The following is a 288358-nucleotide window of genomic DNA, read 5'->3' on the forward strand; positions in this document are numbered from 1 at the left end:
TCTGGGTGGCAATGCATGTAGAGATGAGGGCTCTGTTCTATCAGGTCCTGGGCCAAAATGTTGTAGGACATGACTCTGAATTCAAATAAACAACCAGCCTCAGAACCCAACTCTGGGATACAGAATGCAGAAAGATCTTCCCAGTCCCTCCACAGAATTTCTACAAACAAACAGAAGAGAGAAGGAAAGAAGTTAGGTCTGGATGTGCCTTTGTGTGCTATTCCTCTCAATGGCAGGGAAAAATAAGGGAGAGATGTTTAGGTATAGGGAAGTCCATGTGGAATCCTAAACTTTCTTCTCATAATGCCATAGCCCCAAGCCAATGCAACGGTCCCTAAACTTATTTTTGATTTTTTTTAAAAATCATACTGAGTGCTCTCAACCACAGTAGCATATTCCACCACAACATTTAGATCAATCCTAAAGGCTAATCAGATGATACTTTAAATATATGTTTGCATTTAACACGCACATTCTTATAATGAAAATTGTATTGCCAGTGGAGAAATTCCTCCAAAATGGAATAGCAACCTTTGAGAAATAATTTTCATCAGAACCACAAAATGGAAAGAAAAGCTGAAGTACACACGTACTTTCTGACATACAAATAAATTATTCAGAAATTAGCATTTGTCTATGTGCTTCTATGTTTGAATTCCTTTGATTTGTATTTAGAAAACCAAACATGTCCAAATAGGCCATAAGAATTTCAACTGAAATAAAGATTCTTGCTAAAGAACATAACAATGACTTTGCTTGTGAAATTGCCAAGATTGCCTCGAATTGGCTGAAATCATGTTGCTTTCTCACTCACGCAGGCATAACTTTCAGTGCCTTCCAGTTGGCAATTAAGGAGTCCCAACTGGGATACTCAAGCACATGCCAAGCAAGCAGGCAGGCAAGCCCTTGAGAATCCCCAGGGCAACTCATTAATTGCCAGCTAGACATGACTGAATGTTAGGTGATTTGCCCTCTACAATTGTAACAGCCTTCCCCAACACAGTACCCATCAAATATATTGGACTGCACCCTCACCAATACCAGCCAATATAACCAACAATGTTATAGTCCAAGACATTTGGAAGGCACCAGCTTGGGGATGGTTATGTCAAAAAAAACCTAGAAATAATATTTCCAAATGTTAAAGTTTTAATGTATTCTGATTTTACTGTTTATTCGTATTTTGTATTTTATTATTTTTATTCTTTGTTCTGTTGTATTGCTATTTTAATTACGCTGTTTTGTGTTTGTTGTAAACCATCCAGTGTGGCCGTCTGCCAGATGGATGGTATAAAAATGAAATACTTGTAAAGGAATTCAGCAATAGATAATTTGCCAATTAAAGGATAAGAATATCTTGAAGGAACCCAGGGAAAAAATAAGACAGACATTTCTGCACTGCTGGAAACAAATAAATTGGACATCTAGCACAGACTATCCTAGCAGGTCTCATTCTAGCACAAAAAGTCAACTATCACAATATGAAATACTTTCAAACTCACCATGATATGGTATCTCAAGTGAGACTGGCTGAAATTGACCCGTGTTCTGAAAAGGCCACACTTCTCCCTGTGCTGATACCATGTCACCTTCCTGTGCAGGACTCCAAGCAATTACAGCAGGGTCTTCAATCCACACATCTGTGGACAAAGGAGCAGCATCGACAATCCCACTATCAGTTTGCGTCCTTACTGCTGCCCATACAGCACTGTCACCCAAGGCCTCTTGTTCTTCTGCTGGTATATTTGCCAAGGCTGTTTCTACAAATTCCTGTAGTGCAGGAGACATTTCAGTCTGGACCACATGCTGTTGCTGTGGCTGCTCCTGGTCACCAGACTGAGGTGATATGTGCAGGTCACTTAAGCTTGTCATTAGTAGCTCTGAGCCTTCCCGCCACTCAGTAAATGAAATGACTGACACCTTCTCTGGTTCTGACCCACACTCATTGGGGTGCAATTCACTAGCTCCTTCTTCTAGCCACTGCTGCAGCAGGGCTTGTTGCTCCTCTGGAACTGACTTTCCACTGATTGAAGGAGAAAAGTTGTCTATATGGGTGGTCGTGCTCTTTGCCAGAAGCACATTCTTTCGACATGTAAATAAAGCATCTATAAAAATAAATTTTAAAAAATTGACCTTATACATTGATTTTAAAGCTCAGAATCACATGCAATAAAGTTAAACCAAGCAGTAGAGTCCATATGACATCTAAAAGTAATCAGTTAAAGGTCAGCAGGGGAGATTTCTACCACCCTTGAGAGAACTATCAGTGGTCCAAGCACTGTTTTCTATATTTGCCTAGTACTGCTGCAAGGTTGACTCATGATTTTGAACATATGGGGTTGGCAACAACATGGCTTCCTTGATCACTTTAGCTATCAAGAGGAGATATAGCAGTGACTGCTGAAACACTTATGCAAAAATTCCATTGCTGACTCAAGTAAGTGCAACTGGAAGTAAATATTCAATGACAACTCATTGCCAAAAATTTGCTAACCATATCAAAAGAAATTGTTAATATTGTACAGATATATATGGAAGAGAAATTTGATCAGTCTGTGAATGAGAACAAAACAAGTGGAACAAAGTAACTCAAAATATAAAATCTTTTGACATGCTGTTTTGTTGGTTTCTTTATTATACTCCTTGCTGGGAGCCTGGTTGATCTTGGACTCATAATTCATCTCAAAAATCTATGCTTGTTGGACATATTCCATTCTTTCAAACAGGACCAAATGACCATCTTCCAAGGCTACCCAAAGAATTTAGCCCAAATGCAGTCCAAGTAGCCATATTAATAAAACATCAGACAAGGAAATCTCATTCTCACTCTCCTTAGAAAAGGGAAATGCCAATGGTACTTCCAAGCTCCTCAGAAAACCGAAATTTGCCACACTTTTATCTTCTGCAGCTGGTGGGACAGCAAATGGTTTATTATCAAATTTATTATATCCATGTTTTTATTCTCAGGGAGTGGAAGAGTTATTTGTATGCTTTGCCTTTAGTGCCAAAGTAACATGCTCAAATTTGAGTATGATGTATTTTGACTTTGGGTAAGATGGACTAGCAAAAAAGTACTGAACTGGCTTCAGTATTAACCTACCTCAGAGCAGAATAAGCTGACACTGCATTTTAAACAGTGTATCATAGATTGTCTCTATTTTTAAAATCATTTAGTTCTTACATCCCACTTTTCCCCCAGTGGAAACACATCCTCACAACCACCCTATGAGGGAAATTACGGTGAGGCAGAATTATGAGTCCAAGATCAACCAGCGAGTTTAATGATTCAGGTGGGATATCCTAAATCCAGTTCGTCATCCTTAGCAGCTCACCACACCGACGTGGAATATTATAAAAACACCACCTGTTTGTCTCTCTCCCCTTTGTTTCAGCCCACTTGCCGCCTTATGCTGAACCCCACACCCCGCCTTCGTGATTATTGTGTTTTGAACCCCCGGACGAGTTTGTAAATGTCGGCGGGGGGGGTAAGGGGTGCTGATGCCGCGAATTGGGCGGTTCTCTCCGTCAGCTGCCTGAGACGCTTGTTTACCTCCCTAAAGCGATGGTGGGAGGGGCCGTTCACGAGCGGACTTGAGAGACCGAAAGCCCCGACGGTTACCACAGGGGAAAGCAGCGGGAGGTACTTTTAAGGCCGTCAATCGGCCGCCTCCTTCCGCGGAACAAGTGGAGGAAGAGAGGCGGGGATTCCTGTCAGACTTGGGCCAACCTCCCCCGCCCCACCCGCGCCCGACCCACTTTCGCCTAGGCCAGGGCTTCGGGAAGCAGGAGAGAGAGCGAGTGAGGCAGGGAGGGCCGGGCCGGGCCGGGCACACCTTCCCCCACCCCACCCCACCCCCACCCCCACCCCCACCTCCGTCCGTGAGGGTGCGAGAACCTTGCCTACATGTCCCATCTCCGCCTTGCCTACATGTCCCATCTCCTGCCGCGCGACCGGCAGCCCCAGCGCGACGCTGCCCGGCCGGAGGGGAGCGCCGCGGGGGGAATTACCTTGCAAAGAGCGAACGAGCCGCGTTAGCGGCAAGAGGACGTAACAGAGCACTGTCCCGAGCATGCCGCCGGCTCCTCCCATCCCAGCCACCGGCCACGCGGGAGCCCAGCTCCGCCTCCGCTGATGTTTCCCCGAGGATGATTGGGAGCCGCGGGCCGTGGCGGAGCGCCAGCTTTTTCGCTCCCCGCTCCCCCCCACAACGCGCTCCTCGGGACGCTGAGCACGCCCAGGTTGAGGGCGGCCAAGGCGCGTCAGGCGGCCGTGGAAAGGGCTGTCAGACCGGCGGCGTTGGTGCCAAAATGGGCTGGGGAATGCAGAGCCTTCCTGGAAATCCTTGTTATTGGCTTCCCATGTTACAAAGGAGTGGGGGGAAAAAAACAAACCCCAGCCCTCGATTTCTGCTCTCAGAGTCTGTTGATCCAAAATGACTGACCTGGTTCTGCCCCCCTCACGTCTTTGGCCAATTTTGTGTAGTGCAGTGAATAAAGGTATCCTACTAAAAAGAGAGAGAGAGATTTGATCGCGGCTTCAGAAACCTCGAAGCAGAACAGGTTAAAATCCCAGCACCACCACTTGTCCAGAAGTTCACTAAGGGATCCTTAGCCGGCACACTCTTTAAGTTTTTTATTTATTTATTTACCTCACAAGATTGTCGTGAGAGGAAAGGGAATTCGGGAGCGCAGGCGGGGTATAAACAGGAATTCAGACGTTTTGTGGGATGAATGGGAATACTTCGCAATGTTTGGGCGTTTTAAAGAGCGTGCACTCAAAACCTTCCGCTGATGAATGATTGTGTAAATCAGCATCGCGCTTTAGTACGTAATGGGTCAGGAGCAAAAATAGTTTCCTCACTCTAAACATTGTCTCCTTTCCCCCGCTGTTCACTAGTTTATTTCATACTCACGTATGCATCATACAATAGTAATAAAGGTCTAGCTAAAACAAAACAAAATATTTCAAAATTCAAGGAAAGTGCAACATCCTTCAACTTAAAACTTCCTTCTCCTCATGCCACCAAACAACCAACTCTATCAGGTGTAAGGGAGTTCCACAGCCTGGGAGAAGTACAGTATTTGAAAAGGCCCTCTTTTGAGACAGCTGGACTGAGAGAGCCCTGTTTGGATAACTGTATTTATGAGGCTTCTAAAATCTATTATCTGCTTATTAGTAACTATATTAGAAGAATGGAAGCAATTACTGGCATCCCTTGCTATTTCAGATGAATAAATCTAGACTAAATTGTGTGAATTTGTTTATACATCCTGTAAAGCATTCTCAACCAGGCCAGTTTAATCTATTTAGAAACGAAAAAATTAGCGGGGGGGGGGAAAATCTCCTGATTTATAATGCTTAAATTGCTGCCATCTTTCTCAAGCCACACCTTCCAATTAAAAAGGTAAAAGCTGAGGTGGAATGGGCTTTGTTGTTAATTTCTTAAATTACAGAATTTAAGAAGTTCTTTTAAAAAACAGTTCTACTATACTCTAATCTGTTTCTCTTTTCACTATGTTATTGCCTTCTCCTGTACAGTCTGATTTATTTGCTTGACCTATGTGAGATGGTTCTCCTATATTTACCACTTGCTGGTCCATACAAAATAACTCTATCACTAAAATAGGCCATGTATTTATTTACATGTTTAAAGGTAAATCAGAAATTAAATTAGTGATAATCTCATAATGATTATACTTAGTGTAGCAACAAAGTAAACCCTACATTAGTTAAAACTAGGCAAATATACTGTAGCCAAATAGAGAGATAAAAGCTACCTCAAAAGAGCAGAAAAGAGCATATGTGTAATAATACAGTTACATGCAGAGCTGGGCAGACTTATACAACATGAACATGAGCTACGTACAGTATCTTTAAAATAACAATGTGTGTGCAATAGGTGCAGGTGCTACTCCCGTAATGTAGCTGGTCTTCTCTATTTTTCGGTTGCTAAATGAGGTTGATAGCAGGTTTTATTATACATGTAACATTTTAGAAATTATGATTATTATAAAGAATTTTGCTTGTCCCTGCATAAACAACCTTCAGATCAGTTGTGTTATATTTGAATCCTGACATTTATTAATTTGAAAATGACAGATAACATTGTGCACTTCTCTTTGCATATAGCATAAACATACAAAAGAGAAGCATGAAATATTGTCTGTCATATAAGTCAACAGCATATAGACCATGTGAACTGGTATAGTTTAGCTAACAGAAAGAATTGCCCAGAGGTAAGGGATGGGAGAAGGACCAACCAAGATCATCTGGAGCACATATGACTGATGGGATTCAGCACCCTGTTGAATGGGCTTTAGTGTTAATATTTTAAATCACAACATTTAAGAAGCTCCATTAAAAACAGAGTCCTACTGTAATCTGATCAGTTTCTGGGCTAGTTGCGTGGTCCTAGAGCACCAGGAGAAGAAGAGAATACTAAACCACTTCTTAGTACTTCATAAGAAATAGATTTTCGATCCTGGGAGGGTCACCATAGCCCAGAGTTGTACTGAGGGCACATAAGTGTTATAGACAGTGGCTAAATGCCTCTTTGTAGTGTTAGTCGAAATGTAACTTTCAGTTTGTTCCTCCCTGGTAAACAAAGCCGACTGTTGCAATTCTCAAAAGTGCATTTATGTATGCACCAAGCCAGTGTGTGCATGCATTTCTGAGAATCATGATAGTGGTGCTTTATCAGGGGGGAGTGGATGGTTTACACTGCAAATGGAATTTCAGCCAGCATGTGCCTAAATATAATGCTTTGGGGAGCTCTTTAAAAAGGACTACCTGGACATAAATTTTTGTCATCTTGCTTGTAAACTTCAAAGTGCAGGATACAACTTTTGATGTTAGCGACTGTCTAAGGCTGTATTTTATTTAAAAATGGCCATTTGGCATGGCTATAGTCCAGAAAAAAGTTGGTAGATTTAATATACACAATCACATATTGTTTCTTTTACTTTCTATAGACCTCATTATCCCTTAAATCAAGGGTGGGCGACTGTGGCCCTTCATACATAATACTGTAGAGCCCATAACTCCTTAGCCAGTTTAGGCAATGATGAAGGAAATGCGAGTTGTAGTGCAAAAACATATGGAAGTCCATTCTTGCCACCTCTTCCTTTAACTTATCAGCAATACCATTTTTTTGAGATAAGATCTCTCACCTGATGTCTGATCCATTTTGATCCAGCTCAGCAAAGACCTGATATAAGTGTGAGCTATGTGACCAAAGGAGCTACTGTACATCTTGAGTCACAATGTCTAGGTGAGGTCATGGAATACTTGAGATAAAATTAAAGTGACCTGAACTCAAGAAGGGACAAACAGCATGCATAACACAGCACTAGTCCCAGTGGCTTAGAAATGTGGGCATCCTAATCAGAAACAATATAATCTGGGATTCCTTGTTGCCAGCTGACTTTATAGGTGGTGAAAAATAATTGTTGGTGGATGGCTCACAAAAAGGCTTTCTTTTAAAGGAGTCTGAAATAGAGAGTACTATATATTGCCAATAACACAGTAAGAAAAAGGAGACATTAGGAAGCAGAATTACTAGTTCCCTAACAACACCATGGACTATCTTAACTTTGACTTTGATGATGATGAAGGTGAGAGTGTTATACATTTACTGTGTAAAATAAAAATTGCAAGAAGAATGTCATAGGGGCTCAGCACATGTTCTACTTATACAGTGACTCTTCTAAATGTGTGTGTACATGTGTGTGTGTGTGTGTGTGTGCGCGCGCACGCATGCATGCATGTGTATATCAGATCCCAAGAAGGAAGGTCAATATTTTGAGATGTCTTATGGTACTGGTGAACCAGTACTTCAAAACTGGTGAAGTAACCAGGCTCATGTGAGTTTAGAAAAACAACTCTCCCATAGTGCCAGTTTTGTCAAGAGGAAGGTAGGAAGTAGAGCTTCCATATCTGACATGAAATGAGAACTGTGGATGAATGAAACTGGGAGAGACAGTGAGGATTCTCTTTCCAGAAAAACCGCAAGTTGTGTTACAATTAGGATGGCACATTATAACACACATATTATTTGTATGGTCTAGAAATGGGGAGGAGGTAATTAAGAAAGACTGATGGATGAGTGCAGATTTTCAGCAGGCAGTTGACCTAATCAGCCTTATTGGATCCTTTATTGGAAGAGTTGGGAACTTGTAGGCCTCTTGATGTGTTTAGACTACAATTCCCATCATCCTTAACCACTGGAGTTGGAGTAAAATAAATATATGGCAAGCAATTAGTTTGACCCTACAGCTTTTCTGCTTATAATTTTATTTTACTTCATTTGCCAATGATTTATCCATGCCCAGTGCCCTCCAGATCCATTGAATTGAAGTTCTCACAATTTGTTCTTGTTTTGAAATATCCCAGTTATATGAATTATAATTAATGTGGTTTGTTTTTCCCACCCTGTTTGAAGGTAAAATGTTGAAATATGGAGAGCCGATGCAGTGAAATGAGAGAGATACCTATCAGTGGCCCAGTGTACACTTCTTTTCTCACTCATATTTATACCTGGATAACTAAAAGTGGATCTCATATCCGTCTAAAGTACTGTAGCACTAAAGTACTGAACAGCGCACTTAAGGAGGGGGCAAAAGTCCACATTAGTAACTCAATGAGTGGAAGGAAGAGGCCAAGAACACTATGTGAAAAAGATTGAAAAATTGTGACATCATTTTCCTTCCCATCCATCAGCCAGGACAAAATTGAATAGAAACAGCATTGGAGACTCATGTATAGTATCTTCAGGGGCAATTTTCTGAACTCTGCTTCTACCTAATTGTAAAATAAATTATGAATTGGAGGTGAGAGAAGTGGTATCCAATCTAACAGCATCTAGTTACAAAACTTGCTTCCCTTCCCTGGGCACACTGGCATTCAAACCATTTCACCTTATTAGAAAAGAACACAACACCCCCAAGCCTTCTCAGACTGACACACAAGACAACTGGCAGGCCTTCCAGTGAGCAGCAAAAAAGGGATAGTGGAAAGGGAAGGAAATGATTGTTATAATTTGGGGGGGGGGGAATCAACCAAGTGCGGAAGATATAGTAAGGGTAACTGATAGTGCAAAGGTCAACACTGGGATGAGAGAGGGCAGATCATAGCAATTTAAAGGAACTCTGTGCTTTCTGGAATCTGGATAGGAGGCATGCTGGACGAGTAACTGCAAGAGGCAGCAAATGGTTGGCTCTTATATTTCCAGTCTGGGGTGCATCCGTTGACCTACGGCAGTATTTTGGTGACTTTTATGGCCAGTGAAGAGGAAAGCAACAAGACCAAGATAGGGAACGAAGCTGAATGTCATTTCAGATACTTTGGGGCTCCATAGATGTTAACTGTTTGCTGACAACAAAATAGGTTTCTTGTGCAGCACATTGTGTATTGGACATCAGATGGACCTGACGTTCGTATCTGCAGAATGAATGTGATTGGTCTTGTTCCAGACGAGAATGGCGAGATGTCAGAAGGTAGCATATCTGCAGAGGTACAGTCTCTTGCTGATGCCACTGACAATGCAGAAGAGAAGACACGAGAAGACAGTTCTGACACAGATCTTGAGATAGAAGGTGAATGTTTACTGCCCTGTCTCCTATCCAAACCTTTCCCCTCAACCCTTCTACCAATAACCTTGTAAAATTGTGACTTGTCCAAGGCTACTCTGTGTCTGTTGCTAAATCAAGGACTGCCATTTGCCTCTTGTACTTTCATTTTAGCACACGAAGGCAAAAAAAGAAATGGATCAGTCACAAAATAGCATTATCAAAGCTATTTGACAAGAATAGCCTTGTCAGAATTATGGACTGAAGTTTTGCCCTTGAATATGAAAGTGTTACATGAGGCACAATCTAGTTCTAAAAGCCTAAATACACATTTATATCAAGTATCTATCAGATAAAGTGAGCCTGTAAATACAAGGTTGTGTATCCCCACCAGATCTGCATGTACCGTATATTTCCCTTGCCGTAGATAAAGTTAACTAGGACCTGGCTTGTCTGCAGATGCTGCTTGTAATGTAATATAGGCTTGCTACATCTAAAAGAAGGCTGGAGATCTGTATTTATGGACCAAAATACTATTGCTTAGTGCAGTAAATTGCACTCAAATAGCCCCACTGAATCAATGGAATTTATGGAGGAACTGATTCACTGTGTTCCCATTGATTCAATGAGCCTGCGCTAGTGCTATTTTCCACACTAAGCAAGAGGATTTTGGCCATGATCTAATAGTGTTTTTCTTGCAGTCTGAGGTCTGCACCTATACAAGGCATAAAGAAGAAATTCAGAAGTTGTCAACTGCAGAGATATTCTAAGGATCATCATCTTATATACCCTGTTTCCCCGAAAATAAGACCTAACCTGAAAGTAAGCCTTAGTATGATTTTTCAGGATGCTCCACCATTTTCTTAATAACATCTCATTAACTCCAAGGGTAGAAACTGTTCTATATTTTAATCCCTCACTCTGCCCCTGCCCCCTGCCACCTCTCTCTTTTTCTCTGTGGTGAGTATAGCAGAACATTTTGCCATCGTGCTGGTTTGCTTTTGCAGATGCGGAGCGATCATTTGCAACAATAAAGGGTGCAGAACTGTACACTGAAGCTTGCAAGCTGGTGGGAGTGGTTCCTGTCTCATATTTCATTCGGAACATGGAAGAGCCCATTATGAACCTAAACCATCATGGGCTGGGGCCTAATGGAACCAAGGCCCTTGCCATTGCTCTGGTTGTAAGTACCTGGCAAGCTTTTTGTCCATGCTACTTGAAGGCAATACATTTGTTTCCTCCTCTTTGGGGTGGAAGGGGAACATTCATATCTGTGGAGGAAGAATTATGTCATTACTAAATATGCTTTAAAAGCATAATTGGCATTTTCCCCAATGCATGTTTCTCCCTCATTGTAGGGTTTTGCATCATATCGACTAGAATTACAGTTGCTTTAATGATGGGTTTTCTTCTTTGGAAATGTTGGATGAAACAACAGTGAAATCTGCCAAATGTGAAAGAAATAACGACATAGGGATTCTCAATGCACTTCAGTATTGAGCAGCCAGCTGACTTTAAATAAAGGTACAGTGATGTGTGTGAGTGAAACAAAAACCGAGAGAAACTGGAAACACCCTCTAAATACTAATATGAATGAGAGACAAAGGATGCTGAAGAAAAGGGGTTTATTACACTTTAAAAGCTGCCCAGTGGGCTGGGGCCTAAGGGAACTAAGGCCAAATAAATTCCTGGCCTTCTTCAGGGCCTACTTTAAAAAGAAGCAAAGAAGGACAATACTGTAGATAGGTTAGCATAATTCAGAAGACACTGATAGACAGATTTAAATCACTTATACAATACATTACATGCAACTACCTAACTGTTCTTTTCCATATTTATAGAGAGAGCATTCATGAGGCATCTTACTGAGCACAACTAAATAATGAAACCATCATATTTAACACACACCAAAAATTTAACATTTCTTAATGAAGATCTCTTTCAGTCTGGCTGGCAGCGCCACTAAACTACTGAAAACAGGATGAGGGGAGGGTGCAATATTTATAAATGAGATCTTACTATAGCTACTTTTCAGGGTCATGTTAACCAGTCTAAAAGCTGATTGACTGAAGAGCATCAACAGTGTGCATGCAAACATTGACACTGATGAAAAGAAGCACAACCTCTAATTCTTCATTCAGACCTTGCTGGGCTCAATGTCCCTAAGTCTTAATATACAATCCATTTCTCTTTTCAGGAAAGGCAAATCATGATCTATGTGGACAGCATTTATAACCCCAAAATGTAGATCTTTCAAAGCATGATTATGTTAAATAAATTGACTGACCACAGGAAATCCTTATCTTTTATTTCTGATACAGCCAAGGTGGTTGTCTATGCAAGCTTTGGGCTTCTTTTATATAGAACTCATTGCAAGGGCGTCTGATGGCATATATCACACAACTAGTGCTACTCATAGCAAATTTTCTTAAAGTGTTGTATACTGCTCACAGTGATCTACACTCTCAGTGACTGTAGTTGTATGGACAATAAAATCTGTTGAATGACAGAGGTACAACAACTTCCTAAATGCTAACACAGTTTGTAGAACTGTCATTTCTCCATGGATATGGTTAAGAATTTTTAGTGTTACATACAGTTTTGCACATATAAGAAGGCAGGAGTCTGTAAATGGTGAAGGGACTGTTTCCCATATATCACATTTGCAAAATCTTAAGCACAACAGTAAATTGCCTGAAACATACAATACATCTCTCAAAAAGAAATTTTATTTGGCAGAAGCTTCCATGAACTGCAGGCCATGTCATAAAATGCACCAATGAAGTGGATTGCAGTCTCTTAAAGTTTATAACAGAAAATGTCTCAGACATTAAGATGTCATAAGTCTTCTTGTTTTACTACAAAATGCCTGAAAATTTTGTTCTGTCACTAGAATTAAGGGTACCAAGAAGGAAATCAAACTTGGCTTTCGTCTCCTAACTGATAATAGGATACAGCACTAATTACTAGATTTACTAGATCAAAATAGCCAAAATAAATCCCTTTCATATCCTCACCTAACCTAATATCCTCCAGCTACAGCTATGAATATCCTAGCCAGCATTATCAGTTGCTGGGCTGACTGGGCACCAGGTTTTAGAAGACTGCCTTACGGAGTCAGGGCCAGGCACCCTAAAAGCAGCTTCAAGGTTAGGGAGGAGTTTAGATCAAGACATGTTTTCTAGCTCTCCCTTTGTGGATGGTACAAAAAATTTAAAGAGAGTACAAGGGTTAATGTCATTGCATAGCTGCTCCCGTCCAGTCCATGTCTTTTACCACTGCTCTTAAGCTAGAGAGGGGTCTGATCATAGGATGTTAATATTCTAAAGACTATTAAATATTTAGGTATAAATATTTCATGTAATCTGGAAAGACTGAAAGAAGAGAATTATAAAACACTGAAACAAGTAATCACGAATAAGTTTGAAGATTTAATGAAAATTGGTTTGGCAGAATTGCACCATATAAAATGAAGATATTACCTAAGGTTAATTTTTATTCACAATATCACCAATAAAGATTAGTGAAGAAGAGTTAAAGGATTGGCAAAATATGATTAATAAATTTTGCAATGGAGACAAGGAGTCTAAGATTAACAAGAGGAGATGGTACAGATCTTTAAAAAATAGAGGTTTAGGACTTTCTAATTGAAGGTTACATTGTATTACTAATCAATTAAGACATATTTCAGATGATATATCACAGCCTAATAAACTAATTTGGTTAAACATGGAAACCAAAAAAAATGTATGTGAGTTTGGTAAATATTCTTTTCCAACAAGACAAGACAAATATAATAATATATGTATGCGTGATATAGAAAACTATTTATTCCAAGAGTTTTCTCGTTATGACCAATGAGTGAGCTGAAGAAATTCCTTGAAAACTTGAAAAAATCAATTGAGAATTTGTTAGTACAGATACAAGTTTTTAGAATAAAGGACTGGTTAGGAAAAAAAATTAACACATAAAATAAGTTTTAGGTCAAGATGAAGTATCCTGGTATATTATTCAATTAGAGAAGTGAACAAAGAACTGAATAAAAAAATGGTAAATGTAGGGAAATTATGATGTATGAGGGAATTATACTACAGAAATATGTTCTAGTGCATGGAACAACATATGGAATAGCAGAATATTGAAATCAATGTCAAAAAAGTGAATTTCTATAAGGTTGTTTGGAGATGGTACTTAATTCCAGTGAAATGTAATCAAATAGATGGTAATTACTCTAAGATGGACTGGAGAAGGTGCCAGAAAACAAATGCATATTTTCACATGTGGTGGAACTGTGAGTATATATTGACATTTTGACAATTGGTTTTTAAGGAAACAAATGAAATAAGCAATTTAATATTAGCTGTTTATCCTAAAATAGCACTTTTATCTACAAATGAAAAGGAGGCAGGTAATTGGACGACTAGAGAACTAGTTTCCAGTTTGCGAACAGCTGTGAGATTGGTTGTTGCTAAAAACTGGGAAAAGGCTCATAATATCTTGTTAGATGAATGGTATAGGTAAGTCAGGGATATCACAATTAATGATAAACTTACACATGATATAAGAATTAAGAGGACATTGATAGAGATGTGTTTGTAAACATAAGGGAAGAATGTATTGATTTTGTACTATTCAAGGGGAAGGGACAAAGCTCAACTCAAGAGTCTATGCAGTTTCGGAAGGGGAAAGGGGCTCAATAAGCGTAAACAGTATAGGTCAGTTTTTAAAAATCCGTAATGGTCCTCGTGGCAGGAAGCACTATGTATGTGGATTTTCCTTCATTTTGTATTAGATTATTAAATTAGATATTTTTTGCTGTGTCTGCATTTGTGTGGAAACTAAATATAAAATGTTAATAGCATCCACACAATTAACTTACCGTATTTTTCGCTCTATAAGACGCACTTTTCCCCCACAAAACAGGGGGGGTGGAAAGTCTGTGCGTCTTATGGAGCGAAGAAAACAGATTATTTTTCCCTGTTTTCTTCTCCTAAAAATTTGGTGCGTCTTATGGAGAGGTGCCGTCTTATGGAGCGAAAAATACAGTAATACTGTATGTATTTTAGCTGACCTGACTTTCATTTCAAAATAGTTTTTTGAATAGTGAATTGTGAAAAAGAATATTTTGGGCAAAGACATTACTTCCGTAATGTTAATTTACTAATTGCCTGCAGTTCTCTGTTCTTCTTTCCCTTCTTGAATTCTGCAGTCCAACACAACCATCACTCACTTAGAGCTGGAGGATAATTGGATTCTTGGTGAAGGAACCAGATACCTGGTGCAGATGCTGCGGGAAAACTGCTACATCCAGGAGATGGTATCCAACTTTATATACAACTGTGGAATGAATTCTGTTTACCAGTTTGCTTGGTTACATCATTTATTTTTCATACTAATTAATATTTTGCAGTCCTTCTCATGTTTGTTCCTCTGAACTGTCATATATACAGTACTAAGAACTATCTAATACATATGAAATAAAACTTCAGAGGCAAAATGAAGAATTTGTAAAGATTTCTCTCCTGAGAAGCCTAAAGAACTTACTTTCAAAGATGCGGCTTTCTGCAGTGCACTATTTTTTAAAGAGGTGGCTTCGGCAATGCACTGTGGCTGTGAATAGTGGTAAGTCTTGGTCCCTTTCAGGATGAACTGTGATCAACAGTGCTAATTTGCTGTAGTAACTTTATCTGATTGAGTGGATTGGGTCATTTTTATTGATACCAGTAAATGTGAAATTCTTCCAGTATACCTTGCATAGACCATGAAAATACATTCATTCTTGAAGGATTTTCACTCTCTTCCCATTGTTCCCCCCCCCCACTGACTCCACTTTCCTTTCAGAACATTTCCAGGAATCATCTCAACACAGATGGAGCTGAAGCTATCTGCAGGATGTTCTATCATAATATTTCTAACATTCGCGCTATTCGGCTTGCAGGTAAAAAAAAATTTACCCTCACATATCAAAATGCTGGTATTTCTGAATATCCAGAAACATTTGACTATCAAGGAAGAACTGGCACATTTGTCATAGCATACAGATACAGCACAATGGATGAATGAATCAATGATTTCAAGGTATTTACCTCTTCAGCAGTTAGAAGAAGGGTTTTCAGGACAACTTCTAAGATCAAAAGTAAGTCAGCCCTTCTCTAAAATAGGAAAGAAAGAAGCAAAGGAGGAAGACAGGAGGAGGAGAAAAGCAAGCTCAGGCATAATATCCTTAGCGGCAAAATTCAGCAGGTAATGGAGCTAAACTCAATCACAGAACACCTGTTGCCTTTTTTCACAACTAGAACAATCATATACAGTACTTTTAAAATCTATAAAGCTCCAGCTCTAGTACATTGAAGTAACTGGTCTTAGATATACCTGGGAGAGGCTTCTGTTTGCCAATCCGAGTAGGCAATACAGAGGGTGGGTGACTCAGTGGAGCAGCTCAGTGTTGTGGAGTATTGAATTTTTGTTAAATTCCTCTAGCTGAGCAGCAGAAGTGCAGGTGTTCACAGAGCAGAATCGGATTCAAGTTCCCCAAGTAGTCCACCCCCTTTTCCCATTAAACGGCACTCGCAGTCTCAATAGCTCACTCTGAGACATCATTAGAAGAAAGAATATAGTACTGTAAAAGGTTTTATTTACTTACAGAGAAGAAATAAAACAGCAAACTGACAAAAACATGACTGCTCTCAGCAACAGGGCTCAACAGGCTCAGTGACTCCAGAGGCAAAAGAGAAGGGAAAGGGCAGAGCAGAGAGGCAGAGTTCTCTTTGAATTCAGAGGCAGGGAAGAGACAATTGATCAGTGCTGGATAGACTGACAGGCACCCCAGCCCAGAAAGGTCCCTCCCAGCCAAACTACCAAAGGCAGCGTGGAAGGCTGCAAAAAAACCTCCGGCACACAGGACTGGAGAGCTTTGGTTTAAAAGAATTTTGCAATAAGTAGGACAACAACATTTTGTACTATAGAGTGCTTCTGCTCAGAATTAGAACCAGCCAGTCATGCCCCCTTCCAGGATACAGTGGTGCCTCGCAAGACGATGTTAATTCGTTCCGTGAAAATCACTGTTAAGCAAAAACATCATCTTGCGAAACATGTTTTCACATTGAAATGCATTGAAAACCTGATAATCCATTCCAATGGGAACAGATTGTCATCGTAAAGCAAAAATTGCCATAGGAAACATTGTTAAGCGAAACACGGTTACCAAGCGAAGACAGCCGTCTATTGAAACAGAGACTATTAAAAGACTCGTATAGCGAAGCAAGACCAAGCTGTCAAAAACATCGTAAAGCGAAAAACAGGGATTTAACCATCTTGCGAGGCAAGGTCCCCAACATCATAAAGCGAAAATCGGCCATAGGAAACATCATTAAACGAAGCGCAAGATCGCTCCGAAAACCTCATCGTAAAGCGAATTCATCATCATGCGAAGCAATCGTCTTGCGAGGCACCACTGTACTTCATTCTTCCCCAGGTTATATTCCCCCCTCAACAATTGATAAGCACAATGTACTGCTAAGCCTGTTCAACTTTTTTCAAGCTGTCTTACGGCTTCCTCCCATCATGTTTCCTATAGATTTTTTTAACTTCTGCATAACTTGGGACTTCCCCATGCTCTTCCCCATCCTCTTTCTTATGCATAGATGATGCTGTTGTAGCTAGGTAAGGATCAACATTCAGAGAATGTTTGCTATTAATATACTAGAGGTGCACTTATGGACTGCATACAGAATCTTTGAGATGCAGTTGCCCTGGCAATTCCAAAACAGAAAATATATAATCCTTTAAGAGAGGACATAGTTAAGGGCTAAACCTTTGTGTCTTATTTTGACATACTATTGCAACCATTTTCTTAATCCACATTTTAATATGACATCTGTATATGTGTTATCCCCATTTAGAACCACGTTGCACAAGATGATTTTCATGAAAAAAATGCATTTGTGTCATAATGAATGGCAAATGCTAGCAGGTCTATAGTATCACCTCTCAGGAGAATTACAACTCCAAATGCAGTTGACAGATGTACTTGGCAAGTGCTGTATGTGTGGTTTTCCTAAGGGGAAACATGATCTGTGTAAATAATGGTCTTATATAGCTCACAATCCCATTCATATCTTCTTTTTTTAATTCAGGGAACAACTTTAGAGAAGAATCAGCAATGTATTTTTCTGAGTCATTAATGGTGAGTAAGGGAAACTAGAACTGAAGATAGTATGAATGTGCATAAGAAAGACCGTAGGGAAAATATTTTGCTAGATGGGTCATTTAAAGGCGGGTCCAACAACCTGGAGCTTGGGACCTCGTGTGGTTTTGAGATGTTCTATAATGTATGAAGCCATTCAGACTCATCTTACATTCCCCCACTGATCAGCTGATCAGCACCAGCATGGAGATCTTAGTCTGGATCAAAAGCCTTTCCCAGCCTCCAGAAATCCTGCTGTCAATCTCACAAGTTGTGCCAACAATCTCAGTGAAGACAGGATCGCCAAACTGCAGTTCTCCAAATATAAGCAGCCTAATTTGCATGGCTGGATAGCCTGATGAGTTAGGTTGCCAGAGGTTGGAAGTTTGATTCCCCATAGTGCATCTCAGAAGAGTGGCTTCGGGCAAGCTGTACAATCCCAGAATGCTCTTAGAAGAAGGGACAGTACTTCTGAGTACTATCTACCTAAAAAAAAAAAAACCTTGAAAAGGTTGCCATAACTCAGAACTGACTTGGTGGCAGACAATTATTATTATTAAGTTAGGTAGTCTAATTTGCACACAGCACAAATTTGCACAATAAGCCAATTAAGGCATATTTGTTATACAAATTAGGCAATTAATTGTTACACAATTATGAAAATCCAGTATGCATACAGAATCATTCATACTGAACCATTAGAGCCAAACCAAGGATGGACAGAGATATTTGTCCAGGCTTTAAATGCCACATCAGTTGAGCATGCGGCTCATCTCATAAAGCTTGCCCTGAGTTTTTCTTTTTTGTCTGCCCATCTGGAGAAAGGGAGAATCATAGCAATTCTTTGAGACTTCAGTTGATAATTCAGACTCCCTCAGACCCGATAGCCCTGTTGATCACTGTAGGAATTGAACGTTGGATGAGACAGGGCTTTGATCTGGTCTAGCATTCATTTCTTATTTCTTTTTCTTACACATCCAGGATATGCACCATGTCATGAATGAATTTATGATGGTTGCATGGCACTACCTCGAAGAAGTAATTACCATAAACTCAAGAGAGTAAATTGATGAATACCCTACCCCAAACGGTTATTTGTGTTCATAGCGACCAATAGTCACTAGATGCCAAATCAAGAAGCTAAACCTCAAAAGCCAGCCCTTGATGCATTTGATCTAAGAGATCTTTCTGCCACTTCTCTCCACAGGCCAATTACAGAGTGATGGAGCTGGACCTCAGTCACAACGAATTTGCTGAGAAGGGAGGAGAGCAGCTGGGACAAATGCTAGGTAACCTTTGTTATGCTTAAAGAGCCACCAACCATCAGAAAGTTAGGTACTCCCTTTGGATTGCCATGTCAGCAGTCTCTCATTCCTTGCCAAGTTGCTATGCTGGCAATGCAACACACCTATCTCCAGTCTTTCAGGCCAAAATAAAAACCACAACTAGAAACTTGGCATATAATGTAATAACATAAAACCAGGTGTAATGACATTTAAAATTTAAATTATTTAAAATAAAGATTTGAAACTTAGTGACATAAACCCATATGAACCAGAAGAAATGGGGATTGGAACCAGAGACACTATTGAGGAAGAATGCAAAAGCACAACTTCTATAGTAAAAAAGCAGGAGAACAAGTTTTGTGAAACTGACTGTTTATTTACTGCAAATACATGCTCCAAACAAACAAACAAACAGCTGTACACATGAGCATAACGAGGTGGTCAATACAGAAATCAAATAGACTTATGGTAATTACTTCTTTGAGAAGTAATTAGGAGGAGGAGCTGCAGAAACTCTATTCTCTCTGCCAAAACAAGACCAGGAGTGATACTGATCATAAACTGTTTATATTCAACATTAGAATAAAGGCGAAGTAGACCACTAAAAGAATTATAGTACCAAAATATAATTTAATATTCCCCATCATGAACAGATATGCATTACTAAACCTAATTGACTGTGAACCAAAAGAACTGTGTATTAAAACCAGGGATATTATTAGGGAAGAATGTGAAGACAATTTCTGCAGTGAAAAGAAAAGAAAACCTAACATGAATGATGGAAGAAATCAACCTTGATCCAGCTACCTGAGTCCAGGTTCGAACTCATCAGCAGAGTCTTCACTGCAATACTTCAGTTTACATACTGGGCCACAAGGCTCCAATATGGAGATATGGGAAGCCATAGCAATACCCTGAGACTTCAGCAGGCACCCTGAGATCTGACAACCCTAGCTCCCTATTTCTTTAACAGAAGAAAGCTTCAAAAGGGCAAAGTTACCTGGATTCTGCTTCCATTGGAAGAGAGATGAATAGACACTTTAGTTGGTCTTTAAAGAAATATGTGTTTTATTCAGAAAAATAATAATTGAGCCTAAATAGAGGCAAATAGTATAAGGCATTGGATCCTATTAACTTGTAGGCATTCTTCAGTTTCAAGAGACTATGGTAACGCACTCTGAATAGAAGTTGGAACAGCGTCTAGTGTGGCTGAGAAGGCCAATTCGAGAGTGACAATCCCTTCCACACTGAAGATAAATACAATATGTCCCCTGTCCAGCTCCCTGATTTTGCTGGGTTTGGGATGGCCTCTTAGCCTCGGCCTGCTGAACAAGTGTCTCTTCAAATTGGTAGAGGCCGTGATGCACCACCTGCCTCCAGGCTGAAAGCTCAGATGTCAAGGTTTCCCTCCGTTGAGGTCCGTTCCTAAGGCCTTCAGATCCCGCTTGCAGATCTCCTTGTATCGCAGCTGTGGTCTCCCTCTGGGGCAATTTCCCTGCACTAATTCTCCATACAGGAGATCTTTTAGAATTCATCTGTCAGCCATTCTCACGAGATGCCTAAGGCAATGTAGGCGTCGCTGTTTCAATAATGTATACATGCTAAGAATTCCAGCTTGTTCTAGGACTACTTTATTTGGAACTTTATCCTGCCAGGTGATACCAAAAATGTGTTGGAGGCAACACATATGGAACGTGTTCAGCTTCCTCTCCTGCCATGCACAAGGGGTCCAGGACTCACTGCAGTACAGGAGTGTGCTCAGGACACAGGCTGTATAGATCTGGATCTTGGTATATGTCGTCAGCTTCTTATTAAGCCATACTCTCTTTGTGAGTCTAGAGAACATGATAGCTGCTTTGCCAATGCGTTTATCCAGCTTGACATCTAGGGAGAGGGTGTCAGAGATTGCTGAGCCAAGGTACATGAAATCATGAACAACCTCCAATTCTTCTGTAGCGATGGTAATAGAGAGACGTGAGTCACGCCCTGGCCCATGACTTGTATTTTGTTCAGGCTGATTATTAGTCCAAAATCTTGGCAGACCTTACTAAAACGATTCGTAAGTTGTTGGAGCTCTTCAGCAAATTGGGCAACAACAGCTGCGTCATTGGCACAGAGGAAGTCCCACATGCATTTCAGCTGGACTTTGGTCTTCGCTCTCCATCTAGTGAGATTAAAGAGCTTTCCATCTGATCTAGTCCGGAGATAGACACCTTTTGTTGCAGTTCCAAAGGCCTGCTTCAGCATGACAGCAAAAAAGATCCCAAACAGGGTTGGCACGAGGACACAGCCCTGTTTCACTCTGCCTTCAGATGTCAAAGGGATCTGATGTTGAGCCATCAAAAACTACAGGGCCCTTTATTTCCTCATGAAAGAATCTGATGATGTTAAGGAGTCAAGGTGGACATCCAGTCTTGGGAAGTATTTTAAAAAGGCTGTCCCTGCTAACCAAGTCAAAGGCCTTTGTAAGATCTATGAAGGCCACAAAGAGTGGCTGTCATTGCTCCCTACATTTTTCCTGCAACTCTCTGAGGTAAAATACCATATCATTGGTGGATCTATTAGCTCAAAATCCACACTGTGATTCTGGATAGACTCTGTCTGCAAGCACCTGGAGTCTCTTCAGCACAACACGGGCAAGCAGAATAGTGCAATTGCTTTGATCCTATGGGTGGAAACAAGAGAGAATTCTGTAAACACCATTCATAGGAGAAAAAAGTTGGGACTAGCTTGGGGGAGATACTTCCTTCAGCTTTAGGGCTTTTCTCCTTGGGAACCTGTAAGTGGTAAAGAAACTGGGCAAGGGAAGAAGGTCTGTGTAGGTTGGGTGGGCAAACAAAGAAGGTGAGCTGGACAGCTAAAGAAGGATGAGGCTCTGAGAGGTGGCACTCCCAGTGGGGGGAATGGGGCAGTGGTGTTTCATCTCCAGCATCAAGTGGCAGGAGGACTCAGGATGTCTTTGTTCTTGCCAGTTAATGGTGGTGGCAGGATAGTGTTGGAAGGCAATGAAACCCAAGATCTACATCCTCCATGGCCAGTTCCTACTCCTTGGTAATATTTTAAGTAACAATGAACTATAAGGATCTTGTAGCCAAAGGGCCCCTTTGATGAGGAACTGAGCAGAAGGCAGACCTTAGGGCAGAGTTTTCCAGCCTGACATCTTCCCAATGTTTTGGGCTTCAGTTCCCAAGATCCTTCACCATTGGCCATGTAAGCTAAGTCTGATGGGAGTTGCATTCCATGATATCCGATTAAGGAAGTCTGCCATATGATATATGTCCTCCAAGGCCAATTCCTCCCCACTTACACTACCCTTTAGCCTTTTGGCTGAAAGCAAGCAAGTAGCAGTCTGCTGGCTTCCCTTCTTGAAGGTTATGCGTTGTCAAGTCCAAATCCAACTCTAACAGGGCTTACAAAGTAATTAAAATATTAAAGGGCTGTTTTTACAAGTTCCATTCCTTACTGAGTTTCCATGGCTTAAATGGGGATTTGAACCCAAGTCTACTCAATCCAGCTCTGTCACACTATCCTTTACATTACACTGGGTATTCCCTTTAGTAACCCCTAAACTCCCATCTCTACCTAGTAGAAGGCCCTGCACACATATGTATTTCTTTGTGGTGAGGATATGCCCAGATGTCATGAGGGGAATGTGGAATCCTTTGGTGCTGTTACTTTAGAAGGCGATGCAGCTCTCACCATTATTTTTCTGCAAATGTTAGGTTTTTAAACAAATTTGTAGACACCTTATGCTGTTGCACAGTCGATGCCCGCACACTTAACTATATGTCACTGATCAAATGAAAAATAATTATGAAAACTGATCCCCTTTCTGGTCCTGGAGTACTCATTTCTAAATTTAAGCAGTAAACATAAGGAAAGCTGCCCAATCTCATCATAACAAAGGACAAAACCCTTAATTTAGGTGTGGACAGCCCTTCAGATGTTGAGTTGCTGCTCCAAGCATCTCTCACCATTGGCTGTGCAGGGTAGGACTGATGAGAGCTACATTGCAGTGACATCTGGAGGACCACAGATTGCCCACCCCTGTACCTATTATCCAAGGTCGAGTTGTCACACTGTGTGACTAATGCTCAGCTATGGTTAGTGTTGATGCAGCTGTAAGAGGAAAATCCTCATCTTAATCTCTAATTTTTCATTAAATGAAATGGCCCTAAAGCTCCTTCATCCTCATATATAAGCTGGTCTAAATTTATACACCGCACAGGGAGATATAAATTCATAGAACCAAGTAGGAGGATATCTAGCAACTTTTGGTGTGACAGATTTCTACGAAAGTTCAGAAGAGAGACTTGCTCTGTCTTTACTTCCTTCCTTGCTCTCCCCAGCCTCACCAGGGTCTCAAGTGGAAACTCTGCTGCTGTCAGCAGCTCTACAGATTCCATAGGACAGAGTGCCCGTGGGTACAATGCTGTAGCATGTGCTGATGTAGAGGGGCAGAGGAAGTGAAAATCTGTTTTAGATGGCAGTAGACCATTGCTGATGTGCCGCATCAGTTATACATTAAAAAAAAAAATTATCTCCCTTGTCTTAAAGGGCCAGTCGAGAAACTGTCCATAGATGAATTTTCTCAACCAGTCGTTCAGACAAAGCACATTTTTTAATGACTGATGCAGTGCATAATATAACTAAAAGTTCTTCTTCTACCCCTCTGCCAAGAAGCAGAGCCAGTTTTCAATTCGCCAATATCCTGAAGGGGCTGGCTTGTGTGAAGCCACTTAAAAATGTTGGAAAATCCAACTGGAAGGAGCTTCATTTTTGGTCTGTTCCCAATTATCACATATACTGAAATGAACCAAATCGGAGTGATTTCAAGCAGGAGCTCAGAAAGGTGCTCTGGGGACGATTTAGTTTGCTCCAGCAATTATATCATATGATTGCTGGAAAAAGAGTGAACCAACTCAGCCTTGCAGAGGACCAAACAGTGGACTAAATGTCCATCTGATGGCACCCTCAATCTTCACTTTCTCAACAAGATTTTTTTTTTGTTTGCCTTTGCTTTTTCCCCCTTCAGCAAACAATGAATCACTAGAAATTCTGGACCTGAGCTGGAATCACCTGCGGATGAAAGGGGCCGTAGCACTGAGTGCTGGCCTCAGGGTAAGAATGTATGCCTGGTAGATCCTGCTTTCACCAAGCCAGGTAGCAAAGTCTCAAGTGTAAGGCAAGGCTACATGAGAAAAGGAGGTGGCAAGGGTAGAGAAGCAGGTATCTGAAAAGGAAAGACAATGAAGGCAGCAAATGAGCTGAGAAAGAAACAGTTCTCAGAAATGCCAACATTTATTAAAGCCTGACACATATTTCAGAATAGATTTATAACTGCCATTCAGGACTGACTAAGATGATGCAGTTAGCATGTATTTAGAAGCTGTGTTCCCTGAAATAGTGAAAGATTTATTTTTAGGGAGCCTCGTGGCACAGTAGTTAAAGTGCTGTGCTCTAGCTAAAACTGTGCTCACCCTGGGGTTCAATCCCAGGTAGCTGGCTCAAGGTTGATCAGCCTTCTATCCTTCGAGGTTGGCACAATGAGTACCTGGGGGGGCAAATGTGTAGCCTACATAATTAACTTGTAAACTGCCCAGAGAGTGCTTTAAGTGCTATGGGGTGGTATATAAACAGCACACTTTTTTTTGCTCTATGTCTGTTTGTCATAGCACATGCTTCTCCTTACCTCTGTATCTTGTTTTCCAAAATGCTTTGCTTTGTGATTGGCCACTGGAAGGTAAACATGTGCTTACTTTGCAAGTCTGATTGTTGACACACATGATCTCTAAGAGAATTCCATTGCTGAAAGGAAAACATGTTAAATGCTGGGAAGGCACATTTCCTTCAATGATTAGATTTATCCTTACTTGGCACTACTGGGAAGAGATTCTCTTAGAATTTAGAGCTGGAAGAGACCTCAAGGGTCATCCTGTCAAGACCCTGAAGAAGCAACACATCCAGGGCTAAAACATATGTGATAGGGGGCCATCCAAGTTCTGTTTAGAACCCTCCTATTCTGTTTAGAACCCTCCTATGAAAGAGAGTCCACAACCTTCTGAGGTTATTAATTCCAGTATTGAATAGCTCTTACTGCAACAGTTCTTCCTGGTATTTGGCCAGTGTTTCATATCATCAGTGTTTGGACAGGCATCAAGAAGAGGAAATCCAATTGTTGCATTGTTTAAGGGAGCTAGTCAAGCACCACTAAGAGAAAGCTAAGTCTAAAGGTGCCATATTTGGCAATGGAAGAACAGCCAGGAACTTCATTTCAGTCTGTGATTTGCAACAGATCCTTAAGGTATTTCAAAGGCTGGCTTCCCATGTACATGTGCAGGTACAGTCTGCTTTTGTTTCCTTTGGAATCAAGAAGTCAAGTAGAATATGGTCATTTCCTCCATAGTTCCCCTTACTTCCACTCCTTCCATTGAGTCATGTCTATTGGTTAGAATTAAGTCAAGAACAGACAATCCTTTAGTTTCTTCCTTTACATTTTGTACAAGAAAATTATCAGCAACACATGGCAGGAATTTCTTGGAAGAGCCATATTTGGCAGAATGTGGGTGAGAATTTCTTTAAAAAACGAAATTTTAAAGGCAGAACTACAAATAATTCGAACAACAACAAAAAAGGAGGAAGACAGCAAAAGAGACCAATGTGGCTATCTTGCTGAAGGTAAAATGCTTCTCAATAGTAGTTGCTGGTGAGCCCAACTGGAGGGGAGCTGTTACATTCCTGTTGTGTCCGTGGGATCTGGATGGTCAAGAAGAAAAAGAAGATATTGAACTAGATGGATTATTGACAGTGGTGTGTTGGGAAGTTTGGAGCTACAGATGCTTATTTCAATGCCTCCCCTCTCCGGGGGGCTATCAAATCAGCATTTTCGAAAAAGGGCTGTCATAAATTTAATGGTTCCAAATTGCCCACTCAAAACAAAAAGCACCCTCAAATACTTCCAAGTGCAACAGGTACAGTACATCTTGCAACAATTTTCTGGAGAAAATCCACTTTTGTTCCACCTACTGAGAGGACTGCAGCTAAGGTACAAGAGAACATGGGATCCTAGGTGGTGGTGGTGGTGTTGTGTGTGTGTGTGTCTGTCTGTGTGTGTGTGACAGATGATGTCATGGTTTCTGCTATTCAACCCTGTGAGACTGGAAGTCATTACAGCCCTCGTTCAGGGTCTAATCCAGCAGACATTTTTCCACAGAAGTAGCTGTGTTAGCCTATGTCAGCATGCTGATAAAAAAAGTTATGTGGCAAAACATGGTCTTATAGTCTTTAAAGTTCTACAGTATTCTGCTCTCTCTCTCGCTCTCTTTCTCATTCTCTTTTCTTTTCTTTTTCTTTTTTTCTTTTTTTGACAACAGAGATCTTGTGTTTGTTTCTTTATTTTTTATTAATATAATATGAAACATGCATATACCACCCTTCATCAAACTAGATTCTAGAGAGATCTACAGGTTTTTAAAAATTACAACTTACAAGACATATAGATAAAACCACAAATTGAACGTTGATTTGTCTTTTCGAAGGCCAATGGATCCCTAAAGATACTTAACCTCTCGTGGAATGGCTTTGGCAATGAGGGTGGTTTGGCCCTAGGAGAAGCCCTCAAGGTCAACAATGTCCTTACTGAACTCGATATCAGCAGCAACCACATCAACAATGAAGGGACCATGAAGCTGTGCAAAGGCTTAGAAGTCAATGCGAGCCTTAGAATCCTGAAGGTAGGTGTTCACATTCTGAACTCCTCTGAACGGAATGAAGGTCCTCTGGTTGGCAGCATAATGGCCCACTTCAAACTTATATGCAACTGGTATAATTTTCTGGGCTTCTGGTAGAATTCAAAAATTTGAAAAAACTTCTCACATTTGCAGAGGCTGATTGTAATTAGTAATAGAAATACTGTAGATATTAAAGAGTAAGAAGAAGGATAATCAGAAGTTCTGCAAGGTTATGGTGTCTTAATATCCTTGAGGCTTTTATAGATTTATTAGAATAGATCAGTGATCTTAAGCTAAGCATGCTGGAAATACTGGTCCAAGATATACAGCAAAGGAAGTATTGGATTTGTAGGAAAAGAAAAGTGATGTGAGTACTGAACCAAAGAAGAGAAGAGATTAGTCAAAAAGGAGAGACTAGTGGAGAAAGAATACAATAACAAAAAGGGTTATTGTAATTCACAATGTTCTAAAAACCATATAATTAACAATGGAGTGCTGGTAAGGCCACTTACACAATTTTCATGCTGCCTGTTCCTCTATCTGGGGATGCTCTGGGAATGTGCAGCTTGTGCCTGACTGCACAGTGGCAGGACATGGAACCCCATGACCCACACACATCAGCTGCTCTTGTTTGCTGTCCTCCCACAGCCTCACTTCCTGGGAAGGATGGGCGATTTTCACTCCCAGCCCCTAGTCTACAGTAAGGTACTCCGTCCTGCTGAGCTATACCATGTACAGCACTTGAAGAATATTATTACTGTGTATTTATTACTTTGTTATTCGGATTTATATTTTATATTTTCTCCAGTGAGTTTAAGGCCGCCTATGTGGCTCTTCTCCTCCCACCCCCACCCCACTTTATTCTCATTACAATCCTGTGAGGCATCCTCACAGTAGCTGGGGACAGAAATTGGTTTCCCCAGCAGCATGACACATATCTTTATGAGCTCCACTTGTTAGTGTATATGTATGTGGGCTGAGTATATCGACACAGATGTGGTTCCCAGGACTGCTTTATCCTGGGACAGTTCTTGGTCCCTCTTGCCCAGTATGGTCAATACTGACAAGCAGCAGCTCTCCAAGATTTTTGGTAGGAGGTTTTCTAGTTTTGTTAGGGATCAAACCTCTGATCTTTTGCATGAAAGCGTTCTCTGCTTCTACCACAGAGCTAAGGCTCTTCCACCTACACTTCTGGAGTCTCCTTGGGAGCTTGGCTATGGAGATTAACTTGGTATATAATATGCCTGCACTTGAAAATTTACAGCTACCTCATTACACACTAGTGCCATTGTTGGTCCAGGCGGAGAGCTTTGTGTGACTACCCAGACAGCCCTAGCCTGCCCCAGCTCGCTCCCACCTCCCTAAGTTCTCTGCTTGGATGCGCACCCTTCTTCCTTAACTGTCTCAAATCCTCCGTGAACGGGGCAAGGGCTGAGCCGTGCTTTCCATTTCCTCACAGGCATCACTGCTGTTCATAGCCCTTTTGGTATTAGTCCCATTTTTGAAGCTGAGAATGAGGCCAACAGCTCATAAACTGCCCAAGGCAAGAGAATATCTATGTTCGAACTGGAGCAAACAAAGGCCTGCCACATCCAAGTACAACTCTCTAACCCAAGCCCACAATAACTGAAAAGTATATTTATTTCAGTAGCCAGATAAATGATTATTTCTTTTCCTCACAGATGTCTCATAATCCTATGACAGTAGAGGGCGCTGTTGCCCTAGTCACAGCTATCAGGAAGAATCCAAAATCCAGGATGGAGGAGATCAACATCTCAGTAAGAAGACATTACAGATTAAAGTGTTGAGAAATGTACACATAGCCTCTTGATTTTATAATGTTGAATTATTGCCTCTGATGCTGGGAGTGATTTATCACCAACCTGACTGTAGCCACTTTGATCTTAGAATTGCTAAAAAAAAAAAAACCAAGTCAAGAGATGCCATCAGTTTTATCAAGGATTTCTGAGTCTTTTAATTGACTCAGTATTTCACTTCTTAGATAGGACTGTGTGCAAGCTGTACTTCCAAAGAAGTGTAGACCAGAAAAAGCAGGAAAAGTGGGAAAATGGAAAAAGTGGAAAATTCAGCATACTAAGAACATTCGGCATGATAAAAGTTTCTAAAAGATCTTTAGACTAGATTACATGTAGGCATCACACACACTTTAGGCCTAACTCTGTGTAGGCAGGGTTGATGAAATTTGATGAAATTTCAATAGCCAGAAAAATGGCTCAGCATTTCTTGGGATATCCCAGTAGTATGGGAGTTAAAGGGTCAGAATCTACTATGCAGAATGACAGCCTTTATGAAGAATTTGCACATCATTCATACACAGGACAGAATAAGTTTTTCGAAGTGTGAAGTTTTGATTGCTTGGGCCCAAAATTTTTATGTATGTGATTGATTGGTTTGTTGTACATGTAAACCTATCAGAAAGATTGAATGGAAGTTTTATTGATAGTTGTTATTTCATGGTGACAAATTGCATAAGTAGCCTAAAATGTGCGTAAATGGAAATCCATATTTCTTCACTCTAAGCCAGTTGCTGTCTGCTCTGCTTTAGAATGTGCTGGTGAATGAAGGCTTCATTAAGCTGCTTGATGTTGTCTGTGAGGTACGTCCTGAACTAGATGTCATCTATGGAGGGGTTGGAGGGTACATCGCCAAGAAGCCAGAACAGCGTCCAGATGCTATGAAGCTGATTCAGGTGAGGTTATTTTGGTTTTCACCTTGCTCTGAATGCATCTCTACCATGCCTTGAGCAGAACTTTGAGTCAGAAAGCCAAGACCTCACTCGGCACAATGTGCAGGATGCTCCCTCACTGGAATACTCAAGAGCCATGTCCTACTGACCCACTTTATTTATTATTCCACTTTATTTATTATTAAACATGGCCCTGTGAAGAGAGGAGGGAGTCCTTGTATGACTATTAAGTTCATCATCTGAAATTGTATAATTGTACAACAGGCTATGGCAATGGTGGAGCTTGAACTGTAATTTCAAGAGAGAAAAAACTTTTCCCAGCTCTGGACAGAGAACAATAATTTTATCTTTCTTTGGGCCTTGAAGTACAGTTCTGGAGGTTTAGGTAGCAAGGAATTCATATCAGTAGTGCTCAGTCCTCTAATCTTCCCTCCCCTTTAGCAGATACATGACATTTTGTAGTGGGACCGGTGCATGCTTATGGAAGTGCCTCCTCTTTTTTGCAACGGGGAATATTAAAATTGAAGCCAGTTAGAAGAAGGAAGATTTAAGAGAAAGGGAGGGAGGGAGGGAGGGAGGGAGGGAGGGAGGGAGGAAATTGCACAGTCAGGTATTGGACAATAGGCCAACACTCAAACTATCATCATCCTAGGTATCCCAGCTCACCCCTTTTTTAAAAAAAGCTTAAAGGGGACCAATCACACCCCCTAGAAGATAATTTCCAATTTTGAAAGTTTTCCCTGGACTTAAAACCAATTGCAAGGTGTAGTCCAGTGTGGCTAGTCGTAGCTCAAGGAAGTTTCTTGAGATGCCATTGGCCATTTTTAGGGTGGGGCAGTATAAGAAGGATCAAGGGTGCCGTTTCAAGTCATTGCTATTTTCTGTTCTACTACAATATCATTTGCATACATAAAATTAATAATTTTCTCCTTCCAATTTTCACTCCCTCTTTATCTGAATTTAATCAAGCTTTTTGTATGACACTTTCTACAGAAAGACTGAACTGACAGAGAGGTGAAATACAGCCTTCTCTAACACCTTTGCCAGCTGGAAAGTGTTCTGCTTCTCTATATTCTGTCCTGTTAGTAGTGTCTTGTCCAGAATATAGGTTACATCTCAGGAGAATCATGTCCATTTATTTTAGAATGAAGTAATTAGGGTATTGCTCTAATTTCTTTTAGCAGTAGGGATTTTTGAAGAAAAAACATGGAAGTTAATAGTAACTTAGCTACTTGCAATATAGCATTTTTGGCAATTGAGGGCAGAACAAAGCAAAGCAATGAGTAGAAATCAGTGCTAAAGTGTTCTTTATGTAAACTGAGGGTGCCATTACTGTGGACATTTTTATTTCATTTGCAGCCTGTATTATGTGATCACGTGGGGGCTGAGGAATGACTGGGAAGAAAAAAGGGGCCTGGGCCAATTTGCAGCAACCTTTGTGGCATGTGGTCAATAGAAAATAATTCAAATCCACCACTTTTATAAGCAGAGCAAATCCCGCAATATTTAACCATGTAGTTGCCGCCAAAGTAAGAAAAAAGCAAGCAACATGATAGTGAGTAGTTAATAATGTAAAAAAATACTTTTTAAAACATTGTAACAAAAAACAGCAACAGATTATGTTTTAGATGAAATAATACATAACATGAACAAAAAGCTTCCAAAGCTACATTGAGCACTTACAGACTAACTAGGAATACCATAACTTCTTGCATCCATTTCAAAAGTATGTAGTCCTTACAAGCCTCAGCAGATGGTGCTATTCGATAGGCTAATCATTTTACTTTTGCAGAACAAATTATGTTCTCTAGCCTGATCATATTCTCTGCTTCAGGGAGCTTGTAAGTGACTAGTTACAAATAATTTATTAGAATATCAGTCACACTCCATGGAAAACCTATCACCATAATCAGGACAACAGAGTCAGAACCCTGATTGAGGTTTTTCAGCAACTGTCACACAGAGACAAAGACAGAGAGAACTATTACAATAATCGGTGCAAAGAAATAGAGAACAACAAAAAGAGAAAAACAAGAGCTCTCTTTCAGAAGATCCAAGAAATTAAAGGTAAAGCCTAGACTAGGAATGGTGAATGACCAACAGGAAAGCATACTATCTGACCATGAGAAAATAAAGAGAAAGTAGAAACAGTATATGGAAGACCTATACAGAAGAGATAAAAGTATGACATGTGTTTGAAGAGGAATCTTAGGATGAAGAACTTGCAGTTCCAGCAAGTGAAATGAAAACTGTATTCGCGAAGGCTTTCAGCGAAGGGATCTAAAGGTTGTTGTGGGTTTTTTGGGCTCTTTGGCCGTGTTCTGAAGGTTGTTCTTTCTAACGTTTCACCAGTCTCTGTGGCCGGTATCTTCAGAGGACAGGAGTAGCCCTCTGTGCTCTGGTCAAGTGAAAACTGCTTGTCACCAAGTGTAAAGGAAATACAATAGAACTGCTCCAAGTTACATAGACAGAATCTGTCAGAATCCTAACAAGTGCAGTATATGCTAACAAATGTGGAAAACAAAACAATGGTTCACAGACTGGAGACATTCAATGTACATTCCAGTCCCTAAGGAAGGAGGTGCCAAGGAGTGCAGGACCATTCGTTTAGTTTCCCATGCAAAACAAAGCGATGCTCATGGTGTCGCAACAAATACCTTATATGGAGTGAGAAATGCCTCTGGCAAGGCACCTGGGAAGGATAACATCCCTGCTGAAGTGCTGTAAAGAGACCTTCGTCACTGAGCTGTATGAAATATTTTATCTTTGCTGGAGGGAAGGTGGAGTACCACAGGACATGAAGGATGCAAACATCGTCACGTTGTGAAAGAACAAGGCAACAGGGGCAACTGTAATAACTACCGTGGCATCTCTCTTCTTAGTGTTGTAGGGAAGCTGCCCGTGTTGTGCTAATGAGGCTCCAGGTGCTTGCAGACAGAGTCTATCCAGAATCACTGTGTGCATTTTGAGCTTACAGTATAGATCCACCATTGACATGGTCTTTTCCCTCAGAGAGTTGCAGGAGAAATGTAGGGAACAACGACAACCACTCTTTGTTGGCTTGGGCATGTCATGAGAATGGCTAACGGTTGGATTCCAAAGATCTCATGTATGGAGAATTAGTGCAGGGAAATCACCCCAGAGGGAGACCGCAGTTGCGATACAAGGATATCTGCAAGCAGGATCTGAAGGCCTTAGGAATGGACCTCAACAGATGGGAAACATTGACATCTGAGTGTTCAGCCTGGAGGCAGGCGGTGCAGCATGACCGAAGCAAAAAGGCAGTGCATCATGGCCTCTCCCAATTTGAAGAGACACTTGTTCAGCAGGCTAAGGCAAAGAGACAGTCCCGAAACCAGCAAAATTTGTCTTCAGTGTGGAAGGGATTGTCACTCTCAAATTGGCCTTCTCAACCACACTAGACACTGTTCCAAGACCTCTATTCAGAGTGTGTTACCATAGTCTCTCCACACTGAAGTATGCCTACCCACATTGGAATGTACCAAACAACTTCAGAAAAAGATAAGTCTATGCTTTACAGACTACAGTTCAGTCACCACAGTTCAAGAAGCATATCAATGAACTGGAATGTGTATAATGGAGGTGACCAAGGTTTGGAAATCAAGTCACGTGAGGAATGGTTGAGGGAGTTGGGTTTGTTTATCTTGAAAAAGAGAAGGGTGAGAGATAATAAGAGACCTATCTTTACATATTTGAATTGTTTTGACATAGAAGATGGAGCAAGCTTGTTTTCTGCAGCTGTAGGGGGTAAAAACTGAGGCAATGGGTAGAAATGACAAAAAAGGAGGTTTAGATTAACCAGAATTAAGAACTTCATGACAGTAAGAGTTGTTCTTGGCACAGCCTACCACAGAAAATGGAAGCCTTCCTGCTTCATCAGGGAGTAGAACTCAATCATCATTTGTGTAATGTCCAGCTGTACAATTCTATGGTTCTATGAATTCACAAGAGGTTTATCAAGAGGGCACATTTGAGCAGCTGAGAAAATATAGCTTTATATTAGAACTGCAAAATGTGGACATATGTAATGTAACTGAAATATCTAGAAAGTGTTATTTGGAAGAAAGTGGTATGAAGTGAGGAGTTACTGGACCTGTGAATTTGCTTTCTTCTTCATTCCTAGAACTACTTAGATGCAAACAAGTTGAGACTCTGGGACTTCTTTAAGAATATGGACAAGTATGGCAACATGAAGATTCCTGTGGCAGAATTTCGGAGAGCCATGATGCTGGTAGGACTTCAAACACAGACCCTTTAGAATGTGTGAACGCCTTTCCTATTATGGTTCCCCCCCATACTGTAAATTTACAAGGGTGCTGATAATTTTAGATCCGAAAGTCCAGTCTCTTCTCAGAAGGACCATTTCCAAGGTTTCCATGGTTGGCCTGGTACAATGATAGTTAAGCAGGAATGAAACCAATGCAAATTGCAAGTGACCCCTAATGCAAGTGCCCCCTAATGCAACCTTGGGCCTCTAGATGTTCTTGGACTACAACTCCCAGAAGTCTTCACCACCACCTCTGCTGGCCAGGATTTCTGGGAGTTGAAGTCCAAGAATATCTGGAGGCCCAAGGTTGGGGTCCACTGCCCTAATGGATATTGCATGTCCCCTAGATCAATGTACTAGAAAGAAGAATTACTATCTGTCAAGGTAAAAGTACAGTGGTGCCTCGCAAGACTGGCGCTCCGTTTAACGCCGAATATGCATTATGACGAGGTTTTTACGATCGCAAAATGACATTTTGAATGGGGGATTTTCGCTTCCCGACGATCAAAACAGCTGATCATTGGGTTTTCAAAATGGCCGCCGGGTGCTCAAAATGGCTCACCGCTGTGTTTAGGAGCCATTTTTTGCTGCACAGGCACCCGAAAATGGCCGCCCCTATGGAGGATCTTCACTGGATGGTGAGTTCTTAGCCGATTGGAACACATTAACCATGTTTTTAATGCATTTCATTGGCTTTTTTTCGCTTTACGACGTTTTCGTTCTACAGCGATTTCGCTGGAACGAATTAATGTCGTAATGCGAGGCACCACTGTAAAGGTAAAGGTTCCCCTTGACATTTTAGTCAGTCGTGTTCGACTCTAGGGGGCGGTGCTCATCCCCGTCTCCAAGCCGTAGAGCCAGCGTTTGTCCGAAGACAATTTCCGTTGTCACGTGGCCAGCGCGGCTATACACAGAATGCTGTTTACCTTCCTACCAAGGTGGTACCTATTTATCTACTTGCATTTACATGCTTTCAAATTGCTAGGTTGGCGAGGAGCTGGGACAAAGCGATGGGAACTCACTCCGTCGCATGGATTCGATCTTACGACTGCTGGTCTTCTGACACTGCAGCACACAAAGGCTTCTACGGTTTTGCCCGCAGCACCACCACATCCCTTTATCAGTCAAACATTAGTGCAAATAAATGATTTGAAGTGCTAAATGTCAGAAACTCAGTGAACAGTATTACGTGGCAGATCTCAATGCCAACACTGTTTGTTTGTTTGTTTGTTTGTTTAACTTATATGCTTCCCACACTACCCAAAGGTCTCCGGGGGGCTTACAATAATTTGAATACAATAAATAGATAAAACAATTAAAAGGCAATTATAAATACAGTGCTCTAAAAATTGCCATCAGGACCACACCTGATTATTTCAGTTAAAAACCTTCTGGAAAACAAAGGTTTTGACCTGGCTCTGAAAGGTCATCAGCATCGGCCCCAGACGAATCTCCCTCGGGATGGCGTTCCATAGTCTGGGGGCAGCTGCCAAAAAGACCCTTTCTATACAAGCCATCCCTCTTACTTCCTTGAGGGATGGCTCTTTCAGGAGCCATCTAGCCCCCTAGCTCGATCTTAATTGCTGGGTAGGTTCATATGGAAGGAGGTGGTCCTTCTATTTCTGCTGCTGCTGCTACTGCTACTGCTGCTGCTACTGCTACTGCTACTGCTACTATTACTATTACTACTATTACTACTATTACTACTATTACTACTATTACTATTACTACTACTACTACTACTACTACTACTAATACTAATACTAATACTAATAATAATAATAATAATAATAATAATAATAATAATAATACTAATACTAATACTACTAATACTAATACTAATACTAATACTAATACTAATACTACTACTACTACTACTACTACTACTACTACTACTACTACTACTACTACTAATAATAATAATAATAATAATAATAATAATAATAATAATAATAATAATAATAATAATAATAATAATAATAATAATAGACACTTTGAACATAACATACCAGACATAGTAGTAATCGAACAAAAGAAATGTCTGGATCATTGATAGCATAATTCCGGGGAATGCCAGAGTTGAAAATAAAGAATTGGAGAAACTAACAGAGACTTGGCAATCAAAACATCTTGCTTGTGGGTGAAACCCAATTCCCCGTAGTTACTGGGGCTTTGGGAACAATATCAAGAAATTTCACAGTATTATAAGAAATTGTAGATCTCTGAAATCAGAGTGACAAAAAATGGCAATACAGTATTAGGAACAGCTTACGTACTGTGCCGATATTTAACAGATACTTAGTTTTCTTTATTAAAACTTGTATCTGTTATATAGTACCAGTAAATGTTTTTATAGTTTTGCTTGACTGTGCCTGGTATTTTTTAATCATCATCATCATCCCCTCCATGGCACAGGCCTTGTTGAGGTGGAGGGGCTTGCATGCTTCAATGAGGTTGAGAGCTATGCTGAAGGGTCTCCCAAGTTAGACCAACCCAGAGAACCCAGAACAACTGTGTCCACCAACCATCAATTATGATGAGAGGAAATAAACAGAAATCCATACCGGATCTGTCACTGCCTGGGTCAACAAGAACCGTGTCAGATGCTGGAGCTCCTGGGCATCTGGTGACAAATAGGCTACAAGGCTCAGCAGACCCTGTTGAGGAACAGGCTGCTGCAAAGCTACTGGAACAACGTAAACGCAAAATTTGGACTCTCACCCAAAATTGAGAAATTCTGATATGTTATTATGAGGCAAACTCAACAGCCTGTGGTTTTCAAAATAGAATGATGGAAATTTGGAAAAGGAAACACCTAAGTAGTGACATAACTGAACAACGATTAATGAACCAGAAATGGTTTATCATCCGGAGTAAAGTGTTTTCAGAACTGGAATTGAAAAACTAGAAAAGCCATATTAGCCAGAGCACATAAAGACAAAGGCTCCCCAATTTGCACCAATTACAAAGTAAACCAGTAAGAGAATCTACTGAATGATGCAAATGTTGTCATCAGAAGAAATCTCAATCAACACGCTAAAGGAAACAAACCAGCTCATGGATAGCATAGCTACCATAATAACTATGGAACTTGGTTACAAGTTGCAAAAGCCCCAGAAAACTCATGGTACCCCAAAATGGAAAATTTGGCTGAAAAGTAAAATTAATAAATTATGTGCATTAGCAACACTTGAAAGATTCAAAACTTAAAAATGAAAAAGAAAAAGCCAGACTATGCAAAATTTGTGACCTAGAAAGGAAAACAATTGTTGAAACTATGGAAGAATTAAAACAGTGGGTAACAGCTGCAGCAAATAAAATGGAAAGATATGATGAATGCTCGAAATAATATAGAGAAAACACGCAATTTCTAAATAACCAATGATTTTTCTATATATCACTAGGAGAAATTGCAGAGCAAAAGAAATTAGGCCCATATAAAGATGATGCTCTAAAATTTTGGAAAGAAATGTAGGAAAGCCCAACTGGACATAAGAAAAAACGCCTAATGAATTAAAGACATTTGTAAAGAAACTCAAGGAAGACAAATGGATGATATTGTACTAACAATTTAAATGATTAAGAGGCAAGTAAAGGCTGTGAAAAATTGGAGTGCACCTGGTCCAGATGAGCTGCATGGGTTCTGGATAAAGCATGTAACAAGTGTCCATCAACATATAGCAGTGCAATTTAACCACTTACTTCAAAATTCTACAACTGATGACTGGATGACAACAGGCTGCACATTTCTGATAATAAAAGACAACCAAAAGGGCAATGAACCCAGTAATTATCGGCCAATTACATGCCTTCCAACAATGTTCAAGCTCCTCACAGGAGTACTGGCAAGATCAATATATAATTACTTAACTGAAAACTCTCTTTACCCAACTGAACAGAAGGTAAAGGTAAAGGTTCCCCTTGACATTTTTAGTCCAGTCGTGTCCGACTCTAGGGGGCGGTGCTCATCCCATTTTTCAAGCCATAGAGCCAGCGCTTGTCTGAAGACAGTTTCCGTTGTCACATGGCCAGCATGACTAAGGAATGCCATTTTACCTTCCCACCGAGGTGGTACCTATTTATCTACTCGCATTTACATGCTTTCGAACTGCTAGGTTGGCGAGGAGCTGGGACAAAGCGACGGGAGCTCACTCCGTTGCGTGGATTCGATCTTACGACTGCTGGTCTTCTGACCTGCAGCACAGGCTTCTGCGGTTTAGCCTGCAGCGCCACCACGTCCCCTATACCCAACTGAACAGAAAGGGAACATTAAAAAGTCAAGAGGTACAAAAGTCCAGCTTCTTACTGATGAAATTATCCTGAAGAATGCAAAAAGATGAAAAACAAACCTTAACATGGCCTTGATAGACTATAAAAAGCATTTGACTCATTGCCACACAGCTGGATTAACATCTGCCTAAAAATGTGTGGGATTAATGAACACATTCAGAAGTTCCTCAAGAAAAACATGGAAAAATGGGAAACTGTCTTAATGGCCCATAGTGAAGAAATGGGGGAAGTTAGCATCAAATATTTCAGGAGGACCCCTTATCACATCTTCTGTTTAACATCTTACTAATTGCCATGTCAGTAATTTTAAACAAAACTGGATTGGGCTACCATATTTCACAACAAGCAGGAAAAATCCCTTCTTATATATGGATGACTTAAAACTATATGCAAAAAGTTCCATGGAGGTAGAAACACTGCTAAACACAGTGCAAATATTTAGCGAAGATATCCAAATGATATTTGGAATTGACAAATGTGACTCAAAACGAATTTGAAGAATTGGATCGCAAAACACGGAAACTGATAAACATGCATCACATACTACATCCCAAAAGTGATGTGGACAGATTATATTTACCACAAAAAAATTAGAGTCCATGGATTACTGCAAATACAGCATGTAGTAGAGGAGGAAAAAATAAACCTAAATAATTATATCAGCCCAAACAGAGAAAAATTACTTAAGGCAGTGAAAAGCCTCTGGGTAGAGTGGACGGCATATAAATTAAATAAATAAATAAATAAAATGGAGAATATTTTAAAAACAACAGAAACCAAAGCTCAATATAAGAAACAATTTGAAAATAAATTAAACAGCCGGAAAAATAAGTCACTACATGGACAACACCTGAGAAATATTGATGGAAAGCATGATCATAATTCAACATGGGCATGGCTAAAACCAGGGACCCTAAAGAAAGAAACTGAAGGCTTGATTTTTGCTGCAAAACCAATGTGATGAAAGCTAAAATCCAAGAAATTAGTGCTAACAGATATTTAACAAATACTTTGGTTTTTAGTTAAAACTTGTACAGGTATCTGTTATATAATACCAGTCTGTGTTTTTATAATTTTGATTGATTGCGCCTGGTGTTTTTGAATAACAACAATGATAGTAATAACAGCAACATTTCTACATGCAGTAATGTTACTCTTATGTCTCTAGCAATCAAAGATCCCCCTGGACCGGCAGCAGATCTCAGAACTTGTACGGAAACTGGACCAGGCTAGAACAGGTTATGTGGACTACAGGTAAGGATTACAGCTGTTTCTATAATGCATTATATTAAGCTGTTTTACCTGCTTACCCACTTTTCTGCTTATGAATTCAGTTATTCAGTTCACAGATATATAAAATGTATTTATTTGTTTTTTATGGACATATTTATTCAGTGTTATATACATAAAATATTTCAGAAATCCTTTTACTTAAAAAAGCAGACATCAGAAAAATTATTTAATAAAGTGGCAAAGACAAGCTATTAGAAAATTCCTTTTTGAACACTAGTTCTCTCCTCTCAGGGCATGACAGCTTTCACATAGACCTCTAATTTAGAGAAAGAGAGGGCACCTTAGCGGCAATACATGGACCCAGAAAGTAGATTGCTCACTCTGTCATCCTTCACTTCCTCTGTTGCATGCCAAGAGGGCCCCTAGGTAGGCCTTTGATAGAAATTGGATACCAGGGAGGTCATCTGTTCTCTTTCTTGACTTCCAATTATAAATATTCAAGAGACGACTCCGGATCTGAAAATCTGTCAATTCCATTTTCACTCCATTTCTCAACATTCCTCTAACCTTCTCCTCCTGTCCAAGTTCTGTGTCTGGTTGCAAGGCTTCTTTTTCCCTTCCTGCACGGAACCATCTGTGTGCATCTAATGTTTGCACTTTAATGTGTTTTTCTTAAATGGGCACATTTTTTTCTTGATGTATGCACTTTTACTTCCTTTTTTTGTTGTTTAAAGTTTGTGTGGATTTTTCAGATATGTGCATTTTTAATTGTAAGTATACATTTCTGCAAAGAATCTGTTGCTTGTATTTCTTCCTGATGTCAGGATATGAAAAATATGCATACATTTTGATAAAAGTCTTGCAGGCCATTACCTAGATAATTTGCTTTAAAATCCTGGTTATTGTGAGTTAGTTTTTCATCCGTAGAACTAATATTAGCCAGATACAAGAAGTTCTTTAGCCAGGCTACAGAGCCACATGCTCCCATTTAAATACTCAATATTTCTCACATTATACAAACCTCCTCTAAAAGGGTTACAAACCAGCCACTTTAATGTCCTTTTTCTGTACAGGTGTATCATATTTTGTGTATTGTACAGTCCCAGACATAGTAGGTACTATCTGCTTTAATATCTTCTTTAGTAAAGGAGATTGAGGTGGTATATAACACCTCTCTTTGAAGTAGATTTATAATTGATTATTTATTACATTAATTAATTAATTAATTAATTAATCAATCATATTAACTTATTCAGAAGTATAGTCCATTTTATCCTAAAGTCTTTTGATAGATTGCTGTAATGGGACATTTTGCTCCCATGTGAGGGGATGCACCTATTTCTTTGAAAAAGTGGATCATGAAGGATACCCCGTGTCATCCATTATGTTCAATGAAAGTAAAAACCAGCTAATAGCCCAACCAAGAAACATCTTTAATACAAAAACTGTATACTGTACTCAGTAGGGCAAGGGTTCTTCATCGTGGTCTTCTGTGAATGCACACAAAGGGTTAATCCAGTGCCAGCGTTGGTCCTCTCGGAACATTCTCGAGCTACAATAAAAAAGTAACAAGTGTAAGGCTGCCTGTATTGCGCATGCTCCGCCCACCCTAGCCTCAGTTCCATTTTTCCGCCTAGCGATTTGGAACCTCTCCTTCGAGCTCCGTATTTGTTCTATTTGTTAAAATTCGTGGTTTTTGACCCGGACTGGACTTTGGATTGTTGATTCGTTATTGCCCTGGACACGGACTGTTTTTTGGACTTTGTTTCGGATTCTCCTTAGCTAATTCGGCTGCCTCGGTTTTTCCCCGCCTTTTTTCCACTCTACCTACGGCTGGCTTATGCCTTCAGGCCCCTTCAGCCGCTGCGTGGTCTGCTCTAGGAAGATCCCACATCAAGACCCGCATGACCGCTGTCTTTTTTGTTTTGGCGCAGCCCACCTCACCACGTCTTGCAGACATTGCAAGACTTTTACTAAGGCAGCGCTAAAGGCGAGACAGCAGCGTCTAAATTACCATCTGTGGGAGTCGACCCTGTCAGCCACCAGACCTTCGGATTCTGAGATGGTTTCCCCTTCAGCTACCCCCTGGTCTGAGGCTAACATCTCCCCTCAGCCGGGTCCATCGAAGCCCTCATCCAAACAATCTAAAGCAGCCCCGGTTAAGAGGTCGGCTGCTAAAACAAAAATGGACGTGGCTTCGAAATCTGCAAAGCCCGGTAAGACAAAACCACCTAATAAGGCTAAGGACCCTGCGATTCAACTCCCTCCTGTTTCTGAGTCCCTGCCATCTCCCATCCTGGAGGATTCGTCGAGGGATAAGGGATACTTGTCGGAGACAGCACCTTCTCTGCCTCCTCGACAAGTCCAGCCGGTTTTGCCATTGGGCATTCCCTCTCCATCTCCGAGTCGACTCGTAGGCGTCACTACGGGCTTGACTTCAGCCCCGCAGAGCCCATCCATTCATGGGCAGGGGTCTCCGGCTCCGTCGACCTCGACGTCTTATTTGAGGTCGAGATCACCGCGCGGGAAGCGCGCTTCGAAAAGGAAGCATGCATCACCGACCCGACATCGTAGCAAGCATCGTCGGCAAAGGCGCTCCCCGTCCTCCTCCAACTCAGAGACGTCGCATTGAGGCCGACGTCATCGATGTTGACATCGCCGTTCTTCAACTAGTTCTTCCTCGACATCGACTGATCGACAACGTCGACACAAGCGCACCAAATACATCTATGTCTCGTCGTCGTCCGAGTCATCTCTGCCACGTCATCGACGTCGGCGTCGACGACTCGAGACCGGAAAACCAGACGACCCTCGACCTCGACAAGCTCCGGTGCCTATACCTGCAATTCCTGCCACTGCCCCTTTAACATTACCGCACCCTTCGACCTCAACGGCACCTTCGACGTCAGCGGCAGTGGTCCCCATTGAAAAGTCATCGCGCAAGAGGAAAAGGGATGTTTTCTCATCAGATCCCGATGAGGTTTCTTCAGTCCTGTCATCTAATTCTGACCAAGATTTGCCCGCCCAGCCTAGCCAGGGCGCGCTCCAGGAGGGAGAGACAGTGGGGTCTGACATAGGCGACGCCAATGTGTCTTCACCCTCCGAGGACTTCTTGTCCTATTCTCAAATGTTGTCTCGCTTGGCTAAAATTCTAAAGTTCGAGGTCGATCAACCTACTCCTGCCAGTGAGGATCTAATTTTCGGGGATATTAACCAGGAACGGTCTGCTCCCCCTAGTTTAACCTTCGTTCCTGTCATCATGGACATTATCAAGGAATATTGGGCACAAGCGTCTGACACACCTTCTTTGCCTCGCAGGACAGAGAACTTTTATCGAGTGCACGGTGCGGATACCAAGTTCTTACTTAAACATCCGATCCCTAATTCGCTCATTGTTGAGACCAGTTGCACAAAGCCCACTGGGAAGTCTCATGTCACTCCTACCAATAAGGAGGGCAAGAAGTTGGAGATCATTGGTCATAAGATCTATTCCTTGGTCGCTTTCCTCCTGAAGCTAATTAATTACCAAACTGCTTTAGGAGCATACCAGAAGCAGCTTTGGCTAAAGATCTTGCCTGGCCTCAAGCTCATTCCACAAGAAGTCAGGCAGACTTTCCTTAATTTTTACGAGGAGGCCCAGACTGTTTCAAAGCATCAAAGGCTCTCAACCAGGCATACTACTGAAGCTGCTGCTAGAATCCTCATGTCTGCCATTACTATCCGCAGGCATGCTTGGCTGCGGGCTGCTGACAGACTCGATGATGTCAAGTCCAAGGTAGAAAGCCTTTCCTTTGATGCCACCGGTTTGTTTAATGACAAGACCAATACTCATCTGGAAGAGCTACACAAGGCCAAGAAAACGGCCAAGTCCTATTCCGTTCAACCTCGTTATGGCAGGTTTCGGTGGCGTAGGTCCTACGCCCAATACCAACAATCATTCCAGCAGTCTAGATCCTTCAAGAACTTACCTCAACAGAGATCTTCCCGGGCGTCTTCTTCCACTCCTAGTTATAGATCCCAGCTTTCACAACGCCGGCAGTCTTTCAAAGCACCTGCCAAGAAACCCAGGCGTTATCTTTGACTTGCCCAGCAACGACTTATCAGACTCAAACGTTACAAGACTTCTACCCTTTCTCTCAAATTGGCACGCCATCACAAGCGACTCGTGGGTCTTGCACATCATCGAGCACGGCTACAAGCTGGAATTTATCGAGTTACCTCCGCTAGGGTATACATGTCACACCTCTTTCAACACTGCCTTAGAGGATGAAATTTCGTCACTCTTACAAAAACATGCCATTCAGCTCGTACCCATGAAGACCTAAAAAGAGGCTTCTACTCCAGATATTTCGCCGTGTCAAAGAAAGGAGGTGGCATAAGACCCATACTAGATCTAAGACTGCTGAATACTTACCTTCGTCCTCAACGTTTTCGCATGGTGACACTGGAGTCAATCTTGCCCCGACTCAAGCTCAGATCCCTTCAGTCATGGTTTCTCACTTTGTTCGACCCCAGGGCAGACAGTCAACGCAAGCGTCTTCGGGTGACCCCGGAGCTTGCCAACCAGCTACAGTGGTGGGCACATTCTCCGAATCTGGCCATAGGCAGACCCTTCAATCCTCTGCGGTTAACGGCACAGGTGACTACAGATGCCAGTCCAACCGGCTGGGGTGCTCACTGTGGCCACCACTCAGTACATGCTCTCTGGTCTGCTCAGGAAGCCACCTTGCACATAAATCACTTAGAGATGCTTGCCGTCATAAAGGCTCTGAGAGCGTTTCTTCCCATGGTACGTGGTCGTGGTGTTCAGCTAATAACGGACAACACCACGACCATGTATTACGTGAACAAACAAGGAGGGACTCACTCTCAATCGCTGCTATACCTCACGGTTCATCTCTGGGAGTGGTGCCGCCTACATCACATATTCCCCGTGGCTATACTGTACATGTTTCAACGACGGAGAACACCCTTGCGGATCATCTCAGTCGTCTTCCTTACCAAACACACGAGTGGGAACTCAACCCTCAGATGTTCCAGGAACTGTGTTACCTATGGGGCACCCCCACAGTGGACCTTTTTGCATCTCATCTGAACACCAAGTGCACAGCTTATGCGTCCAGAGCGGGACGAGGCGTCAGTTCCTTAGGAGACGCATTCATGATTCGTTGGAATCAGAAACTGCAATACCTGTTTCTTCCTCTTCCTTTGATTCAGAGAGCCATTGTGAAGTTGCGCCAATCGAAGGCCAGCGCAATTTTCATAGCCCCTTATTGGCCACGTCAGGCGTGGTTCCCCACATTGATGCACATGGCCTCGGAGTTCAGGAAGTTGCCCTCGATACCGGATCTTTTGACTCAGGATGCAGGCTCTGTCTTTCATCCGGATGTAGAGACTCTTCAACTAACCGCGTGGAGGATCTCCCAGAGATTAAGGAGGTCTTAGAAAGATCCAAGAAGCCGTCTACCATTTTGTTATAGAAGAATAAATGGAAAAGTTTCGTCAAGTTTACAGATTCCAGGGGTCTAGCTCCTTCCCCTGTTTCTCTTTCTACGTTGTTGTTGTATTTGCGTTACTTGTATGACTTTGGGTTGTCGTTATCTACTATTAAGGTCTATCTAGCTGCCGTCATCTCCTTCCAACCGAAGGACTCTGCCTCGTCTCGTCTCTTCTCCCATTCCACGGTCAAGGCCTTCCTGAAAGGACTCACTAACTTGAGGCCTCCAGTTAAACCACCAATCCCACAGTGGTCCCTTCAGTTGGTCTTGCACTCACTCTCACGACCACCATTCGAACCAATGGCTACCTGCGACCTCAAGTTGTTATCATTCAAGAGCCTCTTTTTGATAGCAATCACTTCAGCCAGGAGGGTTAGCGAACTGGCAGCTCTTTGTTCTGACCAGCCATTCTTACAGTTCTTTAAAGACAAGGTTTAATTATATCCAGATGTCTCCTTTCTTCCTAAAGTGGTGTCCGAATTCCACCTGAATCAGCCCCTCTCTCTCCCTGTTTTGTTTCTTCAACCTACTACAGATGTTGAGCGCATGCTCCATACTTTGGATGTAAAAAGGGCACTGGCCTTTTATGTGTCCCGGACAAGTGAATTTAGAACTTCTACCCAGCTTTTTGTTTGTCATTCTGGTCACAAAAAGGGTTCTCTAGCATTGCGTTCTACATTGTCAAAGTGGATTGTTGGCACTATCACTTTGGCTTATGAACTCCAACACAGATCTCCCCCACTAGGTTGCCTCTTCTACTGCCCTGATGCGAGGTGTCGACATACCGGACATCTGCAGATCCGCCACGTGGTCCAATGTGTCAACTTTTGTTACCCACTACAGGCTGGATCTCAGGGCCAGACAGGAAACAACATTTGGAAGGGCGGTGCTGACGTCTGTCCTACAGTGACATCCCACCATCCGGTGAGTAAGCTTGCTAATCACCCTTTGTGTGCATTCACAGAAGACCACGATGAAGAAAGAGAGGTTACTTACCTGTAACCATGGCTCTTCGAGTGGTCATTCTGTGAATTCACACAATCCCACCCGGCCTCCCCTCTATCTGTCACTGGTAGTGTCTCTGGATTGATTTGACGTTTGTGGCGGATAAATGGAACTGAGGCTAGGGTGGGCGGAGCATGCACAATACAGGCAGCCTTACACTTGTTACTTTTTTATTGTAGCTTGAGAATGTTTATTTATTTATTCATTTATTTTTGGACTTATATACTGCCCCATAGCGCTACAAGCACTCTCCGGGCGGTTTACAATTTTAATTATACAGGCTACACATTGCCCCCCCAGCAAGCTGGGTACTCATTTTACCGACCTCGGAAGGATGGAAGGCTGAGTCAACCTTGAGCCGGCTACCTGGGATTTGAACCCCAGGTCGTGAGCACAGTTTTGGCTGCAGTACAGTGTTTTAACCACTGCGCCACGAGGCGCCGAGAGGACCAACGGTGGCGCTGGATTAACCCTTTGTGTGAACTCACAGAATGACCACTCGAAGAACCATGGTTACAGGTAAGTAACCTCTCTTTTTGCCACTTCCAGTGCAGTCTTTATTTGTCCATAAGTGATAATTGTTCACAACTAGAAAAAGAAAGGGAATTGCTCAAAAACAGGAAGTCAAACTCACCAAGCCTAATGGCCAAAGCATTTCAAAAGAAGGGCTTATATAGGGCCAACATAATTTTTCTAATGTCTTTATCCATGTAGTGCAGGCTCTTAAATTGTCTCAGGCAGCAACTACACTACACTTGATTTGCAGCTTGTTGTTGTTGTTTAGTTGTTCAGTCGTGTCTGACCCTTTGTGACCCCATGGATCAAAGCACGCCAGGCCCTCCTGTCTTCCACTGCCTCCCGGAGTTGGGTCAAATTCATGTTGGTAGCTGTGGTGACACTGTTCAACCACCTCGTTCTCTGTTGTCTCCTTCTCCTCTTGCCTTCACACTTTCCCAATATCAGGGTCTTTTCCAGGGAGTCTTCTCTTCTCATGAGATGGCCAAAGTATTGGAGCCTCAGCTTCAGGATCTGTCCTTCCAGTGAGCACTCAGGGTTGATTTCCTTTAGAATGGATAAGTTTGTTCTCCTTGCAGTTCAGGGGACTCTCAAGAGTCTCCTCCAGCACCACAATTCAAAAGCGTCAATTCTTCAGTGGTCAGCAGCTTGTATTATATCTGAAATTGCAATTGGTGCTCACTCAGGGGCTGCAGATTGATTCAGGAGTTCACCTTTCATACTGAATGCAATGCAAATCACATGCCAGGCCACAATCCCATTCTGGTCCTCCCTCTGAAGTTCCTTCATTCCTCTGGTCCCACCTCTCCTGATTCTTTTATGGTTTACTGTGAAGCTCCCTTCTCATTTAAAGCTTTATATTACTACATTTCCCCAAACACTTTTCTAAAAAAATGATAATATGGAAAGGTACTTCACAGTCAAAACATCAAAAGTCTGAGTAGTAATTTTGCAAAATACATCATAATTCACACGTCAGAATGATTCCTTAACAAGGATCACTACCTGCCTTTCCCATCCATTACTCCTTTTCCCTTACTTTAAAGTAATGCTTGCAGGGAAAGATGGCTGGCTGGCTATCTGAACCCATTGGAATCAAACTTGGGTTGTGAGCAGATGCTTCACTGCATTACTGCAGTTTAACCACTGTGCCATGAGGCTCCTTAAAGGTTACCTTTGGTGATTTTGGGGTGCATCTGACTGTGTGTCTGACTGACATTTTGTACTAGTTGCTAACCACAACATTGCCTTTAGTCAGCATCAATTTGTATTTACTTAGTTGAGATTTTACTGCTGCTGCTGACATTATCACCATTTCACATGCAAAGCTGTGCAACAGGATTTCAACCTATGTGCCATATGTGTTTGCTGTCTTGTTCAGACTGCTTTCAACCTAATGGCCAACATGTGTTGGTTTATAGCATGCAGCAAACCTGGTAGGAGAGAACATAGCTCAGCAAATACTTGAATGGATAAGATCCCAATTTCAATCTTCAGCATCTTCAGCTAGTGTAACGAAAAGCTTCCAGACCTCGAGAGAATGGGTTCTGATCAGTTTTGATAATGCCAGGCTAGATGGAGAAATGGTCTGGCTCATTATAACAAAGCATTCTATGCTGATAATATACATCGACAGTGGGAATTTTTGTGTATTTGTAGTTCTGATATCTCAAAAGTTCCAGGTGTGACAATGACAAAGATCCCTATAATTGTGGGTTTGAAAGCAACACCTGCAAACCCTCGAGACTTGGAAGGATTTGAAGCATTTCCCAAGGGCACTCATGTTCCTTGTGTTCTTTTCAGTTACCTAACATGAGGTAAATTGGGGGTGAAGGGAAGTCACAAAACATTTCTTAATTCTAATTTTTCCCCTCTTCATCTTTCAAATTAGTCATTTTAAAATTCAGGAACCAGAAGAGAAGCCTAAGGAGGAGAAGGAAGAGGAAGAGCAGTAAGCAGGTCCAGAAGTCAGGTCAGCTGGTGACAGATGGAAGGCAGAAAGTTAAGACAGTGCATGCCTGGGGGTGGGCTGCCGATGAGCCCTGGACCTAGAGAAGCTCTCTAGTAAATCAAAGTTCTTAATATAGAACAATAAAAAGTACTGCAACACTGGCTGATTTGTGTATCTCCAAAGAAGGAGCAAAAGGATCTAAAATCTTGTACTCGGGGGAAAAAGTATAATTTTCACCCACAGGCAGAACATTCGCTGCTGTTATATTATCATGTGGAATGACGTACATTTGATGAGTATCTATTAGCTATTCCCTTGATGTTACTAAAAGCACACAACATGATTCTCCCACTTGGGCTCCTGCCATTTTATGATCTCCCTTTCATTTTATTCATAATCATCTTCTAATATTCATGGGCAATGTCAGTCATGCTGTTGTAAAGTGACAGAATCAACTGCAGTTCTTTTCTGAAAGGATGCACATTTTGAAAGTAGATTTTAAAAAATCAGCTCTGGGCATAATGAATGGCACAACAACCTCCCCCAGTTCTGTGCCATCTTGCAGTTTCCTTACTTAAGCCTTCAGCAACAGTGTGCTTTCCTGCTATACAGCTGCAGTATGGGAACACTCCAAATTTTCAGTGTATAGCTTGTGTATTTATTCAGATGTAAGATGTGAATTTTTTTCAGGAGACTGAATACTACAGAATGTATATAGGATGGTGGTCTTAAATGTAAAGAGAGAACAAAGGAACTTGTTGATTCTCCCACCTGAATGTCTGTTCTTTTATGCATTTTCAATTGTGAAAACTGCATGGCATTAAAAGAAGTAGACAGTATCATGAGTAACCCCACTAAATACTGTATATGTACCATAGCAGTACTAAATTAAGCTTTATTAGTTAATCTGGTTGCTGAGGCCTGTATTTCTAAGGAACCCTGCTGTGGGAGGGGAAGTTGGTTCATTGTAAGGACATATGCATTTTCCTTAATGTCTAGTTTAGCCTTTAGTAGCCCTCCTCTTCACAGATATTGTACATGCCATACTAGTACGGTATCAAGAGATGAGGCCCACAGAAAATCAAGACTCTGAAAAACTCAAAGAAGCATCTTAAATAATGCAAAATATGTTTATTAAGAGGAAAAGCAAAAAGAACATACAACATGAGCATGTAAGAAAAAAAAAATCCCACCAGAATAGCTTGCTGACTCTGACATAAGTGGCAATAGAAATCACTTTGTTGGAGTTGGTTTCCATAGTTACAGATGAAGTTGCTGTTTTGTTAGTAGACCAGCTTCATACATGCAAGTATCAGAGCCCAGGTGAAGAGGACTGTGCTTATTTCAAACATTGCTGTTTAGCTTGCACCAGCCTGCTCCAAAACGGTTGTGTGGACAAGCCCTGTAGCTATTAATAACGCAACCTAACTCAAAAAATGCCCTAGCTGTAGGAGAAGGGGAACAGGGAGAAATTCCATTTTCCCAGCAGAACTGCCCTTGTGGCACAGAACCCCCTCCTGAGAACAAATGTCAATGATCTGATGGAGAGGTATATGCCAACAAAACTGCCCTGCCAGCCAAAGGGGCACAAAGCATGGGAGGAGGTGAATTATGTCAGACTTGGGCCTCTTCTCACCCAAGGATACAGACATGATGCCAGCACAAAATCAGGCCAAGATGTGGGTGGTCTTAAATGATTTCCAGCTTCCCTTGGCTGCAAGGGGGTTGGGTTTAGCACAGATCAGCTAGCCCTCAGTCATCCTGGCTAATCAGATTCCACTCTCAGTACCTTTCAAATAGGAAAAAGCCCACCCCTCTTTCAAGATGTAGCACCAAAAAAATGACAGTTATTCAGAACTGGAACTGGAGTTCTTCCTGCTTCTGGCTTCATTTTTTTCCACAATTTTATTTTATGTGCCCCTCAGAGGATTCCAGGGCAGAAAACCAGACTTTGGCCCTGCTGAAGTTGGTCCCCTCTGCTTCAACTGCTGGATAGCTCTGTGGTTTAGGTAGAGGTTGGGAGTTCAGTTCCCCATTGTGTTTCCTTGATGGGGACTGGACTCGATGATCCATAGGGCCCCTTCCAGCACTGCAGTTGTAAGATTATTAAATTACACACCAGCAAGTAATCACTTATAAAGACAGGAAGGGAGGGGGGACTCACCTCGGTCTACCTGGCTGTCTTTCTCTCTTGCTACAAAGATAGGTGCTGAAATTCCAATATTTTGAAACAAAAGGTCTCTTCATTTGCCAACTTAGAGCACAGGAATACCATCATTTCTAGGACTAATTGCTACAATGTATGGGGTGACACGTGGTACTGGCTCAGTTAGCTTTAAACAAATCTGTGGACAATGGTTCTATCAGTGATTATTTGTGAGCTAAATAGAACCTGCAGATTCAAGAGTAATAGGCCACTGTCTACCTGCTGTTGACGGAGCAACAGAGTCAAAAGACACACAGCATTTGACAGGTCCATGTGGGAGATGATATGTTGGACTTAATGGCTTTGGCATCTGATCCAGTGGGGCTGTTCTTGTATTCTTAAGTAGACCTCAAATAGTTTCTTTTCCAGGAGAAAAGAAATAGTTTCTTTTGTCCCTTCCTATTCCACTTCTGAGATTTAGTCCCTCCTGTTATTTGTTTGCATCATCAGTCCTACACATGAGACAAAACCTTCTATAGGATAGGACTGATTTTCTCCAGGTAAAGCAATAGGAATGCCTTAGGGGTAAAGCACCTGCTTTGTGCATAGAGGGATCCATATTTAGTCTTTGCCATCTTCAGGTGAGGCCATGACTTCCGCCTTAAACCCCAGACAGCTACTGCTAGTTAGCACTGACAGTGCAGGGATAAATGAACAATAGACAACAAACAGTTCTCTGTACAGTGGGGTCTTGACTTGAGAACTTAATCCGTATTGGAAGGCGGTTCTCAAGTCAAAAAGTTCTCAGGTCAAATCTGCATTTCCCATAGGAATGCATTGAAAACCATTTGATCCGTATCTGCTCTTTTCTGTCCATAGAAACTAATGGGAAGCTGCTATTCTGCCCTCGACCACTAGAGGGGGGTATTTTGTTTCTTTTTTTCTTAGGTCAAGAAAGGTTCAGGGAAGGCAGGGAAAATACAGTCCAGGCAGTACCAGGCAGTCTGAAGACTCCCAATCCACTCTCTAAACGCTGGGAGGAGTGAGGAAGCAGACAGGCACCCTTTTCACTGGCCAACAGTTAACGGAAAGTTCAAATTTTGCACTTTCCCTGCCTCCCACGTGGGTTTTTTTCAGTTCTTAACTCAAATCTAAGTATGTAAGTCAAGTCAATATTTTCCTATGAGAGTGGTTCTTAAGTCAAAAGGTTCTTAACTCAAGCCGTTCTTAAGTCAAGACCCCACTGTATTCCTAAATATGGGACAGTTTTGTTGCCTGGAAAAGGAGAACATTCAAAACATTATCACAAAAGTCAGACAACAGAAGAGTTCCATGCCATGGGGTGGCAGACCCTATACTGCTTCCAGACAATCTCATCATTATCATCACCATAACCATTATTATTTTACAAAGAGGATGTTTTGATAGATATGCCTTTTTTATCCGGAATATTCTGTTCATTTACTGTGTCTACCATTTGTCAAAACCTCTGTCTGTCCTTATCTACTTGCCTGCCAAAGTATCTATCTATCTAAGCTCTCTAACATGTTTATCCATCCTTGTAACCCACTCCCACAATTTGGTAGTAGTGACTCACTATTGGGAGGCCACAGCCCTAGTGGACAAAGCTGAATGATCTTGGACTACAGGCCTTCAGCTTCACAATGTTCTATTTGTCACCTGCCTATCCTCTCTCTGTTGCTTCACAGAGGCTTAGTGGATACACGGAACCAGATGGTACGTGACCAGCGACGTCAGTTAAAACTGGAGGAGTCACGGCAGAAGAAGGAGAAGCACAAGAATGAGCGTGTGCTGGAGACCTTCAAGAGTGCTGTGGAAGTGGTCACACCACACAGCTCTATAGTGATATCACCTAGCCAGAAATCAATGGCACAGACAGAGTATGAAAGCCCTCCTCCCATCCATTTCTCAACTACACCTGTGAGCTCATGGTATTGCCCAGCTACGACTGGTGTGTCCACCAGTAGCCAGCACTCACCTGGTCAAACCCCATCCTCCAACAACCCCATCTCCCAGAGTGAATCTGTCTCGAGGGGTATGCCAAACTCTGATCTGGAAATGAAGTTTTACTCTGAAGCCAACCTAAGTTTTTCAGAAGCAGCAGTTCACTCCCATTACAACATGGCAGCCTCAGCCCTAGAAACAGACTCCAATACTCAACAAAGTCTCATGGCTAAATCCTACAGGGTCATGTCTGTAGGGAGCAAAAATTTGACTCGGAGGCCTCATTACCAACTGACACAAGAGCATAACATTATTGTCTCAATGCAACAAAGACTCAGATTGAAAATTGCAAAGAAGAACAGATAACTAAGTCAAGAATTGCTGCAATGTCATTAGTAATTGAGTAGGAAATGTCCAAAGGTTACCCAGCCCAGGGTAAACCTGCTTGATTACAAGTTCCCAGAGTTGTTCTGCTGCACATAGGCATGACTTCCTTAACTAGCTACTAAAATCTCCAGATTTATTATCTAGGTGGGATGAAATTTTACCTAGCACATAAAGCTGTGTTAGGCAACAGTGGCCATCCAGATATTGTTGGACTACATCTCCCTCAAACATGCTGGTTTAAGGCTAATAGGAGTTGTAGTGAACAACCAACAGAATTCCTGCAGCTCGTATTCTTCACTTCTGACATCAAAAATAATGAGATTTTATTTTCACGTATGCAGTGTAGAAGGAAATGTAAAGTCATTGGCATCAAGCATAGGAGCAACCTTCTGTCCATGTTGCCAGTGAAACTGCAAGAGTTGACTGTGTAACCCCATTTATGTGAAATCTATCCAGACCCATGCAAATGGTTGGATATGTATCTCTTGAAATTGTTGAGATGTGTGGTATATCATTACACATGGCAAATTTCCTGTGACTAGCTTTGGCTCGCTCCTTCATGGATTGCTGCCTTGTCGTGGCGAAGGGGCTTGAGTAACTCAGAGAAGCTATGGGCTATGCCGTGCAGGGACACCCAAGACGGACAGGACATAGTGTACCGCCCACCCTGCTGCGTACCAACAGTCTCCCTGCCTGAGCTGACGGAGGCAGTCTCGGACCTGGTGTTGAGGACTCCCAGGCTGCTGGTGCTGGGGGACCTCAACATCCATGCTGAGGCTGCCTTGACTGGGGCAGCTCAGGACTTCATGGCCGCCATGACAACCATGGGGCTGTCTCAATGTGTCATCGGCCCGACACATGAGAAGGGCCACACCTTGGACCTGGTTTTCTCAACGGGACTGGAAGGTGGTGGTTTGGATGTGGAGGGGCTGGTCGTGACCCCATTGTCATGGTCAGACCACTTCCTGGTCAAGTTCAGTCTATTAGCGTCTTCTTCCCTCTGCAAGGGTGGGGGATCGATTAAGATGATCCGCCCCCGGAGACTAATGGATCCGGATGGATTCCTGAATGCTCTGGGGGAGTATCCGTCTGATATGGTTGGCGCTCCTGTCGAAGCTCAGGTCACCCTATGGAATAGGGAGATGACCCGGGCGGTTGACACGATTGCGCCTAAGCGCCCTCTCCCTGCTCGCCGAGCCCAGACAGCTCCCTGGTATACTTCTGAACTGCGGGCGATGAAGCAAGAGGGGAGACGGCTAGAGCGCAGGTGGAGGAAGTCCCGCTGGGAATCCGATCGAACACGACTTAGAGCCCATTATCGGGCCTATTTCGTGGCAATACGGCTGGCGAAACGGCAATATTTCTCCAGCCGTATTGCTTCCTCAGAATGTCGTCCAGCAGAGCTGTTTCGGGTGGTCCGGGATCTTCTTCAACCGGGAAACCCGGTGGAGGTCCCGGACTGCTCATCAGCTCGCTGTGATGAGTTTGCTATTCATTTTGAGGAAAAAATCGCTCAGATTCGCAGTGGGCTGGACTCCACTGTTACTGCAAAATCGGAAGATGTGTCCAGTGTGCTGTGCTTAGGTCAAACTTTAATGGATGAGTTTCAATTGTTGAGACCCGAGGATGTGGACAGGGTGCTTGGATCTGTCCGTTCTACCACCACGCCGCTCGACCCTTGCCCATCTTGGCTAATTGGAAGATCTGCCAGGGGGGTTCGCACTTGGGTCCAGGAGGCCGTGAACGCCTCTCTGAGAGAGGGAGTGGTCCCTACCGCCTTGAAAGAGGCGGTAATTCGACCACTCCTTAAAAAGCCTAACCTGGACCCAAGGCTGGTGGTTAACTACCGACCAGTGGCGAACCTCCCTTATTTGGGCAAGGTGTTGGAGCGGGTTGTGGCCGGGCAACTCCAGGCGCTGCTGGATGAAACGGATTTTCTGGATCCATTTCAATCGGGTTTCAGGCCGGGTTTTGGTACAGAGACAGCCTTGGTCGCCCTGTATGATGACCTTTGCCGGGAGAGAGACAGGGGGAGTGTGACCCTGTTGATACTCCTGGACCTCTCAGCGGCTTTCGACACCATCGACCATGGTGTCCTTCTGGATAGGCTGGCTGGGTTAGGAGTTGGGGGCACTGTTTTACGGTGGTTCCGCTCCTTCCTAGCTGACCGTATCCAGAGGGTGGTGCTGGGGGACAGTTGCTCTGCCCCATGGCATTTATGTCATGGGGTTCCTCAGGGCTCGATACTGTCCCCCATGCTGTTTAACATCTACATGAAACCGCTGGGAGAGGTCATCAGGAGGTTTGGGCTGAGGAGTCAGCAATATGCTGACGACACTCAGCTCTACCTCTCGTTTTCCACCAATCCAGGTGAGGCGGTTTCTGTGCTGAACTCGTGTCTGGACCTGATAATGGACTGGATGAGGGTTAATAAATTGAAACTCAATCCAGACAAGACGGAAGTGCTGTTAGTGGGTGCTTCGCCGGACAGGTTGGAGGGCCACTTCCCTGTCCTGAATGGGGTTACACTCCCCCTAAGGGACAGGGTCCGCAGCTTGGGGGTGCTCCTGGACCCCAGTCTAACACTGGAAGCCCAGGTGGACTCGGTGGCCAGGGGCGCCTTCCTCCAGCTGCGGAAACTATACCAGCTACGGCCCTACCTGGACGAGCGGAGTCTCATGACAGTTACACATGCACTGGTAACATCTCGTATTGATTATTGCAATGCGCTCTACGTGGGGCTGCCTTTGAAGACGGTCCGGCGACTGCAACTGGTCCAGAATCGAGCTGCGCGGCTGGTGAGTGGTGGGGCCGCCAGAGAGCACACCAAGCCGATTCTGTATAATTTACACTGGTTACCAGTTGCTGTCCGGGCCCAATTCAAAGTGCTTGTTTTGACATATAAAGCCCTAAACGGCTTGGGCCCTGGATACTTGAAGGACCGCCTCCTTCCATGTGAGCCTACCCGGCTTTTAAGATCTAGCCAGGGGGCCCTTTTGAAAGAGCCATCCCTCAAGGAGGTAAGAGGGATGGCTTGTAGACAAAGGGCCTTCTCGGCAGCTGCCCCCAGACTATGGAACGCCCTCCCAACTGAAATTCGCCTGGCGCCGACACTGATGATATTTCGGCGCCAGGTCAAAACCTTCCTGTTCCAGAAGGCTTTTAATTGAAATAACATTAACTGTGGGTCTTAATGATGGCAATTTTAATTGTATTTTTAAATTGTATTTTAATTGTATTTTAACTGTATTTTGATCATTTTATTTTATCGCATTGAATTTTAATTGTTGTAAGCCGCCCAGAGACCTTTGGGTAGAGTGGGCGGCATATAAATTAAATAAATAAATAAATAAAATAAATAAATAGTGGAGAGTTCCGACTAAACGCAATCCACCTGGAGTAGGAAATGGCAAGCCACTCCAGTATCTTTGCCAAGAACGCCCCATGATCAGAAACAAAAGGCTAAAAGATATGACGCTGGAAGATGGGCCCCTCAGGTCGGAAGGCGTCCAACATGCTACTGAGGAAGAGTGGAGGACAAGTACAAGTAGCTCCAGAGCTAATGAAGTGGTTGGGCCAAAGCCGAAAGGACGCTCAGCTGTGGACGTGCCTGGAAGTGAAAGGAAAATCCAATGCTGCAAAGAAAAATACTGCATAGGAACCTGGAATGTAAGATCTATGAACGTTGGGAAGCTGGAGGTGGTCAAACAGGAGATGGCAAGAATAAACATCGACATCCTGGGCATCAGTGAACTAAAATGGACAGGAATGGGCGAATTCAGCTCAGATGATTATCATATCTACTACTGTGGGCAAGAATCCCGTAGAAGGAATGGAGTAGCCCTCATAGTCAACAAAAGAGTGGGAAAAGCTGTAATGGGATACAATCTCAAAAATGATAGAATGATGTCAATACGAATCCAAGGCAGACCATTCAACATCACAATAATCCAAGTTTATGCACCAACCAGCATTGCTGAGGAGACTGAAATTGAACAATTCTATGAAGATTTACAACACCTTCTAGAACTGACACCAAAGAAAGATGTTCTTCTCATTCTAGGGGACTGGAATGCTAAAGTAGGGAGCCAAGAGATAAAAGGAACAACAGGGAAGTTTGGCCTTGGAGTTCAGAACGAAGCAGGACGAAGGCTAATAGAGTTTTGTCAAGAGAATAAGCTGGTCATCACAAACACTCTTTTCCAACAACACAAGAGGCGACTCTATACATGGAAATCACCAGATGGGCAATATCGAAATCAGATTGATTATATTCTCTGCAGCCAAAGATGGAGAAGCTCTATACAGTCAGCAAAAACAAGACCTGGAGCTGACTGCGGTTCTGATCATCAGCTTCTCATAGCAAAATTCAAGCTTAGACTGAAGAGATTAGGAAAAACCACTGGGCCACTCAGGTATAATCTAAACCAAATCCCTTATGAATACACAGTGGAAGTAAAGAACAGATTTAAGGAACTAGATTTGGTGGACAGAGTGCCTGAAGAACTTTGGATAGAGGCTCGTAACATTGTCCAGGAGGCAGCAACGAAAACCATCCCAAAGAAAAGGAAATGCAAGAAAGCAAAGTGGCTGTCCAACGAGGCCTTAGAAATAGCAGAGAGGAGAAGGGAAGCAAAATGCAAGGGAGATAGGGAAAGTTACAGAAACTTGAATGCAGACTTCCAAAGAATAGCAAGGAGAGACAAGAGGGCCTTCTTAAATGAACAATGCAAAGAAATAGAGGAAGATAACAGAAAAGGAAAGACCAGAGATCTGTTCAGGAAAATTGGACATATTAGAGGAACATTTTGCGCAAAGATGAACATGATAAAAGACAAAAATGGGAGGGACCTAACAGAAGCAGAAGACGTCAAGAAGAGGTGGCAAGAATACACAGAGGAATTATATGAGAAAGATTTGGATATCCCGGACAACCCAGACAATGTAGTTGCTGACCTTGAGCCAGACATCCTGGAGAGCGAAGTCAAGTGGGCCTTAGAAAGCCTGGCTAACAACAAGGCCAGTGGAGGTGATGGCATTCCAGTTGAACTATTTAAAATCTTGAAAGATGATGCTGTTAAGGTGCTACATTCAATATGCCAGCAAGTTTGGAAAACTCAACAGTGGCCAGAGGATTGGAAAAGATCAGTCTACATCCCAATCCCAAAGAAAGGCAGTGCCAAAGAATGCTCCAACTACCGTACAATTGCACTCATTTCACACGCTAGCAAGGTTATGCTCAAAATCCTACAAGGTAGGCTTCAGCAGTATGTGGACCGAGAACTCCCAGAAGTACAAGCTGGATTCCGAAGAGGCAGAGGAACTCGAGACCAAATTGCTAACTTGCGCTGGATTATGGAGAAAGCCAGAGAGTTCCAGAAAAATATCTACTTCTGCTTCATTGACTATGCGAAAGCCTTTGACTGTGTGGACCACAGCAAACTATGGCAAGTTCTTAAAGAAATGGGAGTGCCTGACCACTTTATCTGTCTCCTGAGAAACCTATATGTGGGACAGGAAGCAACAGTTAGAACTGGTCATGGAACAACTGAGTGGTTCAAAATTGGGAAAGGAGTACGGCAAGGCTGTATATTGTCCCCCAGCTTATTTAACCTATATGCAGAATACGTCATGCGGAAGGCTGGACTGGAAGAAACCCAAGCCGGAATTAAGATTGCCGGAAGAAATATCAACAACCTCCGATATGCAGATGATACCACTCTGATGGCAGAAAGTGAGGAGGAATTAAAGAACCTTGTAATGAGAGTGAAAGAGGAGAGTGCAAAAAACGGTCTGAAACTCAACATCAAAAAAACTAAGATCATGGCCACTGGTCCCATCACCTCCTGGGAAATAGAAGGGGAAGATATGGAGGCAGTGTCAAATTTTATCTTCCTGGGCTCCATGATCACTGCAGATGGAGACAGCAGCCCTGAAATTAAAAGGCGCCTTCTTCTTGGGAGGAAAGCGATGACAAATCTTGACAGCACCTTGAAAAGCAGAGACATCACCTTGCCAACAAAAGTCCGAATAGTCAAAGCTATGGTTTTTCCTGTTGTGATGTATGGAAGTGAGAGCTGGACCATAAAGAAAGCAGACCGCCGAAGAATTGATGCCTTTGAATTGTGGTGCTGGAGGAGGCTCTTGAGAATCCCCTGGACTGCAAGGAGAACAAACCTATCAGTTCTAAAGGAAATCAACCCTGAATGCTCACTGGAAGGACAGATCCTGAAGCTGAGGCTCCAGTACTTTGGCCATCTCATGAGAAGAAAAGAGTCCTTGGAAAAAACCTTGATGTTAGGAAGGTGTGATGGCAAGAGGAGAAGGGGACGACCGAGGATGAGATGGCTGGACAGTGTCTGCGAAGCAACCAACATGAACCTGACACAACTCCGGGAGGCAGTAGAAGACAGGAGGGCCTGGCGTGCTCTGGTCCATGGGGTCACGAAGAGTCGGACACGACTAAACGACTAAACACACAGCTTTGGCTCTTGTGTCACCATGGATCATTGTGAGTGCCCTCACCTTGCTCAGGATGGAGAAGGCAGGGAGAAATTCCTCAGCCATGAATTACTTAGAGTTGAGACTTTCAGTGCTGCTGGAACTGACTTTATCCAAGCTGGTGAATGGGGTTCAAGGAAAGGTTGAGTGCCTGGTGCCACATTGGGACAGTTTGCAGGGAGACCGTTAGCATTTCTAGTCCTCCACAAAGTCCAGTTCTCATCCAAGCCCAAGTTCCACCCACTGGGCTGATGCAGTCCATAGTCCGTGTCTTGATCTGGGTCTTCTAGAGCAGGGGTCCCCAAACCCCAGTCCACAACCTGGCAGCAGCCCGCAGCCTAGGCAGTACTGGGCCATGGACACAAATCTCCTGCCCCCCGCGAGTGCCCCCTGTGAGCGCGCTGTGCGCATGCGTGCGAGCAACCTGCCTGCAAGTGCTGCTGTGTGCATATGTGCGAGCGCGCTCCACCCCCCTGCAGGTTTGCCACACCCCTGTGAGCATGCCATTCCCCCTCCCGCAAGCATGCCATGCCTCCCAACCGGTCTGCAGTTGGGAAGAGGTTGGGGACCACTGTTCTAGGCAGATTCCAGCCATCTAATGCTGCTTAGGGAGGGTATTGTCAGACTCTCACAGGTTTATGTGCTGCCCCAATTTCTTTTCATCGCATGTGCTGCTTTTTCGTTTTTCCTTCCCCAGTGCCTTTGTTGGGTTGGATTGGGGCCCAGGTACTCGACTGGTCTCCATAGCCTCTAAGGGTTGGTGTCAATAGCAACTGGAAATTTTGGTTAATTCTTTTTATAGTTAGCAGAGTATCAGGTACAAACAATAACCACACTGAGAAAGTGTAAGAGAATAGCTTGAGTTTAAGTAGCCCACCCCTTTTCACCGTGAGTACTACTTTGTATGTTAAAATCATTCTGGAAGCATCTTAAGCAAAAAATAAAGGTATCATAACTTATAGCTGCTCTCTATAGTCACAGTTAGTAGAAAAAAATTTCTCTATCATCTGGAAAAGATCCCTCCATGCTTCCTGCATGCTCAGATGTCAAGAAAGGGAAGAGAGACTAACAAACAAAAGAAGTGAACGAAACAAACAGGAAGAGGGGAGGGCAAGCCAGGGGTGGGAAAAAGAACTCTAGCAATAGGTTAGTGGGAAAGGAGAGTCTCTTTCAGTTCTAAAAGCCCTCCCCCCACTGATACACAGTGTTAGAAAGCACTGCAAGGTCCAAGCTCTTGCTCTTCAGATGCATCTATATCACAGTCCCTCTTTTGTCAGCTTGCTTTTGTTCTTCAAAATGAACCACGTGTCTTATGCTGACGTCACTTGTTTTTAAGTTCATACTTTATAGCCTTTGCTGCCAGGGGGACAGCCAAGCAAAATAGTCTGTTCGGTTCTAGAGTCCAGTTTGTACCTTTTCTATTTCAGCATGTAGGTGTTTATCAGACTTCCAAAGACTCTAATGTGTGGCACACTTGGCACTCTACCGTGCCATAATTCAAATTGGGTTTTTGCAGTGCCCTTGGCTGGTAATCTGTTTTGGAGATTCATTGCAGTCATGACTCTATATCCCTCAGGGCTGCTTCAGAGAAGATAGTCCTCTATTTTGAGGAGTTGTCCAATTCAGGTCTGATTTGGAGCTGAAGAATTCAAAGAAGGGAAACAAAGGGCTTTGATGCTGCTCCTTAATTGTTGCATCTGAACAGGAGACCTGAGACTGTTTAGTATCTGTTTAGCACGCTCCCCCCCCCCCGAGATTCATCTGGCCCCCTTGCTGGGCATTTTCAAAACCCAACTCAAGACCTGGTTATATAGAGAGGCCTTCACCCCGGTCACTACGTAATTCTCTTTCTTTATCTTTATCTATTCTGTTTTTGTATTAATGTTGGAATCTGTTATTTTATATTAACTGTTTTTATTATGTATTTTGTGAGCCGCCCAGAGTAGACTATGTCTAAATGGGTGGCATATAAGATCAATCAATCAATTAATCAATCAATACCCAGGTGTATTTCCCAGCTTAGGGTTATAATGCCACTTACTGGAGGGTGCTCCTTTTATTAGACTGCTGGAAAAAGATGTGGTCATTCCAGCAGAGTGGAGGGGTGGGAGCGACTTCTGACAGAGTGCATGTTTTATATGCAGAATGTTTTATATGCAGAAACGTTTAATCCCTTATACTTTCAGTTAAGATGGGCAGGGTCAAACTGTGTCATTGCACTATTGGAAGTATTGGAAGTTGTTGTTGTTGTTGTTGTTGTTGTTGTTGTTCTTCTTCTTCTTCTTCTTATCATCATCATCATCATCATCATCATCATCATCATCATCATCATTATTATTATTATTATTATTATTATTATTATTATTATTATTATTATTATTATTATTGGACTAGGCTCTAATGTAGCATTCTTTTGGTGTTTTTGGCCACTAGATGTCACAATGGTACCAATATTACAGGTACATGCAGCCTGATTTCTTGCCTGAAGCTGCTTCGCCTTTCCAAAGACAGCCTTGCCTATGATATCATGAATAACCGCTACAGTCCCTGATGTGAGAATCCATGGAAACAGCTTCCATTTGACTGATAGTAGGCCGTCGTATGTGTCCTCACCCTTTCCTACATTTTTTGCAGGTTCTTTCTCCCAATTTTGCAATTTATGAATGACAGGTTGGCAATTCTGAGCTCCCTCCTCTTTATAGAATGCCTTAACCTCCTGAAAGCGTACTTTGTTTTTAATTCCTGTAGTTTTATTTTTTCATTTCACCTCCCCCACCTTGTTTGTTTTAGATTCATGTTGTAAATAGATCTAGGAGTGTTGTCATATTGAAGAGTGAGGTTATAAAATTACACCCCCCTTCCTCTTCCTCTACATACATTTTGCAACAACAGCCACAACCAAGCCACAACATAAACACATGCAACTAGGTCCAAAGATCATCAATATTTAAATAAACTGAAGCATGTGAAGCTATTCCAAATGATTCAGAGTCCATTTGTTTGCCAAAAAGTTGTGAGAAGAAACATGGCCTTCCACCAATTCTTCTTCCAAGTTAAAGTTTGCTTTTGAATTTTAATCTGTCAGTAAAAGGAAAAAAGACCAAGGACAAAACAAGGCAGGCTAGGGTGTGACAGATCTATGATCTGCTCCCTGAGTGACTTCATTTCTCCTGAAGTGAAGCAGTGGATAGAGCTTGGGAAGTTACTTTTAGAAGATCAATCTGTAATAGTTACAAGACGCCACCCCTGCATTGATAAATTCTCATTATAGTTGCTTTAAAAACGTGTGTGTGATTTTTACTTTCCCACTCCTCCGAAATTACTAAAACCCTTAGTTTTAAAAACCTCCAACCAAATCTGAATGCTGCAAGCCATGGGCCTATGGGACAAAACATACTCATGTCTCACCCAGAATTTCTGAGCAGCAACAACAGAGCACAAGGAAGCAGCACAAGTCACAACCTGTGCTGGCACATAAGCATTAAAATTAGAAAAATAGTGCAGTGAAAAGGACACCTCTTCTGGTACATTCAGCCCAGCTTGAATTGGGAGTCGCCACTACTGCTGCTGCTGCAACTGTGGGCACCCTTACTGATGATGCTGAATATGGCTTCCTTCAAGGCAATAAACCAGGGTTTGGGCCATACCACTTCAGCTTGTGGAACTTACTGTATGTCCTGTCATACAAACATTAGACACACTGTGAAATATGGTACAATCCGGGCAGTGCTTAAAAGGTACTTATCTTCAGTGCAATCTCTTTTAACTCTTGATGCTCTTCTTCAAAGGCAGAACAATGAGCTATTGTGCATCTCAATAAATCCTCCCTAAAAGATTGCATGCCCTAGCCCTGCCTCAGAAAGATATGGACCAGGTCTTCAAGGGGAAGGAAGGATTGTTTTAAGTAGAAACACAAATAGACAAGGTATTTTCCCTCCCTTGCCAAACAGTGCTATCAGGGAAGAATGCATCATAAATACATGCCAGTGTGGACAAACTCTGTTTTGAAAGTATGAGCTGTGGAGGAGTTGACATAGCCCGTTTGAAAGTCTCAACACATTTTCTGTATGAGGAGGTTTCTCTGTTGGGGTACAGTCTAAGATGTGATAGCCTGGCCATACATTTACCTTATCTATGCCTAGCTGAATTCTAACACCATAGGGACCTCAATTCAGATACCACCTGTATCAGTGCCATGGCAACTAAATTAATCAGACAGACTGACGTCAGCTATCACTCCAGGGAATCACATTTCTAAGTTGCCTCACGTAAAAGACTTGGAACTCCTTGCAAAATTCCCTCTTGATTTTTTCTCTTCAGAATGTACAGAGGTTTCCACATTTCCTGAATGTAGTCTCAAGAGCTGTCTCCTTCTATTTGTTCCCACCACTATCCAATGACTATATTTAGATAGCACCAACAAATTAGCATGCATTACACTGTGGGAGGCTGGCAAAATGAACACAAGAGTAGTAATGGACTTTGATTCATCTCACGTCTCTCTTTGTATTCATTTTCTGATGCATTCACTTCTTCCACTCCCTCCTTCCTCCCATCAGGAAGGATTTAAATGTACATAGAGTGATGAGGGGGCCCTGCTTTCTGAAAGGCACATGTACTGTGTTTCCCCCCAAAATAAGACAGGGTCTTATATTAATTTTTGCTCCAAAAATGCATTAGGGCTTATTTTCAGGGGATGTTTTATTTATTTTTTTCATGTACAACAATCTACATTTATTCAGATAGTCATGTCATTTTTTTCTGGTTGCTGTACAATGGTGGAGGGCGGGGTTTCACGTAACTGGGGCTTATTTTGGGGGCAGGGCTTGTATTACGAGCATCCTGAAAAATCATACTAGGCTTATTTTCAGGTTAGGTCTTATTTTCAGGGAAACAGGGTAGTTGGATCCTGACATGTCTGTAGCTGGCTGCAGTCAGCTTTGTAAGAATATCTCTTGGAAGCAGTGTTCTATTCTGATGTTTCACTCAATGCCACCTGAGAACCCTACCTGAAGACACTGGCAATCAGGCCCGTACAGTCTAAACATTTGGAGATGAAATGTGTCCAATCTATACTTTAGAGCAGGGGTCCCCATTGTCCGCGGTCTGCTGCCGGTCCGTGGCCTTCGCAGGACTGGGCCACAGAGACAGATCACACACCCCCTGCCCGCACTCCCCACCCGCATACCCACACGCATGTACACCCACCCATCCACACACACAGGTGCCCCAGCCACTCATACATGCACATGAGCGTGCCACACCCACCCATGAGCATGGCCCACCCACCCACAAGCGCACCAGCCCACCCGTGAGCGTGGGAGGGTGCTCCCCCATGCATGGACCCCAGCTCCCCAACCAGTCCGCAGTTCAGAAAAGGTTGGGGACCACTGCTTTAGAGAATATCAGGCTCCTTTTCCAAGTATATGAGGAAAGTGAGTGAGAGGGTAATGTGCACAATCAGAAGTAATATGCACACACCTGATAGTTCTTTCATTTCCACAGTGTGGGCTTCTTTGAGGCGCTTACACAGACAATTGTGGCTGAGAGACAAATTTTTAGAGCCCTATTCATGCTTCTGGGTACACAGTGTGGTGTAGTGGATAAAGTGATCAACTAGGACTCTGGAGAACAGGGTTTAAACTTTAATTTGGCCAGGAAAAATCACCAGGGGAGTGGAACAAGTAAAACCACTCCTTAAATATCTCATTTCTCTTTAAGGGCCTATTAGGATCGCTATAAGTCAGTTTCAACTTGATGGTACACAATGAACTAGAAATGTTTATTGCAGCCATTAAATTAACTGATGCTTTTTCTGGCCATTTAATAAGTGATCACTGGCCAAAGAGTAAGTTGATTTGTTCCTATATGATTTTAAAAATCATGTTAAACTTGGCATTATTCTTTTTTGGAACTTAGGCAGAGAAAAAGATAGAAAGAAACAGATACAAAACGACCGGAGTGACCCACCTTATTGTCTGGGTAGATGATTTTCTAATTCACAGCAAAATGAAATGGAGAAATCTAGATCTGAAGGTAACTGTGTAATGGTCCATCAAGGAAAGGATAGCAAGCAAGAAAAAGAAGTCCCAACTCAGGACTTCTTGTTTTTAAAATAGGAGCAGTAGTTCAGCTCATTAGCTTGTCAATGCGAATGCCTATAGTACTGCTATTCTACTGCTCCCATACTGCAGCCTGGAAGAGTCTGTAGCGGGGCTTCTGGAGCCTGACGTAAAGCATCCTTCAAAGAGCTGAAATAGAAAAGTACCCTGCATGCAGAGTAAGGTCGCACACCAGATTGCCAGAGTCTCCAGGTAGTACAGACTTCTGCCTGAAACTCTAGACCAGGGATGGTGAGTCTTTGATGCTACAGATATTTTGGACTTCAGCTCCCAGAATCCCCAGGCTGTAAGGTAAAGTTAAAGGTTCCCTTGACATATTCAGTCCAGTCGTGTCTGACTTTAGGGGGCGGTGCTCATCCCGCTTTTCAAGCCAAGCCAGCGCCTGTCCAAAGACAGTTTTCTGTTGTCACGTGGCCAGCCTGACTAGGGAACGCTGTTTTACCTTCCCACCGACATGGTACCTATTTATCTACTCGCATTGACATGCTTTCGAACTGCTAGGTTGGCGAGGAGCTGGGAGAAAGCGACAGGAACTCACTCCATTGCGTGGATTCGATCTTATGACTGCTGGTCTTCTGACCCTACAGCACAGGCTTCTGTGGTTTAGCCCACAGCACCACCACATACTGCCAGCGATAAAAGATTTTGGAAGCTGCATCCCAAAATATCTGGAGTACCAAAGACCCACCACCTCTGTCCTAGACAGTTGTGGCAAGTCAGTATCATAAATATTGAGCCAGATGGACTGCAGGAACTGGTGTAGTGGAGCCAGAGCTTCCAAGAGCAAGGCTCCAAGCCTTTTTGAGTGGCAGGAACAATGATAAAATCACCTGTCACCTCCTTCAAACCTTCTAGTTCTCCCTGAACTTAGCTGCAACCTTCACAAGAACTGGGAGAGAAACAGACTTTCATAGGAACAGTGTATTGTCGCAAACCCTCCCCATTCTAATGTAAAGCATTTTGGATGATTTTGGTATTGAATGGTTGTTGAATGGTTAACAGCCTTTAGCTTTACAAAAACTCAGCTCCTTAGTCGTTATGGACTGATGCCGGCATTATTAGACTCTCCTTGTGAGAGGACCCTCAGCTATCAGGACTATGAAAATGAGCACCTATATTTCCAAATTTACCGCTGCAAATTCACAACAGCAATAATAACATAATAGATCTCTCTGTTATCAAATGTGTGTGTCATACTGCAGAAGGCATCTTCCAGTGTACTGGGATAACTCATTAAAAGAGATCTCGTAAATTTCTGCTTAAACCAATAATATGGGCACATTCCAAAGAGAAATTGGAAACTTACATAGAAAGAACAAAGGAGGAAAGGGGAGGAGACAGAAAGACAGAAAAGTTTCCAGCACTTAAAGCATTTTCTGGCTAAAGTAGATTTATGAAAGAAGAGTTGTCTGCTTTATGCATGCATGGGAACTCATGTGTTCACAATTGTATGTGCATGTGGAAAGCAAAAGCCAGTTTATCCATCATCTGTTTATTGCATGGTTTATTTCTCCATCATCTGAAATACCATCAGGTACAGGGCTAGAGGGATCCAAAATCTGATCTTTTACAGCAATTCTTGGATTCCACTGCCTTATGTTCCTGTGAAATATGGTGGGGAACTTCAAGAATGTGTACACCAGATGGACACTGTCACTGATGGGAGCTGGCTTGAAAGAGCAAAACTCTGCTGGCCAGAGTTTCAAAGAAAGTTGAGACATGGAAAGAGGTCTGGGTGTCATAATGCAGAAGGCGGCGTCTAGTGTGAAGAAGAAAAAGGCTTTCAGAAAAGACATTAAGACAAAACAAGCTAGTTTGTCACAGCAATGTACTGTCATGATTACATCAGAACATATTCCAGCAGACTTCTGCTCAGTGCTAGAGCAGACATTTGCAGTGTTTCCATCCAGGGAAAACAGCTCAGTTTTCGAGGACCAAGAATGATATTTCAATGAATGTAGTTAGGACTAACAGAAGCTGTCCTAAACTATGACAGCTCATTGATCCATCTTGTTCAGTATATTTGGGTCAAGTGGCAGCAGTTTTCCAAAGTTTTGTTTAGGATCTTTTCCCAGCCCTACCTCTGTATGCTAAAGATCAAACACAGGGCCTTCTGCAGTGTTCTGTTACTGAGCTACATTACTTGCAATAGGAAGTACACCAGTTTAATGCTAGGTGATCTGTCTATATGTGATTTAATACAATAAGGTTTGGATGCAGGACTTGTCTTTCATGGGCAGATGCATTCCACTCAAAGTTCCATCTGGTTTATCAACCATCTTTCATCTATATCACAACTCACTCCATTCAACAGATTTTCCCGACCTATAATCTAGTGTTTTTCCAGGATTTAGAGGTGCTGGAAGAGAGAGTAAATAACCCCATTTATATGTTGCACATACTGAAATCTGGATTCATACATATGAGAAGATTACTGGCTAGGGATTAGATCCATCTTGCCTTGGCAGCTTTGGCTATGGGAATGTGATGCTGACCGTGGTGATCATCCTTGTAAACAAGGATCCACAAGGTGTTTGTGGTGCACTCTAGATATTTTGGACTACACCTTGCAAAATTTCTGTGTACTGGCCATGCTGGCTAGGAATGATGGAAGCCGAACTGAGTCCAAAACATCTGGAATGAAGCCAGGTCAAGAATGCCAATGAATTCCCTCTCTAAGTCCCAGGTATCAGTACCCCATTGTTCAGTTCTTCTTGGCTCGGGTACCGGTGAGGTTTGTACCTCCCTTTCTGTCTTTGACACAATGGACGGCACTCCAGCGAGAGCATCTTCCCTCTCCCCCCGGGTCTCACAAATACGACAATCAACACCTACTGGTGAAGATGGTTATATATGGCCTCCAGTGTACTGCTTCTGAATACCAATTGTATCCAGAAGCACTAGTGAGATGGTGCTGTTGTGCTCCCTGGATTTTCTATGCAGGATTTTCCACAGACAAATGGTTAGCCCCTGTATGAACAGACTGATGGACTAGAGAGCCCTTTGCTTTGATCTTATATTCTTAATCACTAATAAGAGTCTGAATTTTATTCACAAGGTTAGACTTATAAATACCCCCTTTCAAAATTAGCTAATACTGATACAAGACTTCTTTCAGAAATCTGCACATCATTGCTAGGTGAACTGACTGACTGAACTATTTCAATAAAAACCACATCAGTTGCAGTATGACATCTAAATGAGAGGCATAATCAAAAGGAACATCGCACGTTGAGTTTATCAAGGGGACCTTGTAGAGCCTGAAGGACCAAAGGAAGGAAAGTTTGCAATGATGACTTGAGTATTTCCAGTCCTGCAGAGTATTTGGGCCGTGTTATTGATGCTAATGTTCTTTATAAGACAGCAGGAAAGGTCAAAGCCATAACAGATCTCTCTGATAGTGTATAAATCTGTGGTGTTCTTCTATTACAAATGACTTGTTCCTCTTCTGGCTACAGGTCTAAAGCTTCTCTGTAATTTGGTAAGTCATGGAAAATCCTGAATGTAGACAAATGAGGTGAAGCTTTCTGGTAGTCAAGACCCTGGTTTCAGTACAAGGGTACAGTACAGTATATTGAAACGTCTTTGTGTTTACTGATACACTATTTATATTTTGGAAGATACAAAACAGATACTAAGATTTTTCAATCGTTGTTGTTTACTCGTTTAGTCGTGTCCGACTCTTTGTGACCCCATGGACCAGAGCACGACAGGCCCCCCTATCTTCCACTGCTTCCCGTAGTTGTGTCAATTTCATGTTGGTTGCTTTGCAGACACTGTCCAGCCATCTCATCCTCTGTCGTCCCCGTCTCCTCTTGCCGTCACACTTTCCCAACATCAAGGTTTTTTCCAAGGGGTCTTCTCATGAGATGGCCAAAGTACTGGAGCTTCAGCTTCAGGATCTGTCCTTCCAGTGAGCACTCAGGGTTGAGTTCCTGCAAAATGGATAGGTTTGTTCTCCTTGCAGTCCAGGGGACTCTCAAGAGCCTCCTCCAGCACCACAATTCAAAGGCATCAATTCTTCGGTGGTCTGCTTTCTTTATGGTCCAGCTCTCACTTCCATACATCACGACAGGAAAAACCATAGCTTTGACTATTCGGACTTTTGTTGGCAAGGTGATGTTTCTGCTTTTTAAGATGCTATCGAGGTTTGTCATCGCTTTCCTCCCAAGAAGCAGGCGTCTTTTAATTTTGTGGCTGCTGTCTCCATCTGCAGTGATCAAGGAGCCCAAGAAAGTAAAATCTATCACTGCCTCCATATCTTCCCCTTCAATTTCCCAGGAGGTGATGGGACCAGTGGCCATGATCTTAATTTTTTTGATGTTGAGTTTCAGGCCGTTTTTTGCACTCTCCTCTTTCACCCTCATTACAAGCTTCTTTAATTCCTCCTCACTTTCTGCCATCAGAGTGGTATCATCTCAATATATATAGTTATATTATATAAACAAATACACAACATATTTCAGCTCATAGATTTTGATCAGCTATTTTTTCCTTGTCTTATTGTGGTGAGCTTGACATAGAAAGCAGTCACTGTATCCTCATTTCCACCAGGGTGCCTATCTGCTGGCAGGTGTTCATGCCAACTTTGTTTCCTCCCACACTCTTCCAAAGGACCAATAATTCCAGCATATTTGCAACATCTCCTGTTGAGAGGCTGATAAACCTGTGGTTTCCATTACTGCTACATGCACCTCCATCCAGGCCTGTGTGCACCACAAAGATTTTCAGGACCATGTTCAAGCAAAATGTAATTTGATGTCTTTTAAAAAAAAAAACTAACAAAACTGTTCATTCTTCAGAATTAAAAAAAGAAGATATCAAATGGCTTATATCAAATCATTTTGCTTTTTTACATTGGAAGACACAAACAGTTCAACATTCATTTCAGTCAGCAACTGAAGAGTCGCTGCAGTGATTTTCAGGTGCACATACTCTGGCTTGGCACACAATGACAATCCCAATGGGGACTCTTTAACTGCCAGCTGGAAACAAGTGAATTTTATGCCCTTTGCCTTCCACCTGCACAACAAAGCAGGATTTAAAACATTGAAACACATAGAGTAGTCCAGGCAAGTTTGCAAAAGAAACTGACTTATTTCAGCAATATACACTCTCTTCAGACAAATGTGCACTGAATTAGTGGCATCTGCAATTTTGCAGCAGCTATGAGGTAGAACAACAGCACAGTGGATCCTTCATACCCCACACAGAATTTGTAGAATTAGAAAGATGATCAGGGATTTGAACTGAGGAAAGGGGAAATTAAAGTAATACAGTAGTGGTAAACAGAGCTGCTGAGAAGAAAGTTAGTGGGAGCTGAACCTCCCAACAAAGCCAAAGTTTTATGCTGGACAATGGAATCATGGAGGTCTTAGTATACACAGTTTTATCCAAACCTTTGCCCTCCCTTTTTGGTGATGCATAAGAAGACACCCTAGCAGCAAGAGGAGTTATGAGCCTGGGACAGGCTGCATAACTCATACAACTCCAACACCTCGCCTTCATGTCTCAGTGTTGCTGCTGGAGGTGGACACTTCACTCTTATGCTGGGACTAGCCCTGTACATTTGAATATGGGGGTGAGGGTAAAAGGGAGGTTAGGATACTCAGTCTGGTAAAATGGATAGAGTGATGGACTAGGACTCAGCTTGGGTCTGAATCCTTGCTCAGCCAATGGAAACTCACTTGGTATATGGAACTGGCCAACAATGATTCTGACTTATGGCAACCCTTTTAGGGTTTTCCAGATACCTGTACAGAGTACTCAACAGTAGCTTGCATTTCCTTCTTCTGGGGGTACCCTCTGACTGTGCAGCTTGCCCAAGACCACACAGGTTGGTTCTTCTGGGATGGACAGTGGGGAACTGAACTCCCAACCTCTGGCTCTAACACAGTGAGCTATCTAGCCATCTGAACTGGTAAAGCTGCTGCTTAAATATCTCACTTACATTGAAAACCTTGTTACAATTACTATTGCGGTCCTCTTCTTCTGTGCTTCAAAAGGTCAGTACAGTACTGAGTCCCCTTATCGGGAGAACTGAGGCCTATAGATAAGATAAGATAAGATAGATAGAGAGAGAGAGAGAGAGACAGACAGACAGACAGATTATATTAGTCGTTTTCAGCTAGATGGCACATGCAACAAGAAGGTAGTTCTAAAGAGTGGGGAATACTTTGTTTTAAGATGCTGCTGCAGCATATGGTACAGGAGCTACTATGTTAGAAAAAATATTTCCCTTATCTGTCTAAGCTCACAGGGAGGGAGAGGCTTTCAAAGATCTGCAGGGGAAATTATGGTACAATTCCAGCCACCAGAGAGCACTGTGTTCTCAGAAATATTCTTGCAGTATTAAGCCTGGGTTGGAGTATTTGAACTGTCAAAAGAAAAGCAAAGAAAATCTGACACACACACACACACACACACACACACACACACACACACACACACACACACACATTGTGTACACACACCTCAGATGAACTCTGCTCTCTGAAAGTTTTTTAAAGCCTCTGGATGTCCAGCCAGACAAACAGCTTATGAGCCAAAGAAAGAGCATGACGCCCCCCCTCCCTCTCCTTCAGTTGGCTGCTAGCAAGAATCTGGAAACCTTTGTTTGAACTCAGCGTGCTTTCCTCTTTTACTGACCAGGAACAGTCATCCACTCCCACTGCCCTAATCCCCTCCTTAGGGGTTGTTGGGCCACTGTGTCCTACTCCTGGGAATGCTTATGCCGAATTGTTTTCCTTCTGTCGCTAAAGCAGAAAAGTTCTCTCTGGGAGGGCTGCAGACAGACATAAATAGAGCCATGACTGAGATACATGAACCTTTAACGTCCTTTCCCAGTGAGCTAAACATACTTGTTTCACTTCCAACCTGCCTTCTAATTCTTTCCTTTAGGCTGTAGGAAAACATTTCTCTCAATCTCGCTCTCTCTTCCCCCCACCCTCTTCACTCCAAAGATTTACTGCTTATTGCAGGCTCCAAAACAGTGAAATATGAGTGCCTTCTCTTCCACAGCGGCCCCCCGATGTGACTGCTCAAGGGATCAGATATTCAAGCTAGTTGTGACGGTGGCAGTCCAGGGTTTGGAACACAGTATTCTAGGAAAAAAGCTACAGCCTTCTATTGGGATATCATCTGCCTTATGCCACAGAATATACTCCTGTAGTCGAAGGACTGCCCAGTTCAAGCCCAGATTAAAATAAAGAACCCCCAAAAGGAGTGCAGCAGGGACCTTGACATTGCCCAGCAATAACACAATGGACGAGAGCTCACTATTCTGAAATGAGCTTTATTTTTTCCACACTTGAATGAAAATAATTATGTGCTGTTCAGTTGATTCTGGTGACCATCCCAGTGTTTTCCAGGTATAAAGTATTCAGAAGAGGTTCAACAGTGTCCCTACCTAATGATGCTCTGGAACCCTGCAGCTTGCCCAAGGCATGTTACCCATCAGCCACATATCTGCCAATTGATCTTGGCTGGTCTCTCTCCTAGAAAACAGAGGCAAAAGTCAAACTCTTGGCTCCAGGCTCCGCAGCCAAGAGAGCCAAGCCACTGAACTATTCCACCAATGGTTAATTAAAATTAACCATAAAAATATTGTATCAGTCTCTATCCTCTTTTACGTAATATATTTCTTCCTAACCATGCCACAATGGTCAGTCTACCTCATGCTGTACTCTGTCCATAGAGTTCAGCATTTTCTCACAGATGAGCACATGTTGATTATATATATATTATATTGATTTTTATGTTGTAAGCGCCCCGAGTAGACATGATCTAGAGGGGTGGGGTATAAATTTAATAAATAAATAAATGTATCTCATGACTATTTTTGTAACAATATTGGGACACCTAGGCTGCAAAATTCACAATGATTCTGGTGGAAATCAAGGTGCAGGTAAGTGTTCCAGCAACGTGGCACAGAAGAGGGCCCTAATTTCTTGGGCAGGCAAGAGAGACCGAGAGCTTCCTGCAAGGAGTTGTGGCTGCTGTCCCTCAGAAGCAGCTAGTCCAATATCAAGGCAAACATGGATATATCATTATGAGGCACTACAGCCAGGTGATACTGACCTCTGACAACCAGCCCTGGTTCCTTAATCTTAATGTACTTATTAGTAGCACTTTTGAACCTGACCTTTAACCAAAAATGCTCACAGAATAGAAAGAGCAGATGCAATCCATATGCAAATATATGCCCTTATTTCTTCTCTTTTTTTGGTGATATGTGAATGCTTCCCCACAAAATCCAGTTACATGCAGTAAGCCAAAGCCAAGTCTCCTGCAAGCCTACTAGGTTTTATGGCCCTTCCTCTTGGACCGAGGAGTGACCTTGAATTCAGGCAGTCATGTTGTGGCTGGTCCGCCATTCTAAATCTTCTGGTTGAGGAAGTACTGTACAGGATTTCCTTGAACACAGCAAAAAAGCTGCTCATATGTTCAAGTAAGAAAGCAAGGAAAAGCCTCTGCAGCACAGAGAGTGGGTCTAGATGAAAGAGACTCCTTAAAAGGCAGGCTGAGCTGTCTTACTTTTTCGAAACTCTTTTGTCTTCGCAAAATGGCGCCGGATTGAGCAAGGAGAGGGAGTTGGATTTGGCGACGAGGAATCGGACGAGCCCCAAAACCTTCCTCACCGCACTCTAACATTAGGCACGGAGCCAGAATGAAAACAAGTCAAGGCCAAAGTTCACTTTGCTCTGGTGGGTCTCTGGGCTTTGCACGAAATACCATCAAACCTCCTGAGTCAGCAGCTTCCTCCTCCAGGCAGAATAGTCGAGATTCCAGGAGGGAGGCAGTCGCCTGACTCCGCTCCTGGCTCAGGGCAGTTGCTGGCTAAAAGGCACACTTGAATCCCCACCTCCCCACCCCGCCTTGACTATTCGCAGGGCCTATTCCGGGTTCAGAAGCAGCCAGTCTGACTGCTGAATTCCCTTGGCTCAGAGGTCCCCCGACAAGGGCCGCTTGGTTACTGCTATATTCGGCAGCAGGATGACGCGAGGAGAGGCGAGAGGCGAAGCGGCCTCGGAGGAGGAGGAGGCAGCTGCCGGAGCCGAGCCGAGAAATTAAAGGCCCCACAAAAATACAGCCTCCCTCCCCAGCCTCCAGGCAGGCTGCCGGGGCTGAGTCCCCAGGCCGCACAAGCCTGCAAGTTCAGTCCACCACGTTGTTGAGACTTTATGGTCTTTATTGCTGTTAACTGCCTGAAGTGCCCTGTTTAAAAAAAAAAAAAGATGGTACAGGAACAGACACTGCCAAATACAAGAAGCAGCTTTCGTACCTCAGTATTTGACTGGGGAGCCAGAAATAGGGAATTGGATTCCCCACTATGTTTCCTTGACAGGGACTGGACTTCACTGAACCATTGGGTCCCTTTCAGCTCTGCTCTCTCTAGGATTGTTATAATATTATTATTCATATGTGGTGATGTTGCCATAGAAGAACACAGTACCGGGCTATGAGAAAGTTGTTTATTTTAGTTTAGTTTTTACAAAAACTCACAACTAAATAACACTACTTGTTATTTATTTGGGTCCGAGTTTCTCACTGGAGTACTCTCACTACCATCAATGTTTCTCAGAGGAAATTGCCTAATCCTTCTCAGTTTCTTTTCCCCACCATGCCATTGCCACAACACCAAGCTTCTGCCTGTTCTTCCATGGTACACAACCCACGCTGGGTTAAGAGTCATGTGAGGACAAGGAGACTAAATTTATTCCAAGTCTGGGCAGCAGTTAGTGGAAATATTGCTTCTAACTCCTGCAACTCATGACAGGATGGGGAAGTGTCCTCAGAAGGCACTGATCCTGTTCAGAACTATTGTTCCCCCCTTGTTGAATAAAGACAGGGATCTTTTCCCTCTCTCTTGCCTCCTTTCTACATGTTCCCAAGCCAACAGCACCTCAGGACTGGGAAAAGAACATGGCAAGACTGCAACAGACAACGAGGATGCTGGTGTTAGGCAACAAGTCTTCCACACCTAGATGCCTTGAAAACGTTATGGACTACATTTCCCATTTTCCTCAGTTAGCAAGCCATGGTGGTGGGATCTGTAATCAGACATATCTCAGTGGTGGCAGGGAGTGACACAATGGAAAGTCTGGTGCCCTTCAGATGTGGACTACAATTCCTACAATCCCTGGCTACCTGGGCTGGGGCTGATGGAAATTGCTCAAAACACCCATATGACTTCAGAGTTGAGTAGAACATTTGGAGGGCAGCAGGTTATCTAGAGATGAGAGGAAGAAGGGCCTGGATGGATAAATATGTGCTATCAGTTCTGTTCTAGTAGAGATGTGGGATTTGTTGGCTTTCTGGGAAATTGTTTACAATATCTCTTGTTCCTATTTTTTTGATAGGCATTAGATAGGGCCCCATTGGGGCTGAGATGCTGCTTATTCCACAAGTGCTTTTTATCTAGACAGTAGCCAGCATGCACGGATATGTCAGTTATAAACAGTAGGTGTGACCTCTGGGCTTCTGCCAGTTTTCCATTGCGCCCTTCTGTGAAATTGCATTTGGATGGCCCTTGAGACAAGCATGACTGGAAGAACAAATGGCCTCTTCTCTCCAACAAGTGGAAGATGATTGCACTCCCTTGGTCTTAAAGGTGAAGAATGTGTATTATAAAAGAGGGCTTTCTGATCACTTTCTAATAAATTAGATATGTTTGGGTTTTCTCTCTCTTTTAAATACAAAAATATTTTGTTCTGTCTGCAGCCCACTGTAAATAACAGGAAGAGGATTGTTGCTGCCTGCATAAGAGTGAGAATGGTTATTAAGGATTCCTGACTAAAGATTAATAACAGGAAGTCATGTCCTGGCTTGCCCATCACCTCTGATCTTATCCTGTAAACTTCAGGTGTGTGACAGTGGTGAGTAGATACAAGGATGGATTCTCAGTTCATACAAAGTGTGGTGGTATGGATGCATCCCAGAATATGATTTGTAATGGAGTAGATGATTTGTGGCCTTCCACATATTGTTGGATTATAATTTCAGTGTGCCTTGCCATTGACTGGTGTAGCTAGGGAACAGTGGACTAGCAACCTCTGAAGAGCCACATGTTCCCCACCTGTTTTATGGCATGAATAGATTTTTACTGCAGATTAGTCACCAGGAAGAGTGCTTTGTGAAAGATGTTTGAAAACCCATGAACTATGGAATCTTTTACCAACAGTTAAAGACTATCCAGAGGATAAAGCTATGATCTGTCTGGATATTTTGAACAATCTAAATATATATATGTAATACATTCACCATTCATAAAAGATGCTATGAATGCTGTACTTCATATACCACTTGTAAATTATGGAACAATATTATACTGTGCAAATGCAAATTCCACTCAGAATTTAAAAGTGACCCCTGAAAGAAATCTATATTATGGCAGCAAGCTAGACTGAATGTAATAAATGTGGTCACTTTTTATTATGTAAATGTCAGTGGAGATAAAACCTGATAGCCCTCAGGCATAAGTAGAATAGAGAAAAGAAGTTTTCCTCTTGCTGCACAGTTCATGTATAACTGTTCTCCAAAACCAGTGTTTCCTTTTTAAAGGAGATCTCAATTGATGCCAATGGGAGATCCCTTTAAGATGGCAAACAGCAGGTTTAAAGAGGAATTTGGTTTCTTGGCCGTGATAAGGAAGGAGTAAGTTAGCCTTTGCTTCTAACTACTCCATGCTTTGATGTTCTTTGACTTTCCATCTATTCCACCCATCCCACATGTACATACATATAAAAATGCAGGTTAATTGCACTCATGTAATTAACATCACATCTGCTTTGGCCTTTAAATGCTAGATGAAGAGAAATGTATGGATTTGACCTATAAGAGTTTCTAAGAGATAAATCAGTTTCTCAGACCCCAAGATTAATGGAATGACAGTCAGTAAATTTCAGAGCAACATTTGTTTGACCTGTTGTCTGTACTTTGTTACAGGAAATTGTGGATTCAACTCTTGGCAGAGTCTCGGGTGTTATGGAAGGACAAGAAATGGGTAATTATTTACCTTATTACTACTTTATTTTTATTCCAGGAATGGGGAGAAGGTGCATGAGAATATTTTGCTTCTGGACAGGTATACCTTTGAAGTTTGATGGCAACAACAGAGGCTGAACTGGCTAAAGTATTTTTCTGTCATGATCCAGAGCATATTTGTTTCTTTAAAGAAAAAAAATACATATGACCACATTTATACTCTGATCTTGTTCCTGACTTTTTCTGCTGGGTATAATAGTATACTCTTAACCTGTCTTATACTAATAGAGCACAACATTAACCTTGGGGGTGTTGCTATTATAGGGGCAGGCATATGTGCCTGGGCTGTTGCTGCTGCTTTAGCTCTGCAAGTCTTAACAACCCAAGCCAATGCTTTAAATTACTGTCTACCTGTAGTAGGTAATTTTTAGCTGGCTGGAAGCTTCTGGGAATTGCAGTCCAAGAATACCTGGGTTACCCAACATTGGGAACCAATGATGATTCTAAAACATCAAGTGGAACACCACCTTGTCCCTCAGTATGAGAATGTTCTGCAGCTCTAGATTCCCATTGCCTTACTTTTTTTCTTTGTTTTTTTCCTTTCTGGTAAAATTGTTGATTGCTGCTGCCTCATCGAAGCTGTGCTACCAAAATGGTTGTCTATGTACAATGAGGGGTTTCTGCCTCCTCTTTGGTTCTGCCTCTAGTAGTGTCTGAATACATCCAGAATATCTGTGAGGTCTTCTTTTTTTAAACAAAGTCATTGTAGTAATTAAACTTTCCACAGAAATCTGATGTATTAGATAGCCCCCATCCAGATTTCTGTGGAAAGCCTGTCAAAAAGACATGAGCACAGTGTCATGCTCTTGTTTAGGGGACCCCCTCAGAGGCAATTGCTACATGCCTGGGTAATTACTGGAGTTAGAGAATGGAATTTGCCCCTTCCAAAGAGCTCACTGGATAGCTCATTGAGTTGGGTACCTCTTGGGTACCTGCGGAGGTTGGGAGTTTGATTCCTCATTGTGCCTTCTGGAAAAAGAGCCAGACTGTGTAGCCTTGAGCTAGCTACAAAGCCCCAGAGTGCCCCCAGAAGAAAGAAATGGTGAAACACTTCTGAGTACTCTATACATAGGAGACCCTGGAAAAGGTCACCATAAATCAGAATTCACTTGATAGTGTGTTCTTGTTGTTATGGAAGAGTGGGGTGGGCAAGGAAGATAATGTGCTGATGGAGCATATTATTGTAACCTGTATGCTGTGATGCAAAATGTGCTGTTTTTCAATAACTCAATGAAACACAGTTCTGACTAGACAAAAATTTGTGACTGCTTGGGGTTTTTTTGTTTGTTTGTTTGGCTGTGATTACTACTAAGAAGATTACTACTATACTTGTTATGACAATGTTGTGATGTTAACAGCAACAGCTGGTTCTGTATTTCCTCTAGGTCTACATAGCCTGCTGCAGTCCAAGGTTACAAATATGCCCTTCTTGCATGTTATGGTGATGAATATCACACCGTCTCCAATTTCTCAGTATGAGTTGCTTCTTGGAAACTTGAAAGCACAGGAGCTGCCTTCTGCAGTACTCTTAAGGCATTGGTTTCCTAAATTAAAGCAGTGGCTTTAGGTATCTGGCTGCAGAGGTTGAAAGTTTGATTCTCTTCTGTGCCTCCTTAACAGGGGCTGGACTTGATGATCTATAGGGTCCCTTCCAGTCTTGTAGTTCTGATTATCATTATCATTAATAACAGCTTTGCTGGTTTCGTTGGTGGAGGGCAATGAATTCTTCAGGTGTTTTCAGTGTCCTACCAATCAGTCAAGGCTGGAAATGCTATTTGAAGAACAATTCTCCACTTCTACCCTTCCCCCCTCCCACTCCTGCTTTTTGTAACCTCTTGCCTGATTAAGAGATCTTGAAATTTCAAATGCTTGCACACATTTTGTTCCCTTTCTGTCAGCCTACTTTAGAACAAAGATAAGTGAGTCCTTCCCTGCCCCAGGAAAAAAGGGGAAGTCAAGGGTTGGTAGTCCAGCTGGTAGAACCTCTTCTAATTTGATTGCACATGAAAGGTAACTGCAAGGCATGGTATGGCAGATGATTGCTTACAGTACCATGTGTTACAAAATGGGGGACCAAAAGAAGTCTCAGATTTGCCTAAAACGTGCACATGCTAATTTATAAATAGAGATATAAATCCAAAAATAATAATGACAGTGTGAAGGAAGACAAGAGGCAAGTGAGCTGTCCTCACCAACAAGACCACCAAAAGAGGAGAATGATATCAATAGGGAAGATATAGAAGGAATAAAAGGAATGTTAGTAGAGGAGAAGAAGAACATAGAAGTCTGTTTAGTAGAGGAGGGAGAAGGAAGAAAAGGGGAGGAGTTAAAAATCTCTGTGTGGGAGGAGGATATATGTAAAAGAAGGGGGGGAAGGATATTCAGGGTAGATTGGAAAGAGAGAATCAAGAGAACAAGATAGAGATAGAGACAGGAAAAGGCAACCAAAAGTATGGAAAAGTGCGGGACTTACTAAAGGACTTCCCACATCTAAAGGTAGGGAGTTTATTACCAAACCCAGAGATTCCAAAAGAGGGAGAAATGGTTTATGAGACACAGGAATGGAACGTGATAGTATTTCCACAGGGACAGGGACGGGGAAAGAAGGTGATATGCCCCTACCCCATCTACAAAATACTCTACCGAAAGAGGGAGACTGGGCACGTCATCCTTGTTGTGGGATGGTTTGCGCGATGAGGAGTGCACCCCTGCGCAAGATCACCGATCGTGAACGGCTCGGTCCAGCCCCACCGTGAATGAAGCGTCACCAGATGAAAAGTCCGTGTGGACAAGTTATGGACAGTTGCCAGATTTATCTTGTTTTGACCCTGTTGGTCTAGCAGTTGGTACCTCACATGTTAATAAAGCTGGAGATAAGAACAGTTTAAATCAGTCTCAGTCTCTCCTTCCCGCCAAATCCGAGGAACTGTCACCATTTTCAAAAGAAACCAAATCACAATCAGTTAAACAAAAACACGATATGCCATCTGTTAAGACCAGTCTTTACTCTTAAGTTGTAATCATATCTTTCAAGAATAAATTAATATGACTCAGGTTGAGAGTTGTGAACAACCTTGATATGGGCCCAAATATCTAGTGTTTGGAATCACTCCTGGCACCATCAGCTTTCCAGGAAAAACATCATGGCAAGTGGAAGGGCAACCTGGCCAGCTGCTGGAGGAGGAACAGTTGCTGAAGCCTTGTTCTTCCCTTTCCTGTGAGAGGGAACAGCTAGAAGAACTTTCTAACCCAGGCAAGTGGCTTAGTTTCCTTTTCTCCTCCTCTGTCCCAATCCCCTTTCCTTTGAGTCACAGTCTTTCCCCCGCCCCGCCCCCACTTTGAATCATGCGTTTTAGAGTGAAGGCTGAGGACTGTATTTTTGTATTGATTTATTCTCAGAATCTTTTCCAGCTTGAGGAAAAGCAGAGTACAATGCTTTAAATAATAAATAGTATTTGAGAATCTAGAAATAGAAATATCAAGCAATGAGGAGATGCAGAGAAATATATAAATGAAAAGCTGTTGTCTTAAAACCAGCTGTTAAAATAATTTCCTGGGGAATCTGGCTTGCTTTGACTAGTGCTTAATTTAAAATCTCCTCAGGAATGAAAGTCTTTTGCAGCAGGCCAATGTAACTTGGCTAGAGAAGGCTGGAACTTACATTTCTCTACATCTCCCTTCCTTAAACATGTGGTCTGAGGCACACAGCTGACTTTCAAGTCTATTGTTGCCATATGCTGTCAGCTTTTCTACTAATGTAGTTTGCTGCTGTGATTCCCCTAAGACAGAAATTGAAGCTAGGAATGGAACAGCTAATTTTTCCATCTTTTGAGAATACAAGAAAGATTTACCTTAATGAGTACTGTATGCAAGAATTGGGGAGGGGGTGCTGAAGCAGATAAAATACCCTACGTCTGTGTTTGATTAAATATATTCCAAATCCCTAATACCGAAATTTGGCATCTTGACATTCTTAGTTTTGGTTTAAAAACAGAAAAGCTCATGCAGCTACAAGCATCTGAACTAGAGATGGCACAGGTGGCTGGTCTGATTACTTCCCACCCCCAGATCTTGCCGGACCATTTACCACATTGCATACATGGCCGGCGTCATCTCCTTGGCCCCAATTGTGGCAGTAGCTCTGCTGCTGCAGCCCCACCTCCCTGCTCACCCAGCCACTCAGCAGCTGAGCATGGAGACTCATCCTCCCACCCCCTTGCCGGAGTGGCTGAGTGAGCAGGGAGGTGGGGCTGCGGCACCTTAGCTACTGTTGTGATTGGAGCAAAGGAGATGATGCTGGCCACACATGCTGCATATCACACAATAAGTCATCTGGTGGAGTCTGGGGGTGGGGGGTAATCAGTCTGACCACCTGTGCTGGGGGGCTTCATGTTCATATATGAATAAGAAGCCCCCATCTCTAATCTGAACATGTCTTTTCATGCTGAAGAAATTAAGGTTTCTTTTTTATGGTTGTTGTGGGATTTCCGGGCTCTTTGGCCGTGTTCTGAAGGTTGTTCTTCCTGACATTTCGCCAGTCTCTGTGGCCGGCATCTTCAGAGGACAGCACTCCTCTGAAGATGCCGGCCACAGAGACTGGTGAAACATCAGGAACAACAACCTTCAGAACACAGCCAAAGAGCCCGGAAAACCCACAACAACCATTAGATCCCAGCCGTGAAAGCCTTCGCGAATATATTTTCTTTCTTCTGCTCCAGAGATGGAACCTGAGACGTTCCTGCCTCCTTGTCTTTGGGGTCATTCATGATAGGCATTGATTGATTAATTGACTGATTAATTTTCTGGAGGACCAAAGAAGGACCAAAAGTGGCTCAATTAAGGGGATGGGGAAGCAGTTGGCAATGTTGTAGCTATTTGCACCAAGGAAGAACTGGCTGAAATATAATTTTTCCTTGTCTTTTTCTTCACAGTTATCACAGCCTCCGCCAAACTGTTGTCTTCCAGAGATGTGTGAATGCATCTCCCAAAGGACATGTTGCTAATAATGGCCGTACTGGGGATAATGTGGGTTGTAGTCCAGGCCCCTTGGAGATTAACAGTACAGTGGTGCCTCGCTTAACGAGCGCACCGTACGACGAAATCACATAGCGATCCCTTTTCTAGGATCGCTAATGCGATCGCTCAATGATGCTTAGATAGGGCGAAACTCGCTTTGCGAAGATCGGTAAGCGTTTCGCTTACCGATCTTCGCAAAACGAAGCCCTGACGATCAGCTGTTTGGCGGCCAAAAAGGCTACCGGAAGCCCCAAAATGGCTGCGCGCAGCATTTTCGCGCCCTCCCCTCGCTTAACGAGGGCGCAAAAATGGCTGCCAGCCATAGGAAGCATCGCTGAACGGTGAGTTTTCGGCCCATTTGGAACGCATTAAACATCTTCGCAAAGCGAGTTTCGTCCTATCTAAGCGTCGTTGAGCGATCGCATTAGCGATCCCAGAAAAGGGATCGCTATGCGATTTCGTCGTACGGTGCGCTCATTAAGCGAGGCACCACTGTACCGTTAATCTCCAAGGGGCCTGGACTACAACCCACATTATCCCCAGTACGGCCATTATTAGCAACATGTCCTTTGGGAGATGCATTCACACATCTCTGGAAGACAACAGTTTGGCGGAGGCTGTGATAACTGTGAAGAAAAAAACAAGGAAAAATTATATTTCAGCCAGTTCTTCCTTGGTGCAAATAGCTACAACATTGCCAACTGCTTCCAATGGGTTTTTTTTATCCGTTCAGCGACGTTTCGCTATAGCGAAGGTTAATCCGGAACGGATTAACCTCGCTATGCGAGGCACCACTGTACTCTGTTACATGGTACTCCTCCTCTGTCTATATGTGCTATTGCTTTCACACATGTTATTGAAAGTATTTTTGAGCCATTCTTGGTTTGCATATATGAAAGATGAAGTGAAACTGAAACTGCACTTTCTAGCATACAGTGGTGCCTCACAAGATGATTGCCTCACGGGACGATTAATCCACAAGATGATTGCTTTTTGCGATCGCTGTTGCACTTCGCAGGACAATGTTTTCTATGGACGATTTTGCAAGACGACGATTTTTCCCCATCGGAACGCATTAAATAGATTTCAATGCATTCCAATGGGGAACTGCGTTCCGCAAGACGATGTTTTCTATGGATGATTTTTGCAAGACGACGATTTTCCCATTGGAACACATTAAATAGATTTAAATGCATTCCAATGGGGAACGACGTTTCGCAAGACAATGTTTTCGCAAGACAGCATTTTTTGTGGAACGAATTAACATTGTCTTGCGAGGCACCACTGTACTTGTATCCTATCTGGAATCCACAGATGGCCATAAAGCAAACCACAGTTACAAATACGTCCTGTGTTTTTTGTGTAATTTCTTTACAGAAAGATTCTATTTTGGACACTTGGGTACAGAATGACAGAAAAGTGACATACATCACCATTATGGGCCTGCTCTAGAGACTCTCCACTTATGTCCTGACAGTAAAATCTGTTAGTTGACATGCAGAGGGGAAAGGATTTTTTTGTGGTTGCCCCATCTTTCCATGAGATGTGCACATTGCTTCCTCTCTTGAAGATCTGCCTACCTCAACGTTCCCTCTAATTTTCATCCCCACTGCATGGAAGCCTTGCCTGTCTGTGCGTGGGAGGCAGGGTTTCATCCAAAATCCTGAAGTATACAAGCATTGACCCCGGCTGCTGCTGTGTGACTTTGATGGAACTCCGCACACACGTGCACAAACAGACCTTAGAGGGAACATTGGCCTATATTTAAATGAATGGATAAGATAAGATTCTTCACTGTTATTCTGGGGTTATGTGTGCTGTTTTTAGTTCATTATATTTTATACATTGCTGTTCTAAACATCATGTAGAAGAAAGAAACTGTTCGGGGCAGGAAGATGTCAAACTGGCAACAACTTGTATGTAGAAGGCAATTGTTGTGGTTATATGTAGCAGAAGGATAGATGAATGATTAATGTGGAAAAGAAGGTGCTGTACACTGAATTACAGGACTGTGGTCCAAGCCTGCTTAATGGCTAGTTAATAGTTACCTAAGGAAGGTAGGCAGAGAAGGGTTCAGCATAACCAAAGGGCAAGAACCTTGCGACTTACAATCTTATGGAATTTGGAAAATTGCAAATTGCCCACCCATACTCTAAAATCATAAATATGGAAAGGGTTTCAAGGCACATATAGAGAGCAGCACTGTTTAAAAACACCTTCTGTGTAAAGGGCTCTCCCATCCAAGTCTGGTTTCAAGATAAAGAACTACAGTGGTGCCTCACTTGACGACGATAATCCGTTCCAGCAAAATTGCTGTACAATGAAATTGTCGTCAAGCGAAAGTAAAATAAAAACCATTAGAATGCATTAAACCGGTTAATGAGTTCTAATGGGTGAAATACCTCACAGTCCAGTGAAGATCCTCCATAGGGCGGCCATTTTCTGGTGCCTGTAATGCGAGAAATCCATCCTAAACACAGCAGGGAGCCATTTTGAAACCCGACAATCAGCTGTTTTCTGACCGTCATTAAGTGAAAAATCAGTTCCCGAAGCAGGGAACCGATCATCATCAAGCAGTTTTTTCTTATTTAAACATCGTTTTGCGATTACAAAAACGTTGTGAAGCGATTTTGTCGTGGAGTGGGGTAATCGTTAAGCGGGGCACCACTGTCTAAGGAAGGAAAACAAGGGTGCTGAATTTGCCCTATCAACAATTAGCCCAGCTCTTGAACAGCTGAATGAGAAGGCATACAGGTCACCCAATTTCTCTCAATGTCCTGTGATGTGTTTATTTTAAATATGATACAAATTCAGATGTAAATATGATACATTCAGATACAACAATGTTATTTCAACATTTGTATCTGAATGTATACAGTGGGGTCTTGACTTAAGAACGGCTTGAGTTAAGAACATTTTGACTTAAGAACCGCTCTCATAGGAAAATATTGACTTGACTTACATACTTAGATTTGAGTTAAGAACTGAAAAAAACCACGTGGGAGGCAGGGAAAGTGCAAAATTTGAACTTTCAGTTAACTGTTGGCCAGTGAAAAGGGTGCCTGTCTGCTTCCTCACTCCTCCCAGCGTTTAGAGAGTGGATTGGGAGACAGTCTTCGGACTGCCTGGTACTGGACTGCCTGGACTGTATTTTCCCTGCCTTCCCTGAACCTTTCTTGACCTAAGAAAAAAAGAAACAAAATATCCCCCTCTAGTGGTCGAAGGCAGAATAGCAGCTTCCCATTAGTTTCTATGGACGGAAAAGAGCAGATACGGATCAAATGGTTTTCAATGCATTCCTATGGGAAATGCAGATTTGACCTGAGAACTTTTTGACTTGAGAACCGCCTTCCAATACGGATTAAGTTCTCAAGTCAAGACCCCACTGTACATTAGAACATACAATAGTATGCAAATTTGTATCCTTTTCTTTAGTTAGGCACTGCCTGTCTAATACATGGGTGTTTAAAATAAATACTATTTTCCTTTGATGTGTACTCAGTTGGCCTCTTGGGGCTTATATATACCTTGACACTTGGGCCTTGCCAACATTTATTTCATATTATTTTTTATGAATTCTTTTATCAGTATAGTCTATGAAGCATATACATGAGCCCAATCAGAAGTTTGTCAGTTTCCAAAAGCCGTACATCCTGTGAGGAAGCTGGGAGATTGGCCAGAACCAAATCTTTGTATTGCATGCACCACTCATGTTCTCTCTCTCCCCCCCCCCCCACAACCCTTGGGGTTCATTTCATTCAAAACTTGCAAGAGCACTGATATTATTGCATCCGGCTGGTTTTTTCAGCCCAAGGAAGGGGGCAGGGGAACACTCACTGAAGCTCCAGATGTGCTAATGATTTCCTTCTAAATGTTGGGGGGGTGGGGACCTAAAAAGCCTCCTGTTGTTATGACAACAGCATCTCTGGCACTCATTTGTACAGTAGGCGGTGGCGGCGGCAGGCTCCTAGCTGGAAAAATTAACCAAGGTCTAATGGCTGTGTTTGTTAAATGCTACTGCTGAAAGTCTGTAGGCAAAGAGGCTGAAGACTCATGAGACACCTTTGTTTAATCAAGGGAAGCAATGGTGCTGGATGAAGGAATTAGGTAGATAGATAATTGTGAAAAAAATCTAGATCCATTTATTGTACAGTGTGTATTGGCACAAGAGAAAGAAAGGGAGAGGCATAACCTACATAATAAGGATATGTCAACTGAAATCCTATAAACCCAGAAATATTCACATTTGTATGCAGGAGATACTTCTGTACTCTGGTATTCATTTATTAAAGAGCTGTGGAACAAGGAAGGATAGGAGGTAATTAGAAAAACATGAAACTGAATGTCAACAAAGTGGCAGTCTGATTTATAAAAAGTAGCTGAAGAAGCTGATTTCGAAAATGTATGGGAAATATACCAGTAACAATCTCATGTAGAATAATTGTGTAATATCCTAGTTATGAGAATACAGTATATGATTAGGATTTAGTCCTATCTAATTCAAAGAGGTCTGCAAGGATATACTGGAAACGTACAGTAAATATGCAGAAACACCACCCCATAATTAACAACAGCTCCACACATTTATCATCTGTCATCACCATCATAAGAACCACAGTAGCATGCGGAGTTCATTAATACAGTGTTACCTGGGCACCCAGACAGAAATATAAGTTATTGGCTTCTCCCCACAACTGGTAAGTGTAACAACCATACTTTAGATCTGAAATGTGCATCTGCCCTACTGCTTTGTCCGGACTGCATCTTGTTGTAGGCATCCTTCGGTCTCGAGACACTATGGTAACATGCTCTGAATAGAGGTCTTGGAACAGCGTCTAGTGTGGCTGAGAAGGTCAATTTGTGAGTGAAATCCCACACTGAAGACAAGTACAATCTATCCCCTGTCCAGCTCCCTGATTTTGCTGGTTTCAGCAAAATCTCTTTGCCTCGGCCTTCTGAACAAGTGTCTCTTCAAATTGGGAGAGGCCATGCTGCACTGCCCGCCTCCAGGCTGAACGCTCAGATGTCAAGGTTTCCCATCTGTTGAAGTCCATTCCTAAGACCTTCAGATCCCGCTTGCAGATATCCTTGTATTGCAGCTGCGGTCTCCGTCTGGGGTGCTTTCCCTGCACTAATTCTCCATACAGGAGATCTTTGGGAATCCAACCGTCAGCCATTCTCACGAGCCGCCCAAGCCATCATAGACGTTGCTGTTTCAGTAATGTATACATGCTAAAAATTCCATCTCCTTCTAGGACTACTCTATTTGTCCTGCCAGGTGATACAAAAAATGTGTCAAAAACAACACATATGGAACGTTTTCAGCTTCCTCTCCTGCTGTGCACAAAGGGTTCAGGACTCACTGCAGTACAGGAGTGTACAGTGGTGCCTCGCTTAACTATTGCCCTGTATTATGACGAATCCGCTTTATGGCGATCTTTTTTCTATCGCAATTGCGATCGCAAAAAGATGGTCTAAATGGGGGAATTTCGCTTTGCGATGATCGGTTCCCTGCTTCGGGAACCAATTCTTTGCAAAACGATGTTTTTTAACAGCTGATCAGCGGTTTCAAAATGGCCACAGGGTAATTAAAATGGCTCCCTGCTGTGTTTAGGGATGGATTCCTCGCTATACAGGCAGCGAAAATGGCCGCCGTATGGAGGATCTCCACTGGACAGTGAGTTTTTACCCCATTGGAATGCATTGAACGGGTTTCAATGCATTTCAATCGGGTTTTTATTTTCGCTTTACGATGTTTTCACTTAATGGCGATTTTCCTGGAACGGATTATCATCGTTAAGCGAGGCACCACTCTACTCAGGACACAGGCTGTATAGACCTGGACCTTGGGATATGCCATCAGCTTCTTATTAAGCCATACTCTCTTTGTGAGTCTGGAGAACATGGTAGCTGCTTTGCTAGTGCATTTATCCAGCTCAACATCTAGGGAGAGAGTGTCAGAAATCGTTGAGCCAAGGTAGACAAAGTCATGAACAACCTCCAATTCTTGTGTCAAGATGGTAATAGAGGGAGGTGACAGGCTGATTGTTAATCCAAAATCTTTGCTTCCTGTGACCTGTAACCTATTGTCTGAAGACGGAGCAGAAGGGCAATGAGGTAAGCACCCCATCATTCCTGCATCCTCCCTATAGTGTCCCCATCCTTGAACTGGTTGTGAGGCTAGCCATACTACTGTCTATGCAAAGTGAAGCCTTCCAGAACTAGATTAAGATGTACATGATTGCCCTTCCTCTCTGAATTTAGGGAATAGGATGCTGGCAGGTGTGCATATACAGAGACTCACACAACAGCAACAAAATGTGAAAGGTAAAGCTATGTGAGTAAAAGCATAATCAGGGCATCTACCTTTCTGGTATAGAATGATAATTTCTCGGCATCAACTAGCTTAGATATCTTTACTCATGCACCAGTGGGCTCATTCTACTGGTGAGGTCCTTGACAGAGGGCTGTCTGTTCTTCTCTGTGCTTCCCCCTCCCTCACCCCACTCCTTTTCCCTGAAGCAGCTCTGCTTCTTGGCTTCTTGGGAAACTGAGAAGGGTTGTTGACAAGAAGAAGCCCTATTAGCAGAGACACCCTCCTGGAGGTGTTTGGGGAAAGACATTAGGCTGCTGTCGAAACCAGGCACAGACCCTGCCAGCCATGGCTTATTCTTCCTGACATCTACTTTCTGAGGTATTGCCATGCATATTAGATACCATCAAAAGCCATTTTAGCACCAAGTTGGGCTGGTTTCTTGGGACATGTGTTGCTGGAGGGCATCACTGGGGTCTGTCCAGTGAAAATGACACTTGCTGCTACAGAAGAAGGGGGCTGAGCACAGCAAACAAATGGCTCTCCTTTTCCTTGTGGATGCTTTCCCACTGAGATGTAACAGTTTATCAGCCTTGATATGTTGATCTGCAATTCCCATCAACCCTAGCTAACCTGCCCCATGGCATGTGGTGACGAGGGTTGTACTCCAAAATATCAATAGCCAGGTTGGGGAATGCTCGCTTCTAAGCCTTTTGGTTAAGATAAGTGCTATTTCACAGCTGGGCCATGGGGTGTGTGTGACAAAACTGGTAATGGAACGGTGCCTAGGTTTTATGCTGTGCAGTCATTCTGCTCCCCCACTTCCTTGTTACAATCACCATTCTCTTCATGATTCCGGTACCATCTGAGAAGGAAACATGAGCTCAGCTGTGAGAATTTTTTACAAGCAGCTGCAATATTATTATCTGCAAGGGTGCCAGATTTAATGATAGTGGTGGTGATCAGGACAGCAACTTGTGTTTATGTCCCATCTTTCCTCCAGAGGTTCACAATGGTATACAAGCCTCAACACTATACATAACACTATACAACAACCCCCTGAGGTAGGTCAGGCTGAGAGAGAACAAGTTTCACAGACAAGTGGGGATTTGAACCTAAATCTCCTAGGCCCTGGTCCAACACTCCAACAATGATCCTGAATTTTTCTTGGTTTGACAAGTGAATGAGATAGCCAGGTTGGTAAATTCCCATTTAAATCAGCATAAATAGATGTTCTCTAGCTCTCTTGGCCTCTGCCACCCTGTTGCGTGTAGACATGAGTATGTAGACCAGCACTCCTGAGGCACAGTTTCAAAAGTAGCTTTGAAAACCCAAACATTTGTTAATTTCAGAGGGATGTGAGAACTGTACTGTATAGGGAAAATGACAGGCATCATATTCTATGTAACTGTGGTGGTCCAGGAATCCTTACAAGTTAGCTGCTTGCATATTAGTGAAAGGTATTTTGCAACTACTTTGGTGTCTAGCAAGAACGTGCCCAAGGAGCCAAATGGTTTTTTTGTTGCTCCTAGGATTGCTTCCCATCCCCTGGGATCTCGGAGCCAATATCTGAAACCACAGGCTAAGTGTTTGTGATTTGATGAGGGGGGGGGCAGGGCCTCACCTAAAATATATGGAATAATATGTGTATACATGACAAACAATGTGGATTTCTTGCAGTAGCTTCTAAACAAATGTGTGCACAACATACACCCTAGAAGTACACTTTTGCAATAAAACGGGGTGCTGCAGGTTAGCCACAAAGAGGTACAAATCTACTTGTGAGACATGCAGAAATGGCAGTGCATTTTCTTCATTTCAATCCAGGGTGCTGAGATATATTGTAGTAGTAGTCGTCGTCGTCGATATCGTCGGCGTCATAATCATAATCATCATAATAATAGTATTTCTTTTTGAACCAGGCAACTTCCAGAAGCCTTAGGCCTGTACATGCTCACCCATGGCCTTGGAGGACAGCAGCTACTTTTGTATCCCACCCTTCCCCATAATATTTTTCTCTTTGAAATGACTTTTTAAATATCGAACAAGCTCTGTTACAACCTTGGCTGACCAATTTTTAAATGTGCAAAAATATTTTGGAGTGTATCGGGTGCTGGGAATGGGGAAAAACAGAGTTATAGTGTCTCCTGTGTCCCCTAGAGAGCGCAGGAGGATTTCTGAGCTATTCCCCCCTCAAAAAATAAAAAAAAGGCAATGTTGGGGGACGAGGGAATGCCCGGGAGTGATGAACAGGCACACTTGGGTTCTTGTGGGCCACCTATAATTTATAGGCTGCACGTCACTCACGCCTGGTTCAAATTACTAACCTTATGTATTAAAATACATAAATGTTGTACAAGTTTATGTCTTTGTCTTCCTTTTTGTTGAAACAGTTATTCTTTTGTCACAATCTGTTAAGAGCACAATAGCTGTGGGTGAATGGGGGAGGAGGAAAGCTGTGCAGGAGTGCTGGAGTCAAGCATGCCTGCACACCTTAGAGCAAGACTTGTTTCTGATATATTGATATAGCAATAAATATTATTATATATAGTAGGGATGTGGTGGCGCTGTAGGTTAAACTGCAGAAGCCTCTGTGCTGCAAGGTCAGAAGACCAGCAGTCGTAAGATCGAATCAATGCGACAGAGTGAGCTCCCGTCGCTTGTCCCAGCTCCTGCCAACCTACCAGTTCAAAAGCATGTAAATGCAAGTAGATAAACAGGTACCACCTTGGTGGGAAGGTAACAGCGTTCCATGTCTAGTCATGCTGGCCACGTGACCACAGAAACTGTCTATGGACAAATGCTGGCTCTATGGCTTGGAGACGGAGATGAGCACCGCACTCTAGAGTCAGACACAACTGGACTAAATGTCAACGGGAACCTTTACCTTATTTTTATGTCTATGTCTATGTCTATGTCTATGTCTATGTGTATGTATGTATGTATGTGTGTGTGTGTGTGTGTGTGTGTGTGTGTGTGTGTGTGTGTGTGTGTGTGTGTGTGTGTGTATGTATATGTATATATATACAGTATGTGTATATATATATATATGTGTGTGTGTATATGGCATAGCTGACCATAACGACCCAAATAGGAGGAAATTAATGAGTACTGCTAAGCTCTTGGGATGTTAGTCCTGGGATACAAACCACGTGACCACGATTCAGTACAACAGAGGTATGGAAAGCATTGGAAGAACTAGAAAACATTTCCCTTGTGTGACCAGGGCCTGGGGGAAAAGAGAATGGAATGGGGAAAAAAATCAGCTCTAACTCTGCTTAGCAGGTTCAGAATGATACAGAGCTTGCTGACGCTGCCCCAAGTCACATCCCTGACATTCCAGGCTAATGGGTTCCATCTGCAAGATACATGTGCACCATCCCTGCACTGGCATTTTGTTCAAGGAACAGTACTTCCCTTTACATCCCTTTTGAGGCTCACTAATCATTTCTTGGTCCTTGGTTTGTGGGTTTATTTTGATTATATTAAGCTGTTTTTTGAATGGTTTAAAGCAGTCTTTATTGGCTGTATTCCACTTAGAGATACACATGATAGAAATGCATCAATTGCTGTCCTTTCTCTCCCTTCTCAAAGCAGAATTTGGGAACGTTTACTTTTTTGATTTATAACTCCCATAATCCCCTGATCAGCATGACCGATAGCCATATACTTTGGAATCATCATGTTGATTATTGATTGTATCTCAAAGCTCCGGTCACAAATCAAAGCAAAATTTTGCTGCCGGGACTGTTCATAACTCTAATTGGTCGCAAGTCAAGACGTTAGTAAGTTGAAGCACCACTGTACTTGGAGCTCTAATGAGGAACAACATTGAATAAAAATCTGATCCTTTGAGGGGTCCAGACTTGTAATGGAGTCTCGCCTCCTGACAACAAATGAGAATTGTACTGTAATGCACTCTGTGTGGGGCTGCCTTTGAAGACGGTTCGGAAACTTCAGCTTCTGCAAAACTCTGCAGCCAGACTGCTGACTGGTACCAGCTACAGGGAGCATATAACGCACCTGTTTCAAGAGCTGCACTGGCTACCAGTCCGTTTCCGGGCCCAATTCAAAGTGCTGGTCATTACCTATAAAGCCCTATACAGCTGGGGTCCAGGCTATCTGAAGGTCCATATCTCTATATATGTGCCTTCTTGGCAATTAAGATCAGCAGAGGAGACTTCCTCTCAGTCCCATTGCCAGCACAAGCACAGCTGATGGGGACACGGGACAGGGCCTTCTCGGTGGCAGCTCCCAGGCTATAGAATGCTCTCCCTTGGGAAATCAGGATGGCCCATGCCATCCAGCCTTCGAGAATATATGGCCCATTCCCTTTTATCTTTCTGAAAAAAGCTAAAGACTCATCTCTTCAGGCAGGCTTTTACTAATTACAACTGAATCCCTGAACCCCATTTTATCAGATAATTTTAATCTTTTCCATGTTTTAAACTTTTAATTTTATTTTAAATCATATATTGTTTTATTTGTCTTTTAATATTGAACTTATTGTATTTTAATTGCCTGAATGTTAATACTGTGAGCCGCCTTGTCTCCCTTTGTTGGGTGAAATGTGATATACAAATAAAACTAATAATAATAACAACAACAACAACAACAGGGATTTGAACTCCCATCCCTGCTTCCATTGCTTCCAACAGTAGTCTAACTGCTATACTACACTATACTGTATGACTAACCTGGATCCCATTATGATGATCCTGATGGTGTACCTGGATCATTCTTTGCAGTGGTTGGGACGGTGCCCTGCCTTCTTGAGAACCTGTCAGTATTTTCAGCTGTTATGGCTCTGCTCTCTTTTTATGGAAAACTAAAGCAGAATGAAGAACAGCGTGTGTTCCATTTAGACACTTGAACCATCTCTGGAGTTCCTCACTGCTTCTTTTTTCATGTCTGTTCGCCATAATATTTAATGGAGAGCAGCTTCTTTCAAAACAACAGTGCATCACAGAACCAGAACAAACGTCCCTTATCTCAGGAGAACCCTGCAGCTCCAAGGAGCTCAGTGGAATGGAACAGACACAACATGATCTCTCTCTACGTGAACATTTTGGTCTGGCAAGCATAACTAGGCAAGCTCTGGACCAAGAAGTTGAAAGTAGGCAGAAGGATGGAGCCTCTGTTTCAGCTTGTGTCACATTTTTGGAAGAAGAAGAAAAAGAGTCTGAGAATTTAAATTAAATCAAGATTGTGGGCATACAGACAAAACATTCACCTGAACAAAGCTTGGAACAAGTTATTTGTGGGGTCCACAGTTCCCAGAATTCCCCAGCCATGCAGTTGGCAGGGGGGGAGTAACCTTTCTGAGCTGTGCTTGCAATCTGAGACGTCTGGTAAACTGTCTCAGCACCATCAGAATTCCAAGATTTCTGGAAACTGCCATCGTGGGGGTGAATGCTTTAGCCAGTTGATGCAAAAAGAACAAAGACTCTTGTGGACACCTTAAAACTAACACATTTAGCTTGCCTCTGAAGAAGTGGGTTGAATTTTTTGAAAGCTTTTGCCAAATAAAACAGATTAGTCTTTACAATTCCACAAATTGATAAGATTAAGCAAATTTAAAGTGTTCCAAGTATCAGATTTGAAACAGGTGCAAAGAATCTCAGGAATACAGTGTTTCGATACAAGTCCCTCATCTTTACACATGCATGTGCATGTGCACACAGACAAAAACAACACCCCTTACATTTTCTCCGTCTCATTCTCTCTCTGTGCTAAGAAATAAATTGTCTGCCTCTGTCAAGTCTGATCTCGTCAGCATTTTAATAAGAGGCAGTAGAGAGCTGGGATGGGATTGAAATGGATCTCCAAGCCATGATGAGGCGCTGATATTCCTCACTGCACACTGCACAGGTTGCCATGTCATAAATCATCGTTTGTCAAATCCAATAAGCATCTTTGAAGCTGGGAGAAAAATGACACTGTCTCCTGAGGGCCCAAGAGTCTGGAATTTTGCATGGATAACAGGCTTCTAAAGAGATAGAGGAGATGGGAAGTAATTCTGTACATGGGGAAAATCTGGGAGAATAGAAATGCTTCATTCATTATTCACTCCTCCACCTTTCAAATCTACTGTGTTTTTTCAAATGTATACACAGCTGTAAGTAGTGGAAAGGAAAATGCTTCCGTGTGCTTATAACAAAGGCGGTAACAAATACAGTTGTGCCCCACTTAATGATTACCCCGCATTACAACGAATCCGCTTCATGACGATGTTTTTGCGATCGCAAACTATGTTTTAAATGGGTTTTTTCCACTTTGCGAAGATCAGTTCCCTGCTTTGGGAACCGATTCTTCGCATTACAACAATCAAAACAGCTGACTGTCGGGTTTTCAAAATGCCGCCGGGTGCTCAAAATGGCTCCCCGCTGTGCTTAGGGACGGATTCCTCGCTATACAGGCACCGAAAATGGCCGCTGTATGGAGGATCTTCGCTGGACGGTGAGTTTTTAGCCCATTGGAATGCATTAACTGGGTTTTAATGCGTTTCAATGGGTTTTTTATTTTTGCTTTACGACGTTTTCACTCTACAGCGATTTCACTGGAACGAATTAGCGTCGTTAAGTGAGGCACCACTGTATAGTGCTTGGATGGATGGCCTTACCAAGGACATCTCTCTGTTTTAAGTTCTTCTGCCTGAAGTCTATCCAGTCCAAGAGGAAGACCATTAAGAGGAGAGGGACAGAGAAAGCAAGGACTGTGAAGCTGCCTATGAACACTTAGCAACTGGAGAGTAGATTGAGCAAGCACACAAGTCTGCTGGTCATGGTCTTCTCCATTGTCATGAGGCAAACAGTGTTTCCATTAAAATTCTCATACCTGTTTCACTGAGCCAATGTGGTGTAGTGGACACAGTGTCAGATTAGGACTCAGGAGACCCAGGTTCAAATCTTCACTTGGCCATAGAAACTCACTGGTGCATGGCAATGGTGAAACCACCCTTAACAATCTCATATAACTTGGAAGCCCTGCAAGGGTTGCCATAACTCAAATTGACTTGATGGCACACCATGCACACATAGAATTAGCAATTTACATCTCTATGTATGAATTAGAATTTATATGCAAATTTGTGTTCTTGTTCCTCGTCTGCTTCGATGGTGCATGCATGGTCACCTGCAGCATAGTGTAAGGACCAGAAAAGATCAGGGCCATTAATAGTGAATAACTCCTATCTATAGGAAGAAGGATAATCACTGTTAAGAGATATATGACCTGTCCACACGAGGAAATTTGCTGTGGACCAATCTGTGCTTAAAGCTTTCTTATCTTAAGTGCAATCTGTTTTAACTCACTTGAGAGAATCTTTCATTCACACTGGAGATTATGCTATAGGTCCACACTGAACAAGTTTGTCTGATTTACTCATGAGTAAGCTTACTCACTCAAGCTGGATTTCAGTACAAGCTGGATTTCAAAGAAGCAGAGGAACTAGAGATCAAATTGCTAACATGCTCTGGATTATGGAGAAAGCCAGAGAGCTCCAGAAAAACATCTACTTCTGCTTCATTGACTACACAAAAGCCTTTGATTGTGTGGACTACAGCAAGCTATGGCAAGTCCTTAAAGAAATGGGAGTGCCTGACTACCTTATTTATCTATCTCCTGAGAAATCTATATGTGTGACAGGAAGCAACAGAACTGGATATGGAACAACTGATTGGTTCAAAATTGGGAAAGGAGTACGACAAGGCTGTATATTATCCCCCTGCTTATTCAACTTATATGCAGAATACATAATGCGAAAGGCCGGACTGCAGGAATCCCAAGCCGGAATCAAGATTGCCGGAAGAAATATCAACAACCTCCGATATGCAGATGATACCACTCTGATGGCAGAAAATGAGGAGGAATTAAGGAACCTTGTAATGAGGGTGAAAGAGGAGAGTGAAAAAAATGGTTTGAAGCTCAACATAAAAAAAAAACCCTAGGATCATGGCCACTGGTCCCATCATCTCCTGGCAAATAGAAGGGGAAGATATAGAGGCAGTGACAGATTTGACTTTCTGGGGCTCCATGATCACTGCAGATGGTGACAGCAGCCATGAAATTAAAAGATGCCTGCTTCTTGGGAGGAAAGCAATGACAAACTTAGACAGCATTTTAAAAAACAGAGACATCACCTCGTCGACAAAGGTTCGCATAGTGAAAGCTATGGTTTTTCCTGTAGCGATGTATGGAAGTGAGAGCTGGACCATAAAGAAGGCTGACCACTGAAGAATTGATGCATTTGAATTGTGGTGCTGGAGGAGAATCTTGAGAGTCCCCTGAACTGCAAGGAGAACAAACCTATCCATTCTAAAGGACATAAACCCTGAGTGCTCACTGGAAGGACAGATGCTGAAACTGAGGCTCTAATACTTTGGCGATCTCATGAGAAGACTCCCTGGAAAAGACCCTGATGTAGGGAAAATGTGAAGGCAAAAGGAGAAGGGGACCACAGAGAACAAGATGGTTGGACAGTGCAATCAAAGGTACCAACAGGAATTTGACCCAACTCCAGGAGGCAGTGGAAGACAGAGGGCCTGGCGTGCTCTTGTCCCCGGGGTCACGAACAGTCAGACATGACTTAATGACTAAAGAACAACAACAAAGCTTACTCAGTTTACTCATGAGTAAGGATGCAGAAGCAACAGCAGCTGAGGACAGCTGCAATGTCAGGGGAAGATGTTGGAATGAAGGTTGGGGGTTCCCCACCTTTCTCCTCAGCCAGTTCTGCTAGGGCTGCGCTGCCTGGTGGGAATGTAATCCATGGATTCAACATAGCCCCTTCCCTGCCTTTTCTCATGGTCATTATTCACGGGACTGAGGTGATTTGGCTTGCCTTGCCTTGCCTTTTTGTTCATCTGTTAAACAGAGTAAGTGGCATATTGAAATGGCAATGCAGCAACCTAGCATGTTATTAGAATTTCACTGCGTTGATTAGAAAAATATTAAGCAAAAGAAACGGGCAAAAATAAAGGAGGGGGTTTCTCCCCCTTTCCTTTTAATGGCAGAACCCACCTAATCACAAGATAGTCTCCTCAGTTAATTCCACCTACAGCTCTATTTGGGCACAGGCTGCATAGGCTATACAAAAAACTAATTTAGGATTATGCTGAATTGTCCCAAAAGGAATAAATGCCCTGCCACTGTGCCAGAAAGATGCACGGCAGCTTGTAAAGGGGCATGAGTCCTGGCAGTAGTGGAACAAAGCCTGGGACGAAAAATATCCCTCAACCATTACCTGTCCCACCACTGTGATATCACATGGGGCCACCCCATATTATCAGTTTTTGGCCCTCAAATCTCAGGGAATGAAACGCAACTGACCTGACAGCCACACCTCCCTGTTGTATCATGGCTCACCGCAGTCTGTAGGGTTGCCTGAACTGTGTAACATTTGGGGGGAGGGTTTCGGAGAGTTAGCTTTGGGGAAGAAGGCAATATTGATTTAAGCAGTTTCCTTCACATGCTGTCCAGTTCAAAGATTTTTGTGGCATCTGTATATCATATATATGGCTCACATGGGTGGATATACTGTGAAAGCTAAGTGCCTGCTCAAAAATTGAAAATATAAACAAAAATCCCATTATTAGTCCCCACTAGAGTAGATCCATTGTATCAGTGAGATTTACATAAGTGTTGACTTCTTATGTAGCACTTGATTCAATGAGTCCCCTGTAAGTAGGACCAACAATTGTGTTTAGGCTGCAAGCAAGATATAATACTCCTTTCTAGAATGTTCTATAATACTGTGTAGTTCTTAAAGAAGGAGCTTTCTGCTAAAAAGGACATAAAACTATCAGAGGATTTACGGCGCCATTGTCCTCTTTTATTTGTCCTCTGTGTTTTGAACAGAGCTAGCATGGGAGAAATGGCATTTTGTTGGCCTTCTAAATGGCTTTATGTATTTATCACCTCAATCCTCCATAAACACAGAATAAGGTTTTAAAGCCACTCAGTTGAATGAAGTAACATCTCCATTTTAGCTTCTCTGTCTGTGAGCAAAAGGCAGGCGGGGGGGAGGCATGCCCCTATGCAGTCTGTTAACATGGATTTCCCCCTTCCTCTGTATATGTAAGCACGCACCCATAGGATTCTGTCTATAGGGATTACATATGAATGAACTGGGTTGTGTCATTAAACATGCTGGGCAAAACAGGTGGTGCTAGAGGCTAACATTTTTTGTTTATTTGTGTAGGTGAATTTTCTCTTCCTCTAAAAATGTTCTTTGCATTTTTCCGCATTTTGTGATGTTCGGAAGGCCACAGAAAGAGATTTAGTGAATACTGTATCTATAGGCGTCTACGTCACTAACTGCTTTTATAGCCTAATAATATTCATGGGCGCTTCAGTGGTTAGAAGATGAAGCAATGCAGGCCTTTATTTCTCCAGAGTGCTGGGGGATTTTTTTCCCCCTCCTTGATGCAGTATTAATGAATTCTGGTGAAGTAATTATCAAAAATCTCCAGGGACCTGGCTGTGAAAACAAGGTTTCATGTGCTGATTTTGTAAGAATCTTCTGCTCTTTGCAGGCTCTTATAGGAAAGGAGCTGGTTATGATAGAAAACAGAAAAGATCTTCCTTCCCTCCTTTTTCCTTAAGAGACACAGTGCTAGAAAAAGCAGCTCAAGGGTGGTTGAAAATCACTAAAGGCCCAAATCCAGAATGTCAGGAGGAAGAGATCCATCTTATTATCTACCTTAGCTGCTTTCAGAAAAGAGAGAGAGGGGATGGAAATCTTTCTTCATCCCCAGCCCTGTCATCTTACCCACAGTCAGCTCTAGTCCCTGGAGCGAGTATTGGAATGAGGATTAAGAGTTTGTTTCACATTTTAATGCATGTCCCCATGCACGCACAGCCCCGCCCACCCGCGCATGCACGTATGGGTGCCCCGCCGATACGCACATGTGAGCGAGTGTGTGCCCCACCCACCCACATATGTGTGAGCATGCTCCCCGTCCACCCGCGAGCGCACCCCACCCATGCATGTATGAGTATGTGCTCTGCCCACCCACAAGCACACCCTGCCCACCCATGAGCACAGGATGTGCCCCTCCCGCACGGACCCCCCCCAACCAGTCTGCAATTTGGAAAAGGTTGGGGACCACTGTTGTATATGATGCAGGCTACCTGAAGCAGTTGTTTCAGTGCAGCAAACAGTAGGGCCAGCTCTGGTGATGGATTATACCCCTGGGTCTGCAAATACAGTGCACACCCCCAACACAAGGTTCTTCTTCTTCTTTATGCATAGATGGTTAACATGTTATTCTTTGGTACAAGGAGCTCCAGATATATTTCTGCTGTCTTTCTCCTGAAAATTTAGAAGTGTGTTGTGGAAAGTGCATGCCTCATGCCCAGGACAGGAGACATCTTGTGCCCCAACACTGGTTTTCAAGTGTAGTGTGTTTTTTCCCCAGTGATCAACTAACTAGGCAGCTTTTGAATTGTCTCCTGTGATTCTTCCTCACCTGAGTGTCTTCCCCACTTTTCTAAATTCTGATTTTCCTCCTACAGAACAGAATGCAAATGCACTCTGTGTAATGTGGTCACCATTGCTTGGACAGACTCGCTGATCCTGTCGTCCAGATGCTGATGAAATACGCTGTTCTTGTCCCTTTCCTGGACAGCAAGGGCTAATGGGAATTGGCATCCCTGAGAACAAAGAGAAACCACTATGCCTGGTTATGAAACTTTATCTTGTGTGTGTGTTTAGTCGTTTAGTCGTGTCCGACTCTTCGTGACCCCATGGACCAGAGCACGCCAGGCCCTCCTGTCTTCTACTGCCTCCCGGAGTTGTGTCAGGTTCATGTTGGTTGCTTCGCAGACACTGTCCAGCCATCTCATCCTCGGTCGTCCCCTTCTCCTCTTGCCATCACACCTTCCCAACATCAAGGTTTTTTCCAATGACTCTTTTCTTCTCATGAGATGGCCAAAGTACTGGAGCCTCAGCTTCAGGATCTGTCCTTCCAGTGAGCACTCAGGGTTGATTTCCTTTAGAACTGATTTGTTTGTTCTCCTTGCAGTCCAGGGGATTCTCAAGAGCCTCCTCCAGCACCACAATTCAAAGGCATCAATTCTTCGGCGGTCTGCTTTCTTTATGGTCCAGCTCTCACTTCCATACATCACGACAGGAAAAACCATAGCTTTGACTATTCGGACTTTTGTTGGCAAGGTGATGTCTCTGCTTTTCAAGATGCTGTCAAGATTTGTCATCGCTTTCCTCCCAAGAAGAAGGCGTCTTTTAATTTCAGGGCTGCTGTCTCCATCTGCAGTGATCATGGAGCCCAGGAAGATAAAATTTGACACTGCCTCCATATCTTCCCCTTCTATTTCCCAGGAGGTGATGGGACCAGTGGCCATGATCTTAGTTTTTTTGATGTTGAGTTTCAGACCGTTTTTTGCACTTTCCTCTTTCACTCTCATTACAAGGTTCTTTAATTCCTCCTCACTTTCTGCCATCAGAGTGGTATCATCTGCATATCGGAGGTTGTTGATATTTCTTCCGGCAATCTTAATTCCGGCTTCGGTTTCTTCCAGTCCAGCCTTCCGCATGATGTATTCTGCATATAAGTTAAATAAGTTGGGGGACAATATACAGCCTTGCCGTACTCCTTTCCCAATTTTGAACCACTCAGTTGTTCCATGACCAGTTCTAACTGTTGCTTCCTGTCCCACATATAGGTTTCTCAGGAGATGGATAAGGTGGTCAGGCACTCCCATTTCTTTAAGAACTTGCCATAGTTTGCTGTGGTCCACACAGTCAAAGGCTTTCGCATAGTCAATGAAGCAGAAGTAGATATTTTTCTGGAACTCTCTGGCTTTCTCCATAATCCAGCGCAAGTTAGCAATTTGGTCTCGAGTTCCTCGAGTTTATCTTATTTAGCACCAAACTTCCTGTCCTTTTTTCATAGAATCATGAAGTTGGGAGGGGCCTATCAGGCCATCAAATCCAACTCCCTGCGCAGTTCAGGAATACAAATCAAAGGATATCTGCCAGATGGTTTTCTACATTGCTCTTGAATGCCTCCAGTGTTGGAGCACTCACCACTTCCCAAAGTGTTTGGTTACATTGCCGTAATGCTCTTACACTTAGGAAGTTTTTCCTTATATTCAACCAAAATCTGGCTTCCTGTCATTTGAGCCCATTGTTGTTTTCCCTGCAGTCTGGGATGATCATGAACAGATCCTGCCCCTCTGCATGACAGCCTTTCAGGTATATGAAAAGTGCTATTGCATTTCCCCTCAGTCTTATTTTCTCAAAGCTAAACATGCCCAGTTCCTTCACAGTCTTTCCTCATAGGGATTGGTTTCCAGCCCCCAATCCTCCTTGTTGCCTTCCTCTGAACTTGTTTCAATTTGTCAGCATCATTCGTGATGTGCAGTGTCCAGAACTGAACACAGTACTCAAGATGAGGCCTAACCAGTGCTGAATAGAGAGAAATTAGTACTTTGCAGAACTTAGAGGCTATACTTCTGTTAATGCAGCCTAAAATAGCATTTGCCTTTTTTGTAGCCTCATCACACTGTTAATTCATATTTAGCTTCTGATCTTCAGTGATTCTAAGATCCTTCTCACTCGTAGTATTGCTGACCCAGGTATTCTGCCATCTTGTAACTGTGTATTTGGTTTTATTTTTCCTAGATGCAGTAAGAGGCACTTATCCCTGTTGAATTTCTTTGGGAATTGGAGTCCAACAACATCAGGAGGGCCACAGTTTCTCTTCATCTTGGCCAATGAGTCATGAAGGTAATTCAGGGTTAAGATTAAAATGGCAGTCATTGCTTAGTGTGATCTTGGTATTTGCTCTGAAAGAACAACATCTGAAAGAACAACATTACAGCACAAGTGGAAAACCACTAGCTTTTTCGCTGTTTTTGAACACAGCAACCACTAGCTCAACACAGCATGGGCAACGACATGGAACTGTGGAAGCGATAGTCCCAACCATCTGTAAAGAGAAACATGGAAGGACAAACACAAGCCTGCAGATGTTTGGGCTGAGAGAACATTCAACTCTGTTGTAAGTGTTGGTCTTGCAGCTAGAGATACCTGGTCTCCTAGGCTATTTAGATTGATTAACCAAAATGTCTGTGCTTGGGTGAGAACCATAAGTGTTACATTTAAAAAAGCCTCAAATCCTGTGCCTGCTTACCTAGGGGTGGACTCAGTGGGTCTGACTTCTGAGAAGATATTCTTTGGATTGTGCCACAAGGGCTTAGTAAGACAGCCTTCCCCACCTTTCAGATGAAGGGGACCACAATGGCTGTTGTCTCCAGTAGTAGCTGAAGTTGATGGGTCTGATACATTTGGACGTTTCTTTTGCCCTTTCCAGGTGAATCCTGCCAGGAAATACTCCACTTTCTGTTGGAATAGTAATAATCTAGAGCAGTTGGCACTTCTTTTTAAAAGGATCTTGAAACTCCTGAGAATCCATGCAAAGCTTCTTGGGAAATAAACCTCACACAGAAAAATCTTGCAAGGAAAAAGAGGTTGGTATCGCCCATCCCCGTTTCCCTCTGAGAGCAAAAGGCTGAGGGGCTCACAACATTTGTCTCTCAAATTCTGTGCAGTCTTCCGTATTCACCATTATGCACCCAACTGTTGCATCAGACTGTGAACCAGAGAATTGCTTAACTCCATATCAATCATTGTGGCATCAAGATCTTGAAATGACTTCTTTGTCTTGAAACTTTGGTTACAGGGAAGACTTGTCAGGAGTCACATCCTGTTTTGTTACCCAGTGCCCATTGGGTGGCACTGTGACTCCAACTGGGCAGCTCTCTGCAGCTGTGTAGACCAGTTCTATTCTGCAGGAAAATGTTGCTTAATGGGCAAACATACACCTATGCACCCTTACACATGCAGGGACACTCACACCACAACAGCAAAAAGGTTACTCAGGGCAGGAAATAATAAAATAGTCACAAATTAAATGCCAGTTTCTGAACCCGAATACAGCTGTGCTTGAAGGTACTTTTATGTGTCAGTCCTGCCTTTATAATTCTAATAATTCCCCTATAAAAATTGGTTGTGCATTAAGTTCTATTAGAGGACTTGCTGCATAAGGCGTTTGCAGTCCAGGAGCCCAGCATTCGAAGGGATGGATTCCATTGCTAGAGTCAGGTTATAATAGCACAGAAAAATGTGCACAGTTTTCAGCTAAATATGTGAAGATGGATCTAATCAAGGATATTTGTGTAATTTTGTGTTGGCCACAAGGTAGAGCAATTAGCTGCAGGTCATTTGTGGGGTGTCAGACCTCCCCCAACAAATCTTTCATGTCAAATCCAATATCTGTGAGGTTAATTTTTAAAAGTTCACTGTTATTCCAAGGAGCAGGGGAACTGAGAATAATAGACAGCATCCAGGGAAACTCAGCAAATAAGACTAAAGGAGAAGATGAGGGGCAATTGAACCCACAATAAAGTCCAAGATTTTTCCTGGATGCTCCAACTATTAAGGTACTCAGGAGGACTTAGGCTAAGGTAACCAGGCACAATATAATCCCTTGCTGCTACTCAGCTGGCCCTTTCATGTAGCTGTAGAGTGAAATATAAAACTTGCATCATGATTGCTTGCTAGGATCCATGTTCTAGAATGTTATTTTATTTTTCTCTCTTATCCAGCCTGGCTTACTAAACATTACATTACTAGGACTAACTGTATGGTGTGATTCTTGATGAGTGTCTATGCTCTTCTTCCTTATGGAGCAGTAGTTAAACTGCTCTACTGCAGCCAAAACTGTGTTCATGACCTGTGGTTCAATCCCAAGGTTGACTCAGCTTTGTATCCTTCCGAAGTCAGTAAAATGAGTGCCTAGCTGGGGGGGGGGCAATGTGTAGCCTGCAGAATTAACTTGTAAACTGGCCAGAGAGTGCTTTAAATGCTATGGTGGGATATATAAGCAGCATACTTTGCTTTGCTTCCTCTGTTATGTCTCATTCTGCATATTTAAAGCCTATATCATTGCAGATATTCATGGCAATGTGTAGCCCCTCCCCTCCAAAAGTCGCATCTGTTTCCCTTTTCCTGTTTGCAGTATTTTATTCCCACGGGGATCTGGAAATGCACATGTATCACCATGGACCCACACAGAGCTCAGGGCAGGCACTAATCTCTGTGCCCTTAAATGGGGACAGACTAGGTCAGTGGACCAGTGCACATCCTTAGTAACACCTAAAAGTGTTATATTTCTAACACTATTTAGGAAGAACTTTCAAGAAATATAATGTGACATCCCATGACGAAATCTGGAGAAAAATCACAGAAAAGATAGCAACGTTAGACTTTGGGTCTAGCCTTTCAAACACATTTGCCCTAATCTTGAGCCATGCATGCAACGGAATGCACATATTTATTTTAAATTGGCTTATATAGCACCTTTCAGTCATGCTTCCAAACAATTAAGAATTAAAACAGAACCGGAGCTCATCTGAGTTTGACAAGGTGCTAGATTGCTGCAGGGCCATTGCAACCTCCCTGGATCCCTGACATGGATTAACAACAGAATGGGCTACTTCTATCATCAGTGTGTCTCTCCTTGAGGGTTGGGTTCCCCAAATCCTCAAGGAGACACTTATCAGGCCTATCCAGAAAAAAAATGAGTTTGGCGGCAAATGATTGTAACAACTGTATGTTCCTTTTTTAAGCACACTAGTGGAAAGGGTGGTGGCTGACCAGTTTAAGGTACTCTTGGATGAAACTAATGCCCTTGATCCATTCCAATCTGGGTTTGGTCCATGGCATGGCATGGAGACAGCATTGGTTGCCCTGCACAATGACTTTTTGAGGGAAGCCAACAGGGATGAACTGTCTCTGATGTCCTCCTCAACATCTCTGTGGTCTTTGATAGTGTCGGCCACAGTCTCCTCGTGGGAAGGCTCTGTGGATTGAGGATCAGTGGCCTGGCTTTGTCCTGGCTCCAGTCCTTCCTAGAGGACTGCCCCCAGAGAGTGCAACTTGGAGGATGGTCTCCACCTCTTGGACTCTTGATTGTGGAGTCCCTCAGGGATCAATCATCTCCCCATTGTTGTTTAATATCTATATAAGGCTGCTGGGGGAGGTCATCAGGAGAATCAGAGTGCCATTTCACCAATATTCTGATAACATGCCGTTCTATCTCTCCTTCCACCCTTTTGCGGTACATGTTATCCTGTCTCTTGAGTGCTGCCTGGCTTCAGTACTAGAATAGATGAGGGCCAAGAAACTGAGGCTGAACCCGGTCAAGATGGGAGTCCTTTGGGTGGGTGGTCCAGCTGTCTACAGATTGGGTGTTTCTCTTTCCTTTGAGGTGCTGCTTGTTTTTTGTTTTTTCTTTTTGTATTATTTCACTGTTTTTACTATATTGGAAGCCGCCTAGAGTGGTCTTTTAAACCAAATGGGCGGGGTATTAAATAAATAAATAAATAAATAAATAAATAAATAAATAAATAAATAAATAAATAAATAAATAAATAAATAAATAAATTCTCTGCGAAAGATGAGGTTCATAGTTTGGGTCTCCTACTGGACCCAACGCAATCTATGGACACTCAGATAGTATCTGTGATCTGGTCTGTCTGTTTCCATCTCAGGCAGATTTGTCCCCTCCTTGATAAAAGGTCCCTCACCATGTGGTTCCATGTACTGGTAATCTCAAGGTTAGACTACTGCCAACACTATCTACATGGAGTTGCTCAAGCGGCTGTCAAAGAACCTTCTCTCTCACCATCATAGCTCCAAACTATGAAGCTTTTATATCTGAAACTTGCTGTGCATATTATGAGGAACCTAGACTGTGCAGGGTTACATGGCTTTAAAAATGTAAAGAAGATGCAATCAGGCTGGGAAGTTCATTCCTCCCGAGGGCCGCTAGACAGCTCCTGGAGGGTTTGAGAAACTTTACTGCAAGTATTGTTTCCCTTTACAGAGCCTCCAAACTCTACAGAAAATGAAGGACATGTGTGCCTTGGTGCTTGGAAACTGCACGGGTGGGGTGGCAGAAGAGAGAAATGTGAATAGAAGAGAAGGCTGAATGAGCACTAAGGGAGAGGGAAAGCAAAACCTTTAAGAAACAAAGGGTGGGTGGTGGGTGTGATAAGAAAGAGCAGAGGGAACATGTAAAAATGCAAAGTGAATAGATGAAAAGAAAGGATACTATGTGAGGGAGGACACACTGGTGGGTAGGTGAGGAGAGAGGCTGGCCCCTTGGTTCAGGGGCTGAGGCTGTAAGCAGAAGAAGAGGAAGAATGCCTCAATGGGCAGAAGAGAAAGAAACAGCACTGAGTTAAAGGAGGAATTAAAATATCTGTAAGCCATGAAAAGCTGAGCATGTCTGGTAGTAAATAAATAAAAGTAAAACTAAAGGGAAATTCCTACCATGGTATCAACATGGGGCTTGAGGAAGGGTAGGAGGAAAGAAAGTCTGTACTCGAGAAATAGAAGCTGAGTCGAAATGGCTACAGCCCATCAGCCGTCTGAACTGATAAAACATTAAGGTACTAAATTTGCATTAGCTTGATTAAAATTAACTTGGACTAGTCACCATATGTTACATATTTTAATTAGCATGGAATGGTTATATTTAACAAGCAACTCATCATTTTTGTCACGTATTTCTGGAAGGAAACCAGTCCAAACAAGGTGTGGGGAGGAATGTGTGGCCTGACAAAGAATTTAGACATGTAGAATTCTTATGTATTGTAACCCATCTTGGATTTTTAAGGACCCAGAGAAGAAATGGTGAAGAAATGAAATGTGATGGCACTGATGTGGGCTGTAGTGTACTTGGACTGTTTTATGTGTTTTACGGATGATCTAGCTGGTTGGAACAGAAGAATTATACCAGAAAGATCTGGATGTCCTGGACAACAAAGGTAGTGTGGTTGCTGACCTTGAGCCAAACATCCTGGAGAGTGAACTCAAGTGGGCCTTAGAAAGCCTGGCTAACAACAAGGCCAGTGATGGCATTCCAGTTGAACTATTTATGAGTAAAATCTTAAAAGACGACACTGTTAATGTGCTGTACTCAATATGCCAGCAAGTTTGGAAAACTCAGCAGTGGCCAGATGATTGGAAAAGATCAGTCTACATCCCAGTGCCAAAGAAGGGCAGTGCCAAAGAAGGCTCCAACTACCATACAATTGCACTCATTTCACATGCTAGCAAAGTTATGCTCATAATCCTACAAAGTAGGCTTCAGCAGTATGTGGACCAAGAACTCCCAGAAGTACAAACTGGATTTCAAAGGGGCAGAGAAACTAGAGACCAAATTGCTAACATGCACTGGATTATGGAGAAAGCCAGAGAGCTCCAGAAAAACATCTACTTCTGCTTCATTGACTAGGCAAAAGCCTTTGACAGTGTAAACCTCAACAACTATGGCAAGTTCTTAAAGAAATGGGAGGGCCTAACCACCTTACCTATCTCCTGAGAAATCTATATGTGAGACAGGAAGCTACAGTTAAAATTGAAAAGTAGAACAACTGATTGGTTCAAAATTGGGAAAGGAGTACAACAAAGCTATATATTGTCTCCCTGCTTATTTAACTTATATGCAAAATACATCAGGCGAGAGGCCAGACTGGAGGAATCCCAAGCTGGAATTAAGATTGTCAGAAAAAATATTAATAATCTCAGATATGCAGATGATACCATTCTGATGGCAGAAAGTGAGGAGGAATTAAAGAACCTCTCAATGAGGGTGAAAGAAGAGAGCACAAAAATGGTCGGAAGCTCAACATCAAATAAACTAAGATCATGGCCACTGGTCCCATCCCCTCCTGGCAAATAGAAGGGGAAAATATGGAGGCAATGACAGATTTGACTTTCTTGGGCTCCATGATCACTGCAGATGGTGACAGCAGCCAGGAAATTAAAAGACACCTGCTTCTTGGGAGGAAAGCGATGACAAACCTGGGTATTTTTAAAAGCCAATTAAAACTTGGCTATTCACGCAGGCCTTCCCTCCAAGCACTATTAGATCTATCTTCTTTATTTTTTTTCCATCTTGAATGACTTTTTTAAAATCTTGATAATGATGCTATTATAATTGTTTACTTTGTATGTTGTATGCCGCCCAGAGTAGTTGAACAACTAGATGGGCAGGATATAAATATAATAAATAAATAAGCCTAGACAGCATCTTAAAAAGCAAAGACATCACCTTGCTGACAAAGGTCCGCATAGTCAAATCTATTACTTTTTTCAGTAGCGATGTATGGAAGTGAGAGGTGGAACATAAAGAAGGCTGACCGCTGAAGAATTGATGCTTTTGAATTGTGGTGCTAGAGGAGACTCTTGAGAGTTCCCTGGACTGCAAAGAGGGCAAACCTATCCATTTTGAAGGAAATCAACCCTGAGTGCTCACTGGAAAGACGGATGTTGAAGCTGAGGCTCCAATACTCTGGCCATCTCATTAGAAAAGAGGACTCCCTGGAGAAGACCCTGATGTTGAGAAAGTGTGAAGGCAAGAGGAGAAGGGGATGACAGAGGACGAGATGGATGGACAGTGTCACCAAAGCTACCAACATGAATTTGACCCAACTCCGGGAGGCAGTGGAAGACAGGAGGGCCTGGCATGCTCTGATCCATGGGGTCACAAAGAATCAGACAAGACTTAAGGGCTAAACAACAACAAAGCTGATCAGAAAGCTTCTGTGCTTCTTATAAATCTTTTCAAGTCAAGCATCTTTATGGCTGATTCTGATGATGCTTTTTTGGTTTTTTTAAGGAATGCCTATGCCAGAATACATACAGACAATATAGTAATATATTTCGCTAATGCAAGCTTACTCACTGGAAGGAATGCAGTCTCCTGCTTACAAAATCTACCACAAGTTTCTTAAAGCTGGTAACCTCTTGATTTCTGTTATTACAACCCCTAATCCCTCAACCATAGTCTTTCGAGACTGAAGGATGCCTACACAATCCCTCAACTAGCTAAGGATAACATTCCTCACACTGATTCTTTCCCAGGCTCTCTCTATTCTTCCATGGAGCTTTTGTATTTCCTTGGAATTGGCCAATCCATGTTGTGAAAACTGAATGCTTCTCTTCTTGTCTTGTTCCATGGACTTTTTGAGATACATAATGGTGAGGTAGACTACCAAGGTTTAATGATTACAATTCAGCATTTTCCTCTGGAGATTTTCCTCAAATAGAAAAAATCCAGAATAACACTTCACACTGCTTTGTTCTAAGCAGTTACATCCAGGCAAATGCCATCTGGAAAAAAAACAGCTCTCTTGTTGGCTGTTGTTCTATAAATTCAGTGAATCAAGCTGGGAAGGAAAAATGATTGGAGGGATTGATACAGAGTACAAAACTAGGCTATCTCCAGTGACTATATCAGTACATCCAACTTCACCCCACTGCTTGCACATAATTAGATCTAGCTGAAGCCAGTGTGTCAGACTAGAAACACACACACACACACACGCACACGCACACGCACGCGCACGCACACACACACACACACACACACACACACACACACGTAAGAGCTGAATAAAATTAAATGATATGGCATTTTGGAGGTAACCAGAAGCTGGAGGCAACTTGAAAGCACATTTCTGTAACAATACACACACATGCATATGTGGATGAAATTTAAATTTATGTTTTCTAATTCTGCTCCTTGCTCAGAAAAATGCAACATGCCAGATCACCTCTGACTTCTAGAGAGATGGTTAAGGAAGTCATTTACTATTTTGAACTGAAGCTGTTAGCCATTCTTGAACTGAATAAAAATAGTTACATAGATTACAACTGTTTCTTTTCATCATTCTTAGGGTACGACTGCATTTCAACTTGCCCCATGGATTGTGCTGGAGGTAGCATGGTTAAATTCAATCTATTTTCCATTCACTACACAACACACAGCTAATTGCAAGTGAGCCTTGTCTTTTTTCATGGGCATTTTAGCTTTTTGCTTCACAGCAGGGGCTAAGGGTGGTTTGTAGCGATTCTACTTGCATTGCTTTTTTCTCTTTCTGACATGTGTGATCGCTTATATTAGTACAAAGGGGCACAAGTGGGTGTGCCTAGAGTGACGCTGATAGTGGGGTGGGTGTCTTTAAAAAAAAACTGGCAAGTGACATAGTGCTGGCCTGACAACTGTGTCTGTTCCTGGAGAGGCCACTGTGACACATGCCTTAGTTACATCCCAGTTGGATTATTGTAAAATGCTGTCTGTGGGGCTGCCTCTGGAAAGTGTCACAAAACTTCAGTGGGTCCAAAATGTAGCAGGCAGATTGCTGACAGGGGCTGGTTACAGAAATCATATAACCTACCCACCCATCCCCATTATAGCATCTCCACTGGCTGCCGATCCATTTCCAGACACAATTCAAGATGCAGGTTCTAACACATAAAGCCCTAAAGAGCTGGCTCAGGAACTGCATCTTTTATGTCCCTGCTCGAGTGCTAAGATCATCTGAAGAGGCCATTCTCTCAGTCCCACCATCTTCACAGGTGCAATTGATGGGGATGTGGGAGAGGGCCTTCTCTGTGGCTGCTCCCAGACTTTGGACCTCCCTCCCACAGGAGGCCAGGCTGACCCCATTTTTGCTGTCCTTCCACAAGCAGGCAAAGACCTTTCTCTTCAGGCAAGCTTACCCTGAGTGACTGTCTGCTTGAGTCAGATTTAAATGGATCCTTGCACCTTACTTCTTTGAATGTGTTTTTAGTATTGCTTTTGCTCACCATTTCTTAGTGTGATCCTTTTTTAGTATTTGCATACTTACTGTTTTTAGCTTTAACTACTGTATTTTAATTATGTAAGCTGCCTTGGGTCATTTTTAAGGAGAAGTGTGAGGTAAAATATTTTAAATAAATAAATAAAAACTTCTGAAATTGCAGTGCTTTTATGACATGGCCTTGTAATGGAAAACCCAAATAAAATAATTCAAAAGAGAAACAAGAGGTGCCCATTTGAGAAGAGTTATTCTAGCTGTAGAGGCATACTATGCCCCACTGAAAAATATGCCAGCAGCATAGGAACTTGCCTCAGAGGTAAGCACCTCTTATCTCTGTGCTGAACAATTTTATTTTATTATGTTTTCCCCATTCCAGCTCTGCAGTTTTATGATGATGATGATTAGTATGGCACAGTGTCAGAAAAGTACGGCAGTACATGCTGGATAACTGTGGTTTAGGTATCTGGTGGAGCCAGAGGTTGGGAGTTCCAATTCCTCACTGTGCCTCTTTGACAGGGGCTGTACTTGATGATCCATCGAGCTGGACTTCCAGCTCTGCAGTTCTAAGATTATTAACGATTATAAATTATTACAACAGTTCAGTGCTATGTCACTTGCCACTTTTTAAAAAAGGCACAGAAGGAAGCAGTGTTAATGACAGAGGAGGGTGGGCAACCTGTGATTGCAGTGAGAATTATAGTGATTTGTGGACTCTTGCCCCAGAAGTTGGCTGGGATAATTAAATATTTCATGTGAATGACAACAGCAATTTGGCTACCACAGGAAACTCCGAATCAAGCCTTCCTGTCTAATCACACCCCTAATTATTTTAAAGATTGCTCTTTTATTTGAATGGGCTGATAACTACATGGTTTTATATTTATATGTAACTGATTCTATGGGATCAAAATAGCCCTGTAGACTAGAAATGTAGATTCAGAATAAAGAAATAAATACATGATCCAGCCAAAGTGAAGCATTTTAAGTCTTCCTGATTTCAGCAGAACTGTTAACATGCATCCTCCAGTGTCTCCCACTGAAATCCATAAATCTTTAGATTACCTAAAGTTGCCTGGGTTATAATTTTGTTTCTCAGCTACCACTGCTGCTGTTACTGCTGCTCTGCTTCCATTATTATTGTTGTTTTCTTGTTACTATTGCCCCTGGCAGCTGATTTGAATTTTCAGCACCATGCTGAGGAGTTCAGATCTCAGTCAATACACCATATTTCACAGAATAGCACATGTTGACTTGCTGTACAAAATCCAAAATGGCTTAAATTCTTCATGCGTTAATGATACATCTTCTCTCAGTCTGCCGTGATCTGTATACGGGCAGTGAAAGCCAGTCTCTTCATAACATCCTCCATGAGTCAAATGCAAACAGTGACACCTTCTTCTCTCTGGCTGCTTCCCCACCCCTTTAATTTGTTCCCTTTATGTGCATGCCAAAACACCAACCTGAGCACCTTTATGGAGCAATGTTAGGCATTTTTATTTGGGAAAGGATTTAATTGCCAGGAATAAGCATGTCATTATTTTAATTGCATATGTATGTGCCATGTGCATGTATAAATTATCCACTCCAGGGGATTAGGACAGAGTACAGTATATATTTGAACTAAGTTATATATTTTTTTCCCCTATAACAGGATACTTTCAAAATATTGCCATCTGGTAATTCTTTCCTATGTTAAGATTTTTCTTTCCTTTTCTCCCCTCCCCCTGCATCCTCTTAACAAAATGAAAATGGTGAGTTATGTACTTCAATTGCCTGTTACGTGCTCCAGTTCTGCTGTGTTGCAAAATAACTCTCCTGCCAATGCTACAGGCGGTGTGTGGATACACACTGAATGCTGACTAAGGGCCAGCTGTCCTGATTTGAGTAGGCCCAGTTATGCTGTGAATGTTTAGTGTTTCATTTGCATGAGAAAGGGAAACAGCATGATGACTGTACATTTAGCCCAGACAAAGATATCTGCTGATAAATGGGGCAAATTGGAAAACTGAAGAAGAGTGGAGTGAGATCAGGTTACAAATTACCAGGGACAACAAGGATTGTGGGCTGTTCAGTACCCAAATTGCATCGCCACTGATGTGAATGACAATTCTATATTTATTTCATTGTGTCCACCCTTAGGATAGTTTGTGTTGGATCATCCCATATTATTCACACGTCACCCAAGGACATATCAGGGTCAGGGGAATCAGAGGTAAATGGTACAGTCTTTGGAGGAGGTAGGCAGAAAGTAGAGAAGTAAATACTAGCCAAAATCCTGTTGTAGACTTAGGCTTGCATGAGGAAAATTATTTATATCTTCTTGGTGGTAAATTGCCACTCAATAGATCGGTGTTGGTTGTGTTCCTAGGCATACTGATAGTATTAGACATGTGCCCGGGAGCATATACAGCGCCTTGTTAATGAGTGACTATTTGCCACCAAGAATTATATGATTTCCCTTATGAAAGCATAAATAGGCAATAGGATTTTAGTCACTATCCATACAGTCACTTTTAATTCTGCTCTTAAATATGCTTTCCCCTCATTTCATACACAATCCCTGTCTCATCGATCTTTTCTTAACAGATGTCTCCAAATTCCATTGCCTCTCTGTTTCTTTCATCCTTATACCACATCCATAAGACCATTCCAAATCATACTTCTGTCTCTTTGGTGTCTGAGCCAATCCCCATCTTTATTCAAATACACAATCTCTGCCAATTATTCCAGACCTGAAGCCTCAAACACAGCCTTGAAAACTCAAATAAAAAATGAACTGTGTCAGATGGAAAAGAATCCCATATACACGCCCCTAGAATTACTTACCATATAAATAACTTTACAGTGATACAAACCTATGCAATGTTGCATCACATCTTACGGTACATCACAACAGCTACCAGTTGTATTGGCTCTTGCCTTTCCATTGGAACATTTCAGCAATGTGGAGAGGGAGGGATCTGCTGCTTGGGTAACAGCCTATTCTCCATATTACTTTACCCAGGCTTCATGATCTGGAGAGGACACTCCTCAATACAGAGCACGTTACCATGGTCTCTAGAGACTGAAGGATGCTTATGATGACTTATTGTCAGAAGAGAAGAAATTCATCACCAGAGAGAACAAAATGTGCACATACCAATTTGTATGTATACATGCACTTTGATGTTGTTACGGTTATTCTTGCGTATTTTAAAAGAAAGGTAATATGTCTCACCATAGTTTGGAAGACTATAAGGAAATTATCAGTTTGCCTGTATGCCCCAATGACTTCTCACTCCCAAATTATTTTATTTTATAATAGTCAGAAAAAGCCATTTCTACATCTGATGCATCTGTGATAAGATTGGGACAAAATGTGGTCCACAGACTCCTGAAGTTGCCCACCACTGCCTTTTAGCTCTGCTGTGTTGCCTTTATTAAAATGTATGTAAGCATACTTGATGACCAGAATTCTTGAAGGCAGTTACATTGAACAGTTAGTTTCTGTTTGTTACAATGGAAACAACGTTGCCACATGATTTCTTTTGATGATACCAGTCACTGAAGTCAGTGTGTAGTAATGTCTGCTGTTGCATCATGGATGATAATATTTATGTTGCATAGCTCAGTTCAGTACCAGTAGATGTTGCATGTGTTCAGCGCACTGCAAATAAGCACCCAGGGCTGAAACTACTTTTTTTCCAGTTCTTTTTCTCTCTCTCTCTTAGAAAATCAAAATCTTTCTCTTTCCCTATCACCTCTCTGTTGCAGATCCAGGAAGGGAAACGGTTTCATTTTTCCTTCTGCTAGACTGTATCTTTACAAGGGTATCCCCTGAACGAGTCACTGGCAAGCTGTCACCAGACAGGATGAACCTCCTGATAACCCTGCAGTCTGCCCAGTTCCTGGGATAGTTTTCAGCCTATCGGCAAGAAGGCCTCCTTTTAGTCAAGTATTACGAAAAAAACAAAAACGATTTTCTTCTCACAAAGCCAGAAACAGAGAACTTAATGAAACCTTACAAAATCCTAGGAACACAAGCAGAAGCTTTGTAACCATGTGGTCAGTCCTTCGTGTCAAGAAAGCTCGGTGAGAAATTCACATTTAAACAAACATAGCCAAGTGTCCAAGTAGTTAAGCATTTGTTTCGAAAGCAGAAGAGGAGAGGAGAGAAAATATGGGAAGGCAACAACTAGTTATACAACTATATACAACCTGAATTCCAAATCAAATCAACAAAATCAATTTCACATTGTTATGCATTACCAGCTTGGTTAGAATGTTGAGTTTGAGAACCTATCGGGGTGTTCCTTACATACAGAAAGGTCTGAGGAACTGGATGATAACAGGAAAACTGAAGATCAAGGAACAATCTGATGCTTTTTAGGGACTATGAATTCAATCGAACCCAGCCCCGCATAGCAAAGACTACTAGTTGGGTGTGATATCCTGCACTTCTATTATCAGTGATCTAGCTTGCAAGTAAGATTTTTTTTTAGTGCTAGTCTGCCTTTAGACCCCCAAAAAAACCTACAGCTGCTAGGAAGCATCTGTTAACAAGAAGCAAGACCAAAAGTAGGCCATGCAGCCCCACAGCTATACCCTTCTCCTGATGAGCAAAATTTAGGGCTCTGTAGGGGTGGGTTTTTGGTCTGGAACTCTCAGGGAAGAGAGTTGTTTGGGAAGTTGAATGGGAAATTCTTAGAGAATTCTGGGAGTTCAAATCTAAAAAGCCAAGTGGCACACATCCTTATCAGTTAATACAGTTTATGAAATATCCCTGGAAAAAAAGGGAAGTGAATGCTGTCCTGGGAATTTTCTATCACTTTTTGCTTAAAGCTCAAAAATAACTACAGTAATTGTAACTGTCAGTTACCAGTAACTACTTATTTTGGGTACCTGGTAATGTTACTATTAGTTGCAGGTTACTTTGGGTATAAAGCAGAGGTCTGCAAACTACTGCCCGTGGGCCATATCCAGCCCACCTTGCCTTTTTCTCCGGCCTGGTCAGGCATGCTGGGGGGGGGCATAGCTGCCTAGAATGGATGGTAGCGGAAACAGAAGCTAGAATGCTGGAACCATGGTTTCAATTCCAGCAGCTTTGCTTTTGCAAGAAGGGGCGGTGAGGGCTTCTCTTTCAGCAAGTCTGACTGATTCCCCCACTTTTTTTTTACAGGAACAACATGGGTGGGGGATCGTTTCAGTCAGGTTTCCCCCATCTTTCTGTGCCCCAGCAGGTATAGAAACACAAGAGAAGTGGGGCCCAAGCAATCCTCCCCCACTGTCTTTGCAAAGACAGCGGGGTTGGGGGATCGCTTGGGTCCCCCTTCCCTCCTCTTCGTATGCCCGAGCAAGGGTAGGAAGAAGAGCAAAGTCTGACGAGAATGATCCCCCACTCCATCTGATGTTCATTCATTATAAAACTGTTTCCCCCCCTTCGGCCCTCAAAAATGTCTAAAATATATGATGTGGCCCCCATACTGAAAAGGTTGGAGAACCCTGGTATAAAGAACAATGCCTAAGTTTCAATTTTTCCTTTACAGGTCATTTAAATATATATTTTAGAATCATTTTCACAGGTTGTTTTTTAGGGCTTACACCATTCTGTTACCAAATTAGCAAGATAAATATTCTGTTGTTTTGTCTTTTGCATGTTTATAAATATTTCCAAGGTGCAATATCAAAATCTGACACCAAAAGGAACCAAAGACTATTTACTGCATTTTTGGCCTGCTGGTATGGATTTGCAACATGGCAGTAATGTACAACACAAGTAATTACTTGCACAGCCAAATAGAGCAACAATAACAGAAACCTGGTTGCAAAGAATTGATGAATAATGTAACAATTTCCTTTAAAATGTAACTTTCTCAGTTCTGTTGCTGTTTCTTTGAGGTGAGGTATTGTTTATATGATGGTCATTGTTGTAAAACAACAACCAGGTGCCTCAAAAAGGAAGAATATGTTTTCCTCAAATATGATCTTTAGGGGATGCAAATACTCTTTGATATGCCCTCACAACATTTTTGGAAGACCCATCTCACGTGAACAGGAAGTGAATAAACTACCCAACTGAACTTGGGCTAGGAAAAAAAACACATTATCATGCAGTACTTTACTTTAAATACTGTGCCCTTCAGGGAAATCAGAGAAGACAAACAAAAAAGATTAGCAACTGGAGTGATTAATTTTATTATTAATTAGGCTGTTGATTTATTTATGTAGCCAATGATGTGGATGGTTTTGTAAAGGCATGTAAGAAATTGTGTCTCACGCCCCCGAGGCATTGACAATCTAAATTAGATATGGAAAAATCTAGAGAAGAAGGAAATATTTTCCTGCCAGCCCAAATTCAGTATGTGAATTCAGGGACAGTAGCTGAGGGAAAGGAGGGCACATATCATACTTTATTTCCTGCATATAAGGGAAAGGCGAGTGGGAATGAAAATACACAATAGAAAATGGAGGAGCTAAAAAAAAAAAGACCTCTTGAAAGGAAAGAGCAGGGAAGTTGGGAAGGGAGGCAGACTGGGACAGTGTTCACCTGGGGCAGAGGGGAGACATGAAGATCCTCTCCTCCTACTCCAGTTTCTTCTGCTCTAAACATACAAACCACAAGATTTATTAACTATAAATAGGGAGGGAGCAGCTAATGGATCAAGCATCAGGGATGCTTCACCCACAAATTTGGGGGCTTATTCTGTCAGGAAGCACCCCTGCATTGGAAGGAGTCAGTTAGTGGCATAGTTCCCATTCTGTCACTTTCAGTTACCAGGTTTGTGTTTTCTGCTTCATGACCTCATCTCTATCTCACGATCATTGTTTAGCTTGGTTAAGTGTCATTTGGAAACTCAGAAAAAGGAAACTGCTGTGTTTGAAGTTAGTGGAAGCTGAAAAAGAAAGCTGCTTCAAAAAAGACAGACAATCTGGCAAAATGAAAATAAGAAACAAAAACATAAAGTAAGTACATTAATGCTGTGCCAAAGTCTTTGGTCCTCGGATTTTTGTGAGTTTCAGGAAGCTTGGGGTGTGGCAAAATAAGAGGTTGAATAGACAGGCTGTTTAGCCAGCTGTTTGGTGTGCTGCAGGGATGGGATCATATACTCTTAAAGATAACTGTCAGGTGACATCTTTCCTATAGCACACCAGTCTACACCCCCAGAGGGTTCTTGTTTGTATCTTTTTTCCCCCTTTCAAGGTACTTCTAGTTTCTGGTGTTGAAAGCCGCTGAGAGGTCCAAGAGTATAAACAGGGTCACACTCCCCCGTCTCTCTCCCAGCAAAGGTCATTGTACAGGGTGACCAAGGCAATCTCCATACCAAAACCCGGCCTGAGTCCCAATTGAAATTGATCCAGAAAATCTGTTTCATTCAACAGCGCCTGGAGTTGCCTGGCCACAACCCACTCCAAATAAGGGAGGTTTGCCACTGGTCGGTAGTTGACCACCAGCCTTGGGTCCAGGTTAGGCTTTTTAAGGAATGGTCGAATTACCTCCTTTTTCAAGGTGGTAGGGACCACTCCCTCTCTCAAAGAGGCATTCACGGCCTCCTGGACCCAAGTGCAACCCCCTCCCCCGGCAGATCTTCGAATTAGCCATGATGGGCAAGGGTCGAGCAGAGTGGTGGTAGAGCGGACAGATCCAGGCACCCTGTCCACATCCTCAGATCTCAACTTAAAACTCATCCATTAATATTTGACCTAAGCACGACACACTGGACACATCCTCTGATTTTGCAGTAACGGTGGAGTCCAACCCACTGTGTTTTCAGCATTATGGTGACTAAAAACAAATCACTCGTACAAAAAAGCACAGATGCCAGCCACGTCTCTCCACACATACCCCTTGTGAGTATTATGGGGCTGGGGACTACTCATCAAGTGGTGGCGGCAGCAAGAAGGAAAGGCCAGTGGTGGCTGCTGGCTCGAGTAGTAGACACAATGTAGTAGGCAGTGGCCATTGTCAGTGTTGCAACATCTAAAACAGATGACTCACTTTAGCTAACAGCTGGACTTAGCCAAGCCAACCCTGCTGAAAGCTGCTGGTGGGAGTCCAACTGTGCAAAAATCTGGTCTTTCTGAACTTTCCTTTTGAAAGGCTGTTTTCTGCCTTTCAAACTGACAAGAATAAGAATAACTTAGAATAAGGCACTGGAACGATGTATTCCAGGGAGTAAGCCCCACTAAGAAGTCTAGTTGCAGCATTTTGGACCAGCTGAAGTTTCTGAGCCATCTTCAAAGGCAGCCCCATGTGGAGTCCATAATACATGAAATATTTTCCCTATCAGCTCACTCTCTGCTTCCTGGTGATACCAATAACAAGGAGGTGGAATCTCTGTGGAGGGCAAATGAGATATTTTGTAGTATCCAAGGTCAAAAAGAGGCTGAATGCTAAGTATTAATGCCATGTATAGGATACGTGCTGAGACACATGATGGCACTCATACAAAAATTCCCGGTTTGTTGCTTTGAAAACAAAAAGTAGAACCGATGATATTATGAGATTGTACAGGTACAGAACTAAATATATCAAGGTGCACATATGGCCTGCAGGCCTACAGCATCAGGGAAAGCAATCTCATAAAACATGCCCACTTGATTTGAACAAAGCAAGTTCCAATCTGCTGACAAAGACAGACTTTCTTTATGCCAACTGAAGCAAAGAAAAGCAGCCCTCATGAGGAAATGGGCCTTCTCTGAACCAAAGTTTCCCACACCTAATTTGATTAGAGCATGTAAACAAACTCTACTTGCCATCTGAGTCAAAAGAGTCTGGATTCCGCCCCCCCCCCCTCAATTCCATGAGCTCAGTCACCAGTTTTTCCCAGCATCAGATTACTATATCCAATATCATGCAGAACACTGCCCGTATAACCCTTGGTCTGATAAAGAGGGAAGAAAAGAAAATAACTGAGAATTGAATAAATCCATAACAGAAACAAGACATAATTGTTCAATGGGCACAAGAACATATTGCAGAAAGATGCTTTGCATTTCTCTTTACTTAATTGTTTTTATCAAGTCACCTCTGACTTCTGGCACCCCTATGAGTGAGTGAGCTCTAAAATGTCCTGTCTCTCAACTGTCCTCTTCAGCTCTTGTATGATATGTTCTGTGTACAGATTGAACAGATACAGGGATAAAATGCATCCTTGTCTGATACCTTTGCCCATAGGAAACCATTCTTTCGCTCCATATTCGGTCGTAATGGTAGCTTCTTGTCCACAATACAAGTTATGCACCTGGACAATCAAGTCCTGAGGCACACCCATTTCTTTCAGAATAACCCATAGCTTTTCATTATCTACACAATCAATGGCTTTTCTGTAATCTATAAAGCACAAACTGATCTTCTTCTGAAATTCTTTAGTGCTCTCCAGTAGCCAGCAGATATTTGCAATGTGATCTCAAGTGACTCTTCCTTATATAACTTCCATATAAGGTAAAGCCTTTGTTTGGAACACCTTGAGCATCACTTTTTTGCATGGGAAATTAAAGCAATGGTCCTGTAGTTACTGCACTCCTTGACATCTCCTTACTTTAGCTTTTATAAAAACCCAGGAAGACTGGAAATTTACTCACAGTGTTTCAGAACTGTGACAGTGGCAGCAAAGGGTATTCTTTCTGATGTGGTACAACCTTCCTCTCTGTTTCTCTTGCTTCACTATTTGGTTGATCCAGCAAAGCAGATCTTAATGTTCTTGCAGGTCTGGACCATTATTGTTGCCATCATTTCTTTTGAAACATGATTGCCTTCCGTTATATTTGTGACGTGGCCAAAAGCCACCTACCATGTGGCCTTGGGAAAGTTATTATCCCTTAAATCTCATTATTGCAATGGAATTTGAACTCCAGCTCCCAAGTTCGAGTCACAATTTGTATCTTTGAGAACTGGGTAGAAAAATTCAGTGGTCTGTACAAAGCAGTTGATAGAGAAAAGACCATAGCTAACTGAAAGCGCTGTTTTCTTGACAAACCAAGCCAAACCCAGCTGGTATTTTCTTTCTCCTCTGATCTGCACGTGTGTTTTTCATGACTATAGACGGCACAATCAGTCAGCTCCCAGAAATCCTAGCAACAGTGGTGGGAACAGCATCTCCTGGAAAAGCTTTCAGCAGCAGCTGAGGTCATGATGACTCAGCAACCTGATTCCCTCTGGCCGCTTGCTGATCCCTGGCAACAACACCAGTCCAACTCTTCCTGACTCCGTTGTTTGGGTCAGTGATTTCTTGCTGGTACCAGCCGATAAATTCCTGGATCCTGCTGGCCTTGGCATTAGAGAGCAGCCAAAAGGTACTAACAACTTCAGCCAAGACCTGTGTTTTCCTCTCCTTGTTTGCTTAAAAACAAATCAGAACAATCAAAACTGATACTGTAAAAAAATACAGATATTTTAAATCTTGCATTATGCTAAATTTGACAGAGCAGTAGCAGAGGTCAGCTTCAGCAAGGGTGAGGCAGAGATGGAGGTGGCCTTGCAGCAGAACGCTATCTACTGGATGTCAGGGTGAGCTAGGAAGAGAGCAGTGTACCACTGGTGTGTTTGTGTGTCTGTGTGTGAAACTGACATATCAACCCTAAGAAGGTTTTCAAGGTAAATGAAATGTTTAAGGAGTAGTTTTACCAGTGCCACCCTCCCAGCGGGATTCCATGACTAAGTGAGGATTCCAACCCAGGTCTCCTGAGTCCTAGTCTGTCATACTGTCCTATACCACACTGGGTATATGTATGTTTACTCATATGTAAGTCAGTAAGACTTACTACCAGTCCCTATGTAATTGTACATAGGATACTAGCCTTTAAAAGTTTTAAGAGTTGAACAGGACCTTCTGCTGTTCTGGTTCTGCCATAGCCTCTTAGAAAGATCTTTCTACACAGCCATGCTAGTGTAATGAAAAAGAAATGAGAGAAGGAAACATGAGGGGATCCATTCCGGTTAGTTCAAAGTGAAAAAGTGGTTGGGGAGCCAAAGGTAGAACGCTTGTGATTTCTGTGCTTGTGGTCCAGCAGGACTTGGAGGATTAGCTTGTCAAATTCCCAGGATCTGCCTTCTCAGCAGCAACAATGGTGTCCTTGCCTCACATTCTGAAGACTACTTCCTCAGGGCAGGAAATAAGTCAAGAATAACTGGCCTGGAAAAAGGCAGGAAAGGCCTATCTTTTCCACAGCTCCTCAGCAACACCAGTGTATAGTTACAGTTTAATCTGGGAAATGTCAGACAGCTGTTCCCAGTTGCTAGGAAACCAGTGCACATTATGCAGATGTCCGGGACCTTACACGTCTGCTGGAAATTGCAGCTTGCAGTTGTATAAGAAGAGATGTGCATTTCCTCATGAGGGGGGGTGTCCCGCAGGAACCCATACTTGCTCTCCCCAAAGAAACTACCATCTCCCACACACAAATATCCCACAGCCTGAAGAGTGGGGAATTAAGAATAAAAGATGTAGCAAAATCTAGGAGATTAAAGCAAATGGAGGCAGGGAGGCAGAGTGCAAGCAAAGTGCTTTAGCAAAGTCAATTATTAGCAGATGTCACAATTTTCACAAGCAAGGGTTCAATTATATAGGCAGAGTTGAAATTTTCTTACTCAATAATATGGAAGTAGAGACTACATTGGATACTGTTGTTACTTCCAATTAACCCTAAAAGGGTTTCTGAGGTATGTGAAATATTTGAGGAGTGTTTTACCAGTTCCACCTTGACCTTCACACCAGTTTCCATAGCTGAGAAGTTCTTTGAGTCCAGGTCACTTGTGTCTCAGTCTGACTTTCTATTCATTGTACTACACTGTCTCTCAGACTGGATATTCTGTGTATTCAGTTTTTAAAGGTTAGTTTCTGTGTTCTGTCTAACGTTGTTCATCTTGTTGGCCTAAGCAACAGGACATTAAAAGTGAGTAAATTGGTCAGGTCAGTCAAACACCCAGGTAGAAAAATTTTGCAGTTCTGCATAAACAATATTGGCAAATTATATAGTATGAACTCCCTGGAAAAGACCCTGATGTTAGGAAAGTGTGAGGGCAAGAAGAGAAGGGGACAACAGAGGACGAGACAGTTGGACAGTGTCACCGAAGCTACCAACATGAATTTGACCGAACTCTGGAAGGCAGTGGAAGACAGGAGGGCCTGGCATGCTCTGGTCCATGGGATCGTGGAGTTGAACACGACTTAACAACTAATCAAAAACAAGCATTATATATGAAAATCTAAATATGTGCCCTGTGAAGAGAGAATTCTAAAGGCACAGTGAAGAACAGAATAGTTCTATACACCATAATAAACATATGTGTCTTCAAGGCAATTCCAACTTATAGTGACCTTTGCCAGGGGTTTGCTAGGTATTAAATACTCAGAAGTGGTTTACCATTCCTTTCTTCTTGTAGCTCTCTAGGATTATGCAGCTTGCTCAAGGCTACATAGGCTGGCTCTTTGCCTGAGAGGTAAAGTGGGACTTCAGTCTCCCAACTCTGCAGCCAGGTGCTCCAAATCAATGGGATATCCAATTAGCCCTGAACATAAATATTCCCAAGATCTGATTACCACCAGACCTATCACACCCAGCTAGGGATGATGGAGGCATAGTCCAATACATCTGGAGGTTACTAGCTTGAGAAAAGTTTGTACACATCGGTGTTGTTAAAGATGTGGGAATAGGCTACGGCCACAGCAGCAAAATTACCACTGTATCCTGTAAAAGTATGCATGGCCTGTGCAGGAGGGAAGAGGGGATACACAACACAGAAAATTCCAAAATACATGTAGTGTTTGCGTTCTTTATGAGTAAAGATGAGACATCAATAGAGATATGATTGTAGGTATCCCTATGGCTGGAAACAGAGCTAGAGGAGATTCATGGGTAATAACAACATGCCACCCACACATGGCAGGCATCCACTGAATCATGACATGGTTGGACTGGTCCCTTGGATATACAGTAACCCTGCACCACAAAACAATACTCAGGCCATCCACTTCAGGCTGCTACAGACATGTTCTGCCGGACAATTCCAGCAGTTGTGCTAATACTCAGAAGCACCACACAAAGAGAAGGGAGAAGAACTCACACCACCCAGTAACTCCACGCCTTTCCTGAGGCTAAAAGCGTGCTGCTTATATACTGCCCCATAGCGCTTCAAGCACTCTCTGGGCAGTTTACAAGTTAATTATGCAGGCTACACATTGCCCCCCCCCAGCAAGCTGGGTACTCATTTTACCAACCTCGGAAGGATAGAAGGCTGAGTCAACCTTGAGCCGGTTACCTGGGACTGAACCCCCAGGTCGTGAGCACAGTTTCGACTGCAGTACTGCGGTTTAACCACTGCGCCACAAGGGTTAAGGTCTATGGAGAACAAGCACACACAGATCATGAGAGATCAGGGTTCAACATTCAATCAGAAAAGGAAAGACCCTTTTGCAAAACAGAGAAGGAGGGACACTAATACAGTAATAGCAACTGGAGATAGGAATTCATGCCTCCTAATTATAGACTTACCGTATTAGAGAAGAGAGTTAATTCTCCAGGTTTGTACTGCCACTGGTTCCCAAGGGCACATTGTACATGTACTTCAGGAGCAGCCAGGGCTTTGCTGAGTTGCTAGTCACAAATAAATTGACACAACCAGGTGCATTGGCACCGTGAGGGTCCCTGAGTAGTTATCAGAATGGTGATTAAAGTATTTGTAGTGATGTCCTTGGGTTATATAGTGGTAGGTATTTTCACACAATGTGCATTTGCACCTATGAAGGCTTCTGGATGTGTGGTGCTTAAGAAAGGGGCAAGGCACCCACAATGTTAATGACATAATGCATGATTCTTTTATTATAATAATTATTATAATTATCAGTTAACAGCATCAGTCTCTGGTTTTTGTTGGGGGTTTTTTAGGGGGTTTTTTGTTTGTTTTTTTGCACTTCAAGATGCTTTGTATTTTTTTTTCAATAGTGATTTCCTATGCAGAGAAATACCTTTTTTAAAAAAGGCAGTCGTTTTTCTCTCTTTTCCTTGTGGATACCTGGAAAAACATTTTATATGAAATATTTTTATCTGAAATATTCAGAGCTTTGCATGTTCAATGTTTTAAAGCATTTTACTTTTGTTATCAAAATAAAGATGTAACTTGATTGCAATAAGGGCAAAAATAATACTTTTTTTCTCTTTAGAGAAAGAATTGATGGGCATATAAATGGTAAATGTGTTGCAGACAGAGTTTAAGCATTGGAAGATTGTATCTGTTAATCATAATCATCTGCTGTCATGTCAATCACTCTTTTTAGGGGTTCCAGGTAGAGAATGCTCAGAAGTGGTTTACCATTCCCTTCTTCTGGGGGCTCACAGGGACTTTTCAGCTTGCCCAAGGTGGCACTGGCTGACTCTTCTGGGATGCGCAGTGACGAACAAACCTCTGACTCTGCAGTCAGATACCAAAACCACTTGGAATTCTTCAAATATATGTCTAAAATCTTTCCTACATTGATAATATGTTTCTTATTATGTTTTGAAGATAACTGCTGTTGAGATGGGAAAAATAACCTTTTTAGGTCTCCAGCTCTCAAGCTACCTTAACCAGTATGGCCACTTGTCATATTAGCTGAAGTGTCCTGAGAGTTGTCATCCCAAAAGTAATTTTTCTGTCTCTGATCAGCTGTCAGAACTACTACACAAGCTTAGGTGAACAAAGAGCATACAGGGTGAAGACTAACTGGGTGGTGGGAATTGGGCATTCAGTGTTTCCCTTTATACCCAGGTTGCACATGAGTTCAGGTTGCAACTCTGACTGAGCAATCAGTCACAGGGACACATAAACAAACTGGCTCCTGCTTTGACATACTGTAGCTCCGTGACTACATTGCTAACAGGGCTGATCCTTGCACAACTTCAAGAAGCTTCTACAGCAAAAGGGCTAGAAATGACAAGCTGAAAAAGCTTGTCTCCTTTCTTTGGTGCATGGAAAGCCTAACAATACAAAGAAAACCCTTGTTAGCTTACTATACACAGCATCCTACAAGAATTTACTTATATGCTCTTATAATCTGCTTATATTTATACAGTATGAAAGTAGATAATATCCAAACCATATAAATTGAAATATGTAAAGCCACAGGGAAGCTGAATTTTTTTTTCAAGGCTACATTCATATATATTTACAATGTATGCAACACCTATATTGATGACTACATATCCACTGGGGAGCCTAGAAAACCATTCATAAGAAATGCTAAATTCATTCATAGAGGTGCTTAATTCATATAATCCATATCTTTTTTAAACTTGAAGTTTCCCTGAGAAGCATCTCAGTCAGGAGCAATCGACGGTGTGTTACCAAGAAATAAAGGTAGTTTGTTATCAAAGCAAGATGAGATTCTGAAGAAAAGCAGTGAGGCTTTCAAAGAAACTAGCAATGAAACTTCAAGTACTGATACATGCATGTTTAACAAATAAATTTCCTACTGAAACTAAAATGATAATGAAATTAAATAATTTTTCAGTGTTTTAGTCTTGGCTATAACAACTGCTCATATTTATAACAACTGTACTAATCCCTCCTGTTGTTACATGCCGTCAGGTTGGAACTAACTAACAGCGATCCTAATGGGGCTTTCAACATAAGTGAAATATTTAACGGGTGGCTTTATCAGTTCCACATCTTCAGTGAGCTTGAATAGCTGGATGAGGATTTGAACCCAAGCTTCCTGGGTTCTAGTCCATACTGTTATAACAGGTCCTGATGCGCTGTCTCAGTTTTAATGTAAAATATTTAGAGATGGCTTGGTCTTGTTTATACAGTAGAAACTCTATAGTGCTATAAAACCTGCTGCAGTTGCATTTCTTTGTCTCCTTAATGGAGATGAAAATAGTTAGAACTACTGTGTTGATTTGCATATGGCTACCTGTGTTTTTAGACTCTCCTTGAGGTGTTGCTATGGGGACTGTCATGAGCGGCACCTGCAGCTGAACATTTACAACATTCCTGTTGCCAGATGAATATGCAGTTGAGGGAACAGGAAAAAAACACCCCAGGATATTTTGTCTGAGGGATGTTCAAACCTAGATCAATCACAGAGAGCAAATTGGGTTCCTGCTCTTCATCTCTATGCTAATTCACTTCTTCAAAACAACCCTCGGGTTTATGAATGTGGGATATTGTGCTTCGTTAGCCATGATTCAAAATTCCAGTAAATAATGCAATATTGCTGCACAATATTGCACCCACGTTGTCAGCAGGAAAAAAGGTGCCAAAAGCAAAGGCAGCCTAAATTTTGACAATACCAATGGCAGCAGTCAAGATGGTTGAATGCCCTCTTGTGCTCATTACAATTCAGAAAGTGACACTAGGCAAGGGAAAATTCCAGAAGCTGACTCTTCTTTTCCATTTCACAGCTGCTTCGGCAGCAACTTTAAAACAAAGCTCTAAAGCAGCCTGCATCTTTCCTGACTTACATCTAAGAAGGACGTGCCCAGTGAAATCCATCTTGCCAAGAACTGTTGGACTTCACAGTGGTACACGGCTGATAAAGTAGGCGGTCATGATTCATGAAAGCTTGCAGATTGTACTATGATTTTTTAGTGGTCTATAAAGGTATTGCATTTGCCTTTTTTCATCAGTTAACCCCTTCTCACCCAGACACAAAGCAATTGTCAGGGTGGTTTTTCAAAAGTATGAATGGTACTGAGCACAAGAGGCTTTTTTAAAATCAATATCATTTTAAAGCAATACCATCCCCACAGTTTGGATTTTTTAATAAAAAAAGTAAAACTATATCTTTCAGGGTAAGCTAGATTGGTCTTTTCAATGTATATAATCTATTTTAAATCATGGGACACATAGAGCCCCTTATTTCTGAATAGGGGAAAGCAGTCTTACTTTTTCAAAAACATAACTCAAAATCCCTTTGTCCAAACCTATCCAGATTTGGTACACAACAAGAGCAGACTGTCTGCTACAACTGTACCAAATTCAGTGCTAATCTAACATACTGAATTTTTTTGTTTGGTTTGCCCCCATTTTTAGAATAGCCTTATATAATTTTTTATAATTTTTTTCAGCTTAAGGCCTAGATTCTCAAACAGTTTATCCATACTGTAAAGAGTGGTGAGTCATAAGTCCAATAATTCTACAAATGATCAGCTGCTGCTCAAAGACAGGCAGCAACTGGATAATTTGTAAGATCCCAAGAGGAGTGCTACAAGCAACAGTGTGAGAAATAAATGTATTTCCATATTTAAGGAATAAACTCTATTAGAACACAAATATCAGAAAAAAATTACAAGGGATCTTTTATCTATGGCTGTGTTTCAGATCTTCTGGAAGACAGACAACCTGCTGTTACTCCTACGAATTACACAGAAACATGGTATGTATAATATTGGGTGCTCAGGCCTAGAGAGTGAAATACCTTTGGCAATGTTGCAGATTTTGAATTTCTAGTAAAATTCTTTTGCTATGCAGTAGAAGCACAGAAACTCACAAAGCAGAATAGCCACAGGTTCCCCAGAGTCAACCCCTTTCTTATTAACTGGCACTTAAGGTCTCAATAACTCACTCTGAGACATTTATAGGAGAAAGCAAAAAACATTACTTTCAGTTGCTTGAAATTACAAACTTGTGTATGCTGCTTTCTTTACTGCACTCAGCAACCAACTGAACAGATCAATAGCAAACAAACAACTGCCTCCAACAGATAAAAGAGAGGGAAAGAAAACATACAACAGAGGTGGGGATCTCTTTGAACTCAAAAACTTAAAGGAACAATTGGTTAGTGCTGGATAGTTAGACAATCACCCAAGCCAAGAAAAGTCCCTCCCAGTCATACAAACTACAGACAGCATACAAAACTGCAAATAAAACTTCAACAGTCAGGCACCCATGTAGGAGGAACTTAGACAAAGCCAATGCTTTTCCAGAGAATGGAGGAGGATATCTATACTGCAGGATCATAGCACTTTAATATGACTTTACTTGTGACTCCTACCAACACCATCCTGGGAACTATATTTTGATGAACAAAATTTTCTCCCAAAATATTCTAGCCCCTGAATTGCAACACTAGAACTCTCTAGCAGAGATTTTTAAGTATTATAGCAACCTACAACTCCTAGGATTCCACAAGATTCATGACGCATAAGTTGGCATCAAACTGGTATGGTTATGTAGTGTAGATACACACTTTAATAAAGCATTAAGACTAATAGAGAGAATAAAACAACTCCTTAGACAAATTATTGAAGGCTTGTTATTGAAAAGGAGGAATATATCACAAAAAGATGAAGCAGCAGCCTGCTGAAAGGAAATACACAGTGACACTTCAGCCTTTTTGGACAAAGGAGTAGAGAAGAAATATTGGAAACTGAGGACTCATCCTGTGTTCCCCTCTAATCAGAATTCAGAGTAAAAAAAAATGAAAACTCATTTTTATTGTATAATCTTAGAAAACTGTAACTCTTATAAGGAGTTGTGTCTGTGAAGGGCATGACTCCAGGGGGATCCTGCATTTCTCAATTTGCCATTGCACTACTGTAATTGACATGTCTGATACGTATCACATAATATGGTTCAAAACAAAAGCTACGACTAAATTAAACACTAGAGCAGAAGGGCAGTGCTTATAGTGGAACAGGAGTGCTTCATAATGGAAATGATTTGCCAGACTTAGGTTATTACTTTCTCTAGTCTTGTACGTCTTGGAAACCTTATTTCTTAACAATACTGTATATTGATAAAACTAGGAGTCCCAATTTTATATATCCCTTCTAAGCCCCCTATTCTTGTTTGCTGCCCTGTGCTCCTTTCAGGCCAAAAGTTTTTTGCTTCTTCCAATTCATGTGTTTTGCTTCTTCCAATTCATGGGCATATCAGATTTCTTTATATTGATCTAATCTGTAAAATCTGGATATCCCTCTGACCTTGGCTTGTTCTGGTGGGGGGGAAGAAGCAAGAAGTCTTGTAAGGGTGTTGCATGCAATTCTTGTTTATATTTCCATGTATTCGTAAGTCTTTTTTTTTTCACCCACAGTCCTTCAAAGTTTAAATGCTAATTTTAAAGAACAGAGGCAACTGTCATATTAAAACATGAAATGAAAGCCAATGGCGCTACCAAATAAAACAATTACAAGAAGCTCAATGTACATTTATTGTCTCTATGTGGAACAGAAACTGTACTGTCATGGGGATTACACCTCTTACTTAAAACATTTATATCCCACCTTTTTTAAAAAAAGGTTTAAGACATCTAACAAAGAAAAGCAAATGCATTATACATAGGCCTTAAAATACAAGATACACTGAAGTACTAGTGATTTTGCAGAAATTTAGATGATGGGTTTGTTTATTGTTTTTCCTTTGGTTTGAGCTTTGATTTTTGCTGCTCTAAAGGAGAAATTCCTGCAAAAACTACAATGATGAAACCATAGGAAGAATAATAAAAATCCATCAGAGAAGGTTCTGTAAGATCACTGAGAACCAAAGGGCTTCCTAAGCAGGAAGGAAGAGTCTCTTTCTGCTCTGTGGGGAATTCTGCAACCTGGATGCTGGCACTGAAAATGCCCTGCTATGTTTCAGGTTCTGGTTAGTTATTCCACTCGTGGTGAGGATGGCTGGGTATGGAACAAGACCTCTCCTAATGATGTGAACTGATGGACCAGATCTAAATTTTGGTTTATTTACTACAATTTTATACTTATTTTCCTCCAAGATCCACAGGGTATGTTATATTATCCTCTGTGCCTTTCCTTTATCCTCACAATAGCCCTATGAGTAGGAGAGTGAAGTTGAAGGAGAGTGGAACCCCCTGAGTTTCATGAGAGGGGGGGATTTCAACTCGGCTATGCTGGGTTCTAAACTGACACTCCAACCCCGGTGCCCCACTGGTTCTCCCTATGAGAGGAGGATACCTTTTCATTATCCTGGTCCTAAACTATGTACATTTTTAATAGTGATCATTAGCCCTTTGAACTGTGGCTTCTGCAGTAATTGGGAGCCAATGCAAATTGGAACACCGAGTTCCAGACGATAAAATTCTGCCTCTCATATGGGATGACCTAAGAAAGAATTTGTTGAACAAACTATGCCAGTCCTCACAAATCCTTTTAATAGTCACTTGCCTGGGTCTATTGTCAGCAGATCCCACTCAGTTCTAGCTTTAGGACCCAGGACTCAATAGCTGTACAATAAAACTACACACATATATTCTCCCCTCCCCCCAACCCCCAGGCTATGAAAACTCATCTTTCACCTCTGCCCAACCCTCTGCCAATACCATGCCAAACTAATCGTAACTGGGGGGAGTGGAAAGAGACTGTTGAGTAGAATAAATGAGGCCAGGTAAACAGCAGTGCAGCGGCAGCTGCGAGCGGTTGCCATGGTGACGGGGATGAGGGAGCAGATTGATCGATAGGCCTGGGTCGCCTCATCTGGCTGCCATCCACGTGCTGTTACAGAGTCAGGCAGCGGGAAGGGGGGCGGTTTGGGGAATCAAAAAAAGCCACAAGCAGGTGCTGAGTGGCCTAAGATGTGATATGGAGCCATTGCTGGCGTTGTAGCAGCAGTTCAATCAATACCTTGTTGGATAGCCAGTAATTGGCTCCGTTTCCATTTTGCCCCTTTAACCCTTCCCCACCAATTCCCTGCCCCAGTTGTTCATGGGGTTTACTCCTCTGTCTGATTTTGTTTCTGTGCCTGAATATTTCTCTTTTATCCCTTCCCCTGCCCCTTATTCTTCAGCCAGACAGGAAGCGGTTTCTGTGGAGTGCACAATACCCTTGGTGGTTTTCATAGAATCTGTTTCAACAACAACAACAATAAGCCTATCCCATTTATTTCAGTGTGAGCTTTTGTGGATTATAATCCAGTTCTTCAGATACAGCTGACTTCAAGAAAAACCTAATGGAAGCTGTGTGGTCATTACACTATACAAATGTAGAAGAATGAGACATCTTTATTAGACTGCCAAAAAAAAAAAAAAAAAATCAGACAGTTAACACTGATTTCAAGGTGGCAAAATCTTGCTGATAATCTCTGTGGGATCCATGCCAACAAAGTATAAGGCTGTAGCCTGTAATGGTGGCCAACACCCAAAAGTGTGGAAGGTCACTATTTTCTTTAAATCTTCTCCTTCCCTCATAGGTTGCTGCAGAGGGATAGATTACTCTTGCCAGTCCAAATTGATCACTTATGGAGGGATCTTTGAGTTTAGAAGAAGGGTTTGTATGTGGCTGGAGATCCGCAAAGCATCCATCCCTACCATGGAAATAATATGGTATATGGAGTTTAGTGTTTCCACCTAGGGCTTGGGAGACATGGATTCAGAACCCCTCTTGATGATGAAAATCATTGGGTGATCTTGGTCCAGTTACACTCACTCAAACTGACTTACCTCACATGCTTATTGTGAGGATGAAATGAGGAAAAAGAGAGCCACCATGTACTCCCTTCTTTGCTGTAGGAAAGATATTTTATAAATATAGTAAGTAAGTAGGCAAAAACTTGTAGTTATCCAGTACTGCTTTCATTGTGCTGCTGGTGGTCAAATGTCTTGTTTTATTTTTATTCAGGGTGTCAGCATGGAAAAATGATCCCAAGAGCTTGCTTGAAAAGTGGAAAAGAGGATCTTTTTCTGCTTTGACCATTTTGCACAGAATTGGAACAAAGATATACCACCAAAAAATGAACACAAAATAGATATGGTCTCCTTTAATTTTCTCTATCTCTATTTCCCCTCCCACACCTCTCTTTATTTCTTGCTTTGCATTTCATAGGATGAAATATAGACTGAGTGACCCATGATGGATTGGTGCTGAGAGGTTTTATTGTGTCTATCATCCTCATGCCAAACTACTGCCGATGAGTGATTATACACTGATATGAAACAGAAAAAAAAAGAGACAGGAAGAGAAAAGGGGAATGGGGAAGATTAAGATATTAGGTACTGTACTCACAAATGAGATAGCAATGAAATCCAGGGATGAAGGACTCTGTAAAAAAGGCACTGCAGAACAGCATTTTGTAAATGGCAAGTGCCTGGTACTGCTTCTGTCTTAGTTCCTCTGTTTTTGCTTTTTCTCTCATGAGGGACAAAAAGGGAAGAGAAAGAAGACATGAAGTGGACCCATTTTGAATCTGAAGCCAGAGGCTTTTACTCACATTTATTTTTACTGAAACAACAATAACAAAGTATTAAATTAGGAAATCAGTGGAGAGGGGATGAAGTTTTCTTCAAGTTCTATGTCCACTTACTTTTGAACTGTCACCCATTGCAAAGGGACTTCCTTGTAGGTAAAAGTGCTTAGACTGAGATGGAACAATACCTTTAACATTTCCTGTATTTTAAAAGTGAAACTAAGTAATACAGTAGCTATAACATACATTTTACTTTTAAAAGATTTCTTTCATTCTATTCTATCCAGTGTTCACACATGGACTTGGATAATCTCTGGAGGGCTGATTCACACATACTGTCTATCACTATATTAGCACCACTATTAGAACTTTCATATTACCTCAAACAAAATTACCTTTTATTTTTGAACTACAGCTTCCAGAATCATGTAGCCAGCATGGTCAAATTCTGTCCCAATCCCCCCAAAGCATTCTGTTTATAACCAGAACTTCCTGGGAGGAGGCATTAAAGTCAATCCTACAACTCAAGTGAAATGTGGAACTTGAAAGCTAATATTAGAGTTAAAAAACGTGTGTGTGTGAAATTTTGATATAACTTACACTGTGTAAGCTCTTTTAAATTATGTTATATTGTTTCTCATTATATAAAGGCTTTTTTAAAATTTAAAAATATTTGATGTTATTTTGTTGTGTTTCTAACATGCCCCAAGATCTTTTGATATAAGGTGAGACATAGTTATTTTGATAAATAGTAGTTACATAAGTTCCTTTCTATTAGACATTTCAAAATTAGCTTAGTAAAAAAAAAAACCTTATCTATTTCACATTCCCTTTGTTTTTGCCAGTATTAGACTGGTGTGGTGACTTATGTTACATAAGCCATCTGCAAGACACAGAATCATCTTTAGGGAAAGAATATTTTACTATTTCCAAAGCATATACAGGCTTTGAGCAACCCACATAACCTATGAATGTCTTCAACCTGCAGGACAGCACTATAGTTAGAAGAGAATACTGTGGCTTAATGGACTGTGATGCAGCAAAGGAGCCTTAGTATTTGATTAATGGAGAAACCCAATAGTTGCCAAGCAGTATAAGCTACAAAGAAATATCAGATGGCAGCCACTGTCTAGTGAATGGATGAGCTTGGAGACAGGTGGTTTTTTATACTGTACTCATTTGACTTTCTCAGGATGAAGGAAGGCTATTTGAAACACAGCTAATCACTTGTCAAGTGGGTAGAACTTGCAACAACAATAATTATAAAATGAAAGACAATAGTATCTGCAGGCAGCCTAACACACTAGCCTGTAAATCCAAAATTCAAGAATAAGGAACTATAAGAGCAACCACAGTGGAACATCATCCATCACATGTATTTGTAGAATCAAAGATCTCAAGGACTGCAATAAACCTAAATGCATCCTGTCAAAGCCGGTGTGTTGAATCCAGCGGCCATACTATAACCAGAGCTCATCAGGAAGGAAGAAATGGCAGGGAGAATTTGAGGATCCCATAATGTCTTATCCCCACAAGGACCCTCAGAGCCAAGGCATTGTTCATGTAGCTGGTGCAGGAATGACCAGAGTATGCAGTGGCAGAAAGGGAGAAGGGCCACTGCCACCTTCCTTCTCACCTCTCCTAATGATTGCTGCAGGGGTTGAGTGTGGTTACAGCAATTTTCATCCTGTATCAGGCAGTGCTGGTCTGTTCCCCAATCTCCCATAATTAAAGCTGTCCAGGGATTAACAGAAGCATACTGAGTTTATAACGATGTGCCAGCAGCAGGACACTGCAGAAAGTTCTGCACAATGGGCTGATGGAAGCTTGATGGCCAAGTCTGGAGGTAGAAATGACAAACTGACTTTTGTCATTTTCACCTTCAGATCATGTTTCTGAGTTTTCAAAATCCAGTAATCTCTTTCCTTCCTGTCTCTTTTTTATTTCATCAGCAAGACATCTCAAGCATCCCTGTTTCCTTCCACTTTTTGCAAGGACTTTCCTCTTATCTCCTTTTCTCATTTTCTGCTTTCTTTCTACTCATATCTTGCAAAGTCTCTCTCACTGTCAACCTCACATCTACCAAATGATTCCATGGACTTTTTCTGAGTGAAGGTAAAGAGGCTACACTCCCCTAGAATCTCTGACAACAACATCTCTCCCTTATCCTTGACTTTTGGTAGGAATGCAGTAAGTTATCTGTATCAGTGGGGGAGGGCGGCAACAAATAGACCTAGTGTTTTCTCCCTTCCTGTCTTTATTAAAGCTACACAGAGATAGGTACTCTAAGGCTTTATTACTTCTTTCTCTGTGTCACTTCCTGTTTCTTCTTGCTACTCCTTTCTTAATGCTTTTCCACCTTAGCTTGATTTGGAAAGACTTGAAAGCATGGAAGCCAGCTTTAGGGGATTGGGTAAATGCAATATTGATTGTTTGATTTTTCTTAATAAAACTCAGAAATGCCATTGCTTTCACATTCTATGTGTGATTCTGAAATGACAAAATTAGGTACCTTCCCATAGAGGTAAAGCAACCATATAGAATTCATTGCTTGTCCTAGTTTTCTCTTGCTCATTGCTTATAAATCACAGAACAATAAGCACCTAGGGATTATCCAGTTTTTCTGCTTGTTCCTTTAAAAATCTGAAGTTCTGCAGTGATTATTTTGTTATTTTTTATCATTCATATGATTCAAAGCTTGTCCTAAAATGTTCTGTACATTTTCCCATGCCTTTCCATGGTTGCTTATCCCTTTTGAAGGCATGGTCTATTTTCCACCAGAGGATGCTCAGGGATAGAGTTTAGTGCTACAGTCCTTCCATATACTGTAGTTCATTTCTGTGTCAGACAAACTTTTAATTACCATAGCATTACACACACACCCTGACACACACACACACACACACACACAGAGACAGAGAGAGAGAGAGAGAGAGAGAGAGAGAGAGAGAGAGAGAGAGTAGCTCTAAGAAGTTTTAGCAAGGAAGTGGACTTCTAACAAGAATCTCAAGGTCTTGCCCTTTTCTGATTTTAAAAGATAAATGGCCACTTAAAGTTCGGTTTGGATGTTTGCAAGCCCTGCAGTTTTGGAAAACCTTTTGGGAGAACCATCCATGCTGCAGGTTTGGATTGAATAAGTAAAAGGAACCTTGACTGCGGAGCGTATGCTATAAGTTCTCCCAGCACCAAATAGTTTGAACAGAATGACTGCTTAACAGCAGTCACATTGGAAGGTAGTGGCTTCAATGACAGCAAGGCCGTGAATCCATTCTGGGTTTTAGTCTGATCTTTAACAGACCTATTCAAAGTGCTGAACCTGTTTTGAGGAATAAATTTCAGCACCTTGGATAGTTTATGTAAAAATTAGATTAAAGCTTCATATGGATTCACTACCAATACATCCCAGACATCAGAGCTATCATCTGCTCCTAGTCTACTAAAAAAGAAAGACAAAAGAGCATCTTGTTCTAGCCTAGCCCTGCATCTCAGGGCTGGCCTAGCCAAGGACATTTCGTTCTCTGAAGCAAAGTAGCAAAACCCTCTCCACACCACCCCCCAAATTGAAGGACAAAATACCTAACGCCAACAAAAAATTTTTTTACAGATGAGTCAGAATATCCTACATGCATCACTTCCAATACTTGGCATTAAAATAAACAGAATAAAAATTATATACCTATCTGTTGACCTCCCATGACATTTCAGATCTGCTGCCTATGGCAACTCCTCCTTCTGCCTAAAGGTAAACCCAGCCCCGATCTCAAGGGAGGGACTTGTGAGGCTTCCTTCACTGTTGTTTCCTCTACCTGTACTGACATGCTCCTGCTTGATTCTATGCTGCTTCTTGAGCCATAACATTGTGCCTATAAAGTGGAGAAACAGGAGGAAAAGCAATATTGTCTAATAAAGAAATAAATGCAGAAAGAGAATGCAGGGCAGGGCCATCAGGAAAGGCAAAGGAGTAGAACAGAATCGTTGCTGAGGCATCATGTCGAAACAACAGTGCAGTGTGTATGGGTTTAAAGCCAGTCTGCTGTTTCCATAGAGACAGCACGAGTGGGAGCTGACTTTGATAGACTTCAGAAGGTGAAGAGCAGGGACAGACATACTCTCGCCTCATGGGGCCTGCTTCATTAAACAGAGGAATGCTAAAAGAGTGCCTTGCGTGGATGAAGGGGTGGGGAAGGAACCTAAGGTGACAATGTGGAATTTTTCAAAAAGGAAATGGCTGAAGTGGCCTCAGTGATGAGCAGGGGGGGCATTCTGCTCATTTTCAGAGATACTCTTCCATAAATTTCAAAAATAAAGAGAAATTGGGGGAGAGTTCCAAGTAGCATGCCATAATAGGTTCCAGAACCTAACTGCAACTTTTGATACTATTTCCATATCTTTATAATTTGGAGACACTTCCTTATTTGGGTTGATCTGGGCTATGCTTTCTAAGGAAATTAGAGATTGGCATATACTGTACTGTATGTTGTAAGGTCACATGGAGCTATTGGAACAGAGAAAGTCTGGAACTGCTTCTGCAGATTAAACATGTCTTTTACACCTGTCCTCATTCTGTGATTTGTATTTATGGACCCCAAATCATTACAGCCCAGGTGTTGATGAGTAACTTGATCATTACCCATCAAGTGTAAAGAGTACTGACACAGTTTAAGCACTGAAACATTTTTGTTTTCTTCACACTGTAAATGTGGCTTGATGGAAGAAATCAGATCTTGACCAAATTCTGAAAGCAATATTGACCTGTATATTGTTGTCATATAAAGCTAGTTATGTGTGCCATATAACCTGCTTATAACCATAAGCTAGCCTTTTGCTAACAGGTGCAGTTGTTCTTTTACCAGTGCTAAAGAAAAATTAATATCTGGGGCAAGAGTCACTTGACTATTGTCTGGAGAAGACAATAATGCTGGGAAAAATTGAAGGCAGCAGGGAAAGATGAAGAACAAAATGAATTGATTTGCCTCAATAAAGGAAGCCAGAGCCTTTAGTTTGCAAGACCTGAGTGAAGCTGATCATGATGGGACGTTTTAGAGGTCACTAATTCAGAATAGTGTGAAAGCTGAACAGTTAAGAAATCTGACAGGGAAAAAAATAATTCATTTGATATGTACTGGAGGAGAGCTTTGTGGATACCCTGGACTGCTAGAAAGACAAATAAATGGATCCTAGATAAAATTAAATCTGAACTTAAAGTCGGGAGGCAAAAATTTGAAACTGAGGCTATCTTACTTTGGGCACATTATGATAAGGTGGAATTCTTGTCTTGGAAAAGACAAGAATGCTGGGAAAAGTGGAAGGCAGAAGGAAAAGAGGAAGACCAAATATCAGATGGAGTGTCTCCCTAAAGAACCCTCAGGCTTGATTTTATAAGGATTAAGCAGGACAGGACGTGTTGAAGATGGCTCATTCATAGGAACGCCATAAAACCAGCACTGCCCTTGGTTGACTCTAGGCATTTTGTTATCTAAGGGCCTGGTTCCACTGATAAATCAGGAGAGAGATTGTTGCTTTCCAATTCAGTCATGTGGTACTCACATGACTTTTGGGTCAGTGTGTACATCCTCACTGGAGCCTTGTGGCACAGTAGTTAAACTTCTGTACTGCAGCCAAAACTGTGCTCACAACCCGGGGTTCAGTCCCATGTAGCCAGCTCAAGGTTGACTCAGCCTTCTATCCTTCTGAGGTCAGTAAAATGAATACCCAGCATGCTGGGGGTTGGGGCAATGTGTAGCCTGCATAATTAACATATAAACCACCCAGAGAGTGCTTGAAGCACTATGGGGTCGTATATAAGCAGCACACTTTTTGCTTTTCCCTCCAATCGCTACTTTTATCGCCTCTGCCTCATCCAATCAGGTAGCTCCACTCAGTCGGGATGGGGGACAGGAGGGAGAATGCTATGTAGGATGGGGAGGAGGATAAGAGGGAAAAAGGTGAAAAGGGAAAAAGGGGACAGGGAATGAGGATGAGAGTGGTGCAGGGGCAGGTAATTGATGGGAAACAAGGCAAGAAGATTTGTAGGGCCTGGGGTGAGGAGAAGATGTTGGTTGAACAACCATAGCCGTCTTGAACAACCTGCTATATATTGATGTTGTATTTAAACTGTTTTATTTTAATGTGTTGTTAGCCGCCCAGAGTGGTCAGTTGATCAGATGGGCGGTAGATAGATAGATAGATAGATAGATAGATAGATAGATAGATAGATAGATAGATAGATAGATAGATAGATAGATAGATAGATAGATAGATAGATAGATAGATAGATAGATAGATAGATAGATAGATAGATAGATAGATAGATAGATAGATAGATAGATAGATAGATAGATAGATAGATAGATAGATAGATAGATAGATAGATAGATAGGGTAGGAAGGTGGTGGGGTTGAAAAGGGAGTGAAGGAAGGCTGGGCTTGGCTGACTGGTGGGTGGGTGGGAATGAACTGTTTGGCCCAGCACCAAAATTTGCTTTTAAAAATTATTATAATTTTATTATTCCTGTTATCTGGTATAGCACTGTAATGCAGAATTTATTCCAATGAATCAATTTTACATCCACCTCAAAATAAATGGACTTTTGGCAGAGTAGAAAAACTCGCTTCCCTGGCGCAGTACTCCGCATGTGCAGGTACCTCATGTGTTTGCCAAAATTTGTCTTTTTTTTAAAAAAAAAAAAACAGAACCCAGTACAACAGCAGTTTTTATTGTCAGTGAGATCGAACCCTAAGACAAACATAGGGCAGCCATTTGAATTACCAAACACAGGAAATGCCTCATTTTAAAATGAGAGCAGTGCTGTTTTTATTCATTAGAGATTTTTTTTTTTAAGTAAAACCATTTTGGGATGAAAAAAAATTGTCCAAGCAACTTACTGCCTTTCCTGGTCTTTAGCCTACATTTACATTGCATTGCAAATTTCAAAATGGGACTTCATGCTTTGAATTTAAATATATATATAGCCCATGGTTTTTTAGAAATGGAGGAACAGTAATGTGAAGTCTGATAAATAAACATTCAATCCATACAATTTGATCTTGTGGAATGTGGCAATGTGTTAGACATCTGAGCTCAGCAAAACAGGCAAGCCCATCCATATTTCATCCTCACATTGTGAGCTGAAGCAACAGCAGGCAAAGGGAGAAAAAAAAAGAGGGGGAAAAAAGAAAACAGAAAGATCGACAGTTAATTGGAAATGTTACATCTGCTACATGTGCAAAAGACATAAATATTTATACCCTGGAGGCTGACTTCTGATTTTGCTCCTAAGTGGTAAGAGACAATTGGATGTTGAAGAAAGATTTCTCCCCTTTCTCTTTGTCCACTCACCTCGTCTCTTGCTATCTCACTCTCCCACCCCACATTGGTAAACTTGAGCTGGTTTTTTTGTTTTTTGTTTTTTTTAATATATCGCAGGTTACAAGCTGTGATGGGGATGTATAATCTTCAGGCTTAAAAGAAAGGTGCCTCCAAATGCCAGATGCAGGGGAGGGGTATCAGGAGACAGGTATCTAGTTGTCTCCTGTGCTCCCAGAGGCATCTGGTGGGGCCCTTGTGAGATACAGGGAGCTGGACTAGATGGGCCCTTGGCCTGATCGATCAGGAATCTTCTTATGTTCTTATGATTTTTAAGTAGAAATATTCTGGCCTGTATGTTCCTTTTATTTATTTTCTTGTATGGACTTCCGTCCAAATCACAAATACTGTAGAGGTTCTTTTCCACCAAAAATAATCAATGGCTGGACATGACAAGAATTTATGATATCATTTATTTTATTTTTTTACTCCATCACCCTCTGATTTTTGTCAATACTTACACTTACCTCCTTTTAAATTATTTGTCCATATCCTGGAGATTAGCAACTGGCCAGCAAAAATGGCTTCTCCGTGCTCTTACTATTGCTAAAGATATTTCTATTCATAGAACTATGCACAATAGCGGAAACATCAGCCTATTGGCACTTCCATAATGATCAACAGTTTAACACAATAAGACTGCAGTACATGTTAACAGATTTATTGTGATCTGAGTTTTCAAACTGAGATCCTCTTTGTTTCGGTGTATCATGAGAAGACAAGGCTCATTGGAAAAGACAATAAAAAAGAGCTGTACATTTGCACAGTTTGAAATATAAAAAGCTAGGAAAAATAGAAGGCAGTAGGAAAAGGTGGGGAACCTAAATGAAGTGAGCTCTCCAACACTGGAGTCATTCAAGAGAAAGCTAGACAGCCATCTGCCAAACGTACTTAACCTGTATGCCTGCACTGAACAGGGGATTGAACTAGATGGTCTTATTGGCCCCTTTCAATTTCATTATTCTATGATTCTACAAAATCAAGTCAAGAAAGGTCTTTAGTATGCAAGACAGCTTTTAACGATAGGACCTTTTGTATTTCATTCCTTCATACAGTTGCTGAAAGTAACATAAAAATCAGATATATGAAGTAAATTGTGTTTTTATGCAGAAATGTGAACTTCCCAAATCTCCCAAACTTCCTAAATCTCTTGTATTTTCACAACCTTTCAGCTATACCACTAACATTTTCTATGTGGGCTCTAACACACAAATGATTGTGCTGCGATCAAGCTAAGTTTTTATGCCCGAGAAACAACAATGTTCTGTAGATAACTGGGAAACACTGAGGGCTGCAAAAAGGACTTGAGAGCGACATCCAGCCAATAGGCCCCACTTGGCCCTTGCTAAAGTTGGCCACTTAGACATCACCAAAAAGAAGAAATGCCAAGAAAGGGAACATCAGTTTGCATGAAATATACGTACTGTATTTTCGATGGTATAGCCCTAAATATAAAAATGCTTTCTGATTTTGAAATGAAATGCCAGATTTTTCACTGCTGTAGAAATACTTTGACCACATGAGAGTTTGCTTGCTCATTCTGCTACACATGTTCTCACTAGCTGATAGGAAAATCCAAGGCTTGAGGAAGGAACACAGTAGAAACAGAATACTGTACTGGAAAGACATCAGCTGGAATGATGGTGTTGTAAAACATTAGCTGGGCCCAACACAACTTGGTTTAGAGTCCATTTTAGAGTTTTGAGTTATGGTGAGGCTGACAAACAGATTATTCTTCTCCAGTATCACTGCATCTGTACACTCATTCAGAGCAATGGTTGTGGATGATCAGAAATCTCATTGGAGGCAATTACACAGTGACATGAGATTATCTAAGAGCCCTTTGTCACGTGTTTGCAAGACTTTTCACAGATAAATTGACTTGTTCTAACATGGATGGCCTTATCTTTTATTCCAATTTTGGTGACTCCTGTTTCAAAGCTGCCCCTCCACCACCACCCTTATAGATATGAATAGGACTCTTGGAGATATGAGGTATGCTATCTGTTCTCTACAGCCTTGCCAATCTTGACAGATACAAGCTGCGAAGTCAGAGTTTCATTTAATGCTTATATTCTGCAAGCCATGATATGGCCCCAAGAAAGTGGTGCTAAGGTTACTTTTTTTAAAAATATATCCTCAATAGACCCAAGAGTGTTGGATAATAACTGATCAGTCGCAAACATTCTCTTCCCCCTCACATCTATTTGGCCTTCCATCACTGGTATCCCTTTATACATGAGGAGGCAGACTTGCTTTTTCTACATAGTTCTGTGCAGCGAGGTGTGTCTGCTGTGTGCTAGTAGCCTATTGTTCCCTTCTCTCTGCTCATACTCCCCTACTTCTGTTTTGTTCCCCCTTTTGTAACGTCAAACTCAGGACAAGATTTTATTTCATTTCATTTCATTTCATTTATCAAAACAGAATTTCCTGAGGGGTTATTTCTTCCATTCTCACTTTTCTTTTTGTTTCCATGGCAACCGCAGCTCCTCATATGTGTAGTTGCCATAGCAACTTTGGAATTAGAGGTTTGGAATAGGGTTTTCTTTAATGGATGCAATTAAGTAAGAATTAGATTAATATCCTTCATGCTCTCTCTATTAAGAAAAAAATCTTCACTACTATGGGGATGACATGGAACATCCTTGAAAACAATTGTACCTCATCTCCGTTTCTCTCCTGTCTTCTGTTCAATGGCTGAAATCCTGTTGCTTAGTATAGCAAGTTGCAATAGAGTAAGCCTCCTGAACCAATGGGGATCTGGAGAGTTAACTCCTTCGTAAGTTTCATTACTTCAGATGAGCCTATTTTAGTTCCAACTTACCTATCCTAACTCAAAACTCTAAAATGGACTCTAAACCAAGTTGTGTTGGATCCTGCAAATGTTTTACTTGCCTATCCCGTGGTGGCGCTGTGGGCTAAACCGCAGAAGCCTGTGCTGCAGGGTCAGAAGACCAAGCAGTCGTAAGATCAAATCCACGCAACGGAGTGAGCGCCCGTCGCTTGTCCCAGCTCCCGCCAACCTAGCGGTTCTAAAGCATGCAAATGCGAGTAGATAAATAGGGACCACTTCGGTGGGAAGGTAACAGCGTTCCGTGTCTAAGTCACACTGGCCATGTGACCACGGAAGATTGTCTTTGGACAAACGCCGGCTCTATGGCTTGGAAACAGGGATGAGCACCGCCCCCTAGAGTCGAACACGACTGGACAAAAATTGTCAAGGGGAACCTTTACCTTTACCTTACCTATCCTAAAGTAAATTGCAACTAGAATACGCCCATTGAATCAATGGAACATACAAACAATTTGACTCATTAAACCCCCACTGATTCAATGGGCTTACTCTAGTGTCATTTACTATGCTGAACAAGAGGATTTTAGCATTTCTTCTGTAACCTTCAACCTCTCACTTGTTATTTTCCATTGGTTAGCAGGCCATAGGATATTTAAAACTAACTACAAGAGCCAGCTTCCCATAGTGCATAGGGATATGATGTACAGATTCTCCCATTCCTACCCAAAACTGCACCTAAGTTCTGTCACCAAACAGGAAAGAAAATACATTCCAAAATGTTCATTCAGAAAACTGTCCAGTATTGATTTTTAAAAACTGTTAACTGCAGGGCAAGGCCAAATATTCCCAATAATGTTTTATTCCTAAATCTCTAGGTTTTGTAACCTGTGTATTTTATCATGTTAGAGAGAAATAAGGGTTACTACTTCTTTCTTTCAGGAAGGACAGTAACTGTTAACATACATATGGCAGGGACAGATAATGCAGTCTTTTACATGCTGCAAATAACTCAGCCTGTTGAGTTTAACTAGTGAAGATGGGCATGTGTGTTTGTTGTTACTATCTAACCAAGGTTGGGTTTAACCCTCAGAAAGGATGGCATGATCATTCCTTGCCTGCAGGGACTATATATTGTGAAGCACAAATGTTTTTTTATACATTGGGGAGGGGGCAGATATGAAGCACTCAACTGGAAAATATAACGCAGAGAAGCCGATGCCCACCTCATCTCATCTCGTCCTCTGAGCAGCCAACTTTGGCAAAGACTGCAGTTGAGCAAAGGGATGGCAATGAATGGGGAGGAGAATAAATTAGGTTGTGGCAAGTGCAATATGTAAAACCTCTCTGTTGCCAGCAACTGCCAGGGAAATGTGAGGGTAACAGAGAAATTGAGTAGCTGGCATAGAGAATCTGTTACACTTAACTTATTCTGAATTGACATAGCTTTGAATACTCATTGACACAATTCTTTTCTGCCCAGAGAAGAGCATGCATGGAATACTAGAAAACATTCATGCGAAGGGTTTCTTTTGTTTTTGCTCAGTGCTTTGCTGATTCTATTAATTGACTGATTCTCACACAGTGCTGATTCACGTACTGCCTAAGCTGTGCTGCCATTCTCTTTTCCTTGCAATATGTGAAGCCAAATGAAGCCAAGACTGGCCTAAGACAATTCGTTGCCTGATGTTAAGAACAAGACAGCATCTTCTTCCATTCCATGCACAGAAATGGACTTGAGTAGCAATTCAATCTTTTGGTCCTTTGTGGCAGTATCCTCCACTGTATCCAAAGACAGCCGGCTAGCTTAGGTGGTAAAGGGATGGCTGATAACTCTCTTAGTGGAACATCTGGTATTTACACTGTCAGCGTACAGCAGCTTTGATGCTCAGCTTGTATCTACTGATAGACGTTTATTCTTCTAGAAGCTGATAATTAGAAAAAGAAACTTTATTGTTTTTGGTAATCCACTGAACAAAATGAAAAAATAAATAAATCCTGATTTGGTTTACAAAAGCTCCCAAAGTAGGCATACAAAACCCTTTGCTTGCAGCTATGGAGACATGTGTTAGTCCTTTTCAAATAAAAAGATGATGATGATGATGATGATGATGATGATGATGATGATGATGATGATGATGATGATGATGATGATTAGAAGAAGAAGAAGAAGATGAAGAAGAAGAAGAAGAAGAAGAAGAAGAAGAAGAAGAAGAAGAAGCGAGAAATAAATAAAACTTAAGAATAGCAGCCTACATGTTAAAATTTAAAATGGGTGAGAAAGATTCTCAGCTTCCAACAGCTCTCTCCTGCCAGTCCTTTCTCCTGCTTTCCAGCATTTCCTCTTTGAAGCAACTACTTTACTGTGTAGCCAAAGTACAGCCAAACATCTAATGAACAGCAGTTTCTTTTATGTGTCCCATGCATCTTTTAATGCATATGCACCTTCCAAGGTTTTGTTCTCCCCAATGGAAAAAAAATATGCACAACTATTTTTTAATATCCTGTCCCCCCAAAAATGGGAGAATTATATCTCTAGGAAAATGATTTTCCTCTATAACAAAGCAAAGCAAAAGCAAAGCGTGCTGCTTATATACCGCCCCATAGCGCTTCAAGCACTCTCTGGGCAGTTTACAAGTAAATTATACAGGCTACACATTGTCCCCCCAGCAAGCTGGGTACTCATTTTACCGACCTCAGAAGGATAGAAGGCTGAGTCAACCTTGAGCCGACTATCTGGGATCGAACCCCAAGTTGTGAGCACAGTTTTGGCTGCAGTACAGCTGTTTAACCACTGCGCCACAAGATTCATACCACGGCCTACCCTCACACTTTGCTTTATCAAAAATCTGTTTTCTTTTTTAACAAAGAAGTAATTTCTGGTTTTGTTGAAGGGTCAACTTTCTACTTAGTTGATAGCTGCAATTTGACAGGTAGAAGTTTAGCAGGAGACGCTTTTCCTGTGACATTCTCTCTATGCTCGAAAATTAATGCTTAGCAAGAGATTTCATTAGGACCAGAGCCACATATATGTAAGGATTGACATCGCCTTTGCTTGTTCACTGTGGCTCTGGTCCTAATGAAATCTCTTGCTAAGCATTAATTTTCTAGCATAGAGAGAATGTCACAGGAAAAACCTATACTATATATATATATACCTATGGCCTACATCCTATTGGTTAGTTAATGCCAGGGATGAGTACAATGGTGTAAACTGGAGCAATGAACTTCCACTAATTAATACATAGCTGCTTCCAACTATATGGGCTGATCCATGATGAGAGCTTCAGGCAGCAACTTGTTAACTAGCAACAATTCAACACAGTGATTTGTACCACTTGTACATTTGCTGGCATAACCAGGCAATAGGATTTTGGCCTGTGTACATTTAAAGAGAGATGGGTGCATATATTTGGTTCGTGGGCTGCAGAATAAAATTAGAACTGGCCTCAAGCCACCACTTTATGTTTGGCTGTGGTCTCAGTAGACCACCATGTTTCAAATAAAAAACAAATAAGGTCTTACAGGCTTGAAGTCTGCCCGTTCTTGTTTTAGAGACCATGAAAGAAGGCTCCTAACCTGTGCACCTGCAATCACAAGCAGTCTTTGAAGGTAGGTGAAGAGAGAACAAATAGCTGCAATCGTATCAGTCATGCACCACACTGCAGTGAACAGCCATGCCTCCCTAAAGAAATGACATTAAAAGTGAATTGCTGATCCTGTGCAATGCAAATAAAGAGGGGACAGTGGTGTGAGTTCACTCAGTAGCTAGCTATAACAACAGCGTACCTGTGTTTTTAACTCACTGGCCATCATATAACATCTACAGCTACCATTTTCATTAGATCTATAACAACCAACGTATGTTACAGAAACAGATTCACAATGCTTAAAATTCTCATATTCTATCCACTATTCCTGTTTATGGATTATGTGGAGTCAGAGCAAGTGGGAAGGAAAGACAGAGTTGTTTTCTGCTGACATCTGACACCTTTATTAGCTGGGTTATAGCATGTTTCTGGTACAGCAAAGATTTACAAGAGGGAATGCAGCCATTGTGTCTTTCTCCATTCATGCAGCAACAGACAAGTTTATTTCTGTCTTTGGTTCTGCTGTAGTGTCCTCGTCATTTTTCCAGACTGCCTGCATTTAATGCTTTAGCTTCAAGATCTCTCCACGTACAAGCCTCTACCTAAAAGGGTACTTTGTACAGTCTTCCTTTTACTCTCAGATTGGGTGAGACAGATGAAACAAATGGATCGCATGATTTAGATGAAGGCAGGATAATTTACTATGTTAATGTGAAGTACAACCATCGAGATCCCATTTGTAGACATTCTTTCCTAGCCCTTAAGTACTATTCAGTCTAACAAAGAACCTGGAGGACTATACAGAATATGCTTCCTTCTTCTCATATTCCATCTTCCTCCCTGATAAAAAGCTTTGTATTTATTATCAGCCAGCCTAATCTTTATCCATTTCCTCATTTATCTCCCTTCTCTTCCTTGGAAAATATTATGAGACAATGTTTGTAAGGCAAGCATATGATATTTCTTCTTCCATCAAAACTCATTTCTAGCCCGACATCCTGTAGGCTCAGTCAGCCCTGTCAGCTAGTGAAATGATAAAGCCTTCGTGAATACATTGATAAATTCTCTCTATATCTAGCTAGCTAGCTAGCTAGCTAGCTAGCTAGCTATCTAGCTCAATCTCTTTCTCTCTGTCTCTCATAATTTAGCAACAAATGAGAGAAGGGGACGGAGACTGAGATTCACCTTCCCTGCCATCTTGTTTCCTATGATGTCTCTTAAAGCTCTTACACAGCTCTGCTTGAAAAGAAATGTATGAATTCTCTAGCTATTAAGCAGCTGTTTTGGAGACAGAATCAATGCCCATCAATTTTCTGAAGAACATGAGAAGAATAACTTAAATAAGTTAAAACGAGATGATAGACCATTCAAACAAAAGCAAATGGAAGTAATTCAGCTAGCCTATTTAACTATGAGCCTACTCAGTTGTTCCAACACTCTGGAACTCCTTCCCAAGGGAAGCCAGGCTGGCCCCCTCTTTGCTGTCCTGCACGCAGGCAAAGATCTTTCTCTTCAGGAAGGCTTTCCTTTAAAAAGCTAGTTGACCACGTGGATTTTTTAAAGGGATTTATTTCATTCTGTTGTTTTACTTGCACTTTTAATATTGCTCTTATTTTTCAGCTTCAATATATCTGTTTAATGCTTTTAGATAGATAGATAGATAGATAGATAGATAGATAGATAGATATAGATAGATAGATAGATAGATAGATAGATAGATAGATAGATAGATAGATAGATAGATAGATAGATAGATAGATAGATAGATAGATAGATAGATAGATAGACAGACAGACAGACAGACAGACAGACAGACAGACAGACAGACAGACAGACAGACAGACAGACAGACAGACAGATCTATTGGCAGTTTTTTTGCAGTGGTGGCTAGTGCTCATTGTAATTGGTGGGGTGGAAAGCACAGGGCAGGCAGATGGAACTAGGAGTGATAGGTTGACAGGATAACAGTGGGTACTGAGATATATTCATATGCACGCATGTATACACTTGCATAACAGGGAAGGGTACACAAATAGAATTTTGATCCTCTACCTCTGATAAGGAGGCACACAGGGCCAGCCTAGCTTAAGTGCCCTGTTTTTCCTAATTGACAACTCTCCACTGATGTTGGATGCTTTGCAGTAGATTGGCTTCTGACTCCCAGCTATTGAAATCCAGCAACAACAAAAATGTTTTTGCCTTTCACTTGAACTAAATTTGGTTGCAGAAATGAAGACTGATTGAGGTAGCCACAAGAAAATACTTTTGCTTAATCAGCAGCAGTTGGTGTCCATTGTGACTCATAGGATGGCAGGTGCAGCAGCCAATGTTGGGCAGTGATAGCCAAAAGGTTTCTTCATACACACGTCATACACATATTTACACACACATACATGGGCCAGCAGACACACTGGAAGAAAAGAGACATGTGGGCACACAGGCATAGGTAGACTTCCACTTCTGGTGGGACAGCACTTCATTTGCCCTTGTAGAACAACTGCCACTCTGTGTGACAGAACTGTGAGTTCAGTTCCCATCCTGAATGAAAGATGACATCTCTGCTGCAATTGGCAGCTTTGATATCAGGAGAGGGGAGGCTGTAATGTAATTAATTAATAATCAATTGTGTGCCACCATGTTGGTTCTAACTTCTGACAATCTTCTTCCAGAGTTTTGTAAGTATAAAGTACACAGAAGCAGTTTACTATTCCATTGTTATGGGGGATGCCCTGGGACTGTACAGTTTATCCAAGGCCACACAGACCGGCTCTTCTCCTGGGAGGCATAGGGTATGTAGGTGGGTGGGAAGGAAGGGAACTCCCAACTTCTGGCTCTGTAGCCAGGTACCCAGCTCACTGAGCTATACAACCACCTGCTGTGTTTTCCATTTCTTTTTTTAAATTAGAATCCCACAATCTGCCAACCAGAGCAAGCTTCACAAAACGATTTCTTCACTTAAGATTTACTTAGAAGCACTCTGTTCCTTAATTATTAATTTAATATATTTGGAACCTGGCACTAATTGTTGGATTTGGAGCTTCAAATAATAAAAACAAAAGTAGAACTATCCACGTGGGCAAAAGACATGTTATAAAATGTAGACAGTAAGTAATGCACATAAACAAAGTTATGTGTCATACAACCTATTACTGTCTCAACAACTCTACAATATGCTTGACTAGAAACTTGTTAATAGTCCAGATCATGCTGTGACCTTCAGACTGAGGTTTCCCAATATTCTACCCTTTATGTTATACTGCCGTATTCTGTATTGATTTTTCTTCTTCTTTTCATGTCTCTGAAGCTGTTATTTGCCTTAAAGAAGACTTTCTCAGGCTGGTGCATTCCAGATGTTTTGGATTTCAACTCTAACAATTGATCTCTCACAAATGAGCATGTTGGCAGGTGAAGGCAGCTACAGTCCAAAACATCTGGATCACACTTTAATGGGAACGGCTGTTCTAAAAGGCAACTTCTCAGCAGGACAATCCACCTCAATACAATAATATTTAGTAGAGATTAGCAACACCTGTATCATGGACCACATGTGGTTTCCTGGCCATTTTTACATATCCACAAAAACTGTGTGATTCTGGTTGTAAACAAGACACACATCAAGCATCTCATTTCCTAGCAGAACTGCGCTCCCAGCAGACTGCTAGCAATGCAATTTCCATTGGTAAATAAGGTGGTTGCAAACCATGTGCCATGTTTCAAATCGCACTGTTTTTGTGACAGCAGAAACAGGGAGAGTGAAGCAAAACAGTAGCAGCACAGGGCTTGTCCTGAAAAGCGTAACTGATAAAACAGGACAGTGTTATAAATCTTCTGTCTCTTCAGCAGTATCATGAATTTCCATTGTCTTGTCAACTTTGGCCTCTTTCTTTCTTTTGAAGGAGCCACAAAGTGTTATAAACAGAATACCACATGGAATAGGTTAGGTAAAGGTAAAGGTTCCCCTTGATATTTAGTCCAGTCGTGTCTGACTCTAGGGTGCGATGCTCATCCCCATTTCAAAGCCATAGAGCCAGCGTTTGTCCGAAGACACTTTCCGTGATCATGTGGCCAGCGTGACTAAACACGGAATGCTGTTACCTTCCCACCAAGGTGGTACCTATTTATCTACTTGCATTTGCATGCTTTCGAACTGCTAGGTTGGCAGGAGCCGGGACAAGCGACGGGAGCTCACTCCATCGCATGGATTCGATCTTATGACTGCTGGTCTTCTGACCTTGCAGCACAGAGGGTTCTGCAGTGCCACCACATCCCTTGGGATAGGTTATAGCTCCCCTAAAACAAGATAGTTTATTCATGTAGCAACATCATTTGGTTTCTCATTACAGGGTTACTCTCTACTTGACACTTCACAACTGAATGTGTGAATGGACTCCACTGAAATGTGTTACCTTCAAAATGATATGAAGGTAGTATCTGCTGATGGTTTGTTTGGATATGCAAGCCACTTTTGATTCTACAGCCATCTGACAGTGAATGTGGTTATGTGAAATATGCATACATAACTCAGTGTCCTGACACAAAAATTATCTCTCTGCCTCAGGAACAGACTAATGTTCTGTGCTATGTAGGCTGGATTGTTAATGAAGTGTCATCCACCAAAGATGACAAAACAGACTCTTTTTTGCCCTTCTTCCATCTCTCCTTGATTTCACATTGAGAAGAAGCCGCAAGCAGAAGACACAAATGTGACAATCTACTTGATCCAAATCCTGCCCTGCATTATTCATGAATTCCCTTCTCATTTCACCATTGCCTTAGCCTTCCTTCAGCTCAAAGCACCTTCAATATTTTTAACAATTCAGTCTACCCTACTTTTCATCTTCCTTTCTATCTTCCTTCCTTGGCAAGAGAGAGAGAGAGAGAGAGAGAGAGACTACAGTATATAGTGAAAATTTTTGAGTTTGAACAGTGAGGTTTGTCAGAATTTCAGAGGATGTATCTGTAGTCTGACAAAACACATTCCATATTATAATTTTGGAGTTGCACATACATAAAACACGAGCTGCTCTGACCTGACTGAAACAGTTGTTTTTTCTAAATTTACAAATGCTTTAATTCATTTTTAGTCCCATGTTTTAAATAAAATTGCCCTAAGAAACAAGCCTGAAGAAAGGCACAGGATTTTTACATTTATCAAAAGGGGCAGGGGTTGAGAAACACTGGTTAAAGGGTTCATTGTGCCCTCCCTTAATCTGTCTTATTTCTAAAGAAAACACGTCTCATTTCTTTATGAGAGTCTGGTGACAAAAATCGAGAAAGAAAGAAAAATAATGAAGGGTGGGAAACAGACAACTAGTAATGTCTGCTTTGCTACCTTGAGCAGTTTAAAGCTGGTTGCCACAACGACTCAGAGAGTTCATAATATAACATTTTCCCTTAATGGCATAGCTCTTGGAATTATGCCCAATGATGCAAACACATTAAAACATTTCACCAAAATGGATAATCTTTGAGATATTTGCTCAGATGTGTGTGTGTTTAAAGGCATTTTACTGTGTGATATAGTATGCTAAGTGTGATTTTCTTGGTTCCCATCCCCACCACTATGAAACAAAGAGATGTGTATATAGACCAAAAATTTTTTGGTCTCTCTTTTCCTCCTCCTGCTCCCCCACCCCAATCTCTGCTATTGGTGTGATTTTTGTCAGAAATAAAGAGCATTGCCATTCTGCAGTTTCTTTCTTATTAAATTCTAAAGCCCCCATGGGCACTCAAACGTGCTTGGCTTCTATCTTCGTCACTCAAGCAGTGATACTGCACTGTAGGGATGGGGGAGGCTGCAGCATAAATCCTCAGGGAAGCAGGAACTGAACAGCTCATCAGAAGGACTCGTATCCAGGCAACCAGCCTCCCCTTCCCGAGACAAGCAGAAACAGCTGGGAGCTTTAAAAATCTGGAGAAGCTACTGTAAAATGAGTGAGAAAGGAGGAGGGGAAAACAGAGTAGAGAGAAGCCATGGTATTTGTGGCTGGCCATTTCCCACCCCCTCATATGCATAACACTTGTCCCAGCTATGAATGGTCACCATTGCTAACCTTTAAATGATGGATTATTAAAACTCATCCTAATAACTCTGATGAGATAGTGCAAAAAGAGCCACTCCCCCCACTCTTTGAATGAAAGAAGGGAGGAACATTAAATCTGTTTCTCAGAAAAACAGCCTAAGTGGTGACCTTCTGAATTTATGTTTAATGCCGCCCTCTAGTGAAACAGGCTGAGATCCAAGAGCAAATCCAGACCAGAGTATACCCATTGGACCAACTGCTGAACGATGAATCAACGCTTATGCAAATCTCATTGATTAAATGGGTCTTCTTCACTTGGGAGTACCAACTGGATTATGATCCGTAAACAGCAATTATGGATCATAAAGAGAAAATGCTTCTGAAGATGATGCATTTCTAGATCCTTTTAATAACTTCAGTCAGAAAACCTCCTCATGCATTAAGAGAAGGACATCTAAATGTGAAGCTCCAGAAATTACTTTTTCATTCCTTTTTTTTTTTTTCCAAAGCACTGCTTTGTAATATTATGGAAAGGTTCTAAGGGGGAAAGAGTAGTTATTTAATTCTCAAATCTTTGCATATATGGTAAGGTCCAGAGCTATGTCCCATATATCATACACACATATACACAACAGATTCAGGGCTTTTTGGCACATTTGCTTCTAAGAGTGATTCAATGTCTATAAAAATATATATGCATATTTGTACTGTATGTTATGCGGTAATATTCCCATTCTACAGTCATCGATATGCATTTACATGCTTACTCTCTCTTTCATTCTTTTTTTCTTCTCTCTGCTACATACATACAGGGTGCGATCTGATGATTTTCTCAGTGGATTTTTTTTTTGTTCTTTAAAGAATTTTCATAAAACAGTTTAACATATAACAAAAACCAAATGAAATAGCTGGCATTCAATTTTAACCATGTGAGTTTCAGAAGACTAAACCATCAAATCCGCCTGCTTGGGGGGTGGCAGAATATTTTTTCTCTAAAACAAGGAGTGTATTTCCTTGGATTTTAGACAATGCACTCATGTGTTGTCACGCTTCTGTGTTCTGCCTGAGGCTTCTTTTTAGTATGAAATGTGTTGTCGCTCATAAAATCCTAGAATAGGCATTCCTCCCTTGTGTGAGAGAAGAAGAAAATGACTCCTTTAATCTGCCATTTTTACAAAGCACAAGAAGAGAAAGGAGGAACTGCTTAACATTTTTATAGTATATCCAAATATTCACAATACTGTACTTGAAATTCATCATGTGGTTGTAATCTTTGCAACAATAGTGCAAAATAAATCAGTATTACTCACCAGTAACAAGTACTGAACAGAGTTGCTTATCTTGGGCCTAATCTTGTAAATTTATAGGTGAGGTAAGACTGATGACACCAATTTTATCTCAAATGGGAGCACCCTAATCAGTCAGCAAATGGCTCAAAACACAAAATCTTAGTTGATTTTCTTTGTCTTTCTCTTCTACATATGAAGTGCTGCAGTCCTTTATTACTTGCAGTGACTGCTATTTCAGCTTAACATGCAGTTCGAGGCATGGTTACCATGTTTAAACCCTGGCTTCCTTCAAAGCCATCTCCTCTTATTGTGAAACTGCTGATCCTTCAAGATCACCTGCCCTGTCATAGCAACGGAGTCATACGTGGCTTCTTTACACAAGAGCACTTTCGTGAGGACAGTACTTCCTGTGTAGAACCCCATTTGTCTTTACCTGTGTCCTGCTCACCAGTGAAGACATTTCTCTTTTGAAGGCATGCGACTTTGATTTTGCTTGATTTTATTTATTTATTCTGATTTTCGTATTGTAAGATTCCAATAATAATAATAATAATAATAATAATAATAATAATAATAATAATAATAATAATAATAATAATAATAATAATAATAATAATAATAATAATAATAATGAATTTCATGTATTGGAAACAGGAAATATGGGCAAGTGGAAAGATCTGAGTAACTTTGTCAATGGCCAGATAGTGATGGCTAGATGATTGAGTCAGAGCTTCTCCAAAACTGCAAGTCTTGTGGGATATTCCTGGTATGCAGTAGTTTGCACCTACTGAAAGTGGTGCAAGGAAGGACAACTGATGAGCCAGTGTCAGGGTCAAGGGTGTCCAAGACTTCTTTATGCACGTGGGGAGCGAAGGGTAGCCTGTCTGGTCCACTCACACAGAAGAGCTACTGTAGCTCAAATTGCTTTAAATGGCCATGATAGAAAGGTGTCAGAACACACAGTGCATTGCAGTTTGCTGTGAATGGGGCTGCATAGCCACCACTGCTTGAAGGAGCTCCATAAGAATGCCCATTTGCCTTCTAAAATGCACTTCTTTTGCTCTCTAATCTTGAATGTACAGTATTCAAGACTAGACCTTTAGACTTCGCTGTGAGAGCCTTGAGAGAGAATATCACCAGGACCCCGAAATGTTACTGGCCATTCTAACGGGGGGGGGGTTGTAGGCTGTAGTCCAAGAACATAACTTGTCCCAAACTCTGACCTGCATACAGCCACCCCAACACACACGATTAAAATGCACCTCAGCATACAGAGACATGCAACCGGGCGGACTCGTCCACTTCGCCTCCCTCAGGAGAGAGGGCGCCCCGCCCTCCCGACGCGCACACGGGGGCTGCCCTTTTGGCTTTTCCTGGAGCCCTTCGAGGGACAAATCCGTCAGCTGCCCCTTTTTGCCAAAAGACGTGAAAGAAAGAGCCTAGAAGGCCTTGACGGGCGCATTCCTGGGCTAAAAATAACGGCGGCTCAGCTGTGAACGGGAGGACGCCCTCTGCCCGCCCGCCCTCCTTCTGTGCGTTTTTCGCCGGCCCCCCATCCCCTCAGCCACCCACAGCTGGTGCCGCAGTCACCAAGAGGACACACGGCTCGGTGACACGTCCCGGCTCCGTCACCGTCAACAACCCCTCCTCCCTCCCCTCTTCCCCGCCAACCCCATGGCATCTCCGCTCCTGCCGCTGGGCTCTGGGTTGCCGGGGAAACGGGAAAATATAAACTCCCAAGCCATCCTTTTTTCCCTCCATCCTCGCCCAACGAGCCTTTCTCGAAAAAATTCCGGGATTCCAGAGGGAAAATGAAAGCAGAGGCACGACCGGGCTGGCACTAAATACACTCCAGACGCCATTCTGTAATACCTTGATAGGCCACCGAAAAAGGAAGATTTCCCCCTTCATCAGGTGGCATGTTAAAAGCAAGCAGAGAGACGGAGGTTAAGGTTGACCTTAAAGCCTTCTCATCAGCTTGTTATGCCAAGGTGTGATAGATACCGAACAAAGGTCATAGGGAAATGCAGCATTCATAGGTTTCACCTGGAGCACTCCATAATCTCAATGACCAGAATGCTTTTTAATTATTTAATAACAAAAAATGGGGGTGAGGGTGGGGGGTGGGGAAAGAGCAACTGGGACAAAAAGATCTAGACAGAACAGGGTCATGTTGGTTTGTGATCAGCAGTACGTTGTCCAGTAGCTGGCCAACAGAGCAACCCAGGCCATGCTGCCAACATCCCAAAATGTGATCCAAATAATTGTCTGATTGCACTCTCAGTGTGGCAAATAGGCATTGACTAATGAAGTGTTGATCAAATTACAAGGTGTGTGCTTTCTGCACCATTGGGTGCACATCTCATAACATGACTGGCACCTTCCTAGTTAGCAGCAGCTTGCTGCAAGTGAGTCACACAATTGAACTTATGAATGTGTAAATCACCAGCAGGAGAGTGCTTGTCATTGTGGAGTGGCAAGTTAGAAACCACGTCCTCCATCTTAACTGAGATAAGTCTCCCACAGCAAACTCTAAACTACGTTGCTCTTTGGTTGGTGGAGAACAGAGAATTACCAATCTACATGGTAGCTTTTAATGAAACATAACTGAATGAAGGCAGTTGGCTGGATAGCTCAGTGGTTTAGGTATCTGGCTGTGGAGCCAGAGGCTGGGAATTTGATTGCCTATTGTGCCTCCTGCAAGTAAAACCAGCCTGTGTGGCCTTGGGCAAGCTGCACATTCCCAGCCCACCTGCAGCCCCCCAAAGAGGGAATGATAAACCACTTCTGACTATTCTCTACCTGGAAAACCCTGAAAAGAGTTGCCATAAGTCAGAACTGACTTAATAGCACATGATGATAATATTTGAATGAGACTGTCATTGTAGAGTTCCTTTAATTAATACTCTAATTATCTTCCTAGCAGCTGCGTAAAAAATTTTTGGTGTTTTTTGGCAGCACAACAGCCATTCAGAAGGCCCCTGTTTACTTTGCACTTGTGATTTCCAAATATTGCCTCCCCCCACTCCACCTCAAGAGTGGTGCTTTGGTTATGATGGGAATTAGCTTCCATGCTGTACTATCAGATTGGCAAATACTAAGTACCTGGCAAAACCTGTACAGTGAGGGTAGGAAACCTTTGGCCATTCAAATATTTCAGCAAGAGCTTAGATGTGCAATAAAAATAACATTTACCTTTAATAATTTATTGGTTAAATGAGGGTAATTAAATTACATTTAAAAAATAGTGCAGTGACCGAAACCAAAAAAATATTCTATTGGCTGAACAAATTACATATTCTGGTAACTTTTAAAAGACATTTTTAGATATTGTGGCAGGATGTTTTTCAAGTTTTATGCAGTTCTCTCATAAATCCTTAGAGCTTTTCTTAAATAAAAGTAACATGTATCACAATGAGTAATGTGTTACTTTTTAAAATATTGCAATTAGCAGTAAAAACACTACAATAAGTAACAGGGGGAAATCACATTCAGTAAATAACTTTCCAAGCTATGAGGTTTGACCTACAATTCACATAAGCCCCAGCCAGCAGGTCAGTTGTAAGGTACGAATAGTAGTTTAAAACATGGTGGGCAAAAGATTGACTAGCCCTGCGACAGAAGGAAGCTGTGTTCTTTCCCTTCAATAAAGGCACCATTTCATGAGTACAGTATTTGTTGTAGTTCTTTAAATGCACTATAAAGTTAAGCCCTATTGATTTCAGCCCCAATCAAGCCCATTAATTTCAATAGAAAAGTTAAATAACTCTCAATCTATTGATTGTGATTGATTGCATTGGAGTCTTGTGCATACTTACCAGGGTGCAAATTCCACCGACTTCAAGGGATCTTACTTCTGTGTAAACGGCATGCTGCACACCAATACAAATTTAACAATGAAAAAATGCTACTGAACTTAGTGGTACTTATGTTTGAATACAGTTGCACATGATTGCATTAAAAGTGTCTAATTTGGGTTAGAATATGGAGAGGCAGAATGGTTTCCTGTAGGCAAAGTTGTCAGACAAGGGTGCATTTTATCCCCTTATCTGTTCAATCTGTATGTGGAACATATCATACAGAAAGCCAGACTAGATTCAGGAGGAGGAGGAGTGAAAATTGGTGGAAAAACATCAATGATTTATCATATGCAGAGCTGTTTAGGACGTGACATTTTGGAGATCACTCATTCATAGGGTTGCCATAAGTCAGGAGCAACCTGATGGTACATAATAATAACAAGACAGGAAGGTACACCTTATATGATTCATAGGGTCTCTTCTGATTCTGCAGTTATAAGATTATTATATTATGTATCAGGGGATGCCTACATGCCTCCTAAATTTTAGGCTTCAACCTTTGTTCTGCCCCCATGCACCAGCAATACTGAGAAGTAAGAAGTACAACATAATAATAATACTAGGGTTATATGCGAGATTCATTCCACTGATTACTCCCACAGACATTGATCTCTGATGGTTTCCATGGTGAAGGGCTGACCGTACTATAGGCCTGGGTAAGGCTGCCCTCTGAAAGTGATGCATGCTGTCAAGTGGGGAGAGGTAATAAATTGATGCAGGACAGAGATGTGCATGTTATGTGGTTTGCCCTATAGTCCCTAAGCTCACCTGCCACCCTCAAGTAATGATGAATCAATTAAAGGATTAGGTAAAATTACAATTAAGATTAATTTATTTGCTGATGACTCATTATTGACCATTAAAAACCCATTAGAAAATATGGATAATATTAAAAATTATTTAGAAAAAATTGGAGAAATAACAGGACTAACTATTAACTGGCAAAAAAACCCCACAAATAATGATGTTTAATTATAATAAATATGCAGAAGAAACATTGTAAATAAATATGGTTTTAAAATGTATATTATATTAAATATTTAGGTATAAATATAGCTAAAGTGACTCAAAAATTAAAGGAGCAAAATTTTAACAAATTAAAAAGTGATATTAAAGATAAATTGCAGGACTATTATAAACCGAAACTATTGTGGTTTGGGAGAATTGCCATGATCAAAATGAAAATATTACCAAAAATTACGGCAGGTACATGAATGTCCCCAAGCATCTAAGGCTGTGTATTTGCGGAGCAGGTGAGATAGAGGATGATGTCCACTATTTACTTAACTGTCAGCTCTATCAAAAGATAGAGAAAAATTCCTGGGTAACATTTTGGCTGTTCTGAGGAAAGCCCTCAGACAAAGGTGGTCAGGTTACTTTTGGATTGTGACCCATATATCACTTACAGAACAGCGCTGTTTGCAAAAGCAGCCAGAAACATTTGCGCTAATTCCCTGAGAGCCATTGCAATCAATTGTGCTGGAGACCCCCAGATATGAACGGTCTCTTATTATTTTATATCTCCGTGATTTCATTCTGATTTTATTTGATTATATTTGTATTTTAAACAATTGTGACAACTTTTAGCTAATACAATAAACTTGGAAGATTTGTTGAATTTGTATGAGTGAAAGGAAAAGGGAAAGCCTCTAAACAACAATCAATACAATTTTGGTAGGGAGGTTCATGTTAAAAGTATTGTTCCAAAGGGTCCCATGGGTATGGGGGTGCACGGTGGAATAGATTGTATTAATAAGTATTTTGTATTTTTGTATTTGTTTTTGTTTTGGAAATTTAAAAATAAATTAAAGAAAACAACAACATATTCACTCAGCAAGATCTGCAAGCAAAGGCTGTCTGTGGACCAAGAAGGGAAGATATCCTTAAAAACTGGGAGGCGAAGCATCTAAAGGTAATTAATTATTCAAATTGTAGTTATAATTGTAAATAACTGAAAATGTTTATGATTTTATATATGTACATATTCCCATGTTATAATTGTAAGCCGCCCCGAGTAGACATTGTCTAGAGGGGCGGGGTAAAAATCCAATAAATAAATAAATAAATTAATAAATAAATAAATAAATAAATAAATACATACATACATACATACATACATACATACATACATACATACATACATACATACATACATACCCATCCACACCCATTCCTGTTGGCAATGAGTCAAGCTAAAAACCAATACCACCTCTGAGTGCAGTTTTCCTAGGAATCCCTGAGAAGCATTGCTATATTGTTGGAACTGACTTCACAACATTTAGTTATGATGATTATTATTACAAAAGAGTTCCCTGTATTTGTTCTTTTGTGGCTTTATTTGTACCACTGGAGAGACAGTGCTCTTAGACTGAACAGGAATGCATCACACCAATGCTTTCAAGGGAGCTCTAGAGGGAAGTCATTGCTAGAGCCACAAAGAATGATTACAGTGATTTTTGTTGTAGCTGACCCTGGTGGCAGACTGTGTCTTCACAGAGGGGGTGAATCCTTTTGTGTGGATCCAGGACCCATGAAACCTGTAGCTGTAGCTGCAGCAAACTGGCAAAATCCCAAGTGTCAATATTTTATTTATAAGCACAAAATTGATCAACACTGGAATAAAATAAAACACATATCACATTTGGGAAGCTAAAGAATAAAAGCCCATTATTTATGGAGTGCTATTTTCATGTTGGAGGGATGTGGGTGCTGCAGGGTCAGAAGACCAAGCAGTTGTAAGATCGAATCCACACGACGGAGTGAGCGCCCGTCGCTTTGTCCCAGCTCTCGCCAACCTAGAGGTTCAAAAGCATGCAAATGCGAGTAGATAAATAGGGACCACTTCGGTGGGAAGGTAACAGCGTTCCGTGTCTAAGTCACACTGGCCATGTGACCACGGAAGATTGTCTTTGGACAAAACCCTGGCTATATGGCTTGGAAACGGGGATGAGCACTGCTCCCTAGAGTCGAACACGACTGGACAAAAATTGTCACGGGGAACCTTTACCATGCTAGACACGGGGCAGTGACACAGAGAAACAGTCCCTGCAGCTTGGCTTGAGGAGGCAATCCATTCTTGACAGCATTTCCTAGCACCTATAGTGGTGACACCTTTATCATTTACTCCAAGACTTGTACATAGTACATATGCTAAACAAAATCCATACTATGCTCAGGGATTTTGCAAATCCTGTGCATAGCTACTTATTGGAATCAAATTATACCAAGTCTGCACAGATTGAGACTGGAAATGCCAGCAAGGCTCACCAGAATCAGACACAGAAACAACCTTCAAAAACTGGGTAATGTTTATCTTAAAGGACTGGCAAGTATTCAAAAGTCCTGAACTCTTCTGCAATTCAAATTAATTCCCAGAATCCCCCAGCCAACATGGCCTTGCTTGCTGGGGAATCTGGAAATTGTAGACCAGAAAAGGGGCACTGTATTCCCATGTAAGGTTTTTTTCCACCTAGCTCCATAATTCTTGGTGCTAGCAATTCATAAGAGGGCTAAAGCAAGAATTGGGGACATTTCCACCCCCCCTCCCCAATAATTGCTTTGCCTTTGATGCAAACATTACTCAGCCTCCAGACCTAATTTAATATTTGCTGTGCCCAGCTCGCTGCTTTGAAGAGATACCCTGGAGTGGGGGAGACGTCTTAAATTAACTATGAAAATTATCTGAGTTCTTAATGTTACAGCAAAAAACTCAAGCCTTTTCTCTCTGGAAATTACAATAAGGTGAGTAGGGGAGAACTTCTCCTGTGACTCACCAAGGTTAGCACAGCCTTGTGACCACCAGAAAATCAATACATTTTACAGCTTTTGGTGCATTCCTGGAATTAAACACAGCACTGGTGTCTGACACAACCATTGCTATGTTTAATCCCAGGAATGCAGCAAAAACTGTAAAATGTATTGATTTTCTTCTGAGCTTGCAAATTTATACTGTATGTGATTCAGATGGTGTACATACTCTAACTACACTATGAAACCAATCTGGCCAAGGTAAAAAAAAAGGCTAATAAAATAGGCTAAGTCTTAGGACAGGATTAGTGAAAAGTGGAAAAAAAGAGATAGAAATATTACATGTAATAATAATTTTGAAAATTTTACTTTTTGCTATGAAACAGAAAGTGACAAAGATCATTAAGTTTGCAACTATAAATCACAGATAAAGCAAAGAACAAAGCAAGGAGCAAAGAAATGCCCATGCATTGTCTGAGTATTTTAGCATCAGCCATTGATATTTGGCATGTCTGAAAGAAGAGACATAAATGTACCACAAACTGTGGAAAAAAATTTCCTCAAGCACAGTACATTTCAAGTGAATCTGTTCACACATTCATCTGCTAGTCATTAAGCATTCTGTAATCAAGTGGTTCATATGTCTGAACTGACCCTAAGTTATGTTATCATGCTGAATGGGTTGATATTACAGGGCTCCACAATCAGCTTACTTCCCAGTTTTTTACCCCCATCAAAGGCCTCATTCCCTTGAAGGTAATCTGCAGGGGCCCTCATGCTGATGAAAGGTGGGGTAGCCAAGGTCAAAGCCAAAAGTAAGCATGCCATTGCCCACTCTTTCCCCCATTCTTCTCTCTTCCATTCTACCACCCTCTTCTTCCCCATCTAGCAGACAGGAGAGGAAGGGAGGAGACATTCTTAAAGAGGCAGAAACTGATAGTTGGCAGATGCCATTGAAATTAGTCTCAAAGCCATATGAGATCAGGCCAAAGGTCACACGTCACCCTAGGCTATGGGTTGCTCATCCCTCCTTTAAAAGAAGCCTTCTACATAGCTTTGGGGGAAAGGGGAGGGAATGTCCATTTAAACACACACATATTCCTAGCATTTCTGTGGATCCTGCAGTGCCTCCTAAGCAAAGACTTGTGGCTTCAATTACCTTTCATTTAAATGGCTTTAAAATCACACTCCTTTATGGGAAATTCTGTTTATTCGATAGTGAGTCAGGGCCCCTCCACCAGCCCTTAGGAGGCAACACAAAGTGTCAGTGGCAGCCCTGCGAAATGACCAGCTCTGGACATGTGTCACTGATTCCCATGTGCTGCTGGCTACATCACAGAGCATTAAGATCAGCATAAATCAGTTCCCCTTGTCTGCATTTGACACAGATTGCTGTCCTTTCCCAATATCAGCACACAAATTCAATCTATACTTATAGGTTGTACTTTCTCTCTTTAAAAAGCAACCAGATGTCCGCAGGAAAGGACAATTCAGCTATCAGAACAGGGGCAATGGGTTTTCTAGTGACTACATGAGAGCCAAACAGTCATTATTTAATTTATGAGATTTATATTCTGCTTTTTCCTCCAAGAAGCTCAAGCCGGTATACAACTCATTTACTTTTATCCTCACAACAATCCTCTTGAGTCAGGCTCCAAAGCAGCAACTGGCCCAAGGTCATTTCATGAATTCTATGACTGGGTGGGGATTTGAATCGTGGTCAAATAGGTCCTGGTGTTACACTCCCAGGCTGGCTATCACAGCGATCAGCATTTCTATTTGCATAACAATTACAGATAACTTCTAAAGAAGGGTGAAGAGTTTTCTTTCATAAGAAGAAACTGTACAGGATAGCTTAGGCTCAGCTTATATTTTCAGAAAAATCACGCAACAGGTATTTCTCTAAGTGTAACAGTTCCCTAAGTGGAACAGGGGAGCAGGTAGAGGACATGGACATTATTCCATGCATAAGAGAAAGAATTTCTCTGCAGGTCAGAAAATTAGTCTAGTTTTATCCCTGGTATTAAAAGTTTCTAAATACAGTATAAGGACCTCCCTTTTTTCATGGTGGACATACAGCTCTGACACTGAAACCATGAAATGGTACAGTTTAGGGAAGACTGACCACATAATTCTCATTCTTAATGTTAGAGGTAGGGTCATTATTTGCAAATCAGCAAAGGCATTTTATAGACAATATTACTCAGTTGTTCCACAGGATTCTCAAGATGCAGAAGGTAACACAGTTGTACTTCCCCACCTTCCAGACTATCAGTTGATTTCTAGAAGTCATTCAAGGCACCAGTGTTTATTTTTAATGTTTGAGACCAAGATATCTGAAGTGCATCTGAAATGAATCTACTTGTAAACTCTTGTTAATATCTAAGGAGTTGACTGTGTTTTTCTGTCTTCAAGAATGATTGTAGGTGAACATGAGAGAACTTGTTAGCTGCCGTACTATGGATATGGAAGAACCTTCAGAGAGAAGCTCACATGGCTGAGTCCCTCCTAAATATCATTTTATCCTGGAGAAAACTGATTATCTGGATCCTTTTCAATCTGGGTTTCAGCCTGGTTCTGGTATTGCTTTACTTGACTTATGCAAGGGTGGCCAGTGTATCCAGATGTTTTGGCCTATGCGTCCCATCAGGCCTAGTCAGCACAGACAGTTCAAGCTGTTCAAGGAGTTCAAGTGACCGTTCAAGGTGTTATAGCCCAATAACATCTGAAGGGTGCAGCTGCCAACCCCTGCCTTGCTGGATGATTAGTGCTAGAGAGGGAAAGCACAACTTAATCTTCCTGGATTTCTCAGCAGATTTCTGAACCAATGACCATGATATTCTGTTGGCTTTCATCTTTAGGATGGAAACATGCAGCACTATGGTTAAGGGACTGTAGCTCTGTTCCCTCCTGAAGGTGAGATTTCAGAGGATAGTGCTGGAAGCCTTTCCAGAATGGAGGAAACATGGCTTTTAAGCATGCCTTTGGATTTGGATGTTGATTTATTTTTATTGGGCTGCAGCTGTTTTGCATTTTAAAAAATAGGAATGTATTTTTAATACACCTCATGTAATTAATTAGTTCTGTATATTGTTTTATTATATGGCCTTTCTCTTATGGCTCATCTGTAAGCCACTTTTGGGGTCTTCCTAATCCAAAAAGTGGAATATTAAAGAAACGGGATGATATAAAAACACAATGATATTGTATTTTTCTGTCTGTATCAAGGGTGTGGAACATGTGGCCATCCAGATGTTGCTGATTTCCAACACTCCAACAGTCAGATGTGATGGAAGTATTATTCCAAACAGATGTGAAGGACTACAGGTTTTCAATTCCTCATCTATAACCTTACTCAACAATTCTTCATCTTTAGCAATATTGGCATTCAAGGGATGCAATGAACAAACACCAGTTCATTTCACACAAAATTACAGGGGAAGGGATATGCAGTACACCTAGGGTGGGACAAAGAAGCTCAAGGACAGAGGGCCATGTTGTCCCCACCTCCTCAGGGCATCACACGACCACCACCAAATCTCAACAGCATGGGGCAAATATATCTATATGAATAATCCTCTTTTACATTCTATTTGGAAAATAAGGAAATCAGAGAATACAATTATTATTCATTTTTCATTTCATTTATTTATTTATATGTTGCCTTTGGCTTGATAGGGGACTCTATCATAACTGCATTTCCAGGAACACAATGCTCTTTTAAACAAGAAACAAACTCCCTGTGTGCCTTGATTTCAAAGGAAAATGTATTTTTCTATTCCTTACAGAAGGAAGCTTGGGAGCAGCAGGGGGAAAATGGTAGGGGGACAAGATCAAGCAGAAGAGAACAGGTATCCCATGAGCAACACATTACTCACCTGAAAGTAGGATGCGTAAGAATATCCAGAATGCTAGCAGAATATACATTGGAAACTGGAAATAAAGTAAACCTAGAAACTATACATATACAGTATCACTGTATTCAGGGATAGTAAAAGAGAAAGAGCCATGAACTTGGTTACAGAGCCCTATAGTAGTAGCTTCCATGGGTGGAGCTCTCCTCCGTTGTGTCGGACAGCTCAGTAACCACTCCTGTACATCACAATGGAGCCCTGATTTAGCAACCAATGGTTGAATAGAAGGGGTGGAACCAAGGAAATATAAGAAGAGAATGGAAGACTGTTGAAGATCAGGTAGGGACTTCAGTTAGGGATATCAGTTGAGGATTTCAGTTAGGGATGTGTTAGAGTTAAAGTTAGGATTTCAGAGGTTAGAGAAAGAGCTAGATAGTCAAAGTTACAAGTGAAAATAGTAACAAGTAAATACACAAGTTGATTAAATGGCAAATAAGTAAACAAGACATTTCAATGATTGTGATTCTGAGTAAATAAATAAAGAACATCTGTAACTTTAATAATAACTTTCAATGATTGGTAGCCTGTGTTGGAGTGAAATAATTTACACTGTGGATAAAAGAAATCCACTGGTGGCTGCGTAAAAGAGTGAAAATTAAATGTCATGCCTGAAAGGGAACCTGGGTTGTGTAGAAGAACAAACAGGGGAACTCTGTGTGTGTGTGTGTGTGTGTGTGTGTGTGTGTGTGTGTGTGTGTGTGTGTTTGTGTGTGTGTGTGTGTGTGTGTGTGTGTGTGTGTGTGTGTGTGTGTGTGTGTGACACATCCGTTTTAATGGAAATTCTTGGGGTTGCTGGAATCACATCCTTCTCACAATTGTTTCTTGATCTTCTTTGGGAAAAGGGGAAGACAATGTGCCTTCTCAAGAGATGAGAGAGCAGCCATGGCTCCTTGCATCTCCAACTCAGATGTTTAGAATTAGGGTTCCTATTCTCTTTCCTGTCCCCATATTTTCTCTAATACGTACCAGTTTTCTTGGAGATAGTTTCTTTCCAAAGGGGAATGTGTGCTGTGCTAAACTTTCTGATGAGACGCTGCTCAACCAACGCTGTATTCAGTGTTTATCATAGAAGAGTCTCTGAAACATGAATGTTTCCAAAAAAGGCAGAGAAGGAGGAGTGAGATTACCTGGCTGTTCTCTGTTTTAAGAGATGGGCCATAAATTCCAAACTGCCAGCTGAGGAGGAGCTCAAAAAGAACTTGCATACTGCACTATCTCCATCTAAGAAGTAAGCCTGGCTTCGACATTGTCAGCCATGTGAATCTGGAACATTAATAACAGCATATAAATTGGAAGTACCATCTTGATGCAAAAACTTAAAAGAAGATGATCTATCATTGAAAGCTTGCTGTTAGTTTTTTAAATATTCTTTCTGGGTGATTAAAGGTATTACCTGTACCTGTTTCATGTTTACAAAAGGGAGATAAACATCTGTCTTTCATGTTCTCCTCTTTCATGTAACCTTACTTTCACTCTGTGTCTGTCAAATCACTTGATAACGTTTGCATCCAGTACAACTGTGAGAGGCTGTCATCACCCAATCAGAACATCCAGTGGGAGTAGGAATTTTGAATCTCTAAAACTGCTAGCAATCAATCAGAATCTCTTGGTGGGGGAGCGAGAATTACTGTACTTTTCCGTATACACTACTTTGCCGTTTTCCGTTACACTAAAAATTGAGGAGCATCTTATACACGGAAGTAAGCTGAGGCGAGAACAAAATGGTCCATACCTTGACTCTGTAAACAGGCTTCCTTCAGTCATGAGGCTTAGCTTCCTATAGTCAGGAAACTTGGCTTCCTCCAATCACAAGTCTTATGTAACTGATGTCCGCTGATGCTGAGCAAACCAATTGGAACACACCTCGTTGTAGATGGAGCTCAGATACAACAGGGACTCATAATGTCCGAGCATTCTGAGCCCAGAGGCTGAATATTCAAAGCTAAGATTTCCTAATTTGGGGGTTAGAAAAGTTGGGGGGTCTTATACATGGGTGTGTCTCATAAACGGAAAAATACGGTAATCTGTAGAAGGACCTGAACTCATACTGTTGTTTTGAATGTGATAACATAAACTAGTGCCTGTATAGCCATGTTTTTTTCTTTCTCATTTACTGATGCATTTAGAGTAGATTGATTCTCCATTGCCTTGCCTCTGTTTTTCTGGAGTTGCTTTTAAGGGTTCTTTACAGTTTTTGCAGTGTGAGAAAATACCAAAGTGGAAACATATAACTAATGACCTAAAGGAGGCTTTTCAACTTCAACATGAAAGGACTGGTACACAGAAATCAGAAAAACAAAAGAAGTACCCCTTTGAAGGACCTGTGGCGTCCACCCTAAGTTATGCATTATACGTTATGCATTATTCATAAGTTATATATTAATGTGGTTGCGAGGCGGGACCAAGAGAGGTGCTGAGAGGTGGAGCCTGGGAGAGAGCTAGAAAAGAGGATAGTTTGGGGTTTAGAGGCGGGGAGTGTTTAAGGAGTGATTAGGCAGTGATTAGTCAGAGTGTGACCTCGGTTAATTAATATAGAAGAGATTAAAGAAAAATATTGAAGCTTTGTGAAACTTTAAGAATGTGCTTAAGAATTATTCCTGAAACTATGTGTAATCAATAAACCTGTTTCTGTTAAAAAGTCAGTACTGAATGGACCTTAGTCTTTCATAAGAAATGTAAGTTGATAAAGAGATCAACTGCTGGCAGCGTGTCAAAAGGTGTGTTGTGATACTTTCGTGAGCTCTGGCTTTGGTGAAACAAGCAGGGGCCATGGGGTAAACCTCACAGGACCCAAAATGAACAAAATACAAAAAAAGTTTTAAAAAAATTAAAATGCCATGCACATCCCTAATTGGAACAACTAAGCTTTGGCTTTAAATGGCAGTTGTAATATAGGAGAGTTACCAGATCTGAAGTTAGGAAACATTAAGTAAAGTGACTCAGGGAACAGACTCAAGGAACAGCAATTGCCATTGACTTTTCTTCTTGTGCGGCTTTTTTGTCTTCTCATGCATAAACTGCAGGAGTTCCAACCAAGGAACAGAAACAAACACGTCTTCCACAATAGCAGCCAAAGAATTTCGCATTTCAGAGCCAAAACCTTTCATTGTGTGAATAACAGAGGTCACGATCAGACCAGGAAGTTTTGAGGAAATAATCTCAGAGCCCAACTGGGGAGAAATCCCAGTCTGGGATGTTTAACATCCTGTTCTGCAACTTTTTGTCAGCTTCCAACTGTACATTTTCCCTTGTACCCAGTTCAGAGTTCTATTAGGGTGCTACATCAGTAACTTGCCTTTGTTTCAAGCTGGTTTAATCCCCTTTGTACTCTTTCTTGCCTGTTTCCATTTCCTTCTTAAATCAGTGCAGTCAATAAATGTGCCACTATTTTGGGAGGGGATCTTTTAGAGAGCAATATGTGCTACTTACTTCAAAATAAGGTAAGTTGTCACCCTAAAGCAGCGATGGCAAACCTATGGCATGTGTGCCATAGCTGGCACGCAGAGCCCTCTGTGAGCACACAAGCCATAAGTCACTAGATCACTACCCCCAGCAGCCAAACCTGAGGAGGAGGCAACAGGCGGTGGGCCAGGATCCGGAGCAGCTGGCGCTGGTGACGGCAGGCTGTCCGAGCTATAGGTACTGGCGGGCTGGGTACGACTGGAGGTGGATCCAGACAGGAGTCTGGAGGCACCTCCATGCCCGGGATCCCGCTTCCGCCGCTGCCACTGCCCGCTGCCTGCTAGGTTGGTGTTTTGTTTTTGTTTTTTCAGTTTGGGCACTCGGGCTCAAAAAAGTTCACTATCACTGCCCTAGAGTGTGGAAAGTTAGCCTCTGGGACTGCAATTTCCAGAAATTGTAGCCTCTTCCCAATACAGTGGGGTCTCTACTTAAGAACTTAATCCGTATTGGAAGGTGGTTCTCAAGTTGAAAAGTTCTTATGTTGAATCTGCATTTCCCATAGGAATGCACTGAAAACCATTTAATCCGTATCTGCTCTTTTCCGTCCATAGAAACTACAGTGGAACCTCTACTTAAGAACTTCATCTGTTTTGGAATGGTGTTCTTAAGTTGAAACGTTCTTAAGTTGAAGCAAAATTTCCCATAGGAATAGACTGAAAACCAATTAATCAATTCTGGATTTTTTTTGTTATGTAGAGGTGCGTTCGTACATTGAAGCATTAGTTCCCATAGGATCTACTGCAAAGCTGGTTAATACGTACTCTACCACTAGGGGGAGAATTTTTTTTAACCTAAGATGACCTAAGGTTAAAAAAAGAGCAGGAAAGGTTTTTTTTCCTGTTCTTATCTTGGATTTCTGTTCTCAAGTAGAAGCAAAATTTAGCAAATGGAGCTGTTCTTAAGTTGGATTGTTCTTAAGTAGGGACGTTCTTAAGTAGAGACCCCACTGTATATATACATAAGCTCTGATTCTTTTGGCATGCAGGGCCTTTCTATTCATTCTTCTGCATGGATCCCTGACCTTATTGCCTAGGAAATCCACTCCATGGACAGCACCAACAAACCAATAAATTTTGCTATGTGAGCTATTAGCAGCAAATCCTCATCCCCATCAAATCAAGCTATGTAGTACCAAAGCTAACCAATTTTTATTTTGCTTTATGTACATTCCTGCCGCTTGTCCTTGGATTGGGACCCAAGGCACATATTATTTTGGGAAGTGAGGCAGAATATTTCAGAGCAATTTCTCTCCATCCATGGCAGTAAAAAAATACAACAGCAACACTAATAACTTAAAAAAGGGGCTGGCATTCTGCAGTACCCCTAGATCTGCTGTCCAAGGCTGCTTCTCACTCTGCCAAATGGTAGGGCTGGTCCACAAATGGACCACTGCTCTTTCCCCACCCTGGAGCTCAGGGGAAAGCATCTCACTCAGATCCTTTATTTCTAACAACTGTGACTGCAGTTACCCATGTATTCATTGAGAACTCCCATTGAGTTCAGTGGGACTTTCTCCCAAGGCAAGCAGCCAATGATTGTCTTTCGTAGCTGAACAGATGGCCCTGTGGCTCATTTGAGCTTCAAGCGCTGCCACAGCCTGCAAGACTCAGGAAGGCAAAATAAAGCAGGTCCTGCTGTGTGCCTTGGTGAATGGCAAGCCCGGACAGTTGTAAAAGTAATGCGAGCCATTTCGTTTTTCCTGCAGCTGGGCACTTTCCAGCAGGGAGGACATGCGCAGGCACGGTGACTTACACACAGAGGCTCACAGAGCTTTGTCGATGTTAATTATGAGAAACTTGGAGCCCAGCAGTCATGCTGTAGACTAATTTGTCAGACGCTGCTGCTGACTCAGCATTTGTGAGGCCCCCGCTTGAAGAGAGGCATGCAATGGCGGGAGTGAATGTGGGTTTTTCTTTCCTTTCCTTTTTCCATCTCTCCTTTCACATGGTAATCACTGTGTGATGGCTGGAGGTTTGAGTTATTTTAATTATTATATTTTTGAAACTGCCCAAGTTCTACACATCCTATAACATTCAACGTTTTGCACATTGAAAGCACAAAATAGATGACAATGAAATCACATAAACATCAGAATAAAACTAGCGAAAGCACATAATAAAACCAAACACAAAGTGAGTTGCAAGGATAAAGCACTGCAAAGATGTGAAAGCACTAGAAAACAAGTGCCACAAGGCATGGGAATTTTTTTTAAAAGACGTGCTTCCAAAAATTACACACATACCACAATATAGGCATCAGATGAATTTCTCAAAGGAGAATAAGTGCTATCATTGATAAATCTCTCCCTCCACCCCCCCCCACGCAAAACACAGTTACGGTAATTTAAATTTTAAACTTATTTGATTTGTGTTGATTTTTTTAATTGCAACTTTAGGACTTATGTTAAGTGTTAAATTGTCAAATACCCTTTTGCTCTTTATGCACTTCTGCAACACAGCTCAGCAGTATATGAAATAGCGTCCAAATATGGGCAGAGTGAAACAATAAAAGTAAATAATGTTAAAATACTATATGTGGGAGAGAGTGAAGCTGCTTAAACATATTTCCCCTTTAGTAGTGAAGTGGTCGAATGTGTGTCTGAGAAAGTATACCTGCATAAAAGATGGAAATGTGTGCATGTGTGGTATCGAACAGACTCCGGCTGCCCTGTCCTACAAAAGAGTCTGTACTTCTTGCAGCACAAGGTTGCAATTTCTGAACGTTGCTCTCAACCTGTTGCCTAAACCCCTAAGCGATCCAGCCATTCCAACTTACCCTTAACTGAATTAGATTTTTGACCTCACTAACAGTTAGTTGAAGTTTCAAACATTTTCTGCTAATTTTTCTATGCCTGCCTTTGCCATGACAGTCATATTTAATCTTTGTTTGTGCTTGCTTACATGAGCCCCACTGAGCCACCGACAATCAATTGGCTTCCTGACTCTATGACCACGCCTCAGAGAGCATGTTTGCTTCCCCCTTCCGACACCTCATCTTACACTGCTTGACTCTCAAACCTTGCTTGATCTTACCGCTCAAGTCAGCCTTTGGCAGCAATGAAATCTGCTCCGTTCAGAATTTGCTTCCATGTATTTTCTTAAGTTAAAATTACAGCTACTAGAGTCACAAATGAAAACAAAAATCATGAGTAAAGATAAGTGCTTGAAACTTTTGGTTTAAAAATATATACCACAGAATACGTACCAAAGCTTTATAACATTGTGTGTAGTACACAAATCAGTGCCTGCTTGTGAAATCTGTATGCAGCATACAGTGGACCCTCTACTTAAGGAATTAATCCGTATTGGAATGGTGGCTGCAAGTCAAAAAGTCTGTAAGTCGAATCTCCATTGACCTACAATGCACTGAAAACCGATTAATCCCATAACCAGTGGTTTTTATTCTATTTTTATTCCATTTTGTTTTTTTTTTTCTGGTCTGTAAGTCGATTCTCTGGCTGCAAGTCAAATCTAAATTTTGCAGCCAGAGAAGTCTGTAACTTGAAAAGTCTGTAAGTCGAGCCGTCTGTAAGTCAAGGGTCCACTGTATATGCTCTGTAATGAGTAAGCTTTGGGCATGAACAAAATGGTCTTCATGCCAAAGTGGTCAAGGCAGAACACCAAAGCAATGGCTGAACAAATCAGAAACTAGTCTTGCTAAAGAGGCTTCCTCTGGCTATAAATATGCATGGAAATTTAAATAAAAATGTACGGTGTGTGAAATTACTGTGCTGCTTAGCACTATTTTTAAAGGAGTTCATCAATACTGAACATTGGAGACTTTATCCAGATTTCCCCTGCCTGGGAAGGACATGACACACTATTTTAGGAACTATGGAAACCAAGAGTAAAAGGAATCATAAATTGGTGCTCATGGAGGGACTGCATAAATTGAAGCTAACTGGATGAGGTGTCAGGATCTGTGCCAGCTGTGCGAGTGAGTGTGAGATCAGCTAGATGGCCAACAGGGACCCAGACACAATTAGCCAAGGTGTATGACTAGTTCCTTCTGTGAACCCCAATAGGATTCCAGCCCCAAAATCCTACAGCTGGAAGAGATCCCAAAAGGTTGTCAAATCCAAATCCCTGCTAAAACAGGAAATCTGCAGATTAAAAAGTAGCCCTGACAGATAGCCATCCAGCTTCTGTTCAAAAATCTCTAATGAAGAAGAGTCCACAACTTTTCAAAGTAGTTCATTCCATTATCAAAAAGCTCTTACGGTTAGAAAGTGCTTCTTAATCCTTAGCTAAAACTTCCTTTCTCATGATTTGAATCCATTACTTTGAGTTCTGCCTTCCAGAGACACATTTTACAAAGCTCCACAATGAGAGCTCTTCAAATAATTTAAAATAGGTATATTGTATCATCTCTCAGTCTCCTCTTCTCCTGGGGAATCATAGCAAGAAGCTAAACATCACAGGAAAGGGCCTGGACGTAAAGAACAAAGGCTAGAAAGCCTTTTTCATAGTTTGGAGGAAAAGAGTTACTCATTAAGGAGTGTGTTAGATAATTATGTTTCAAAAATAAAACAATGCAAACAACACAGAATTTTTTAGTGTAATGAAAAATATTTTTAATTGCTTGAAAAAGACACTCTAGGTATTTTCACCACAATTTTTCATTTTGTATCACTATCGTATCAATAGTGAGGAGAATACTAAGTTTTTTTTAAAAAATCAACATAGAAGCATAGAATAATGGAGTTGGAAGGGGCCTACATATAAGGCCATTGAGTCCCATCCCTTGCTCAGTGCAGGAATCCAAATTAAAGTGGATCTGACAGATGGCTGTCCAATTTTCTCTTGAATTCCTCCAGCACTGGAGTGCTCACCACCTCCCGAGGTAATTGGCCCTATTGATGTACTGCTCTAACACTTAAGAAGTTTTTCCTGATATTCAACCTAAATCTGGCTTCCTGGAGCTTGAGCCCATTATTACATGTCCTGCACTCTGGGGTGATCAAGAAGAAGTGATAGGCAATATAACAAGTTATTAAGAGAGGTAACTTTTAGAAGTAATCATGGGGGGAGCTTTATAACAATTACACAAAGAATTATTTTTAAAAATAAACATTTCTGGCTCTGGGAGTTCTAGTGCACATAATTCCTTTCCTCTTCCTACTTCTCTTGTATTTTAGCTCTCCTTTTATTTTATTTTATTTTTTAATTTTTGTGTGTAATGAGAACTAAGCACATTTTAAAAACAAAGGTGACAATCTAATTTGCCATATGATTCCATCTCAGGCTTGACCTTGTTCTCAGCCTTGACTCAAATAGCTCAGCTTGTCTGGACTGGTCTGTTGCTCATTCAGTCAGAAGGGAATCTGAGCAAGCAATAAATCTGTAACTCAGAGTTGATGGTGGTGCGGTTAGTACAAGCAAGACTAGCGGCGGCAGCACAGAGCCTGTCCTCACCAGCATCTAGAGCAATATATGGATCCATGTTGGTGCAGTTTGGTTCAAACCAAACAACAGTGTCCACACATGTTTCTACTTAGATTGATCCATCCTGCCCCTTTAGGACGTGTTCCATTTTTTCCTGGCACAGGGTTATTCCTTTTAGTATGGTTCAGCAGGATCCTAATTGTCTCATAGTGTAGCCTGTGTGGATGGTTAGCTGTCACCCAAATGGAATTGTGGGCAGTATTACATGAGGTGATAACCTTGTCACATAATAGGTGTGTTGTTGCTAGAGATGGGTTCGTTCATCCTAGTCCGTTTACCACTGCGATAGCAGTACCGGAAGAATGAAGGGCAGGGAAGATGGGACGCTACTTCTGAGTGAGTGCCCACCATAGGGGCCAAATTGCCAAACACTTCTTAATGCTGGTATATAAACTGGGAAGAACCGTTGACCTGGCCATTTGTGCCCATCTCTAGTTGTGATATTAAAATGGAGGACAGTGAAGCCCCCTCTGATGCTCTGCTGTTTTGATGATGATGATGATGGTGATGATGATGGTGTCAGTGTTACTGATATACTGCACATAGCTGAAACATACTATGTAAATGCCAAATATTATGAGCAACTTCTTTGAAAGCCTAGCAGATTTTGGAATGCATGCCATAATCTTCTGATCAGGAAATAAAAATAAATATAGCAGCACTATTAAATAATAGTTTTCTCTCTCTTGCTTCATATTTTGATGCATATTTTAAGTCCTCTCTATTCAGGAAATAGTGGGGTTTTTAAATCTTCTTCAACTTGAATAAAATGTCTCCCAATTTGTTGTGGAAGACGTGTCCGTGAAGCTATCGAATGCATGTTTTCATTTAGCTGCAGGTTTGAGAGTTCTAGCACTTTGTAAAGGAAACACCAACTGCTGTTACACTAAAAGCTATCCCCAGAAGCAAGGAATTCCCCCTCCTCCCTGCATTTGACTGATCAAGGGAATCATTCTGATTCTGCTTTCTAGCTGTCACTAGAAGGGTACCTCTGTGTGTGCAATCCTTGTGTGCCAAATTATTGTGACAGAGTTGCTATTCAAGCCAGCTGAATAATTCATCTGTGAATAAATGTCCTTTGTGAATTGTGTGCTTCTGCTGACTCAGTTACAAGGTTGCATTGCCAGAGCTTCACCCAATGTGCTCAGTTAAAGGACTGCCCGGGCTTCCTTCTTCCTGTTTGCCATTGCAACAGCTGATCCTGGGATTATCGGAATCCTCTGCCTTTGGTCGGACAGTATGGGTGTGACATACCAGCTGTGACCTAACTCACAGTAATTCATTCATCCGAATAAAATTAAAAGCTCCGACAAAAGACGCTTTTTACTAAGCCAAGTAGTTTGGTTTGGGTTGCGGTTCTTGCAGAAGTCTTTAAGAAATCAAGGAAAAGCACATTTGACTGGGAGCAGGCCAACACCTTTATGCAGTCTTTTCATTCAACTTCTATTGTATGTATGGTTTCATTCCAGAATTCAGCTTTGGTTAAACCTAAGCACTCTACTTTCCAAGCTTTTCTCAACATTTTCCTGCTGCCATCGGAGACATTGGCCACAGTATAACCGCTACGCTTAGGATAAACAGTCTTTTTCCACACACAAAATCACAGAAAAGACTGACTTGGCTGCATCTGTTGAACAGAACACCCTTCTGAGATGCCAGATTTTATGGCGCTCGCTCTCGCTCTCTCTCTCTTCCCGCCCCTCCCCCTCTCTGTGTGCAGCATTTATATTCAATCTGGCATGCCCTCAATTCTGGGTGGTGCCCGAAAGGTACAAAAAAACCCAAAAATACAGATGTCATGTATAAATCTAACAAAATCCAAGGCCTCAAATATATACACTAGTCAAGAACAACACAGATCCACAACAGTTGCCAGTACATGTCCTGAGGCATTGAAGTTCAAAAGGGGGGGGGGTCTCCTGCATGTGCTGAAATCATGTCCTGGTTGACTGGAAACAGGAAACTGGGAATTATCTAGGCATGCTTGAAGCAAAAGCAACCCGAATGTGATGAAGAGAGTCTGCTAGTTCTGCTCCCCCACCCCTCATCAATTTAATCACTGTTGTGCCAGTTTGAAGAAGGGGGTGCAGCTGTATCGGAATAGCTTCTGCATTATAAACCAGAGCCCAGATTTGGAGGTTGAGGGGCCGGTTGGCTTCTATGGAGAGATTATGTGGATGGGATAACCCAACTCTGGGAGATCAAACATCTAGTCTCCACTAAACTATAAATCTCATTCACTTCAGGTCAGTCATTCAGCTGTATCCCCCTCCCAAGGTTGTTGGGAAATTAAGAAAGACAAAAGCCAGATATGCTCCCTTGACTTTATTAGAGGAGAGTTAGAATATACATATTACTGAAATAAAAGGGAATATACAAGGCTTAATAAATGTATGCACCTGAAGCATTTCTCAGATCTTGAATATTCTTGTTTTTAACGGCCTCCACCTTGCACTTCTAGCTGCCATCATTCTAAGCTAATGGCGAAGCAACATTTATCTAATTTACTGGATTTCCTTTCCCTCTGTTTCCAGATTCTGTCAGCTCCCCAGTTCAATTGCCATGAAAACACAATGACTCTTCCCTGATATCACCCATCTTCCTTTGCACAGCTCACTCACTGAAAGCGGGGGGGGGGGCAGGATTTGCTGTTGCAGCTGCTGCTTTCCCCAAATACCTCCCCCCCCAAACACAAGCCATTGTTTATGAGCATCTTTTGTCTGAAGATTGCATAAATGCAGCTGGTAGTAGGTGGCTCCTTTGAAGCTCTCTCTCCTCCCTCCACCCTTTCAGATGACTAAGCTGCTGGAACTTGCCAAGTAATTTCAGTGGCCTCTAAATCACACTTACTAATAATCAGAATCAATCCATCTCTCATAGCAGCAGCGGCCACTGCCTGCCTAGCATGGGAGTCAGCAGAAGGACCCGCCCCTCTGCAGCTGCTCTTCTTTGGCTGACACCTATTTTTACTCTGGTCAAAAATAAAATGTGTCTCATGCTCAATAAATATATTTTCAAAGCGTACATCATACATCCCTCCAGCAACTGTGGTGCAATATGTACAGTCAGGGGGACAGCAGTGAGAAAAAGACCCCACTTCCTGGCCTCATTTTCCTTCTAAATAAATCCTCCTCCCTCCTCACCCTAGCCTGCCATTTTGTCTGCAGAGAACAGAGCCTTGCAAGGTCACAAGCAGGAAAATGTCCCTCTGTTTCGCTCTGTAAATATAGCAATGGGCAGAAGTCAGCAAGACTGCCTGCAGCAATTCGCCCCTGCTCAATGCACCCGCAGAAGAAGCTGAAGAGTGGTATGTTGCCATGATTTGTACACATAGCATGCACCACAGTTTCTCTGCCTGTGTATATTAAAATGAAATGAAAGTTTTGTTTTCATTACCTGCAATGTACTAAGCTCACAGCCCTCTGAAATGAAAATGTCCCTCCTTGTATTTACACTGAGCTGCTGTTATTTTGTTACAGTAGCCTAATTCAAATGAAAAAGAAAATTGGGATTTTTTATTTATTCCATTTTTGCTCTTAAACATGGAGTCTTCAATCTGCACTAATCTAGAATGGATCACTGAGGGATCTACTAGTGGATCACGATCAAAAGTGGGCATGAAACGAACAATGAAACAACCCCCCCCCCCCCACAAATCAGGCTGTTTCGTGGTTCATTTTGGGGCACTTCAGGAAAACTTGCCTGTCCAGGGCAAAACGAAAGACAAAACTGTTATGGGTGTAGGCAATTTGTACCCTTTGGTTTTGTTTCTGTCCATGGAGTTTTCTTGGCAAAAGATACTGGAGTGGCTTGCCAGTTCCTGCTCCAGGTGGATCGTGTTTAGTCAGAACTCTCCACATCACCTTGCTGACAAAGGTCCACATAGTCAAAGCTATGGTTTTTCCAGGAGTGATGTATGGAAGTGAGAGCTGGACCATAAAGAAAGCTGACCGCCAAAGAATGGATGCTTCTGAATGGTGGTGCTGGAGGAGATTCTTGAGAGTCCCCTGGACTGCAAGGAGAACAAACCTATCCATTTTGAAGGAAATCAATCCTGAGTGCTCACTGGAAGGACAGATCCTGAAATGGAGGCTCCAATACTTTGGCCATCTCATGAGAAGAGAAGACTCCCTGGAAAAGACCTTAATGTTGGGAAAGTGTGAAGGCAAGAGGAGAAGGGGACAACAGAGGACAAGATGGATGGACAGTGTAATTGAAGCGACCAACATGACGTTGGCCAAACTCTGCAAGGCAATGGAAGGCAGGAGGGCCTTGCGTGCTCTAGTTCATGGGGTCATGAAGAGTTGGACATGACTTAACGACTAAACAACAACACCCTTTGGTTTGGGGTGCATCATCTCTTGCTAGAAAGCCTGGTGCTACTCAGTCAATACTCTACGACAGGCTTGTCCAACCTGCGGCCCAAGGGCCGCATGCGGCCCAGGTGAGCTTGTAATGCGGCCCAGTGCAATTTTTTATTTTAAAGAAATTCCAAAGTTTCAAGTTACACTGCCGGTGCTTGCGGCCGGAATGTGGCCAGGGCATGTCACAACAGTAGAGGGGGAGAGAGGGAAGGAAGGAAGGAGTGGGAGGGGAGGGGACAGGGGGGCTTCATGACTACATTGTGCCATCCCCATCAATAGGTGGACCCTCTCCCGGCCCCATGAAGTCGTCGGAGTCGAAGCTGGCAGCCTCTGCTGTCTGAGATTGCAGCTGCCGGTAAGGGCACTTGGAGTGGGGCTGCGGAGGACGGCTAGGGCTGTCCCCCCATGCAGCCCAAACCAAATGTATGTGCAGCCCAAAACAAATTTTCATCTTCTAATGTGGCCCAGGGAAGGTGAAAGGTTGGACACCCCTGCTCTACGCAATGCTGGGGTGAACGTAGAGAAAACTTTGTGCACTGATTGTCAGTGATTGTCAGTCAGACAGTCAACCATGGGTTCACTCTCTGGGAGCAGCTGGTTATAGGAGCCACACCTTGGGCAGCTCAGCTAGTGGTTTTTAAGTAGCCAGCATGAGAAGAGGACACTTAGCTTGCTATTCCATTCATCCTGCCCTCTTTCTCTTTCCTCCCCAGTCCACCTCATGAGGAATAACACTCTGTCTCAAGTTCCCTCCCAGGAGCCACTCATTTAATTTCCCCCAAACTGGATGCTAAAAAGCAATTTCCTGGGGGAATCTGATTTAGATGTCCCAAAGCCAATATTTGCCAAACTTGGAGAGGGTGGGGAGGAGAGTCAACTGAAGATGTGCAGTGAGTTTTATGTCTGTAATTCACACAGTGGCCATTCTACCACTCCTGGAAGTTCCAAGTCATACAAACCACAAAACTTAGAAAGTTCATGAAAGTTTGTGGTCCATGGTTCATGAGTAGCGACGAATCATGAACCCCTGTTTTCCCAATTTGTGCCCATCTCTAAACACAACTGGGGGGTGGGGAGACTTGAGAAGAAAGGGGGGAAATACTGCATGACCAGAGTACTTAAGAATGTATTAGGTATTTGGGGCATGACCACACTTACCTCAACACTTACAGTTTCACAAGGTTTGTTGGGAAAGGGTCCCCACAATCAAGAATTATTTCTCTCCTCTTGAAAATATTGGTAAACATACTGTAGAGAAGAGCAGTGGAGCCTGCAGATACTCCCCCTGGCATGTGGGGGAGCCAGAAGGGAGAAATGGGAACTCTTGGCATGAGTTTGGTGTTCTAAAACAGTGGTTCTCAAACTTGTATCCCCAGATGTTCTTGGACTGCAATTCCCAGAAGCCTTCACCACTTACTGTGCTGGCCAGGATTTCTGGGAGTTGCAGGCCAAGAACAACTGGGGACCCAAGCTTGAGGACCACTGTTCTAGAGGAGGTGACTATTCATTTGACTGTTCATTTTTATTTAATTTTTTTTATCAGTCATTTTCTTACATCAGCTAATATAAAGGAAAGTTTGCATCTCTTAAATTTTGGCCTGTACAAATGTCATTTTGGAACTGTGTGTTTTATTCAAAACCCTTATATTTCTGCCTGTGTACATGAAAAGAAAGGAAAGAATAAAGGAATGTAAGATGGGGGCTGTCACCTCTGCCCCCACCCTGTGGGTTTCTATGGTGTTACCCAGTCAAAAGACACTGTAAGCCTCTTCCAACTTTCTCTCTTTTAACATATTTTCTCCTTGATTTTTTTTCCACAAAAGAAACAAAGAATATAAAAGATGGAAGTTATGGGAAAAGAGAGTTACAAATTCCAAAATCTATATTGGGGCGATACCTTTTGTAAAAATAAAAATTAAAATTAAAAAGCACTAAATGATGTGCAATTCTGAGAACTGACATTTTAAAAGTACGTTTGCAGTTCTTTGGTTCAATGGGCCAGTGCTGTAGTCCTGGATCATTTCACCTTGCCTTGTCCAGATCATTGCAGAGCCCAGAGTTTTCTACAGTGTGATTGGGAAGAAAGGGTAATTTCCTTGACAAGTTTGCCAGAAGCAGCTGGCAAACAAGATGGTGCTTCAACATCTCCTTGAGGTAGCTGAAGAGCAACATAGGATTGCCTTGCTGACTGCCATAGATCTGGTTTGGCCTCCCAAATGACCCATGGCAAGAAGCAGCACTAAATCCAAAGTAAGAAAGCACATATTCAGTCAAAGATCATTTTGGAAATATGCCAGTCTCTCAGTCACACTTTCCACATAAACAGAGGAATGGAGGGGCGGGGAGAGACAGAGAGTGGTAAGGTCTGCCCTGTCCCTAACAGCAAGAAATCAGTATGGATGATTTACTTGGTACTGGTGTGCTTTAGTAAGAAGCTAGCTTTAGAGGGCTGGACAGTATGAGAGCGAAGAGGAGGAGGAAGAGGAAGGAAAATACTATTTCTAATAGAAGCTCATCCTTGCTTAATGCTGTCTCTGCAGAGCCAAAGCAAGGTTAAGCCAAATACGAAGAGATTTAAGGGGCTTGCATTTTTATCCTACATTAAACTCCTCTTGGCCTCATCCCCTTCCAGTTTTATAATCTAAACTTGTCCACAAGCTACTCCTTTCCATCCTCATCATTCCCCCTCTTCCCCTCCCCCCCATCTTACAGAGGAAGACACAGCTGTTTCTTCTTCTTCTTCTTTTTTCCAGGGGAGGTTATTTTTGTTCTGCCCTGCCTTCTACCTCACTGTAACTTTCCAAGGTTTGAGATCTTTCCCTCAGGGGCCATGTGAAGGGTAGACAGCTTCAACCAGAGAGCTGCCCACAGGAATTCAGAAGATCAAAGCCTTCAACAACCCCAGAGAAGGAAAGGCAGAAGAATGTGCAAGGGGCACACCGTGGAAAGAACTGTACAAACAAGTCAGATTCTCGTCTCATTTGAGAGACAGCTGGGGCAGTAGCATACTTTCCCCCCAGAGTTTCTACTTACAAGGAACCCTTTCTGTATTGACCTCCAGCTATTGCAACTTCTCACGTCTTACTATAAAACCCCTGATGGCTTCCAAAGGACTCTGGGACATTATAGAGCACAAATGTACTGAACACAGGGAAGTGGCTCAGCCTGAACTGATCCTGTCTGTTCCCCTGAGCAAGGTGTGAAGGCAGTCTAAAATGCACTGGCATTTTATCTGTGTTTTCCCCCAACTGATATTCTCCTCTCTGCTCCACTGACAGAAACTTTATATCGACATTTCCACCTGCACCCAGAAGTGGCAACATGTAAATCTGGTCTGTACCGTATATCTTATGTTTTCACAGCCCTCAAACCAACATGTTTTTAAAGCATAGCTCTGCCACCACAGATGTGCATCAAATCATTATCCTAGAACTGCAGGGCTGGAAGGGCCCCTGTGGATCATTGAGTCCAGCCCTTGTCAAGGAGGCACAAGTGGGGAATCAGACTCATGGATCCTAGTATGCCTGAATTTATGCCAAATTGTTCTTGTTGTTTAGTCGTGTCCGACTCTTCATGACCCCATGGACCAGAGCACGCCAAGCTGTCCTGTCTTCCACTGCCTCCCAGAGTTTGGTCAAATTCATGTTGGTCGCTTCGGTGGCACTGTCCAACCATCTCATCCTCTGTCGCCACCTTCGCCTCTTGCCTTCACACTTTCCCAACATCAGGGGCTTTCCCAGGGAGTCTTCTCATGAGATGGCCAAAGTATTGGAATCTCAGCTTCAGGATCTGTCCTTCCAGTGAACACTCAGTGTTGATTTCCTTAGGAATGGATAGGTTTGTTCTCCTTGCAGTCCAGGGGACTCTTAAGAGTCTCCTCCAGCACCACAATTCAAAAGCAAAATAGAACTTGATAAATCGTTAAGACGCTGCACAACTTGTTCTTGTTTCTGCTGTAACAGATACAGAGTAACAGAGCAACCCATCCAAAATAATAAATGTAATAGAAATCACAATCATAGTTACTCTCTGCTCCTTTTCTTAATTTAAGAATACAATTCTTTCACTAGGTCACATAAAAGGTCAGTGTCAGCCAATGAAACAAGAGGTAGGATAATACTCTAGAGTCTAGCCTACCCTGGTTCCACATCCAGAAGGTGACCAACTGGCCACTGACACTTCTGAGATGGTGACAGGATTGTGTCCACCACCAGAAAGGTGAGAGAGGGAGACGATTAGTTTAGTCTGAGTGGCACAAATGCTCAGGCCTGGCCCTCCAGCTCCCCTTGCCCTCTGCCACATGAAACTGTTGCATCACCTTGTCTAAGGATTGCCCTGCCCAAGGTAAATCTAGTCTACTATTTTTTTTCTTCCTGTCTTTTTTTTTCAGCAGCAGCAGGCTGGGCATCTCAGAGATCAAGAGGGGCCTCGGCCACTTCCAGTTTTTGAGGTTCCCACTGCCTTTAAAAATGAAGAAATGCCAAAACAGGGTTATAAAACTTGTGCTGTATTTTAAATTTCAGGACATGAATGGGATGTCTAGGCAAAATGGGCCCCCTGCCTCCCACCCAGTATAGTCTCTGGTGGCAAGTCAAACTATTCTTATTTTCTTTAGTTTTGTTTAAAAGACATATGTGTCCCATCTCCCCATACCTCTCAGAAGAACTCAGCTGGTGGCGTATTTCAGAATGTGTGAGGCCAAAACAGAAAAGACTCTTCTACTTGCCACAACCTAGGACCTGAGATTGTGAAACCAACATGCTAAACTCAGCCTGGAAAGAGACTGTTGTTTTCATGCGCCTTCAAGAAGTGTCAGATTCAGGGAGACCCTATTAGGGTTTTTTAATAGGTCACATGTTCAAGAGGTGCTTTACCATTGCCGCCTCCCCAGTGACTTTCCATGGCTGAATAGGGCTTTGAACCCAGGTCTTCTGCATTCTAGCATAACACTGTATCCAATACAGCACACTAGCAGAATCAGAACAGCATGTTTGAGCACACAGATACTAAAGGGCATCTTTATCCCTACTAATGGCGTTTAGATCTTGTGTTTCTTAATGCCGATGGTATCTATCCCTTCCCCTTCCAGGTAGCGTTCAGGTCAGGGGCATGATAGAACATGATAGGGCACCCTTTCTACAACAGTGCATCTTAGCAGGCCTGCATCTCCTGAGTTCCAGCTCTCATTGCCCTTTTTCGTTTTCCCCACCCCACTCTTGCTGATGAGCTTGACACAGATAGTGTGTATTGTGCAGTGACAGCTGCAGACCGTTTCCCATCCATCTATTTCTGGTGCAGCGTGTTATGTGTGTGTATGTGTGTGCCAGGCTGTGTATATATTTAACTTCACATGCTTTAATCCAAAGGGGTCAGGAAATACGAGCAATGAAGGCTGTTATTGTGGAAGGCTGGAACGTACTGGAATGTTGACATTGTCAGGCAAGAGGCCCTCAGCAACGGAAGGTAATGCTGACCTCACTGTCTCGCTCTCAGTTTTTGCCACCCTCCAGAGAAATGCAGCTTTAAAACTAGTAACCCTTTGCTGTCCAATAGACTTTTCTTTCAGGGTGGATTTCTCCTTCCTCCCTCTCTCTCTGTGCTTTGTTCTAAAGGGGCAAAATGTTCAAACCGTTTTTCCTAATTTATGGGGGCAGACATTTGTAACCATCTTAGAATCAGAAGGTTTTCCTCCACAAAACTCTGTTTCCATTAGAGCAGATAAAGGACAAAGAAGGGCCCTTTTCACAGCAATGTTAAGTATTGCATGCAATGAAAGGCATTTATCACAACCTTGCACACAGGGAGTGGAAAGAGCCTTGTGGAAAATGTGGCTACCTTCGGTCCAAGCATCAGAATCAAAGACTTGTAGCATCCGTGGCTTTTCTTTAGTCAATTCACGGTCTCATTCGGGAATAAATCTCTACCGGTGAAGAATAAAGAATGACAAGGAACAAGAATCTTTCCATGATCCTTTTGACTCTTATTTCTTTCCCCACATTGTTTACCAGTGGAATCCCCTACCACAAGATGTGGTACAGGTTACTAATTAAGATGGCTTTAAAATGAGATTAGACAGATTTGTGGGAAAGTAAATTATTGGTGGTGGGACAGGATGCTGGATTAGGTAGGCCTTTGGTCTGTTCTGGAAGGCCTGTTGTTCCATTCACACTTTCAGATCAACTCCTAGTCCTAGACAGGAGTGAAGTAATCAATCACATGTGTATCCTTCTCCTTACTTCCCTGGGGAAGCTCTACTCTTATTTTATGGAACAGTGCTCTAAACATGAGGCAACCGCTATAGCACTCATCTGCAGAAATGTCGGTGACCACACTGATGGAGACTAGCTAGGACAGGGATTTTAAAAATGACTTTTCTGGACTACAACTCCCAGATTGTACCAGATTGCCAGAACGTTATCAGTCGGCATGTCCAGTGGCCATGTAGGCTAGACAAATTCTGGGAAGCTGTAGGCATAAAAAAAAGTAACATTTTTCCAAGCTCCGCCTGGCATGATGGGAGTTGTATTGCAAGGCAAGTCAAAGGCACCAGGTTGAGGAAACAGGCTCTGATACAGACTACCTGGCCGCCACATTGTACAAACACTTTCTAGCAGGGATTGCCATTTTTGGGACTCTAATCCCACTGTTGCTGGTAGTGCTTACTCTGAGACAGTAAGAGCTTTTTTTTTTTTTAAATGTAATGCAAGGAAGCCTTGCCTCTTGTGGTAGGAAAGCGACACAAATAAAAGAAAAACATAAGAAGGCATCATAAGCAATGAGTTGTGTGAATGCCTGGTCCTCGATGCTATGTCTGTTTTTCTGCTCATTTCCTGGTGATCCGGTACCTCTTATCACACTCCTGGCTTCCAGTCAGACTGGATTATACCCACCCCCAACCTTGCCCCAGGCTGGTCTGGTTGGAGTTTGAAAGCACAGAACCTTTGTTTTCCCTTTCTCTGAGGCAGTCCTTAGAACCTTCAAAATGAAAAGATGATAACCCTGGGACTCTTGCACAATGGTAGGAAGGGAGAAAGGGGGGGAGGGGAAGAAAACACTGCCTTTTCCTTCAGTGATAAAATACAAAATGTTTTGTTTTGTTTTTCTGTATCCTTCAACGTTTGATTAGGAAAGTAAGCTGTTTTAAATTCACTGTATAAAAAAAAGAGTTCATTACATTTTGGCAAGTTAAATAAACTTACACCCAGTGTGGAAGAGTGAATAAAGTGACAGACTAGGACTCAGAAGACCTGGGTTTCAATCCCTTTTCTTCCGTGGAAACCAGGGCTGGACTGGCCATCTGGCAGTTCTGGGAAATGCCAGAACGGCCGATGGTCAGAACGGCCGGTTCGGGGAAGGAAGGAAGGAGCCGGCGAAGGCTCTCCTCGCAGCCGCCTCAGCCGGCCGGCCGGCCGAGGACGGAGGCAGCTGAGGCGGGCTCGACGCGCGCCTGCCGGGACCCCCTCGCCGTCGGGGCGCTCCTGTGGGCCTGCCGGGAGCGGGAGAGCTGGGGCGGGCAAGAGTAGCCCTTCTCGGCCGCGAACGGGGGCTCCTCGGGGGGGCCGCCTGCGATGGGAGGGGTGGGGCGGGGTGGGGCGGGGGCGGCCACCCAGGAGGAGGAGAAGCCGCGCAGGGGCAGGGCGGGCACAGCCATGGCGGCGGCGGCAGTGGGGCGAAGGGCGGCACGGCGGGGGCTCCTTCCCTGGGGGTGGCGGCCGCCCGCGCAGGCGAGGGGCTCGGGGGCGGCGGGCCGCGGGCGATGATGCCACCGTGGAGGGGCTTGGCGGGCGCTTGGGGGGGCGGGGGCGGTGAGGCGGTAAATGCCAGGGCCGATTTTTGGTCCCAGTCCGGCCCTGGTGGAAACTCTCTGGGGATGTGAAACTGGTAAAACGACTCCTTAGCCATCTTTGAAAGCTCTATTAGGGTCACTATAAGTCAGTTGTAAGTTGACAGCACATAACAAATAAACATATCCTACCCTTATAGAGAGTTGGGAAGAGTTGGACCTATTTTTTACTAGGTGTGGTGAGGTAGTTGGCTTAAAAGAAGACTTGGATATAATGACAAGATAGCAAATTATTTTTGTTTTGCTTTGTTACTGACAAGCATATTTTTACTACAGGAGCAACACCTGTTGAATTCTGTGCATCTTGCACCAATGTAATTTGGCCGGTTTGCAGGTACTGTGCAGCTTCGAAGTGGACTGTCTGTTGTTTTGACTGAGGCACAAAATATCTTGAGCTAGTCCTGGATCTTCATTTTAAGCCTCTCTCTGTTCTCAGGTACAGTTGAAAAGGAAACTCCAACTGTATGTACAGATTTAGTGTATGATGACACCAGCTTATATATAGTGAAATAAAAGAGAGTGTGTAGAAAGACGCAGTAAAGGTTTCCTTCAGTGAGCGGAAAAGCAAAATCTCATTGTGGTGCTGGTGGCTTTTCATGCTAGACTATAGATAACAAGTATATTTTTATTCAATATATATGTATATTGGCCCCCGGCTTATTTAACTTATATGCAGAATACATCATGCAAAAGGCCAGACTGGAGGAATCCCAAACTGGAATTAAGATTGTGGGAATAAATATCAACAACCTCCGATATGCAGATGATACCCCTCTGATGGCAGAAAGTGAGGAGGAATTAAAGAAACTCTTAATGAGGGTGAAAGAGGAGAGTGCAAAAAATGGTCTGAAGCTCAACATCAAAAAAACTAAAGCTGAGGCTCCAATACTTTGGCCATCTCATGAGAAGAGAAGACTCCCTGGAAAAGACCCTGATGTTGGGAAAGTGTGAGGGCAAGAGGAAAAGGGGACGACAGAGGATGAGATTGTTGGACAGTGTCATCAAAGCGACCAACATGAATATGGTCCAACTCTGGCAGGCAGTGGAAGACAGGAGGGCCTGGCGTGCTCTGGTCCATGGGTCACGAAGAGTCAGACATGACTAAACAACAACAAGAGATAACATGAGACATCAATACTGTGTGATAACAATTTTTAAAAAATTCCCCAAGATAACTGTTACTGTTTTTGCTAATTAGGTATAAGTTAGCCACAACCCTCAAACAAAAATTGAGAGCTTCCCTCAAACTGAGAGTGGAGGAGCCTTTAGAGGCCTTCAGCAAGGTTGCAGGTCCCTCCATTACTTACCTTTCACTAGTTTGGGATGATAGGAGCTGCTCTCCCATCATAGCTAGAATATCACAGATTCCTCACTGCAGCTGAAATGATGGCAACTGTAAACCAGATCCTGGAAGAGTTACTTTTTTGGATAATGGTTCTCAGAATCCCCCAGCCACCATGGCTGTGCTTGCTGGGGGAATTTGGGAAATGTAGTCCCAAAGCTAACTTTTCCAGGTACAGTTGTGAAAAAGGGTGCTCACCCTCATCCCTGCCCCAGAGAGTTGGTGGTACTGTCAGATCTATGAGCACTGGTTGCCAGAGTAGTCCCAGAGATGTCTGAAGCAAAGGACAAGAGGTTTCTCCATTCTATACATAGACACTGGTAGTTGAATTTTTATACATTGATGAATATCTTCCACCACACTTGAGGATGGCAGTCTAATTCGGGCCTTCTCGGCGGTGGCTCCTCGCCTCTGGAACAATCTACCTCCTGGGATTCGCGGGGCTCCCTCACTGGGTATCTTTAAGAAGCAATTGAAGACATGGATGTTTCGGCAGGCCTTTCCACCAGACAATTCCTGATGTTTCTTTTCTTTTCCGCTGCACTTGGTTTCTATTTTTGTAAAGTTTTTATTATTTACGTTGTTGTATGTATGTATACTTTTATTACCTGATGTTAGCCGCCTAGAGTGGTCCTGAGTTGGCTAGATAGGCGGGATATAAAATAAATAAATAAATAAATAAATAAATAAATAAATAAATAAATAAATAAATAAATAAATAAATAAATAATTTTAAAAGAATACACATATCTGTCCTCTCACACCTTACCCCCATTCTCCCACCCCACTTTGCCTAATGATAGGGTTGGTGCTGCAGGATCGTTCATGGGTGCAAGTAGATAAAAAATGAATGCTTTTAGTTATATCCCAGAGAAAAAAGTGGAAGACTAAGCAGAGCCAGCTTGCATTACTCATTTTCCCATAGTCCTGTCCTTTTGTCTCCATTCTAGGAACATTAGAGCAGGGAGGGAACAGAGGAGCAAGAAAAAGAAGTGACAGCTATAGAATCTCCACGTTGATTGGAAAGGTGAATCCCCCCATCTCTAAATTGCAAGCTACACAGACCAAGAGCCTGAGAAAGAAGGTGGTGTTTCTGACTGTCTGGGGAAATCAAACAACCTGTCATTGGCAATTCTGTAACAAGAGTCAGCCTATACAAAGAAGGACATCAGAAATGGGGAACCTTTCCATGCCTGTTAGCCATAGCTAGAATGGGAGTTGTAATCCCACAGCATCTGGAAACCCATATATCCCAACTCCTAGTCTGTAGAATATGGGTTTGGTTGGTTTGGTTATCAACCCTTAAGGGTTGTATCTGGTATAAGCTTTTGAAGGCTATAGCCTACATTTACTTACTTACTTACTTACTTACTTACTTACTTACTTACTTACTTACTTACTTACTTACTTACTTACTTACTTACTTACTTACTTACTTACTTACTTGTTTGTTTGTTTGTTTGTTTGTTTGTTTGTTTGTTTGTTTAAATAAAGCAAATTTTATCCTGCCCAACTTGTAGCCAAGTCAGTATACTGGGTGACTTACATCATTTTCAGATGCCTAATGCATGTGCTTTGCTGACATTGGTCTAATGCCCACTGAAATCTACACGAGATAGGCCCGCTGAATCAATTGGGTTTATAAAAACATTGAGTCTCTATTCAGAACATGACTAAATGGGGCTGTCCTAGCTGGGGGTAGCAATTGGATGCACCCCAGACAATTAGGCAGGCAAAAGGCCAGAACCAGATTTTCTGTGCTCTGGTGCCCTGGAGAGGTGCTGTTTCTGACTATTTGCCATGCTGGCAGAGCTGATGGGCACTGCAGTCCAAAACAGCTGGAAAGCACCAGATTGGGAGAGGCTGACTTGGAAGATGCATAGGTCAAACCTTCTTTTTTTTCTGCAGTGAAACTGACAGCTCAGATTAAGCTCATAATATTTGCATTTAGTGGAAGGCAGGCATTTTGTACTGCAGGTGTGAAAATGGGTAAGGTCAGGACTGAAGCAGTGGGCCTCAGGGTGGAGGCTAAGGAATCACACCTGTCCCAGTGAGTCAGCAAGGATTAAAACCAAATCCTTTGAAGGTTTCCAGTTCCTGAGAGCAGAGCTACAAAAAGGCCCCAGCTGGCAGTAAATAAGGATTTTTTTAAAAAAAAAATCAGCTAGGAGCCAAAGCACTTTGTTGTTCAAAGATGTTGACTTTGTTACATGCTTCAGTAAAAGGTTTCACCTTGCTCAAATATGTTCTTGCTGGCTAAAGTCTTCTTGGGGATGCCAGCTACCAAAAGCCAAAATACATGGCACAATATCTATGGGATTGTTTTTTAAAACTTTGGTGCAAAAACACAAGTGTGTTGGTGCAGAGGTGGTTTGCATGTTAAAACATGTAACATTATATGTGCATTTACTCGTGTTATTTAAGGTTTGATTCCCCTCCCTCCCCCACCCCCCATTAATGCTGAGGTTAGCTTGCCATTTCTATACAATGATCTCGTGAGACAGGTCTGATTGAAAAATAGTGTGTAGCTTAAAATCACCCTGTGGACTTAGGATGTGGCTAACACACACGGTCTCCCAGTTTCATTTACTCTGTTAAACTGCCTGGCCTTATCATTAAGCAAAATGGGGAATATTTTTAGGAATGCTAATATTAAAGGCAGCAAATCATCAATTTTATAGCTGGCTGTATTTAAAACAACACATTTGAATCACTGTAGATGGTTCAGTTTGGATTTTGCAATTTCAGGACTCTGGCCCTATGTGTCATAGGCAATCACTGGAGTGCACCGGTGCGGCACAATTTCTAATCTGGCGCTCCCAGTGTCTGCTCAAAATACCTTGGACTGATGTGTTGACAACACAAAAGAAGGTGAGGCAAGGACAAAAGCCGAAAGAGTGGGAGAGATGAAGACTTAGCAGGTGTAATGTGGCTGCACCTTCAAAATCATGGCTTCAGAAAGCCAATTCTTTCCACTGCATTTATTTTTTATTATGGTTTGTGCCATAAAAAGGATTGCCAATGTTTGGATCCACTTCTGTAGCTGTGTTTTTTACAAGCCAATCATCTGCAAGAGTGAATCAATAATGTGCAAAGCATGGTCAGGTTTGCTTCCCATAGTGCTAATTCCTGCACCCCCTTTTTTGGATGCACATATTAACATGGTGATGGGGTTTGAGTTTGTCAATGAAACTGAGAGTAATGCTGTCAGGAGGCCAGGTTCCATTACAAGCCTGGACTCCTAGAGAGTCACCCAAGGCAGAACGGCAACAGCTGAGACACCAGACTAAGATGCATCCAGCCTTTTCAAGCGTAATGGCCACATCAGCAGAAGAGAATTGATTGTTCCAGTGGTGATGGGGGCAGCAGCTACTGGGAAGCAGTGGTAGCTGAAGGTGACACTGGTAGAGGAAGCAATGGTGGTGACACTCAAGCTAATTTTTGTTAGTACTGCAGGGTGGCAGTAGTAAACCACTACTGAACATACTGCCTTATTGCAGTACAAAATGCAACAAGAGATAGTGATGGAAGGTGAGACTCCCAGGTTGGAAAACATTGAGTCAGCTACTGGGAAAGAGCAGAGGACAAGAGCAAAGGACATGTAGTAGTTGACGTGCATGAAAGTGAAAGAAAAGTCTAATGAAGCACATCACATATAATTGGAACATGGGATGTGAAAAGGGTTAATCAAGGTAAACTGAAACACAGGTTTGCAAGAGCTGAGAAGGGCTCTTGAGGACAGGGCTTTTTGGAGACCACTCATTCATAGCGTCATTGTTAATTGGAGGCAAATTAATGGTCAACGACAAAAATTCCTGCATATTACACAAATGTGAAGGATTGAAGATTTGTGGAACTCCAAAGAGCTATATGACAAATTGTACATTAACAGAAAATGAATACAATCGATGCAGTATTGCTTGGGAATTTTTGGTTATTTAAAGTTGTAGGTTCCTAGGGATGGAACCAGTGGATGTATATATTTGCAAAGAGCTGTAGCAGCCCTGTATACTTGTAAAGAGCTGCTACCCTGGGGTAGGGGCAGGATTTTTGTGCCCTTCCAAGCTGCACAATATACCAGAATTCAGGTTAAGCTTCTCCCAACAGACTTGTTCAAGAGCTGGAAAAGCATGCACCTTGTTGAGTTACATTTTGTTATGTTGCTGGTAAAGGAACAGACATCTTTCTGGGAAAATAAAAATCAGCAACCTAAAATAAAATAAAAGCAGCAATGACTCATTTGTGCCTACTAGAATCACTGCTACTTCACTGTTTTATTTTTTTTGCTAGGAAGGGGTTAACTGGAATGCCCTTGCTGAGCTCTAAGTCTCCTTGCATTCCAGGGTAAATAGTGTTTTGCAGAGACTGGTTACCTATGGCAACAGCTAAGGGGAATATTGCAGGCGAATTTTCTGAATCACAGGCTTCACGGTCCATATGTTTATTCTGCAGTGAAAACACTTCTAGCTCTCCACCTCTGATGCAAGAGGCTGTTTGTTTTTAACAGAACCATTTAGAAGTCATGAGCTGGAAGCAAGACATAAACTGCTGGATAGCTTAATGATTTAGACATCTAGTTGGGGAGCCAGAAACTGGGAGTTCAATTCTTCACTGTGCCTTCTTGACAGGGGCTGCGCTGGATGATCCATAGGGTCCCTTTCCCCTCTACAGTTTAAGATTATTATGAGATTGTAATAAATGTGGGGGGGGCACAAGAACCACTACAGAACTGGAGGCTTCTGAATTTATTCATATCAGACCTTTGTTCCAAAATGGCATTCGCATGATTATACACAGAGACCTGTAAAATGGAGGAAGCCGGGCTTTATGTCACAGATTTGTTTTGGGAATGAATTAGAAACAGGGCTGCAAATTACTCCCAGAAATGGTGCAGAGCATCAGCTTACAGATTTTGTATGTCAATTTCCTTTCAATATCCTGCATGACCATTGACTTTATTACAAGGCTTTGGGATTCTCGGGGAATTTGGATTCTCTGTTCAAAGCAGCTTCTTTCGTTGGCAAAGCACTGTGTGTGTGTACGCGCGTGCACGCGTGCATGCATGTGTGTGTTCATGCGTGCATGTGTGCACGCGTGTGCGCCATGCCGCAAATGTGTGGGTGGAGGCATACGAAGTATGAAGATGTGTACCACAGAGATTTCTGTGAAAAAACTGCTTTTGAAAAGAAGCTGGTTATCCACAGTGCAAACCTCATTTATCAAAAGGCCTATGTATCTGAACAGATTTTAAGTTCCCCATTTCCTATGGATACATGAAGTTACGCTACAGCTGAAAACCACAATAGGGGTAGCATACTGGGCTCCAGCTGAGTGATACATTAAAATGGGAACGGGCAAATGTGGTTTGGGATCTACTGCTAAATCTCTGGGTTCATGGTGGTAAATCAGCAAGTGTTTCTATCTCTGGGTTGTTTAACAAGATGTGTACAGTAAATAGAGATGGGGGAGTATGCCATGATAAGACTTGCAGCAAGAACCACAGTCTTTTGGCACCTTGTATTATGTGCCTGTCAAATAGGAATCCACTTATAGCAACCCTAATAGGGCTTTCAAGGTAAGCAAAATGTTTAAGGAGTGGCTTTATCAGCTCAATGAGTTCCCATGGCTGAGTAAGGATTCAAACCTAGAACTGAGTCCTAGTTGGTCACTTTATCCACTGTCACCATCACAATATCAATTGCAATAACAACAAAAATGTTTCTCTCTTCCACTAAATTAGGTTACTGAAATGAAGAAAGCTTGCCGTAACCAGGAGTAGATTTTTATCTGAAAGCACTGTAAACCCTATTCATTTCTTATATTGAAAATTAATCTCATCTATACCCTGTTCTTTTAACTATGAGTGCCTGTCTTTTACTGGTAGCTCTGTTTCATGGGTTTTGGGGTTTGAGAGGGGGAAAAGTAAATATAACAAACCACAACTCTGTACATTCCTGTACAAAGCTCACCAGATTTTCTCCTGGAGATGGCGCCTATACCTTTAAATGGAGCAGGATACCAAGTCATACTGCACCTTCTGCAGATCCTGTTCACTGCTGAACAAAGTTAAAGTTCTGCCAGCCACACATGATAAGGAGGAAGGCAGGTAAGGAATGGACTAAAATCTGCCGCTGGGCAAAATCCTGTTGGGCAGGTTCCATAAGTGAAATCGGAATGATGACATTGTCAGTTGCAGACTGCCTTGGATTACTAATTTTTACAATTTTGCAATGATGTGACTTTGTCTCACTGAATGCAAGCCATGCAGACCCTGAAATGGATAAAACAGTCTTTAATTAGCAGCAATCTAATGCTACTGCTGACTTCATTCTTGTTTCAAAGACAAAGCTGCAGAACAGGGTTTGAGCCATTTTTGTATCTTCTGTCTGTGTCTCAGGATATGGTCTTCAACGTATGGCCACCCACTTTTCATGAGGATCTAGCAGTCTAGATGTGTATCTTTTTGCGGGAGAGAGAAATTAATACTATAGTGGTCATTTTTCTGATAATACAATGCATTCTAAAACGTTCAGTTATTTCTAGGTGTTGGTTCAAGGAAACAAAGTTTAATTTGTGCGATCTCTTAGAACTGACATTTGCCCTTGTACAGTATTCCGTATCAGAGCTAGCCGTACTATGTATTATGTAATAAGCTTGCTAATCGCAGTGCTGGAGGAAAATGCTTTCATGGTAGAATAAGAGATATGATTCAATGATTTTGTGACTTTTATCTATCCAGGTTCTCAGTCCAGGCCATTAGAAAGCTGCATTTGTTGTAACAATGGGGATTTCACTCATGAGTAAATATTTAAAGCAGTCATAAAAGACTGCTATGTAGCACCACTGTGAGAAGGCCTTTGAAAGATGCCATTGTTCACTCCTGCAAATGGAACAATGTACTCTGGAGGGGGAAACCACGAGAGAAGGAAAATGTAATGATTTTTCTTATCCCAAAAACACACACAAACTGAAAGCTTGAGCTGTTTTCGCCACCTCTGTTCTTCAGGGAAGGATGACAGCTATTTAAAATTATGCATTTAGTTTTTCTCTCTCTATTAGCTACCTTCTTAGTGTAAGAAAGAGCTTGAAAGTATTGATCAGACTGCGACACATTTGTGATTTCTTTTTCTGGATCTGCAAATGGGGGTTAATGGGTTAGAATATAGTCATACAAATTGCCTAATGAGCCAGAGAGAAGCTGTGGAACAGCCGAATCCTTAAAGAGGGGAACAGAACAAAGGTATCCAGATTTCATCCAGCTAAGATCAAAATGGAAAAAGTTCTCCTTTATTTATTTATTTCTTAGGGTTGTTCTCTGATTAAAGGCATCTTAATTGTTCATCATATGAATATTGGTCAATTAATAAATTAAATGTGCATTGGAGAAACATAAAGAAAGTGGATGCTTTGTTATTAGATGAGGCATTCATGTGTCACAGCGGTGCCTTCTTAGAAGAGTAGTGACCCCTTTTTTTACACACAGGAAGGACTGCCTCTTCTCTCCTGACTCCTGGTGTCCTTATGGCAGGTCTTTGGGGGCAGACATCCAGGGCCCTGATTAGTGGAGAGGCCTGAACCAGGCAGGGGTTTGGCTTATTGCATGTCAAAGCAAGGATTGGCAATATGAGAAGGCCAGGGCAGGACAGGTCCTCTCCACACACAACCTGGACCTTGCATGGACTGCACCACCTCCTCCCAAGGAAACCCAACATTATTGCAATGGCATTTCATTTTTTTTAAACAGGTGGAATGTTTTTTTGTTTTTGCTAAAATGAGGGAACCATGTGCATTATTTTACAAAAGAATATTATCATCTGTGAGGTCATTGCTATGGCAAACTTCTCTATTTATTTCAAAAGCTGTGGGTGGATGGTGGGGACTCTATAGAACCACAGAAACAGCCTTCGGTTGACATAGAGCCGACAGGCAAGGTGATTCCTACCTATGTTTTAAAATCCCATGGTAATGCACGTTTGCATCTAAAAATCTGAATATTTGAAGCTCTGTCCATTATAAATCCAAAACTAAATAAATCCAAAAGTAAAATTATCTAAAGGACCCCCTGCTTCAAATAGAAGGTGGTAGCTCCCACAAGACCAAAAACCATTTAAAATGTTCCAGTCCATCAGGGACATTTTATAGTAGATCAAAGCAATTTTAAACATTGAAGGAACTCACTAAATGTGGCAGCCATAATGTTTATTTATTTTTATATTGATAGCCTGCTATTCAACTGAGAATCATCAAGAAATTGCATTGTAGCCCCATTGGTCTGTTTGAGCATGTATACTAAACCAAAACAATCATAAAAACAAGAGGATTGTGTATCTTAAAGACTAAGAGATTTACCTTAGTGCTGAGGAGGTGAACTGTAATCCTTGAATGCTCGTACAGTAACAAATTTGTGAATCCTTAAAGTACCACTTTCTTCTGTTTAGAAAGAAAAAGGATAAGGCCTTTAAGGATAGGTGATACCTTTAATATGACCACTATAAAATAATATAAATAACAAGCTTTCATGGAGAAAAACCCCACTTCTTCGGGCTCAGCACAACCCTTTCATGGATAGTGCAATAATAATAATAATAATAATAATAATAATAATAATAATAATAATAATAATAATAATAATAATAATAATAATAAAAGGTAGAAAAGAATCTAAAAACTGATGTTACATGTCTGAGAGGTGAATCCAGGTCTCTTGAGGTTGCATTCTTAGGCATCACTGTAGAATGTCTTGGGATCTTTCACACATACATCTCTCTTAATAACAAAGGGCTGCCAATATATTGTTGTTTAGGACTTGTTATGTTTGATTCCACTGCCATTGCCCCCACCTCCGTGATTTAGCACATCAAGTCCTAGGGTTTCCTTTTTTGAAAACTCTTGCCCAACATAGACAGTGTGCAGCGCAACTGCTTTGATGGGCACTTGTCACTTTTTCACCCCAGGATGATGTCTCTTTCCTCTAATAAATAGATGACAAACAAAAATTGCACTGGTTATACTTCCCCTGCATACCTTCTTAATTCCATCAAAATATGCATTACTGGTACCTGCCATGCTGAAGTTCAAGATGCAGTCATTCTGCTGTAAGAAAATAGTTACTATATGCATCCTTCACCAATACACAAAAGTGATGTTCCACTTTCTGTACAGTACTAGGTGAATGATCTGTTTCAGACAAACAGCTTTGTTCTGGCAGTCAGTTCTTCTCCTTCCTCCAATGGTCAGCTCACACCTTAAGGGGAAAGTGTGTTTCCTCTTCTTACACCAACTGTTCCTCCAGGCAGCGCAAAGTGTTTCAAGTTATGTGGATGAGACATCAAACATGCAAACAAAGCTTTGCTGTCTGCTGACTGAGGAATTACAAAACAAAAGCAAAATAATTTGCCAGATGCAGATTCGGCCAAGTTCATGTTAGAACAAACAGTCTTTTCCTCTTAAGGATGCACTGCTTCTAGCTAGGGAATTAGTGTCTGGTCTAGGGAGATCTTTAGCTCTCCTCATTTTGAAGAGGAGCAAAAACAACTCATACCATCTCATAGGTACTAGACTATGGCAGGTCATTGTTTTCAAGGAAGGCCTGGAACACAGTTTGTGGCTCTGGCCCTAGAATAAATGCTTTAAATCAAGGATGGGGAGCATATGGCTTTCCAGACATTGCTGAATTACAACTTCCATCGCCACTCACCATTGGCATTTCTGATTAGGGCTGTTGGGAGCTGCAGTTGAACAAAAGCCAGGAGGTCCAAATTTTCTCTCCTCTTTCCTGTGGCTTTAAATTAATCCAGAAAAGAGAACAAGATTTCCTGTCCTGTCCCTCCACCACCATGCCTTTTCCCCTCCTTCCTCCCCTATATAGCCTGGCCATCAGAGCTTTATTGTTACTGCACAGCTGCTGGGGGAAACAAATGGATGAGAAAGTCAGTAGAGCAGTGGTTTTCAACCTTGGGTCCCCAGGTGTTCTTGAACAAAAATTCCCAGAAGCCTTCACCACTGGCTGTGCTAGCCAGGATTTCTGGGAGTTGCGGTCCAGGAACATCTGGTGAGCCAAAGTTGGGAGCCACTGCAGTAAAGGACTGGAGATGGGAAAGAAGGCAGGGCATGAGGCTCACTCTATCTGCTTGAGCACATGTTGAAGTATCAGTATTGTTCATCTCCCTCTGAGGGAGAGGTAGGCTTTTCTTTTTCCTGTTTCTGTTCATGTTATGAAACTGTTCTAGAGTTGCCCTTGAACAGCTCAGGACTGAGTGGCCCAGGCCATATCTCAAGAAACACTGTGACCATGCATGAAACAAGCAGAGAGCATATTTCTTATCTGCCTCTAACAGGGTAGCCTACAAACTAATGGAATTGTGATCTGCAAAGTAATCAGTCACAAGCTGAGGTACTAAAAAATCAGAGCTTGGAAAAGGTTATTTTTCTTGACTGTAGTGCTAAGAATCTCCCACGGCTATGGCCTCAGTGCTTGGAATATTCTGGGAGCTACATTCCAAAAAGTAACCTCTCCAGATTCTAGGAAAAACAGTAGCAGTTCAAATTCTGCCAGATGCCACTAGAAGTACTGCAAATTTATGTTTTGGGGTGGCATCTCGCTGAATTCTGTCTGGGCAAGTCTGAGAGCCACAGTCCCAAAACTCGAATCTGAGCACATCTAGTCGACACTCCCACCTTGCCAAAATCTGCCAGATGTATCTCACTAGCCTCCAGATTCTTCTGAGCTCTTCCCCCGCTTGCTGACAGGTCCAGCTACAGGAAGCAGCATTTTTTAATGTCAAAAGCAGGACACCATGTGCCCTTCCATGTATTGTATAACTCATCTAGTTAGCTGGGTCTGTTTCCATAGTAGGTAAAATTCCCTTATAAAGACTCCCAAGTAGATTTCTCTGTTCATTGCCGTGACTTTTGCCATCCTCAGACATCATCAGAAACTTACTGGAAAGTGCACTGGATCTGGAAGATGTCAGGCCCATGCTCTTATCCTGACTTAAGCCATTTTTAGCATGCTGTCTTTTTAGTTAGGCCATTGTTTTGTTTGTCCCAACTTTTCTCATGCAAGATTTGAAAGTCATAGGGTTGAGGAGTTCAGGGTGGGTGCGTGGAATGGATGGGTGGATAAGACCTTACCAGTTTCTTATCTGGGGCCTACAAAATGTAGGGAGAAAGAGTTTTTGTTCAGGCATTTTGCTCTAGTCTCTCCTTTCCCACCATTTCATAAAAACAAGGCTTGGAGGAAGAAAAAAGAACAGAGGCACATAACATTTTCCCATTAGCAAAGCAAGCGGGGAGAAATAATGGGCTGGGGAGAGAGGATGGTAATCAGAGATCTGCTTAGTCTTCAGAGAAAGGAAAACGCTTGGGCGGCTGCTCTGCCATAAATTGCGTCTGGTGGTTGGAGCTACGGCAAGTTATTAAAGTGACTGCATTAAAGTCATAATTCAGCAGGTCGGCAGCGAGCAGACTCTGCAGTCTCTCCTCCATCATCCCTCCCAAGCGCATTTTCTAAGAGGACTAAACCCCAGTGGCCTGAATCAGCTCTTACTGCAGCGCTTAATGACTTCCCCCCTCCCCCTTAAAGGAATTGGAAAGGGGAGGGGGGAAGAGCAAGACAGTCTGGAGATGACATCATCTACGCTCACAAAGGGATGCTGCTGCCCAGCCAGGCCCAGCTGAGAGGAGGAGGAGGAGGAGGGAAGGAATCTCCCTCCCTGTATTGACTTTCTCTTTCCAAATCAGGAACAAAATCCATGATCCACTGGAGCCTCCCCATTTCGGAAAATGTTTAATTGACTTAACTAAAGCTGAAAAGGGAAGAAGGAGGGAGTGATGTATTATTGAGTGCCTGATGTATACAAGAATTAGGATGGCGTTGAGTAGCTTCTTATTATGGGTGTGACCAACCACACAGGGAAACAGATTGCACTTTGGGCTGCTTGTGGAGTGGTTTGGTGCAATCTGTTTCCCAGTGATCACACAAAGTACAGGGAAGTGCACTCCAGCCAGACTCTGATTCATGCCCAAGCAGGAACTTTTTTTTTCCCATCTGGAGGGCTACTAACGTTTGGAGCTGGGCGGGGGTGACTCCCCAGGAGACAGAGTGGAGATAGCTCCCATTAAAGTGACTCTTTCCAATGCAGACTAGGCACCGCCTCTGTAGATGTTTGAGCACACCCTGTGTTACCTGAGGAGGCACTCCACGTATGTTCCATGTTAAAGCAAAAGTAAACAAAATAGAAGTGAGCCTCAGAATATTTCAGACCTAGATGACAGATGGAGGAGTTGATTCAGGTCACCCAACATCAACATCTGAATCATAGGCTGTTGCCTTAGAGTTATATGTTCGGCCCACTTCATCATTATTGGTATCATCATCTTACTCACTAGTAACTGCTAGTGGCAGGGTATCTAACAGAAGATGTTCTCAGCCTTACCTGCACCTGGGACCTCTGCACCCAATGCATGCTCTGGGCTCTAAGTCACATCCTTTCTCCTGTGACTCACTTATGTCAATTTCCTGCTGTAAAACTGGCAGGTTTGCCAGAGTTCAAACAAAGGATGAGCTGCACATATAAAATGCCGTGGGGTTATTCCTCTCTTCTTTTTCTCTTCAGGTGCTGATTTCTGCATTCTTCACTTGCTTCCTGTATTTCTTGCTTCCCATCAGCCTGATGGGGCTAGGTTACTTGTGACATAACAAACAGTGGTTTCCAAAAACCCAGGCTTTTGAGCATGCCAGTACGAGTCAAATAAATAAATAAATAAATAAATAAATAAATAAATAAATAAATAAATAAATAGTCTTTTAAAACAAAGCAAAGAAACAATATAAAAACAGAGTCTTCTGCACTGTAGAAATCAGGAAATGCAAATCTTAACCCCTCTGTGCAGGGATATATTTTTTTAAAAAGGTAACTACGCTTTTTTTTAAAAAACCTTCCTAGAAATTGGTCCCTGTCTATGCAATTTATGGTCCAAACATACAAGAAAAGAACAAGAAAGGGGAGAGTAAGGGGCAGAAAATGAGAAGTGAGAACATATGGATTTGCAACAACAAAATCCACTCATAGGTGAGTGAAATTGTTACTGGTGTTCCTAATACAGTTTCCATGATTTTGAAGGGAACTCTTATTCAGAGTGATGTGACAGAAAGACAGGTATGTAACATCAGATATGTGACAGAAAAGATGTGCATTACTGCTTAAAATGGAGTCAAAAATAGAAAAGGACAGAAGCTGAGGGTTGGGGGAGAGAACAGAGATATGTTTTAAGCACCTTCTTAATGAAGGCAGTTTTTTAAATTGTTCTTTCTGCCCAGTATATTGTTGTAAGTGAAGTGATTAATTTTTGCATGTGAACAGGAGAACTGCAAATGTAGAAGAAAAGTAACCCTTTCTGGAGGTTTCTGCTATCTATCTATCTATCTATCTATCTATCTATCTATCTATCTATCTATCTATCTATCTATCTATCTATCTATCTATCTATCTATCTATCTATCTATCTATCTATCTATCTATCTATCTATCTATCTATCTACTGTGTCTGTCTGTCTGTCTCTCTCTCTGTGTGTTTAAAAACAGCGCTATGTTGCTAACTCACTTCTTCCTTGTTCTGGATAGTGTCTGTCCATGCACAGAGCCACTCCTGTTTTCCTTTGTCTTCCACAGACATTCCACAGAGCATTGCAGGTGTGTCTGCAGGGTGATAGGGAGATTCTGTTTACAGTGCCTGCACAGGATTTCCATAAATTGCTGAGTTCTTCCTTTGTTGTTGACAAATACTTTCTCTCCTGTGGTGTGAGGGGAAAGAGAAGGTTTTACTGCCTGCTGGGGTTTATTCCTCTGCTGAGAAATGAACATAGGCCTTTCTGTCCCAGGAGACCAAAATCCACTGTGAATGAAATCTTCTGAAGAAATAATATCTGAGCAAATTTCCTATAGCGCTGTTTCCTGCCACTGTGATTCAGCCTTTCTTTGGATAGATTAATCTAGAGGGCAGACAGGCATGCAAAAAGTATGATCTGTTCTGAATCTGTCCTTCCCACACAGCAGGTGTAATAATCTGAGCTCAAACTGAAGGTGGGCTTGGATTAATATACATTTCAAGAAATACGTCGTTAAGAATCCGGACGAAATCTCTGTTATTATTTCTTATGTAAAAGCATTTGTTAATTGCTTTTTTGCCCACCAGGGATCCCAAAGTCACGCACAATAGAATATGTTTTATTTTTAACAGTATAGTTTTGGCCACCCTCTAGATGTTCTAACAAGGACTGAGCCAGCTTGACTTCCTCTGGGAGAGAGTCTCGTCACTGAGAAGATGGTGTCTGTAAATAGAATGATAGGAAAACGCTTTTAAATGCTTTTAGTTGTTATATATCCTGTTCCAGGGATATGCAGGAACTGTTAAACAACTGCAATTGTTGCATACATATCGGAGCAGGCAAATCTCTTGCTGGACTGGACAACTGGTTTGGATGTGCATTGTAATAATAATCCTGTGCCATCAAATCAGTTCAGACTTAACAGTGACCCTTTTCCAGGCTTTTCTAGGTACATGTGCTTAGAAGTGGTTTCCCATTCTCTTCCTCTGGAGATGTCTTGGGACTGTGTAGCTTGCCCAAGGCTACATAGGGTGGTCCTTCTGTAACACATAGTGGGGACAACATGCATATATAGCTGCCTTATATAGGTCTCACCAAACATGTTGGATGAAAGTGTAGGGCAGAAGAGGACAAACTGTGTATCTGTAGTTGTTGGACTTCAATTCCCATCAGCCTGGCCACCTTAACCTATGAGGAGGTGAGCTGACATTAATGACATCTAGAGAGCCCCACATTCCATAGTCCTAATGTAAAAGATAGGTAAGGATGAGTGAGAATTTCATTTGGCTTTTCAAGAAAAAAGCCTCAAAGCTGCAGGTTTCCTCATAAATCAGACAAATAAGAAATTGAGATTTTTTAGAAAATAGAGGAGAGGAGAAAACACAGACTAACATATCCCCTTATTATCTATTCATCTAGATAAAGGGCTTTGAGTGTTTTAGCTTTTCAGCACCTATCACTCTTGCTTTTTAATCCAGTGTGTATGCCTTTATGTGAAACTTATTCAGACCCCTGGAAATGTAATTTGGCATTACAGCAAGATGCACCTTCCCATTCAGCTTGCTTTCAAGTGGAAGCATTCATTTCAAAGTTCTTCCCCCCCCCCATTGCTGCCATACCACTGACTGTTAAAGGTGCAGTATGAGCTACAGTGGCTTGGCAGTGTGTGTTGTGTGTGACAATAATGCCCTGCAACAGTCCAGTCCCAGCATGCATACATGCATACATGCATACATGCATACATGCATACATGCATACATGCATACATGCATACATGCATACATACATACATACATACATACATACATACATACATACATACATACATACATACATACATACATACATACATACATACATACATACATACATGGGTGTAGCTTCCATCAAATTAAGCAGGGCTGACTTCTGAGTAAAGATGAATTGGGTGGTATTGTTACACAAATAATTAGAAAATGAATTGCTCACATGGGAAAAAAGGAAAATCTGCTTCATTCTGTTCTAAGACCAAACAGAATGGATATAACAGTTTGAAATTAGATGAGTGGTTCAAAAGCAAGCTTCTTGCAGACTGCATTTCTCTGTAAATCACAATTCCTGTCTATCTACCAGCTGAAGAAATGGCACAAGAAACTAGCAACGGCTATTTTTCTCTCTCACCTTCCTCAGTAAGGGAAGTAGATAATCAGCCACAAAAGCTTCAGTGAGTCTCGGCTCTGCTACATAGTCAATTTCTCCCCCCCCCCCCAGGAGCCTGATATTCTAGGCATATCCCTGTGGCAATAAAATGAGCATCACTTCCCGGCCGTGACAGCAGAAGGAATCTAGAGCAGCTAAAAATACAGCCCTGGCTGCTGTCTCAGAAGCTTCGCACGCAGCAGCCTTTTGCCTGTGACCTCCATGCCCCTCTCCCCTGTGCTCACTGCAGGCACCCAGAGCAACTTGCGAACAACTTCTTCTTGAAGAAAAGGGTGTGAAGCCACAGAATTGATTTCTATGGCACAGTGTTACATGAAAGGAAAAGAAAAAAACCATACCCAGGCTGGCACAAAGTTGCATCTATATATCCCTATCTGTACCTGAGGGGTATTAAGCTGTGGAACATGAAGCAGACATGTTCCCAAACATTCTACTCCATGTCCTCCTGTGGAGATCTTCTCAGGTTTGTCCGGATTACTGTCTGATATCCATATTGGATCTTTGAACACAGATACTTTTCAACAGCTAGTCACAGATAGTATGTGATAAGGTATCGTATTCAAAGGGTAGGGTTTGCTGCATCCTTGAGGTGGGCCACAATTCTGTTCTGGTGAGCTATGAGTCTGTCAACCTTTTAATTTCTCACAGCACTCATGATGGTGTTAGTTCATGAGTACTGTTGGAAGTTGAAGCCAAAGATGGGAAACATTCTCATTTTTTGGCCCTACTGGCTGAACTGTTCTGGAATATGTAGTCCGAAAGGAATGTTTCCCATTTCTAATTAAAAGTGTGACTAGATCTAGCCGCCAAATGAATCAGAGTACTGAACTGGAAAAACCAACAGCCCTACTGGTTAGGATGCCCATTTAGGCATTGCAGGACAGTGGGGAGCATCAGGAACAAAAACCCTACTGCGGTGATGTCAGAGACTGTACAGTACTCTCTCTATAGTAAAAACACATCTGTGCTACTAAGGTGTGGAGAGTAAGAGCAGGGGAGGTCACAGTAGTAATTCTCATCAGGTGCTCTGGGATGCTGGCAGACACCCAAGATTGCCAGATGTGGCATTATGGGTCCTGACTCCCCTATGTTTTTGATAAGCTTTCTACATGCATCACAAACATAAACTAGTGTTTCACCCTGTACAGTTCTTAGCAGCCTAGGCACCTCAAAGTGGTAGGTGGTGCAGAAAAAAAATACAAACATTCCAAAAACCATGGCCAGATTTGCATACCCAATTCCTTTGTTAAAAATAATTTTCAAAATGGAGGATAGAGGTTCAAGTCAGAGGTGCAGGTTTCAAATTCCATCTCTAGTGTTGCTGATTGGAATGTGTCTTCTCATCTTGTTAGGCAAAGGGTTGCCAGTTTATATAAGCTAGTTTATGTCTGTACATTTTTTCCAGTCATCGTTCAGATTTCATACAAGGATAATGTGGCACCTCCCTCTTCCCCCCACAACATGTATGTCTACTGAGAAATTTCTGTGTTCTAAATGTGCACACCACATTTACATAGAACAGTGTCAAGATATCACTATACCCAGCCCACTGTAAATGCAGAGTGTGTCCTAGAAACATCCAGTATCCCTTGTGACTTTCTAGAGTCTTTGTACAGGAAAATGAGTAGCAGGTACCTAAGCTGCCTCAAAACTGTTTCAGTTGAAGAATCCATGAGAAACATCTATGTGTAAAATAATATTTTACTTCAAACATATGGTTAAATTCTAGGCTTGGAATTCCTTATGTCCTTCTTCTTTTAAAACCAAAAGTATGCTCAGGGATCTCCAATATTTTTCTAACTTTTCTCTCTCCCCCCCCAAGTTTGCTGATATCTCAGTTTTATGTTTGAGTTGTGCAATTTTCCTTGTGTAAGATTTTGCTCTGGAGAATAAATTCATTCTGAGTATATAGAACTATGTAGTTTGATCTTAAGGAACCCATAATTCTTAAAAATTAAAAAACAGTTTTTAAACAGCAAATATATCCTATTAAACAATATTTGATACCTGATATGTAACAGCATGTTTCATCTTCCACTATTTGACAATAGACATGCAATGGCATCTAGTGTCCGACAGGCTCTTATCTCTTATTTAAAGCATAAAACAAAATATTAATGAGAATTTGACACTGACAATCTATATGATTTCATATTTGAAATCTCCCAAAATGTAAATTACTGAAAAGCAGCAAATAGAAATCATATGAATTTTGCATGTTCAGTGTTTTAAAAGAGCACATTCAGAAAGCACATTCAAATGTTGTGCTGAAGCGTTTCATTCAAACATACATCTGAGTGACAAAAAAAAACAAACCAAACCGTTCTGAATATTTGCAATTTTCATTTCAGTTCCACTGAGCTGGAAGGAAGGCAATGGCAAGCTCCTTTTGGCCCGGCATGTCAGAAGACAGACAGGTGGTCTTTTGGTTGATGTTTGGGGGCAATCATTTCTCGTTTGGCTTTGCCGCACAGTGAAACACCCCAAAGGCCTTTGCTATTAACATGCACTCTAAATCTCTGGGATGCTGCAGCTGTGATTGGATTATTTATGGCTCCCCTCTTACATTACCATCTCGAAAACATCACACAAAAGAGGAACGTAATGAAATCTCCACCTCTCTAGCCAGCTCCCTCTAATCTGAAATGGCATTTCCAGGAGCTATTTTCATCAGACTGAGGAGTCTAAGAAACAAAGGCCTGTCTTTCCTTCCCCTCAGACAGCAGTCAGACTCACAGAGCGTCACAAAGAGATTCTCTCAGTGCCTCTCACACACATATTCTGGCTTTCCCTATATGTTTTTTGTATTATTCACACTGCCTTATTTATTCACCCTATTTCATTTTTTCTTGTTTATATTTTATGCTCATATCCAAATTCTTTGCACTGAAACATCCTCCTGTTACCTAGGTATAAATCTAAAGTAATTTCATTCACAGTTTCTGAATAGAATAATCCTTCAGGAACAAATATTAACTGTCTCATTCACATCCACATCCACACAGATAAATCCTCCCTCCCTCTCAGTTCCTTTCTTGCTTATTAATCATCTGGGACGTACAATTTTCCATCCACTTGCTTTTCATTTTTCTTTTGTTTTTCGCATTGTCAGTGAAAACCATTTCAGCATTCATTATCACTTTAATTTCCAACTGAGCTTTTCTTGGCTCATTTTCATCAGTGGGTGTGTTTATTATAATTTCACCATCTCTTAAAAATATCCATTGCCATCAAGTTTTCTGAATACACTTTGTATATCTCCTAATTTTATCAAAAATCTGAAGGTGTATAAATGAAACTGAGATCAGAAAACAGCACGCCTGCCATATAGGGGGTAAGGTTGTAACATTCCATAGCTGAGGATCTCTTAAAGCCTGTACCCATTAATGTATACATATTATAAATATTAAAATACTTAATTGTATTTATTAGTTATATGTTTTTGTCTTTCCTCCAGTGAGGCAAACAATCATCTGACAGTATTCACTATAGAAGATGTACCAATAAAATTATTATATGCATATTTTGCCCAAATAGTAAAATTGGTTATGTTGTTTGTTTGTCTTACAATTGTTGCAGTCCACCTAGTGTAACCATTGGTTAGATGGGCGAGATAGATAGATAGATAGATAGATAGATAGATAGATAGATAGATAGATAGATAGATAGATAGATAGATAGATAGATAGATAGATAGATAGATAGATAGATAGATAGATAGATAGATAAAAATCAACACCAGTGCTAAAAGGGAGAAAAACAGAATACAAGTTTGAAAAACCAAAAGCCTAAAAATCCATCTGAATGTCTTATGCTTGACAATTACATATAAGGATCTATCAGCCCCTCAGACACTTCTTTAAAGTTTTGAAGGAAGAAATGGGAACCATGAACCTGCCTCAAACGGAACGAAACCAATAGTCAGTCTAACCCCATATTGTTAACCCTGACCGGCAGCAACTCTCCCAGGCAGAGATGCCATGAGGTACACAGGAACATATTGACTCAGACTATGGGTCCATCTAGCACAGTATAATGCTGGTTGGCAGTAGTTCTCTAGCCCAAGCCAGCATGTCCAATGGTAAGGAATTATGTGAGGTTTAGGCCAAGGCAGCTGAAGTGCCACAGTTGCATTAGACCCAGCATTGTAAAGACCCTGCATTAGTACAATAAAAATAGGAAATGAAAGAGATATATTTTCTTCCAAACACTCTGTTATGTGATATCCATGGCTAACTCAAACCATTTTGCTCCTGGAGATGAAGTAGCAAACAGCACCCCACACATACCACCTTAAATCACAGCATGTAGTACCTAATGCCCAGTCAAGTTACTTTGACCCAGGAAGCAGAAGTGCCACATGGACTTGCCGCTTTCTTGGCAGTTGAAACGTATTTGTAACAAAAAGAAGTAGTAATTGTTGTTGTTTTCATGACACCCCAAAAGTGATGCCTGAGGTGGTTGTCTCACCAAACTTAATAGCCAGCCTTATATTATACCTGCAACAAAATTGTATCCCCAATAGAGGCGAAAAAATCTGCAAAGAAAGAAAGAAAGAAAGAAAGAAAGAAAGAAAGAAAGAAAGAAAGAAAGAAAGAAAGAAAGAAAGAAAGAAAGAAAGAAAGAAAGAAAGAAAGAAAGAAAGAAAGAAAGAAAGCATATATACCATATATATGACCTGTCACTCAAAACAGCACAAGAATGTTGAGACTTCACCTCAACTTTTTCTCAATTAGCACTCCACTCTGCGTTTCACATACTTAGGCAAGTCACACAGAAGTTACTGCCTCATTAAAGAGTTCCAAATCCTCCTGTGATTAGTCTCGATAAACTCTTTCATCATTTTATTGTCCCAGACTCCAGTTTTTCATTACAAGGACCTTAAAAAATAAATTAAGTCAATTTCAGGCCAGAGCACCTATTCATTAAAGTTGCCTCACTATTTTCTTTTCAGGCTTGCACCACATTCCCCTTTGAAATCTGTTCTGTTTTTAGTTTTCTGTCATTCCAGAGTAATGAACCAGTAAGAGTCCAAACTCTACACCCAAGCAGCCATTTTGCCATCCCAGATTTCAGCAACTACAAATACATGAGTGACTGGAGGCTGCTGTTGAGAGTGACTGAAAATATTTTAATGTATACATTATTATTAAGAAAAAAACAAAAAACAAAAGCCCAAGCTAGAAGACAAAGGGCTATAGAAGCTGTAAACTCATTAGCCAAAAATCCATTATGCACACATTTATGTGTACTTCTACAACTGTAAACATTTTAACCAATTATTGTGAAGCAAGGATAAAGCATTTCAGGATATAAATGCTTTTCATTTATTTCATGAAAGCATGAAACTGCATCCTGCATTCAGTTCAAGAGGGATGGAGGCAATCAAGAAGTAATTATATTCTTAACGACTAGCTTAGTTATCACCTGCACAAAAATAGAGAAGGGCCTCCAAGTTGCCAGTCAGGGGTGAGACAGGAGACCTTACTCTGGGGAAAGCCTTCATATTTTCACAGTGGGAGGAAAACACGGCACTGAATAATATTCCATATAACTGAGTCAGGGAACTGAAGTCAATGGAAACACTGTCAGCCATGAATTGGCACAAAGGCTGACATGTTTTTCCTTCTCTTTGACACATATTCTCATTAACATGTTTCTAGTATGGACGGAAGGGGTAGGAGGGCATTGTTTAAACAAAGCTTTCTTTATCCCAAAGAAAATTGGTTTAAAGTGTGTGAGATTTCTTGCAGGCATGACACAAAACATGTTATCAATAGACCGCTTTAAAAAACAACCACCCTAAACATGCTTGTGAAATGAATATGTAGCTTCAATCTGGTTTTACAGGACTTGGGCCAAGTTCTCCCTTGTCCACAAACCTCAAATAAACTTTATATAATTAGGTATTAATTAGCCTTACTAATTAAGCATTTAGCATTTTTAAGCACTTGGAGTAACTGTGATGGATGGAAATGTGGCCCTAAACACTTTTACTAGAAATTATGCCACACTGTTGCAGCAATGTTGTGTTTTGTGGTGCTGAAACAGTGGCTTGCTGTCTCCTGTTCCGAGCCATGCAATATTAAAATCCCTTTCATCTTTTGAACATTTTATTTATGTTTATTGTTTCAACTTATATATCATCCCAAAGTGCCACAGCACATAATTTTGCAAGGAACACTTTGTGCCCCCAGTGAGCTAAGTAATCCATTTAGTCAATCTTGGGTCAGCTACCTGAGCCTGGTGGGAACAAACTGAGGTCATGAGCAGAGGCATAACTGCAATACTGCAGTTTAACCACTGCGCCACAGGGCTCATGATGCAATATTCTATTATGTTATATTATGGATTTGGGCAAAAATACACATTCCACACATTTTTATAAGGGAGTATGAGTTGATGAACTGACAGATTTCCTTTAAAGAAACAAAGAATTAGGGAGGAAATATGTGTGCACACTCATGTGCACACACACACACACACAGAGAGAGAGAGAGAGAGAGGGAGAGGGAGAGGGAGAGGGAGAGGGAGAGATTCCACATACTTCCATACTTTTCAATAGGATTTTTTAAATTGACTCTCTTCATACAGTCACACTTTGCAATCAGATTTTTGTGCCTGAATATAAAATGTATTATAGGAAGAAGAAGTGCTCTCTTCCCTTCGGTTGCACCATACGGCAGGGGCAAAGAACCTCCAAATATTGTTAGCCTCCAGCTCCCATAAGCCCTAGCCATCCTGACCAAGGGTGAAGGATTATAGGAATTGCAGTCCAGCATGGACTGACATAGAGAATGAATTGATGGGTCCTAGATTATGGTGACAACGACAACAACAATGATGATTACACTGATTATGCTTGGAGAGCTCTCATTGTCCCTGACCTCTAGCCATACTTTGAAGGGCTGATGGAAGATGAAGCCCAGGATCATCTAGAAGGCTACCAGCTCCAGATACAAGCTACAGTGGTGCCTTGCTTCATGATGTTAATTCGTTCCAGCGAAATTGCTGTAGAGCGAAATCGTCATCAAGCGAAAGTAAAAAACAGAAGGGTTCCATCTCTCTTAGATTAGCATATAAATGCTAGTAGCTTGCAGTGAACCCTTCCATGTGTATTTTTCTTCCACTTTGCCTTTTGAATGAGAAACATACAGAGGTTGTAGGGGTTTTTAATTGTTGTGAACTGTGTTGAGGTTTCCTTTTTAAAAGAAACATAGTATAAAAAATTCTTAAAGAAATAATGCATGAATGAACCCTTATCTTTAAATTCATACCATACAGCACAGACAAATCACCTTTGAACAGAAACATTAACTCATTAAAATCATAAAGATGTGCATACAAACAACCATCATTTAAAAATAATCTGAGAGAAAGTTGATGTATACTAACCAGTTTTAAAGAAAAGGTTTTAAGAGTCCAGTGAAAAATAGAAGAGCATTCTGATATGTCATTTTTCAGTAAACTGAAGTGAGTACTCTGAGTAAATTGATATAATTCATTCTTGCTTACTTCACAACAGTAAAGAATAGCATTTACTCTGATGGGTTTGTAAATATACAGGATAATCTCCAGCTTTCTGATACAAACATTTTGACATTTGCTGTAGAATATAGACTAAAATTGCCTGTCATAAGGCCTCAGCGTTTTTGTCTGCACGCCAGGCCCTATCTTCCACTGCCTCCCAGAGTTGTGTCAAATTCAGGGGCACATCACTTCATAAAGCTGCTTTACATTAAGCAGACTGTTTCTTGAATCCAGCCTTCCTCAATTAGATGCCCTGCAGATGTCATAGAATACAACTCCCATTGACCTCCAAGCACACAGGTGGAGAATGCTGATCTAGCCTAATTGTTATCATTTTATTTGCTATGAAACAAGGGTATTTCCCACAGCTTCTATTCAAAAACATTTTAAGCAGAGGTGCACACCATCTTTGGCCAAATGATGAATTCTACATCAAATCAGGGCTGTTGACTCAGGTGCACCCTGAACTGAATGGCCCTAATCCAGTTCAGGTATGCATCAGAACCTTTCCAGATTTCACTGGAAAAATGAAGCAATTAGAGGGTTAATTTAAAAAAAAAAAAGACACACCAGACAGCAGGGGAAATAGAAAGTTAGGATACCATGGCTGAAATCGTATTGCACTTGGTGTGGCATAAAGTTATGCCTGCATAAATTTGCATAAATTATGCCCATCAGTCCGGATTTCATGACAAGCTGTCCATCTAATTATGCAATTCGCTGAACAACTAGTTGTGCAAGTCACCTGCAGAATGGCTTCTTGGACATGGCTTGTGCTTTGGAATGAATTTCACTACCCCTTACCTTACCTTACCTTACATGTCAGTAAGGATAAAAGAAAACTGCTATAAAGTAATATGGAGGTGGTATTTAACGCCGGTCAAAATGAATATGATGGATAAAACTGTGTCATCATTATGTTGGAGTTGTAAAAAAGAGAAGGGGACGTATTTACATATGTGGTGGCTATGTGAAAAAAGAAAGAATGGAAAGTAATATTTAAAGAAATAACTGAAATAATGGGATTGAATATTCCAATGTCCCCAACAACAGCCTTATTGAACTTGAGCAAAGATCAATTGGTGAATGAAAATAAGGATTTAATAGTAATAATGATTATGGCTGCAAGGATAATTATGGCAAGGAATTGGAGAAATGAAAATCAATTTAACCTCAAGGAATGGTATAGAGAATTGTGGGACATGGCTATTAATGATAAACTGACATGTGATATGAAAATAAGCAGGGGCCAAATGAAAAATAATGACTTTAAGAAAATATGGAATGTATTTTTAGAACATGTATTTCGGAGAGGGAGGGGGTATACACCCAGTGAAGAAACATTGAAATTTTGGAATGAAAATGGATGGAAAGAAGTGTAATGCTAGTCCTGAGGGTGATGGGTGCACTGTTTTGTTGTGTAATTTATAGTCTCGTAATTTATAGTTTTTTGTAGTAGTAGTAGGTATTTTGTATATTTTGTAAATTTTTTGTACTTTTTAATTAAAATAAAATTTTAAAAAAAAATGAATTTCACTACCCCTGCACAACAATGGGTTATACAGGCATAGCTATGCAACAGGATTTCAGACCTTTCTTCCAAAATTGGAGATGGAAGTGTCGATTGGGGTGGTTGAATGTGTGGAATTGTTGACTGGTGAATAGATTTCGATAATTTCATAGGCTTTTTTGAAGTAGTCTTATCTTTTTTTTTTTTTAGATGATCAAACTGAGGTCCTCAATGTCAACGTCAACTTCAGTCTTGAGGTAGACTTAGACTTCTCCGCTTGGTGAGAAGGAGTCATTGGACTAAATACCAGTCTAGGAGGCTCTTGGTAATCAGGTCGACGATCTGGGGACAGCACAGAATCCATGGCGACCGAAGGTGGATTGAGGGATTTCTCCCACAGGTAAGATTCCAGCTTAAGAGCAGGCTTCGTAAGCCTTTCACACTCGGGACAAGTGTGTGTTTGGTGCTGTTCCCCAAGACAAAAAAGGCAACGGTCATGGCCGTCAGTGAGCAGGACCTTGTTATTACAAAATACGCACCGCTTGAAAGTCCTGGGGGGACCATAAAAGACAAGGGGAAATTGTAGGGAAGATGGGGGGAAAGGGAGGGGAAATAGGCAAAAATGGGGGAAAGAGGAAAAAACTGAATCGAATTGAAGGTAGAACAAATCAATTTAGAAGTGAAACGTCCAACAAAAAGGTGATTGAAATAACAGAAGAATCAAAATACTGATCGCAACAAACCCTCAATCTCTCTAGCTCTCTCCAAAATAGGTCTAACCTAAGCGGCGGCTAAAAGGAACTGAGAGAACTTTTGGCGGGTGAAGCATGTGCTCCACAGCAGAACGTCCCACTAATCACATGCCTTTAAGCTCTAGAATCTTCCGAGAGGTCCTGCGCAGGTGCAGAACAACCCAAATGTGTGCATTCACAGAGGCCACAAAGAAGAACTGGGCTAGAGGTGTAAAATAAGCTCTCTCTTGGCTCCCTGGTTTTGATTCTCAGCCCAATATCCAACACCCACATCAGCTTGAACTGATGTTGGCTGCTGGATTCTGGGAGCTATAATCCAAATAAATACAAAATTCTAAGCTTGGCAATTTTATGGGGGGAAAAGCAGAACATACTGTTTGTGTATTTCCTGCATCGTGTCTGGTTCATATTTCAGATTTCAAACAGGGAGAAAGAGGAGTGGGGAAGTAGCAGCATGAAGCAGAACAGAGCAACTCTGATGAATCATGGGAAATGCATGACTTCAGGGTGGCCATCTGAACCCAACCAACGATCACGTGGAAGCCTCACTATAAAATATTTGTCACTTTGGCATCATACTTCAGCAAGTTTTCCCAGCACAGTTAAGCATGTGAGAAGCTGCTCTTAGTGATCCTGGCCTACTCTATTTGTATCATCCACTGTTTAGTCATCCTGCAAGCAGGTACTACTTATAACTGATTCATTCATGTCCCTAGATTTTTTTACATAATAACAGGCTCCTCAGCTGATCATGGAGTCTGAAAGTCTGCATTGCTGTGAGATCATCAAAGGGCAAGTGAGGAAGGTATACCTCGTCTTCAAGAAATATCTGAGCTGAAGAATTCAGCAAGTAAAGGTGTCTGTGAAGGGCAGGCCCCAATATTTCACAGCTTGAACTGGAGCAGCATATGTCACCATGTGAAGTTATTTTGGTATATCAGGCAGAAAATCCCACATGCACTTCTCCATATTCTTAGCAGTCACAATAAAAACCAATTAAATAGCAATTGTTGCCAGTTTGCGAAACTCAAAATCTGCTGCCTGCAGTTGCTGCTTTGCTTTGCTTAATGCCAGCAGTGCCCTGTTGTTTCTATGGCAGGGAATAAAATACAGTATAGTAGCCAGAATCTTATTGGGAATGTACACCAACATATGTGCAATTGCATCAACTGCAGGGGCAAATTGCTGCTAATTAACAAGCTGCCATTCACAATCCCGGTCACAGACCAAATCATAGAACTCATTGTGACCTGAAATGTGAGCAGCAACTTCCTAATTAGTAGCAATTTGCCACTGCAGTTTATACCCCATTACACGTACAGCAGTAAGTTCCCAATAGGATTCTGAGTGATCTATCTTCAAAACTGCCTGCACATACCTGCCTTAATATGACCCCTAGCTCTGCATCCTTTCATTTCCATCTCTTTAGTGGATGATCTTGGGAACAGAGTGTCACACACTAGCTGAAAAATTCCTCCAGCAAGAACATAGCTGAAAGCACTGAATCAAACAACCAAAGAGCCCAGAAAGCAGACACTAAGGGATAGAATCATAGAAGGCTGGATGCTTGGTTCCAGGTTCAGGAGATGAGGAAGTACCCCTTCCTGGCCCAGAAGAGCAGGTCAAGGTAGAGGCTATCGGATGAAGTGCCCATCTACAAGAGAAGACTCTTCAGAAACTGGACCAAGCTCAAGTGTGAGATCTCTTCAGAGGAGGGTTCTTCTCCTCTCTAGAGCACAGCTAGAGGATAACTTGTTTTTAACGTTACTTTTGGAAGGAGTTATATTCTGCAGTCATAAGCTGCATGATTAGGCATCCTTCAGTCTCAAGAGACTATTTATTTATTTATTTATTTATTTATTTATTTATTTATTTATTTATTTGTTTGTTTGTTTGTTTGTTTGTTTGTTTGTTTGTTTATTTCTACCCCGCTCATCTGGCCTAAAAGATCACTCTAGGCGACTATGATAATGTGCTCTGTATGGAGGACGTGGAACAGCATCTAGTATGGCTAAGAAGGCCAATTTGAGAGTGACAGTACCTTCCACACTGAAGACAAATACAATCTGTCCCCTGTCCAGCTCCCTGGTTTTGCTGATTTCGGGTCTGCCTCTTTGCCTCGGCCTGCTGGACAAGGGTCTCTTCAAATTGGGAGAGGCCATCCTGCACTGCCTGCCTTCAGGCTGAACGCTCAGATGTCAAGGTTTCCCATCCGTTGAGGTCCTATCCTAAGGCTTTCAGATCCCACTTGCAGATATCCTTGTATTGCAGCTGTGGTCTCCCTCTGGGGTGATTTCCCTGCACTAATTCTCCATATAAGAGATCTTTTGGAATCCGAACATCAGCAATTCTCACAACATGCCCAAGCCAACGTAGACATCGCTATTTTATTAATGTGTACATGCTAAAAATTCAAGCTCATTCTAGGAGTACCTTAGGAACTTTGTCCTGCCAGATGATACCAAAAATACGTCAGAGACAACGCATATGGAACGCATTCAGCTTCCTCTCCTGCCATGCACAGAGGGTCCAGGACTCACTACAATACAAAACTTCTTATCTTTGGTTACACATTCAATTCTTCATTTTTTAATTGATTTATTCACTTTAACCATTTTATTAACAATATCAGTTCTCTCTAGTTGTCTATCTGTTTTGGCTATTCTATTTCTCTCCTCCACACTCTCAATTCTCTCTACCACTTTTCTCTCCCTAAGTCTCTCCCCGTGCCTCTAACTACCTAACTGACTCCACCCCTCCTGTCCTCTCATAGGCTCCTGCACTTGAGCTTCAGCTATGATTGACAGGAGTGACATGGGCATTCCGTCACAATGCTGTCAGCTTCTTCTTAAGCCACACTCTCTTTGTGAGTCTAGATAACATGGTAGCTGCTTTGCCAATGCGTTTATCCAGCTCGACATCTAGGGAGAGAGTTTCATAGATCGTTGAGCCAAGGTACACAAATTCATGGACAAACTCCAATTCTTGTGTGGAGATGGTAATAGAGGGTGGTGAGTCCACGCCCTGGCCCATGACTTGTGTTTTCTTCAGGCTGATTGTTAGTCCAAAGTCTTGGCAGGCCGTGCTAAAATGATTCAGGAGTTGTTGGAGGTCTTCTGCAGAGTGGGCAACAATGGCTGCATCACCAGCAAAGAGGAAGTCCCGCATGCATTTCAGTTGGACTTTGGTTTTCACTCTCAATCTAGAGAGATTAAAGAGCTTTCTGATCTAGTCTGGAGATAGACACCTTCTGGTGCAGTTCCAAAGGCGTGCTTCAGCATGACAGCAAAAAAGATCCCAAACAGTGTTGCCGTGAGGACACAGCCCTGTTTCACTCCACTTCGGATGTCAAAGGGATCTGATGTTGAGCCATCAAAAACTACAGTGCCCTTTATTTCCTCATGAAAGGACTGATTATGTTAAGGAGTCGAGGTGGACATCCAATCTTGGGAAGGATTTTAAAAAGGCCATCCCTGCTAACCAAATCAAAGGCCTTTGTGAGATCTGTGAAGGCCACAAAGAGTGGCTGCCGTTGTTCCCTGCATTTCTCCTGCAACTGTCTGAGGGAGAATACCATGTCAGTGGTGGATCTATTAGCTCGAAATCCACACTGTGATTCTGGATAGACTCTGTCTGCAAACACCTGGAGTCTCTTCAGCACAACACGGGCAAGTAGCTTCCCTACAATGCTGAGAAGAGAGACGCCATGGTAGTTATTGCAGTCAACTCTGTCTCCTTTGTTCTTATACAATGTGACGATGTTTGCATCTTTCATGTCTTGTGGTACTCCACCTTCCCTCCAGCAAAGACAAAAGATTTGATATAGCTCGGTGGTGATTATCTCTTTACAGCACTTCAGCATTCAACAGGGATGCAACAAAGTTACTTTTTTGCTTGTAAGGAACATGTAATTTTCAGTGTGACCGGCATGAAGGGGGGGGGGGGAGGAGAGCCTGCACAGAAAGAGAAGAGGAAGAAGGATCAAATGAATTCTTCATTTTGATCTGCTATGACCTATTTTCTTTGTGGTGGAGGCATTGTAGGGAGATGGGAACCAAGGAGGGACAAAAGCAAGGACGGCTAAGAGGGGATAGGAAAGAGTGTGTCCAAGCACGTGAGCAAATGAGAGATAATGTACAGGCATGCACATATATAAGAAACTGAACAGGAGGCCCAGCATTGTCCAATGATTATGGCTCTTTTATTCAGTATAAAGATACAGGAAGACATAAAAGCATTCACAGAATCACTTGTAAAAAAGACTTGAATCCTTTCTGCTGACTAAGCTTACTAATTTTTGAGCTGGAACCTGTCACTACTCCCTTAATGGCACTTTGATCTGCATCAACAAGTGAATGAGAATGTTTACCTCCTTGATATAAATAACTTCATCTGTGGATATCAGCATATCAAACATCTTCTAAAGGCCATGGTTTCTTTTTATGAGCCAGTTGGTAACTCTAGTCACTACCATTGGACATCTGTCTTAAGTATTCTGGTACCAGATGAGATGAGTATCCCTAGCTCTCAAAAGAAGGTAGACCTGAGGAATTCTTACAGCTTCCTCTGCCCAGTATGATATGCTTGTATTTGAGATAGCAACTTACCCAACAACATGCATTTCTTATTATGAGTTTCCATTTGCTACAGTGACTGCCTACTCATCTACAGTACCAATATTTTGTTTCTTCATTCAAGGTGTTCTGCTTATATACCACCCCACAGCACTTAAAGTACTTTCTGGGCAGTTTTTTTAAAAAATTTTAAATTTCTGGGCAGTTTTTTTACACATTGCCCCCTCCCCTGAGCTGGTAACTGAATTTGCCAATCACCAAAGGCTGGAAGTGAATTGAAAGCTGGCAATTCACTCAGTGGATTTAAGCAGAGTTTGGAAATGTCTGATGAAGTTTCTTTTTTAAACATAGTAAAGCAGCCATGCTAACTGGGGATTGTCAGAGTTATAGTATATAAAAAAGAAGGAACTTTTCCAAGCATTGGATTAAAGTACCAGCCAACAGTATCTTGATAGTACTAAAATGTTTGCCTCTTCTTGAAAGAAATTAATTTCTTCCTCTCTATATTTACCCTCTAATCTTATCTTAAGTCATTCTGAAATCTCAAAAATTAGATCAGGTTCCTCTGACGGACAAGTATAGATAGGAACATGAACTACAACAGTAGTAGTTAGGGGGGCAATTTACATTTCCAGCATCAAAGGCTGAATGCAAAAGGGGGGTGGCTTACCTTGAATGTTACTAAGATGCTAAACCAGCACTTGCAAATGGAGTCCTCTGTCAATCAACAGCCAATGTTCAAAGGCCAGAGTTCCAGCTCCTGTATGTTTTTGTAGTATGCCTACTTTACTTCTCCCCCCCTCTTTTAGATTTACTGTCTTTGCCTCTAGCACATGTTCATGTTACTCCAGCCTGTGGATCTCCCCATCCTCTTGACATGAGTCCCCAAAGAATTATCTTGTTGCTTTTTTAATCATTCATGAGAGCAGTCCTCCCTTCCTACATCCAGATGTTTCATTTAGTTCTTCAAAGAAAGACAGGTGCAAGTCAGTGCAGATTTCAAAAATGTTTTTAAAAAAGAAACAGAAGGGGCTCATGAGTATAAGTGTGAAAGTAAAAAAACCCAACACATTTGACACCAACATTTGTCTATGCACTCACAGGTTCTCAGATTATTCTGAGACAATAGTCTTCTTCTACAATGGACCAAAGAGGGAGTTCTAGACACAGACCTCTGTTTACTGGACATGATAACACTGTTACACCCCTTATCCAGGAATGAGAGATTTTAATCATGTTCCTCTGATTTTATTTGGGCTTCTTCTCCCTCTTTGAGTTCACTTTTGCATTAGTGCCTCCCCTGAATATATAAACAAATCTGAAAGTATGAGCCTGCTAATCTATGACACTAGTGGAAAAAGTGTAGCCTTTAATGTGAACCCTCACACGACTTCCCAGACTATCCTGCCTCTGGAAGTGTTCTCTACATTTTGGGGAAAATAATTGGGGGAAGGAGTCTCAAAAATTTTAGGGAAGGAAAATGCCTGGGTTCAAATTCCTCTCTCATATCTGTTGTCTACCAATTAAGTGCACAGATCGGCTATAGCATGGGCTCTCACGGGCGATGCTCCCCTTGCATGAAATACAATCTAGAGGTGCAGGTATGCAAACATTGCACATGGTTGGAGATGGGATGTTGGGAATAAGAGCAGAGTGAATAGGGGCAATGACTAGATACATGAATCTCTAGGTCATATTCCATGCAGATGGGGAAGCAGCTGCAGTCTAGAACAGCTCCTGTTATAATAAACATGTTAATCTTAAAGGTGCAACAGGATTGTTTGTTGCTTTAGCTACCACAGACCAGGATGGTTATCTTTTAGAATCCGAACCACTCTTCCTCCAGGCACTTTGGCTCTGGCCATGTCCACTGATGGAATGCTGCCCCCAAGAGGAACCATCCCTGATACAAGTAAATCCTGAGAAGGTAAAGAACACAAGGACCTTTCTCCTATCACTTAAGACACCATGTGCCCACTCAGTACAAAAGCAGAGGATTTCTTAGAAGTTCCCTATACCTAGGCCCTCCTTACTTACTGGGTGTGTGGAGAGAGGTGGGACTGCCAATGCCTTCACATAGGAAGCTGTCTACTCCTTAGGATGGGGTGCGGAATTTGTGGCCCTCCAAGTGGCCTTGCCCTGCAGCTCCCATTGGCCCTAGGCAACACATCTAATGATGAAGGATGCTGGCTGCTGCAGTCAAGCAATATGGAGAATCACCAGTTGTCTACCTCACTCTAAGATGACATCTCCCAACCTGATGCCTACCAAAGATGTTAGACTACAAGTCCCATTATACCCAGACACCATTTATTGGGGGTGAGGCTGGCCTGAGTAACTTGGCTAGAGACAGACCATCTCCTCGAACTGGAAAAGGTCTAAAGGTAAAGGTAAAGGTTCCCCTTGACAATTTTTTGTCCAGTCGTGTTCGACTCTAGGGGGCGGTGCTCATCCTCGTTTCCAAGCCATAGAGCCAGCGTTTGTCCGAAGACAATCTTCCATGGTCACATGGCCAGTGCAACTTAGACACAGAACGCTGTTCCCACCGAAGTGGTCCCTATTTATCTACTTGCATTTGCATGCTTTCGAACCGCTAGGTTGGCGGGAGCTGGGACAAGCGACAGGAGCTCACTCCGTTGCGTGGATTCGATCTTACGACTGCTTGGTCTTCTGACCCTACAGCACAGGCTTCTGCGGTTTAGCCCGCAGCGCCACCACGTCCCTGGAAAAGGTCTACCTTATAATAAAAAGAACTGCTAGATAAATTAGTGGTTTAGGTATCTAACTGTGGAACCAGAGGTTGGGACTTTGATTCCCCACTGTGCCTCCTGGACAGGGACTAGACATGATGATCCCTAGGTCCCCTTCCAGCTCTGCAGTTCAAATATTTACTTACTTGCTTGCTTATAATGATAGCTATCTTAAAACTTGACATATCTTATTTGTCCTGCCTCTAACAACTTTCAAAACAGTTGTAAGGCCTGTAGCATTTAATAACTCTATGCATTTTGTACCTCATTAAGACTCCAGTCCCAACCCTGTGATGAAATCAAAGGCATCTGCATTTCACAATCAGAGACAAGTTCAGGAGAAACATTATGCAAGTTGGCCCCCAAGAGATGCTGTTATGAAAACTAGGCATTAAACAGGAGTTTCTATTTAAAATGGGTGCCTGATTGATGGATGGATGGATGGATGGAGGGAGGGAGGGAGGGATTGGATTGGATTGGTACCCCGCACCACCTGGCAACCAGGCAACTCTGGGTGGCTAACAACAGTATGAGCAACAATATAAAAACACAATAAAAATAAATAAATAAATACATAGACAGATAGGGTAAATTAAAACAGATGGCAATAAGGGTGGTAAAAAGGGTGATGGAGAGGATGACAAAAAGGAGGGCAAAAGGGAGGCTGAGATCTTAATGCTTCGGGAAAGCCTGGTGGAAGAGCCAAGGCTTTAATGCTTGTTTGAACCCATCCAGCAAGGGTGCCAGGTGGATCTCAATGGGAAGGTTGTTCCATAGGTGGGGGGGGTGACCATTGAGAAGGTCCGGTTTCTTGTTCTTTCCCTCCTGGCCTCCTTCAGGGTCAAGGCCCTCAACCGCCCTGCCTGTGAAGAACAGGTATTATGGACAGATCTGGCTGGGAGCAGGCATTCTGATAGGTACCAAAGTCCTAAACCATTGAGGTCTTAATCTTGAAGTTGATGCAGAAATGAACCAGTAGCCAATTAAGGGTGGCCAAAGTGGGGGAGATGTGCTGGAATTTCTTCACTCCAGTTATTAATCTAGGCACTGTATTCTGGACCAGCTGAAGTCTCCACATCAGCCTCAAGGGTAGCCCCATGTAAAGAGCACTGCAGGAGTCTATTCCTGAGATTACGAGGGCATGAATCAGCATTGTGAGTGCCCCCACATCTAGTTAGGGATGCAGCTGGGCAATCCTCCAAAGATGGAAATGGGCTGCCTGGACCACAGATGCCACTTGGGTTCCCATGGTGAGATCCAGGTCCAAGCAGATGAGATCCAGGTCCAAGCTGCGAACCTCACGCTTTGTGGGAAAACTCACTCCCTCAAAGGAGAGGGAGCTTCTCAACCCACTGATGCCTGGGCCACCCACGCATAAGATTTCTGCCTTGTCCGGATTCAACCTCAGTCCATTTGCCCTCCTCCGCTCCATAATGGTCCCCAAGCAGCATTCAAGGGTCGGAACAGCATCCACTGAGGTTGGAAAAAAGGACAAGTGGAGCTGGGTGTCATCAGCGTGCTGATGACACGGGCCCCCACAACTCCGGATGACCTCACCCAGTGGCCTCATATAGATATTAAATAGCATCGGCAAGACGATCAACCCCTGCGGAACCCCATAATTGAGGATCCATGGAATGGAAGTCATCTTGCCAAGCTGCACTCTCTGGGGACGGTCCTCCAAGAAGGAACGGAGCCATGCCAAAGCAAGGCCACCGATTCCCAACTCAGAGAATATTTGTCCTCCGTAATTGCCCTAAAGAGCTTGTACTTCTATGAAAATGATATTTTCTTAATTAAAGAAATGAAGACCTAAATACCTCACTACTAACGACACATGGAGACTGAGTTGCAATGGAAACCAGCTGCATTTCTACACCTGCTGCCTGGACATGTCCGGACAAAATGGTAAATTAACAACTTCAGTCACAATATAGGAGGCATAAGGCAATGTCTTTCCAGATGACAGAGACTTTCACTATAGAGTGGTTACAAGCTCTAACCTGGAAAATGTGTGCAATTTGCTTTTTTTAAAAAAAAATGCAACTATTAAGCATCTCAAGATTGCATATAATGTGCTGGTTCTCTTGCCTTAATTTTAATTAAATATTTTTAAGTATTTTAATGTTAATTTTAATATTATAATGAATTTAATCCTATTTTTATGTTTATAATTTTTCTGTATTTTACATTTGTACTGTTTTTTGGCTGTTCTGTAAGCTGTCTTGCGTCCTGATTCCAGAAGAAAGGCAGTATATAAATCTCATCAATCAGTCAATCAAATGCCATTAAGAGAAAAGACATTAGTCATCAAACTCTTAGGACACGCATTGTTAGATTATTCAAAGAAGCAACTGTGGTTTTCTTACATGTGTAGCAGACAGCATTTTATCAGCACTGAATAAACCATGAAAAATGCTATGTCTCTAGAAGACAGTCTGAAATGATAAGTAAAGCTGGCTCTGTAGCATGCAATGCAAAATATGTTAAAAACCAGGGAAGAGCATGACAATCTTAGCCATTTTTATTCACTTTTTTCTCTTCACAAGCTAACCTATCCTGACCCAGATACAGTATAGGAAAGTTTGGACATATTTAGATATATATGCAAAATTTTAATTGCTAACTCCTAGGCAGTATACTCTTAGAGAAAGTACACAGCCTGGGAAGGCTACAGCCTTCAGTTGTGCCTTTCTTGAAATTTTGCAACATGCTAGGTGCCCATAATGTACAACCCATTATCTTCACTGTGTTTAGTAATTTGGGCTGCAATCCTAAATGATTATCTTAGAAAATCACATTCTATTGATTTGAATGAGGCATATATCTTTGAATTTTAAGAGTTCATCATCTGAAGCACACTGCTTATCCTTACCTCTTAAGGGTCCTAACAGATATGGTACCGTGTTTCCCCAAAAATAAGACAGGGTCTTATAATTTTTTCTCCAAAAACACATTAGGGCATATTTTCAGGGGATACTTTATTTTACAATCATGTCATCTTCTGGTTGCTGCACAATGTGGCACAATGCTGGAGGGCAGGGTTTCACTTAACTGGGGCTTATTTTGGGGGTAGGGCTTATATTAGGAGCATCCTGAAAAATCATACTAGGGCTTATTTTCCAGGTAGATCTTATTTTCAGGGAAACAGGGTACTTGGAAACTACAGTAGTTGTAAAAAGGGTGTCCCATAGAAATATAGGAACTGGTACTCAACTAGAGGTCATGTTTTCAGTACAGCATGGAATTCACATGTTACAAATAATGTTGCAAGCAATATATCAGTTTTGGGGGTCAGATGGATAAAAAATTGTTCCTTTTCTAAATACCAATACAATTGGTTTTATTATTTTTCTTATGTAAAAAGGAACGTTTCAGTTATTATTTTGTGCCATTCTTTAAAGGCTAAAAACTGAGCATTTGGAGTGCATTATTTCACATTTTAGGACATTTCCTTTCTCTTTTCTTTCCTTCTTTTAGAGTTTGTCTCTACAAAATGAATGAAAATAACAAAAACACAACAAGTAGCACAACAAATAACATAATGGCTTACTTTTTAAAATCTATAACATGAATAATGACAAGTTACTTCAGGAGGGGCTGCAAACCCATTGCATTGCTTTTAAAAAGTAATTTTCCTGTCTCTAGTTTTCCAGTAAGAGCACTACATAGCTTCACAAAACCCCCATACTTTTCTACATTGTGTGCATTCTCGGGGGGGGGGGGGGAAGAAATACAGTAAAGATGAGTAGGAGCAAGCCTGAAATAACTAGCTGTCCCCCTCCCCTCCTAAATTCAGCACCTGAGAATTGTACTATTGATGTAATCTTTCAGACAGCTAAAGCTTTAAAGTGCAGCTCCTAAACATTAAAAATATGTCTGGATCATAGAGATTATGCTACAAAAGCTGCATGCACCTTTACCTGGGACCAAGCTCTGTTGAACACAGTGAGATTTGTGCCGCATATTTGCCCTACATATCTTGGCAGTAAGCAGGGCTGCAACCAGGCCAGGATGAGTCGGACTCTGACTCATGGTGCTGAAATCTGGAGAGAGCAAAAATGCTGAAGAAAAATGTGAAACTATGTGTTGGTATTTGCTATTGGCACACATACACCCTCCAGCCCAAGCAGAAGGAAACAGAAAACTGGCAGGCATATTGCGGAACCACTATAGCCACTGCCTACTCATTCCTTTTAGTTCCTCCATCCTCTCCCTGTGTATGCCAATCTCACATGACCCATGCTTAACCAAGAGGGCAATGAGGTCTCAGGCACCAAAATGGCTTAATTACAACACTGGCAGTAAGAGATACTTGCCTTACAATGGCCTTCTCCATCCTTTAGCCCTTATGGTGTTTTGGGCCTCCAGTCCCATCTTCCTCCTTCTGACAGTACAGTCAGTGGTCACATTGTGTGTTATAACACCCGGAGGGGGTCTCATAAATCAACAACAGCTTGTCAAATGGTGTGTTCAGTCATATTGATCAGTGGTTCCCAAAAATGGGTAACCCAGGTGTTCTCGGATTGCAGTTCCGAGAAGCCTTTGCCACTAGCTGGGCTGGCCATGGATTTTGGAAGTTCCAGTCTAAGAACACCTGGATTAAACAAGGTTGGGAACCACTGAATAGATGAAACATTCCATTCATATACAAACGTAGTCTGTGACAATGGGCTTTAACAGGTAAATGCAGAAGTAAGCTAGATGAGATAGGGATTTGGATATTTACTGCAAATGTCATTCATACTCGGCTCCCCTGTCATCCTGTAGCTGCAACATACTGTTTTCTATTGACCCTACTCACCACAGACTACCCATATGCGACTATTAAACATGCTAGGGGTGGCTGTCCAGTGTTGCATCTAGCAAAATTGTTGGACAACTCAGTGGCACAGGTCTCTTGGGAGCTCAGTTCCCCACTCTGCCTCCCTGACAGGAGCTGAGCTGGATGATCCATAGGTTCCCTTCCAGCTCTGCAATTCAAAGGTTATTATTATTTCTACCCTACACATGGGCTCTGCAAACCAGCATATAGCAAATGATACAGCGGCAGAGTACCCATAAACAGCTAAGAAACCGTCAGGCAAAACAAGGATTTTCTGTTCCTTTCATGATAGGACCCCAATTTCTAGACCTTGGGACTGGTGATTAATATAGCTAGGCAAAGGTGAGCTCCACTGAGATGGGGCCCGCTGGGAGGCGGCTTTGCACGGATGGGCGCGCACACCTTCTTCTCCCTGGCACACACTTCCTCGCACGGGCGCTCCTCCGGGCTAAACTCGCGGAGTCTTGGCACCCCCACAACACGCGACTCCCGCCCTTCCTTCTCCCTGGCCAGCTGCCACACGCAGGCCAGAGACAGGCAGGCTCTCCCATGCTGCACTGCGGCAGCCCCGTCGACAGACCGCTCCCTCCCCCCGCCCCCCTCCCTGGGCCAGCGCGGGTGCGTCCGTGCCTCGGCATTAGCGTAGCGGTCGCGTTAGCGCCCGGGCCCGTCGTGCCCTGCGGGCGGAGAGGGCGAGACAAGTTGAAGCCGAGGTGAACCTCTAGTCTCGTGCCTCGTCTCCGAGCACGCTGTAGTCACGTGGAGTCACCCCCTTTTCTCACGCGAGGACGCCCGCTTGGTTTAAAGCCCTTCCCTTCAGCTCCCTCCCCACGGAAAAAGAAAAAGAAACTTCACACAGGGATCATCAGAGTTTCCTCGTGGAGACACTCTGAGAGCACCGCGCTAATGGCGAGGGGAGTTCGACCTCTCTCCTAGTCCGCCTTACGAGTTTTCTCTTCCCCCCTTTTTTTTATTACCCCGCCCGCAAGCAATTCCACTGACTAGGCTAGACCCACCGCGGGACTTGGAGACATGGCTGAGTCCGCCTCCGCCACCCCACCCCCTACAAACTGCGGAGAAACGAGGGTGCCAGCGGCGAACCCTTCTCGGCTCCTTGAAGCCGCGCAGGCGCATCACGCGCCCTATTCCGAGCTCTCCCGGGGAAGCGGGGGGGGGGCGCGTCATGCGACTGTCTAGTCCGAGGCCCAGTCGAGCGGAGTTAATTCGATCTGGAAAAGTCCGCAGGGCGCCCGTGCGGTGTTTCGGGGTCGCCTCTCCCAAGGTTTGACTCTGCAAAGCAGCAGGAGAGGAACCCGCTGCCAAATCACAAACCGGAGCGGGGCTTTCCAGAAAGGCAGAGGATTTTCCCCCCCCCCCTCTTTTCTTTCTTTTTTGAGAGCAAAGTTAAAACAAAGCCAAAAAACTCCTACTCCTCCTCCTCCCCCGCCGCCGCCGCCTCGCCTTCTTCCTTTGGCTTGAAAAGAAGCCAACCTCGGCAGCTCTGCTGTTCGTCCTGTGCCGAGCGCGGAAGGGGAGAGGCGAGGCGAGAAGATTGTGAACAGCTGAGCGTCGCTGGCCAGCGTCATTCGGTTGAAGGGAGGAGGGGTGAGTGGGGAGAGGAGAGCTTATTAATTAAAGAAACCCCATCCAGAACACAAAAGAACTTTTCTTTTACACTTTTATTTTCCAGCACCCGCTTGTTCCCAAGATGGAGGAGGGGGGAACGATGCAAACATCCACCTGAGGTTCGAGCCCTGGGGTGGGGCTAAGGAGGCGCCAAGCGGTTGTTCGAAGTTTTTTGGGGGAAACTTTCCTGACGAGATGTCCGTTCCTCCTCCCTCCCGCCCCCGTCGCAGTGGGCATGCAGAGCAGCGGCGAGCAGAACGCCCCCCACCCGTGACATGCGCACTGGAACCGCTGGGTGCTGGAGAGACGCGCCTTGTGCAAGAACGTAACTATTTCCCGCCCTTCACCGGAAAGCAGTTTATCCTGACTGATGAAATGCCCTCGGAGAACCTAGCCATGCACCCTCCCTCCTATCTGCATTTTTGTCTTTTCCCCCCTCCCCTTCTTTCGCTGATCGACGTAGAATATTCAGGAACTTCTGATACAGGTCAATATCTCACTCCCTAGCCGAGGGCACTCTGCCTACGTATCTACGTATCTCACAATCACATTTCCCCCGAACTTCTCGGCCTTAGTACTCCGTGCATTTGAAGTAGTACACAAAAGCTGGCAGTACAGTAAATCAGGAGGGGGAGGAGCGGGAACATGCCACGCTAAGTCCCTTGCAGCAAAAAAAAGAAAGAAAAAAAAAGTCTTCTGGCACCTTGTGCTACATTTCTGTGAAACTGGAACCTATTTAAAGCGACCCCAATAAGATTTTCAGTGTGAAATACTTAACCCACCCACCCGGGGAGTTTCCATCGCTCAGCGGGGATTCGAAACCAGGACTCCTGATCCCTAGTCCGTCACTCTGTTCACTACCTTCACTGGGGTAAAAAACAATCTTTGTTTGGCACCGGTATTATTTGGTTGCAGCCCGTTTTCATCATACACAGCTGCTGCGACAGAAGAAGTCGGCTGCTGCGCAAGAACGTTAATGCCAAATAAAACGCGTTCGTTTTTAAAGGGCTGCAAGCTTCTGTCGCTATAATTAATCTGCCAAGTCGAAAGCTGTCACGTGGTCCTTCGCTGTTTCCCTGCACCAGCTTAACAGGGTTTGCCCTCCCCACCCCCTCCTCGATCAATCCAGCCGGCTCAGCTTCGCCCCCAAACGGGAGCGAAGCGAGAGAGGACGGCGAGGCAAACTTGCGCCGTGACGTTCTCGCGTCAGACTCGGGGAGTGGCGTGGAGGGTAACCCACGGTATCCGGGCGGATTAGCCTTGAACCAGGCCGCCTCGTTACGAACGCGCGTCATCCGCCTGCTTTTTTGGAAAGACGCACCAGGAGGAAAGTTCCTGCCTGGAACCGATTTCATCTGAAACAAACAAACTGCCACTTTTCTCCCGGTGCGTCCTTAACGATTTATAATCTAAGAGCCGAATTATACACGCGCATGGCCAGACGTTTGGAGAAGGGGGGGGTTAGTGTCCCTCCCCACACAGCCCATCGTGACGGCAGTGTTCTTCCATCCAGCATTAATGCAGCCGAGGTTTTACTGGACAGACATCCCGGGGTCATCACTGGTCTTCTGCTCTGATGCCCTCAATTGGTATCAGGAGATACATAGGTTTGATAGAACGTAGCGCGCTGTCAAGGGAGAAGAACGCCCGGAAGCTGTGCTGCTTTCAAGACCAACTTTGTCAGACTCAGCATCACAGTGACACTCCAGTTCCCTGATGCAAATCAACAACAGGACGTGTCACTCCGGCGCGGAGAGGGGCTTGCCCGATGCACACAATATAAGCAGCCTTGTTATGAATGGAGGCAGAGATGGGGGGGAGGGGGAGGGAAGAGAAAGCCCGGGACTGGGAATGACCCCCGAAGAGGAGCATTGCAAGCCCTAGGGCGCAGGCCGTTGCTTTCAGGGATGAGCCTCTCCAACAGCCCAAGGAGCGAGCAGGTTGTTCCCAAGAGAATAAAGCTTGGGGAGCCACGGCTTCTGATGGCGGGCAAGCTCTAAAGTTAAAAGAACCTGGCGCTTCAAAATGGACACACTTACTTCAGGTATGGGTTTTGAGCAGCCCTTCAGCCATGTTTCCATGCAGGGCATGGCTTTGTTTCCCGTTTTTGCTCTAGCCGGAATAAGACCACACCTCCAGCCAAAAAGAAGAGAGAAGCCCATCCCTCTTTACTGCGGAGCGCTGTCTGTGTACCTTTCCCAGCAACTGCTCTGCTAAGGAATTTCTGCCACATTTTTAAATGACTTCCTGATACCTATTATCTACCTTATTTTGGGAGCGAAGGAAAACCCCAAGCTTGCTTTAGGACATAGTAAGAAACAAATTATTCTTAGAAAGTTTCATTTTAAAATGATTGCCATTTTTCCAGGGGGTGGTAGAATAAAGGAATCTCTGTAATCTGCATCCCCATACTTCCTCCCTCAAAAGAAAGATCAGGGCTTGTCGGTTGCAGATGTCTTTTAAAAAGCCTCTGCAGCAGGATCAAAGAAAGCTGGCTCATGTGCCCAGACTAGCCGCTTAATGGGTTAGAGTAAAAAAGAAAGGTCACATGGCCACAATAAACCTCTATACAACACATGCCCTCTAGCTATGGTTAACTTTAATTAACTACAATATTACAATTCACTGCAAGCTTGTTTTTCACACATGCCCACTGTCTCTTGACAGTCGTCTTGTCAACAGAAATAAGGTGAAGGGGGAGATTAGAGAGGCAAGTCAAACTGCTTTGAAAAATGTAAATTACAAAAGTTTCTCATGAAACTTGTTCATTTTGGTTGCAGTTTAATTACATAATGCATGAGATGAAGGACACTTGCTGTGTTTCTAGTGACAGATCAATAACTCACTGCAGTATTTGTAGAACTACTGTTCAGAGCTGTTGCTTTTAATTCAGTCTAATTTTATGCATGTTTACACAGTCACATGCATTCAGTGGGGGTTTATTTTCTAATAAACATGTTTAGCACAATGTCTGAAGTGTCTGTTAGATATTGGTGAAAGAAATCAGTCATCCATATACTGACACACATTTTAAAACCCTTCTGTTTAAAGTGGGGAAAGGCTACTATTACATTGCGAGTCCCAATTAGAGTAAATCCATTTACTCAGTGGTAATCAATGAAGTGTTGACTTACCATACAGCTGTTGATTCAATGGTCTGCTCTCTAGTTTGACACTAGTTATAGGATACTAGCCAAAATTTGCAAATACATAAAATATAACGGCATTAAAAATGAATCTCAAAACAGGCAAACAGTGACAGAGCAGCTGTTTCTGAAAACCCAGTGTCCATTCTGAAACCAGCAAAGCACTGATTTGCAGAACTGGCTTTATTGTCATACTATCAAGAATGGAAGCAGAAAGTGTAGCAGTTCTCCCAGTAACCACATCCAAAGGTCAAAAGGGCTTTTTTTTTTAAAAAGCCTCTCAACATCTTTTTTTTCAATGGGCCCAAAATGTAACTACTACAGGCTGGTGGTAACCTATGGCACAATGCACTGGGGCCACCTCTTCATTCATGCTGGGGGGGAGGGGGAAGCACTGATACATCAACAATGTGAGTACTGTTATCTACCTTTTCTCTAGTTTTGTCTCACTTAAAAGGCAAAGTTCAGTCTGAGTTTGTTTGTATTGTGCAGCCAGTCAGAGAGCTGTATGTTTACTCTGCCTGTTGATCTGGTCACCTCACAGGCAGGCATTCCACCATCTCCCAATAAAAATGCAAATGTCATTTTCACAAACTTAATAAAACGAATAATTACATTTGCCCATTGCCAGGAGGAATGCATTTTAATTGACTGCAGTTAATAACCACTCTCCAATAAGGAATGAGGCAATAGTTCAGCTTCTGCATTGCTTATCAACACTCTTTTAAACCAATCACCCTCCCACTCCATTTTCAAGCTGTCAAGTTATGTATAGCTAAAAACGCATGGTACATTCATTTAGCATGTCACCAATCCTTCCTGTGACTAGATCAGTGTTATCTTATCAGTGCCAAGATCCAATAGATGCCTCCTCCTACAACCATGTATATTTGCCTAGACATTATGCTGACTTCCAGGTAACAATTTTAGTTACTGGACACGTGCACTTTTCTATGAAAAAGCTTGGAACTGACCTATGTTCAGCCCTGTGTACATTTTTCCAAAAGTCTTACTGAATTCAGTAGTAGTAGCTCTCTCCCAGGTAAATGTGCACATGGCTGCACTATTAAGCAGGAATCAAAAGCATACTGACTTGGAGGCTTGTTGTTGCAACCAGTGGGATATATTTCTGAGCACAAATGTTAGGATTTAAACCTGTTACATCCACCCACTCCTGCACATGAAAATGTTTGCTGTGTTAACAGAGTGATATTGTTGCAACTAGGGAGCTGTAAGGGGAAAATGAAAGGCAGGAAGAGTGAATAGAAAAATGCTTAGTCAGCAAATGTTCCTGCAATATTAAAAAGGTGAAAAGCAAGCAAGCACTTCACCAATTCCTGGATAATTTAGATACCATAATCATGTGTTTCCATGGCTTTGCATGTACAAATGTTACAGTTAGAAGAAGGTACAAATCTGTAACAGAAGTGATAGGCGTTCAAAAAGGACCAGTAGCCTTTGGTACAGTGCTGTCCAGACACTGGGCAAATAAAAACATACTCTGGAACTATTAATATCAATTGAATTTATTACAATTTACTAAGCTCCAAGGCACATTACAGTGTTCTGTTAACTACAGAAATGTATAAAGGACAAATAGAGCATATTTTCCATGTACAGCAATTTTGCTCTAGTGTTCAAAAGCCTTCGTGCATCGATAAAGCAAAATCAAAAAACACATGAAGTTTAAAAATGTTCAGGTCAGTAGAAAGGAACGGAAACATTTTTTTTACAAAGTTGCAACAAAAAACACATCCCTATATCACCCCACCATTTTGCAAAGGAACAAAAAGAAATTAAAAAACAGAAACAAAAAGTGAAAGACTAACACTCTGGGCTTGTAAAAGTAAACTCACCATTTTTGTAGCAAATTGTTTTAGGCATCAACACTGGCCTTGGCGAAAAGAAAAGGGGATTGTTTTTTTGTGTATTTTTTTAACTTTTTTTTTCCTTTTAGAGAAGTGCATACATTTACAAAAATACACACCAGCAGCAGGTAATCGCTAAGGGCTATTTAACCATGTACCTAGCCAACACACTGCCAAAGAAATGAGAAACAGGTATTATGTGGTAAGCAAACAATATTATATATTCTGTTTTAACAAAAACGAAAAAAAGAACAGCTCTATCCTTCAAATGAAGAAGGGTACATACCTTTGTTTCAAAATATAGAAACATACGACGAAAATAAGGTCTATACATAAGACTAAACTTTTTGCAGTCCTGTCCCGTGTGTTTTGTTTTCCAATATTCACAATTCTACATCTTCAGGCAGCTGAAGGGAGTCGGATTTTGCTGTGTGTTATGTTGTTTTGTTTAAGGGTCTCTCTCCTTTTTCACTTTCACATCCCCGGCTAAAATGGTCGCAATCTCGCCTTGCATAAATGCCCAAGGCACGTTGGAACCGACTAAAGGGCATTTCTCGCCGCTGGGGCAATAGACTTCGCCCGTCGCCCCCTGAGCCTTGATGCTCTCCCGGGAACAAGGGAAGCAGAACTTGTGGCTGGGCACCGAAGGGCACTGCACAAAGTGGGTGTCCTCCAAGCGTTCGTGGCAAATGGTGCAGCACAGGGGTCCGCTATTGGCCATGGGCGAGTCTGGAATGTTTTGGGGGTGCACTTGGTCCATGCCGGGGTGGGCGCTGGGGGGCGGGGGGGCCACTTGCAGGTTCATGTCCCCATTGCGGGAGGCCAGGCGGCGCTGGCCGGGCACCGAGGCAGGCGAGACGGGGCTGCTGCTGTTGCGCCTCGTCGACGTGGTCGAGTGCACGGAGCTGCTGTCCTTGGGCGAGTGGGCATTGCCCAGGGTGTCAGCCACCGACATGAGGGCGGCCATGGGCGACTGCCCGTTCTGCGGGGCCGACTCCGGTGGGGTGGTCCGGTTCGAGTGGGGCCCCAGGGGCGGCGGCGGAGGAGGCGGTGGCACCCCGCCGAAGCCCCCCGCCGACATGGTGAGCTTGAGCGCCTCGCTCTGGCTGGCCATCCACTGCTGCCGCTGCTGCTCGTCGCTCAGCTTGAGGCTCCCTTCCGACGCCGAGTCCGAGGGCTCCGGGGAGGCCTTCCTCTTCCGGAGGCCTCCGCCGCCGCCGCCGCCGCCGCCACCACCACCCCCGCCGCCCCCGGGCCCGCGGCTGGAGGCCGGCCCGCCACCCCCGCCGCCGCCGCCCGCGGAGGAGGAAGAGGAGGAGGAGGTGGGGACCCTGGGGAGGCTGACGAGGGTGGTGGGCAGCAGCGGGCAGGAGGCGTCGAGGTACGGCTGCGGGAGCATGTCGGCGCCCACCATCTCCTTGAAGAAGCGCACCGACTCCGGGAGGAGGTCGCCCAGGAGGCGCCAGTCGCCCGAGCCGTGCTTCTTCTCGTACTCGAGGTACTTGAAGCCCGAGGAGAGGCCGCGGCCAAAGTCCTTCATGCAGTCCTGGTACATCTGCTTGGCCACCCCGGAGGCGCTCGAGAAGACCGTGCCGGAGCCGCTCGGGTACTCGATGAAGAGCTTCAGCTCGTAGTCCAGCCCGGGCTTGGAGACGGCGTCGAAGGCGAAGACGCGGCCCAGGAGCGCGTGGTCCTTCTTGAAGCGCACCTCGTAAGGGGTGCAGCCCGCCAGCGTCAGCAGCGTCTCGCGCACCAACTTGGGCTTGCTGGCCCACTCGTCGGCCCGGTTGCGGAGGCTCTCGCTCAGCTCGGCCAGCGCCTCGGCGTTGCGCTGCTTCTCCTTGAGCTCCCGCTCCTGGTCGCCGCTGCTGGACACCGAGCCGGGCCGCTTCCCGCACGGATCGCCCGAGGAAGACGACGAGGAGGAGGAAGAGGAGGAGGACGAGGACGACGAGGAGGTCGGGGGTCCCCGCGGCGGCGGCAGAGACACCCCGGAGGCGGCGGGCCCGTTGAGCAACGTTTGGGGCAAGAGGTTAGGCGGCACGTTGAGCTGGGCCGCGGCGCTGCCGGGAGGGAGGCCGCTCACCAGACCGCCGTGCGCCCCTCGCCTGGAGGAAGAGGACGAGGACGACGACGAGGAGGAGGAATTGGGGCTCTGGCGATTCAGCTCCGGCGGCCCATCGTCGGGGGCTTTGGGGAAGCCGTTGGGGCCCCCCAGGCCGTTGGGCAGGCGGCCCGCATGGCTTCCGCTCAGGCTGCCCGGGGGAGGCGGCGGCGGCGGGTACTCGAAGCGGCTGCGCTGTTCGCTCAGTCCGTAGCGCTCCAGGCCCGACGGTGCCTTCGAGGAGGCGGCGTCCACATGGTTGAGTTGCTGCTGCTGCTGCACAGCGGCCGCCGCGGCGGCGGCCGCCGCCGCCGCCGCTTCCTTGGCCGAGAGCGCCACGGCTTTGACGCCCACGGGCGGCGGGGGCCCCGGCGAGCGGCCGTCCTGGAAGCAGCCGTGAGCCCGCTTGAGCTGCCGGGCCGTCTCGATGACGAACTCGATGCGGTCGGCCCCCTCGTAGTTGACGCAGCCCCGGCAGACCGGCTCGCTGAAGTCCCAAATCATGGCCCAGGGCATGCGGGGCAGGTCGCACAGGTAGCACGACTGGCGCCGCGAGGACGACACCTGCGCCGCCGACATGGCTGCGGCCGGAGGGACGCGGGGCTCCGGCGGCGGTGGCGGCGGCGGGCGCTGCCTTGGGACGCGGCCGCCTCCGTCGCCTCGGGTCACCCTCGGCTTTCCCGCTCTTGCTCAAAGAGGAGGCGACAGAGTTACAGGGTGGAGGAGGAGGAGGAGGAGGAGCGGGAGGGGGGGAGGTGAGAACTCTTGCCTGCTCCCCTTCTTTTCCTGCCCGCTCTCCTTCCTTTTACCCGGCGGGGCGGAGAGCGTTTCCTGGCCTCCTCAAGTGCAAGGGCGTCGCGCGGAGGGGGCCCGGCTCCCCCTCCTCCAGCCGCTTCTTCTGCCGCTTCCCGGCGCTTCTTCGGTATCTCTGAGCGGCGGCTGTTCCTGTTGCCGCTCCTCCTCCTCTTTCGCGGTGTTGGAGGCAGGAGGGAGGGGGGGCGGAATCGCAGCGAAGGCTCTGAGAAGGAAGGCTCAGCGGGGAGTTGAGGGGGGGGCTGAGGAAAAGAAGGGAGGTCCGATACCTGCAGTATTCCCGCTGCCCCGAGCGAGCTCGGCCGCTTCCCTTGGTCGTGTTGTGAGGAGGATGGAAGAGAGTGCAGGGGGGGGGGGAGGGAGAGAAGAGGACGACGACGGGAGGGAGCCGGCGTTTGGCGGTCCGGCTGTTTTGGCGGGGCAGGCGGCGGCGGCGCCTCAGGTTGGCGGCGGCGGCGGCAGGAACAGCAGCATGGCGAGCGGCGGCGGCGGCGGCGGCGGCAGGTCCCTCCACTCACATCCTCGAGCGCTGCTCGGAATTCGAATCGGGGAAAGCCGGAGGATCACTCTGCACGGCGGCGCAGGCTGCGGCGGAGGGCGCCGAGTGCGGCGCGACCCCTCCTCCTTGCGCGGCCCTCCATTCGCCGCCGCCGCCGCTCGCGCGCTCGCGCCCCAGCTCGCAGGCCACCTGGGTGGAAGCGCTCACGTCACCGCCGCCCGCCCCCCCTCCTCTCCGCCCTGCTCTCTCTTCCCCTCTCCCTCCGGCTCCTCCTTCTCCTTCCCCCCCCCCGCCTGCGCGGTTCCCCTTTCTAGCACTCACTGACTGACTGACTGACCGGCCAGCTTCGGCTTCTTCTTCTCCCCTCCCCCCACTTCCTCTGTGTCTAAGGCCGGGGGAGCCCACTTGTTGCGCGGAAATTGCGCATGCTCGGCACCCGGCCCATTTCCTCCCTCGCCTCTCCCCTCCTCCCTCCCTCCCCCCCTCCCTTGTGTGTACAACAGCTGAAGCGAGGCGAAGTTGCCGCTTGGAGACCAAGGAGAGTCTCCCTCCCGCCCTGTTTTTTTTTCTCTCTCTCTCTCTCTCACACACACACACACACCAAGGGCTATGTTTGGAAAACTAAACACTAGTGCGCTCTCGCCTCCCTCCTCTTTTCCTTCATGGCAGTTTCCCCGCAGCGAAAACACAGCCAGAAAAGCACATGCAGAAGTGAATGGCTGAGCCTCCTGCCTACGAACATCTCGTGTTTGAAAGTGGAGAGAGACTTTAAATTCACCCCTCATTTCTCTTTTCGGAGCGGCTAGGCGCTCCTTTGAATCTCTGGCAGGGAGATTCCCTGCTGCCAAAAGGGATGGCAAGGGAGTCTTTCAGAGGCCTTTTCCTTTGACCGTCGGGGCCAATTTAGCCTGTTGGTGACTTAGACGCACAACATTTCCTTTGGGTCTCCTTGTATTGTCGCAGACACGCTTCTGTTCCGCCCGGGTTGCAGGCCCTGCTATGAGGGAGGCGATCCACCGTGAACCGAATGAGGAGCAAGCTGCCTCGCAAGCCTCAATGGAACTTGAGCACTCCTACGATCGGGATGTAAAATAAGGGTTCAGAGCGGCTGGGGGTCAATCGGTGAGGTTGACTTCCGTGGCCTCCAGTCTGGGGCAGCAAGGAACGAGGACAGCTTCCCAAGGGCGGCCAGATTAGGTAAATGCTCTATCCCACCCGCAGCCCCAGATCCCGAATAGCCGAGAGGATGTTTGTTTTGACGTAGCCCTCGCTTGTTAGCTTGGCTTTCCAGATTCCCTCGAGAAAGAGTTGCCGCCTCGGTCAAGGCACTGGCAGCGAGAAGCCATTTCTGTCCCCGCGATGAAGGAGGGAGGGAGGGAGGGGTTGTCCTGCCTTGCTCAAGCCCGTTTCAGCTCTTGCTCCTCGTACTGCAACGCGGAGATCGGTCTCTCCCACGCCACCCACCAAGAATCACACCAATAAACGTTCCTTGCCCGGCTTCGGGTTGCACAAGGAAGGGCTCTGCCTCGGAGGCGTCCCCGGGAGGGCTGCGTCACGGGTTCGAGGTCCAGCCTTTGCCCCAGCAACGAACCGCCCGGGCTGAGTCAACATTCCCTCGGGTGAAGACATTATGTCACCTGCAGAGAAATTGTAGGCTATTGTATCTGAGCCGAGCAGCATATAACCCCAGCGCCTCAGAATAATATTTACTCAGCTCTTTCCTTTAACCCCGGGGGCATGGACGAGGAATCCTTGAACTAACCGGCGGTTTTCACTCAGAGGCAAGCCACAAAGGCTCACGCCCTTTTCCGCGGCGTTAAGCCGGAACAATCACCACACCCTCTGAATTTGTGCTTACAACTGTCTCCGAAAAGTGATCTGAACACACACGTTTTCCTGAACTTAAAAAATGGCAACGAATCCTCCTTAAGTTGTCTGAAAATACATCCTTCTTCCACTGAAATCAGCGCTCCCGCCACCTATACTATGTCCAGGGAAAGGGTTACCACTACCGTCCTGCAGCTATTTTACCTAGGAGTAGACCTGACTAAACGTAATGAGCCTGACAGCTGAGTAGACGCATAGAGGCGTGGCCGGCGAATCTGAGAAATCTTTGCTCAGAGGTTCCACTGTGTTTACTCGTGTTGGCTTCCGGGTTTGATTGTACGTTTATTCAGAGATTAGTCCCACGGAATTTAAAAGGACATGCTTCCGTATAGAAAAACAGGGTCGCTTTAAAAAGGCCCTTGTCTCCATTCTCTGTGCTAGGGAGTGGCAACATACCTCTAAGCTGCCCCCTTGAATGCTTAATACCTAGAGACTCCTATGGTTTTCCAGGAAAGCTAGATTAAAGTACTGCTCCATCAGGTTGCCCACCAAGTATCTTCAAAAGAAATATTGTCTTTTCCGATCGCCAACACAGACCCTTTTGACTTCTGCTGGTGGTTTACACGCGGAGTGGGGAAAGGGATGGGGAAGGTGTGGCCCTTCAAGTGTTGCTGGATTTCAGCTCCCATCGAGTGACACAAGCCTTTGCAGGGCTAGGCTGTTCGTAACCTTCCCCTTTAACTTCAGCAGGCTTTAGTGGCATATAACAGTGCAGGACAAGGACCGCAGACACGGCCATTTTCGTGTGTGTGTGTGTGTGTGTGTGTGTGTGTGTGTGTGTGTGTGTGTGAAGGGGATACACGTAGCAGGAAGACAGGATGGAATTAGCTGGGATGTGTTTTTAGCCTTGCCACACTAATTCAGGCTTAAGCACCGCTGAAGTCGAGAGGGGCTTACTTCTGAGTAGGCAGGTACTGTATAGGATTAGACCTCTGGTCTTCTCTGCCCTTCTTGTTTCATTACATGGTTTTTCTGGAGACAAAAATCCTTGAGATCTGGGTGTCTAGCAACTGATATAGTGAGGGTTCTGCTTTAGTTGAAATTAACAATTGGATTTAGGGCCTTTCTGTTTAACACAGAAACCCCACTGAGTTCAATGGGTCAATCCCAAGGTTGAGATCCCTGGGACATATTCTTCAAGTCAGTGGGAAATTCCTTAGGCAATGTTAGGCGCAGGCGAGTCCTCTCCTGAGAGGAGTTTCAGGGATAGGATGAGGAGAGGCTTCCTAACTACCATAAGCAGGCATTTGGGATCCGCGACCAAACAGTCCGGAAGGGCTTCAAAGGCTGCCCTTCCTACCTCTCCGGTTTCAGTGTCCAGGCATCCTGTTTTGATTGTCCAGGCGTGACCTTGGCTCGCAGGCCCGGGAAAAAACCCAGGCGCCTTTCACTGGAAGGCCTCTCGACCTGCTGCAAAAAGCTCAATAATGCGAGCCGGAGGAGGGGCTGCTTCTCCTGCCGCCAGCCTCCTTCCAGGCCAGTTCCGTGGAAGCACACTGGATCTGCGCCCGCTGGGTCCTGGCTCGCAAGGCGGATGGATCTGGTTTCCACCCGGCCGCTTCCACCAGAGAGCCAAGGTATGGTTTCACCAGGCGCGCCCTCTCTTCTCTGCTCTTCAACCGCAGCGCATCTATTGATCTTCCCGCCCACCCCATCCCACCCCGGAAAGGCAGAATTGGGTTGTGGTGTAATGACTGAGAGGCAGTGTTGAGTATTGGACAGAGTGAGGAATTAGGACACAACAGCCCTGGGTTCTAACCCTTGAGCGGCCACGGAAACTCATAGAGGGAGAGCCCTGGTAAAGCCACTTTTGTATATCTGGAAACCCTGTTAGGGTTGCTTGAGTCGGGTGCGCCTTAACAGCACATAAAAACATAGCAGTAGTACGTTGGCGTTAGCATCATCAAAGTGGTAACAAGGGGCTAGTGGCCCCTGCCCACCCCAGTCCTGGGGTGGCCTGGCGTGGCTGTTCTCCTGCTAACTGAAGCCTGGGGCTTCCTCGTCTTTTTCTCCCGCTGGCGCGAGCGATGTTTGCACTCAGGCCCCATCCAGGCGCTGGCCCGCATCTTTTTTTAAAAGGTCCTTTCACTTCCAGTTTTTAGCTTTGAAGTAGCGCCCCTTCCAAGGCAGTAGCCCATAGGCTGATGCAGCAAAAGGCAGTAACAAATTTTATTTGATTAAACCTGCCAGAGACTGTAGCGACTCTGCAGTCCACGAAAGTTGATGCCAAATAAAACTTGTTATACTTTCAGGGGCCGCAGGCTCTTTTGTCCTGGATCTGAGGAGGGTTTCAGATAAGCACTTCCCAGTGAGTGACGGGAAAGTGAGTGAGATCCATATTTCAGGGTGAACACGTCACATTGCCTACTCTTGTATCTGAAGATGCCTGTTTGGATTTTCAGCTTTGGGGGCAAGCGGCCGCCAGTCGCTGTGAAGGCCCTTGTATTTATCGAAAAGGGCGTTTGAGTCGCAGAAGTAACTCAGCCTGTTCCCTCTCATGGTCTGGAAATACTGTAATCGTGCTGGAAAGAGTGCACTTGAACATGTACCAATAGCCGCTGGCTCATGTTGAGGTTGGGGTTGGGAGAAGCCAGGCTTCCAAGTAAAAGGATATGAACAACTAGACTGCAGCCCCCGCACCTTTCCGCTTGAGAACGAACTGGCAAAAAGGTCACCTTTGGCCAGAAGAGGAAGGGCTGTTGCAACGAAGTCCCACCAATGAGAACGACTTGAAGTTTATTTAGCGTTCCTGCGGTTTGGGAATTATGATTTATGTTTAGGGGAAGAAAAAGAGGGAGCGGGGTGGGGGATGATGGCGATGATGATGATAGTATTTAACACTGAATCTATTTATTTACCTAAATTCGTTTTATAACAAACAACATCGGGAGCAAAACAGAGGCAGGAGGGGCAAGAGAGGAGACAAACAAAAAGCGAGCGAGGGACGGAACGAGCTGGCTGCAGCATGAGCAGCGAACGAGCGCTACGTAACGGCGCGTTCCTCCTCTCGTCAATTTCCAAGCCGGCACTTTTTAGACCGAGCCCTATTGGTTACGTTTTATTCATTTATTACAGCTACTGTTCGTATCTCCCGAAGTCACGACCGGGCAGAGAGGATGGGGCTTGTTTTGCAGGCAGGACCCAGAAGACCCGAATCGCTCTCTCCCCACGCCTCGCCTTCCTCCGGGTGGCCCGCAGCAGAAACGGGCGATGGACTCGCCTCTTCCTTCCCGACCTCCTTCCCTTTGGTTTCCCCCTTTCTTTGCCGCGTTGCGTAGCGGAAACGACGGCAAAGATGACGATCACCGATGAAACAGTGAACAGGGCGGGGTCGGCGAGCGAGGGCGGCGGGAGGGTGAGTCGCCCGCTGCCTCAATCCGAACCAGCTGCCACCTTTCCGATGCAATTAGCGGATGGAAGAAGTCGCGAGCACAATGCCCCATTAAGGAGTCGTAAAACAAATGCCGTACAGTAGTAAACGCGTGGAGGGAAATAAAAGCCGGGAGAGGCAGAGGGACAGAATGGCTGTCTCCTCGGTGCGTGCGGGCAGCGCGATTCTCCGCATTATCGTAAATTTCAGAGGGAAAAGATGGCAAGTTGTGAGCCATCGACAGTTACTTGTGAACACACACACACCGATTCCAGGTTCCCATAAACCTGAGTATTTGGAGAGACCGTAGACCACGCAGTCTCCGTTGTTCGCCTACTGCGAGATGCCCTTCCATTTAATCTAGTCCAGAATGAGGTCTTCTAAAACAGGGACACCCCAACCTCCCTATCCCCCCCCCTTATTTTTGACTGGACACCTGCAAATCACCCCAACACACAGACACGTCTCTCGGCCAAATGAGGATCATCACAACACTGATGGAGCTGGTCTTCAGCCCAGGAAAACTTCCGCCGTGAATAAACGGATTAGCCTTAAAGGTGCCGCAGGACTCTAGCGGTTTCTGCCGCCGCCGCCGTCCAGCCTGCTCCCCGCGGCTTCGGGTCCTCCTGCGAACCCGTGGAGGCTTTGAGGGAGAAATAAGCAGAGGCGCAGGGTGACTGACTTTTGGAGGCAGACAAAAAAAAAAAAAAAAAAAGGAAACGAGAGGCGGGCGATTCCGAGCAGAATTCTGTGGCAGAGATCCGCTTTGCCAAAGCAGCTGGTTTTGTTTTTCAAGGCGGGGAGGAGAGGCGAGAATCGCGAGCGGCGCGCAGCCGAGAGGGAGCCGGGGGAACGAGTTCCCGAATTCCACAAATACTTAGGAACGAGTCCCAGACTTGCGTCGGATTAAAGGTTCTGCGCTCAACTGCCAGAAGGTGTCTGTCAAAATACCCGAGTTATTCAGAGAACAATTTAATACGCCCTGTTGTAGCCTAATTCTTTTTTCGTCGGAGATGTTAGCTTTCCTGTACAGCCTGTTGTTTAGCTTAAAAAACAATCACCGCTACTTCACTTAGGGGTATTTGGGGGGGAGCGTTAAGACGGAAAAGTTAATTGAAAAAAAAAGAGAAATCACTTTATGCTTATCTTTTCCTCTCTTCTCGTTTAAATGATCCCTCTGCTTTCCCCCTTTTACTGTTTCTCAGATGATATTTCGTTCCACTTTGCTTCTCTAGAAGCTTTCTAAGTCTCATATCTTCTACTTCACGCCGCCCACCTTTTCATTCTGCATGGTTTGTTGTGAGAAAAGGACAAGCAGACAGACTTCTTTCTGGACAAGGCCAGCCATTCCCTTAGGAGAGAACATCAGGAAACAGATGTTAGGGCAGTGGTAATCTCCCAACAGTTCCTGGTGGATGCCTCCGTTACTCTCCCCACTCTTTGAAGAAAGATCTGCAAATACCACACAACCTACCTGGGAGCAATAAACTAGCCGGCTACACCGGTTGTGAAGAAGAATGCTATCCCATTGCCCCTGCTAAAATGAAATTTTGTTGCCAGACCAGTCAGCAGGCTGCTGAACCTGCCAACTGGCTGGCTTCAGTATCTGGAACAGAGTGTGCCTGCATGCCTGCCATGGTATTCTTTGCCTCAGGCAGCAAAATAGCTTGGTTTGCTCCAACTTCTTGAGCACGGCACCTGCTGAGACCAAGTCTGACACCATGAACAAATAGATCTTTCCACCTCCCCATGCTTCATTTTGGCCCCAAATCCATCCTCTTCATGAGTTCAGTGTTGCTAAAATCCTCAGCATCAAATGGCTTCTAAGGCAGTTCCTTCTTATAAAATACCAAACAGGGAAAATAAATTTATGTCTAAAAGAAAGTTCTCCAAATTGTATTTTTGTTATTGCTAGCTCAAGTCGTATTGTATTCAACACTACAAGGTGACACAGAAAGGACAAAGGGAAGAAATGAGCTTCATCCCATGGAGATATAATTCATAGGATGGCCGTCAGCCTTGAACAAATTTGCAGTACAATGGTTGTTGTGGGTTTTCCAGGCTGTTTGGCCATGTTCTTAAGGTTTTTCTTCCTAACGTTTCGCCAGTCTCTGTGGCTGGCATTTTCAGAGGACAGGAGTCAGAACTCTGTGCTCTGCTGCAGTTTGTTCGATAGTCTGTAACAGAGCAAACTGTAACAGAGCACAGAGTTCTGACTCCTGTCCTCTGAAGATGCTGGTCACAGAGACTGGAGAATTGTTAGGAAGAAAAACCTTAAGAACATGGCCAAACAGCCCAGAAAACCCAAAACAACCATTGGATCCTGGCCGTGAAAGCCTTTGAGAATATATTACAATACAGTCTTATGTGTGGTTACTCAGAAATAAGACCCACCAGCAAGAATTCTGCTGGTAGTTGTGTAAGGTTTGCCTAATCTCCTACATCCAACCATGGCTAGCTAATCTCTCAGTTTTACAACCGGGTGCATGTCCAGGCACTTAACCAATACATGCCTTGGTGCTTTGTGATCTATTAGCCACAACTAGTTGCAGCATATTAAGGAAAGGTTATGTGAACACCAGTAGGAGTCTGGCCACTGTATTTAGTGGAGCTAACTTTCTGATAAATGCATTTTGGAGCGTAGCCTTACTAAGAAATAATTGAAAGTGCTAGTTTACACTGATGATTTTTGGCATGCACATGTTTCTGGTTGAGTCATGCGGCCTTGTTGACAAACTGTTAGGTATAATCAGGTTGACACTGACCAGACAGGGTCTTTTTAGTGGCAGCCCCCTACTTAGAAATGTCTTCCTTAGAAAGTTGCCTCTGGGCTTCCTTTTAGAAAGATCAGGTAGTTATTTCCCCCAGTCTATTTATGGTTTGTGGGTGGCTTAACTATTGCACTCGCTTAATTCTGTAACTTTTTTGATTGTCCACCATGGTGTTGTTTTGGTGTTACGCTGTTTTTCTAGATCAGGGGTCTCCAAACTACAGTCCACATCCAGCCTGCCTTGCCTTTTTATCCAGCCTGTGCATGCGTGCATCCAGGTGAGTGGGCAGGAGTGCAGGTGTGCCTCTGTGAATGTGCACATGGGCATGCACGTGGGTTTGCAGGCAGGAGTGTTGGCGGGTGCATGCATTCATATGTGTTCCTTTGGCCCTCCAAAATGTGGAAAATATACAGTATGATGTGGTCCTCACCGTGAAAGGGTTGGAGACCCTGTTCTAAATAGTGACTTTTAGAAGAACTTGATTGCTTTTAATAATTTATATTTTAATATGGAACACCACCTTAATTGTGCCATTCCTATCATCAAATCATTACCACTTTAAGAAGACTTTTGTTCTAAGAAACAGCACAGAAAAATCTTCAAAATGAATAAATCAAAAAGTAAAGTCACACTTGTTTTCAGAGTAAAAATGAATAGAACTATGATAATAATAAAATTGTTCCAAAATAAGTCATATTGATTTTAATGGCATTGTCTTTCAAAACAGCATAGGGTCTCAGTCTTCTTTTAATATCTAGTTTATATCTGAGTTATAGTACCTACTTATAAAAAGGGTCCTTCCTTTCAAGTAATCATAGGACTCCAGCAGTCTCAAGGGAGAGCAAACTTCTTGGAAATGATGCTTGCTGCTGGACATTCCCCCCCCAAAAAAAAATCTGTAGCCCCTGTAAACAGAATCATCACCTAAAAGGTGGCGAGGTTTTGTTAACCACTTCTCTATTATGCCAGTCAGATAACTGAACTGTGGTGCCCATCGTTCTGTAATAATATCCCACTACAGATTATGGAAATTTAATCTCATACACGTGTGTGTGTGTGTGTGTGTGTGTGTGTGTGTGTGTGTGTGAGAGAGAGAGAGAGAGAGAGAGAGAGAGAGAGAGAGAGAGAGAGAGAGAGCGTGTTTGTGTGCGCGCGCCAGCCTGGAGATCAGGTCTGTTCGAGCTTTCCTTTCATCTTTATCCTCCCCCTTCTTCTGCTCCTCCCCTCCCCCATCCTCAATTTTGTAGACTGCCTTTAGCTCTCTTCTCCTGGGAACAGAAACAATCAACACGACTAAATCAACACAATCGGTAATTTTTCTTCCCCAAGGCTATTCCCAGCGAGGGACATCCGCAGTTCTCGTGATGGTGCAGAATCCACCAAACATTATCAGCTTGCTTACCAGCAGCAAGCCAGCTGCCCCTCCTCGCCTCCCTCCTGCCCCCCCCATTCCGCAGACTGTTTATCAGAACGGTGACTTGCCAGGGAGGGGGTGAAAAGGAGACATCTCATCTTTTGGCCTACACCCACGATTAATAAAAATCAGACAATCGCCTTCGCCCTCGAAAAAAAGATGTCCTGAAATTTCAAAAACAGGAGTAAAAGTATGGGGGTCCCTTTTTTTAAAAAGCAAAAGAAATGGAGGACGTTGGGATGTGTGCCGAATCTGTTCTGGGAATTAACCAAAATAAAGTTGTGCTTATTATTTAGGCTACTGGGGAAGAACTGATTCATCCTCACCTCCCTTTTATGATTAAATGGTATCTTCCTCATTTAAAATGCTCATTTGATACAGTCAGTGCTTCAGATGTAAGAGCCTTAGACGAAAGGGCGGGGGTGTCCATAAGGAGTCTTGGGGTGTTGGAGGTGGTTTTGATTTTAAGTTCTGGATGGGAATTAATGAAGGGAAAAGCTTGCCCATCCACCCCGGGTCTTACCATTAAATGTCATGGCTTGGATTTAATTTAGTTACATTTACTCGCCCTTCCTTGTCAGGAAATGTGCCAAGGTTCCTTTTAATTCAATTATTTTGGTGCTAGTCCCTTAAGCCACAGAATGCCGGACCTTCTTCAAGGGTATTGACCAAGGTATTTACAGCTTCAGATCTAAACACGTTCAAAGCCTGTAGTTCTTTAACTGAGATTTTCACCAGATATTCAGCTACAGTTTTCAGCCCTCGTTGGTTTTACGGGACGAGCGAAAGAGCAGCTCAGATCACTTGTTTTCCTTGAAACTGACGGAGTCGGCTTTGGGCAAATCTCTCTTCCTCAGTCCGACCCACCTTCCAGGTATGTTGTGAGAAGAGACGGCTTTTACACATTTTCCTGAGTGCCTTGGGGAAAGTGTACCACAGAAATCCCAACACAGAGGATCTAAAACACCTGTCAGATCCTGTAGCCCTTCACATGTCACTGAACTACAGTTGCCATAATCTTTGACCACTGGCCATACCGTTTGCGGCTACTAGAGCAACACCGTCAGGATGGGCAGACAGTTTCCCATTCCTGATGTATAAGATGACTGGTTGCCTTGGAGTGCTCAACGACTCTCACCTTCAGAAGAGCACAACAATCTGTGCGTGGATATGTATGAGATGCAGAGCTTTTCAAAGATTCTTCTGGATTCCAGGAACACGTGTCATCCTTCTCAGGCTTTTAGACCCCACGTTTCAAGAGGAAGCATGCGGAGGATGGCACTTTTAGCAAATATTCTCTATCAAGTGGCTAGTAGGACGTCCCGTTATTTCCGCCCCATTCCTTCCCTCTAATGGTTTGGCCTCCGAGAGTTCCGAAGTACATTTAACTTTTGTTTTTAAAATGCTGTCTCTGCGTTTGATTTTCCAGACTGGGGGGGGGGGTTATAAGAAAGGAACAGGAATTGAGGAGGGTGAAAGCAGGCTGTAATCCGCATTTGCCGAGGGAGTTAAGCCCATCAAACCCAGTGTGGTTTACTTGCCATTAACACGAGAGAGTTGCGCGTTGTTTAAAAAGGCAAAAGGGCCTCCACAAGACGAACAATGGGAAAGCTTCCTTGCATAGACACGTTCGCATAATTTTGACGCCTCTACGAGCTGGTAGGAAAGTAAAGCAAGATGAATATGGCGGCGAATTATTCTGTGTTGGAAATACCTCCTTCTCCCCACTCCCCGCCCTCCCCCAAAAAACGGCTCCCTAAAGGTGAGCTGGAGGGGAGTGGGAACAGCCCGCTGAGATGAATGGAGTTAGAGATGGAGCAAAGGCTTCAGCCTGGAAAAAAAATGCTAGACGTCGCTTTTCGGCGCCCCTTCGGTGATCCCGAGCGCCGCTTCTCTTTATTCTGTTTGTGTTAAACGCTTAGGACTGGAGCTGGAAAATCCAGCCCTTCCCTTGATTTCCGAGAATATTTTTTTTTTAAGTCCGGAGAATTCTGCCAATGTGTTTCCACTGCCAGTGGAAGTCCTTGTGCTTTTGAGTAATGCGAAACAATATCCAGTTCCCAGGAAAACTCTTCATTGAGAAGAAAATCCACTCAAGAGCCTTCCGTCCCTTCGCCTGCCTCCAACCGCCGCCCCCCTCCCGCCCCCACTGCGGCATTCATCATCGGCGTGTTCCAGAGATTCTCACAATGTTAGCAAAAGAGAGAGACGGGGGGGGGGGGGGCTGGGGAGGGAACGGTGGAGGGAAAGTAAATCTAGTTAGATCAGCCACACTGCCCTACAACTGCCCCGTTAATCCCTTGGCAAGTCCTGGCTGTTTGCTCTAAAAGGTGACACGGCTTATTTGTCTTCTCAGTTGCAGGGCTTCCTTGTGCTGCTGGTGGACAAAAAGACCCTGGGTAGGCGGCCTCCTCACAGCCTGATCCTGGTTTTGACAGGGGGTTGCAACATTTCACACTCACAAGTAACCAGAACATTTGACTTGGTGTTGTATTGAAGCCTCTGCTGTCCACTTTCCACAACGGTGCCACTTCTCACATATAGGTTCATACATTTATTTATTTAGGATTTTGATGCCCTGTCCTTTATCTCAACATCAAATGGTAAGATACTCTTTGGATAACATCTGGAGACATTCTGGTTCTCATAGACAGATGTTTACGTTCCTGCTTAATCAATGAATCTCCAATGAACTATAAAGATATATGGAACACACACAGAGAGAGAGAGAGAGTTAAGCTACACATGTATATATGCAAGATTCACTATGGGCTATCATATAGATTAGTATCACAACATTACAAGAAATCAAAGCTAAAACGTTTGGCCAGATTTCATTATTGTTCTTTTCTTTTTTGTCACAATCACAAAACCTAACAACCCCCTCTAGTACTGTACATATTTCCATATGGGTTGTCCTGTGAGATTATTTCTGGGGAAAGAGCAAAGTCCTGTAGCACCTTCAAGGTCTAAATCATTTATTACTTCACTAGTTTTTATGGATTAGGACCCCCATTATCGGGGGGGGGGGGGAGAGATGCCTGGGGCTGGCCCTATCATTAACAAAGCAAGGCTGCTGTCTCAGCAGTAGATTTTGCTTATCACAAAAGACCTGGAGATTTTTAGTTATTGTGTTGTTGTTGTTGTCATCCTTGTCGTAATACCAGAGAGAGGGAGAGACACTTGTGGTTTTATGAGTCAATGTAATTTGACAGGCTTTAGGTATCTGAGTGTTAATAGAATGAAGAAAGGTCTGGATCATTGGCATTGCAATTCCAGGAGATGCCAGAGTTGAAAATAAAGAATTGGGAAAAAATAACAAAGTATAGAGACCTGGCAATCGAAACATCTCACCTCTGGAAGAAACACACTTCAGTAGTTATTGGGGATTTGGGAACAACATCAAAAAATTCACACAGTACTATAATCAGTTGCAGATCTCAGAAATCACACCATCAGAGCTACAAATAATGGCAATATTAGGAACAGCATAATACTGCGCTGATATTTAACTGATACGTAGGTTTTTGGTTAAAACTTGTATCTGTTATATAATACCAGTCAATGTTTTTATAACTTTGACTGTGTCCGGTGTTTTATAATAATCATAATCATAATCACCCAACACCCTTTTCTTTAAAATATCCCAGTGGTAGAATATTCTTCCTGGAGACTGTGACCTTTTCTTCCATTTCTTATCCCATCTTACAGTGCAATCCAACACATGATTTTATTTGAGAAACAGGCCCAATATATTCAGAGGAGCTTTGTTCTATGTATTTACAAAGGTTTGCAAACCAAGGCGCCCAATTCTATTTGGACTGTTATTTTCTTGAGCATTTGAATGAGGGATAATTTGGTCCTTGGTTCATTGTACTTAAGCCATTTTAGTTAACAATTTTGCTGCAAAGTTTTGTTTGCTCTTACTTCGTCTGAAGTGTTTTAATATTTTATGGTCTCATTTGAATTGGGATGTAAGTCTTAGATTCTTAAAATGACACTATTGAGTTATCCTCCCTAGCAGATAAGGGTGGATGGACTGAGGCTAAAAACAAGAGTGACATGCTAAAGGCAGCAATATCCCACAAGACTGAGTTTGTGGTTAAGGTAACAGGTAAGATTCCATGACTTAATTCACCCTATGCTACTGCATGAGTGCTCAAGACTTCCAAATCTGACACATACACAACACAAAATTGAGGAAGTGCTGTTTTACTTTCTTGCACAAGTCTCATGTCTTGGGGGGACACCATAGAACTAGGTTAATCCCTATCTTTAGAGTGTCTGTGCTGAGCGCTTCCATGTAGACACAATAATTCATTCCCACCTATTATTGCCTCCCAGTCATATTTAACTTGCATTATACTGACACTTTATTAGCTGTGGCCTTCCAGATGTTGCTGAGCTACATTGGCCATCACTGTTGGCAATGCAAGCTTGGGCAGAAGAAGGTTATAATATCCCCAAAGTTTACAAGCTAGTATTATATTCGTTAGCTCTCCCTTCCACCCGATTATTTGTTAAAATCAGCCTATTACTCCCGTTCCTGTCCCACCCTGAAACAACGCGGGTGGGAGCCAGCACTTGCTTTTCTTGTGATCACTCTGCTCTTGGGAACGCAGGTTTCGTGTGGAAAGCTTCCGATCCCAGCGCAGTGAATGTTGCAGCTTGGCTGGCTGGCTGGCTGGCTGGCTGGGGGCCTGCTCCTCCCTCTCGCTCACTTCCTCTCAGGATGCCTTGGCAGGCTGCCCACCGCGGCGGCCCTAAAGGATTCTGGGAACTGGAACGGCTCTCTCGCTCTCTTCTTTCTCTCTCCCTTCGCCCGCCAGCCCCCCCTCCCCCGCCCGCCACCAAAGCGCTAGCATTAAGTAGGCCTGACAGCTCCGCTCCTTCCCCACTTGGCAGCGGTTCAAAGTGCTCTTTCATTTGAAAGGCTGGAAGGCTGCCATGTGCAATGCAGATTTGCTGTGCCTGCTCTCATAAGGAACTGATAAATGCCGTTGCCGTTGCCATGGCGACGGGAGGCTATCAGAATGGCCCTGCGATCTGCAGCCTCTCAGCTCTGCAGGGTTTTTTTTTCCCCCTCCTTCCCCCTCCTCTCACTTCCCCTTTTCCTTTCTTTCTGAGATGGTAAAATTAATGAAATAAAATAACATGTTCTTTTAGAATAAAGTTTAACCCTCAAATTGCAAGGGGGGAAAAGATTTCAAAAGGGCTGGAGGTGTTTTTCAGAGACAAGATGAACACAGCTTGCCAGTATTGACTGTCTGGCGCTGACTCTGCTTTTTGTGTGTTGGAAAGACAGAAGAAAGGAAGTCCCCTACTCACTGCCTTTCCCTCTCCTGGCCCATCTGATTTTCTTTCATTGACTTGCTCCGGTGGGCATGAAAGGTACACTTCCGAAGACATGCCTGGCAGCTTTGGAGGTGCTGGTGAATTCACCTGTACTGCCTCTAATGGCAGATTGATTTGGATCCCACTTTTCGCCTTACTGTAATCAGCATTGTTGCCCTTGTACTTAAGTATTTCAAGCCAGAAAGGTGCCCCACACATTTGTACCAGGTCACGGTAATCATCAGTCGAGGAATAAGTTTCAACACATCATAACTGCTTAATTTTGGGGGTCCTGAGGAACCTTCCAGAATGGCAATCTTTATAATCCACAACTAACTGCCTTGTTGCAAAATAAGCAACTGTAGGTGCTATATATATGGTCCCCCTGTCTTAGGCTTGGTAACACCAGAGGCCAGCTTGTGATCTTGGGGAGGGACACCCCCTAAATTTTGGGGGTGAGGCACCTCATCCTAATCCGAGGGCCACCTCTTACTAAATGCTGTCTTTACAGCTCCCCAGAAGTTCTGACATCTGATTTCTTTATTTGAATGCTGCTTTTCTACATAAATGTGCCAAAGAGTTTTCAAAAACAAAACAATAAAAAATATAGTAAAATAACAATTACATCAGCAGATAAAGATATACGACATATATCACACTGCGCAACAGTGAATAAAATAAAATAAATAAAACTACACAGTCCAGTAGTTTAAAACTACACAACAGACAGGTTAAAACCTAACACAGGAGGAGTCTACCAGACATAAAGCCAATTAGATCACAGCTTCACACAAATGCAACAGGCCTTCAAGATAATCACTCTTTCTCCCACACACCCTTTTGCTATTGCTGTTCTCAGAGATGGGAATGTCCACTCTGCTCTGTTTGGCAGAGAGCTGAATAAATGGTCGGTTTTGAACATTCTTCCTGAATTGGCCTAGAGAACAGGAGATGCCCTTAGTTCTCAGCTTTAGAAACATATTGGTGGTGGGTTTTTTTCCCTATCTGTCTTTTCAATCTTCACTTTAAGAGTACTTTGCTGATTACAATAGTGGTGAAGTGGGCACAGAATAAAATGTTCAAGGTGACCTTTTATAGTGGCATGAGATAAATAAATGAAAACATCTGATGATTATGAAAAGAGTTTACAGTACTTGGAAAGATGGCCGACTGTTTGGTTTACCTGTTTGTTAACAAATCATTGGAAGGAGCTGAGTATGTTTAGCTTACAGAAAAAGAATGAAGCTAAAATCTGACTGTAGATTTTATCAAGAGTAAGGGTGAACTCAATTGCATCACCACAGAACATGAATACTGACATACTGTATATTCATCAGTGCCCATATATTTATTTATTTATTTATTTATGTCTCATACCAAATCCTATATTCTCAAGAGAACGTGGTGATAGGTTGCGAATTCAATGCTGAACAAATTACAGCACTACTGCTATAGTGCTGCATCAGAATTATGTAAATAGATATATTCAGAATCAGATTATGTATACTTTTGGACTCTGGGTGTATTACCCAGTCTGTCCATATTGACCTACAGAGCCATATACTGCTGAAGCCCTTACGAGGTTGCTGCCTTCCTAATGTCACATGAGAATCCTCTGCCTAACCAAAAATCTGCAGAACTATAATGCCTTTATTAGTCAAGTTGGCGGCAAACCTACACCCCTCATTTAACTCCATGGGAGTTCTGAGTCTGTATTTATAGGGCTGTGCTGTTGGTAGCATTTTAGTTTATTATAATCAAGGTATCATACTGCAGACTTTGGATTTCTTTTCTAACAGACCAGCAAGACTGTCTGCAATTACTGGTAAATCAAGACCAGCTTTTTGATGGTGCTTGTTTTCTGTGTAGCAAAGCAACACAAGAGATATATTTTCCATTCCTGCTCCTCTTCCAGATGTCTTTCAAATCCTGAGACTGAGAGCTGTTCCATATATCTCACTTTGTTCTTGGGGAATTGTTCCCTCCTGAGGATGAAATACACCTGAATAAAGCATTCATGTTCTTGAACATAAATGTAAGATTTTAAAAATGGAAACTATCTGCAAACATTGAGCATTCGGTGACCATACAATGCCTAAGCTACTGGCATTTCTGTTTCGGTTTATTAGAATCAGGGTTTTAAGGTACAACCTTTCTATTTGATTCCCTGAACACCTCTCATTTTGTATTAATCACTGAAAAATGGCTACAAGTTGGCAAGGGAGATAAACGAAAAAGGAGAATGTAGAACTAAAGCACAAATTATTTCAAATAATGATAACTGAAAACTGAAAAGGGAATCAAGAAGGATGGGAAAAACACATGCAGAGAAAGAGATAGGAACCACAGATACAGACACACAATACAATACAGTATATTATTTGGAATCAGTTTTAGTTACTTAAAAGGCCAAATTTATCAAATGGCTGCAAATTTTATTGAAGACTTACATTTGTTATATGAAGATTAAAATTAGCTGTAGTAATTTAGAAAGCCATTTCAGTGAATTGCAAATGGAAGCATCATTTTTAAAGCCTCTTCTCCATGCCGTTGCATTGAGTAAAAAAGGAGATAATTCTTCACAACTGGACAGATTTTTTTTAAAAAAATTAACAAACTGCAGGGGGGGAAATCAGTTCAGATTTTGTGAAGCTGCTTGCATTCAACTGTAATTTTGTTACCTGACTCTTGGGGTTCTTGCTTATGGTTGTCATGGCAATCCTGGCCTGCTCTATGCAATCTGTCTTGTTGGAATTTCCTGATTATTCAAAAACTCTTCCAAAAAGCAGAAGATGGGGGAGGAGAGATACTCTTCTGTTTTGTATTCTTGTAACGTTTTTGTCTAAGATTTCCCTCACAAACCAAGTAAGGTGAATCTGTTTAGCTTCAGTCACCTGGAAAAACAGACAGTGAGACAAACAGCCTTTGAAATATTTGCTTACAATGTTGAGGGGGAAGGAAATGTGAAAGGGAGACTAAAAGGTAACAGCATGTGAGCAATTACAAGGTTCTGTTCGTAGTGACTAGGATCCTTCCTTGGTGACCACTAGTTTGTTGGTTTCATGAGCAGAAAAATATGCAGCTTTAAAACCATGTTTTGCTTTTTGTTGTTAAACCGTCTGTATACACATCTAGTGTGCACGAGTTCAATTATGCAGCAAGGCATAATAAAACTCCATAACTGGGTCATAATTTGCTAGTAAGAGTTTTAATAACGACAGATATGCATTCTCACATTTTTATTTAGCTAGCTAGCTAATTATTGTACCAAGTTAAGGAAAGAATATTCCTCTACCACATTGACAAGAAAACAAGCATTTGCTGGAGTAGTGTGGTCTCTGAAAAGGCATTATTCCAGACACTAAATCCATGTATTACATGCAAATGCTGGAGTGTTCTGCTCTCATCCTCTGTGTGATAACTTTCTGAAGACTATCTGAATCCTACAGGTATCTTTGTCTCTTCTTTTTCCCCTTTCTTCCTCCCCATCTGTAAATAAGTAAACACTTAACCTTTTTTCTGTTCTGTTTGTTATTCAGTCAGTACAGTAAATCCAGGGCTCATAGAACGCCATTTTGATTCAGTGCCATTGAGTGGGAATCTGTTTAAGCATTCTTGGAACAATCCAACCTTGACATTCTCTTCTCAGCAACATATTGCTGTGTTCTGTGCTATCATCTGACAGCTTTGTGACATCACCTTGTAAACAACAAGGCCAAAAAAATAGGCTGCTTCCCAGGCACAATGAAGGAAGCTTTTTCCAGTGTTCCTGCTATTAACTCCTTATCTTTCCTGTTAAATATAACTGAAGCAGGAACTGTATCCAACAGAATAGTGTACATATTCACCGTATCTGCCCTGTCCTTCAGGTCAATGGTGTGATACAGGTGTAGGCAAAGAGTGTGGCCACCAAGGATGTTTCTGTGACTACCTGGCCCATTTGTCTGGCAAAAGAAGAGTCAATTGCCTCTCTTGGATGCCTGTAGAAGAGACAATTCATCCTTTAAGAGATCACAATGGTCCTCTCCAATCACCATGTATGGGTGTGAAAGCTGGACAGGAAAATAAAAAGATTAGTTTGAAATGTGGTGCTGGGGGAGATACCCTGGAATGCCAGAAAGATGAACAAGTGGGTCCTGAACTATCTCCGGAGGCAAGAATGTTGAAGCTGAGGGTGTTCTACTCTGGGGGGGGGGGGAAAGGAATAATGCTGAGAAAGGCTGAAGGCAGCAGGAAACGAGGAAGACCAAATATGAGATGAACTCCCTAAACGAATGTGCAGACTGGAATTTGCAAGACCTGAGCAGGGCTGTTGAAGACAGGACATTTTGTAGACAGCTCATTCATTGGGTCACCATGAGTGGGTGGTGGACTTGACAGTAAATCACAACGACAATGGCCCTCTCCGTTACTTAATACTATAAAGTAACTGATTTTCAAATGAGGAAGTGGACATCTAGTCCTTCCTTCCTTCCTTCCTTCCTTGTCTTTGGGGTTTCTGGAGAATGCCAGGGACAGAAAATTGTCCTCTGACCAGCTAAAGTTCCCACTTTTGGTCTAATTTCAAGGAAATCTTTTATTATCAGACCAATTGTCTGGAATTCATGTCTCTGTCATTGGCCCTTGACATTATACAGTAGATACGTAGATAATTCTGGGGCATATTCAAGTGCAAAACTGGGTTCCGCAGGATCTCTTGTTAAGGTAACAGATCATCCCCTGACTCAGTGAAGGGTTTTAGGGCTCATGCTGGCAGTGGGGGATTCTGGGAGCTGAAGTCCAAAAGAGCAATTTCAAATGTAACCCCAGTCCCTTGAGTTTCTGACTTTCAATTATCCATATGTTTACTTATTTGCAGATACAGTATATTTATGGCATTCTTTTTCAAGGCTCTTGGGCCAGGTAGCAGATAAGAACACAATGACCAGTTCAAAACAAATTTAAAGTAATTTAAAATGTATCTGAGCAATTTAAACCATATACACTGTGTCAAAAATGCCACATGAAGGCACAATCCCTAATCCTAACAGGCATTTACAAAGAACCTAGTTTTAAATTTGTTCAAAAATGAGGCCAACAGTGCTAAATGGGCCAGCAGAAAGAGGGCAACATTGAAGCAGTTAATGGTAGCAGTAGTGCAAAATCTTCCCCTTCTTTGTCTCTAAATTAGATAGATAGAACCTTGATCACCAGGATCTTAAATCTGCATGTCTATATTTCTACATGCAGCTCATTCAGGCCAACCCAAGACATATTGTTGTTCCAACTTCACCACTCCATGGTCAGAGACTGAGTGGACTAGCTAGTGAACCCTACTTCAACATTGGCCAACAAAATATCATATATACTACAATGGCATATCATATCAAAAGGCAGTGGGCTACTTAAGTAGTGGTGCAGGACAGGTTCTGTGTTACATACAGCACTGTCTTTCAAGAGAGGGAAAAGTCCAGGAGGGTCAGAAGGAACAGCTAGCAGGCTGCTAGAGCTTCCCCTCTCCATCTTAGCATTTGTTGCCTGGGCAGTTGCTTCACTCTGTCCAATATTTGGGTCGGTCCTGAGGACATCCCAGGCATGCTTCATTAGTAAGAAATTGGCTCTAACTCCAGGGGTAAACAATTTGGAGGGATCCCAGGACCAGCTGTTTGACTCCCAAAAGCACAAATTATAAGCAATTAAAATCTTCTGTTGCCAGAGACGATTTCTAGTTTCCTTGGAGTGGACTGGTCATCTTGATTTATGAGCAAGTCTTCCAAGAGGTTTTCTGAGAGCCTCTGAGGGCATCTGAGAGCTGGAAAAGCAGCCTAGGAGAGCCTCATGTGACTCCCAAGATGCATTTTCCCATCTTTGCTGTACCCATTGAGTTACCATTTTGCATCTGTCCCCCAGAAGACTCTACCCCAGAACCTCCAAATGGCTATTTGGCATTTGGATCTGGTTGGTGGACTGAAATATTAATTAATACATAAACAGAAACTTTAGCCAGTATGTTATTGCTAGCCCCAACAATGAATAGTTCCTCTGAATCAATGCCTGAATGATGAGTCAACACCTGTGTAAATTCCATTGAGTCAACAGGTCTAATCTAGTTGGGGCTATCAACAGAATACTGTCCATTATCTTTTATTTTCAGTTTATACATTCCAGAATAGGTCATGGACACCTTGTAACATAAAATATTACTGGTACTGACCATGTTTTCTTTTTGATACTGAATCAAAATATTTCTTTTTGTCCAGGCATTTTTCAATTGATTGATTTGTTTCTTTATTTGTTTTTACACCTAATTTTATGTGATATTTTACTTCATACAAGGTTCTGTCCACCTCCCTTAGGTCTTTTCAGCTGAAGGGCATTTTGTAAATTTTTAAATTAATTGTAGTTCCAGAATAAAAAGTGCAGCTTTTCCCAAAGTGGATATTCCTTTTACAACTTCACCGCTTATGAGTGTATGGTAAGATCAAATAATCACTTCACTCTAATCATGGTGGATGGAAGGAGCATTCAGTTACACACGTTGTTTCATTTACTCTTTTATTAACATCAGTCGCTAATATCTTGGCCTTTGGTTTGGCAGCTCACATGATTGTAAAGCAATAAGAATTACAACAATGCTTACTATTAAAATCCACATAAGCCAACAGAAGCATGAGAAAATGATTTGTAAAAAGCTGATCCAGTATAACAAGTGGATACACGCTGCTGTATAAACAGAGACTGGGGTGACACATATAATAACAAATCGAGCCGGTGTTGGAATCAGATAGGAAAAAATAGTTTTCTGGACTTCCCGTTCCAGAATGCTTCAGCCAACATATTCAATGGCCATGCTGACTGGGAGATTCTAGGAGTTCTACTCCAAGAAATAACTTGTCTAGAAAGGATTCTTGGGTCCATCAGGCCCTAGAACTGCCCTTTTAAAACATTGTGTGTTAGAGGGATGAAAATTAAATACAAAATATAGATCACATAGATCAAATCACATCTCAGCCACCAATCACCTGGGAAAACATAGTTCTCACTGCTTTGTGTCCCCAACAGCCATTACTATTGAGCAATTACTACTGGAATACTAATGCTGGTCTACCTGATGGAGTTGTTGTAACAATGAAGCAGCATTTGAATGACATGCCATTCAAATACTCTGATCCTGTAGTTTAGGGGCTGTCCTGCCATTAGGCATAATGAAGCAGCTACTTCTGGCATCAGATTTTTTGATCTTATGAAAGTAAGTCAAATGCTTAGTTCTTTAATATACTGTAATTAGGTGCTGCTAAGCTGCTTCCATTTTATAGGGATGTGATGAATTAATGACTTCAAAAGATTCTATCCTTAGTAGTCTTGCTCAGATCTTGCAAACTGAAAGCCTTGGCTTCCTTTATTCAATCCATCTCATCTTCAGTCTTCCTCTTTTCCTACTTCTACTTTTTCTAGCATGACTGTCTTTTCCACTGAGCTTCGTGCTCTTGTGATATGTCCAAATTAAAGTAGTCTCAGTTTGGTCATTTAATTTGTAACTGTTATTTTATTTTCACTACCAATTATGGGGAGAGCTATGTCTGGGATCTTCTACCTTATGTGCCATAATACCTAGCTGATTTTGGGTGCCTTCCTTCAGTTGGGGTGCCATTTGCTGTTCCCTCTCAAGTGAAAAGATGTACAGGGCTGGGCTGGGTACAAAGGGTGTCTATATGCAGATCAGCATCTGGAGCCATACCAGAGGCATCAGTGGAATTCTCCCATTTGTGACCAGGCTGCCTTCTTGCTTATCCACTTCTGTGGTGTTGGACCAGTGCAGAACTTGCAAAGTTTACTTTTAGTTACTACACTTCCCAGAAACACTATTGGATTATCAATGGGACAATTGGAGCAAATGTTACAGGGCTTTCTATGGCCAAAGTTGCTGCCGGACAGCAGCAGCACTGCTGAATTTGTTCTGATACAGCTCTTAGAGCTGCAATTGCATGTACAGCTTCTAGGAGTAAAAATGGAGTAAAAATACATGGGATTATGCTGCTAATATCATTAAGGATGAAGGGCTAGCAGTGTGCTTCCATATGAGGATGTTTGTGCCGATGTTGATTGTCCTTTGTATTTCATATGTTAATTTTTTTTCAAAAACTATCATTCATTCATTCAATTTGTCTGATATCACTCCTAGAAGAGATTGCACATGTGCATGAAGAGTTTCACTTCTGGCATTGTTCCAACCACTGTAAATCATGCCTTGGCCACTGCCTGGCCCAGCTGGGATATTCAGAGAGCTGTAGTGCAAAAGAAATAACATCTCCTAGGTCTTGAAAGTGGCCGTTTCAAGGATGGGGCTCAGGATGCCTCCCCTAGCATTCATAAACACTTTCTCCAGAATGCTTCTTTTTTGGCTCCCCCCCCCAACCCCTTCTCCTTGGCAGCCGACTGTACACCGGAGACCTAAGAGAGAAAGTGTTTGTAAGAGAAGCGCGGAAGTAGCTGCCTTGGAATGAATGGCCTTAGGCAAGATGTTGCTATCCTGGCATTGGCTGCAGAACGGCTGCCCAGTGCAGACAGAATCCAAATCCAAATCTTTATTGCTTAGCCAAAGGCCGTCACTGCAGATGGAAGCAATCCAGCCTAGCCAAATAGGGGAGAGTTAAACTCACTCCTAGGGGACAGCTCCACGCACTGGTCTTGAGTGCACTGGCTTTGCAAGACTGCACCAAAGAAGAAAAAGAAGAGAGAGAGAGAGAGAGAGAATTATACATGGTGCCTCTGTGGCGGCTGTTATTTTGCAGACCAGGTGGTGAGGCAGATGCAAATTACCTGACGCCTCATGCTAAGCACGCAGGATGGATGCTGTCAGTCACGGCTTTTCAGATATATTTTTGAATGCTCACTTTTTTTCTGTAGAATACTGATTCCTCCCAACATAGGAAATTGATCAGCTATACAGTAATTACACCTACGTTTATTTCTGCAAAATATTGGAAATCATCTGACATTCCAGCTATAAAAGAATGTATAATTAAGAAGTGGGATATAGTTATGAGGGGAATGTTGACCCATTTTATAAAAACATGGCAGAATTATCAAAGGTAGGATAATTTTTTATGAAAAACTGGCATTATATACTGAATTCTGTAAACACAGTTTGTTATTGTCATACCTACAGTGATATTTTTGAGATGAATTAGCAAATCCTCCCCCTAAATAAGTCGAGAGATCTATTTTGAATTTTTAAAATAGCTGTGAATAGTTCATGTTGGCTGTATGTGATAGCATGTTTCTCTATTACTATTTCATTAAGGAAACAATATAGAATTTTAGCCCAGTTCTTTAATTCTCCATTTTAAACCACATACTCTAAAGTATTTCAAAATATGCAGTGTTATGTCATAGTTATGACAATGATTATGACAATGATGATAGTTCTGGCGGTTCAGTTTGGAAACTACTTGCATTTGAAGAGTCCCGTCCAGCCAAAACAAATTAAAGAAGACCTGCTTTTCAAGTAGTCAGGTGCAACTTAAGAGCATTGTCTGGTTATGAGTTTCAGTACTGCAGTTATGAGGACAATAGAAGGTTATGTGTGGAAGAATTCCTGTATCCTTTTATGCCAAGTGGAAAAAGAGAAAAAGGGGGGGGGAGAGGGAGGAAAAAGAGAGAACGAACACCTGTTTTTACAAAATCCTGACAAGATTTAGATATCATTGGCAAACATTCAGAATGTGGGACTAAGCTCCTGTCTCCATTCAACAAACAGAGCTCGAGGTCTGGAAGGTGGGGCAGAATGCAAAGCTAAATCCAACCTAACCGTAACATCCTTTCAGCGTTTTGGCACCATAAAGTGATGCACTAATGAAATAAATTGATGCCAGACAGATCACACTCCCTTGTGTATGTGTATATATTTTTAAATGAAGAAATCCATCCATGCTATCTGTATAAAACCTTCTGTGCTCTAGCAATGTATTTATGATGCACTTACCCTGTGATCTGACAAAACAGAGGAAGTACAGGTGATGAGATCCGTGATCAGTAAGCAAGTTAGGTGTAAAAAAGGCACAGGCTGGAGAACATAATGTGACAAATGCATTAAATGGAAAAAAAAACCCTGATGATATATTCCTTCATGTTTGCCTTCTGTAATGTATGCTCCTTCTTCATGTTATGTTCCTCCCTTCATCATTCCAACCACAAGCTGAGTTGGTGTGCTTGGTTCCACACAGAATTCCAGGCAAACACAGAGGAAGAGGTTCTGATGCACTTATTCAAGCATCTCTAATCCAGGTTATTCAAATAGTGTGCTGAAAGTAGTGTGCTCATTTGATGGCAGTCTAAGGTGTTGCATCTACAGAGGAGATGCCCACTGTGTCTCTGAATGCTACACTGTTTTGGTTTTGCCTCTTCTTCAGCCTCTTCATTTGTCTTTGCTTCTGCTGTGAGGGAATCATTCAGCCACCCATGAAGAAACCAGAAGCATCCAGTTCATGCACCTAGTTATCAAAGGTTGCATTTGTTCGGCTTTCATTCTACACTTTTGGGTGTCACTCAAAAATCTGAGCTTTGATCAAGACAGTGGGTGCCACTTTGGTTTTAGTTCATTTGAAAAATGACAACGATAATTTCAACTTTGTGATTTGAGGGTTCCTGAGGTAATGGCTACTCAGATCACTCAAATGCCAGGTTGTATGGACAGCACATGAAAAAAATACATCTCAATACTGTCCTTGGAACAACTGTAGTGCTGGTCAAATTAACAGAGAAGGAACTGAATGTATACAATACCTTCACATTGTAAATGCCAAGCAGTTCAAGGCTTGAACTGGCAACTTGTTTGGCTGTGCTGTGTAAGATGCTCTGAGGTTCTCAAAAACATATGGAAAATGTATAGGTCTGCAATATGATAATGAGAATCCACTAAGACATCTGCATATCTAGGGCTATTTCTCAATATACAAATTCTGACAATTTCTGATTAGGAAATGGCACCAGTTGGATTCGTTTGCTGTAATTTTATTAGAAGACTCTTATTTCTTAAGAGAATGAATGGATTTCACCTCTGGAGTTTCAAAAGGATGGAAGAGAAACCTTTCCTGAAGAGTTTTAAGATCTGGTTATATGGGTGTGGTCTCAAATCAGTTATGAAATGTACCTGCATACGGTTATGCATCCATGTCCATATGATACATAGAAGAACCTTCCCACAGTCTAAAATCTATCAAGCATTTCTTAGGGAATGGCCATCTTAGTATACACTTCCATGAAGGTGCAAGGAATCTAGGAAAAATCCCTTGATTTTGTCTTTCCAGTTGTTGGCATGGAAAATTCTATGATATCTATCCATTATCTATATATCCTATTGTCCTTTCAGTGAGCAGAAGGCTGCTTGGATAGCTTTCCTCCTCTATGCTTTATCCTTACAATAACCTTTTGAGCCAAGTCATGCTGATAGGGGTATCTGGCCTAATGTCACTCACTGAGCTTCATGGGTCAGTGAGGACTAGAATCTTCATTTCCCAAGTCCCAGTCCAAACACACTGATAGAACTGACCTCTCTTGGTTATATTATCAGGCCTATTGTATGTAGATGAATTGCCTCCAACCAAAAAGATAATGTTCTTTCCATTCATCATCCTTGCTTTGGTAAAATTAGAAAGCAAATAAGACTCACTGAATGAATTAAAAAGAATTTAATTTCAAATATGCAAATTAACTCAGAAAGGATGCAAAACCCATCCCTGTTGCCAAATTATGTGAATAATAACCTGAAGAGGCATCTTTCCTAGAAAGATAATTATATTCCCGAGCACTGTTTTCCTGTGGGAATAATACTTCTTTTTTTTAACTTTTATTTTTTTTAAGCTGGGGAAAGAGTACAAACGGTAAGGGGAATGTGGGGGGGAAGGGCACAGAAGGAGAACATAAACTATACTGTCATCAAATTCTGATTGTTTTGTGTTACAATTAAAGATAGGGATGAATATAAAAACGGATCAGCTTTTTCGATGAAAATAGCTGATTTGTTAAATATTCATCCCTTCATATTCGTGGGTTTTAGAGAACCCACAAATATGGGTTATCCGTTGCTTCATGGGGGCAACTTCATGCTTCATGAGTCATCAACTTTTGACGACTCACGAAGTGAGACAACTCACCAGAAGGGTGAGTCGTCCCCATCTCCAGTTACAATATCAAGTCCAATTTTCACCTTTCTACAGTTCAATTGCCCTTCCAAGTTCCTACTTGTAGTTACATCTTAGTTTAATTCTATGTTAATCAAGTTGACTCAAGCCATTTATATAATAAATCCCATCATTCAGTTCCCCTTTGTACTGGACAGTCTTTCAACACTTCCGATAGTATATCCCAGTGGTTCTTAACCTTGGGTTACTCAGGTGTTTTTGGACTGCAACTCCCAGAAGCCTTCACCACCAGCTGTGCTGGCTGGGGTTTCTGGGAGTTGCAGTTCAAAAACACCTGAGTAACCCAAGGTTAAGAACCACTGGGATATCCATTTCCGCCGCTTCCCAAATCTTCTCCAAGAGCTCCTCTTGTTTTGCTATCTCCAGTTTCTTCCAATTCTTAAAATAAAGAATTCTGGCTGCAGTGGCTATATGCTGTATATAACTAGATAACTCTTTCTCTTATCTATATTATCTGGTATAATATTCAGTAAAAAGAATTCTGGGGTGAGTGGAACATTACAAAGCAATTTTTTGTAACAAAGTATGTATTGATATCCAGTACTGTTTCGCTTCTCTGCAAGTCCACTACATATGATAAAAACTTCCCTCTTTGTGCTTTACAATTCCAACACACATTTGACATCTCTGTATAAATCTTTGACAGTTTTTTTGGAGTCATATGCCACCTATAAACATCTTGTATATATTCTCCTTAATATTTACCGATTTTGTGAGCTTTATATTATTTTTACATATTTGCAACCACTGATAAATATCAATATTATATCCTATATTTTGTGCCCACGTAATCATACATTCTTTTATAATCTCATCTTGGTTTCAAGCAGATAATTATACATTTTCTTAATTGGTTTCTTGTTTGAACCCAACAAAAGTTTATCAAATATTGTTTGTTCTATGTAGGAGCCCTCCTTTTTTGTCTTTTGCGTACCTAGATTCCATTTGTACTCTAGACCAGTGGTCCCCAACCTTTTCCAAACTGTGGACCCTTTGGGGGGGTGGCATGCTCATGCAGGGGCGTGGTGTCCTTGCAGGGGTACAGTGCACTTGTGCGCATGCACGTGATGCACGCGGGGGGGGGCTTGCAAGGGGCAGGAGATCTGTGTCTATGGCCCAGTCCTGCCTAGGTCATGGACCACTGCCAGGTCGCAGACCAGGGGTTGGAGACCCCTGCTCTAGACAATCAGTGTAGATATATGTTTTGTGTTTCTAACTCTTCTTTGGACCTTAAATCATAATCCTTTTTAAATAAATCTTGATATCTTAAAAGTTTAGCTTCTGTCGTGAGGTTAGGTTGTGTAAAGGCCTCCATAGGTGATACCCAGCCTGGTGTTTTTTGGTAAATCTGCTGGATGATCTTTTTCCAAGTCCCTAGTAAGACTCCTCTTATCATGTGTGAGTTGAAATTCTTCTGCTCTTTATCTTTTTTATACTATAAAAAAGCATGCCAACCTAACTGTAGATCATGTCCTTCCAAGACTATCATTATCAAAGGTTATCCATCCCTTTATCCAGACTACTACACAGGCTCAATAATACAATGTCCAATCTGGGAGACCAAAACCTACTCTTTGGCATCTTGCATTGCTTTGATTTTAATTCTTGGTTTTTTACCTTGCCAAACAAATCTCATGATTACCTTATTAACTTCTTGGGAAAATGACTGTTTTAATATTACAGGAATTGTCTGAAATAAAAATAAATTTTTAGGTAAAATATTCATTTTGATGGTTGCTATTCTTCCCATCAATGATAGCTGTAATTTATCCCATCTTTCCATGCTATTCTGTATCTCTTTAATTAACTTCATATAATTGTCTTTGAATAGTGTACTTGTTTTCTTTGAGATTTGAATCCCTAAGTATCTGACTCTCTTCTCTTCTTGAAAGTTAGTCTTTTCTATTAATTTCTGTTGTTCCTGATCTCTCATATTTTTAACAAGTATTTTTTTCTTTTGGTTTATTTTCATTCCCGCCATGTCACCAAAATTCATCAGCATCTTCATCAGGTCTTCAATTGAGTCCAGTGGGTCCTCCAATATAATAACTAGGTCATCTACAAAAGCTTGGAGTTTGAAAACATGTTCTCTTACTTTTAGTCCTTTTATTTCCTTTTTGTCTCTAATTTGCTCAGTTAATATTTCTAGAGTAAGAATGAATAGTAATGGAGAGAGTGGGCACCCCTGTCTTGTACCCTTCTGTATCTGTATTTCTTTCATCGGAGAATACTTCTTCACCCACCATCTTCTGTTTGTTATCCAGTTCCCTTCTTTTCATGTTTTACTATCCTTCTAAACTATTACAATTCTTGTTGCTTATTTTTTCACACACCTCCTTTTCTCACTGCCTGCCTGCCTAGGTATCCAAATACCCACTTATCATAAACTGAAACTCAGTCTAGCTAATAAAAATGAACTTCATTTTTAAAAACTGGAATACAACCAAAATATGAAAAAGAGATTAAGATACAAACAAACAGCCAAAGGACCATGGCATAGAATAGAATCACAGAACAATTGATTTGGAAAGGGCTTATAAGGCCATTGAGTCCAACCCCCAGCTGATACAGATGGACTGTGAGTGCACAGAGCCTTCGTTTGAGGTAGAACACAGATGTGAGTGTATGACTTTAAACAAGCTTCCCCAACTGTAGTAAAGTACAGTACTGTACATGTGATCAGGCATGACAAGACTTTGTAGCAGAACATAGCAGGGAATATAACATACTTGTTTCAGGCCTCCAAAAGAGGGAAATGGCTTAAATGGTTCATTTGTTTATTTAATTTCTACCCTGCGTTTCCCCCAGCAGCGGGACCAACAACAGCTTACAGGGGATTTCAAAAGAGAAATATTAATACAATTGAAAATACAATAGCTTGCAATATTACAAAAACAAATGAATCGATCATTTAAAGTTACTAAATAAAATGCCTTCAAAACAATTTAAAAACAGATAGAAACTCCCCCCCCCCAAAAAAGGCAATTTCCCCCTTAGAAGCCCTTTTAAAGCAGCAATTGATTATTAACAGCCCACCTAGAAGAAATGCTTTTGCCTGGAAGCAGAAAAAAAGAAGGGAGTGTGGGAGCTTAGGCTCACATGAAAGGGAGCTCCGCAGCCAGGGAGCAGCCCCTGAAAAGGCCTTCCCTGTTATGCTCCCCAAATGAGCCTGTGAAAGTAGTGGGATAGAGAGACGCCCCTCCCCAGCAGGTCTTAAAAGCAGAGGCAGCACATATGGAGTGATACAGTCCTTCAGATAACCTAGGCTCAGGTCCTTAGGGCTTTATAGGTCAAAACCAGCACTTTGAATTGAGCCTAGAAATGGACAAGTAGCCACAGAAGCATTTCTTTGTAACAAGGAATTTCTGTTCTTCCGTTCCATCATTTCTTCTAGCTCCTTCCTTGTTCAACTTCCATGCGCTCAGCTGAGCTCTGAATATACCTCCTGACTTTGCTGCTACTTGCCTTTAAATGCTCCCTCCCAGCCAGACTGCCTGCTTCCCTCCTAGCCAACGCCCATTTGCTGTTTCTTCCTCAACTGTTTTTATGACCACCACAGCCACCTCCCACAACATCAGAGATTATCACTGTCATCTGCCAACAGGGCTGGCTTTCCTCTCTCAGCTTCACTTCCAGGGTTTCTCCTGGAGAGGGCTCCTGAACTTGACACCTCCATTTATGTATATGTGTATATGCGTATTACACCCCTTCCTTGGCTACTTTTTCCAAAATGTCTTATGTTGTTGTTGTTTAGTCATTCAGTCATGTCCAACTCTTCATGGACCAGAGCACGGTAGGTCCTCCTGTCTTCCACTGCCACCCGGAGTTGGGTCAAATTCATGTTGGTACCTTCGATGACACTGTCCATCCATCTCATCCTCTGTTGTCCCCTTCTCCTCTTGCCTTCACACTTTCTCAGCATCAGGGTCTTTTCCAGGGAGTCTTCTCTTCTCATGAGATGGCCAAAGTATTGGAGCCTCAGCTTCAGGATCTGTCCTTCCAGTGAGCACTCAGGGTTGATTTCTTTCAGAATGGGTAGGTTTGTTCTACTTGCAGTCCAGGGGACTCTCAAGAGCCTCCTCCAGCACCACAATTCAAAAGCAACAGTTCTTCGGCGGTCAGCTTTCTTTATGGTCCAGCTCTCACTTCCATATATCACTACAGGAAAAACCATAGCTTTGACTATGCGGATTTTTGTTGGCAAAAGTCCCCTTCATGGATTGCTATCTTGTCATGGCAAAGGGGCTTGAGTAACTCAGAGAAGCTATGGGCTATGCCGTGCAGGGACACCCAAGACGGACAGGTCATAGTGGAGAATTCTGACTAAATGCAATCCACCTGGAGTAGGAATTAGTAAGCCACTCAAGTATCTTTGCCAAGAATACCCCATGAACAGAAACAAAATGTCTTGAAGCATCATAAAATAATAATCTTAAAATGTATGAGATATAAACAATTTTAAACATAACAAGTTTCAATAAAAAAACACAGATTTAAAAATAACTATCAGCAATGGATATCATAGATGTTTTCAATTAAAAACCAGGAAGGACAAATGGATTTTTGAAAAAGTATCTCAAATGTCACAGGTGGGGTCAGCAATCTGTTTCTTGGAAGGACATTCTATAGGGTAGGAGTCACTGCTGAGAAGGCCCTGTCTCTAGTCCCTGCCCACCTTCCTTGCAGTGAGAGAAAGAGCAGGATCTCAGAAGATGATCTTCATAAAGAAGATACAATTTATAACCAGAGCAAGTGTGTGTGTGTTTAGTCGTTTAGTCGTGTCCGACTCTTCGTGACCCCATGGACCAGAGCACGCCAGGCCCTCCTGTCTTCTACTGCCTCCCGGAGTTGTGTCAGGTTCATGTTGGTTGCTTCGCAGACACTGTCCAGCCATCTCATCCTCGGTCGTCCCCTTCTCCTCTTGCCATCACACTTTCCCAACATCAGGGTCTTTTCCAGGGAGTCTTTTCTTCTCATTAGATGGCCAAAGTACTGGAGCCTCAGCTTCAGGATCTGTCCTTCCAGTGAGCACTCAGGGTTGATTTCCTTTAGAACTGATAGGTTTGTTCTCCTTGCAGTCCAGGGGATTCTCAAGAGCCTCCTCCAGCACCACAATTCAAAGGCATCAATTCTTCGGCGGTCTGCTTTCTTTATGGTCCAGCTCTCACTTCCATACATCACGACAGGAAAAACCATAGCTTTGACTATTCGGACTTTTGTTGGCAAGGTGATGTCTCTGCTTTTCAAGATGCTGTCAAGATTTGTCATCGCTTTCCTGCCAAGAAGAAGGCGCCTTTTAATTTCAGGGCTGCTGTCTCCATCTGCAGTGATCATGGAGCCCAGGAAGATAAAATTTGACACTGCCTCCATATCTTCCCCTTCTATTTCCCAGGAGGTGATGGGACCAGTGGCCATGATCTTAGTTTTTTTGATGTTGAGTTTCAGACCGTTTTTTGCACTTTCCTCTTTCACTCTCATTACAAGGTTCTTTAAGTCCTCCTCACTTTCTGCCATCAGAGTGGTATCATCTGCATATCGGAGGTTGTTGATATTTCTTCCGGCAATCTTAATTCCGGCTTGGGTTTCTTCCAGTCCAGCCTTCCGCATGATGTATTCTGCATATAAGTTAAATAAGCTGGGGGACAATATACAGCCTTGCCGTACTCCTTTCCCAATTTTGAACCACTCAGTTGTTCCATGACCAGTTCTAACTGTTGCTTCCTGTCCCACATATAGGTTTCTCAGGAGACAGATAAAGTGGTCAGGCACTCCCATTTCTTTAAGAACTTGCCATAGTTTGAACTTGCCAGAGCAAGCAGATCTATCAATATTCAAAAAATGCTTCTCTGCAGTAAGAATTCCATCTTCCTCTAATTATTAGATTATATTTTGAATTTAGCTTCAATTGACTGTGTTTACCCTCCTCCCAGTGTGTCATAAAATCTAATTTCCCACTTTTTCTGATATGGGGATTGCCATAGGATCCCACACTTCAATTTCTGGCCGGGAATGATAGGATTTCTAGTTCATTGCCCCACATATGTGGAAAGTAGTATTTTGGAGTTGTACGCTAAGGCATATTTATCTTAGAACCTGTATGATCAATCTTTGTGGTTGATTTGCATCTCTCTTCCCTTTCTTCCACTCCCATCCCAATCAACACTTGTGTTGTCTACTCACCCTTCAAACACCACGGACTGAAAAAGTTAATAAAGATTTATGTCTTGTTTCCGGTTAGAGGACACTGAACCACTCCAAGACCACTGTGCAAAGTGGCTACAAAACAACAGCTAGTAAATCAAAAGTGGAAGATTCTTCATCAAAAATATTTTGATTGCCTCTGAGCATATGTAAAAACTTCAAATGCCTCTTCTGCTTCTTCATCCATGCAGAATAAAAAAGCATAGTCTATAACTATCAGTAGCAAGACCCATGTTTTGCATTAGGAATCAGAGATATCAATTCTAATCCCAGACACTTCCAGTTTAAAAGATCAGATAATCCAATGCTGTACACCTATCTTCCCTTACTATTTGTTTGCCCCCTTAGTTTCTATTGGACAGGTGACTGAGCTAAAACACAAATAATCTGGGATCCTCTCTTTCTCTGTGTCATACACACACACACACCTTGTGCTGTGTTCCCACTCCTGCAACTGTTGTTGCCTTCATCAGCTATGCCTCTTTGCTTTACCCTGGGTGTTCAGACTCTTTCCATCACTTATTAATTAAAAAGCCTTTAAATTTTAATTTTTAACCTTTAAATTAATTGAGACATAACTAAATCCAGTCAGCATTCTAACTGTGCTTGGCCAAAATTAGGGCAGGAAAAAAAACGTCTAATTAATTAAAACATAATTCATTTATTCCAAGTGCAGATTCTGCTCACGCCCGAATCAGGAGTTGTTTTTATATAGCAGAAGGGAGGACTCACTGAGCAAATGATGTTCCTTTGTGTGTAGAGGTGGAGAAAGATAACTGATCTGACAACCCCTGAGATGAAATTCGATCCCATTGACACACATCAAAACAGTTCTTTAAGTTTATATTTATTTATTTATTTATTTATTTATTTATTTATTTATTTATTTATTTATTTATTTATTTATTTATTTAATTAATTAATTAATTAATTATTTAATTATTTAATTATTTAATTATTTATTTAATATCCCGCCTATCTAGTCACTTAAGACCACTCTAGGCGGCTACAGTCTCCACCTTGGAACTTAAGTTTAATTTCAAATCCCTAAAGCTTCAACATCTAGCCAAGAATTTTTGGTGTTTTCCTGTTTCTCCTCCCCACCCCCACTCCTGGAGGTAGAATTTGATTAAGAATCCTGAAGAAAGCTCAGGTATTTGTGCTATTTTTAGGGGCCCAAACAGGTAAAGTTGAGCAATTTTGATGGGCCTGGGACCCATTTCAATGAAACACTTACCATCGGCTGAAAATGGTAAAAAATTGGACAGAAAATCAAGTCGGGGGGACATCTGGGCAGACACTTCCATTGTTTTAGCTTTGAGGGGGCTAGGAAAGCTTGTTGGACCTCCCTCCCAGCTTGCCTAAGACAAGCCACACATGGTTCTTGAGGCCTCCAGGACCAGAAGAAACCTTTCTGTTCAAGCTCCTGGGGAATCTGAATTTGGAATGCAATAATTTCAAACTTCTGTATCCTTGTCTGCATTTCATTTATGTTTGCTCATTTGGAAGGTATCTGTTTGGTGTTACCAGTACCTTTCTTTTCAGATCAGGCTGACATGAACCACTTACCTCCCCACTCCCGAGGAATAAATTATTACCCTTCCTGTACTGGAGAAGATGTTAATGGGTACTGTAAATGCACTGACGCTAAGCAAATTGGCAGCCAGAGTCCAAACTAAATAATTTTCTGTGGCTATCAGAACAGAAATGCCCAGTAGCAACTCTCTCCTTCTTTACTGATAATATAACAGTATTATCCTTGAGTGCCACACTAGACACCTTGTAACTTTTATGGCTTGGAAAGAAAAATAGCCAGACCTATCCCTTCCTCTCAGGCCCTTTCTATGTTTTAGATAAAAGAAACCCCTCTTCCATTTATGCTTCAGTCCAATTTAGTGAAATGTCCCACTGTATGGAATGGATGCAGGAAATGCAGGGCTGGCTCTGACATTAGGCAAAATAAGGCAACTGCCTCAGGTAACAGTCCCCTAATTGTTTCTCATAATCTTCCTGACTTTGACCTTCTCTTGGAGGACTTTATACTGCCCTTAAAGTACAAATAATTTAAACAATGAAATATGCAGATTAGCCTCTTCAGTCACATCTTGTGACCTTTAGCCCCTCCCCTTTCAGAGTGCATCTCCCCCTCAGCTGCCCTTGGACCTCTGAAACTCCTTCATCTCTGTTGTAGACACACAGGGTCAAAATGCCGAAGCCTACACATTTCCCTGCCAGTTCATGTGATTCCCAAAGGCCTGCTGAACCTGTGTTGTTTACACACTTTGGCTTTCTGCCATGAGCAGAGGAACAACCAGCCACTTTTTCCAGTCCTACCATTCATGACCCAGACTGTATACTATGTACTGAAAAGGAAAAATAAATTGTGTTGTGGGCATTTTCTTATAGATTTGTCTATTTACTGGCAATATTTCTCACAGAGACAGGTTTTGAAAACCCTAGTAGAGTTTATTCCTGAAGCTGTACATCACATTGTAGTCCAGTGGCATTATACTGGAACCCACAAACCCTCATTCCAGAAACTGGGTTTGCCTGTATTTCTTACTGGCTCTTTCCTTGTGGTGCCTTTTTCACAAGAGAGAGGCACATCACAACTTCTTCGAGGAATAGTACTGAAGACAGGGTAGTTTGTTGCCCCCCCCAAAGCAAAATGAAGCAAGAGAGGGAGTTTCTTTATACAGTAATTTTTTCCCCCAAAAGTAAGAAATTCTTCTTCCAGTTCCTGCTAATTTGAAACACCCATCACATATGGAACTATAGGCAAGTCCTGTGAAAATCTTTTTTTCCAGAGATAAATTGCATACTCATTGCTGCTGTTTTATTTGAAACATACAGTATATCAAGACTTCCTTTGCTGTTATTACATAGAATTAATGCAGGGGAAACATGTGAAGGAGCATGCCACACGCTGGGCCACTTTAAAGCACTGGGTGGGGAAAATGGTTGGGGGGAGAGACAACTATCTACCTAATGAAAATGGATAACATTAGGAGTGTAACCAATTCTGTTTCCCAATCCCTGTTAGGAGCATAAAACCATTAAACAGCTGACAGTTTCTCTTTACTAAATGAGTGTGTTAACATGTCATGGCAGCCTTCCTTTGATTAGCTCTGCCCTGTTTGGAAGCAATTTATTATGTGGGTCAAGGCAAATGTGTAGCTGAGAAAGCACAAACTCTCATTCCTTATCCATCCTGCAAAAACATTTCTTCTAACCCATACAGCAAAATGGCAAAAGAAGAAACAGACAACAATCCTGGAAGATGGTTCAGCATTGCACCTATGAGTAAAAACCCAAATACACTTGCTTGCTTGCTGTTGCTACTACTGCTGCTGCTGCTGTTTTTTCCACTAATTCTTTTGTTTAAGAAATGTGACTGTAGGACAATTCCAAGGGGGGGGGAGTGGCTGCTAGGCTTCCTTCCTTCCCTTCTGTAGCATTTGATTTTCTAGGGAGATAGATCTTAGTCTACAGGCAGAGAAACCTAATTAAAGTGTTTAGTTCCCATGACAACTTCATCACCTGGATATTGACACATTTTGGAATTTGCCTGAGGGCAACTGAAAAACTCATTCGGTCTGTGATAGAGGCAGGCATTTTGTCCACTGACGGATATTGGCTGAGTGTTGGTATGAAACTGAAGAAATTAATATTTATTATTATTAGCAGCACGCTTCAAGGACTGTGTGCTCCCTGGAGGGCTGCCCTTGCCTTGTAATCCTCGCACTGCACATATCTGACTCGTCCTGAAAGGTCCACGTTTCTTCCTCCCTTCTTCTTCCAAGAGACTCACTGACTCTGGATCAGGTGCCCACATGCAGGAATTCAACAGGCAGAGTTTCTCCTTTCACTGTACGTACCTTCACACTGGTGAAATCCCACACCCTTTGCTTTGCAGAGCAGCTGATTAAAAGCAATTTCAAACATGAAAGTTTCCTGACTCAAAACTCCTGATCTAAAAAATTGCTATGACTTACTTTGGTGTAGGGGAAGGTATGCTGCATTAATGACAGTGAGGGCTGTCATGAGACTGTGGTGGTGAGACAAAGACACTCAGTGTCTCCTCTAAGGCATTCCTTCCTGTTTAACATATCTTCACATTACACTTCACGAAAGATAAGAGGGAAGGCTTTCCTTTTTTGGAGGATTGTGTGGATTTTTTTTCATTCCGCCCCCCTCCCCCACTCGCAGGGCACTGGATGTGAATGAATCTGATATGATGTGAGAGATGCTGAAGTGCAAAGCCTTGCAGAAGGTTTGGCTCGAGGTGAAGGACACTCTGTTTACAGTCAGGAACACTGTCTTTTCCAGGCATCTGCAAAGAAAATATTCAGCTAATATATTTAGAGGGAAAGGGAGGGGAAGTTTGCAAATTAAAGCAGGGTAAAGAGAAAGATTCCCAAGGGTGGATGATAGAAGAGCAGCGGGAGCTTGGGAAACAATCCTATTTTTGATCTACAGCTTCAAGAATCCCCTTGTCAACAGGGAGGCTGATTACATGGGCTGTTTAGCTTACTGTCTGGAGCTCTGCAGGGATGTGCTGGTGTGCTTTTAAAGATGATGATCAGACAACGTCATCAGTAGAACACACCAGCCTGCCCCAGAGCTCTCCTACCTGCATCTCTCTGTCCCCTATCAAGGGGCTTCTACTTTTCTGGTGCAGATAGGATTGCTGTGGTTTAGCTCAGTTCCCCTGTATGTGATTGCTGAAACTGATCTAAAACAAGCCTTCCTATTTCAGTTTGCCAATTCCCATGTAAACAATCTGGTTTGATTAGGTTGTTCTACTCTGACCATTCCCAAATGGCCCATGGTCGTTTATGCCTTGCTACTAGTGTAGCTTAGACTGAAGAGATTAGGAAAAACCACTGGGCCACTCAGGTATAATCTAAACCAAATCCCTTATGAATACACAGTGGAAGTAAAGAACAGATTTAAGGAACTAGATTTGGTGGACAGAGTGCCTGAAGAACTTTGGATAGAGGCTCGTAACATTGTCCAGGAGGCAGCAACGAAAACCATCCCAAAGAAAAGGAAATGCAAGAAAGCAAAGTGGCTGTCCAACGAGGCCTTAGAAATAGCAGAGAGGAGAAGGGAAGCAAAATGCAAGGGAGATAGGGAAAGTTACAGAAACTTGAATTCAGACTTCCAAAGAATAGCAAGGAGAGACAAGAGGGCCTTCTTAAATGAACAGTGCAAAGAAATAGAGGAAGATAACAGAAAAGGAAAGACCAGAGATCTGTTCAGGAAAATTGGACATATTAGAGGAACATTTTGCGCAAAGATGAACATGATAAAAGACAAAAATGGGAGGGACCTAACAGAAGCAGAAGACGTCAAGAAGAGGTGGCAAGAATACACAGAGGAATTATATCAGAAAGATGTGGATATCCCGGACAACCCAGACAATGTAGTTGCTGACCTTGAGCCAGACATCCTGGAGAGCGAAGTCAAGTGGGCCTTAGAAAGCCTGGCTAACAACAAGGCCAGTGGAGGTGATGGAATTCCAGTTGAACTATTTAAAATCTTGAAAGATGATGCTGTTAAGGTGCTACATTCAATATGCCAGCAAGTTTGGAAAACTCAACAGTGGCCAGAGGATTGGAAAAGATCAGTCTACATCCCAATCCCAAAGAAAGGCAGTGCCAAAGAATGCTCCAACTACCGTACAATTGCACTCATTTCGCACGCTAGCAAGGTTATGCTCAAAATCCTCCAAGGTAGGCTTCAGCAGTATGTGGACCGAGAACTCCCAGAAGTACAAGCTGGATTCCGAAGAGGCAGAGGAACTCGAGACCAAATTGCTAACTTGCGCTGGATTATGGAGAAAGCCAGAGAGTTCCAGAAAAATATCTACTTCTGCTTCATTGACTATGCAAAAGCCTTTGACTGTGTGGACCACAGCAAACTATGGCAAGTTCTTAAAGAAATGGGAGTGCCTGACCACTTTATCTGTCTCCTGAGAAACCTATATGTGGGACAGGAAGCAACAGTTAGGACTGGTCATGGAACAACTGAGTGGTTCAAAATTGGGAAAGGAGTACGGCAAGGCTGTATATTGTCCCCCAGCTTATTTAACTTATATGCAGAATACATCATGCGGAAGGCTGGACTGGAAGAAACCCAAGCCGGAATTAAGATTGCCGGAAGAAATATCAACAACCTCCGATATGCAGATGATACCACTCTGATGGCAGAAAGTGAGGAGGAATTAAAGAACCTTGTAATGAGAGTGAAAGAGGAGAGTGCAAAAAACGGTCTGAAACTCAACATCAAAAAAACTAAGATCATGGCCACTGGTCCCATCACCTCCTGGGAAATAGAAGGGGAAGATATGGAGGCAGTGTCAAATTTTATCTTCCTGGGCTCCATGATTACTGCAGATGGAGACAGCAGCCCTGAAATTAAAAGGCGCCTTCTTCTTGGGAGGAAAGCGATGACAAATCTGGACAGCATCTTGAAAAGCAGAGACATCACCTTGCCAACAAAAGTCCGAATAGTCAAAGCTATGGTTTTTCCTGTTGTGATGTATGGAAGTGAGAGCTGGACCATAAAGAAAGCAGACCGCCGAAGAATTGATGCCTTTGAATTGTGGTGCTGGAGGAGGCTCTTGAGAATCCCCTGGACTGCAAGGAGAACAAACCTATCAGTTCTAAAGGAAATCAACCCTGAGTACTCACTGGAAGGACAGATCCTGAAGCTGAGGCTCCAGTACTTTGGCCATCTAATGAGAAGAAAAGACTCCCTGGAAAAGACCCTGATGTTGGGAAAGTGTGAAGGCAAGAGGAGAAGGGGACGACCGAGGATGAGATGGCTGGACAGTGTCTGCGAAGCAACCAACATGAACCTGACACAACTCCGGGAGGCAGTAGAAGACAGGAGGGCCTGGCGTGCTCTGGTCCATGGGGTCACGAAGAGTCGGACACGACTAAACGACTAAACACACACTAGTGTAGCTGTATCCATAGTCACTGGCTAAGCCATCTGGAGGATTAGAGGACTTGAAGTCCAGAAATAGGAGGTTTTCCATGCCCCGAACAATGTATATGCCATGAAAGAGAAAAAGAAACATTTAATAGGAAATAGCAGAAAAAGTATGGGAAGAAATATTGCTGTAGAAAGCCAAGGCATTTGAAGTCAGTGTTGGGGAGCCATCCCAGTTTGATCATAATGAGAGTATTACATCTTCTCCTTTGACTTAAAGATTAAAAGATCTGGTGACCCATTTTCTTCACAGAACAAGCTTTGGCCAAAACATCAACGTGGAAACAAAACTATTTGCATAATCCTAGAAGACATTTAAAGCCAGACTAATAACACTAGAGACAGCACTGGAAAATGTTGGTCCAGCTCACAAACCAGTGAAGTTTTTCACAAAGCTGAGCAGTAAGTAGCCATGTGTCCTAATTCACAGAGGATGGTCCTCTCTTTGAAGGCATCATGTATTTGAAGGGCTGTTTGGTTCAATTTTAAAGACAAAGTTCCAAAAAGGAGACGAACAAAGGCATCTGGTTGTCCATTGGCTGCTGGACAGCATTTGCTGACATTGTCACCATTTTTTGGATACCAGCTCTCACAGCCAGTGATTCTCGTTGGGGAATTCTGGAACGTGAGCCCAGAACTAATATCTCTACACTCTGTTCTATCATTGCACTGTTCACTGGCAGAGGAAGAGCAGCTGTGAGCCATTTTTGCTTCTCTCTTCCTTGCTGAAAAAAACAAGTGACTTCTATAGCTGTTGGCCTTGGCAAAGCGAAGGAAAGACTGGCCTCTTAACACTTTAACTGAATGGTGATATAGTAGAATAAACAAATAAGTAGATTATTGGCCTATAGTACAATTAAAGTGGACTTTTATTCGTGTTGTGAAATGGCTCAGGTCCAGTACTGAGAGAAGGCAGAATATAAGATAAACACTGAAAGCTGAAGACTGAATTCATCCCAACATACATGTATATTTGCATTTGCTACAGTCAGTGTCAGTAGCAATGCAGTTTAACTCATAGAATCATAGAGTTTGAAAGTACTTTAAGACAATCTAGTCTACCCTATCGTTAGCGCAAGCTCTGTAATGCAAAATGTACCTATAGCACCCCTGACAGATGGCCACCTAGCCACTACTTAAATATCTCCAATAATGGAGAACTCCTCACCTATTTAGGCAATTTGTTCTACTGTTAGTAAATTTCTCCTATTTTTTTAAGCTGTTGTTCAGAAAAGTAATGCTCCTCAGTAGAGATGGGCATGAACCACCAGTTTAGTGGTTCGGTGCAATTCGTTTTCTGGCTGAACAGCTGATCTGTGGTTCAGCGCCCCACCCCCTCCAGCAGGTGCCCTCTCAGCAGCAGCGCCTGAAGGAGGTGGAGTGAGGGGCTGCCACCAAATGGGCACCCCCTGGAGGGGGCAGGGCACTGAACCACAGATCAGCTATTCAGCCAGGAAACGAACTGTGCCAAACTGCTGAACTGGAGGTTCATGCCCATCTCTATTCCTGAGCTCTGGTTTGTTTTTGTTTTTTTTCAGGTCATGCCCTGTGGAATGATTGAGAACAGGTTTTCTTCATCTTCTGCATGATATATACCAGATATTTAAAGACCACACCTCACCAATCCTGAATCTGATCTTCTCTGGGATAAACACACTGAGCTCTGTCAATTGTTCCTCATAGCTGTTGGTCTCCAAAAGCCCTCGTCATCCTGGTTGCTTTTCTCTAGATCTACTCTGTGACCGTCAAAGTTCTTCTTCAAATGAGGCCCCCAGAACTGGACATCATATTCCAAATGCAATCTGACCAATCCAGAACAGAATCTATTACTTCCAGGCATCTGGATGCAAACACTACCATGTCTTCCCAATATTCTGTTCACCCTTTTAGCTGTGCAATCTTACTGCTGGCTCATATTCAGCTACCAGAATTATGGGAGAAATTTAGAGAAGCCCTTACTGAAAGAGCCCAAAAATACAGTTTAGGGTTTCATGCTTCATGTTGTCAGAGTCTTCCACATTTTTAGAAAAGAAATAAATTTCAAGTTTACATATAAACTTCTGTGAGGGACAAGTAAAGCTATGGATGTCATAAAATTGAGTTATTGTGGTGTCTCATCATATCTTAATCTGGTCCCAGGTAGTGACCACCTCTTCTTTAATACTGCATGAAGGATCCAAGCCATCTCTCTTCCTGACAAATAATTTAAACACTATTCAATAAAATGTACTGTTTTAGACATATTCTTCTACACCTTTTTCTTTTATATTCCAGGAAATGATGCTGTCAGCTTCCATAAAATTTCTGTCGCCTGTTCAGAATTGTTTTGTGCCAGAGCTGTTATATGAATAAAGCAACAGACTCTTGTGATTGGGTTGATGCTCCCTGCCTATATTTATATGGTGGTGTTATGCTATCAGTCCTGAGGACATGGTTGACCTTAAATACTGAGGCTACAGTCTTACTGGGAATTTACACAGCCATAAACGAAAACGGTGAGGAAGGAAGGAAAGACAGCCACTAATGCCATAATTGTGACCTATCTGCTCAAACCTCATACAACAACCATCCTTTCACAGTCATGTGCCAACTTGATAATAATAGTGTAATAGAAAAATTTGAGAAGGAAATATTGATGCTATGAATTTGCCACCTTATTGATGAATTTTGATACAATCCTCTAAGAGAACAGGGAATATATATACACCTCAGCTTGTGAGGAAGTGTGTGCTACTGTTAAAAAAATGAAGAAAATTGAGAGGGAAGAACTTATCATGGCAACTATGAAGACACATTTTATAGGAGTCTCTTGCATTTAACTCTTTTTCATTTTTAAATGTTTAAAGCCTTAGTCACACCAGTAAAATACCAGTAACAGCAAAAACATTTTTTTCTTAATAGCCTAGGCATGACACACATTTTCCTCTTGTCTTCAGACAAAAAGAATCCTTTTCTTTGTTTTTTTTCTCTCTCTCTCTCTCCTTTCCTTTTCAGTTGGGAGAGCAAGAAACAAGTACAGAACTTCACCAGAAGAAGTAAATTTTCCCGGGGTCTGCACTGAGCAAGCTGCAAGACGGCATAGACAGATGAAGTCTGACCAGAAGAAGATGAAGAAAGCAACTCCACCCCAGTGAAAGAGGTCAACCATTCAACTACTGAACACTGAAGTTAAAGAATAAGGAAATATATTTTCACTTTTAACTTGCAGGAGGGAATGTCAAGATAGCCAAATTGGACTATTCAGCCACAGACAAAACCTACAAGCAAAACATTTACCTGATGGAGGGGGAGGAGAGTCAAAGTTTGTAATTTATAATAAATTGATTAAGGGTAAATAAATCATTAAGGGTATGGGAAATTTAACCCTGAAAATGGGAAATGTGGGTATAACATGGAGATTTGAACAACACTGAACTGCTTGATAGAGAGAAAAGAAAAAAGTAATCCTTTAAAAGTAGCAATGTGCTGAATACCAAAGTCTTTTTTAGTCCCACATAGTCTGTGTGAGTAGCACAGTACATGTAAAAGTCAAGTGGGTCTGTAACTGTAGCAGGTCCTATAGACAATGCATGGAGTTTGGTATCAAAGCAGAATCTATGAGAAAATACAATGAGGGCATAGGAGAATAAGATAAAAGAAATTATTTAAATTTCCTCTTATTAGCAAAATTTGCTTGGTTAGCAAAGTTTATTAGATTTTGCATTAGCCTGATAGTAGTGGAATTCACAACTCAGGTAAAAATATATAAAGAAATGATAACAAAATAGCAGCAACTGGAGACAACAGCACAGAGGCATCACACAGAAATCATGGATTTTCCCCCATAGGCTTAAATTGGCTGATGATTAGGTGAGCACTTAGAAAATATTATTTTCCATGGGTGTTTTCAAATATGCTAAAAGACTAAGAAAAGTATTTTTGGTTGTTGTGGTTTTTGTGCTGTCCTCTGAAGATGCCGGCCACAGAGACTGGCGAAACGTTAGGAGCAACAACCTTCAGAACATGGCCAAAGAGCCCGAAAAACCCACAACAACCATTAGATCCCGGCTGTGAAAGCCTTCACGAATACAAAGGTATTTTTATTGTTAGAAATTTACTAGATTTTGTTTAATAATATGTGCCTTGTATTTAGAGGTTATATATCTTTGACTTCTAAAAAAGTTACATGTTTTCAACAACTTTTGGATGTTTGAAATAAGAATTAAGTTCTTGTCTGTAAAGTTTTTTAGCTAAAAACTTACTGATGAAATATATTTGTTTGATTTAAGTCTTTACAACTTAAGACTAGTCTTCATATATTTTACAGTAATGACACCTACAGCTTTTGTTCATGCCTATAAAAGGGATATTTACAAGCCACATATATTTGACTTCTCAAACAATTTTTATTTTAACAGCTTTTTGATGTTTATGCATAGCAAAAATGTGGATTAATAAAGCCTGTAAAATTAGACAAGCTAATGTTGCCTGAACTGATTGTTTACTTCACCATAAGAGAAAACAGTGGTTTATTTCATCCTATGAAGAGACATGAAGCTAGTTTGGAAGCTATATTTCTGGTGAACCAGGCAGAAGCATGTGAATGACATATACTTTGACACCCAGGTGAAGCTTAATGTGAGTGTCATGATTATCTGGTTTACACTGATATTTAATCTTTTCAGGGAAAACTGTTAGCTGCGACAGACCACAAATTCAAACTACTAAGCGGTGTTATAAAGATATATAGGGCTCTAAGGCTTTGTTCAAGTTTCATACTTTTGACCTTGAAACCCAGAACGGGACATAGTCTTCCAAATGTAACCTGACCAATATAGAATATATCACAATCTATTGCCCAGAGATCTGGACACAAACACTTCCATATGTATTCCCAAGGCTCTGTTGACCCTTTTAGCTGCTCAATCTCACTTCTGGCTCATATTCAGTTAGCAGAATTATAGGAGAAAAGTAGAGAAATCCTTATTGAAAAAGTCCAAAGATACAGTTTAGGGCCTCACGTTGTGAGAGGCTTCCTTCTTTTAAAAAAAAAAATGAATTTCAAGTTCAACTTCTGAGAGAGGAAAGCTAGCTATGGATGTCTTAAATCTGGAATATCATGTACCCTCATGATATCTTAATCTGGTCTGAGATGATGAGCACCTCTTCTTTAATACCACATCCATGGTACAGGCCATCTCTCTCTCTGAGAAGTAATTTAAACACTAGTCAGTAAAATGTACTGTTTTAGACATATTATCCAAAAAACCTTTCCTTTTATATCCCAGAGAATGATGCTGCATATTGTGGCAATTATCTATTCCTATTTCTCACTGCAAATGAGATGACAAAAATGTTATAAAGTTAGATTTCTATGGCAATATACGTACAAGAGCTCACCATAAATCACTTTGAAGGTGAACATAGTTATATCAGTTGCTAAATATTTTTTTAATATTTTTTATTGGATGATCAGAGAAATTACTTTTTTAAAGTCTCGGAATCCAGCTGGGAGGCACTGTATGGCAGCTGCCAAATGAAGCAAGGGTTTAAGGCATATTTCAGTGAGCACGGCATTTGGGGCTCAAATTAAGTGAGTAATGACAAGGTCTTCTTAAACTTTCATGAAAATAGTAATTCACATTCATAAAATAGAGTTGTATCTACCTGATCCTATCAGTATTAAATGTAGGGTGCATTAAAGTTGACTGTTTTCGGTCATGACTCCAGATATGAGTAACATTTAGAGGTGATATGGTCCACTTGTGTTTGAGGCATAAATCAAGAAATACCTACAAAAGGATCCAGAGATGAGAAATCTTGCTGCTTTTTGCACTACCCTTCCCCTAAAGAATGGTATATCTCTAATAATAATAATTATTAGGAGCCTTCAAGTTTATTTTATGGTGACCCTTTCCAGGGTCTTCTAGCTATAGATTATTCAAAGGTTGTTTACCATTCTTTTTTTTTCTGGGGGTTCTCTGGGATTGTGCAACTTGCCCAAAGCTACACAGGCTGCCTCTTCTCATGGGAGGCACAAAGAAAAAAAATGAACTCCTAACTACTAATCACATGCTATCATTAATAAGGTTGCATGTGATTGTGGAAAGATAAGTCTTGTGTGGGGTTTGAGTGGACAGGTCACACAGTTAGGGCATTAGGATCTGTTTCCCCCCCCTCCACTGTTTTTACTTATGCCTGTGTAAATTCTCAGTAAAACTGCGGCCTCAGTGTTTAAGGTCAACCACGTCATAAGATTGATAGCACTGTGTAGCACCCCCATATAAATATAGGCAGTGAGAATCACCCAATTTCAGCATAGTCACATGAGTCTGTTGCTTTCTTTGTCACATAATTGTTTTGAGCTATTCTTGCTGAATTTTTGATTCAGCTAGAATAGCACAAAACAATCCTGAGCAGGTGACAGAAATTTTATAGAGTCTGACAAGGAGCAGATTGGAGTGATCAGTTCCCATTCTCATCATTACCATATATCGGCAAAGGCCCCCTTCCTTGTCCACACCTGCCACACATAAAACACAGATGCTTCATCTTTTGTCAGTTTCTGCCTTGCTGCAGAGTATATTGACTAGTCCGCCTGAATGTGGGGGGGGGGGGAATCTCCTTTCTTGTGACTCAGCCTCAGCCATTGTCTGCACAGCAGCTGGCTGGGTTCACCTCTTCTTAGGATGCAGCCCCTAGACTTGGAAGATGAGCATGTTATGCACCAGCAGCAAAGCTGCATAGAGGGCAACAGTTCTTTGCTTTCTACTGTACTTAATCTACCACCACACTATTCTGAACACACCTCCTTTGATTTTGGAAGGTGTGAAAGGTTAGTAGGGAAGATCATCAGGGAATACTGGAAACATCGCCAGACTGGAATACAAAATTATTATGTCTGAAACACTGGAGAGCCACTGCTAGTAAGTGCTGGCAACACTGGGCTTCATGGACGATTGTCTGATCCAGCACAGAGCATCTTGCTTTGTTCTCATGTACCAAGGAGGGCAGGAGGTAGGTCAAGGCCTACTGCTGGCACAGCTTTAGTTGATAGGCACAAGTCTGACAGTTTTTGAACAAGGGCAACTTTTTAAATTAAAGTTAGACTAATACTCCTAAATCCATTTGTTAGCCCCAAGTAGAGTAGGTTGCTGACAAGTACATGAAAAATGTTGTACATCCAAATCCCATGGATTCAAGAATTGCCAACTGAACTTAGGTCTTAGAATCCTTGATTTGTCCTAAATCAGATGTGCAAGTGTTGTGCATGGAGGTCACCCCACCTAGTGTAGGATGGGCTCCAGAAGGTAGTGTCACCTCCATCCTACCACAGTGAAGCCATGAAAAGAGAGGGAGAGATAATGACCCAGTCTAGGAGGAATGGGTATGACACATTCCATAATAACCTGCATCACTGCACCCTCTGTTGGGGTTGGGAAGAAGTGAGACCTTGAAGGCAGGCCTGCCACAACACAGATTTCTGTGGTAGGCATGGGGCTAAGCATGAGCTAGCCCTTTCTGCGGTGAATAATGCCAGGAGAAGTGGAAATGGTGAGCCTCAGAGGACTCTGTTGGGCAAGTAGGCATCCTGTGTGGGTTCAGTGAATAATGTGATATGAGAGCATAACCAGAGAACTTCTGACACTGGCTCTGGCTATGACCAGCCTTAAATTGTGTGTCTTAAGTTGGAAATGGACTAGAGAAGGCTTCCCTAAATTGCCTTCACAAATCCAATTGTTTTCAATGGCTCTGCTCAGAAGCTGAAGAGCAAGTGTTATTACTATTAAAGCCACAGCAAAAGTGAAATCCTACGCATACTAAAATCCTGACCACAGGGTCTACGCATATTACTGCTATATTTCCTGGGTGCAGGCATATCTGTGTTCATTAAAATATGTAAATAAATTTAAGGTTCCTGGGGTCAGGCACTCCACAGGCCTCCCAATGCCCATAAGTAAGGCCTAAATCCAATTGTCATGATTTTTTGGTGTTGTTTCCCTACAGATCTTTTTGGTACTAAAAACATTATGTGGATGGCTTTTTATCCCCCAAAGCAGATTTTTTTTTAGAGCAGGGGGGGGGCACTTGCAGGAAAAAATGAAACAAGATTTGTTAGGAATGTTTAAAATTCTCCTGCAAACGTAATGCATCTGCATATGAGAAAACGGTAGCTGTCATTTAACTAACTCCCTAGCTAGTTTGTTTGTAACTTACTGACCAATTAGAAAATCCCTTCATTTGGCAGGCTAGACCCATATTCCCTATAGGATTGCCCCTCTCCTATCTGCACTTAACAGAAGTGGTTTCTGACTGCATCAACCTACGGTACATCTGAATGAACCCCTGTTTTGTAGCTGAGATAGAGAAGAAAACAAACAAAAACCAAGTCGCATTTGGAGATTTTGGAATCATAAAACATCTCAGTGCATGTACTGTATTTCAACGTGGCTATTTGATCAGCTTTGTAGGTCATTTTATCAGGCAGTATATGGAAAAGGTTTTGAGCCCCAGCCTCTTAAAAAGGGCAGGGAGCAGGGTACAAATAAAAAATTTAAAATTCCAGCCATGCTGGCCATTGAGAGTTGGAATTGTGTGGTCCAACTCATAAGCAGGAGAGTACAGGTTGGAAAAGGCTCTCAAAGGAGAACAGAGTGAAAACAGGCAATGTAGTTTAAACATAGAGATCCATGAAGCAGGTTTTGTATTGCGAACAGGATAAAACCAGATAAAACAGAGGACCAACATCCCTCAAGAACTTTTTTTCACTCTTGGTCAAATTTCAAGGACCACTACCTTAACTGTTGTCCATCAGGAAAGGGGGAATTAACTGTCCCCCACAAGATATGAGTCAGGGAATAAATTTATTAATAAAGTTCAATTCTCTCCCCCACCCCATTAGTCAAAAAATAGATGCTGCTTTCTTGTGATTTTTCTTTCTTCTTTCACTAACTGGAAGGATTTCGATAAGCCTAATGGTTAAGAAAAGACAACATTACAAAATCAGGTTTATAAATAGTCAGCAGTTTAATCCTAGCAAATCCCAGCCATAATTTCTAAGACTTCACATTGGTGGTGGTGGTCTATGGTGTCACCAGAATCCCTTGATAGAATTACTGCCTTGCATTACATGGCTGATTATCAACTGCCTGTGTGTGTATAAGGGTCTTTACAAATAATTAAGGATTGTAATTCTGGATTATCATTGATTAATGGACAGGAAAGCCTGGTGCCTCCTGTGTCTTCAAAGGCTGCTGTGCTAGTATGTCACATCTTATGTCCATTTGATGGCAACTGCCTCTATCCTCAGCTCAGACATGTCTTCACATAGCTCTCTATAAATGACACCCAGCTGTTGGGAGTTTTCCCCCCTGGAAGATAAATTGGAATTCATAAGGATTTTTTTTAAAAAAAGTGGATGAAAAAATAAAACAAGTTAAGCAGCACCTTTAGACATAAAATTTTTAAAAGCAACTGAAAACCCTTGATTTGAAAACATTATTCAAACCTTTGCTATTCACAATTGTTAAACATCAATTTGAATTCAGTACTTGACACATATTTTAAAATTCCCAGTGAAGTAAAAAAAAAATAATGTATACTTTGTATACAAATAGTGCTGTAATTATTTTTGTATTTTAAAGGTAGATGTGTGCCTGTGTATATGAATGTCTTAGCCCAGCCCAGGTCTATTGTTTATATATGAAACTTTCCTTAGACAATTAAAAAAATCTTCCTGTTCTTTGTTCAAAACTATTGTGCATAACTGGGCAAGATTTTAAATAGTGAGTCTACTTCCTTCCTGAAATGATCATATTGCAATTCTATACAAAAACCGGCTCCTACAAGAAAAGATCTTAAGAACGCTGAGAACACACAGAGACACCTCTGTTTTTCCTCCTGCCCTTCAGCATATGGCACTTTAGGAAAATGCACTGCAGGTTTTCTATTTGCAAAATCAAGACAAACAATGGGTGATATTTTTCTCCTTCTCCCCGTACAGGATATACAGTACATTTAGCCTTCCGTGACCTTGCCAAGAAACCTTTTTCTCCTAGACAAAGGCAGGAGAACAATGAGAGTTTGTTGCTTGAGCCTGGGCTTTGCCAAAATTCTTTTAGATAAAGGTCAGAAGGGTGGTTTGGGGGGTGGTTTTTGTTTTTTTAATAGCAATAAATTCAACAGGTAATTAGTGCAAATGAGTATTATTATTATTTTCCTTGTGAAGATGTTTACTGACCTTTGCCTTTTTTTTCTTTTTCTTTTTTGCCATTTAAGGAATCTGAAGTGAATACAATGGCAAAATAAATCTCAGCATTCAGTCTTGGAGAATAGTATTTCTAGAGCTGCCTTACATTTAGAAGAAAAGTGCAAAGGGATTTTTTTAAAAAAAAAAATTCACCTGTCTCTGAGACATAAACCAGAGAAGTGGATCGGGAGCTGTCGCATAGAGACAGCCTCCTCTCTCCACCTGCACAGCATACTAATGAAATGCTCCCACCCTGCAGACAGAGATGTGGAATGGCTTGTAAAGTCAGCTCAAAGCTGAGAAGTTAAAGCAGCTCTTCTCATTCAGTGGAACAACAGTGTGAAACCATGGCTGGAAATGACGCTTCCCATAAATTCTAAAGAAAAGAATGTAGCATCTCTTATTCATATCGGAAGGGAGAGGAGAGCTTCAGAGATAAAGACTGAGGTTGCAGGATTTGACCCAGAGATTGTTTTTGGAGTTCATTTTTCAGGCATTGGCCCTGAAATCTCAGAGAATGGTCTGCTGCTAACCTGGCCCCCCTGATCTGGTTTGGTGGTTCATCCTGGCATACCACACACATCACCAGAGATCTGCCCAGAGAGCCAGGACCCAGCAGGTTTCCCAGCAGAACATTGCCAAGAGCAGAACACTGCCTCCACAGGCCTGCCTTCCATGCATCCTGCTGCCATCCCCAGGTAAATTATGCACACTAGGCAACCTTCTTTCATTGCTCCATGATCCAGTTCTGCGGCTCATGTCCCTGTTGTAGGTGCTTTCGGCAGTGGACAGGAGTCATCGAGGGCACTCTGACTGGTGTGCAGCTATGCAGCCCCATTCACAGCAAACTGCAATGCACTGTGTGTTCTGACACCTTTCTATCATGGCCATTTAAAGCAATTTGAGCTACAGTAGCTCTTCTGTGTGAGTGGACCAGACAGGCTACCCTTCGCTCCCCATGTGCATAAAGAAGTCTTGGACACCCTTGACCCTGACACTGGCTCATCAGTTGTCCTTCCTTGCACCACTTTCAGTAGGTGCAAATTACTGCATACCAGGAATACCCCACAAGACTTGCAGTTTTGGAGAAGCTCTGACTCAATCATCTAGCCATCACTATCTGGCCATTGTCAAAGTTACTCAGATCTTACCATGTGCCCATATTTCCTATTTCCAATACATGAAATTCATTATTATTATTATTATTATTATTATTGTTGTTGTTGTTGTTGTTGTTGTTGTTGTTGTTTCATTTTCCATTGTGTAAGGAAAGATCACAGAGAAGGGGATTTGGAACAGGGTACTGGGGTAAATAAAAATACAGAATGTGATAGAGAAAAACATATATCATTATTACTTTTACGGATATGTTTTCTTACTAAGTTTACTTCACACTTATTTTGCCATTTTTTTCTAAGCCTTTAAAATCTACAATTATATCTTATATCTTCTTTCTTTTAATTTTAACCCGTTCATGTTCTCATCTCTCATCCAGTTATACAAAGGTTCTCACTTTTTTCTAGCCTCAACATCCAATATGTGCAATTCAAGAACTGACTGTTCACTGCTGCCTAATATATCCCACCCTTTGACAAGTGACATTGTAATT

The 288358-nt window shown here is 42.4% G+C and overlaps 3 protein-coding genes and 3 long non-coding RNA genes across 8 annotated transcripts in view; 3 read left to right on the forward strand and 3 right to left on the reverse strand.

Moving 5' to 3' along the window:
- ANGEL1 (angel homolog 1) overlaps positions 1 to 4194 on the reverse strand; it is a 26347-nt gene extending 22153 nt beyond the window's left edge. Inside the window, exons 1-3 of one of the 3 annotated variants that reach the window (XM_020793892.3) lie at positions 4009 to 4194; positions 1503 to 2105; positions 1 to 160 (exon numbers count right to left, since the gene is read on the reverse strand). The exon at positions 1 to 160 is cut by the window's left edge and continues 64 nt beyond it. In XM_020793892.3, coding sequence (XP_020649551.3) covers positions 1 to 160; positions 1503 to 2105; positions 4009 to 4090 — 845 coding nt within the window. In that variant the 5' untranslated portion in view covers positions 4091 to 4194. Of the gene's footprint in view, positions 161 to 1502; positions 2106 to 3364; positions 3486 to 3550; positions 3678 to 4008 lie in introns of those variants that run through there. The other 2 variants (XM_072986463.2, XM_020793895.3) reach the window with 2 other exon arrangements.
- A 3383-nt stretch (positions 4195 to 7577) lies between these two features.
- Positions 7578 to 48438, forward strand: LRRC74A (leucine rich repeat containing 74A). Its single transcript, XM_020793920.3, has 14 exons — positions 7578 to 7614; positions 9472 to 9594; positions 10575 to 10750; positions 14777 to 14884; positions 15409 to 15505; positions 17703 to 17752; positions 18960 to 19041; positions 24074 to 24159; positions 26577 to 26771; positions 28451 to 28546; positions 29335 to 29478; positions 33620 to 33727; positions 39222 to 39307; positions 48197 to 48438. Exons 1-14 carry the CDS (start codon positions 7578 to 7580, stop codon positions 48258 to 48260), a joined length of 1452 nt encoding a protein of 483 aa, XP_020649579.3. The 3' UTR covers positions 48261 to 48438.
- An 18158-nt stretch (positions 48439 to 66596) lies between these two features.
- LOC140703228 (uncharacterized) lies at positions 66597 to 77107 on the reverse strand. The gene is made up of 4 exons (XR_012082619.2): positions 73913 to 77107; positions 72786 to 72873; positions 71328 to 71423; positions 66597 to 67136 (listed from the first exon to the last, which is right to left on the reverse strand). It is a non-coding gene; the product is annotated as an uncharacterized LOC140703228 (long non-coding RNA).
- Positions 75775 to 130020, forward strand: LOC140703229 (uncharacterized). Its single transcript, XR_013544999.1, has 4 exons — positions 75775 to 75989; positions 76100 to 76254; positions 77324 to 77381; positions 102397 to 130020. It is a non-coding gene; the product is annotated as an uncharacterized LOC140703229 (long non-coding RNA).
- A 40657-nt stretch (positions 130021 to 170677) lies between these two features.
- Positions 170678 to 226181, forward strand: LOC110079095 (uncharacterized). The gene is made up of 5 exons (XR_012082622.2): positions 170678 to 184833; positions 194520 to 194661; positions 201503 to 201628; positions 213614 to 213803; positions 214571 to 226181. It is a non-coding gene; the product is annotated as an uncharacterized LOC110079095 (long non-coding RNA).
- Positions 226182 to 232586: 6405 nt separating this feature from the next.
- IRF2BPL (interferon regulatory factor 2 binding protein like) lies at positions 232587 to 236635 on the reverse strand. Its single transcript, XM_072986465.2, has one exon. The coding sequence runs from the start codon at positions 235625 to 235627 to the stop codon at positions 233393 to 233395; it is 2235 nt and encodes a 744-aa protein (XP_072842566.2). The 5' UTR covers positions 235628 to 236635; the 3' UTR covers positions 232587 to 233392.
- Positions 236636 to 288358: the final 51723 nt, after the last annotated feature.

This window comes from Pogona vitticeps, chromosome 1, assembly GCF_051106095.1.
Source record: "Pogona vitticeps strain Pit_001003342236 chromosome 1, PviZW2.1, whole genome shotgun sequence".
Classification (NCBI taxonomy): domain Eukaryota; kingdom Metazoa; phylum Chordata; class Lepidosauria; order Squamata; family Agamidae; genus Pogona; species Pogona vitticeps.

What these genes read in the sequence shown, in the direction of transcription:
- IRF2BPL (XM_072986465.2), bottom strand. Translation starts at nt 235,627, where the DNA reads ATGTCGGCGGCGCAGGTGTCGTCCTCGCGGCGCCAGTCGTGCTACCTG.
- LRRC74A (XM_020793920.3), top strand. Translation starts at nt 7,578, where the DNA reads ATGGACTATCTTAACTTTGACTTTGATGATGATGAAG. An exon ending in ACTGCTACATCCAGGAGATG is followed by an intron (nt 14,885 to 15,408) that starts GTATCCAACTTT and finishes CTTTCCTTTCAG; the next exon opens with AACATTTCCAGGAATCATCT. An exon ending in CACTGAGTGCTGGCCTCAGG is followed by an intron (nt 24,160 to 26,576) that starts GTAAGAATGTAT and finishes GTCTTTTCGAAG; the next exon opens with GCCAATGGATCCCTAAAGAT.